General features: G+C 39.7%; 1 protein-coding gene and 1 long non-coding RNA gene across 5 annotated transcripts; one reads left to right on the top strand and one right to left on the bottom strand.

Annotated features, from left to right (window-relative positions):
* The first annotated feature begins 116,948 nt into the window (after positions 1–116,948).
* Positions 116,949–234,750, top strand: NFKB1 (nuclear factor kappa B subunit 1). Of its 3 annotated transcripts, none has more exons than XM_058721795.1 (24): positions 116,949–117,082; positions 141,417–141,462; positions 145,831–145,906; positions 150,160–150,197; positions 154,097–154,195; positions 183,745–183,893; positions 194,114–194,277; positions 196,321–196,479; positions 198,134–198,238; positions 200,684–200,775; positions 202,892–203,030; positions 210,276–210,419; positions 211,759–211,848; positions 213,601–213,786; positions 214,925–215,066; positions 218,507–218,621; positions 223,714–223,915; positions 224,370–224,539; positions 224,879–224,981; positions 227,498–227,622; positions 229,009–229,075; positions 229,395–229,567; positions 230,303–230,471; positions 233,908–234,750. In XM_058721795.1, the coding sequence occupies exons 2-24, from the start codon at positions 141,424–141,426 to the stop codon at positions 234,063–234,065; spliced, it is 2,904 nt and encodes a 967-aa protein (XP_058577778.1). In that variant the 5' UTR covers positions 116,949–117,082; positions 141,417–141,423; the 3' UTR covers positions 234,066–234,750. The 3 variants fall into 3 exon arrangements, with proteins under 3 accessions (XP_058577778.1, XP_058577777.1, XP_058577779.1); XM_058721794.1 differs by having other exon boundaries at positions 150,157–150,197; XM_058721796.1 differs by lacking the exons at positions 116,949–117,082; positions 141,417–141,462; positions 145,831–145,906; positions 150,160–150,197; positions 154,097–154,195 and adding an exon at positions 171,450–171,473.
* Positions 234,751–238,410: 3,660 nt separating this feature from the next.
* Positions 238,411–241,092, bottom strand: LOC131507264 (uncharacterized). 2 transcript variants are annotated; one of them, XR_009259423.1, is made up of 3 exons: positions 240,922–241,092; positions 240,054–240,832; positions 238,411–239,455 (listed from the first exon to the last, which is right to left on the bottom strand). It is a non-coding gene; the product is annotated as an uncharacterized LOC131507264 (long non-coding RNA). The 2 variants fall into 2 exon arrangements; XR_009259422.1 differs by having other exon boundaries at positions 240,054–241,092.
* Between the last annotated feature and the right edge of the window lie 5,733 nt (positions 241,093–246,825).

The raw sequence follows: 246,825 nt of genomic DNA, 5'->3' as shown, positions 1-246,825 counted from the left end.
ACTTTCCAACCACAACTGTTCTCTCCTACATGCAAAGGAAAAGGTAGACTAAAACCTTAAAATATAAATGATTAAGATAGAATAAATGGCCCCCAAAATTCTAAGCAGCTACCACTTAGCAAGTTTTTATCTGAAATCTTACATAGGAATAATAATTACTTTAGAGAGTTTTTATCTAAATATTATTAAATATTTAAAGACTAAAACATCTAAATAAAACTAATAATTTAAAATAAAATAATCTAAAGCATTTCTTCTAAGATATCTAAAGTGGAATAAGCGACTTCTCCAAGTTGTTTCTTCCTCCTTACCAATAAAAAGGATTTTACCAATGTTCAAGTTTTTTTGGTAATGCAAAATTATTTCTATTAGGTCTCTGCCCACTTTATTCTTCATCATTTTGTGATTCTAGGATTTGAATTTTCAAAAAGACTCAGAAAAATCTTGGAACAAACGTGGAGCCAAAATAAATTTTCATGCAGAGAGTTCAGACAGAAGTTGAAGCTGATAAAACCTAGTGTCTTTTCTGCTCTTTTATTTTAAAAGAAGTTTGTGATACTCCATTTTGGCCAACTCTGGAGAATAAGACTAGCAATATGGCTTGGATTAGAAAAGGCAGAGGTATGTTTAGCATTGTTATCTGTATACACTGCCCCTGAGATCTGCTGTAGATATAGAACCAAAGAATGGGGTGGGTACCATCACAGACCAGATCCTAACAAAACCATTTCTAAAGTAGGTTCAGAGATGCCTGGGTTTTAAGATAATTAGAGAACATTGATATCACTGTCATTTTTCACTCCTATATGTCCCTGCTGACACTATAGCACTCAATATTTATGACTACAGCTCCAATGCCACAAAAAAAAAAAAAAAAAGAATAATATCCAGGGCACTGGGTGGCTTGGTTGAGCATCCAACTCTTGAATTCGGCTTAGGTCATGATTCCAGGGTCATGGGATGAAGCTCCACATCGGGCTCCGCACTGAGTGCAAAGTCTGCTTGAGATTCTCATTCTCCCTCTACCCTTCTCCCTGACTCACACATTCTCTGTCTCTAAAATAAAAATACAAATAAAATAATAGTAATAATATCCATATGTTGCTGTCTCAAATCCATAGTTACCATGAAGACATAATCACTCTGACACAATTTGGTCTATGAGGCAGATCTGATGGAAGCCTACAATGAAGATAATGGGATTTTCACTGCATCATCCAGATTAATGTGTAGTTGGCCAAACATCATCATTTTCTTAAAGATGTTATTTTGGTCATATAACCTTTGCTTGAATTATTATCTTCAATTCTAGTGTGTCAACATTTGGAAAATTAATTCACTGCCTTCACCAGAGCTCTTCACATACAGTTCATATTCTTAAATATTAGGAGTCAATTTAAAGCAAAGGTAGGCTAAATAAGAAAAAGTAAATTGGTTTTTCAATGTTGACTCATTTAAAACAAAGACCAACATTCAAAATCATAAGCAGTATATATTTCAAATTTGCCATCCTCTTTTGATATAAATATTGATAAGGATGGTAAAGAGCACTACAGGCTAACGAATTCACCTACATTTTAGAAACAAAAACAAAAAGAGACAATGCCTCATCCCTGGGCTTCTGGCCAAGAAGCAGGGTCAAAGTACCAAGAGGCTACAGTGTGTGATCAGCCTGTTCAGTCGGTTAAGTCGGTTATGACGAATCTAAGTGTGCTTGTTCACAGAGCTTTGCTACTTGCGAATTTTTCATAACTGTTAAAACAGGTTTTCCTTTGTTTCATTTTGGGTTTTTTTTCTTTTTGTTTTTTTGGAGTTTTTTGTTTTTCATTTCTTTTCTTGGCCTGAATGCTGCTAACAGCTAATTATCCAAACTACCTGACAAGAAAAAAAAATAATATGGAGTTCCCTAAACATTTTAAAAGACAAAAGAGGCACTTTGTCCTTCAGTTGGTTTGGGACTTGATTCTGTCATTTATCGCACATGAGTGAGTATTGATAAACAGTGATTTTAATAAAGTGGTTTTCTTTGGTAAATATTCACTAACTGATCTTAAACCTATATCCCAAATGTTTCTCTTAAAAAATTTTAAACTCTAGGGGTGCCTGGGTGGCTCAGTCAGTTAAGCGTCCGACTTGGGCTCAGGTCATGATCTCACGGTTCGTGAGTTCGAGCCCCACGTCGGGCTCTGTGCTGACAGCTCAAAACATGGAGACTGCTTCCGATTCTGTGTCTCCCTCTCTCTCTGTGTCCCTACGCCACTTGTGCTCTCTCTCTCTCTCTGTCAAAAATAAATAAACATTTTCAAAATTTTTAACTTTATTCTTCTCAGCTTTGCACCAGTTATATTACAATCTTCCAAGAACCTAATGACATGACAATGTGCTATCCATTAACCTCTGGGCTACTGTGTGAACATATGTAGAACTTAACCCAAACCTTTGTGGTAGATCGAAAAAGAGGATCTTTAGCCAGGAGATTCCTTGTCAAATATTGTGAGAATTAGAGTAGGTAATATATCTTGAGTATCTAGCATAAAGTCATATATAGGTGTGTGCGTGTGCGTGTGTGTGTGTGTGTGTGTGTGTGTGTGTCTCAAGCACTGTGCTGTTATTTCATATGTGCCACAAATTCCCTTAAATAATACTAATTGTGATTATGGCATTGACCTGAATTTCAAATCGGAAACATTTATTTCTTTTTCACGGAGAAAATATAAACCCTCAGAAGAGAAAATTCTTTTCCCACATCAAATCTATAGCCACATTTATATGAATTCTTTTTTTTTAACCTTATTTATTTTAAGAGAAGAGAGAAAGAGAAAGCATGAGCAAGGGAGGGTCAGAGAAAGAGGGAGAGAGAAACCCAAGCAGACTCTATACTGTCAGCTCAGTGCCCCACACCAGGCTCGCACCCACAAACCGTGAGATCATGACGTGAGCCTAAATCAAGCGTTGGTGGCTTAACTGACTGAGCCACCCTGGTGCCCCTGAATTCTTAAACTCTATTTTCTCTCCTGGTGAAGCAAATGAATTTTCCAAGCTTTTTTCCAAGACCAGCCCTCCACTGGTACAATGGATCACGTCCTCTCTTGATTACTCAAGATCTTTGACGCCACGTTGTATCTTCTCTGCTACCGTATCATCAGGTTTTCCCTCCGTATTAGATCATTCCTGAGAAAACATGATCTCTTATCTCTTAAAAGTTCCTTTCACTCCTTGTATCTCTTAAGCTATCACTTTGTTATGGGTTTAATTGTTTTCCTCAAAAGACAGATTGAAGTCCTAACCCTCAGTAATTCAAAACATGACCTTGTTTGGAAATAAGGTCACTGCAGACGGAATTAGTTAAAAGGAGGTGGTACTGAAGTAGGGTGGGTCCTGATCCAATATGACTGGTGTCCTTGTAGGAAAATGGGCACGTGAAAACAGAGAGAGAGAGAGACACTGGGAGAACACCACGTGATGATGAAGGCAGAGATTGGAGTTATGCAGCTGCAAGCTGAGGAATGCCAAAGATTGCTGGTAAACCACCGCAGCTAGGAAGAAACAAAGACAGATTCCCCTAGAGGTTTCAAAGGGAGTACGACCACACCAACAACCTGATTTCAGACTTCTAACTTCCAGAAGTGTGTGAGACAATAAACTTCCGTTGTTCTAAGCCACCCAATTTGTGGCACTTTGTTACAGCAGCCCCAGAAAACTAATAGATCATTTCCACTCTGTATTAGATTATTCCCATGAGCAGAACACATGATCTTTTATCACTTAAAAATTCCCTTGACCTTATGGGGTGCCTGGGTGGCTCAGTCGGTTAAGTGTCTGACTTCGGCTCAGGTCATGGTCTCACGGCTCGTGGGTTTGAGCCCCACGTGGGGCTCTGTGCCGACATCTCAGAGCCTGGAGCCTGCTTTGGATTCTGTGTCTCCCTCTCTCTCTGCCCCTCCCCTGCTCAAACTCTGTCTCTCTCTGTCTCTCAAAAATGAATAAACATTTAAATAAATAGATAAATAAATAAATAAAAATTCCCTTGGCCCTAAATTTTCCTTAAGCTATTGCCCTATGTCTGTGCTTCTTTTTTATAGCAAATGTCTTATGAGAGTCACTTCTAAGTGCTGTCATTGCCTACTCCACTCTCGTTCTGTAGTGCACTCATTCTGGTCAAGACCCTCACGCTTCTCTCCACTCCCCAGACACCATTTCTGCCAAGATAACTTACCATACTTTGTTTTTCTTCAAAACAAATAATATAATATGTTCATTTCTTAATTTAGTTATTGTCTGTCTGTCTCGCTAGAATAAAAATTCCAAAAGCAAATGGATGTATTTTTTTACTGGCATGCTCCAGGTCCTGGCGCTCAGTAGGTCCCTAGTGAAATTTTGCTGAATGATGTGATGCATTTACTTTTAGAGTATCAATTACATGTGATACAAAAGCCTTCCATTGGGATTTCAGTACTCTTTATGTACCAACGCTACAAATTTCTCAAGGCATTTGTTGCAGTTTTTTAGGAATTTGAAGACTACTAACAAAAAGTGTTTTTAAATATTTTAATAACTGGCACACATTTTATCCCATATTATATATTCAGTACTTTAAAACTGATACTTGAAATATTAATAAATGAAATGATGATATAAAGTGAAAGTTTAAAAAAATGTATGTGTTTATGCTTTGCAAGCACTCATTATCACTAATATTTCACCCTAAGGTAAACTGTGATGTCTTTATTTTATATTATACCTTCCAAAGCTATTAGCAGATATTAATCTTCATATTTATCCTACGTATTGGGGAAAGGCAGTTTTTAACTTTTATCTTACAGATATGGAAACTAAGTGACTTATGAGCCAATGGCCTTCTTGTGACATCTAAGTGGGTAAATGATAAAATGCAAACTGGGATAAAAGCTTTTCACTATCAAATCAGTTTAATTTCCACTAAAATCCCCCCATCATCAACGCTACCTTCTAATTTCATTGACATTTAAGATTATTATCTTAATTACACTAAATGAGAAAAATAACTTCCTCCTGGATATTATGGCAATTTATAGATAAAGAATATGAAATCAGAGATATCATTATGCAAACAAATGCAATAAATGAAGATTTCTTGCTCAGTTCCGCATTCTGAAGAATGGCAGAAATGTAGCACGATGAACTGAGTAAAAAGAACTAAGGAGCCCTGACGAACGTATCCATAAAGTGCATCATCTATACAAAGTGAACAGGTTTATAATCACATTGGTCTGTGATGTGATAGTTCCCAATAATCAACCATCTATATCCCCATAAACTTGTCTTCCCATTTCCTCTTTGCACTCTGTATCAGTAATGGCAAGATAAGGCAGCGTATCGAAGATACTGAATTTTCACAAACAAAGAGATCAGGAATATATTGTGACACTTCCTCTTGAGGCCTCTGTAGAAGAATGTATGCATTTATAGTTTTTGGAAATGAGAGGTAATACAACAATAGTATTGTAATCATGTATATATACAATAACAATACTTTTATGAATACTGTGCTTCCACTAAACTCATCTTTTTAAAAATTGCATTAACTCAGGGGTGCCTGGGTGGCTCAGTCAGTTAAGCATCGACTTCAGCTCAGGTCATGACCTCGCAGTTTGTGAGTTCGAGCCCCGCGTCGGGCTCTGTGCTGACAGCTCAGAGCCTGGAGTCTGCTTCGGATTCTGTGTCTCCGTCTCTCTCTACCCCTCCCCCACTTGTGCTCTGTCTCTCTATCAAAAATAAATAAAATGTAAAAAAAAAATTTTAATTACATTAACTCACTAATTTCACAAAGAAAAGTAATTTCAGAAACTTCAGGGAAAAGTAATATTGGGTTTAACAACACAAAAAATATTTATCAGAATATATTTGCATTCTATTTTATGAAATCTTTCTTCAACCCTTGCTTTAACTCAACTATCTTCTCTCCCCCAACACCCTGCCTCTTAACCATCCTTCCTTACTTTCCAACTAGTTCTCCCATCATTTCCTCCTTCCATCCTAGACAAATGGAAGGGGCATCTCTACACTTATCCGAAGCCAGTCCCATATCTGAACAAACTCTCTTCTCTCCCTGCACCTGAGGCCCTGCTCACCAATTGTCTCCTCTCTCTCCCTACCTTCAGCCCTTTCCTGGCCCTTGGTTTCTTGCCAGTAGCACTCAAACTCACTGACCTACTCTATGCTCTGTTGGAGCCTATATACTCTTTCACTCTTCTCCCAAACAAACTTTGTACCTTCTTTTCAATTAACAACACACAAGCTCAACCATCTCATGGTATCCCTCCTTTGTTAGGTCTCTTAGCAGCATTTGGCATCAGCTGACTACTCTCTCCTTGAAACAACCCTGCCTTGTCTTCCATGAAGCCATAGTCACCTCGTTTTTCTTCTACTTTTCTTTTTTTTCTTTTTTTAATGTTTATTTTTGAGAGAGAGAGAGACAGAGCACAAGCGGGGAAGGGGCAGAGAGAGAGAGAGGGAGACACAGAATCTAAAGCAGGCTCCAGGCTCTGAGCTGTCAGCACAGAGCCCAACGCGGGGCTTGAACTCACAAACTGTGAGATCATGACCTGAGCCGAAGTCAGCCGCTTAACCGACTGAGCCACCCAGGCGCCCCCCCGCTTCTACTTTTCTATACTCCTTATCAGTCTGTTTTGTTCTTGTTAAATATGAGTCCTGCTAGGTCTGTGTTACTCCTGTTAAATGCTGGTGTCCCACCAAACCCTGTTCTAGGCCCTCTTTTCTTGAACAAGCTTATCTATTCCCTTTGTGTCAATTACCACCTGTTAGGGCTGAATTGTGTCCCCTCAAAATTCATATGTTGAAGTCCTAATGCCCAGTACCTCAAAATGTGACTACAATTGAAGATATGGCCTTTAAAGAGGTAAGTGAATTAAAATGAGATCATAAGAGTGGCCCTCATCCAATATGATTGATGTCCTCATAAGAAGAGGAGATTCAGGCATAGGTAGACACAGACAAAAGATGATATGAAGACACAGGAGAAGATGACCGACGACAGAGTCCTTCGTGAGAAATCATTCCTGTAGACACACTGGTCTTGGACTCCCAACCACCAGAACTGTGAGAAAGTACATTTGGCCACTCAGTCTGTGGAATTTGTCTGGCAACCCCAGCAAATTCGTACATGACCTCTGATTAGGCTGTGGCTTTTAAACTCATGATTGTGGCACCATCTCTAATCACCAGGTCATATCCCACTCCTGCTAGATCTCACCACATGTGTGTCTCAAAAATATTTCAAGAACTCACTGCTGGGGCATCTGGTTGCCTGAGCCAGAAAAGTGGTCACTGTGGTGGACCCTATCTGTGCCCCATGTCAAACCCCTTCGCCCACCTCAAATTCCAGTTTTACCTCAAGTAGTTCTCTCAGCCTTTCTGCCTCAGAGTTTTCTCCAAAAGATTAAGAACTTGCTCAGCAGTTCTCAAGATCAGAAGAGTTATCCCTGGAAGCAACTACAAACCAAAGAGAGGAGAGTCAAGAAATAAAGGCTGGCTCCAGTGGTCCAGAGGGACACTTCTGAGGAGCTTTCAACATGGTTTCTCAGAGGATTCCCCACAAGATCGCATTCCAGATTTTGTAGCAATAAACAGCTCAGTAATGCACACTTCTTTTGGTTTTCCTCCTTCCTAGAGTTGGCTTTTCTCCTTTTCTGAATCATTCTGTATTCTCCCACTCTTACCTCCTGGGATCACTTCTTAAATAAATCTCATGAAGCCCAGTCCTTGACTCAGACTTGCTTTGAAGGGAAACCCACATGAAGACAGTCAACGCCATTCTCTCAGTTTTCTCCTTTATCCATGTTATCTGGCTATTGATTATTAAATTCAGGTGATTCTATCATGCCTTTCAAATTAGTTTACTCTCTCCAAGCCCATTGCCTTTATCCTGGATTCAGGCCACCACCAACTCTTAATTGGAAGATGCTACAATCTTCTTACAAATCTCTTTGCCTTGTGATTTGCCCCTCACCAAATTGTTCTGGACAGGGAAGTCAGTGTGTGCTTTCTAGACTATCTAATCCTACTTGTTCACTCATAAAAACCTTCAAATATCCCCAGTTGTCTCTAGCATGGTGTTCTTAATATGACTTGCAAGGTCTTTTAGTTTTCCTCCATAGTTTCATCTTTCATTTCTCATTTGGTAGACTAGATCTATTAAGCTGTTTTTAGGTCTCTGACTAGCCATGCAATCTCTTGCCTCAGGGTCCTTGCACATGCTGCTTCCTCCTTTTGAAATACTTTTTTCCACCCTTCATCCACCATGACCATTCAACTTTACCATTCCTAATTTAGTTTGCACTTACTCTTAAAAACCTCTGATGTTGACTTTTTTATTAGGTGCCTCTTCTATGTGCTCTCAAGACATTTTATGCTATATTTTAATTGCCTGTTTATTTGCTTATGTCATACATTTGATGATAACTTTTGAGGGTTTCTATTTCCCATCATGTCTCAAGTACTTCACAGATTTGAGGTCTTCAATAAATATTGGTAAAATAAATGAATCAATAAATTTAAAAAAACATTATTCAATGTTACTAAACATTTTTACAACAACAGAAAATCTGGCAAACAAGTTTTCAAATCATATAGAAAGGTTGAAGCAAAACAGAAGGAAGATTAATAAATAGAAATTCTATAAAAAACCTAGGATGAAAATGCTATCTTCAGAAATCTTTGATACATTACTGCTGTAACCATGGATACATATCTCCACAGACTTTTTAAACCTATTACTTAGAAGGCGATTTTAAAAGCTTATAATACAGGGGCAACTAGGTGACAGTGTTGGTTAGGTGCCCGACTCTTGATTTTGACTCAGGTCATGATTTCACAGTTCACGGGATTGAGCCCCAGGTTGGGCTCTGCACTGACAGCTCAGAGCCTGCTTGGGATTCTCCCTCCCTCTCTCTGCCCCTCCATCACTCTCACTCTCTCTGTCTCTCTCATAAACAAACAAACAAATAAAAGCTTGTAATACAAAGCCAACATTTTCAGATGGAAATTAAGTCAATCCCATAAAACAGTAAACTTTGAAAAGACTTTTTAATGCGATGGTTTTAACTTATGACCTCAATCAATGGACTAATAAGGTGTTAAATAGGACTACCCTTTCCACAAGGCTGAGAAGTAAGGCTTTGACTTTATTTCTCACTCTGATAGTGCTCTTTCTCCTCTCACTGCTTCCACCTCAGGTCCATGCTCTAAACTGGAAGCCTCCCATGTCTGCCCACCACTCTACCCTCCTTACTTCCTGGTGAATCTAAGAGTCTTACTGGATGTCCTGGTGAACCACCCTTCCCAGTTATCCACCATCTAAATAATGTGTAGTCACTGCCATTCCCTGCCCCTCCCCTTTGTTGGATACAAACAAATGACAGCACTTAAGTGCATGGTCGGCATTTGGCGTCAGCTAAGGGGAAGAAGTTGGTTTTCTGGGCAATCTACAGGGAATCTGTGGCACCTCACCACTCTGGGTAAGTGATTCCCATCCAAGAAAGACTTGAGAAGCACTGCTTGGTTGAGACTCTATCATCAAGGCATTGCTGCTGCCACAGAGCAGTTGTTTCCACGTGATCCAAATACTGTTCCTCAGCCTCTGAGCAACACTGTGCCATTGTTCTCAAGAGACGGGGCAGGGCAGGAACCAACTACCCTTCACCAAAATACCTAAGTTGTAGAAATACTGTCATCACTAACTATATTTTAAAATAGCCACTATATTTAAAGCCACTACAGTACTCAGTCCCTTAAGACCACATGATTACTTTGATTCCCAATTTAGCAAGCAGTAAGTTTTATTATGAGTAAGTTCTCGGTTAACTCTAAGGAGTTAGGTAATGAAATCATACAAATTTCCAAAATACAATTCTTTCATTGATTCAGCAAATGTTTTTGGAGTGCCTATTATGTGCCTACCAGACACTCTTCTATGCACTAAAGGACCTTTGATGAACAGAACAGTCTAAAATCCTTGCTTTCTTAGAGTTCATATTTTAATAGGAGTAGAATGAAATAACATAGAGTTGATTTATAAAAATACTTATGGGGCACCTGGGTGGCTCAGTCGGTTAAGCATCTGACTTCAGCTGTCATGATCTCACAGCTCATGAGTTTGAGCCCCTCGTCAGGCTCTGTGCTGACAGCTCAGAGCCTGGAGCCTGCTTCGGATTCTGTGTCTCCTTCTCTCTGCCTTTTCCCTGCTCATGCTCATGCTCATGCTCTGTCTCTCTCTCTTTCTCTCTCTCTCTCAAGAATAAATAAATGTTAACATTTTAAGAATAAAATAAAAATAAAAAACACTTATCATACAATAAGTCACTGTGTAATTTTAAATACCATCTCCAAAGAATAAAACTTAAAGATTTGAAAACATGTACACATAATGTTTCCATGTTAAGTGGGAAAAAGACTAGGATACAAAACTATATATATTACATACACATATGTAATATATATATGACATAGCTCTCTCTATATGATTCCCAAGTTTATAAAAAAATATTAATTAAAGCATATATAGACATAGCTTCCAAATATAGCTATATATAGATTTAGGGAGAAAAGAGAGTATAGATATACACTAAGAGTTACCAGTTTTATCTTTGGAGTCAGGTGACCAATAACATTTATCTTCTTTTTTATATTTCTTGTACTTTCTAAATTTTCATGATGAATAGTAGTAATTCTATGGGTTCAAGATAAAACTTGATTCATGATTGCCAAAGTTGGAATCAACCGAGATGTCCTTTAATGGGCGAATGGGAAAACGAAACTGTGGTAGATCCAGACAATGGAGAATCATTCAGTGATTTAAAAAAAAAAAAAAAAAAGAGCTATTAAGCCAAAAGAGACATGGAGGAACTTTAATGCATATTGATAAATGAAAGAAATAAATCTGAAAAGTTACATATTATGATTGCAACAATATGATATTCTGGAAAGAGTAAAATTATGGAGACAGAAAAAAAGATCATTGGTTGCTGATGAACAGATCAAAGCACAGAAGGATGAATAGGCAAGGCACAGAGTGTTTTTAGGGCAATAAAACTATACTGTGTGATGCTGTGATGGTGGATACATGTCATTATATGTTGTTAAAACCCATAGAATGTGCAACACAAATAGCCCCTATGTAAACTGTATACTTTAGTTAATACTAATGTATCAATATCGATTCATCTATTATAACAAATGTACCACACTAATGCAAGATGTTAATAACAGGGAAAACTGGGGGGGGGGGGGCAAAGGAAGCTTATGGAACCTCTCTGTCCTTTTCACTTATTTTACATGCACTTAAAACTGCTCTAAAATAAACCAATTAGTTTTTTTAAAGAAATAGGCTCAGATGAACTCTTACCATATTTACATTCCAGTGTACAAAACACAGCACAAAACGGTGGCTCCCAGATCTTGGAACTTCAGAGACCAGTAACATTTCCCCAGAAGAGTCAGAAAGAGACAGTTTTCCACTTCCCTTTGCTGAGGAAGTACATTAATTACATACATGGGTGCTCTCATACATGTATATCCACACTTATTCTACATAATATTCCTTTAAGAGGAAAGACATTTTATCACCTAAAATTTAAAAGCATAGTCTTAAACTTTGAAAAATTCTGTTAAATGCAATCAACTTGGCCTTGCCAACGACCCACTCCATTTTGTGAATTTTCTTATTTCACTATGCCTTTGTGAATAACCAACTGTACCATGTGGGCTGGGAATCCCTGGTATGCAGCCCAGTGTTTTATCCAACTACAACTCAGGAAGGGAGAGGGATGTGCTACAAAAATCAGGACTCTTCAGCCTAGTCTTTCAGAGGATGGAGAGCCAATCTCCTGAAGCCAGCCATTCTTGAGCAGTTGGCTGGTTGCACGTTCCATACTGTCCTTAATCATTTATCAGAAAATCGTATCAAATGTGCAAATGCTAACCTCACATAGATAGTGAATTAGTGTTCCAAGGTGGTCATTGTTTGTGACCTTGAAGTTCTCACATCTGTTCCTGTAGACAGAACTAGGAGTGAATGTTCACAGACCAGACCCCCCAGTAAAAGCTTTAGAGTATGGTTCACTGCAGAATCAATGAAGTGATGAAGGAGTACTGCCAGAGGAAACAGGTGTTGTTACTCACTAAAGAACTCAAATAGGTACTCCCTGCTTCTCAACAAGAGAGGCTCAGAACTTGCAGCGCTGTGGTCCGCTGCTTCTTCTGTGGGCTCTCATCTCCGCCCCAGGCTGGCGGCCTCACAAGTGTGGCTTAGCAGGGATTCACCTCTATCTCTGTGAGGGAGTAGAAAGCCAGGGGCATTTGTGACAGAGGCCACAGCCATCTGTTAGCTTTATGTCATTTTACACAATGACTAGAAATGGCCACATTTTCTTCAGGGCACAACATTCAGAGGGATTCCTGATCCCATCATCCAGCTAAATTCTCTTGGTACAAGTGTAGGGCAAGTGGGGACTCCATACATACTGCAAGGCTTAGATGGCAACGTCACTGAAGGTGGGAGGGGATGGTCACACACACCCTTCCTCTTCAATCCCAGGCAGGTAAGAACAGGCCCACATTCTTCCTGTCGCACTCTCACCAGAGACTAGAAATAAAGACTTTGAACTGTGTTTTGGGCTTCTCCTCAGGCACTTGAGTGTTATTCTGGGATGAAAGCAATGTGGCCATATCCTTTTATCTGACTCCTTCTCTGCAAATTGATAAAGCGAAAATAGATGAACTCATCTGATTATTCCAGTTCCACAGAAATTACCCACAAATTAAAGAGAAACTTTTAGGTAGAAATCTTGAGGATTGTGTTGCAGAATAATGTATAACACCCCTATGTATTAAATAAGAGAAAGCTGATCTTTTTTTCTGAAGGTTTTGGTCCTTCCAGAGGAGAGTAGTCTTACACAACTGATAATAGAGACTGTGATAAAATTTAATGTATCGAGGTGTGCCTGGGTGACTCAATCAGTTAAACATCCAACTCTTCATTTCAACTCAGATCATGATCTCATGGTTTGTGAGATGGAGCCCTGTGTCAGGCTCCATTCCAACAGTACAGAGTCTTTGTGGGATCCCATCTCTGCCCCTCCCCTACTCACCTTTGTGTGCTGTCTCTCTTTCTCAAAATAAATAAATAAATTTTTAAAAATTTAATGCATCCATTGTGCTCCTTTTAAATTATTTGACTTCACTCACTGACTGCTACTTGTGTTAAAATGACACCTCTGTTTTGAGGGTGAAACTGCCAAGTTCTGTAACCTGACAAAGAGGCCTGGTACAAAATAACCCCATAGGGTTAATAAGTGACCCCTCAGTCCAGACAAAACCCTGGAAATGGAGAACATACCAGCACAGCGAAATCCAAGTTGGTAACCTGGGACTCTGCAACAAGGTAGCCAGAGTCCTTCTCTATACACACATTTAGATGTGAGCCCTAAGTCCCTTTTCCAAGATGATTTTTTTTTTCAATCTGTAGAAAAACTAGGAGAATACCACCACCTGACTCTTCTGTCCTGGACCAATTTTCCTAATTCTCCACGCGTTGATTTGTTTGTACAGATTACTCCAGTGGGGTTTTTAGTCTTGGTAACAAAAGATAGAGGACTCAGATTAAGCAACTTGCCTAAACCTGAGGAGCAGAGTCACTTTTATTATGGCCCATTGATACATCTTGGCTTGAAAGGGGCAAACTCGACATTTCCCTTCCTTTCCTCTTCTGGTAATTCCAGACCACTCCCTCTCCTGTCCTCTATCTTCCAGCTGTACTGGTGAATACCTCATCTGCATAGTTAAGAAATGACATGCTACTGTCTTGTTTGCCTATCTTGGTTTAACCTTCTTCCCAGATTCTTTCAGAGAAGGAACCACTTAAGTGCTGTGTCAGCGGTAAATATTAATTTTATTTTGTACGTTATGCTGTAACCTCCAGGTAAAATGGGAAAGGTAACATTTTTCTCAGCACTTCTCTTACCTTTCGGCCCTTTCAGGCACACATGTCAGGCTTCCAGGTTTTTTCTACTCTTCCCTCTAATATAACTTGCTTTCCAGAAAAATGAATAAATTGTTGACTCTTAAGTACAAGAGTGGCAAAAATCAGCCCCTTTCCAAACACGTTTTCTTCAACAGAGAGCCAAAATCTCATTTTCTTTAATGTTTATTTATTTTTGAGAGAGAGAGAGCGTGAGCAGGGGAGGAGCAGAGAGAGGAGACACAGAATCCAAAGCAGGCTCCAGGCTCTGAGCTGTCAGCACAGAGCCCAATCGGGGCTCGAACTCACAAACTGTGAGATCATGACCTGAGCTGAAGATGGACGCTTAACCGACTGAGGCACCCAGGCACCCCACACATATATATTAATATACGCATTATATAAATGCCTGTCTTATACTAGTTATTATCAAAAAGTGTGAGAGTTATTTGCCCTCTGACTCTAAGTCACTAAATTCTTTTTTATTTATTTATTTATTTATTTATTTATTTATTTATTTATTTATTTTTAAGATGAAATTTATTGTCAAATTGGTTTCCATACAACACCCAGTGCTCATCCCAAAAGGTGCCCTCCTCAATACCCATCACCCACCCTCCCTCCCTCCCACCCCCCATCAACCCTCAGTTTGTTCTCAGTTTTTAACAGTCTCTCATGCTTTGGCTCTCTCCCACTCTAACCTCTTTTTTTTTTTTTTTTTCCTTCCCCTCCCCCATGGGTTTCTGTTACGTTTCTCAGGATCCACATAAGAGTGAAACCATATGGTATCTGTCTTTCTCTGTATGGCTTATTTCACTTAGCATCACACTCTCCAGTTCCATCCACGTTGCTACAAAAGGCCAGATTTCATTCTTTCTCATAGCCACGTAGTATTCCATTGTGTATATAAACCACAATTTCTTTATCCATTCATCAGTTGATGGGCATTTAGGCTCTTTCCATAATTTGGCTATTGTTGAGAGTGCTGCTATAAATATTGGGGTACAAGTGCCCCTATGCATCAGTACTCCTGTATCCCTTGGGTAAATTCCTTGCAGTGCTATTGCTGGGTCATAGGGTAGGTCTATTTTTAATTTTCTGAGGAACCTCCACACTGCTTTCCAGAGTGGCTGCACCAATTTGCATTCCCACCAACAGTGCAAGAGGGTTCCCGTTTCTCCACATCCTCTCCAGCATCTATAGTCTCCTGATTTGTTCATTTTGGCCACTCTGACTGGCGTGAGGTGATATCTGAGTGTGGTTTTGATTTGTATTTCCCTGATAAGGAGCGACGTTGAACATCTTTTCATGTGCCCGTTGGCCATCCGGATGTCTTCTTTAGAGAAGTGTCTATTCATGTTTTCTGCCCATTTCTTCACTGGGTTATTTGTTTTTCGGGTGTGGAGTTTGGTGAGCTCTTTATAGATTTTGGATACTAGCCCTTTTTCCGATATGTCATTTGCAAAGATCTTTTCCCATTCCGTTGGTTGCCTTTTAGTTTTGTTGGTTGTTTCCTTTGCTGTGCAGAAGCTTTTTATCTTCATAAGGTCCCAGTAATTCACTTTTGCTTTTAATTCCCTTGCCTTTGGGGATGTGTCGAGTAAGAGATTGCTACGGCTGAGGTCAGAAAGGTCTTTTCCTGCTTTCTCCTCTACGGTTTTGATGGTTTCCTGTCTCACATTCAGGTCCTTTATCCATTTTGAGTTTATTTTTGTGAATGGTGTGAGAAAGTGGTCCAGTTTCAACCTTCTGCATGTTGCTGTCCAGTTCTCCCAGCACCATTTGTTAAAGAGACTGTCTTTTTTCCATTGGATGTTCTTTCCTGCTTTGTCAAAGATTAGTTGGCCATATGTTTGTGGGTCTAGTTCTGGGGTTTCTATTCTATTCCATTGGTCTATGTGTCTGTTTTTGTGCCAATACCATGCTGTCTTGATGATGACAGCTTTGTAGTAGAGGCTAAAGTCTGGGATTGTGATGCCTCCTGCATTGGTCTTCTTCTTCAAAATTACTTTGGCTATTCGGGGCCTTTTGTGGTTCTATATGAATTTTAGGATTGCTTGTTCTAGTTTCGAGAAGAATGCTGGTGTAATTTTGATTGGGATTGCATTGAATGTGTAGATAGCTTTGGGTAGTATTGACATTTTGACAATATTTATTCTTCCAATCCATGAGCAGGGAATGTCTTTCCATTTCTTTAAATCTTCTTCAATTACCTTCATAAGCTTTCTATAGTTTTCAGCATACAGATCTTTTACATCTTTGGTTAGATTTATTCCTAGGTATTTTATGCTTCTTGGTGCAATTGTGAATGGGATCAGTTTCTTGATTTGTCTTTCTGTTGCTTCATTGTTAGTGTATAAGAATGCAACTGATTTCTGTACATTGATTTTGTATCCTACAACTTTGGTGAATTCATGTATCAGTTCTAGCAGACTTCTGGTGGAGTCTATCGGATTTTCCATGTATAATATCATGTCATCTGCAAAAGGCGAAAGCTTGACTTCATCTTTGCCAGTTTTGATGCCTTTGATTTCCTTTTGTTGTCTGATTGCTGATGCTAAAACTTCCAGCACTATGTTAAACAACAGCGGTGAGAGTGGGCATCCCTGTCGTGTTCCTGATCTCAGGAAAAAAGCTCTCAATTTTTCCCTGTTGAGGATGATGTTAGCTGTGGGATTTTCATAAATGGCTTTTATGATCTTTAAGTATGTTCCTTTTATCCTGACTTTCTCAAGGGTTTTTATTAAGAAAGGGTGCTGGATTTTGTCAAAGGCCTTTTCTGCAACGATTGACAGGATCATATGGTTCTTCTCTTTTTTTTTGTTAATGTGATATATCACGTTGATTGATTTGTGAATGTTGAACCGGCCCTGCAGCCCAGGAATGAATCCCACTTGGTCATGGTGAATAATTCTTTTTATATGCCGTTGAATTCGATTTGCTAGTATCTTATTGAGAATTTTTGCATCCATATTCATCAGGGATATTGGCCTGTAGTTCTCTTTTTTTACTGGGTCTCTGTCTGGTTTAGGAATCAAAGTAATACTGGCTTCATAGAATGAGTCTGGAAGTTTTCCTTCCCTTTCTATTTCTTGGAATAGCTTGAGAAGGATAGGTATTATCTCTGCTTTAAATGTCTGGTAGAACTCCCCTGGGAAGCCATCTGGTCCTGGACTCTTATTTTTTGGGAGATTTTTGATAACCGATTCAATTTCTTCGCTGGTTATGGGTCTGTTCAAACTTTCTATTTCCTCCTGATTGAGTTTTGGAAGAGTGTGGGTGTTTAGGAATTTGTCCATTTCTTCCAGGTTGTCCAATTTGTTGGCATATAATTTTTCATAGTATTCCCTGATAATTGTTTGTATCTCTGAGGGATTGGTTGTAATAATTCCATTTTCATTCATGATTTTATCTATTTGGGTCATCTCCCTTTTCTTTTTGAGAAGCCTGGCTAGAGGTTTGTCAATTTTGTTTATTTTTTCAAAAAATCAACTCTTGGTTTCGTTGATCTGCTCTACAGTTTTTTTAGATTCTATATTGTTTATTTCTGCTCTGATCTTTATTATTTCTCTTCTTCTGCTGGGTTTAGGCTGCCTTTGCTATTCTGCTTCTATTTCCTTTAGGTGTGCTGTTAGATTTTGTATTTGGGATTTTTCTTGTTTCTTGAGATAGGCCTGGATTGCAATGTATTTTCCTCTCAGGAATGCCTTTGCTGCGTCCCAAAGCGTTTGGATTGTTGTATTTTCATTTTCGTTTGTTTCCATATATTTTTTAATTTCTTCTCTAATTGCCTGGTTGACCCACTCATTCGTTAGCAGGGTGTTCTTTAACCTCAATGCTTTTGGAGGTTTTCCAGACTTTTTCCTGTGGTTGATTTCAAGCTTCATAGCATTGTGGTCTGAAAGTATGCATGGCATAATTTCAATTCTTTTATACTTATGAAGGGCTGTTTTGTGACCCAGTATATGATCTATCTTGGAGAATGTTCCATGTGCACTCGAGAAGAAAGTATATTCTGTTGCTTTGGGATGCAGAGTTCTAAATATATCTGTCAAGTCCATCTGATCCAATGTATCATTCAGGGCCCTTGTTTCTTTATTGACCGTGTGTCTAGATGATCTATCCAATTCTGTAAGTGGAGTGTTAAAGTCCCCTGCAATTACCACATTCTTATCAATAAGGTTGCTTATGTTTATGAGTAATTGTTTTATATATTTGGGGGCTCCGGTATTCGGCGCATAGACATTTAAAATTGTTAGCTCTTCCTGATGGATAGACCCTGTAATTATTATGTAATGTCCTTCTTCATTACAGCCTTTAATTTAAAGTCTAGTTTGTCTGATATAAGTATGGCTACTCCAGCTTTCTTTTGGCTTCCAGTAGCATGATAAATAGTTCTCCATCCCCTCACTCTCAATCTAAAGGTGTCCTCAGATCTAAAATGAGTCTCTTGTAGACAGCAAATAGATGGGTCTTGTTTTTTTATCCATTCTGATACCCTATGTCTTTTGGTTGGAGCATTTACTCCATTGACATTCAGTGTTATTATAGAAACATATGGGTTTAGAGTCATTGTGATGTCTGTATGTTTTATGCTTGTAGTGATGTCTCTGGTACTTTGTCTCACAGGATCCCCCTTAGGATCTCTTGTAGGGCTGGTTTAGTGGTGACAAATTCCTTCAGTTTTTGTTTGTTTGGGAAGACCTTTATCTCTCCTTCTATTCTAAATGAAAGACTTGCTGGATAAAGGATTCTCGGCTGCATATTTTTTCTGTTTAGCACACTGAAGATATCGTGCCAATCCTTTCTGGCCTGCCAAGTTTCAAAAGAGAGATCAGTCACGAGTCTTATAGGTCTCCCTTTATATGTGAGGGCACGTTTATCCCTTGCTGCTTTCAGAATTTTCTCTTTATCCTTGTATTTTGCCGCTTTCACTATGATATGTTGTGCAGAAGATCGATTCAAGTTACATCTGAAGGGAGTTCTCTGTGCCTCTTGGATTTCCATGCCTTTTTCCTTCCCCAGTTCAGGGAAGTTCTCAGCTATAATTTCTTCAAGTACCCCTTCAGCACCTTTCCCTCTCTCTTCCTCCTCTGGGATACCAATTATGTGTATATTATTTCTTTTTAGTGTATCACTTAGTTCTCTAATTTTCCCCTCATACTCCTGGACTTTTTTATCTCTCTTTCTCTCAGCTTCCTCTTTTTCCATAACTTTATCTTCTAGTTCACCTATTCTCTCCACTGCCTCTTCAAGCTGAGCCATCGTCGTTTCCATTTTGTTTTGCATTTCGTTTAAAGCGTTTTTCAGCTCCTCGTGACTGTTCTTTAGTCCCTTGATCTCTGTAGCAAGAGATTCTCTGCTGTCCTCTATACTGTTTTCAAGCCCAGCGATTAATTTTATGACTATTATTCTAAATTCACTTTCTGTTATATTATTTAAATCCTTTTTGATCAGTTCATTGGCTGTTGTTATTTCCTGGAGATTCTTCTGAGGGGAATTCTTCCGTTTGGTCATTTTGGATAGTCCCTGGAGTGGTGAGGACCTGCAGGGCACTTCCCCCGTGCTGTGGTGTATAACTGGAGTTGGTGGGCGGGGCCGCAGTCCGACCTGATGTCTGCCCCCAGCCCACCGCTGGGGCCACAGTCAGACTGGTGTGTGCCTTCTCTTCCCCTCTCCTAGGGGCGGGATTCACTGTGGGGTGGCGTGGCCCGTCTGGGCTACTTGCACACTGCCAGGCTTGTGGTGCTGGGGAGCTGGCGTATTAGCTGGGGTGGGTAGGCAAGGTGCACGGGGGCAGGAGGGGCAGGCTTAGCTCGCTTCTCCTTAGGTGATCCACTTCAGGAGGGGCCCTGTGGCAGCGGGAGGGAGTCAGATCCACTGCCGGATGTTTGGCTCCGCAGAAGCACAGAGTTGGGTGTCTGCGCAGAGCGAGCAAGTTCCCTGGCAGGAACTGGTTCTCTTTGGGATTTTGGCTGGGGGATGGGTGGGGGAAATGGCGCTGGCGAGCGCCTTTGTTCCCCGCCAAGCTGAGCTCTGTCGCCCCGGGGGGCTCAGCAGCTCTCCCGCCCTTTGTCCTCCAGCCTTCCCGCTTTCTGAGCAGAGCTGTTAACTTATGACCTCCCAGAGGCTAAGTCGCGCTTGCTGTCGGAACACAGTCCGTCAGTCCCCTCCGCTTTTGCCAGCCAGACTCGGGGGCTCCGCTTGGCCGGCGAGCCGCCCCTCCGCCCCGGCTCCCTCCCGCCAGTCCGTGGAGCGCGCACCGCCTCGCCGCCCTTCCTACCCTCTTCCGTGGGCCTCTCGTCTGTGCTTGGCTCCGGAGACTCCGTTCTGCTAATCCTCTGGCGGTTTTCTGGGTTATTTAGGCAGGTGTAGGTGGAATCTAAGTGATCAGCAGGACGCGCGGTGAGCCCAGCGTCCTCCTACGCCGCCATCTTCCCTCTCCTCTAAATTCTTTTGATTCTTCTTATATAACTTCACTGACATCCAGCCCTGCTTTTCTATTCCCACCACTTTCCACATATGGTGGACTTTCATTTCAATTCTGAACTTCTGCAATAATCACAAGGCTACATAACTGTAGTCTCACTTGTTCTTCTGGGTTTTTAGGGTTTCAGAAGCACAGCATGCCCCTATTTAAACTCATTTTTTATTTCTCAAACACTTGCCGGACAAAACCCTACTGTTCCTTAGCCTGGCCCTCTACCATCTACCCCATTTTCACCTTGTCAAGGTTTTCTTGTGCAGCTCTCAGACTTGCCTGCAGGCCTTCTACTCCTTTCCCATCTCTGTGACTGTGCTCACACCTCTCAGCCTGAAATGGCCTCCTTGTTCATTCTCATCTAAGAATCACACCATCTTTGAAGGTGTGGCTTAGCCCCCCACCCCATCCTCCATAGTTAAGTCCTGTCCTCCATCAATCCGCAGACCCTCCAACGTCCATAATGTGTCCACTGACTTCTCAGGACCTCACCTTCCTGGGAAGCCCTACATTGTACTATTTTTAACCCTTCATCGGCCATGTTGTCAGTGTCCTCATATTTTCAGTTATTATTTCCATTTTTATCTTACCTGATCAAAGAGATTGTAAGCCCACTAAAAGGTGGAATCTCAGGGTTTTTCTCACCATCCACAGCACCTACAACAGAGGTCCTTGATAAACATGTTTTAATTGATGGACTTCTCCTATCATACACATGATGCTAAGATCACTGTGGCCTAAACTTAAAGAAATAGTATTTGGTTTATTTTTGATATTTGACTGTCCATCAAGTTTCATTTTCTAAATGAAAAGAAATTAATACTTATCATTCTTAAATTACATAGGAGAAATTAATTTTAACTTTCTAGCTAACTGTACTACTATGGATAATAATAACCTTGTCTCATTTAACTTGCTTTACCACTCTCTGCAGAAGGCTTTAATGATAAAAAAAAAGTTTAGGTCATTGAAACAATAAATGTTCTGAAGTGTTCAGGGTAGAATAGGTGGCCTTGCTTGTGTGATAGAGTTTCTTCTCACTAGAGGGATTGAACCACAGGGTTACATACGTACTTAGAAAAGCTAAGTGTAAAAGGAACTCAAGCATGGACGATGGTTGAACTTTGTGGATTTGCAATTCCAACCTTGAAATCCTATGATTGCAAATCCTACTTGCCGGCTAAGCAAGTCCTGAACAACCAAGAGCTACCTTTTCCTTCCTTGGAACTTACCTCTGAACTATGTCATGAAATTTATTCAGATCACAGTGGTTCATTACAGTCACAATAATAAAACTTAGAGTGGATGATAAATTATAAGACAACTAGCTCTTTAGTCTAGCATTCTATATATTATCTTCTGGATTTTTAAAAGATTAATTGTATATATTATAATTCTTAGTATCTTAGTCTAGATTTGTTCATACTTTACACAAAATGAAGGATTACTCTTTAAAATCTTAAAGTGTTAAGAATATGAATACCCCCAAAAAACGATAAAGTGAACCCTCATAGGAGGGACTGGATTGAAATCACAGTGGAGATACAGCCCACATTTTAAATATCTCTGATTGAAATAGAAGGGTCACCACTAAGGTTAGTAACAAGTTAAGGATGTCTGCTCACACCAGTTCTATTCAACATTGTATTGGAAGTTCTAGCTAAGGCAATTAAGCATGAAAAAGAATTTAAAATATCCAGACTGAAAAAGAAGAAGTAAAACCATTCACAGATGACATGATCTTGTATATAAAAACTCCTAAGAAATACACATACATAAATACTAGAGCAAATAAATGAGTTCAGCAAGCTTATAGGATACAAGGTCAATATACAAAACTCAATTGCCTTCTTATACATTAGCAATGAACAATCTGAAAATAAAATTTAAAAAACCATTTCTTTTCCTTTTTTTAAGTTTTATTCATTTAAGTAATCGCTACAACCCTTCGTGGGACTCAAATTCACGACCCCAAGATCGAATCACATGTTCTGACTGAGCCAGCCACATGTCCCTAAGAAAACTATTTCATTTAAAATAACTGCAAAATGGGGGCTCCCGGGTGGCTCAGTCAGTTAAGGGTCTGACTTTGGCTTAGGTCATGATCTCAGAGTTCATGGGTTCAAGCCCTGTGTCAGGCTTTGTGCTGGACCCTGCTTCAGATTCTGTCTCCCTCTCTCTGCCCCTCCCCTGCTCACGCTCTCTCTCAAAAGTAAACATTAGGGGGAAAAAAAGGCATTCTTCTATCATAAATAAATAAATAAATAGATAGATAGATAAAACACTTAGGAAAACACAGGTGCAGAGGTTCCTGGGTGGCTCAGTTAGTTAAATATCTGACTTCGGCTCGGGTTATGATCTCACAGGTTGGTGACTTTGAGGCCCACATTCGCGGGCTCTGCACTGACAGTGACTGTTTGGGATTCCTCTCTCTCTCTCCCCCCCCCATCTCTCTCGAGCTTCCATTCTCTCTCTCTCAAAATAAATAAATAAGCTTAAAAAAAAAAAAAGAAAAACATTGGTGCAAATCTTTGTGACATGGGATTAGACAATAGTTTTTTTATATTTAACTATGGAAGCACAAGTAATGAAAGGAAAAAGGGCACCTGGGTGGCTCAGTTAGGTGTCCGACTTCGGCTCTGGTCATGATCTCATGAGTTCAAGCCCCACATTGGGCTCTGTGCTGACAGCTCAGAGCCTGGAACCTGCTTTAGATTCTCTGTCTTCCTCTTTCTCTGCTCCTCCCTTGCTCATGCTCTGTCTCTGTGTCTCTTTCAAAAATAAATAAACATTAAAAAAACTTTTTAACAGAAAGGAAAAAGAGATAAATTTGAATTTCAAAATAAAAAACATTTATACTTTTAAAACGCTGTCCAGAAAATAGAGACAACACATAGAATAAGAAAAAAATAGTTGCAAATCATGTATGTGGTAAGACTCTAGAATTCAGACTATATAAAGAACTCTTATGATTCAACAGTAAAAAGACAAAAACTCAATTAAAAATTGGCAAAGAATTTGAATATACATTTATCCAAGAAGACTTACAAATGGCCAAAAAGTACATAAGAGGTGTTCTACATGATTAGTCTTTAGGGCAATGCAACCCAAAACTAAAATGAGATACTTCACACCCACTAGGATGACTATAATAAAAAGATGAATGGTAACAAATGTTGGCAAGACTGTGGAGAAATTGGAGCCTTCATATGTTGCTTGTAGGAATGTAAAATAGTGCAGCCTCTTTGGAAAACAGTTTGATAGTTCCTCAAAAAATTAAACATAGTTACCATACGATCCAGCAATTCCTACACATATACCCAAGATGATTAAAAACATCTTTTTAGAAAAACTTGTACATGAATGTTCAAAATAGCATTATTCAAAATAGCCCAAAAGTGGAAACAGCTCAAATATTCACCAACGGGCGAATGAATAAACAATATGTGGTATATCAATACATTAGACTATTATTCAGCCATAAAGAGGAATGGATGATTGATATCTGTGAAAACATGGATGAACCTTGAAAACATTACATTAAGTGAAAGAAGCCACAAAAGATCATGTTTTGAAGGAAATGTCCAGAATAGGCAAATCTATACAGGCAGAAAGCAGGTTAGTGTTTGCCAAGGGCTTGGGAGGTGGGGAAATGAGGAATGACTGATTACTGGCTTGGGGTTTCTTTTCAGGGTGATAAAAATGTTCTGGAATTAAGTACTGGTAGGGGTGCACAGTCTTGTGAATATACTAAAGAATAGTGAAGTGTATATTTTAAAGGGGTTGATTTTACTGTATGTGATTTTACTGCCCAACTAAAAAATAATAAAAGAAAAAAGCAAACCACTTATGATATTCAGAAAATACTTAGGGGTGCCTGGGTGGCTCAGTCAGTTAAGCGGCTGACTCTTGGTTTCAGCCATGGTCATGAACTCACAATTCCTGGATTCAAATCCCACATTGAGTCCCATATCGGGGTCTCCGCTGAAGGCACAGGGCCTGCTTGGAATTCTCTCTCTCTCCCTCTCTCTCTGCCCCTCCTCTGCTCACACTGTCTCTGTCTCTCTCAAAAATAAATAAATAAACTTTAAAAAAAGAGAATACTTAAATCAGAGATTAATTTGATGACAGGAAACCCATTTATAGTTCTTGATTACCTTTTGATTACCTGTAGTTATTTGGTTACATGTCTGACATAATTTTAACAGGTGCCTCTCAAACTATCAGTAGTGTAAGACAAATTTTTTTAAATTTTCTGTCTGTCTCAGACCAATACTTTTCAAAAACACAACAAAAATAAATTACTAGCAGAACAAAATCAGCACACATCAACTATCCCTAAATTGCTATGGTATTTCTTAAACATTTACTCTCAATTGCTGTACTTATAATAGACTGGGTAAGAAACAGTGTATGAACTGGCACTCGTCCGTGACCCACACTTTGGATAGCACTGCTTTAGAATGTATATTCCTCAAGGATGGGGGCTTATTTTATCCACCTTTTTATCTCCTCGGGTAGGACAGAGTGGGCACAGGTAGCACAGATTGATTGCTAGCTAAATTGGATCAACTTATAGAGAGCAGCTTCAGTTTGAAATAAATAATTCGAACAACCAGGGGTGCCTGGGTGGCTCAGTCAGTTAAACATCCAACTTCAGCTCAGGTTATGATCTCACGGTTTGTGGGTTCCAGCCCCACGTTGGGCTCTGTGCTGACAGCTGAGACTGAGCCTACTTGGAATTCTGTGTCTCCCTCTTTCTCTCTGCCCCTCCCCTGCTCACGCTCTCTCTCTCTCCCAAAAATAAAATAAAAATATTTTTAAATTTTTTAAAAAATAAAAAAATAAAAATAACTCAAACAGCCAGTGAAAAGACTATTAGATACCTAATTCAGGCAACAGGGACTGGCTAAAATCAGCTTAACTAATCAGTAGCTGAAGAGTCATGGTCCATAATGATGGTATTGATTAATCTTCTACATAAATGATAATTATGCTTTTTTTTTTCATTTCATACGTTTATACCTTAACTTCATTGAGTAGGGTGACATCTTTAGGAGATAAATTACATAATCAAAACAAAGCCAAAAATAGAGACAAAACCATTTTAGCTATAAAATGACAAAGAACTTGGAGCACGTGGATGGCCCAGTCGGTTAAGCAGCTGACTTCAGCTTGGGTCGTGATCTCGTTGTCCATGGGTTCAAGCTCCTCATCAGGCTCTGTGCTGATAGCTCAGAGGCTGGAGCCTGCTTCAGATTCTGTCTCTCCCTCTCTCTGCCCCTCCCCTACCCCCCGCTCGCATTGTGTCTCTCTCTCAAAAATAAATAAAAATTTTTAAAAATTAAAATTAAATAAATGAATAAATAAATAAAATGATAAAGAACTTCAGTGCTTTCATACACAAACTCATAGATTACTTACAGAAAGTGACTCATAATGTTGTTGAGGATAGCCCTAGGTTTTTTTGAGGGTGGGGGGCAGGTCGGAAACTTTTTTCAAACTCCCTTACCTGAAATGCTAGCAATTATGCAAGTGGCTACTAGGAGTTTTTATAACCAAGAGAATGAGAGGTGTTTGCGAAACGGAATCTGGAATTGGGCTGGGGCGCTAAAGCAGATGTCATGATATAGGTTTCCCCCGCTACCCAAAAACAGAGCGTTCCTGTGAAAACTTTCATAAGCCCAAATGGCCTAAAATGAAAAGTATCACCCAATTTCCAAAAATTCACATTAACCCATTTCGCTTTTATGAAAGGCCTACACTAGTACAGTAATGGCATTTTTCATAAAAACAAAAATCCTGTTTGGATTTCTTTTACTTAGGGACCCTCAGAAAAGCAAAGTGGGGTCATTCAAACTTTTGGAAAGTGTCAAATACCTGTGCCTTTTTATTATTGCATAGGACACATAGAATAACAATTGCAAATCTCAACAAACCCCACCGCAAGAGACGGTATTAGCTGAATGGTTCCCAAGGACAAGACTTTTTTAGGCTTACGAATGTTCCTAACTCCATCCAGGGCCTGAAAAAATGTGCAGCGCTTACTTGAGCCCCTTTTCAGCACTGGAGAGTGAACAGAACTTTCTTACAGTTACTCCTCTTTAAAGAAGCGGGGTGGTGGTGTGGGGGTGCAGCCTGAACGGGAGCCACGACCACCGCGCCCAGGTGACAGTTATGACCCCATGTCCCAAAATGTCTGGTCACCAGCACAGCCTTTCGTCGAAGTACATCTCTTCTTTTTTTGTTTTTTGGAGATGAAGTTATTCTACTTCCTGAATGAAAGAAATAAAGTGAGATTATGAGAGTCTGGTCAACTTTAGATTCTCACAAATTAACTCTTAATGAGGTACCTCTATGATTTCTCAATTTCCTTTCTCTTACAATATTTGACTGCCAAGGGATTTATGAAGCAAGTAAAATGGCTACTTAAAATTCCCTATATAAATATAAGACAGAAACTTCCATAAGGATAGTGACTTAATACAATGTATTATAGGGCAGATAAAAAGTGGTATCCTGTCTTGCTTTACAGAAAAATTATATGTGGAAAGTGAAAAGTGCTAGTTATATTACCCAAAGTACAATTAGCCATCATTTTTATTGTGCTAGTTTGTTTCTCCTGTGAGACACACACATACAATGTATCTCTTGGCAAAGCAGCCATTTTTTTTAAGGCTAGCACAATTGCTAGCATTGCAGGTAAGAGAATTTTTTAAAACCTTTTTTAAACTCCCCCATATATATATATATATATATATATATATATACTAATCATTCACCTTCAGAGAGGGATAGGGAACCAATTTCAATTCTTTGCCTAAAAATAGGTAAGTAAAGGGCATGAATCAAAAATAAACTTATCCTGCCTTTCCTGTAAATTGTACCAGCAGATAACCCAGTAGTAAGGGGAGGAAGCATCTCTTTAGAAAAGTATTTCCACTAATAACTGAAAACCGGGGCGCCTGGTGGCTCAGTCGGTTGAGCGTCCGACTTCAGCTCAGGTCACGATCTCACAGTTCTTGAGTTCGAGCCCTGCATCAGGCTCTGGGCTGATGGCTCAGAGCCTGGAGCCTGCTTCCGATTCTGTGTCTCCCTCTCTCTCTGCCCCTCCCCCATTCATGCTCTGTCTCTCTCTGTCTCAAAAATAAATAAACATTAAAAAAAAAATTTTTAAATAACTGAAAACCATGATAGAATTAGAGTATTATCCTTTTATAACCTTCAGTGAACGAATAATTTGAGGAAATGAGTGTTAATATCTGCTATCACCAGATAAAGAAAAGGAGCCAGACATATGGGTCAGTGGAATAAAACCTGGGTCTGATGAAGCTCCTGGGTCCAGCTGCCAATGTTTAGGAAATACAAAAGATAAAAAAGAATGCTGAACTTCACCATGAGGATGCAATCAAGAGTCCAGGCTGTAAGACACTTCATGTTAAATGGCCTAGGTTCTTCAACAGATAAACTGTAAGGCAAAAGATGCAATGGAGGATAAGTCTATAGAATAAAAGACACATAAAACATATACCAAATTTCTTTGATAGCCAAAATCAACTGTATTATCTAAAGAAGCATACTGAAATGATACAATTCTTTTTTTTTTTTTTTAACGTTATTTATTTTTGAGACACAGAGAGACAGAGCATGAACGGGGGAGGGTCAGAGAGAGAGGGAGACACAGAATCTGAAACAGGCTCCAGGCTCTGAGCGGTCAGCACAGAGCCCGCGGGGCTCGAACTCACAAACCGCGAGATCGTGACCTGAGCCGAAGTCGGACGCTCAACCGACTGAGCCACCCAGGCGCCCCTGAAATGATACAATTCTAATGAAGGAAGTGATTACCATAAAAGCCAGGGTAGTAGTTACTTTGGAGAGAGGGGTGGTGTGATTGGAACAGGTCACCTGGAGACGCTTTTGGAATGGCTGGCATAGTTTTACATTTTGGCCGGAGTGGTAGTTAAAAGAGGGTTCAGCTTATAATAATTTGAAGCCATACAATTCTTTGTGTGGTTTTTCTGGATCTGTGTTTTATTTTACAATGAAAAATAAAAAAATATATATAAACCTCGTGATTAGAGAAAAAAACAACAATTAAACTAATACATTTTTACTTGATACCTCATCACTCGGGGCGCCTGGGTGGCTCAGTCGGTTAAGCGGCCGACTCTTGATCTCAGCTCAGGTCATGATCTCATGGTTGATGGGATCAAAACCCAAGTTGGGCTCTGTTGACAGCATAGAGCCTTCTTGGGACTCTCTGTCTCTATCTCTGTCTCTCTCTCTCTCTCTCTCTCTCAAAATAAATTAAAATAAAAAACTTTAAAAAATAAAAGTAAGAATGACAGGAGCAATTCAAAAAAAGTCTGCTAGTTTCTTGTAAAATGAAACAGATCTACTCTATGACCCATCAGTTGCACTCCCACGGATTTGCCCAAGAGAAATGAAAGTACATGTTTACAGAAAGATTTTTATGAAATATCTTGCCACAGCTTTATTCATAATTGCCAAGCACCACAGACAGCCCAAATGTCCATCAATAAAATAGATACACTGTGGTAATGGAATACTATTCCACAATAAAAAAGAACAAGTTACTGATACTTACAACAACATGGATGAATTGAAAAAAAAAGAAAGATATTGGATGAAAGACATCATACACAAAAGAGTACATAATGTGTGAATATATTTATAGGAAGTTCTACAACAGACTTCATTAATCGATGGTGGGAAAAAGTGAGCACAGTACTTTCCTCTGGAGCAGCGGTTATGAACATTAACTGGAAAAGAGCACAAGGTTTTTGGTGTGGCAGTAAAGGTTTATATTTCTGTAGGGGGTTGATTTGCACAGGTGGAAGTATTTGTCAAAAGCCAGCAATTAGTGCATTTCATTTTATGTAAATTTTTGCCAAAATAAAAGAACCAAAGACTGTAGCTAACGATATACATACTGAATTAATTAGAGGTAATCTACTGGGGTCTGTAAATTATTATAAAATACATTTAAAAGTCTGATAGATTAATGAATGGGCAAGTAAGTGGGTATGTGATAAAACAAGTTTGAAAAATGTTAATAGTAGAATCTATTTATGGGCATACAGGTATTCAATGTAAAATTCTTTCAACTTTGTTGTATGTTTAAAATTATCATAATAAAATGTTCGGCAGGGGGATCAAATGAGATCATTTCATTCCTTATTTCAAACCTAAGGAATCTCCTCATCTCATTCAGAATAAAATACAAACTCCTGATGCATGGCCTGCACTGCCTTGTATAAGCTAGGCCCTAGCGATCTCTTTGTTCTCAGTCAGTAACACTCCATGATTGTGTCATTCTGCTCCAATGACTTTGGCCTTCTGTCTGTTCTTCAAGATACACCAAGCTTATTTGTCCTCAAAGTACATACATATGTGTCTACCTGGAATGCTTATCTCCCACACCTGCTCATTGCTATTCTTTCCTGATTACTCCCCACTCAGCTGTAACCTCAGAAAGACCTCCCATTACCAACCAATCAATTCTAACATACCTAACATCCCCATATCCATTCTTTCACACTGACCTAATTTATAGTTCACATACCACTTATCCTGATTAAAATTATTTATTCATTTGGAACTGCCTAAGGTCTAGAGTTCTTCCAAATATATGTTTCCAGACACGTAGCTAATATCTCCATGGAAATACTAGGAATTGCCTACATAACTAATCACGTAAGGAATATAACCAGTAGAAAAGAAAGAAATCAAAATGAAAAGAATCTACAACATGAAGAAGAAGTTAAAGTATGTATAATAATTATCCTTAATAATACACAGGAGCACAGTAGTAATAAGAATCAGGAAAAGAAGTCATAGAAGTTGAAGAAATATAATTGAACAAAAGCACAATAAACTGGATAAATAGGATGGGTACTACTAGTGAATAAGTCAATAAACTGAAAGAAAAAGTAACGGATCATCTCCCAGAAACTATCAGAAAAGTGTAAAGGGACTAAAAATATAAAAAAAAGGGGGGGCACTTGTGTGTCTCAGTCAGTGGAGCATGCAACTCTTGATCTTGGAGTTGTAAGTTCGAGCCCCACCCCATGTTGGACATAGAGATTACTTAAAAATAAAATATTTTTTAAAAAGACAAATAAAAATATAAAAGAAAAACTAAGAGATAGGGAGAACAGACGTAGAAATGACAAAATCTTAAAAATAAGATCACAAAAAGAGAGAAAATATATAATTTCTAAAAATATAATACAGCCTCAATTGATTGATAAATCAACCCAGAAAACTCAATGATGTAATTGAAACATTGATATGAAAGAATAAATACCCACAAATAACTAAAGTAACTTTGAAAAAAGGGCAAAGGGGAGGACCTCCTTTCCAGATATTAAAATGTATTAGGATGATACTATGATACAAGAAGAGAAAATGAAACAATGTACCAAAATATACAACTCAAAAATAGATTATTGTATACATGGGAGTATGATGGAAATAAAATCAGTGGGGACAATAAGGACTATTGCAGTAGATGCCACTGGAAAGTGACTCACTGTATGGACTGAAGATCTAACACCATAAGCAACATGAGATCACAGATGGATTACAGTCCCAAGAGTGAATGATCAAATGGTATGCTTTAGAGAGACTGATGGAGGAGAATGTCTTTATGAACAAAAGAAAGAACTTCTTATATAAAATCCCAGTTGTACAGCCATAGGTTAAATTTGATTAATTTGATTAGATCAAAAGTAAAAATGTCTTGGGGCGCCTGGGTGGCTCAGTTGGTTAAGCGTCCGACTTCGGCTCAGGTCATGATCTCACGGTCCGTGAGTTCGAGCCCCGTGTCGGGCTCTGTGCTAACCGCTCAGAGCCTGGAGCCTGTTTCAGATTCTGTGTCTCCCTCTCTCCGACCCTCCCCCGTTCATACTCTGTCTCTCTCTGTCTTAAAAATAAATAAACGTTAAAAAAAAATTAAAAAAAAACAAAAGTAAAAATGTCTTTCCAACAAATAACAATGTCAATAAAGTAAGCAAATGAGTGGCAGATTGAGAGAAATTTGTGATATTTACAAGGATCTAATATTTAAAATAAGAACTCTTTCAAAAACAAAAAAAGAAGACAAGGCTTAAGTTATGAACAGGCAATTCACAGAAGAAACCAAATTCATTAGCCATTAAAGAAACTCATACAAGGGAATTAAAAGCAAAAATGAACTATTAGGACCTCATCAAGATAAAAAGCTTCTGCACTGCAAAGGAAACAATCAACAAAACTAAAAGGCAACCAACAGAATGGGAAAAGATATTTGCAAATGACATATTGGATAAGGGGTTAGTATCCAAAATCAATAAAGAACTTACCAAACTTAACACCTGAAAAACAAATAATCCAGTGAAGAAATGGGTAGAAGACATGAATAGACAGTTTTCCAAAGAAGACATCCAGATGGCCAACAGACATATGAAAAGATGCTCAACATCACTCATCATCAGGGAAATACAAATCAAAACCACACTGAGATACCACCTCACACCAGTCAGAGTGGCTAAAATGAACAAATCAGGAGACTATAGATGCTGGAGAGGATGTGGAGAAACGGGAACCCTCTTGCACTGTTGGTGGGAATGCAAACTGGTACAGGCACTCTGGAAAACAGTGTGGAGGTTCCTCAAAAAAATTATAAATAGAACTACCCTATGACCCAGAAATAGCACTACTAGGAATTTATCCAAAGGATACAGGAGTGTTAATTCACAGGGGCACATGTACCCCTATATTTACAACAGTGCTTTCAACAATAGCCAAATTATGGAAAGAGCCTAAATGTCCATCAACTGACGAATGGAAAAAGATGTGGTTTATGTATACAATGGAATACTATTTGGCAATGAGAAAGAATGAAATCCTGCCATTTGCGGCAACATGGATAGATCTGGAGGGTATTATGCTAAGTGAAATAAGTCAATCAGAGAAGTACAGATATCATGTTTTCACTCATGTGTGGAACTTGAGAATTTTAGCAGAGGACCATGGGGGAAGGGAAGGGGAAAAAATAGTTACAGAGAGGGAGGGAGGCAAACCATAAGAGATTGTTAAATGCAGAGAACAAGCTGAGAGTTGATGGGGGAGGATGGGGGAGAGGGAAAAACGGGTGATGGGCATTGAGGAGGGCACTTGTTGGGATGAGCACTGGGTGTTGTATGTAAGTGATGAATCATGGGAATCTACCCCCCAAAACCAAGAGCACACTTTATACATTGTATGTTAACCAATGTGACAATAAATTATATTTTTAAAAAGAAATGTGTATTTAAACCACACTTTATATGCATTATATTGGCAAAAATTAGCAAGCAAGATAATGTCAAGTTTGGGCAGGGATCTACAAATAGAGAAACCCCTATGCCCTACCGACAGGAGTGCAAATTGGTGCAGTCTTTCTGGAGAGAAATCTAACAATCCCACAAATCTGTAAGAAACATATTCAAGCATGTTCATCATAGCATCGTTTGTCATAAAAGCAAGTTGTAGACAATTTCAGTCTTCCTTCAAGGGAAGAAGTATTTCTTCAGTAAAGAGTATTACACAATATTTAGAAACAGTTACATGGATAAATCTTATAACAAGAAGCCAAGTTTGTTATTTTTTTAAAAGGAAAAACAAGATGGAGTCTACAAGACAATAGCACTTCTACAGTTTTTCTTTAAAAATGTACATAAAACAACCATACATAATTAGCAAAACCGAACAAATAAATGGATCAAGTCCACATGTAACATTTGCAGGGCCTGGAACAAGAATGCAGATAGAGGTCTGCCTATATCTAAAGATTTAAGAGCTATAAATCAAACTGATAAATTATTAAATAAAATGTTTTATACTTTTACTATGCCAAATTTACCTGCCTAATGATAAAATTTAAAAGCATGTGTAAAGAGGGGCGCCTGGGTGGCTCAGTCGGTTAAGTGTCCAACTTTGGCTCAGGTCATGATCTCAGTTCATGAGTTTGAGCCCGCGTCAGACTCTATGCTGATAGCTCAGAGACTGGAGCCTGATTTGGACTCTGTCTCCCTCTCTCTCTGCCCCTCCCCCGTTCGCACTCTGTCTCTCTCTCTCAAAAATAAACATTAAAAAAGGTTTGTAACAGGGACGCCTGGGTGGCTCAGTTGGTTAAGCGTCCGACTTCAGCTCAGGTCATGGACTCACGATTCGTGGGTTTGAGCCCCGAGTCAGGTTCTGTGCTGACCGCTTGCTCAGAGCCTGGAGCCTGCTTGGGATTCTGTGTCTCCTTCTCTCTCTGCCCCTCCCCCGCTCATGCTTTGTCTCACTCTGTTTCTCAAAAATAAATAAATGTAAAAAAAAATTTTTTTTAAAGATTTGGAAGGATATCTTTACAGATATACATGCATATATATGTTGACAAAATATCAGGAATGAGATTGAACTTCATTATTATTGCACGTGCATTATTCTGTTCTGGTACAACAATGCTTGGCTGAGTAATTACTGAATCACAGACATTTCCTTGGCTGCCATGCGTAGCTGTTGCACATAACACGCTAATTCACAAATCCCTCTCGAACCACACAACATGAACACAAAGAGAAGCAAGAAATGGACACAAAGAGAAGTCAAGAAAAATTTAAGACTTAAAATGATATTTCATTTAGCCAGATTCTATGACATTCATACTATCTGAGAACAAGGATTTGACAAAGTAATTTGTCTTTTCTCTCACCTAAGTGTTTGCACCGCTCATACCCTTCCCACAGTGCAGACATTGTCTATTCTGATGCTGGCAACAGCCTTCTGTGTATCCACACTCAAAGGATACAGGCACAAGACACAGAAGTTCTGCCCGCAGGAACTAAATGGTGTTAGTCAGGAGTGTGAATGTTGAAGGATCCAGGTTATGCTAGGCCAGCTCTGAACACTGTGATGGAGGAGTGATGGAGGCTCCTGGTGTTCTTTAATAAATTTGTTTCCATGCTATTCAGATTTCTCTAAAGCGGAGTCTAGAAGTCAAGAGTCATGGATCAAAGGATGACATTATTTGGATACGCAAATATGTTAGAGTTCATAGGGGAAGTTGCTGAACTGAATTAGGAAAGGGGGTAAAAACAGAAAAGAGATGAGAGATGAATAGATAAGTGAGATAGATAGATAGATAGATAGCTGACAGAACAAGAGAGAGACCTAATGGAATAATAATAATGGTATGCCATGAGCCAAAAAGTATTATTAACTTAATGGTTTCCACCTGTTATCAAATAAAAATTATGAGCCAAATACTGTTTGGATCTGGGGTGTTTTTTGGCAGCATTTTTCTGACAAAATTCCAAGGGATCACTATATTACATCCTTCACATTTGATCAAGCAGCATGGTCGAAGGCTCATCATTTTTGTAGAAATATTTGACTGCTGAGTACCGTAGTCTCCCCTCCTTATCCACATAGGCTATGTTTCAAGACCCCTAGTGGAGACCTGAAACTGTAGATAATACCAAATCCTATATATACTGTTGTTTTCCTAGACATACATACCTATGATAAAGTTTACTTTATAAATTAGGCACAGTAAGAGATTAACAATAACTAATAATAAAATCAAGGCATTATAACAATATACTGTAGTAAAAGTTATGTGAATGTGGTCTCTCTCTTAAAATATCTTATTGTACTGTACTCATCCGTCTTCTTGCGATGATATGAGATGATAAAATGCCCACATGATGAGACGAGATGAGATGAATGATGTAGGTGTCGTGTTAAAGTGTTAGGCTACTCTTAACCTTCTGACAATATGTCAAAAGGAGAATCATGTGCTTCCAGATACTGGGGGCCTAGAGTACATTTCTTCATCTTTTGATATTCAAAATGCTTTTCAAATCAATTCCTTTTGAAGTTCCGATCACTCTATAATCTGCATAGATTTTTACTATCTTCTACTGCTAACTGGTTTCATTGCACCTGATATTCTTTTTGCAATTAAAAAGGTTGAGGAATTCTTCAACATTGTATTTGACACTGGATGTAATCCTCCTTTTTTTTTTTTTTTTCAAAATTTGGAGTTTCACTTTGCAATAGATTTGCATTTTATCTTGGCATCCAAAACTCTCTAAAATGCAGATGGAGAAGGTACACCATAGGCATCAAAATCTCTAGTGGCGTTAGAGGGAAGAGAAGCATAAATGGGGGGTAATTTTCTATGGAAAAGTCCATTAGCAAACATTTTCATGTTAGAAGGACTTTTGTGGGGTGCCTGGGTGGCTCAGTTGGTTGAGTGTCCAACTTTGGCTCAGGTCATGATCTCACGGTTTGTGAGTTCGAGCCCTGCATCGGGTTCTGTGCTGACAGCTCAGAGCCTGGAGCCTGCTTTGGATTCTGTCTCTCCCCCACCTCCTCTCTCTCTGCCCCTCCCCGACTAGTGCTCTGTCTCTCAAAAATAAATCAATGTAAAAAAAAAAACAACAACAACAACAACAAAGGACTTTTGCTTCCCTATGCAAATTTGTAACTTTACTTTGGACACTCTCTTAATCTCAAACTCCTTTAGCAAGTGTTGCTAAGACTAATTTACCCAGATGGCAGAATGTTGAACTACGATTCTACTCGAGTACCATATGTATTAGTCTGCTTTACTTCATGTATCTTTTATTATCAAATAATTGCAACTCTTCTCCAATGTTTCTGGATCTGACAATGAGAAGGGTTGTGGTGTTCTAAGCAGGATCACCACAGAAAACACCAAAGGAAGAATTTCAAAGGATAGCACAACCTAGAAAAGCAGTCACGTGGAGGAACAGGGCTGTCAAGGAAAGTGTTGTACTGACCGTATGTTCAAAGGGAAGACTGTCACGTAAGCTGCTCATAAACATTGGAGCCAGAATGTGAGTAGCATATTCAAACAAAAATAAGAAGAATATGTATTAGAACTACCAAAAAATAGGGGCACCTAGGTGGCTCAGTTGGTTAAGTGTCTGATTCTTGATTTTGGCTCAGGTCATGATCTCATGGTTCATGAGTTGGAGCCCTGAGTCAGGCTCTGTGCTGACAGCATAGAGCCTGCTTCAGATTCTCTCTCCTCTCTCTCTCTCTCTCTCTCACTCTCTTTCTGCCCCTTCCCTGCTCTTTCTCTCTTAAAATAAATTTAAAAACTTAAAAACATACATTAAAACAAAGAACTACCAAAAAAATTTAGTAATGTGGCAAACATAAAAGATTCTAATTAGCACAGTTCTAGATATTTTAAAAATCTTTGAATTCACACATGTTTTACAAAAAAAATTGCCACATAAACTCTGCCTTCCCTTGGCCTTCATCAATTCTTCCTACTGTCTTACTTCATTTTGCTCAGATATTTAGAAATTTACTACTACTAAAGTCTCATTATTTAGCAGCTGATGATCTAAATAGTTGGATTTCTTGAGTGCCTTTGACCCTTCCTCTCTTTCACTGTACATTGTACAAGTCTTTCCTGAGGTTCAGGAGGAAAAAAGAAGCAGAAACATTAATCACTTAATTTTAGGAAGTCTTAGTAAGAGTTTTATGGTAAGAAAAATGTATGCTATTATATTAGTGTTCTGCAGAGAAAACCAATCTGACATATAGACATTTCTATTTTTATTTATTTTTTTTTTTTTTGAGGGGGAGAGAAAAAGTGTGCCTGCGTGCGCGTGCACGCACGCACGCACGCACACACACATGAGCGGGGTGGGGGCAGAGGGAGAGAGAGAGTATCTTAAGCGTGCTCCAGCCCAGCATGGAGCCCTACAACCATGAGATCATGACCCGATCCAAAATCAAGAGTTCCACACTTAACCGACTGAGCCACCCAGGCGCCCCTACATCTCTATTTTTAAACTGAGGTCAGTGAACTACCATTGCTTCACAGTAGGAATCATCTCTTCGTGGAGGCTAACTCCTAAGAGATAAAGTCCTCTGTTTGCTGAAAGATGATGTGGTTTACCACTGAAGATCTATTCTGTTAACCGATTAGAAACTTCACACGGGTGAAACTGTGGTGATTTAATTAAGCAAAAAGGTCTTGTTTTCTTCTGATAGACCAGGCATTCAACAAATACTTCTCATTCCCTCCTCCTGTCCTGTATCGAAGTATTGAGGAAGAACTCCTTGACATCAAGTTAACAGACAATAAACCCAGCTCTGCTTTACCGCTTCCCAGTTTTAGGGACAGAGATATTAATCGGGAGCATACACTCTTGAGGTTTCAAGTAACAGAAGCCCAATTCAAATTGCTTTAACAAAACAAAACAATTTACTGGATTACACAACAGTCTGAAGTTTAAGGATATGGAGTGGTTTCAAGCACAAATTGATCCAGGGTTTGAAAATATCATCAGGAAGCTCTCTTCATCTCTTGGCTACATTAATAGGCAGCTTTTTCCTAAACTGTAATCTAGTCCATCTTTGGGCCGTATTTTCCCACACAGTGCCAGATTTGCCTCCTACCAGTTTAGCAACCCCAGTGTAGAGAACCTACCTCCTGAGAGCTCCACAAAGGCCCCCCAGTGGCTCTCATTAGCCAGGCCTGAGGCCATGCCCAGCCCTGGAGCCAGAGACTAGAGTTAGCCCCACACTTGGTGATGGCTGAGCGTGATGGCAATGAGACATCTCCCCAAAGGAAAAACCGGTATGCTGAGAAAGCAAAAACAACAAATATCCACTATAATATGGAAATCATATTTGATACTTTAAAAAAATAAATCATTTTCTAATGCCCCAGAATAATGTGGCGAAGACAGAACCTTCCAGGGACTCGGATATCCTGACTTCTTGTTTACACTAGGGCCTCTAGTTAGTTATGTGATCTTTCCAAGTAACTTATCCTCTCATTTCCTATGTGTTGAATGAGAGAATTTGATTAGAAATTCTTTAACTTTTCTTTTAGGCATCAATACAATAATTCCATAATAATACCTATAAAGCAATACGATCTGTAACTTAAGTTTCCAAAAAGACAATGATTGTATACATGGTTTTTATGTTTTTGTATCATTAACACTGTGTTTCTTCAGATTCCTTCCTTCCTTTCTTTCTTCTTTCCTTTTTTCTTTTTTTCCTTCTCTCCTTGATGGCAGCTAAGAGGTGACCAGGGCCCTCATGAGGGAATCAGAGGACAAGAAAGCAGCCCAGAAGAGATCAGAATCCACCCAAGGGTGTCTGAATGAGGCAGGACCCGCTCAGAGAGGGTGGCCAAATGGGGCAGCAGCCTAGCGAGGTCCAGAGACAGCGATATTCAGAGAGATTGAAAAACTAAGTAAATATAATGAGGATAAATGGTAGCAATATTTCTCAATGTCAGAGAAGAAAGGTACAAATACAGAAAGAAGGAAAGCTGGAATATATCTTTTGACACTGAGCTGGAATGGGAGGCATGAAAGTGAACTCATGTTTTGCAATATATATAGCTAGAAATAAATACAGATACAGATGTGTGTACACAAACATTTTTTCTAATGCTGTCCACTGAAAGAATGTGGGAGCAGCAGTGTCTCAGTAGCAATAAACATTGCTGTCACCCAGATCTTGAACTTCTAAATATCACTCTCCACTGAACAGAACCAAGGTGCTTGGAAAAAGTGACTAATTCTAGGACTTGAGTAGGGAAAGAACAAGATGATCCTAGAACATGTTCAAAAAATAACAGGGACACATCAAACAGACTCAAAAATCCGTTTGAAAGAGCTGTCAAACTGGCCAAATCTAGAACAATTTGAGCATCAAAATAAATAGTAACAGCAATGAATTATAACCCACTTGTTAAAGATCCAAAGGATCATGGATATAAATAAATATATGAGTAAATAAACGAGAGAAAAGTAAGTTCCTCTTTAGAGTAGAATGCTAACTAATGAATACAGAATGAATGACAAAATTGAAAATCACAATTGGCTAATCATCAGAATAATAATTAATTTGCACAATCATTATCAATAGATGCTAAAACTAACAGATGAGGGTGGGATAAGAAATAAGATTTTACTGATATCAGGGGCTCCTGCATGGTTCAGTCTGTTGAGTGTCTGACTCTTGATTTTGGCTCAGGTCATGATCCCAGGGTTGTGGGATTGATCCCTGAGTTGGGCCTCGTGCTGGGCATGCAGCCTGCTTAAGATTCTCTCTCTCTCTCTCTCTCTCTCTCTCTCTCTCTCTCTCTCTCTCTCTCTCTCCCCCCCCCCACTGCTCCTCTCCTCTTCCTCATGTTCTCTTTCCAAAATTAAAAAATAAAATAAAAAGCTTTTACCTAATATCAAGGTCTTTCTCCACAAATATTTATTAATTAGGAGGAAAAGAAACTTTACAACAGAAAAGCCAGGCAGACACATCTTGATAAGGTGATGAGTATTAACTCCACCAGTAAAGGGACAAAGAGCTACAGTATGTTCCTGGTAGGATACAGTGGGAAGAACAGAGAATTACTCCTGCAATATTCTGCAAAAATGTAAAACCTGGCTATAATCATGACGATACAATGGATAAATCCCAATTGATTGAATTCTATAAAATAATTAGCTTATTGTGTTGAAAATATCAAGGACTTGAAAGTGAAGGAAATTTTGAGGAACTGTTCTAGACTGAAGTAGACTGGAGACCTTGACAATGGGGTACAACACATTGTCCTGAACAGGATCCTTTTGCTATAAAAGGTATCACAGTAATGGGAAACTGAAATGCAGTCTCTGGACAAAAGATACAGGGGAGTTCTTTGTAAAATGCTTGAAACTTTTCTACAAATTTGAAATAATTCAAAATTAAAATTAAAATAGGTAGACAGACATTTCTCCAGATTCCTCTACCTTGTTTATGCACGCAATCTTTCTCTACATGATCAGAAGTATGAATTTGTCTATTTTAGCATTTTGGAGCTAAAAAGATAAAGAAATTAATGAGAGTGACACTTCATATGAGTTTTTCTTATTACAAAAGTAATATATGGTTTTTACAGAAAATTAAGAAAATACAGATAAACATAAAGATGAAAATCAGAATTATCCAAATCTTCCATCTCCCCCCCAACCTCACACACACACCCCAGAATATTAACTTGGAAGTTCCAACTAGAGACCAAGGTACAAGGGTGCTTGGGTGGCTCAGTCTGTTAAGTGTTAGACTTTGGCTCAGGTCATGATCTCATGGTTCATGAGTTTGAGCCCCACATGGGGCTGGCTCTCTGCTGTCAGCACGGAGACCGCTTTGGCTCCTCTGTTCCCCATGTCTCTGCTGGCCTACACTGGTTCTCTCTTTCTCTCTTCTCTCAAAATAAATAAATAAACTTAAAAAAAATATTTTAAAGAATTTAAAAAAAAAAAAGATCAAGGTACCAAAGTATCAGGTATAAAATTGAGTTATGAGACAGATTACTAAGATGAGGATTTCAAAGGAAATCTTTAAGAATTACATCTACAACTCTTGGCCCCCTTCTTGGATCAAAAAGAGTAGAGTCTGAGAGAAATCTGTGAGGAAAATTGCTTTGGAGAGACCTCCTCAGACAAGAGGCCACAGGCTCAGGGCCATAACCTGCGTCACTTACTGTATCTCCAGGCATGTTAAAAGCCCACAAGTCATTATGACCCATAATTAAATCCCCAATACCAAATTCCTGGATCTAGTACCTTCTTTAATTAAACAGCATGTCTGGACCAGACTAAAAAAAAAAAAAAAAAATGGTAATAGCCTCACAGTGACAGCTACTCAGACACTGTTTCATGAGTTCAGCCTCTGCCGGTTGATCTCCACTGGAGTAAATCACTGACTGTCTAGGACAGGATTTTGCTTCAGTTTGTTGTGTTTTGTTTGTTTTTGTTCTCATTTTTGTTTTTGTAGTGGTGGTGCAATGTGGGGAAGAAAGAGAGATGTGAAGCCAAACTTCTCTCTTCTTGACTTTAGCAGGGCTGACAGATGATTTGCAAAACTCAGAGCCCAAGGGGGGAGAAGGAGGCGGTGCCCACATTAATGTGCAGGCAGACAACAAGGAGATGTGTAGGATGGCTTGTGCTTTGCAAAACTCAGCTGTCCCTCTGGCTGTTGTTGTCTGCTCACGCGCTATTTTTTTCCATTCAGTAAAAATGAGAATAGAGGTAGTCTCCTGCAAGAAGCAAGAAAGAAGAAAGAGTGTTTATTGAGAGCTCTTCCAGGAAGGTTCCGCTTCCTGTTCACTCCCTGGTGTAAAAACCTGGCATGGACCTGCAGACTTTCAACTGCTCAGAAGCCTAAAACTAGGGCTCCTTAGCTGCCTCATTTTTCTTTGACTATTGATTATTTTTTCTTTCTAGTTTGAAACTATAGTTCAAAGTTCTCTTCAAAGTGAGTATCAGTCAACACACAACCTCAGAATTATCAGACCTAGACTGTTAGATAGATATGGTCAAAGGCCCTTCAGAGATTAGACACACATCACCATTATTGGATAGTGAAGTCATCCCATTGACCCTCAGGAATCTTACCCTATTACCATTTTCATGGAAAGCATGCCCTTTCTTCAGATCAAAAATCTTACTATACTGTAAGACCCTCGCCCACAGGTTTACAGTCTTCAGGATGAAACATTAATCTCACACCAGCCTACTGAGCCCTTGTCTTACAATGCTCAGCTTATTCTGAACTCCTCAATGAAGAGACTTTTCACATAAGCCACTGTCTGCCTCCTCTTGAACTCCTTACGGAGGCTCTGGCTTGCCCCCTTATATACTGGAAATGGTGCCACAGTTTCCATTTTACGTATGTATCTTCTCCTAATCCTCCAGTTTCTAGGCTTCCCCTCAAATCTATGCCCAAAGTACAATGGAAAATAGAACTTTATTGTCTCTTAAACAAATGAGAATCAAGTGACCAAGAGCTGACGTCTTTTTCGTGATTAATCATTGTGGTACCATTTCAACATGGGCCTTATTACAAACACCCTGTATCCTACACATACATGCACACGTGCCCACACACACGTATATCTTGGAGAAGGAAATAATTTCGACGTGGGCAGGGTTTTGGCACCTGAGGTAAAGGGCAAGGGAACTAACATGTGAAAAAGGCCTGATATGTGGCAGCTTCACACATGGCATGCCCCTACTTCAGTCCTCACAACAGCACTATGACAGAGCAGTGGCCTCAAGGCCTATGGGGCAGGGCAGCAACAACAGGCTGTCAACTCTGGCAGGTCTGCTTCAAATCCCAGCTCACACACTTGCTCGTGATGATTTCAAGCATATCATTTAACCACTTTGTACCTCATTTTCTCTTCTATTAAATGAGAAAATCATGCTTAGTTTATAAAATTTTAATTTTTTTTTTAATGTTTAGTTATTTTTGAGAGAGAGAGAGACAGAGCGTGAGTGGGGAAGGGGCAGAGAGAGAGGGAGACACAGAATCTGAGGCAGGATCCAGGCTCTGAGCCGTCAGCCCAGAGCCCGACGCTCGAACTCCATGAACGCAAGATCATGACCTGAGCTGAAGCCAGACGCTTAACTGTCTGAGCCACCCAGGTGCCCCATAAAGTTGTTTTAAAAACCAAAAATAGGAGTGCCTATGTAACCGAGGCCACCTGATCCCTTAATTTAAGAGTCATTCAATGTTCACTACCTTTTGACTGATACACATGTGCTTGATTTTGCTTCTTCATGCAAGATTTTCCAAGTAAGGCATGTCAAGGGACAGGACAGGCCATAAGGACAGGATGGAACAAATACTGTTTGGACCAGGAGATAGTTGCCTTTTATACCTCCCATTTCCCAGTACTTTCTTCCATTCTCCTCGCTCCTGGTGCCAAAACACTTTTCCCAAATGCAAATTTTATAACCCAGTCATTACTACAGAACTTTGCTTTTAGGTACCTGTCAATTCATTTCCCCGGAATCTCTCAAACCACATCTACCTTGCTTATGTTAAATCACTGGATGGGTAAGGATAAGCACTGTCCATTGAAATAAAAAAAGAAAATGAATCTATACCTAACAGCAACAGCAGATTATGGCAGGAGAGATCAAGCCTCTAAGTCACTACTAAGCATTTCAGGTCATCTTGGAATAAAATAGCACTTACTGGAAGTCTTACGATAAAACCTTTCCTGTCCTTTCACAAATGTGTTCTTCTTGTGAGGTGCTATCTCAGAATCGAGAAATGCAATAAATGTTTACTGAAAAGGCCTGGACCACATTCAGTACTTGTGCAAGCCTCGAAATTCTTAGTTGATTCGGTTTGTGGAGCTTCCACTGTTGCTTAATTGGCACACCCTTTTCAAATTCCTTAGAGACCTGCAAATCTGAAACCATCAGAGAAGGTTTATTTTGTTCAGTCCCATGTGTCAAAGAAAAAAAAAAATTATTTCTCCTTCTTGGAAAATTCACGATCTCCTATACTCTAAGCCAAGTTAACAGGATAACCACCAGTTCACACCACGTGTTTTATGGGCAACTATGGCCTGCCCACCTGCTTGACAGCAATGCCTCCTGCTGCCTCCTCCAGCTCCTGGAACACTGTGCATGAGCTATGACCTCTGCCTCCCCAAAGCACAAAGAGTACAACTTACAAAAGATGATACAAGCCTGATTTTACCCAGTGAGAAATTAACATAAGAGACTGTAGACACAAATCCCAGTTTGAGGACAGATATGGCAATAAAAACACAAAGAATGCCACAAAAGCCACTTGTCCTCACAGTTCTCAGTACTTCTTCCTTGCGCTCTCCACCACCCCTCTCTTTTCTTTTGCACCCTCAGCCCCTGAACTGTATGCCCTTGCAGAGGTAGGAGCCAAATCAGAAGAGCAATTCCGTCCGAAGCATCAGACTCATAGAGCATGAGACTCATGGAGGTAAAACGAGCTGCCCAAGATCAAATGAGAAGGTAGTTGCAGAATCAAGAGTTAAACTCTGATTGATCTGACTTCAAATCTTACTCTTTTTTTTGTAAGACACTGAGGAGAAGTGATATGAAAAAGAAAGAAGAAACCGGTCCTGCTCTGTGTCTGGACTTACTCAGGACCAAGTACTTCCAAAGTTTCCAAGTACTTCCAAGTACTTCCAAGTACTTTCCAAAAGCAAAGTGCTGGTTACTTACAAGGCTTCCGCAAAATAGCTATGCTCTTTTCTTATTCCACCTGAATTAAACCTGGCCCCTGGGGATGTAAAAACTTCACCCAGGCACTAGCCAACAATTATGAAAAATCAAGAATAACAGCTCGACAGTGGAGGTGATATTTAATCTGAGTCTTAAAAATGAGTCAACACTTACCAGGCAGTTGGGGAAAGAACATGTCAGATATAGCACCTTTCACTGGGAAAACACTTTCTGACCACTATTGCATTTAATACTAAAAAATGAAAAGAAAAAAATCATGAGCTCAATGGAACTGTTATCATTATCCCCATTTTAAGATTAGCAAACTGAGGATGAGGTAGGCTGAGTTGGCACACTGAATACTTTTATGACACATTCGGGCAGTAGTGTATAGGGAATATATTGAGGAGGAAAGCTTTTTGTGTGTGTGATGTTAAAAATGATTTAAGAGGGGCGACTGAGTGGCTCAGTCCGTTGAGCGTCCGACTTCGGCTCAGGTCATGATCTCGTGGTCTGTGAGTTTGAGCCCCATGTCAGGCTCTGTGCTGAGAGCTCAGAGCCTGGAGCCTGTTTCAGATTCTGTGTTGCCCTCTCTCTCTGCCCCTCGCCTGCTCATGCTCTTCTCTCTCTCTGTCAAAAATAAATAAACATTAAAAAAAAATTTTTTTTAATGATTTAAAAAAAACAATTTAGGCGATAAATAAACTTTATCCAACCCTTTGGGAAGCAGGCAGCCTCTATTCCCAAGGATCCAGGGAACTGCAAACTGGGATGGAAACCAGGAAACTTTAATAGGATAAAGAATATGGAACAAAAAAGAGAAAAATAGAAAACAAATAAGGAATGATAAAATAAGTATAGAGTCCAGAGTTGGCTTGGCACACGGGAATCGGCTAACTGGATATACTGTGTTTCTGGCCAAGAAGAACATTTACAGGGAGCGAAAGTTGTCTAAGTTTCAGTGTATGGACGGGGCACCTGGGGCAGGGGTGGCTCCATCTTGGGCATAGAAATGCATTTCAACAATGCAACAATGCATTTCAACAGGTATCCTTCTAAGAAGAGACAGATGGAGGGGCGCCTGGGTGGCTCAATAGGCTAAGTATCCAATTTCGGCTCAGGTCATGATCTCACGGTCTGTGAGTTCAAGCCCCGCGTCGGGTTCTGTGCTGACAGTTCAGAGTCTGGAGCCTGCCTCAGATTCTGTGTCTCTGTCTCTCTTTGGCCCTCCCCTGCCCACACTCTGTCTCTCAAAAATAGACATTTTTTTTAAAATTTTTAATTAAAAAAATAAAAAAGAAGAGGGACAGAGACACCACAGATGTGTTCATGCATATTAACATGCATGCAGTAAGGATGCAGCCATCTACAAGGCAGGAAGAGAAGTCTCACCAGAAACCAACCTTGACAGCACTTTGATCTTGGACTTCCAGTCTCCAGAACAGCCAGAAATTGAATGTCTGTTGTTTAAGCCCCCCAGCCTGTGGTGTTTTGTTACGACAACCCCAGTAGACTAGCACACTGCCTAGCAGTAACCAAAGCCAGCAGAGCACATGGAGCATTATCAATTACAGATACAAAGAGAGACCAGAATACAGAACAGTGATTGCCCCTGGCCCTGCACTTGCAGTGTGGTGCTGTTTCTAGAGTTTATACCATAACTCTGGCAGCCTACTGGTGAGGAAAATGGAGTGGTAGCACAGTTAACTTAACTTGTATCTACTTGAAATGAGCTAGATATGAGGAATCCAGAGTATAATAGGACAGGGTGTACATGTAAATAAATAAATGTGATGCCGTATGAGAAGGGCTGTAATGAAGGCAGGGTAGATACAACTGGAACCAGGTTAATCTTTCTTTGAATTCTAGTGTTCTTATTTACGCTAACACTATGAACTAGAGTAAATTAACTAACCTCTCTCTCTCCAAGTCTGGATTTCTCATCTATAAAATGAGTTTCATACACACACCCCATAAAACTATTGTGAGGACAGATGAGATATTTTATGCAACGCAAATCCAAAGTACATGACATACAGTAGATACTCAATAAAGTATATATATTGTGATTATTGTAATTAGGTACAAGGTCTATCGAGGACAATCATAAAAGGATTCTCACCTCTACATGGATATCTCAAGGAAGTCTTCCCAGAGAGGCTAATATTTAATCTGAGTCTTAAAAATGAGTAGGAGTTTACCTGGCTGGTGGAGAAAATGTATTTGAAAATGTACAGGGAGCCACACAGGTAAAGGGAAGAAGATATTGAAAATCACATTGCAAGTTGAGGGAACTGTACTTCATTCAACATGGTTGACCTAGAAGATGAAAAAAACGTGAATTAAGGTATGGTGCAGACTGTGCTCAACGTAGCAGTGGCTTGAATTTGATAATTTATTCTGCTGTCACATAAAAGTCTGAGCAAGAATGACACCTCTGCTTGCTAGAAGCATCAAGGTCTCTGTTCCTTTTACCTTTGTCTTTATCCACATAGTTCAGTGTAGTTCCCCACCACGTGCATGTTTCAATTAGTGAATGGGAAGAAAGACAGGGAAGAGGAGAGAACCTTTTCAAGAACAAAAGTCTGAAGCAGCACACACACCATGTACTCACGTCTTCTTTCGCAAAAAATAGTCACATAGACCCACTGAGCTTCAAGGGACCCTAGAAAATGTGGTCTACGTTGAGATGCCATTTTCCTATGCCAAAGTCTTACTTGCAGATTTTTATGCTCTGTTCTGAAACTGCTCAAAGTTCTGTGTAAGAACTCTGATCAGTAGCATTTCTGATGAGGTTGGCTACCTTTAATACATCCCTAACATCTGCCACCAATTACTGGTTCCCCCAAAACTGGCTTCTCTCAGCCTGGCCAGAGCTGGACTAGAGCTGTGCCCGCAGCACTCTGCCCCTGTGTGCTCTCCAATCTCAGGCTTACTGTGAAGAGAGGGGGATTTTATCTCATTTAAACTTCAGTGAAAAGAGTAATTTCCAGATTGGGACTAATCTAGGAGAAACTGATAGGAAAAAACAAGTCAGGTTTTTTGAAATCAAAAAATAATTTTGCCCATAAAAATATAAATTTGATTTTATCAAATAAAATGAAGAATCTAAATTCTGTTGCTTAAGTGTCCAGCTTCGACTCAGGTCATGATCTTGTAGCTCCTGAGTTCCAGCCCCACGTCAGGCTCTGTGCTGACAGCTCAGAGCCTGAAGCCTACTTTGGATTCTGTGTGTGTGTGTGTGTGTGTGTGTGTGTGTGTGTGTGTCTCTCTCTGCCCCTTCTCTGCTCATACTCTGTCTCTCTCTTAAAAATTAATGAACATTAAAAAATTTTTTTTAAAAAGGACCTCAAACACTCTTTAAGTTGGGACAGAAAGCGGGGTACCTGGGTGGTTCAGCCGGTTAAGCATCTGACTTTGGCTCAGGTCATGATCTCACGGTTCGTGAGTTTGAGCCCCACATCAGGCTCTGTGCTGACAACTCAGAGCCTGGAACCTGCTTCAGATTCTGTGTCTCCCTCTCTCGCTGCCCCCCGCCCAACTCGTGCTCTGTCTCTTTCTCTTTCTCTCTCTCTTTCTTGCTCACTGTCAAAAACAAATAAACATTAAAAAAAATTTTTTTAAGTTGGGACAGAAAGCCAATTAATAAATGAAAGAACTGTCCTAATTTAATTGCAATACAGAAAATCATCTAATGATATTGAAGTAGATGATCAAGCCTAATGGTCATAAGTTCATTAATTAAAGAAATGTTTACTATATTCAAGACTTTGTGCTCTATGGTAGGTGCTACGAGGAGTAAGAGAAAAACAATTTATTAGGACTGTATTTCTTTCTGTGTGCCAACAAAATTCTGTTTTTTCTTTGTTACAGAACTTAACATAATATAGCCCTATCTGCTTAACTCAGTGGTTTTCAATCTGCCCCTGGAATCACCTTGAGTGCTCTAAAAATACATATACCAGTACACAGATGACACTCTAGCACCAAGAAAACAGACTTTCTGGAAGTGAAGCGTGACAACCCAAGTGTTGCTTATGTGCAGCCACTGTTGGGAACCACTGCCCTAACTGGACTAGGAGCTCGTTGAGGGAAAAGACTGTCTTGGTCCTCCCTAAATTCATCACATTGCCTGTGACACAGAGACCCAAATTTTAGGTAAATGGCTGGATGGACAGATGGGTGAAAAGCTAGTGTTTCCTACTTTCAAGGTATTTATTATAAAGTAAGAAAAATACGCCTTGTACGCAGATAGTTGAGTAGATACAAGCCAGCAGATGTTGTATGATTGCCACTGTATTTCACAACAGAGATTCCGATCTGGAAGAAAGACTAGTTAAATGCATATAATGGAACACTTTCATTCATAAGCCAAACAGGAAAGGCTTCAATTACACTGCTGATTAAGATCTACTTTTTAAGAAGGAAGCAGTCATCACACAGGTTGTATCAGTTAGAAGGAATAAAAATGAAAATGCTATTAACAGTGAGGGAGTGCAAAGACTAAATCTTGGCAGTGAAATTCAGGGCTCCCATAAGCCCTTGCCCCATACACCTTCCTAGGGCAGACTGTTCGGTTTGATGTGGTTTGGTTTGGTTTTAAGGTGACTCTCCTCCACTGTTATGATTATATCCAGGTCACCTGGCTGTTATAGTCTCTTGTACTCTAAAAGCAGTGCTTTCATCCAGCTAGATCATCTAGCATTTGGATATCAATCCTTCAGGGTACTTAGCCAGCATCATCCTGACCTAGCTCCACCACACCCGAGTAAGTGTCACTTAGCATCTGATAAGACCAAACACTACTCACAAGCGACTGGGCAAATTAAATGACTCATCTGAAATAACTGGAGCATTTATAATTAATACAGTGTAAATTAAATGAATGAATAAATAAGCTATGGAAACAAATGACATTTGGACAAGAGTCTTCTCTTCATGTCAGCTTGTGTATTTATGTTTGGAGGGGAAAGACAAAACTCTTACCCTTTTCCCAGAGAGGAAGTGATTAGAACAATTTGAAATATTTTCCAGCATAAAATTTCATAACATGTATACTCAAAAACATCTCTAATATAATAGAAAACAAAAATTTGTTTTCTATTCAACCCAAAGCATAAGGCAAATGAAATTCGGGAGCAGAAATGGAAAAAATGGAAAAATAGAGCTAAACCCTAAGTGTTATTATCTCCCAAGAAGCAATGATTGTGTCTTCCATGCTTTTCAAGGTTTGTAAAGGGGTGTACCTTGTTTCTAGAGTCTCCTCTTTCTTGGGAGTCAGACCAATCTGGGAAGGGCTCTAACTCCATTCTGACTCCTGACTGGCCAGAACCAAAAGGGAGGGTCAGAAACCACACATAAGATCGCCTTTGGTGCAACCATCAGTGGCAACCTCCTAAACCAGCGGAGCTGACAACTGATCTTTATTATATCTTTGTCATTCCATGTGTCAATACCCGACTCTAGCACTCACAGAACTTTGTCCAGCAAAGCAACACTACTCATCTATTTGACCTTTCCTCCCTTCCAGGAGGCTAATCTTTCCTTGGTTCTCCTCCTTATTCACTGATTCCATATCTTTGTTGATTTTTTTCTCCTTTCTCAAATATTTGTTTAATTTTCTGCCCATTTGCCTCCCTTTAGGCCTCCAGAAATGGGTCTCTAGCCCATCTTCTCTCCATTTTTAGATTCATATCAAAGTCTTCAACTGCCTACAGTTCATCTTCACTTGAACATCTAAATATCCAAAACAAAACTTGATACCATTTTATAAAATCTGCCCCTTTCCTTTTTTTTTCCATCTTAAATTCATGATCTTACCATCCATCAAGTAAGTGTTTCATACCAAATGGGTGGCCAACCCTTCCTGATTCCACCTTAGAATGTTGTAGCAGAATTAACCCCTTCTCTCTGTTTCCTCTTTCCGTATCTTCCTCAGGCTCTCATCCCTCTTTGTTCTAATCTAGGCTAATACAATAGTCTCCTACTGATCTCCTGCTACTCTTCTTTTCCCCACTTCCAAGATCATCCTCCTGGGTTTTTCTTAAAGAAAAATCTGATTTAGTCACAAACCTATTATAAGTTTTTGCTGACTTTCCCTTGTATATAGGATTAAGTCCAAACTTAATCAGAAGGGCCATCCATACCAGGCTCTTCCCAATATGACCCCAACCTACTTCTCCAGATTCACTCTGATATGCCTCACTACACTCAAAAATGAATTTCTCTTCATCTCCCAAACTGGCCATGTCCTTGCTACTTTTTGCATGTGTTATGGCTCCTGCATGAAATGTCTGATCTTCCCCCACTCCGCCCCCATCCCAACCTGGAAAACTTCTATTTTTTCATGAAGAAAAACATAGATCAAATTTCACCTGATAAAAAAGGCTTCTCTGATTTTCTCAGTGTCTATACCACCCCGCATTTGACAAGGCTGGGCATATACTTCCAACAATTGAGGAGGTATACTAGAACTAAGCTCCTTACAAAATATTTGTAAGGAATTGTATCTAACCAGCCTACCACTATATCCCCAGCATCTAACATTTTGCCCAGCAGATAGTCACTGTTCAGCTTATATATTAATGAATGAATCTCTTGCCCTCAGGCTTTAGAGCACAGATACAATAAGCGGTGTTGAGATAGGATATTTGGAGGGAAGGGGAGGCAAAAAGCTAGATAAAGAGACAAAAATACAAGTCAGAACTTAATGCAAAAAATCTGTGCAGAGGGGAAAACTGGGTTTGAAGTCTGTCAAAGAGACATCCTAGAAGGCCAGATAAGAGATAAGGTTCAAAGGCTCAGGTGCGGACAGAGAGGTAGTGGTTATTGGTTCTAATCCAGGTGAACACCCAGGCAGGAAGATCTCCCTCTGAGATCACCTGGCTCATTTACAAGTAATGCCTTGTGTTACGGTTTATCTGTTCACATGCCTGAAACACACACCAAACTGTGTGTTCTTTGAGGGCAGCACCCTACATCATTCATCTTTATATCTGAACTCCTGGTACCATGCCCACCACTTAGCCATAGTTTTGCCACAAACTTCTTGCTGTCCTGTGAACCCTTAAGTATAATAAATGATTGTGCAGGGCCTGAGTTCCACTGTTGGAACCACCAATGAAGGCAGATGTGGAGATCGAAAAGCTGACATTATCATTGTGTTGGGTGAGACCATACAAGTCCAAGTCACAAGAAGCTTTTGATTCCAAGAAGCTTTTTTTGGCTCAGCTTTATTTTTAGGGCAATGACTCTGAACTTTGTGACCCAGGCCTATTTCTACCTCAGTATCAGTAAAGTTTTTACTTTTAGAAGAGGTGATTAATAGCTCAAGCTAAATAAAGAAGTTAATGAGGAATTCTTGCCATGATTTAGTCAAGGTCTTCTCTGGCAAGGTGACTTTGACACTGGCACTTATAATCTCTAAGAATATGTCCTGCCTGGTTAGACTCAGAATATACTCAGCTCTATGTTTTATTTTATTTTTTTAAAGTTTTTATTGAAATTCTAGTTAGTTAACATATAGCATAATACTGGTTTCAAAACTAGAATTTAGTGATTCATCACTTACATATAGCACCTGTTGCTCATCGCAAGTGCCCTCCTTAATGCCCATCACCCATTTAGCCCATCACCCCACCTACCATCCCTCCAGCAACCCTCAGTTTATTCTCTATAGTTGTGAGTCTCTGATGGTTTGCCTCCTTCTCTTTTTTTCCCTTCCTCTATGTTCATCTGTTTTGTTTCTTAAATTCCACATATGAGTAAAATTATATGGTATTTGGCTTTCTCTGACTTATTTTGCTAGTTCCATCCATGTCATTGCAAGTGGCAAGATTTCAATCTTTTTGATGGCTGAGTAATATTCTACTGTATACACAATAGAATCCTCTTCATCCATTCATCAGTTGGTGGACTTTTGGACTCTTTCCATAATTTAGCTATTGTTGATAATCTTAGTCCTATGTTTTAAAAGAACAACTTTTAGGGGTGCCTGTGTGGCTCAGTGGGGTAAGCACCCGACTCTTAGTTTTGGCTCAGGTCATGATTTGTGGTTCTTGAGTCTGAAGCCCACATTAGGCTCTACACTGACAACGTGAGGCCTGCTTGAGATTTTCTCTCTTTCTCTGCCCCTCCCCCACTCATGCTCTTTCCCTGTCTCAAAATAAATAAACTTTAAAAAAATAAATAAGAGAACAAATTTTAAAAGAGCAACACAAAATTATCTGCCTATTAGCTTTTCTGTATTCCACTTTGATACAAAGCAAATATGAGCTTCTTGGATAACTATTTTACATGGGTACTGTTAGTAGCCACAAAATTTGTACCTGACCTCCCATCAAAAGGTGGAGCCCACGTACACATCCTCTGAATCTGGGTGGGCCCATGACTCCTTTGACCAATAGCATACAGAAGAGGCAATACCATGTGATTTCTAAAGTGAAGTCATAAAAAGCTATGCAGTTTCTTCCTTGCTCAGCCTGGGAATCACCTGAGTCACGATAGAAGAAATCTGACTACTTTGAACCTACCATGCTAGAGGGTAGGCAGACAGACAGAGGCTCCATTGACAACTCCAGCTGAGCTGGTTCTTCAGCCATCACAGTCCCAGAGAGATGGGTGATGAAGAAGCTGCCTTAAAAGTAGATTTCCATCCCTAGTCATTCAAGTCTCCTCCAAGCATTTGAGTCATCCTAGCTGAAACCATAGAGCCATCTTTTCTGTGCTCTTTCCAAGTTTCTTACCAGACCTCATTTCATAGCCCAGGCTGCTGTAGCAACTACTCAATGTCCATAAGAAAACAAGCAGTCCAAGTCTGGGTCCATTGAAAGAAAAGAGAAGCTGAACTCAAGAGTCACGGGATTTCACATGTACGTACGTGTAGGTCTGAGAATGAATGAGTATGTAGAAATGTGTGAAAGGATAAATACCAGATTGTTAACATTTGCCACTTGTGAGGATCCAGGGCAACAGGGTAGGGGGAAGAGAAGGTGGGAAAAATTATTAATCATTCACTTTTTAAATTTATCTTTATAATAAGTCACTCACACTAAACATACCTTACTTTTGCAATTTTTGAAGTGAGATAAAAGTCATTGTTTTAATCTTTTTTAAAGCCCTAGAACATGGCAGATTTCTTTTTCCCTCTCCCCTCTACCCACCCTCCTATGGTGATGTCTGTTTATCTAGTCTTGAAGTTCTGCATGCTACAGCACCTGAGTTAGAATTAGAAATGATAATAAAGAAGGTGTGAGGTCACTCAGAGGAGAGAAGCCATTTTATGTGACTGAGGTATTACTCATTACATACAAGTTTAGTCACTGAGGGCTCCTTCAACACAGTTTTTTGGTTTGTTTGTTTGTTCGTTTGTTTGTTTTAGTAAGCTCTACACCCAATGAGGGGCTTGAACTCACAACCCTTAGGTGAAGAGTCACATGCTCTTCCCACTGAGCCAGCCCGGTGCCCCACCCACATATGGTTTCAGTCCATATCTTCTAAGTGGAAATTTAGAAGGTCTCTGAGTACTTATTGTAATTTTCCACCTTTCTTGAACAGTTGTGTGGAAAATACTAACATTTACAACTTGTTAGTAACTTGTAGACACTCAGTTAACAGTAATCTCATTAAGACTATTAGAAATTGAGAGAAATCAATCCCAACTTTATAATCCACGTATAATTCCCTTTGCAAAAAAAAAAAAAAAAAAATACAAAAACAAAAAACAAAAATTAAAACTAAAAAGAGAACAATTTTGTGACTGTAACTGGACTCCATACACAATCTTCCTACCATGTAAGTCAGAAAGAGTTCATTTAAGGCCAACTATCTCCAAATGCAATTCACATTTCTGGCAGATGTCCTCCAAGGTTTAATTGGTTTAAATCAACAACGCTAAACAGCATATCAATACTTTTTATTAGTATGAAGTACACTTTACAAATACCCCAGAAGGTTCTCTGGGAAGCTCTCAAACTCAGACATTTCACAAATGGATTTCTAAAATTTTTTTTATGGGCAATTCTGCTTTGAAATTTTTCCAGGCTAAAATTGTCAAAGCCATGGTCTACAGTGTAGAACTTTGGAACCTTGTTTATTGATTTGCCCTTATCCTGGAGTAGACCCAGAATTGTTTTCTGAGAAAAATCTTTATACTTTCTACAGCGCTCCACAGGCCTCCGCTATGCAGAGGTAGGTCAGTGCCTATTCAAGACAAAGTCTAAGTTCGGCACCTTAATTTTCTTAAGGGAGCATACTTTTTTCTCTTTGTTCAGTTGATTTTTAAAATAAATACTTTTTGAAGGATATGAGTTTTAAAAATTCATGTACTTCAATCAGTAACACCAAATAATTACTCCAAGGCATATGTCAAATTATAAAATGCCTGTCACTGGCCAACTTTTATCAACAAAGTGCAAGAAATAATATTCATGAAGTACTAATTAAGAGGAATAGAGTCCACTCAGCCCAATAAGTAGTTTAAATATTTATCCTCAGATCAACCCAGACATTAAGAAAACGTATTTAAATTTTTGTTTGCTTTTTGTTTTTTGTACTACCCGCTTACAAGGAATTGTATTTACTACATGGTGCTTTGGCCCTATGCCCTCCACTTGCATTGAAGGGCACTATGGGAAATAGCTGTACCACGCAAGCTGTTTTAATTTTAAGGCTGTTGTTGCTAATATTATTCATTCCAAGAGTCCGTGTTCTATTCTTAAGCATTCTGTAACCTATTCTCAAGCATCCAAAATACTAAATTTGTGGGGAAATTTTCCTCAAAATTAGAAGCAGAAGAATATTAACTTCTTTAGTTTTATCACTTCATTATTATTATTATTATTATTATTATTATATAGACAATATTTCTCTTTACTTGATAATATTTCCCTTTTGATTTTGATGAATCAGAAGTTTGGAACCAAATATAAATATGTGGTAGTTCTCTTATAGAGTTTTGAGGGACCTTGTAGCATATATTTTTGTATATTATTAACTTTTAAAAATTATATCTCGGGGCGCCTGGGTGGCACAGTCGGTTAAGCGTCCGACTTCAGCCAGGTCACGATCTCGCGGTCCGTGAGTTCGAGCCCCGCGTCAGGCTCTGGGCTGATGGCTCGGAGCCTGGAGCCTGTTTCCGATTCTGTGTCTCCCTCTCTCTCTGCCCCTCCCCTGTTCATGCTCTGTCTCTCTCTGTCCCAAAAATAAATAAAAAACATTAAAAAATAAAAAATAGGGGCGCCTGGGTGGCGCAGTCGGTTAAGCGTCCGACTTCAACCAGGTCACGATCTCGCGGTCCGTGAGTTCGAGCCCCGCGTCAGGCTCTGGGTTGATGGCTCGGAGCCTGGAGCCTGTTTCCGATTCTGTGTCTCCCTCTCTCTCTGCCCCTTCCCCGTTCATGCTCTGTCTCTCTCTGTCCCAAAAATAAATAAAAAACGTTGAAAAAATAAAAAATTTAAAAAAAAAATAAAAAATAAAAAAAATTAAAAAAAAAAAAATTATATCTCAACATTCCATATCTTTTTATTGTAAATCAATGTATTTAATTTTTATGTTATTATACTGTGTGTGATCCAGTAAGATATCTCAAATCTTTTTTGAAAGGAAGTAAGTTATAATTTAATAAATGATCATGATCCTGCAATAAGAAATCTCTCTAAGTATTTGCACAGTGGGTAGTATTTAGTAAGAAGCAGAATAGATAATGCTGATAAACACAGTGCTGAGCTAATCATAATAGAACTTCCTGAAGATACCACATATTTTTAAATAAATGAAAAATTACTAAAAACCATGATCTGATTTATATGAAAACAGTAATACGTAGTATCTTAACCTTAAAAGGGAGTCAATTTACAGTTTTAGGAAATGCAAGCTGGTGAAGCCACTCTGGAAAACAGTATGGAGGTTCCTCAAAAACTAAAAATAGAACTACCCTACGACCCAGCAATTGCACTACTAGACATTTATCCACAGGATTCAGGTGTGCTGTTTTGAAGGAAAACATGCACCCCCCCCATGTTTATAGCAGCACAATCAACAATAGCCAGAGTATGGAAAGAGCCCAAATGTCCATCGATGGATGAATGGATAAAGAAGATGTGGTATATATATACAATGGAGTATTACTCGGCCATCAAAAAGAATGAAATCTTGCCATTTGCAACTACATGGATAGAACTGGAGGGTATTATGCTAAGTGAAATGAGTCAGAGAAGGACAAATATCATATGACTTCACTCATATGAGGACTTTAAGATACAAAACAGATACACATAAGGGAAGGGAAGCAAAAATAATATAAAAACAGGGAAGGGGATGAAACAGAAGAGACTCATAAATATGGAGAACAAACAGAGGGTTACTGGAGGGGTTGTGGGAGGGGGGATGGGCTAGGGTAAGGGGCACTAAGGAATCTACTCCTGAAATCATTGTTGCACTGTATGCTAACTAATTGGGATGTAAATTTTAAAAAATAAAAAATGAAATTTAAAATAAAACAAAACAAAACATTTCAGTCAGTGTCCAGCCAAGAAAACAGAAAACACACCAGTTATTTCCAACATGGGGACTTAATATAGGGAATTGGTGTCGGAAGACTGAAAGAGCAAAAAGACATTAGAGATAATCCAGACAGTAAAGACAGAACCAGTTGATTAGAATACATGGCTGGCATTTTTGACAAAAAACCACACTAATATTTTCCAATGTGTTAACATGACTGTACTTGATTCCATATAGTCTCTAGGTCTGTGCTGTCTTCTTCTCTCACTCTATCAAATTCTCCTTGTTAACAAATTGAACATTTTTTATTTGAAACCAGAAAACTTTTTTTTAAGGTATCATTTTTCTGTAATCTCTACACCCAACATGGAGTTTGAACTCACAACCCCAAGATCAAGAGTCACACGCTCCACTGAATAACCAGCCAGGAACCCTTGAAAAAAGAAAGCTTTTCGGGCGCCTGGGTGGCGCAGTCGGTTAAGCGTCCGACTTCAGCCAGGTCACGATCTCACGGTCCGTGAGTTCGAGTCCCGTGTCGGGCTCTGGGCTGATGGCTTGGAGCCTGGAACCTGTTTCCGATTCTGTGTCTCCCTCTCTCTCTGTCCCTCCCCCGTTCATGCTCTGTCTCTCTCTGTCCCAAAAATAAAATAAACGTTGAAAAAAAAAAAAATTAAAAAAAAAAATAATAAAATAAATCTTAAAAAAAAAAAAAAAAAAAAAAAAAAAAAAAGAAAGCTTTTCACTTATGTATACAAATTTATATCATACAATACTAGAAATATTTTTGTTTTGTTTTGTTTTGTTTTGTTTTGTTTTGTTTTGTTTTGTTTTAACTAGGCTGCACACCCAACATGGGGCTTGAACTCACAACCCTGAGATCAAGGGTCATATGCTCTACCAACTGAGCCAGCGAGGCACCACACCATAATACCAGAAATATTAATGGGAGAATAACATTGGCTTACTGATGTCTGGTATTACTATAGGAGACCAAAAATAGCTCGCTAAATTTATTCACAGGGAGCAATGGTGAGCCTTTGGGGATTTATAGTTAAAAACCTGGTATTTTTTTCTCTATTATGGAAAGAGCGGGAAGTAGGCCATTTTTTTTCTAACTTTTGTTAAAAGCTCACAAAATTTCTACCTGTTATGTTAAATAGATTATCCCTTATGAATATGCCAAGATATTTCCTAGTTTAGACTGGGAATGAAAAAATTTCCTAGTGCCTATAAATGCATACCTTCCGATGGAACAAGGGGCAGGACTACATTTCTGAGAGCAGGAAATGAGAAGACAGAGTCACTGCATCCAAGATAATTGTGGTACCTTTAAAATAGTCCCAGCTCCGGGTGAGGGAAGAGGTGCCATTGAAGATTTGTTCTACATTGGAGCCTATCATAAAAATAAAACCTGCCTTGAAAATCCACCAACTTTTCATATCTGTACATAATTTCATAATTTCATAATAAAACTGATGATCAAGCAATTCTTCTGCTGAAATTTTAGAAGAACACAATGGCAAGGAAATATGAAACAGCAAATGATTCTTGTGACCTAAAAATAAAAACACAACACTACTAACTTAACAATACTAAATTAAAATTGAGGTGGCAAAGATTACCATGGGTTTTTTTTTTACCATGTTGATGTTAAAAGCCATGTAACTTTTTATTAATAGATAAATGCTGCAAAATTATATATGGTATTAACTGGAATTTTAGGAAAACATACAATCATGTAGAAGTGTAAGTATTTATTACAAGATTTTGAGATATAACTTAAGGATGAAATAAGCCTCAAGGCATAAATAGCACTTAAAATAGCTAATAAAGTTTAAGAAGTGCATCATCTATCACATCTCCTTAGACCAGATATAACAGATTTTTAATGCTAAGAGCACCAGTTGGTTCCATCATTTTAATTACTTTATCAGCAGTTGTAGTGACAATTCAATCTGTACATTCAAGCCAAATAATCAATTTGCATTTAGGTAGTGATGGGTTAAATATGGCTCATTAGTCAAACAAATCATTGTAGAGATGTGCAGATGTTATTTCAAGGTATAAAACCCCTTTATCCTTGTTAAAATTTTCCCATTTACTTTTTTTTAATGTTTATTTATTTATTTTGAGAGCGAGAGTGTGTGCATGTACATGCGAGTAGGGGAGGGGCAGAGAGAGAGGAAGAGAGAGAATCCTAAGTAGGCTCCGTGCTGCTCAGCTCAGAACATGACAAGGGGCTCAGTCTCACAAACCAGGAGATCTTGACCTGAACTGAAATCAAGAGTCGGATGTTCAAAGGTCTGAGCCACCCAGGCATCCCTTTCCCACTAACTTTTACAAGATAAATTCATAAACACAATGAAAAGCCCCTACCATTAGATGAAGAGAAGACCAAAGAACGAGTATTAAAAGTATTAAATACTTTTCCACAAGGTTATAGACTACAGTATAAAAATAAGAAGCCATTGAAATTATACTTTTGAAGGATACTTAATGATGCAATGTTTAAAAATATGTGAAATCTACGTTATGATTCCACTTTTGCTAAAGTGGAATATATATATATATATATATGTGCATATATATATATGCATATAAATGCATACTCACACAAAAACACACATACACACACGTGTGTGTATCTGAAAGAAAATATACCAAAATTTGTATAGTGTGCATCTCTAGTTATTGGAATTAATAGTAATTTTAATGTTCTTCTTTCCAGTTTGTGCATTTTTCAAACATTCCGCAAGGAACATATAATATTTCTTACATAAGGGGGGAAATGTAACTCAGTGAAGCCTCTCAACAATATGAATAAATGATATAGAGCAGAATTCTATATAGGACAACACTGCCCTAGACTCCAGCCAGCAGTATTTTCCTAAAGAATTCCCTGAAAAACCTGATTGCAAAGTTTCACTTTTATGCTATGTACCCTGAAGATTTCAGGTTTGAAATGTGTAAACTTGTTCAAGGTGTAGAGTACCTCTTGTCTTGTTTTTTTGTTCTCAAAACACAGACACAGTTTCATTGCCTAGTTTCTAAAGTACTTATGTGATGTCATATCCTAGTCACTGAAAGAAATATTTAAAATTTTCCATTAACAGGACATCCCATATAACACTATTCTATGTATTTTTTTTAAGTTTATTTATTTATTTTGAAAGAAAGAGAGAGAGCGTGCGCAGGTGTGAACGAGTGAGGGGCAGAGAGAGGGAAAGAGAATTCCAAACAGGCTCTGCACCATCAGTACAGCTTGGAGCCAAAGCGGGACTCGAACTCAGGAATTATGAGATCATGACCTGCCCTGAAAGTCGGAAGTTTAACTGCCTGAGCCACCCACACACCCCTATTCTATATATTTCTAGATTCCAAAGTTAGGAAGAATTTAAAATTGAGGGAGGAAAACAACTAGGTTTCAGGGAAAAGGACCCATTATATGATATCATATTGGCTAAGATCATTAAGCTTAGCGAGCTATTTATGTTTTATCTTGGATTAACCTCTAGAGTGATGTGATAAAAACACATCACAGCTGCATTATATTTAAACCTTTCAAATCACTTAAATATAGAATATCTCTTTCGATTTTCATAATAACCTTATTTGACAATAAAGGCAGAAGTTATTATTTTTCAAATTAGAAAACTGATACATGTGGTAATTAAAACTCTGGAATCCAAATTAAAAGAGTGACTTCAAAAATCAAGTTAAAGCAGAAGAATATTTAGTGAGTGGCTTTCATTGTTACATTTTTATGCGTCTCTGTCGAAGCGAAAAGGCAGCCTAAATGTCAGCCAAATGGTTTAAGAGTAATTTGCTTGCCTGTTAAGGGTAGTACTCTATCTAATAATAGATAATAGAAAGGCCTGCTTTTCTTCATCTATGAAATGATTTTGAACTACTTGATCAAGGGTCATGGCCTGGCGGGATAATGAACAGATTCAGGACAAATTTCGTTTGACCTACAGAAGCTTGGCTCACAGAAAATTTTACATTAAAAAAATCAGAGCTTTGCAGTTTCTCTTGAAATCTGAATGGTTGTTTACAACATGACCCCCATTTGTGATTAGTAGCAATCAAGTGGAGTTGAGGTATGACTTCCCCCTTTCCCAGGGCATGTACTTCTCAATTTCCCATGATCAGTACCACTTCCTGTCACTCACACCTAAGCTGCTTCATTTACTTGCAATATTGCTGAAGTCCTATAGATATTGGACTCAGTGACCTCTATTTAATATCACCCATTTTGGCTCATCCATACACCCATTCATTCATTCATTTTATTAAGCAAAGCTTATGTACACAGTATTCCACAAGGTACTTAAAAGACAAGGGTGACTGAAACATAACCTAGAAGCTCAAGGATCTCACAATTTGATGAGGATACGGATACATAAACAGATTACTACCTCTGTCTTTGGACCTTCATTCATTCCCTTGATACTTTCATTCAGTCTCATGCCTTTGACACCATGTATATGCTGATGCTTACCTCTGGTCTGGGCCTCTCCTCTGAATTCCAGTCTCTTCTAGCCAAATCCCTCATCAATAACTTCATTTGGACATCTACTATTCATTCAAACTGCATACATATGTCCCGATCATGATCTTACACCATAAATCCTCATTCTCACCCATCTCAAAGAATGATAATCCCATTCTTTTAGTTGCTGAGGCCGAAACCTTGAAGTCGTCTACAGTTCTTCCCTTTCTCATCTATCCCATCAGCAGATCGTGTTAGCACAGGGAATGAGCCTACAGGTCTTCACAGGGTGACACCTGGGAATGAACAGGACTCAGCTGGAGGAAAAATGAAAAAAGGAAGCAAAGTGTATTCCAGACAGAGGGGACCCCGTAACATAGTCATTAAAGTGAGAAATACCAGGGTATCTGGAGGAACACCTCATAATTCAGCATAAATCAAGGTAACTCATGGGAAGAGAGAAGCTGGAGATAGCTGCCGAGAGGTAGGTAGGGTTTGTTGAGATCGGGGAAGGCCTATCTCATTTCTCCTGTCACCACACGGTGCTGTGTCATCAAAGGATTTTAGGCAGGTAGGAAGAACATTTTTACATAAGGCCACGTGGAAGATGATTAGAACCTGAACTGAAGCAGCAATAATTTGGATTTAAATTAAGTCGGATTGAATATTGGTTAAATGTAGGACAGGAAAGGCAACAGTGAAGGTGACTCCCATCGCATAGCCCCTGAATGGAAAATACAAGAGAAACGGGTTGAGGAAAGAAGACAACTTGGTGTCAGAAATGTTGAGCTTGTAACTCTGTGGGGCATCCATGGAGATGACTTACTGAGTTATCCATGAATCTGAAGCTCGGGGGATACAGACTGGAGACGTGAGCTTGAGAATGATCAACAAGTAAATGACAGTTCAAACCAGGACAACAACTACCGACTACATCTCCTTAGCCAAGTCACTTTATGTCTCAGTGCCTCAGTTTCCTAATCTGTAAAGTGGGGATTATCATGCCTGCTTCATACAATTGTTTTGAAAATTACTTAATAAAATTATTATACTTTCACTTAGTAAAACTTGATATATGTTAGATGTTTAAAAACTAAATTAATTGCTAAGATCACCTTGGAAGACCACACAGAACAGTGATTATTAACCTTTTCAGAGACATGAATACAGAGACAGAGAATCTACTATAAATTATGGACTTTCTCACTAGAAAATCACACATAACCAAACATTCAAAATTCTCCACAGTTTCAGGAGGTCTGTGGACCCCTGAAGAACCTGTGTTTAAAAATTCTTGATGCCATGGGGCACCTGGGTGGCTCAGTCAGTTAAGTGTCTGACTTCAGCTCAGGTAATAATCTTGCAGTTCATGAGTTTGAGCCCCGTGTCAGGCTCTGTGCTGACAGCTCAGAGCCTGGAACCTGCTTCGGATTCTGTGTCTTCCTCTCTCTCTGGCCTTCCCCCACTTGCCCTCTGTCTTTCTCTCTCTCAAAAATAAATAAACATTAAAACCTTTTGTAATATTTAAAATAATTCTTCATGCCAAATGAGAAGAGGGAAAATCTGAGAATCAAACAAGGTGAAATCAACATTTAAGGAATGAATGGAGTAAGAGAAGACAAAACAGAGATGACCAGAAAACTACAAAGAAAACACTGGATGGTCTTAAGGAGGATGTTGTGATAAATCTTGTCAAAGTTGGCAAACCTGTCCAATAAAATAGTTAGGGGTGCCTGGGTGGCTCAGTTGGTTAAGTGTCCAACTTCATCTCAGGTCATGACCTCACATTTGTGAGTTTGAGCCCCGTGCTTGGCTCTGTGCTGACAGCTCAGAGCCTGGAGCCTGCTTTGGATTCTGTGTCTCGCTCTCTCTCTGCACCTCCCCCCCCCCCCCCTCTCTCTCTCTCTCTCTCTCTCCCTCAAAAAATAAATAAACACTAAAAAAAATTTTTTTTTAAAGAGTTAAATGGCCATTGGCAACTTTCACAAATTGTGTCAATCAAGAAACCACAGAGTTTAGTTAAGTTGAGGAGTGAAAAGTACATGAAAAAAACAAGACGACTCAAGGACAAAAAAAAAGGAAGGAAAAGATGGAATGCAAGTCAAAGGGGAATTTCAGGTCAAAAAACAGCTGATTTTTTGTGTGTTGTATCTGTTTTGTTTTTTGGTTATAAGAATTTTTTAAATTGTTTCAGAGGGTATTTTGTTTGTCTGTTTTTTAGGGATGAGAAGGACTTTGGGTTTGTGGACTTAGGCTCAGAGCCAACAGAAAGATTAAGGTGGGAAATACAGAACAGAGTGGGAGTGATTGATGAAACAACATTCCAGCCATAGAAATGGGAGGGAGGGATGGAACCAAGGGCTCCTAGAGAAGGTTTGGCTCTGAGCAGAAACAGGACTACCTCATCTTCTGAGGATGAGGAGAGGAGGCAGGGAAATACTTATATACTAGGAAGGGTGGGGCAGGCTAACAACTGATAGGTGGCCACAACTTTGTCTGTTAAGAGACAAGGCTCTCTACTGAGAGCACTGAGAGTCAAATATGGAGGAGAATCATGGTGACTTGGAATAGAGGCTAACGGGGATGACAAGGAAATCTAATCAAACAAGTAAATTCTTTTAAAAAAAAAATTGAGTATATTTAACACGTAAGGTGACATTAGTTTCATTTGCACAATGCAGTGATTCGACAAGTCTATAGTGTATGCTGTGTTCACCTCAAGTGTAGCTACCATCTGTCCCCATGCATCGCTACTATGATATCCTTGACTATATTCCTTACGCTGTGCCTTTTATCCTGGTGACTTATTCATTCCACAACTGGAAGCCTGGATCTCCCTCTCCCCTTCACCCATTTTGCCCCTCCCCCCACCTTCCTCTCCTGTGGCAATCAGTTTGTTCTCCGTATTTACAGGGCTGATTCTGCTTTTCAAACAAGTTTGTTCTATTGCTCTGTGACAAGCTGTGGGAACCCACTCCTCCTAAGCCTTTAAAATCTTGATCGTCATTACCGGAAAGTACACCAAAGAAATATTTTGGCAGTTAGTCTTCCTGTTTGACTAGCAGCAGTATTTACACAGAATTATTATAGTTTTACCATTAATATGTTAGACTTACAAAATCGCAAAAACTAAACAAGACAATATGGATGTATGTGTTATATCCATATGATGGATAGGTGGGTGGATGGATGGATACATGACACAAAGTATCAAAATTTTATTTGATGTTTTGATATGTTTGGGTACTGTGTTTATTTTAACCAGTTGTTAGGTTTTCAAACATTGATTTGTTTTATTTCTTGCTTGCATAACCGTAAGGGAAGTCAGCTTATTAGAGCAATTTCCTCAAGAATTTTTTTGCCAATTAGAGGAAATGGAATTAATTTCATTTCCCAATGTCACTACTACCAAATTTAACGGTATCAAAAACAAAATAAAACCTGAAGTATGTTCACATAATAAATTGTATTAAAGAAAAGCATTCTTGATTTCTCTGGACTCAAGCTATGGGTCACTTTCTAATGAATTATTATCTCAGGCAGATACTCTTATTAGGAGGTAAATTTTTCCCACTAGATTTAATGCTTAAAACAAGTTATCCCCTCCACCAACACACTTTTTTAAATACAAAAATCCCCTGAAATGGTTTCATCCGAGTTGTTTTTCTTTCTTCTTTTGGATAATGTGGGAAATAGGTTGCATATTTTCGCTTGGTGTTTGTGGAAATGTTTTAGACCTTTCTCCTCATGTAGAAATTGGTTTGGATTGCAGTTACATAGATAAAGGGGAGAAGGAGACGAAAAGACAATCTAGTTTGAACTACCGAAAGCCTTAAAACGGCAAGAATCAGGAATTAAATCTGAAGGGGTTCAGGTTTCTCATGACATAGGAGGTTAAGCTCCATGGGCAGCTCCAAAAAAAGGTCAGATTGTCTTAGAAAACATAGCACTGTTCATCTGAAAAGGAAAACAGTTTATTTGTCACATTTCACAAGCTCTTATGAAGATGAAACAAGTAGTACGCAAATGGAGGGCTGTGCCTCGAATGCCCTTGTCCCATAGTGCCACCAAGCGGCACTATCATTTTACAAATATTGCTAAACGCCGGAATTCAGTTATTCTAGGAGTTCGACGCTGGGTGGCAGTAGATTTCTTTTTCAACCAGCCTTGAAAACCCGCGTTGGAAATTACTCAGTCATATTCAAGGATAATTATTCATTTAAAAAAAAAAAAAAATGGGACAGCTAGGGGCACCTGAGTGGCTCAGTCGGTTAAGCGTCCGACGTCAGCTCAGGTCATGATCTCGCATTGGTGAGTTCCAGCCCCGACCGAGTTGGGCCCTGTGCTGACAGCTCAGAGCCTGGAGCCTGTTTCAGATTCTGTCTCCCTCTCTCTTTGCCCCTCCCCCACTCACATTCTGTCTCTCTCTCCTTCAAAAACAAATAAACATTAAAAAAAAAAATTTTTAACTGCAATAGCTATAAATCTAGTTCAAAACTAAAGAAAATATACCACTGGGGTTTTTTTGTTTGTTTGTTTTTAAGATATTGCAACATAGTTTGGTTGCCTTTTTTAAAATGATCTAATTCCCATAATTCTAATCATCATACAGGCAAAATATTAAAGTAACTGCTTGTTTCCTTTATAAGCATGTCCATCCTAGATAACAGAATCTCACAAATTGTCTCTATGTCTATCAAAGTCCTGTTGTTAGCACTAAAAAAAATCCAGCTGTAGCGACTCTTCAAACATAGTTACTGATTAACAAAACTTGACTTAGAGGCAGAAATGAAAATTTTATGCAACTAGTTGGCTTAGGTTCACTTGTATACTGTTTTAACAAGAAAAAAAAAAAAGAAGAAATATGGGGAGAGGGAGGAACCCTGTGACTATCATTCTCCTTCCCTTTTATCCTGCTTCGGAGGCTAAGGACTCTTCTTAATTTCTCCTGTCAGAAAGGAAAGCAGTTTTGCCTTGAAACAGGAATACAAAATGCATAATTTAGGAGGTCTCCCTAGTTACAACAGCAAGTGCCACATAATACCCAGGAGTCCAACAGAGCCATGGCTTTTATAAAAAAATTGTCTCTTCCTTAATATAAATAAAATCCAGATCTTCCCAATGGTGCAAAGATTGCCACACACAAAAAAAAAGGATAGCAGAGGCATGCAGCCCCATCTCAAACTGACGGATGAATTTCTCCTTAGGGAATTCACTTCCTACACCCGTCACCGCTAGGTGGATTTGAGATGAGGAGAAAACGCCCTTTCACCTTTAACATCCTTGCCCAATTTTGGACGAAGGCCCTTCGTTTAATACCAACAAGTAACGCTGCAACAGGGCCAGCATATTTAAACAAGATTTGACTAAATAAAAAGGAGGAACGGTAGGAAGCTCCATCAGGGTGAATGTATGATAAGATTGAACTAATCCTTTGGTTTTTGAGTAATCACGAGGAGAAAATTAAACCATGTCCCCTCCCCCCACCCCTCCTGCTTATTTTAATTCCCTGCCAGAAAAGACTAGACCTTGGTAATCCCGAATCCTGGTGGAATCCTAGTAGATTCCTTAGGAGGTAGCATTGTAGGGTGGAAGGTGAAGGAAACTGACCTCTTTTTCTGTTTTGAAACTAAAAAGAGGTGGAAGACGTCCTCACTCATAACCCCCACAAATGAAAAAATTAAAAAGTAAGTCAGACTTTTGCTCAGAAGTGATTACATGATTTGGGTAAATTGCCCTAAAGGGGGCTGTCACATGGGGTACAGAGGTAAATGTCTGAGCTGAGGTAGGTGAGAGCCCCAACAAGGAGAAGACCAGGCTTCACGTTTCCACAGGCCCCCACCCAGAAGCGCTTCCCCAAAGGTTGGCGGAGCCTCAGACACAGAGTGCGCTGTGGGTGCCGGGGCCCCAGTGCTAAGCCTGAGAAACCTCAGCAGAGGCCCTTGTCGCTGCATTTACTACCAGAGCAGAACTCGAAAAACTCTGCCCACTTTGAGTGCCCTGCAGAACCATCCTGGGTAACCAAAAGGTATACAGAACAACAGACTGAAAACTGCAACCTTCCCCAGATTCCCTGGACTAAATGAGACCCAGGTTTGTTAAGCAATGCAAAACATGTCTTGACAATTTATTAATATTGAACTTGTCTGTATGTCTGTATTGAACTTGTCTGAGGAATGGAGGGATGAACCAGGCAGAAAAGAGGAAAATATGGCATTTTTTCCTCCAGGGGTAAAGCAGAGCAAAGTGACTCTTGGCGTAGATGACAGAGCTTGCACACTGTGACAAGTACTCCTTGAAGCCTGGCTAGATCAGCTCCCAGCACTTAAGTGGTAAGCACTGTCTTCGATAAGCACTACCTCCCACAAGCAGAGGCCAGTGTCTTTTCATGTGTTTAGCCTAGAGACCCAGAAGAGGAAGGGAATTCCTTCTTCCAAACATATGTCAGTTCAGTGCCAGTCTGAAAAATCTCCTCTTTCCAGAGTGCCTGATATCAGGAATTATCACCCCTGAGATCATATTCACCCACTGAGGTGTGGCTTTCCAGACCCCTCAAAGTCTCAAATCACCTTTATTCACACACTTCTTGTCCTAATCTTTAGTTCGTCCTGCAGTGATAATAGGGGAACAGCTGTGGAAAGAGGAAACAAAGCTTCCCTTCCCCACCTCAGCGCTATTAGAAACACATTGTTTTCAGGTTTGTGGATTTCTGGACGCGTTGTTCACAATAGTTTCACAAGGTCGCTCTTTTTTTCAGATCTTGGAATTAATACTTCTTGAATTTAACATATGCAAGTATCCTGGAATTACAACAGACCCAGGAATGACTGACTAAACCTGGGAAGCTCTATATGACGAAGCACTTTCTGCTCCCCAGACAAGCCAGAGCCTTCCCAGAGAAAGGCCTTCCCATACAATATTTACAGAGTTTAATGTTTCCTTGTGTAATGTGAGCACTGCACCCTAAAGATTGTCTTGAACTCTTCAAGATGCAGGTCCTAAGTCTTTGTAGGGGATGGCTTATTACTACTGTGAGTTCTGGCTTATTAACTATAACAATTATTTTGTTCACCTATACAAAATGTCAAATGTCATCTAATTGCTTAATCAGCATTTCAAGAAATAAAAAGCCATTGCCTGTGTAAGAAAGATTGATCTGATGAAATATCTTGGAGGCACTCCTCAGCACTAATTAAAATAATAGACATTGTCACATGGTGCAATTATTTTCCAGAAAACAGCTGACGTGTACACCCTATGCTTGGCAAAAATCCCGGCCAATTTCGCAAGAATGTTTATTCCAGACTGAGATCATCCTTTTAAAAAAGAAAAAGAAAGAGAGACAGACAGACAGGGTGGGACGGACAGGGAGAAGGGAGGGAGGGTGGGAAGAAAGGATGGAAGAAAGGAAGGAGGAAGGAAGGGAGAGGGGAAGATTTCTTAATAAATCAAGAGAGGATTTTAGATTTTACAGTTGTCTTTCTGCTTTCTGACCAGATACCTATCTAATCCTATAACAATATTTTGTTAATTACAGCAAGGACATTTTAGTACAAATAAACTTTTTTTTTAACAGTTTAAAAAAATCTGAAAGTAGTTCAAAGAGTTACCAATATCTTATTTAAAATTCAAAATATAATGTTTGCTATCTATATTTAAATGAAAAAATTTTAAGTCTTAACAATTTCAAGAAAAATGATACGAAATCATGAAAAAAATATATAGCACAAATGGTCTGGGAGGTGAAATATTTCATTTTTACTAGAGAGATTCATTAATTTAAAATATTGTAAGCTCAAATTCACATTGAAGATTCATAGCATTAATATTTTTTTTCAAATTTTAATAATTTCTCTAACATAAATGACTTGAAGGGGAATTAATCAAGATGAAGCTATATTCGAAAGGCTCCTGGAAGGGAAAATGCACAGTGAGTATTTACAAATAAAAACAAGCATTGTGGAAATGCAGAGTCATGATTTACTCATTCCAGTTCCGTAGATGTATAGACTATATCTGTGAATGGTCTGTTCAGCCTTCATAATAGACTATACTCATACACTAACACAGCCACTCACATACCCATAGCAAGTGGGGCATTGTCAGACGCGAAGGAAACCAGTGCTGACATGTTGGTCCCTTATCTGGAAAGAAGCAAGCATCAAGTGTTCTTCCTATCAGACTTAATTTGCTCCTGATTTCTGAATCTTACTAAAAGTCAAGAAGGATCATTTTTTTCCCTCTTCTTTTGATTCAGTCTGGAATTTTGACTAAAAAAGGTTTCTTGGTTTTTTTTCATTTTAGCTACCAATCTAAAAGAGGAGGTTATTTAGAATTTATTAGCTGTTCATATTTTACCTTAATAAAAACTGGTATTTGGGTTTCTTAAGGGAAAGAAAGTTTGTAGCTTGCTTCAAAGTTATTGTGGTCCTCGACATATTATTCTTAAAATATGTTCACTTTTTTGTTAATCAGCATTCTGTTTTTCTAAATGGTAGGTTCTAGAGAAATATATTTGAATAGCACTCACTACTTCCAGTTTCTTGCCAACAGCAAAGCCAAATAGTGAGCATCCAAGATAATGGCTTCACTATTCAATTTGGATGATCATATATAGTTTTAAGGTTTCACATATAGATTGCTTTCACTTTTTTTAATTTATTTTTGAGAGAGAAAGACAGAGACAGAGCACGAATGAGAATCTGAAGCAGGCTCCAGGCTCTGAACTGTCAGCACAGAGCCTGAGCAGGGCTCGAACTCATGAACCATGAGATCATGACCTGAGCTGAAGATGGACGCTTAACCAAGGCACCCCAGGCACCCCAGGTTTGTTTTAAATGCTCATTCAACTAGCCATGTGCAAAAAATGCAGAAAGAATGATGAATAGTTGGGTTAAACTGGGGGCTTCCTGAACCTCCTACTTTATAGATTCTCTTTCAGAAAGTTTTTCAATTAATAGGGAAGAGATAGTATAGTCTTAATATAAAGGCATGAATATAAAAGGAATAAGCTTTTTTTTTAATTTTTATTTGAGAGAGAGAGTACAATTGGGGGAAAGAGGCAAATGGAGAGAGAGAGAGAGAGGAGAGAGACAGAGAGAGAGAGAGAGAGAGAGAGAGAGAGAGAGAGAGAGAATCCCAAGCAGGGTCCATGCTCAGCATGATGGGGCTCAAACTCACAAACCCTGAGATCATGATCTGAGCTGAAACCAAGAATAAAACACTTAACAGACTGAGTCACTCAGGCACCCCTCTTTTGTGAGTATCTAGTCTAGAAGATCATAATTGTTCCTGATAACTCTCTTTTAGGACTAAGCAAGATAAAATATTAACAACATCATGGCATTTTCTCTTTGCCATAATTTTGTCCATACAAATAAGAACTGAGAAAAAAGAAATCTTTCCATTATATTCGTCAATTTAAAATCAATCAATTGTAACTATACCTTTATTAACCTTTTTTAGTCCTATTATTGTAAAAAAAAAAAAGGTTTAAATAGATATACTTTTGATAGAACATCTTTAAATAATGTCAACCCTTCGATCTAACCATCCTCTTTTTCCCTGCCTGAATGTATTTCATCACATTTTCTTATAAATTTTCATCTGTTTTTCTTCTCTGCACAAAAAAAGATTAGCCCACTAATATTCTTTAAGAAAGCAGTAATAGACTTAAAAGCGTCAATATTAAAGATGCCAAATTACTTTTACACATTTATCCCTTCAGTCCAACAGGTACTGAATGCCTACCACACGCCAGGTGCTCTGTTAGGTGCTGGGGATCGCTGAATCCCCAAGCTGAATAAGATGCATGAGCCCTGACCTCAAGGAGGCAACCGTTTACTGGAGAAGACACCAGCAAACAACTAGAACACAATGCGATCTGTGTTATCCTGGAAGTAGAGCAGTTGAAACTCTTCAGTTGCAAGTGGCAGAAAGCATGTTTCCCACTGGCTTACGCAGTAAGAAAATGAATTGGTTCACACAACCAAAATCGAAGGAGGGACAGTGGTCCGTAGAGCTGGCACATAGTGTATCTGGATCCAGGGATTCAAGTGATGTCACTAGGATTGGTTTGGCTTCTCTCTTAGCTCGACCCTCATCTGCACTGGCTTTGTTCTCAAGCTCCAATGATGGCCTGGGGCAACTCCCAGCTCATTTCTCACTATGTAACATTTGGGGAGATTGCCCTTTTATTACTCAGTATTACCAGAAGGGTTCAATCTGTAAACTTAGTAATGTATATTTTGTGTTTCTCTCTTTCCTTACTGGCTCTGTACTTTGGCTTTCCGGGGTCATGTTTCTAAGTAAACTTCATGGACATAAGCCTTTGTTGCCGGTTCTGCAGTGGAGAGACCCAAGCTGAGAGTGGGATGTTATCCCCGCACACGCCAACTCCCAGTCACCTCTCTGATCCATTACAACAGACTTCCAACAACCATGCTACTATATAGTCATGGTCCCTTGGTCACAACAACTAGGGACAGATGACACAACTAGGGACAGAAGCTTGATAGACAAGCTGGGTCACTAAGATTTTTTTCCCCAGAAGTTGGGAAATGGATTGACAAAAAGTTGTTCCCTCACTCCCGTGAATCACATGTGTTGAAGCTTAATGGCTCCCCTCGCTCCCATGTTGTACTAGAGCACATGCACAGGACCGATGGTTGAACACTCAGAAATTTTGTGCAGCAGCCTGTTGGGAGCTGGAAACATACCACGATGGAACACTCGCATTACCAAAATCAGCACCTGCGGCAAACCGAGCCTTTCCCCCTCCTCCCCTGCAGAGAGCCAGTTTTTACCAGCACACCACTGCCTTCTTACCTGTTGTCTCACACCTGGGAAATATTCATAAGGGTCCAGTTAGAGAACAAAGAACCAACCAGGCATTGTAGGTCAGGTAAAACCAAATAATCCCAAACAAAGAATTTGGTAACATGCTGGGGCACACAATGTTCAGCTGAGGCGTCTCCTGAAACGAAGACCTCTGGGCCAACAGAGCAGCTCCATTTCATCTTCTCGCCCATTAGCAGGCCTAGAACGAAACTGGCCTGCCAGAGACAAGCCTTTGTCTGGCCCTGTTACCACCAGGAGACAAAGGAGACAAAGGACAAGTGGCAACAGAGATCCACAAAGTAAGAGACAGGAGACAAGAGACTGCTAACCACACTCGGAAGCCATGACCTCACGGCTGGATAAGAAAACTCAGTGTGAACCAGTCATTGTTCCCTGTTGCCAGGAAGGTAAACTAGCTCTCCTTCTATAAGCAGGAACATGCCACAGGAATAGAAAAAAGGATGGAATCGTTTCCCCTGATATTGCTCCCTTCTAGAAAGAAAAGAAGGGTCAGCTCCTTGATAAAAATGTGAGCAGCTGGACAGCAGCCATGTTTTCTGCTCAAAGGTCAAAGGAGCAGAGGAAGCCACTGCCAAAGAGAATAATGAAGCAAAGTTTGCAAGATGAAGAGTGCTGTTGCTTTAGGTTCTTGGTGACTTTTGGTTTCTTTTGGAGGCCAGCAGATAAAGCCCTTAACTCAGTGTGGACAATGGTGTTCTATGAGCATTGGCCATTCTGTATTTATTAATGCCAGCATGCTGTTTGAAAGATTTTGTTTTTGAATGTGTTTAGTCAACCCCCTACTATTAAATATTAAGGCTGTTTCCAATTCTTTACTCTAGCAAGATAGATAGATGATATATAGATAGACAGATAGATAGAGTTAAGGAAAAATTATTCTGACACTTGTTAAAAATAGTAGAGATACCTGGGTCACTCAGTTGGTGAAGCATCTGACTCTCAATTTCAGCTTAGGTTATGATCTCAATATTCATGAGTTCGAGCCCCACATCAGTTTCCACGCTGATGGTGTGGAACCTGCTTGTGATTCTCTCTCTCTCTCTCTCTCTCTCTCTCTCTCTCTCTCTCTCTCTCCCCTTCTCTCTCTCTCACACACACAAAATGAATACACTTAAAAAAATAGTAAAGAATTTAGTCAAGACTATTGTAATATGACTATTGCAATAAGAGGGAAAGAATCAGGCTCAATTCCAAATACAACAAGAACAAATGGTAATGGATAGCCAAGAAACAGAGTGAGGGGGTCAGTGAATGGGAAATTACTAAGAGGAGCTATCAAGTGTAGGAGGATTCTTGCTAAACTGACCTCACATGAATCTTGCTAAAGGCAAGCCTAGGATTTATACATCAAAGGTAGGGATGAGGAACTTAATCAGATATCAACGGTGATCAGATACGAAGGGTCAGGGAATTCTTGCTAAAATAATGCATGCAGGCCCAGCTAGGACAAGACAGACAAGGAAGGCCAAGGTTATAAGGGCCTTAGCTGAAGAGAGTGCTCAGAGGAGCGTGACTAAAGTTCTATCAAAGACAGAGTAAGACAGAAAGACAATGATTTGATTAAAACAAATTCCCAATAATGGACTTCAGTGGAAAGACATGAAATTGTTTATGGTTCTTTTTACAAAGTATCAGTGGCTCTTGGAAAAACTTGAATCCACTTGAAATACAAATACATGAATGTAAAAGTTCCTCCAATTTTTTAACAGCACTTTCTTCTAATGCTTTATATATGCAAATATCTAAAATTCTTTAGCCATCCTGAAAAAGAAAAAAATGTCTAAGCACAGTCATCTAACTTGTGCATTTTATTAACAAAATGAATGTTTCCCTCATTTCGCTGGCAGTGTTTTTGAAGCTTTTTTGGAATTGTGGCCAGCATGTCTATAACAGAGGTCACATATTCTTGTTTTATAAGTACACACTGGACATTATTTCAGATGAGATGGTTTCTACTTTCTAACCACTCGCTCCATTAAAGCCTAGACCACCACCACACACAGAAGAATTAGCTTCCTAGTAATAATGTTCTGCATAACTTTTTTCTATTTGACTCAGTCAGGAACAAGGTAACTTCTTAGGCAGAATCCATTGCTCATGGGAGTTTTCTGCCCGGTCACTGAACCATTCACTAGGTGTTTACCCAGTGAATTTCTTCATTCAACAACCTTCCCACGTGCCTAACATATAATCAAGTTGAAGAGACGCAGAGGATGCATATTTAATAAGAAAGCCCTTAGTATCTTTGTCAGATAGAACATCTTCAAACCTCTAATAGAAAATGCAAACAGTTGAGAACAGTTATGATGTATAAATATGTGTTTTACCCTACACAGACAAATCTAGCATATCACCAAAGGGCTCCACAAAAAAATTCTGTGGCATGGGAAAACAATGGGTTTTGTTTTTTATTGAAATACTTCTGGCTTATCATCCTAAAACAGAGAACAGTTGAACTGGGACAAAGGACAAGTAACTCACCCCATCTTGTGCATTCACAATACCTAATAATATTAGTCAACAACTTCTGAGTCCCGTCAGTGTACCAGTCTCTAATTTTTGCACTTTTCATGTGTTTACTTTAATATTTTTTGAATTTTTAAAAAATAATTTATTGTCAAGTTAGCTAACATACAATGTATACAGTGTAGTTTTAACTTTGGGAGTAGATTCCCATGATTCATCACTTCCATATGACATCCAGTACTCATCCCAGCACTTTTCATGTGTTTACATTCCATGAGTTTAATTCAATTCAAAATTGATTCAAAGTGAGGATCATTAGTATCCCATTGTACAGATGAGAAAACTAAAGTACGAAGAGGTTAAGAATTTTGCCCAAAGTCATATAACAAGTAGAAGGTAGATGGAAGGTTCTAACTTAGACCTGATTCCAGACACCAAGCTCTTGGATATCTCAAGGATAAGAGGTAAATAATAAAGCTAAATTTTCCTCCATTACACATTAGGGATATGTGTCCCTTATCAAACCTTTAAAAATGGATTCATGTATTTATCCCAATTGGTCTAGTTACTTCCAGTAGTCTCAAATCCAATGTCTAAAACATTTAATTTACAGTTTGGGGTTTTTTTTTTATGTTTATTTATTAATTTTGAGAGACAGAGCCAGAGAGAGAGAGAGAGAGAGAGAGAGAGATGGGGAGGTACAGAGAGAGGGGGAGAAAGAGAATCCCAAGCAGGCTCCATGCTGTCAGCACAGAGCCCCACTCAGGGCTTTATCTCATGAACGAACCATGTGATCATGACCTGAGTCAAAATCCAGAGTGAGACGCTTAACTGACCAAGCCACGCAGGCACCCCTAAAACTTTTTGTTTAGACTAAACTCTAAAAAGTTAAATTATTCAAGTTTCAATGGTATTTGGGGATTTGTTTTAAAAGCTGGTCCTACATTTTGTAATGCTTAGATGTTAGGCACATTCATAGTCAGTTTTGTTGTCCTGGATTGAAGCACCCTCATTTGCTAATAGGCCCTTACACAGCAGTTCCACCATCCTTTTTCCATGTAGTTCTTGGGCTTTCTACAACATCTCTCTATTCTCTTAAGATGCGCTTACTGGAACCACAAAGAATATTACAGACTTATACACAAAGAGGCTTTGTTGAAATGCAGGAAAGCTTTATTTTGCTTTTACTCTGCCTCAAATGATGAATCTTCTTGATCTTTTTAGCAATGGAGATTCAGATAGGCACTTCTTGGAAACCTCTGTCTCTAGGGTCATAATGAAATGTCTAGAAATGTGCTGTAATGGAAAGAACCCTAGCCTATAGGTGGGCAACTCACACCTAATTCCCTGCTTTGGCAATTTATAGATAGATGTGTGATTATAAGGAAACACATACTCAACTTCCTCGCTCACAAAATGGGAAATTTGATAGCAACTTCATTATGGTAGTTAAGAGCACAGCTACTGGATCCAAACTGGTATAAAAATCAATCAATAGAGATTGATATCTAGGAGTATAACCTTGGGCAATTTATTTCACCCTTGGGTTCCTTAATTTCTCATATGTAAATGAAAAGTATAGCCATAATACCTACTTTCATGAATCAGACAATTGCTACAAACATCCGATGAGTTAATAAACGGAAAGAACTTATAAGCTAGAACATTGTCTGGGACAATGGTGTTAGCGATTGTTATATCATAAGGGTATTATGAGGATGAAGTGAGAAAACATGAATGTGTGGTGCCTGAACTGTTAGCATGCACCTAGACACTTGCATTTGTGCACTCACCTACATTGAGCACTTACAAAACAATCCTTTTCTTCTGCCGCACGCTTCTTCTCTTAAAAACCTTCCATTTTGTGCAACTCCTTGGGGCTCCCTCTCTTTGCTAGATGGGATGTTGCCCCCTTCATGAATCATTTAATGAAGCCAATTAGATCTTCAAATTTGCTCCACGGAACTTTGTTTTTTAACACCATTAAACCACAGCTCAAACCTGTCACTGTTAACTCAAAAAAAAAAAAAAAAAAAAAAAAAAGTGATCTGGAGTTCTGAGAAGACCCAGGATGTCACACAGGACTTGGGTCTGACTCCAAAGTCCAAGACTCTTTCCAGGACCCTTTACAACCTGTTAGTAAACAGATCATTTCTACAAAGAGTGATTAAGTACCAGGATGAGACCTGCACCCGTGTTTGGCAGTTTAATTTTTCCAAATGCGTTTTCTTTCTCTTGCCTTGCCGCAGGTCCCCAGACTTGCACATGGATGGACCTCTCCTCAGGGGAAGGAAGTCCTGGACCCAGGCAGGCTGCAGCTGCAAGCTGCTTTGTGTGCTGGGGCTGACTTTAAAGATACATACTTAAGATAAGCATCTCATTAAATCGCAAAGTAAAATAACAACTACCGTAAGTGCTTTTTTTATACTAAAAATCTTACTAACTTTAGGCAAGTTAAAATCAGCTAAAGTTGGGGCGCCTGGGTGTCTCAGTCGGTTGAGCAAGCGACTCATGATCTCCCAGTCCGTGGGTTCGAGCCCCGCGTCAGGATCTGTGCTGACAGCTCAGAGCCTGGAGCCTGTTTCAGATTCTGTGCCTCCCTCTCTCTGACCCTCCCCCGTTTATGCTCTGTCTCTCTCTGTCTCAAAAATAAATAAACGTTAAAAAAATTTTTTAATTAAAAAAATTTTTAAAAATCAGCCAAAGTTGTCTTTCTAATAAAAACTAAGTTGTTGAGTGAATTAAGTGAAAAGCAAATAATTAAATGAAATCAAGTAAATGGTCTAACCCCCTCCATAAATTTATACGGGGGCAATCTCAGGAGGGGGGAAAAAAAGCCTAAAAAAAGAAAAAGACCTAACTGACGCGTAATAATTACTTTCTCTTTCAGGAACTGCTAAAATAATTTGTGGCAGGAAGTCTTCCCTTGAATTTGTGCTGGGTCTTCGCCACACCAAACAAACATTCTTTTACAGAAAAAAACTACATAAGCAGCAAAATCTTAACAGCCATCCATTGATTCAACCATTTAAAAAAATTTTTTTTAACGTTTATTCATTTTCGAGAGACAGAAAGAAACAGAGCATAAGCAGGGGAGGGGCAGAGAGAGACACAGAATCTGAAGCAGGCTCCAGGCTCTAAGTTATCAGTACAGAGCCCAACGCGGGGCTCGAACCCACGGAACCCACGAACCGCGAGTTGATGACCTGAGCCAAAGTCGGCAGCTTAACCGACTCAGCCACCCAGGTGCCCCAATCATTTAAAATTTTTAATCAGATCGTCGCGGAAGGGAGTTTCCCTTATTGAAAGCCCCCGATTCACAGCTCAGCAGTAGGAATTCACACAGTTTCTAAGCTTGAGCAACCTTTAGAAAAGAAAGAGGGAAACAAAGATGTGAAAACTTATTTTCATTGACTCAATTAGAAAGTAGTGCAAAGTCTACTCGCAAAATAATCTTGTTTAGGAAAACAGCAGTCTATGGAAGGACGAATTCTAGAGCCACGTGGAAAAGAATCATAGCAAGGAAGGTGCTTCAAGGCAGTGCTTTTCAGACTCTAATGTGCACATGGGTCACCTGCGGGATCTTGTTAAAATGCAGATTCTGAGTCCGTGGGTCTGGGGTAAGGACTGACCTTCAGCCTTTCTCACAAGTTCCTGAGTGATACCAGTTCTGGTGATCCCAGAAACGTATTCTGACCAGCAAGAGGTGAAGAGGCCGCACCTGTTGATTGCCATGGCCATACCCACTGCTAAGTTTAAAGAGGATTTTGTAAATTAATCTAAAGAATTCAGGCAGTTTTACATCTGAAAAGGTTAGGAATTAATCACTCATTCAATTAGCATTATTAAGCTTAGTATGTGCTAGGTCTTATGGTGGGTACTAAGCATTCAACAATAACTAAACCAAAACTGCCTTTGAAACACATTTCAACAGATGGAATGCAAAAGCAGATATGAAAATTCGGTCATGTTCATTAAGCCAAACACTAAAGAGATGTGCAAAAATGTAAAACAATGCCATTACATTCATTCACCAAAACATAAAATAATGGTCATTAAATGTTGTTTTGTTTTGGAAAATATCATTATTTTTACAAATATGTTATTTCTGCTATTCAATGGGTTCATTTTTTTTTAAGTTTATTTATTTTGAAAGAGACAAAGTGTGAACTCGAGAGGAGGGAGGGGCAGAGAAAGAGAAAGAGAGAGGGAGAGAGAATCCCAAGCAGACTCTGTGCTCATGAACTGTGAGATCATGACCTGAGCCAAAATCAAAAGTTAGATGCTCAATCAACTGAGTCACCCAGGTACCCCTTGAATAGGTTCATTTAAAAATAAATAAATGTTTTTAAAAATTTTTAAATGCCTTTGATAAATCTACTTTTGACTATTCCCCCAAAAGAGCAAAATACATGGATTAGACTTTCATCAATCAATAAATAAGGGATCTTTCTTAATTCACAATATGTTCCTTGTGTTAACTTTTTTCTGACATATTTCTAGGAATTCTGCCAAATTGTTTACATGTTGAAAATCATCGGCAATCCATTCCAATGAACTAACATTGGCCTATTTTGAATCAACTAGTGATAAAATTTAAAAACTTTTCAGATGCATGGCACAGTTTACTAGCAACTACATTATTGCGAGCATTAGTGGATCGTGTCAGTTAAAATTAAAGCAAATATGTATAGTAATGTGGCAAGAAAATTTTCACCCAATTTGGCTTAGTGTGGCCAAGTGCTCCAGATTAAAGTCATGGCTTCTGCCTCAAACTTCTACGTATAGTATAAACAGGTGGTCATCAAAGATTTCACTTTTTTTCAGTAGCATCAAGTTCTATCCCTGCTGCATATTAAATGGCAAAATAGAGTCACCAGGTAGGTTTTCAAGTTCCATCAGGTTGAACATACTAGGAGCATAGATGTCCCAATTGAAGTTTTTTTGTTTTGCCATAAGTAGTCCGACATGGATGGCTCTAAGCAAGCATAGAATAAATACAGGAAGGGCCCTGTCTGAGGAGTGCGGTGGCGAATAACATCTGAACCAAGTGCAAGTTTTGGCTTACCAGATTTCACCTCTTCAGAAGATGCCAGCAGGTGGCAGCATTCATTGCAGTGTGTGTGACAGTAATTAGAGCAGAGGTTCTCAGAGAGAAATGTCTGGTGCATTTGATTCAGAGGGAGTAGAATAGTGATAAGGATAAGGTGGGGGCAGTCGGTTTAGATTGAAAAGGCACTGGGGCAATCTTATACTTAATTTTGTTCTCAAAAGTGAAACAAACCTGGGGACATGGGGCGTTCTAACAAAAATCTTGGCTAGTGAGAATAAAAAGAAGTTACTACAGGGGCAGTTGGGTGGCTCAGTCAGTTGAGCGTCCAACTTCAGCTCAGGTCATGATCTCACGGTTTGTGAGTTCGAGCCCCGCATCAGGCACGGGTCTGACAGCTCGGAGCCTGGAGCTTGCTTGAGATTCTGTGTCTTCCTCTCTCTCTCTCTACCCCTTCCCTGCTAGCACCGTGTCTCTCAAAAATAAATAAATGTTGGGGCGCCTGGGTGGCTCAGTCGGTTAAGCGGCCGACTTTGGCTAGGCTCATGATTTTGCGGTCCGTGAGTTCGAGCCCCGCGTCAGGCTCTGTGCTGACTGCTCAGAGCCTGGAGCCTGTTTCAGATTCTGTGTCTCCCTCTCTCTGACCCTCCCCGGTTCGTGCTCTGTCTCTCTCTGTCTCAAAAATAAATAAATGTTAAAAAAAAAAAAGTTTTTTAAAAAATAAATAAATAAATAAATGTTAAAAAAAATTTTTTTAAGAAGTTACTACAATTTTCAAAGAGGGACACAAGGACAGCACAGATTTTAACTGAGAAACAATGACTGAAGCATGGTTCCTGAAATGTCTTCATGAACAACTTGCTTCACACATTATAGTTGTGCAGGATTTAACATAGTGTCAAGTACATGGGGCTCCTGGATGGCTCAGTGGATCAAGCGTCCAACTTCGGTTCAGGTCATGATCTCACAGTCTGTGACTTCAGGCCCCGCATTGGGCTCTGTGCTGACAGCTCGGAGCCTGGAAGCTGCCTCAGATTCTGTGTCTCCCCCTCTCTCTCTGACCCTTCCCTGCTTGCGCTCTCTCTCTCTCTCTCTCAAAAATAAACATTAAAAATAAAATAAAATTTAAAAATCATGGTGTGAAGTACACAGTAAGAAAACTCAATAAACATCCATTTCCTTTTTTGACCCATCCTTACTACTGCAGATTTGCCCTGGGGCAACTGGCTACTTCATCAATTCCTAGGAGTTGCATTTTTGATTCTCATACTTTCCCCATAGAAAAGTCATTAAAAATGTAATAGCCAGGCAAGTCTGGGACATAGTGGCAGAAAAACCTGGCAGAGAGGAAATCAGGAATTAAGTTGTGCTTTCTGAGCAAGGTTTCGGACTAACAATAAGACTCACCATTATTCTATTTATTTTTGAGACAGAGAGAGAAAGAGAGAGAGAGAGGGAGAGAGAGATTGAGATACAGCCTGAGCAGAAGAAGAGCAGATAGAGAGGGAGACAGAGAATCCGAAGCAGGCTCCAGGCTCTGAGCTGTCAACACAGAGCCCGACGTGGAGCTTGAACCCTCAAACTGCAAGATCATTACTTAAGTGGAAGTCAAAGGCTTAACCAACTGAGCCACCCAGGCACCCCAAGACTGACCATTATTCCAGTTGCCCCAGCCTCAGATCAATGTCCAAATGTAAAGGCTTCTCCTTCTTATCATTAGCTGGTCTCTCAATCTGTGCTCCCATACAGGAAGATATTCATTTTGTGCATCATTGCTTTAAATCATAGAGTAACTTAAAAAAAAGAAATTCTTGGGGCGCCTGGGTGGCGCAGTCGGTTAAGCGTCCGACTTCAGCCAGGTCACGATCTCGCGGTCCGTGAGTTCGAGCCCCGCGTCAGGCTCTGGGCTGATGGCTCGGAGCCTGGACCCTGTTTCCGATTCTGTGTCTCCCTCTCTCTCTGCCCCTCCCCCGTTCATGCTCTGTCTCTCTCTGTCCCAAAAATAAATAAAAAAAAAAACGTTGAAAAAAAAAAAAAATTTAAAAAAAAAAAAAAAAGAAATTCTTTCTTAACGTAAGAAAGTGGCCTGTATTTACTCATTGAGATACACTGTGAAGAACTTAAAATATGGAGATTAAAAGCCCTGCTATTCTTCTTTTCCTACAAAATTCTACCTCATCATTAATGTGTAATATTCTTATTAGGCACAGATCTTAAAACTTAAAGACTGAATATATTCTAGGATAACGTCTCCTCTTTTTTGCACCTTGTGAATTTTTCATCTAAAGCAAACCAAAACATGAACAAATAGTGAATCATGCGCAGTTTGGGATGACTCAAAATTCTAAAGAATAGTTGTGCTAATTGTCATATATTATTTCCCAGGAAAAAAATGTGTAAGTTTGTGACCCAAACCACTTGTTAAAAATCCACCAAATTCTACTTTACAAAGGTTCAAAAAGGAAACTTAGAGCTAGAAGAGAAACGTTAAGATAATATAATCTAACATTTTTACATGATAGAAGAGAAAATTTAAAGAGTTCAACAATGAAGGTTTATATTTTTAAATGTTAAAAATGTAATTTCGAAATATTCATGGCTATATCTATATATATATATGAACATATATATATGAACATATGTTCATATATATATATTAATATATATTAATGTATATAATATAATATATATTAAAAAATATATATTAATATAATATAATATAATATAATATAATATAATATATATATATTAAAGTATTTGGTTTTGAATTCTTCCTTCTGTTTAGGAAAAAAGGCTAGATTGCTAATCACATTAATGTGAACTGTACTCCACTAGTAAGAGGTTTCATTACTTGAAATGGCTGTTTCATGAAATTCTATCTGGCTCAGCCTGGCATACACTTAACTAAAGCAAACTTAAAAAGAGACAATACCAGCATATATATACCTGTGTAGTTTGAAAAGAGAAGAACATGCTTAGAGTGGCACAAGAATTCAAAAGAGGAAAAAAGATGAAATGGACTACTGCATGTTTGTGGCAACACGAAGTACAAGCAAAACCCTTCTATGCCATCTAGAAATTAGAGGGAGGAAAGCACTTCTATGTTTTGTGGATAACCACAAAGAAATTAAAGAGAACATTTTTCGGGACTTTAGGAAGCAGGTTTAATTTTCCCTAATACGCTTCTTTCCAGCTTTCCATTAATATAGCTTTTCCATGAATATAGTTGGCTTTGTTTTTAAACTTGAAATAGTTCAGTAAACTTAGGGGCGCCTGGGTGGCTCACTTGGTTGGGTGTCCGACTTCAGCTCAAGTCATGATCTCATGGTTCCTGGGTTCAAGCCCACGTCAGGTTCTGTGCTGACAGCTCAGAGCCTGGAGCCTGCTTCAGATTCTTTGTCTCCCTCTCTCTCTGCCCCTCCCCTGCCCTCTCTCTCTCTTTCTCTCCCTCTCTCAAAATATAAATAAACATTAAAAATTAAAAAAAAAAAGAAATAGTTCGGTAAACTTGGGAGACCATATGCCCAATTTGGGGTAAAAGTTTCACTAACATGGTGTGAAGGGAGATGCAGGCACTATATAGCAAATGCTCCCACCCTCAAACAAAAACAGACAAGCAATCCAGAAGGAGATGGGAACGTACTTCAACTCACCTTCTCTTTCCCACGTCAACTAATTATCTTCAAAATGTAATAGCAGAATATATGCACACTCCCCAAATCCATAGAAACAGACTTGTCTAATGCACTCCATCCCTGACTAGACCACAAGTGAGGGAGTGGGCCCCAAAGTGGGATATAAAATTTCAAGACAGAATGTATTTGTACATTTCAGTGCATAATTTCGGTAAAAGCAAAATTGGCATTTTTGATTCATCAATGTGCTTTTCTCTTTACGTTTTGAGATACAGGACTTTCACCTTAGTCTTCCCCCAAATAGCTGTTACAGGGTTACAAAAGAAATGCAAAAAGAAAACTGGGATAATATCAACAGTTTCATCCAAACATAGAATTTTGTACAAGACAGTAAATACCCTTGCAAGTCGGTCCCATTATAAGGTTTTACATCAGAAGAAGGAAAGTTCTTCTGGGTGCTGAGGGGGAAAAAAAGAAAGACAGAGGAGCAAGATTTTCACATCATAAATATTGTTGTAATGTGGCTACTAAATTGAATGCAAAAGCCAAAAAACTTAAAGTTGAAATTGGCACATTTCTAAAACTCAAGTGTTAAACCAGCTCCATGAACCTCAGTTACATGAACAAAGTCTGCATTTGAGGTTAGGGGATTAGAGCCAAGGAAGTAAAGTTCTGCTTTCCCAAGCTTCTTTGACCACATCCCACAAGTGTTAATAGGAAGTGTGGTGGACTTTAAATTTTAGTCACAGAGTCAAAATCATCAGAAATAAAACTTACTTTATTTTTCTACAAATCAACTTAGTATCTATTTCAAGTTCCCATTCCACTAGGAGCCAGTCAACTTTGGGTTCCCTTCACCCCTTTAACCAAAGTTGTTTATGTAGCACCAAGGTGAAAGGCAGGACATCTCTCTTCAATGTTGACCATCCACATAGGCACCAGCTGAGATGTTCATCATCCAGTCTGGTCCCCAGGGCTTGAACATCATCAGTCCAGACATGGTGACAGTGAGACTTGACGCCACCCTAAGGCAAGGGCACTTGGCATACTTTCTACGATCCCTGTGGGCCTGGACCCACTCGCCAGTCTTTCCTTCTTTAGGCAGACGCCATTTCCCAGAGCTCTGCTAATAAGATAGGATACAAGGGTCCTATGCAGAATTCCAGTGATGATGTCCTCGCTTTCTAATTTTAGAAATATTTTTCTATTCTGAGTGGAGTAGGAGAAAATATCTCACCACCACTATTCAAACATTTTCTCCATATTTCAGTATTTCTCTAAAGACTCTAAGCTTTTAAAAGATAGCTTAAATAACTGTAAGAAAAAATTATTATTTCTTTTTATGCTGCCACATCCCTTTCCTGAGCCAAGGAGTGCAGATTGGTCTATATGTTTGCGTGTTGAAACAATGAAGGGGAATAAAAAGAAATATGGATCCAATGGAGAATTGTTTCCCAAATGGTATCCCCATAATAGTAACATTTTCATTTTTTGTTAACCTTAGATTCTTTTTCTACCCTAAGGTTATTGTAGCAAGATTTTTTTTTAATTTTTTATTTACTTTTGAGACAGAGAGAGAGAGAGACAGACAGAGACAGAGTACCAGCAGGGGAGGGGCAGAGAGAAAGGAGACACAGAATCCAAAGCAGGCTCCAGGCTCTGAGCTGTCAGCACAGAGCCCAATTTGGGGCTCGAACTTGTGAAACTGTGAGATCATGATCTGAGCCTAAGGCAGATGCTTAACCAACTGATCCATCCAGGCGCCCCGGAGAAAGATTTTTTAATTTCCATATAAGTCTTTGTATTTCTTTAACCTTTTACAATTAATTTCTAAGAATGTTACATTTTAGAGAATGTGTTCTTTGAATGTTGTATTTTGACAAATAAAATGAGGTTGTTTTTATGGCTAGAATACTACCTATTTTAGAAAGAAGTACAGTCCATCTCATGTTCAAAGATTATTTACTATATATCCATTATTAATTATATTATTCTAACTGTCTGAAACCGTATTCTTTCTTGCTTGAACCGTTAGGTTGTTAGGGATCTTTTCATTGCAAATAACAGAAACCCAATTCAAAGTAGCACAACTCATTAAAGAAGTAGTGAGCTAATACAACTCTAATTTCCAAAATGTAAACTTCTTCAGCAAAGGCTGGATTTAGGGGTTCAAATGATGGAACTGGTACTGTCTTTCTTATTCCCTTAGCTTGGCTTGCTTTCCCCATTCCTCAGGCAGGCTACTTGGCAACGAGATAGCTCCTAGGAAATCCAAGCTTATGTGGTCCTTGCATGCTATAATCCCAGGAATTTCTAGACACTCTTTCGTTCTCCCAGCACCATGCCAAGACCAGATAAAGGATTCTGATTGACCCAGTTTAGGGTAAATGGCCCAACTTCAGCCAATCCTTGAGTTAGAAAGATAAACCACTTTGATTGGGCAGTTTAGGTCACCTGCCATCTCTGGTCAAGTGTCACAGGCACAGCTCTTGAGTCAAGAATTCCACTGAGAGTGATATATTAAGGACCAGTGTCCAGGAGAAAACTGTAAAGGAGCAGGGAGAACTGCACAGGAAGGGAAAGAAGCCTACAGTTACCGAAGCCAGATTAAGGGAGCTCTGAAGCATAAATTACACCACCAAGTTTGTCTTCCTCAAGCGAAAGGACCGAGACAACTCGGTTCCAATGCCCAAGGGCCAGCCTGTAAGGGGCTCAGGAGCAAAGACTTAGCAGTTAAATGCACAAAACCTGGGAATGGATTCACGAAACTGGGAAAAAGGGATCCCAGAAGTCCAAGTGGGACATCAAGCATCTGCCAAAGTTGCCCAGTCCTGTCTGGCCAAGATGCAGCCTCTTAACTGGCTACAACAGAGCATTCTGATGGGTTTGGGGAGCGGTGGTTCCAAAATGAAGCGATGTGGGCAGAAAAAATATGTGCCCACTCTATTTTCCAAAGCCTGAGATATGAATGTTAAATTTTCCTGCAACTGTAGTATTTTTGTACATTTCTTTTTTCCTCCTAATAATTTTATACTATATATGTTGATATCATTTTAGCCAGTGCATAAGAATTTATGACCGTTACAACTTGATTGTGCAGTATAGTCTGCGTGATAAAAATTACTTTTTTAATCTTTCAGTATTTTAAACCTTGATATGTACATTGTTTGAAATCATTAATTCCATGTCTTTTTTCGATTTACCTTATGAATCTTTGTCCAATCACTTATTTTTTAAATTTGTGGGGTTTTTTTAGAAGTGCCTCTTGAAAACAGCATACAGATACTTTTCTTCAAACTCCTTATTTGGCAAAACTTTGTGTTAATTGGGAAGTATAACCCACTTAAATTTATTATCAGGACTGATACATTTCATCTTATTTTATTATCTTGGGTTGTGCTTTTTTTTCTTCCTCTTGGCAGGCTTTTATGTCACTTCCTCTGTTTTCTGTCATTGCTATTTGGGTTGATTTTATCTTCTGCAGATTTGGGAGATTTCAGTCCCGTTTTAAGTTATATTGCTACTCTGTTTAAAAATCATTTTTTCCATTCTTTGCTAACTTTCATATTCGATTTTTTAAAATACAATTAGCTATCTTTTTACTTTCTCCCGTTTAGCATTGTTCTCACTGATTCATAGTCTTCATCCATATTATCTGGACATTTAGGCTTACTTTATTGTGACTTAGTTTTATATATATTTTGGTTTATTTATTTTGAGAGAAAGAGAGCACGCTGGTGTGTGCACTCTCACATGAGTTGGGGAGGGGCAGAGAGAGGGAGAAAGAGAATCCCAAGCAGGCTCCATGCTGTTAGTGCAGAACCCCATGCAGGGCTCAGCCTCATGAACTGCGAGATCATGACCTGAGCTGAAACCAAGATTTGGACGTTCAACCACCTGAGCCACCCAGGTGCCCTAGTTTTATATATAAATTTTACATTATTCTTTTTAAAGAACAATTTCTGACATCTGCATTCATTTTCTATGACCAAACATACAATAAATAGTTTCAAAGTAGTATAATGGCTAATTTTACACGTTAAGTTGACTAGATCACAAGGTGTTCGCATACAAAGTGCTTGATGAACGTTACTATGGGTGGGTCTGAAATGATGTTTTTGGATGAAATTAACATTTGATTCAGTAGAATGAGTAAGGTAGGGTGTCCTCACCAATGCAGTGAGCCTCATCCAATCCACTGAAGACCTAAATAGAAGATAAAGATTGTTGAAGGGAGAATTCATTCTCTTTGCCAGGCTGTCTTCATGTTGGGTATCAGTCCTCTTTTGCCTTAGGACTTGGACTTGGACTAGAATTTAGAGCATCAGCTCTCCTATTTCTCAGGTCTTCAGACTCAGACTGAAACTCTGCCATGGCTTTCCCAGATCTCCAGCTTACTGATTCTTAGCCTTCATAATTGCATAAGCCAATTTCTCATTATATATGTGTGTGTATATATACATGTGTATATATAATTCCAATTGGTTTTGTTTCTCTGGAAAACCCTAATATACCTACTTTTATGTTTGAATTCTTTCAGTGTATGCTGTAAGTCCATTTATATATGTTTTATATAAATGTATATAAACACTTAGATGTGTTTTTTTATTAACTTACAGCCATCTAAAATATGTCCTCAAGTAATTTTTTAAATAAAAAAGCATGTGGATAGTGTGCGTTCTGTGCCACTATATACATTTTTCAGTGTCTTCATGTTGCCTTTGCAGATAAACAGAAACTTGAGTCAATATAGAATTCTTGGAGAACAATTTTATCCTTTTAAAATTCTGTAGAAAAGATTGCCTTATAAACTGATATCTACTACTCTGAAAGAAAATTCTCAAGTCTTCTGACTTTTATTTCATAGGTAACATGTTTTATTTCAAAATAATTATACTTAAAATTTTTTAAGTTCTTTTGCTTTACACTTAAAATGGAAATTTTTGCTGAGATATGCTTCTCTTTCCATTAATTTTCTTTGTAACGTGGTAAGTCTCTTTTTTTTTTAAGATTTATTTATTTATTTATTTATTTATTTATTTATTTATTTTGAGAGAGAGCGCAGGGGTGCCGGGGCGGGGTGGCAGAGAGAGAGGGAGATCCCAAGCAGAGACTGTGCTGTGGGCACAGAGCCAGACACGGGGCTCAATCCCACAAACCATGAGATCATCACCTGAACAGAAATCAAGAGTGGGATGCTTAACTGACTGAGCCACCCAGGTGCCCCTGTAACATGGTAAGTCTTTTAAACCAACATAGTGTTAGGGGTTCTGCTCAGAAAAAGCATTGCTTGGAGAATTGATCGGTTGTTTTTTTCCTATTTTTAATCTTTGATTTTTACTTCTGATTTCCTACTCTTAAAATCTGTAATTTTTTTCTTTCCTTTTCTTTCTCTCTCTCTCTTTTTTTTTTTTTTTCCACGAGGTGTGTTTTAATTTCATGAATCATACAAATAATTTGCTGTAATATCCCAGGACAAACTGGAGAATTTGGCAGTCAGATTGGGGGGGGTGGGGGGGGTGGAGTCAGAGACCCGCAGGCCGGTGGCATCGGCACGGAGGGCCCGGGTTCACAGTGCAGCTTGTCGCTCATGTCCATCTTGCAGGTGGCTCTTCTTCCTCCACGACGAGGGTGTCTCAGAGATGACGGAGGTGGGGAATCCTTTAGGTTCTTAGGCAATTTCGCTCCGCTTCTCCTGCTCAATGGTCCCTTTGGTCGGCAGGGTGTTCTTCTCCTGCGTCTCCGTTTTCTTCAGCTTGGTCTTATCCAAGCTGGCGATTTCCCCCATGTCTGGCTTGTCTGCCCTTTTCTTAAAGGGATCCGTGGAGTTCCGCCTCGAGCCCGGTGACTGGTGCTCCCACTCCCGTTGCTGCAGTAAGAGACCTCTTTCTTTTCTTTTTTAAAAGAAAAGCAGACTGCCACACACAGCATGCCATTCAGATATGTCTGGAGTCTTGGAAGCTTCACTATTCTACATTGTCCTACAAATGGACCCTGAGAGCTTGTTAAGACATTCTAACAGGGGAACGCAGCTACTTGTGTGCCCTTGACCAAAGAAAGGTCCTCCTCTGTCAAGGAAGGTCGTCCCCTTAGACCAAGTGTGTAGCTTCTGAAGAGATGCACATGGAGTGGTGAGAGAGGATGGGAACACCTGCCTAGCCAGCCAGATCAGTTGAATTAACCCTGGAGATCAATGGGGTGATAGATGTCACAGCCAGATCACCCTCACATCCTGAAAACCTATAATTTTTAATATGGATCATTGTTTTGTACTCCTTTATACCTACCTTCTTTTCTCCCATATTTTTTTTTCTGTCTTCACATTATAGAAAAATTTTTTTCAAGCCATTCTGCCATGTCATTGATTACATTCCCTGTTAAATCAAGTCTGCTTTTATGGACTACACTGTTGATTTTTAGTTCTATTGGATTTCTCATTTTCTTGACAATTTCCTCATCTCAGGCAGCTGATTTTATGTTTATCACATTTTTCCAGCACATTTCACACCACTATCTCTTTAGGCTAATTTTTATTCTCTTCTCCACTTTTACGTTGAAACTTCATAAAGACTATCTTTCCTGGCATTTTAATGATTTTACCAAAAGTTTTCCAAAACATTCTCCTAGTTCTAGTAGTAAAGCATTTCAACATATGCAACCCTCCTGATATTTCCATATCAGGAAAAACAATGGCCTCTCCTTGTCTTTACTTTTCCTTTAAAAGCACATATTAATTTTTTCCCCTTTTTAATTCTACTGAACAAGGAAAATTTTTATCCAGTCCTTATAAATGCCAACAGCCAGAGTCTTACTTGACCATGATCTTACCTCAGTCTCTTCTTTGGAATTAACAGAATTCCCTTCTTGGCTATTTCTGGGAGGCAACTTGATATGCAAATATACTGGTTTTATCTTCTTATAGACCTGAGTTGGAGGTCTTCTGAGACCCATACTGCCAATTTCTTTGACCTTCTCATCCCACAGAATACACAAAATCCACAACCCAATGTTCTCCCAATCTCTTCCCTAAACAAGTTCATTTTCTTTCAGGGCTATATTTCTTTGTACGATAAGCCACTATTGTTTTCACTACCTCACTGCCTAACACAATTACAAAACTCCATATATCCTGTCTTGTTGTTTGTAAATGGTTATATAAAGATTGCATTTCTATAAAGATGGGTACCAATGAACCAGGAAGGAGACTGGGATCAGAATAAGAATCATCCTCTGAATGCCTCAAAAATAATGTCTGGGTTATAGAAGGCCAGTTTTCCTCACTTTTTATCCATTGTTACAAAACCTTTTTTTTTTCTTTTTTTTGAGAAGGGAGCAGGTAATAGGTTTCTCCACTTACTTTCAAGGAAATAAATTTATTCCATTTCAGAAAGAAAAAATAATAAAGAACAAACAAAACAGAGGCACCCACATTGGCCTTGAATGATGAGCATGACTGTCAGTAGTGATTCTTCTTTTTTTTTTTAAGTTTATTTGTTTATTTTGAGAGACACAGAGATAGCACAAGTGGAGGAGGGGCAGAGAGAGGGTAAGAAAGAATCCCAAGCAGACTCCACATTGCCAGAGCATAACCCAATGTTAGGCTCAAACCTACAAAGCTGTGAGAGAGATCATGACCTGAGCTGAAACCAAGAGTCGCATGCTTAATCCACTGAGCCACCCAGGTGCCCCAGTTGTGACTATTCTTTCAATACTCTTTAAAAAAAAGCTGCAGGCTTAGTTGTCATTGTTATGAGTTTTCATCCTTTACTGTGTCTTCTAACAATGAAGAAGTTCAGACAGTGAGAAATTCAGAGAATTACTGAAACAGTACCTGCTAGCCAGATGCCATTTAAAAAAAATTTTTTTTAACATTTACTTATTGAGAGACAGAGAGATACAGAGCATGAGCATGGGAAGGGCAAAGAGAGATGGAGACACAGAATCCAAAGCAAGCTCCAGGCTCCAAGCTGTCAGCACAGAGCCCAACGCGGGGCTCAAACTCACAAACCGTGAGATCATGACTTGAGCTGAAGTTGGATGCTTAACCGACTGAGCCACCCAGGCTCTCCAACAGATGCCATTTAAATTTAAAACTCCAGGGGCGCCTGGGTGGCTCAGTCAGTTAAGCGGCCTACTTCGGCTCAGGTCATGATCTCACGGTCCGTGAGTTCGAGCCCCGAGTCGGGCTCTGTGCTGACCGCTCAGAGCCTGGAGCCTGTTTCAGATTCTGTGTCTCCCTCTCTCTCTGACCCTCCCCCGTTCATGCTCTGTCTCTCTGTCTCAAAAATAAATAAACGTTAAAAATAAATAAATAAATAAATTTAAAACTCCAGGGGTGGCCTGGGTGGCTCAGTCAGTTAAACGTCCGACTTTGGTTTAGATCATGATCTCATGGTTCTTGAGTTCATGGGTTCATGGGTTCGAGCCCCACATCGGGCTCTGTGCTGACTGCTCAGAGCCTGGACCCTGCTTCAGATTCTGTGTCTCCCACTCTCTCTCTCTACCCCTCCCCAGCTCTCTCTCTCTCTCTCTTAGAAATAAACATTAAAAAAAAAAACTTTAAAAAAATTAAAACTCCTGTTCAATGTTTAAGGCAAACTGAAAAATTAATTTATTTTATTTCTTTTTCTTCTTTCTTTTTCTTCTTGTAGAGCGATGATAATAGCCACCATTTGCTGGGTGTTTATTATCAGCGATGCACCGTGGTAGAGTCTTTATGTAAAACTGTCTAATTGTCATGACACTAAAAGGTAATTGCTACTCATCTCACTTTTCATAAAGAAATTAAAGTTCAATGAGTTTGAGTACATTGTCCAAATGACATGGCGAATAAATTGTAACACAAAGGTCTATAATCAGATGGCTTTGACTCCAAGCTCCATACTCTTGGCTTCCATGGTGATGTGCCACCTAACAAAGGATCCTGTAGTTATATGAACACACCCACCACCACTGCCCCTGCAACTGGACTTTCTTTGCATGTACACTTTAGTATAACGAGCATTTTCATAGTAGGCCCACACAAACTGCCAATGAATCTCATAGTAATATATACATAGTAATATATACATAGCAAAATGCAAAAGCAATTGATAGTACAACTAATTAAAGTAAATCAACACAAAATTTTTGATCCATCATTAATGGTTGCGTAAGGATCTGAGCCTGTGGTGTTGGTGCTGATGGTAGAGATAGTATTTTTTCAATGCATCACGTTAAATGAGTTATTTCCTGTATTCAACTTCCTTCCTTCACCAGGATTTAAGCTTGTTGATAAAAAGATGTGAACCATTTGAGGGAGTACGGTTTACTATCCACATCTTTTCAGTTAAAACCCAAATTCAGAGTTAGAATGATTGAATCCTGTCTATGAAACTATAAAATAGATTATTTGTGAAATAACAGACTTCAAAAGAGCAGCTGTTTAACTCTTTCCCACTTCTTTGTTGTTAGTTTTTAAAAATCTGAACTCTAAACAACTTCCACAGTGTGTTGTAAGAGTTTGAATTCCAATCTTAAGTATGTCTTTAGTGCTTTATAAGAGGGAGGCTAGAAATAAATATTCCATGTAAAATGAGAATAAGCATATGTTATTCTGAATCCATTCCATATAGTGTGGTAGGTCTTTAGAGAGAGATAGAAGGGATCTTAACTGGTTAAAGCCTCTCATTTCACCCATGACAAAACTATAACCCAAAAGGGTCCAAGAGATTTATCAGGAATAAAATAGAGATATCACTACAGACTCTGACGATATTGCAAGGTAATAAGGAAACGACTCTACATACATAAATTTGACAACTTAGGTGAAATAGATCAATTCCTTGAAAAATGCAGATTACCACAACTCACCCAGTATAAAATAGTTTGAATAGCCCTATACCTGTTAACAAAATTGAATTCATCATTTTGAAACTTCCAAAAAAAGAAATCTCAAAGCCCAGAGAATTTCTCTGGAGAATTCTACCAAATTTTCTACCAAAAACTGAAAAAGAATTCTACATATTTTTTTCTACCAAACAGAACAGAAAGGAAGATTTCTCAATCTATTTTATGAAGTTAATATTACCCTGATACCAAAACAGTACCAAAAAACAAAAACAAAAAAAAAAACCTATAGATGAATACTTTTCATGAATATAAATGTGAAAATTTTAGCAAGTAGACTCAGTTATATCTAAAAAGACTTACATACCATTACAAAGTGGGATTTATTTCTGGGATCTAAGTCTGCTTCAATATTTAAAAATCAATCAATATAATTCACATATAAAAACTAAAAAGGAGGGGTGCCTGGGTGGCTCGGTTGACTAAACATCCAATTGCAGTTCATGGGTTTGAGCCTTGCGTCAGACTCTGTGCTGACAGCTCAGAACCTGGAGCCTGCTTTGGATTCTCTGTCTCCCTCTCTCTCTGCTCCTCCCCTCCTCATGCTCTGTCTCTCTTTCAAAAATGAATAAACATTAGAAAAAGTTTTTTAAAAACAACTAAAGAGGGGTGCCTGGGCGGCTGAGTCAGACAAGCATCTGACTCTTGATTTCAGCTCAGGTCATGATCTCACAGTTGTGAGACTGAGCCCCACATCTGGCTTCATGACGGACGTGGAGTTTGCTTAAGATTCTCTCTCTCTCTCTCTCTCTCTCTCTCTGTCTCTCCCCCCTCTCCCTCTGTTTCCCCCCCCCCCCCGGCTTGCATAAGCATGCACATGCATGCGCTTTCTTCCTTTCTGTCTTAAAAAAAAATTTAAAAATTAAAAAATTAATTTAAATAAATAAATAATTAATTCAAGAGGAAAAATCACACAATCATATCAAGTGATGCAGCAAAAAATTTTGGCAAAATTCACACCCATTTGTGATGAAAATTAAAAATAAGAAAAATAGAAATTAAGAACTTCCTCCACTTCATAAACCGCATCCATAAAAAAAACTACAACTGCTATTATACTCAATAGTGGAAGATTGAATGCTTTTTTCCTCAGATGGGGAGCAGGGCAAGTATCCCACTCTCACCAGTTTTATTCAACATAATGCTAGAAGTTCTACCTGCTGCAATAAAGCTAGAAAAAAAAGGCATATAGTCCAAAAAGGAAGAAATAAAATTGTCTGTCTTTGAAGATAAGATTTTTTACTTAGAAAATCACAAAGGCCCTAGAATAGAACTCCTATAACTAATAAGAAAGTCCAACAAGGCCACAGAGTACAAAATGCATTTTGAAAAATCAATTGTATTTCCACATACCAGCAATGACTACGTAAACACTGAAATGAAAAATATAATATGGTCCGGGTCCCTGGATGGCTGAGTCAGTTAAGCGTCTGACTCTTGATTTTGCCTCAAGTCATGATCCTGTGGTTGTGAGATCGAGCCCCATGTTGGCTCTATGCTGGGCATGGTGCCTGCTTGAGATTCTCTCCCTCTCTCTCTCTGTCCCTCTTCCCTGCTTATACTCTGTGTCTCTCTCTAAAATAAATAAACAAATAAATATGTAATACAATTTACAATCGCTCAAAAAATGAAACTTTAAGTGTAAATCTAATAAAATAGGTATAGGATGTGTATGCTTAAACCAACCAACTGGGGGAGGGGGTGGTTCCTGGGTGGCTCAGTTAGTTAAACATCTGACTTCAGCTCAGTTTCATGAGTTTGAGCCCCACATTGGGCTCTGTGCTGACAGCTCAGAGCCTGGAACTGCTTCAGAGTCTGTGTCTCCCTCTCTCTCTGCCCCTCCCCTGCTCATGCTCTGTCTGTCTGTCTGTCTCTCTCTCTCTCTCTCTCTCAAAAATAAACATTGGGGAAAAAAATTTAAACCAACCAACTGGGATGAAAGATAAAGAGCTAATAAATGGGGAGACACGTCATGTTCATGAGTGGAGATTCAACATAGAGCAAATATGTCAATTCTCCCCAAATTAATATATATAAATTTACTATAATTTCTATGAAAATCCTAGCAAAACATTTAGTGGATCTAGACAAAATTATCTTAAAATGTAATATAATAGACAAAGAAACTAGAAAAGCAAAAATGGAAGGACAAAGCTATTCTAAAAATATGTATGGGAAGGCAAAGGAATTGGAATAGTTAGAACAATTTTGAAAAAAACGTATAGTGGGAGGAACAAGTCTACCCAATTTCAAGACATTTTATAGCTAAAGCAACTGAGATTGTGAGATATTAACAGTGGTATAGACACACAGAGCAATGGAACAACATGAAGAACCCAGAAACAAACCACAGAAATATGCCCACGTGAGTTTTGACAAAGGTGCACAGGCAATTCAAAAGAGAAAAGAAAGACTTTTGAAACTGTGGTGCTAGAATGATTAGACACCCACAGGCATAAGCAAACAAATGAATGACCAAATCTCCTAAGTTAAAAATAAACTCAAAATGGATCATGATCTTAAATGTAAAATGTAAAATATAAAACTTTTTTTTTAACATAGGAGGAAATCTTTGGGATCAGGACTAGGCAAAGAAGTCTTAGACTTGACACCAAAAGCATAACCTGTGAAGGAAACAATGATACATTGGTCCTTATCAAAATTAAAAACCTTTGTTCTGCAAAGACATGGTTAAGAGGATGAAATATCAAGCTGCTACCTGGGGGAATATATTTGCAAACTACATGGGCAAAAAAGGACAAACTATCTAAAATATATAGAGAACTCTCAAAACTCAAAAGAAACAATCCAATTAGAATATGGACAAAAGGCATGAACAGAAACTTAACTGAAGAAGATAAAAACATGGCAAGTTAAGGACATAAAAATATGTTCAACATCATTAGCCCTTAAGAATGTGTAAATTAACGGACTTCAAGCTGTATTACAAAGCTGTAATCATCAAGACAGCAGGTACTGGCACAAAAACAGACACTAGATCAATGGAACAGAATAGGGAACCCAGAAATAGACCCACAAACGTATGGTCCACTAATCTTTGACAAAGCAGGAAAGAATATCCAGTGGAATAAAGATAGTCTCTTCAACAAGCGATGCTGGGAAAACTGGACACCAACATGCAGAAGAATGAATCTGGACCACTTTCTTACACCATACACAAAAATAAACTCAAAATGGATGAAAGACCTAAATGTAAGACAGAAGCCATCAAAATCCTTGAGGAGAAAGCAGGCAAAAACCTGTTGGGCCCCAGCAACTTCTTATTCAACACGTCTCTGGAGGCAAGGGAAACAAAAGCAAAAATGAACTATTGGGACCTCATCAAAATAAAAATCTTCTGCACAGCAAAGGAAAACAACCAGCAAAACTAAAAGGCAACCAACAGAATGGGAGAAGATATTTGCAAAAGACATAGCAGATAAAGTGTTAGTATCGAAAATCTATAAAGAACTCATCAAACTGAACATCCAAAAAACAAATAATCCGGTGAAGAAATGGGCCAAAGACATGAATAGACACTTCTCCAAAGAAGACATCTAGGTGGCCAACCGACACATGAAAAAATGCTCAACATCACTCATCATCCAGGAAATACAAATCAAAACCACAATGAGATATCACCTCACATCTCAGAATGGCTAACATTAACAACTCAGGCAACAACAGATGTTGGCAAGGATGCGGAGAGAGAGGACCTCTTTTATACTGCTGGCAGGAATGCAAACTGGTGCAGCCACTCTGGAAAGCAGTATGGAGATTCCTCAAAAAACGAAAAATAGAACTACCCTACAACCTAGCAATTGCACTACTAGGCATTTATCCACGGGATACAGGTATGGTGTTTCGAAGGGGCACATGCACCCCAATGTTTATAGTAGCACTATCAACAATAGCCAGAGTACCGAAAGAGCCCAAATGTCCATCGATGGATGAATGGATAAAGAAGACGTGGTATATATGTACAATGGAGTATTGCTCAGAAATGAAAAAGAATGAAATCTTGCCATTTGCAACTAAGTGGATGGAACTAGAGGGCATTATGCTAAGCGGAATTAGTCAGTCAGAGAAAGACAAATATCATATGACTTCACTCAGATGAGGACTTTAAGAGACAAAACAGATGAACATAAGGGAAGGGAAGCAAAAATATAAAAACAGGGAGGGGGACAAAAATATAAGAGACTCTTCAATATGGAGAACAAACAGAGGGTTGCTGGAGGAGTTGTGGGAGGGGGGATGAGCTAAATGGGTAAGGGGCATTAAGGAATCTACTTGGATGTAAATTTAAAAAATAAGTTAAATAAAAGATAAATAAATAAAAAGAAGCTAAAAAAGAATGTATAAATTAAAACCACAATGAAATATTATAACACACCTCTGAGAATGATTAAGATAAAAAATAGTGACACTAAATGCTGGTCACAGTGTGAAGAAACTGGGCCACTCAGATATCACTGGTTAAATTGTAAAATGGTACAGCCATTCTGGAAAGCAACTTAGCAATTTATTTTTTTTCAATATATGAAATTTATTGTCAAATTGGTTTCCATACAACACCCAGTGCTCATCCCAAAAGGTGCCCTCCTCAATACACATCACCCACCCTCCCCTCCCTTCCACCCCCCCCATCAACCCGCAGTTTGTTCTCAGTTTTTAAGAGTCTCTTATGCTTTGGCTCTCTCCCACTCTAACCTCTTCTTTTTTCCTTCCCCTCCCCTCCCCCCTTTCTGTTAAGTTTCTCAGGATCCACATAAGAGTGAAAACATATGGTATCTGTCTTTCTCTGTATGGCTTATTTCACTTAGCATAACACTCTCCAGTTCCATCCACGTTGCTACAAAGGGCCATATTTCATTCTTTCTCATTGCCACGTAGTACTCCATTGTGTATATAAACCACAATTTCTTTATCCATTCATCAGTTGATGAATTTTAGGCTCCTTCCATAATTTGGCTATTGTTGAGAGTGCTACAATTTCTTTAAAAATTAAATATGTGGGGCACCTGGATGGCTCAGTCAGTACAGCATGCTACTCTTGATCTCAGGGTTGTGAATTTGAGCCCCACGTTAGCTACAGAGACCACATAAAAATAAAATATTTTTTAAAAGTTAGAAAAAATAAACATGCCATTGCCATATGACCTAGTAATGACACTCCTGGGCATTTATCCCAGAGAAATGAAAATGTACCTTCACACAAATACCTATACAAGAATGTTTACAGGAACTTCATTTGCAACAACCAAAAAGTAGAAACAACCCAGATGTTTTCAATGAGTAAATCAACTGAAGCATCTGTACTACCAAATACTACTTAGCAATATAAAAAATGAAACTTTGACACACACAACTACTTGTATGTATTTCTAGGGAATTAGGCTCTGTGAAAAAAAATTTCAAAAGTTCACATACTGTATGATTCCATTCATGTACCATCGTTAATGTAACAAAATTATAGAAATTGAGAACAGATTAGTGGTTGCCAGAGGCTAAGAAGAAGGGTATGAAGGGAAGAAGAGGATGTGGCTATTGAAGAAAAATAGAAGGGATCCTTTTGGTGATGGAAATGTTCTGTATCTTAATTGTATCAATGTCAATATCTTGGATGTAATATTGTAGTATAGTTTTACAAGATATTACCAGTGTGAAAAACTGGGTATAATAGTACACAATATTCTCTTTTACAACTGCATGTGAATCTACAGTTACCTCAAAATAAAAAGTATAACTTTTTAAGAAGGATAATAAGGAAACATTATGAACAGTTTTATGATTATAAATTGAACAACTTAGATAAAATTGCAAATTCTTTGCAAAACATCAACTACCAAAGAGAAATAGATAAACTGAAGAGTCTTATAGGTATTAAAGAAATTGAATTTGTAGCTTAAAACCTTCTTACAAAGAAAACTCCAGGTCCAGCAGCCTTCACTGGTAAAGTCTAACAAGCATTTATGAAAAAAATAATACCTATTCCACACAAATATACAAAAAAATTAAAGAGGATAGAACATTTTTCAACTCATTCTAAAATGTTAACATTGCTCTTAGGCAGTTTGTATGGCATCACACAAAAGAACCCAAATAGCCAAAGAAATCTTGTTTGAAAAAGAAAAGCAAAGCTGGAGGCTTCATAATTCCAGACATCAAGCTATATTACAAAACTGTAGTCATCAAGACAGTATGGTACCAGCACAAAAACAGATGCATGGATCAATGGAACAGAATAGAAAACCCAGAAATGGACCCACAACTATATGGTCAACTAGTCTTCAACAAAAAGAATATCTAATGAAAAAGAATCTCTTCAACAAAAAGTATTGGGAAAACTGGACAGGAACTATCAGAATCCTAGAGGAGAACACAGGCAGCAACCTCTTTGACCTTGGCTGGAGGAACTTCTTATTAGACACATAACCAGAGGCAAGGGAAACAGAAGCAAAAATGAACTAGTGGGACTTCATGAAAATAAAAAGCTTTTGCACAGTGAAGGAAACAATCAACAAAACTAAAAGGCACCCTATGGAATAGGAGAACATATTTACAAATGCATATCTGATAAAGATTTAGCATCTAAAATCTGTAAAGAACTTACCAAATGTTCATCAGCTGATGAATGGATAGAGAAGATGTGATACACACACACACACACACACACACACACACACACACACACACAATGGACTATTACTTAGTCATCAAAAAGAATGGTATCTTGCCTTTTGCAATGATGTAGATGGAGCTAAAGTATATTATACTAAGTGAAATAAGTCAGTCAGAGAAAGACCAATACCATTTAATTTCACTTATATGTGGAATTTAAGAAACAAAATAGATGAACATAGAGGAAGGAAGAAACAAAGGAGAGAGGGAGGCAAACTGTAAGAGACTATTAATTATAGAGAACAAATTGAGGTTTTCTGGATGGTGGGGGATGGGCTAAATGGGTGATGAGTATTAAGGAGAGCACTTGTTGTGAGGAGCACTGGGTGTTACATGTTAATAATGAATCACTAAATTCTAATCCTGAAACCAATTTTACACTATATGTTAACTAACTAGAATTTAAATAAAAATTTCAAACAAAAACATAAATAGTAGATTAGGTAATTTGATAAACTGATAGCAGGTAAATTATTTCATAATATAGAATATATTCTGTTCTAAAATTATAAGAAGAGTAAATGATCATGAAGATCCATTAATAAACATAAAATAAGTAAAGTACTGTGACCACATTACACAAATACCTATAGTATTTAGTATCTGTACAACAAAATGAAGGGGGTGCTGACTTATATTAACTGTCTTATTTCAAGGAACTCTAAAATGACACTAATTGTAAATGCATGATTTTTTTATCTTCTAAGAAAAAAGCTGCAAATTAAACCACAAAAGCAGGGTTCCTCAGATAGAAATATATTTTTATACTATACATATTTAAACATCTCTTTTAGACATAATAAAACATATATACCAATTTATATGCCAATTCCATAAATAAATCAAAGGGAAATTTAGTGAAAAAAATAAATATTAAATATTATAAGTACTATTTAAATATCATTAAAAATATAAATCTGACCCCAAAAAATGTGAAAGTTTAAAACACTGAAAACTACAAAACATTGCTGATAAAAATTAAAAGCTTTCTAAATAAATGGAGACAAATACATTATTTATGGGGCAGAACACTCATTATTAACATACAAATACTCCCCAAATTGACCTGTAAATTTAATGCAATTCAAAATCCTTGTGTACTAATTATGGAAATTGACAAGCTGGTTCTAAAATTCATACAGGAACTCAAAAGACTTAGAATAGTCAAAATAATGTTGAAAAAGTAGAAGAAAGTTGGAAGGCTAGCACTACATAATTTCAAGATGTATTGTAAAGCTATACCAGTCAAAAGTGTGGTATTATCATAGAGCCAGAAAAAAGATCAATGAATAAAATAGACACTCCAGAAATCGACCCACACATATAGAGACAATTGATTTTTGACAAGCTGTGAAAGCAACTCAGTGGAGGAAAAGCAGTCTTTTCCATAAACAATTCTGGAGAATTGGATACCCATACATTAATAAAAGAAAAAAAGGACTTCAATCCATATTTTGTACCACTATATGTCAAACTTAACTCAAAAGGTATCATAGCTCTAAATTTAAACTTCAAATTACAAAAGTTCTACAAGAAAACATAGAAAATCTTTGTGAGTTCGAATTAGGCAACGAGTTCTTGGATACAATGCTGAAACCACAATGTAGTAAAAAAAAAATTTGATAAATTAGACTTCATCAAACCTTCTGCTCTTCCAAAAAGGATGAAAAGACAAGCTTTACAGACTAGAAGAAAATATTTGAAAATCATATATGTGATAAAAGACTTCTATCCAGAATATGAAACTAACTCTCAAATTCAATAAGAAAACAACCTACTAAAAATGGACAAAATGTTTGAACATACATTTCATCAAATGGCAAATAAGCACATGAAAAGATACTTGTCACCATTAGACATTAGGGTAATGCAAAGTAAGTCACAGTGAGATATCACACCATACATACCAATTAGAGTGATTACAATTAAAAAGACCATCCATACGAAATGTGGCAAGGATATGATGGAACTGGAGCTCTTGTAAGCTGCTGGTAGGAATATAACATAATATAACTTCTTTGGGAGAACAGATTGCTGTTTCTTAAAAAGTTATACATATGCTGACCATATGCTCCAGCCATTTCACTCCTGGGCATTTACCCATGAGAAAAGAAAATATATGTCCATGCAAACAGTTCTACAGAAATGTTTTAGCAATTTTATTTGTATAACCCCAAACTGTAAACAACCCAAATGTATATCAACAGAAGAATGCATCAATAAGTTGTGGTATATCTATACAACAGAATCCTACCCAACTACAAAAGGAATGTACTGCTGAGACACAGAACAACACGGATGAATCTCAGGATGATCATGCTGAATGAAAGAAGCACAGTAAAAAAGAGTACATACTGAATGATTCCATTTATTTATAACTCCAGGAAATGCCAACTAATGTATAGTGACAGAAAGCAGATCGGTGGTTGCTTAGCAATGCAGGAGTGAAAATGAGGGTCTACAGAAGGCCATGAAGAAACTTTCAGGGGTGATATATATTGTCACTACTTTGATTGTGGTGATGGTTTCATGGTGTATACACATAACAAAACTTATCAAATTGTATACTTTATGTGTGGCTTATTGAATTATAATTCAATAAAGCCATTTAAAAAGAATGTGTGCATGACTCAATTCTGTCCAGTGAGAATCAAAGAAAAGGTTGCTGACAGTTTCTGGGAAAGTTTTTTGATCTTAAAAGAGCCATAAGAAGTCAGTTTCTCTCTCTCTCTCTCTCTCTCTCTCTCTCTCTCTCTCTCTCTCTCTCTCTCTATCTCTATCTCTCCCTGTGTTTGTCTCTGCCTCTCTGTCTCAGTATGAAAGAAAGAATGTATGTTGTCCATGGTATACCTGGAAGCCATCTTTTGACCAAGAAGAGAGCCATCAAGAGAAAATGGCTAACACAGAAACAGGAAAGCAGAAGCACATGCCTCTGACGGGAAGGGAGCTAAAGTGCTGATTGCATTGGATCTAAAGTCCTCTTTAAGAATTTCAACTACACATTCCAATAATATTCCATAGTTGCTAAATCATTTTGAGTCAGAATTCTATACCTTGCCGTGAAAAACATCCTAACCAAGATAAGCATATTCTCTTTGAGAACCACATTAATGATTTACAATATGCAATCAGGATGGAGTTTTTATTCCTGGCATTTAACTAAATTACATATTTTAAAAACTGTAGTCTATGTATATCTACTATGTGTAAGGTTTATAGGTACTACAATATAGGTAATATCAGATGTTATACCCTCCCATTATTTCTTTTCCTTCTTTTAATTACAGCACTCCATTTTTCCCTTAGCAAACAACCTCTCTGGTACTCAGGTCATGTCCTTCAGTTGAGATTCTCTTTGTTACTAAGACTAGAGGTATGATTCAAAGGGCATTATGAGATGATGGGCAACTGAGCACAGGTCCCTGAAGCTCCCCTCACAGCCCCCTCTCAATTACATCTCCAAACAAGAAAAAAGTTGGAGCACATAAGTGGGGGGGTACCTTGGTGGGTCACCTGAGGTCATGGATTCCAAGGTCTCCTAAAGGAAAGACACACCCTCACTCTCCTTCGTTTGGGGCATGCCTAAAACAAAGTTCTGAATTTCATGGTTCTTAGTGAAAGCTAGTCCTGGGAAACATATTAACATTAACACCTTCATTCAAGAGCTACATATATTTATTTATGTGTTTATTTGCTTGGTTGGTTGGTTTTTTGTGGGTGTGAGATTGATCTAATCCAGACAGATAATATGGAGAAGAGCTGTACCCATGAGATTAGTTGCTCCTGGACCCTGAGGCTAGGAAAGAGTCCTCATTTGCACCCAGGGATATCTGGGAGAGGAAAGACTTCCTTCCAGAGCTTCAGCTGGATGTTGATGATTGTCAGTTGCTTCACTACCAGCCCACAAGAGCGGAAACTTTCCCCCTCACAAATTTGCCACTGCATAAAAGACCCTAACTACTTGACCTGTACTTATAGGTCAGTGTATACAAAGTCTGAGGTCTGAGCAGGAAATGGAAAATAACTACTTCCCTAGTAGTTAGTACCAACAAGCCAGAGAGTAAAACCAAGATAAACACTTCAAACAGGTGTTTCACTGAAATATAACTGTTGGCAGAGTCAGATGAAAACTTTTTAAAACAGTAATAAAGTCACTCAAGAAGATATAACTTAAATTTAAGAGGTTAACAGTTATATCTATGAAAGATGCTGTAACTAGAGGGAAAAAAAAATCTATCCTTTACAAAACATGTAATAACTCCCTGTGTTTCTCAGCACTTCATGATTGAGATAACTAAAAGGAAATAACTAATTGAAATACTACATAACATCTTTTAAAAATTAATGCATTGCTGAAGTTGAGTGAAAGTCAGAAATTCATACATTCTCAAAACTAAAAGCAGGAATGAACAGCTGAGAAATTTCCTTTCTAGGCCTTGTCATTGAGTAAAAAGAGAAAAAAATCTCTCCTGGGAATTCATAACCACTCACACTATATGTGGAGGTCAAAAACAGGGAGTAGTGAATTTAATTTAAGGTATTCCCAAGTTAATCATGTACCCAAAGTATAGGCAAAAAGAAATGTAAATATTCTTTGGAGTGCTCAGTTTGAAGCTTCAAGGAATTTCCAAAGATACAGTTTCAAGAAATGTAAACATTTTGTTATTTTAAACCCAGTTGCTATATTTAAATAGCAAATGAGATGTGGTTAAAGAAAGAATCAGTGACCTGGAAGATGAATCTGAAAAGAGAATTAGTAAACTGGACGATAAATGTAAAGAAATTATCCAGAATGCACGAGAAGATATAAAGAGATGTTAAGAGATATTGAGACATAAATAACTTTATAATGGTATTTATAATATTATTAGTAGTTATAACTAGCACATCCTTAATTAAAATTTCTGAAGAAGAGATAGAAAAAATGGAGGAGAGGCAATATTGGAAAACATAATAGATTAAGATCATTCCAGAATTGCCCGAAGATATTAAATTCTGAGATCCAGAAAGTCCTATTTAAAAGGCAATATAATCCAAGTAGGACATATAAAAGTAGAGCACATTTACATTCATCACAAGGAAATCAGAAAAAAAGAAAAGAAAAAAATATCAGGAAAGCAGCAATTAGGCTGATCCAGGCTGACTTTTTTTTTAAAGCAACAATGAATATTAAAGAGAATACAATGAAATCCTTAATATGTGAAGAGAAAGTAACTCCTAATCTAGAATTACATATTCAATGAAACAATTTCTTAAGAACAATGACAACCAATGACACTTAAATTCTAAAGTATAACATTTGCTACTTGAATATAGCCGGATTGCACAATGAGAAGAAAAAGTGATTCAAACTGACGGTGTTACTAACTTAGATGTCATTGTACTTCTATCGCAGAGGTTGAAGGGCTGGTGTTGCTATTTTCTAAAGTGATATTTGAGCACAGACTTGAAGGACATGAGGGAGTGAACCATAAAGATCATTTCGAGCATGGAAGACAGCATATACATAAGGTCTGGGGTCAGTGTGGGGAGTATGCTTAGTGTGTTCAAGGAGCAACAATGACATCTTTCCTGGGACAGACAAAGCCACCAGCAGAGTGGTAGGAGATGAAATCAGAGTCATTAAACAACCACATTATGAAGAGCCTTTTTAGATCATTGTAAGGACTTTGGTATTGTTCTGAGTGATTGAGGAAGTCATTGGAAGATTTTGAACTGAGAAGTTACTTGATCTGACCAGGTGGATGAAATGTTTAGAAATGATTTAGGTTCAAAACCCCCAAAATTATTCTTCCATGGACTAATGTAATCTTGTACTTATGAGACTTTGTACTGATCTAGTTTGTTATAAGAATAGAATTTAAGAGGGAGTAGATAACACACATGTCTTTTAGGGTAGATTCTCTTCCCTATTTATAATCTCCATCTAACAGGCTTTTAAAAGGAACTGGATTACAGAATATTTAAGGTCACACTTAAATAATGATGCTTCCAAGAATTATACCATTCTATGCCCAATAGCTTCTCCTTGTCTCTGTCAGGATTAGTTAATTAGCTAAGAAGGGGTCTGTGTGTACCACTAAAAACTGACCAGTTAAATTCTTTTTTTATAATAGTGACTTTGGATTTACATTATGTTCTAGATACTCTGGATTTGCTCCTCCAGATCCACTCTCTATGTCTCTCCATACTGCTTTGTATCTCTGGCTTCCATTTGGGTCCTCTTAATGGGAAACACTAGAGATGTGACTTAGGGAGAGAGGTTGAGTAGTATCTTCTATGGGCTCCTTCCCTGCCATGTGGTGAGCTGTCCGTGGCCCTTTTCTCCAGTGAAGTGCCCAGCTCTTTTCTAAAACCCTTTTCTTACAGCTACGAGCCCTTTCCTGGTGCTAGGTAACCATTCTCTCTCCTTGATCTTGAAAGCCTAGTAGTGGTAAAGTCTCCCTGTTCTTGTTATCCCTGGGGTGCTTTACCATCCCTCATTGGTTTCCCTTAACTTTGTCCCACCTCTGTCAATAATTCCTTCATAAAATTCTCCTTAATGACTCTGTTAAGGTGCCATTTGTTTTCTGTCCACACTCAGACTGACACACAGAGTAAGTTCAATCAGTTATATTTACCAACTTGGGTTTTCTTTTTATAAGCTTTACTTTTTTTAATATTATGATGTCATATTTGAAAGTTTTACATTTCTCATATTAAAAAATAAATACAGACTCAACAATGATTTATTCAGTATAATACAATTCAATACAATGAGCTAAATGCAATGCCCTATGTACTAAAGAGGCAAATAAGAGAAGGATCTTAGGCAATTTTAGAGGTTGGTAAAGACTCCACTGAGAAGGTCAGCAGGACTTGGCCACCTCACTACTCCTTTCAACTCAGGAACTGTGGGTCTCACTGCATGACAACCTCAAGATAACCAGGGTTAGCTGCTCCCACAGTGTCAGTCCAAACTTTCTTCAGGGCTCCCTTGCTTCAGCAGAGCTAATGGCATCTGCCTGCAACTGTGTGGGCATGCACACACACGCACACACACTTACACTCAGAGAAGTTTGGCTGTAAGGATTATGTACGTGCTGTTAAAACAATTTGTTTACACGAAATGACTAATTTTAAAGCATACTGAATTGAAAGTTTTAAAAAACTGTTGAAACAGGGAAATGGTCAATAGATAAGCAGCATTGTTTGAATTTGCACTTTAACAAGTCCTGATGATGCTTTCTATAAAAGTCTTGCTACCAATATGATGAATGGAGATCTATCATAATGGATACTATTATTACAATGAGTTCTGCCAGATTTCTATGAAATCATGACTTATGAATAGCTTTGACATCTAGATATGGAAACTTTCAGGATATAGAAGCATCCTTCATAAAAAAAAATAGAATACTCATTAGCCAGTCTGATTTTATGCAAATCAATTTTGTTGGTTTCATGTAGCCTCAGCACTCCCCCTAGTTCACTGGGGACTGAGGTGTTCTGGACAAAGCGCTTTCTGTACTAGACTCTTCTGCACCAGAATAGTCCTGCGCAAACTCGGATGAGTTGGTTTTCTAGCTCTGTCTCTTCATGCAAATCGATAGAGGATATCTGTTGTAGGATGAGTTGTGTCCGGACCAAAATGCACATGCTGAATTCTGAACCCACAACAGCTCAAAATGTCACTATATTTGGAGACATAGTCTTTAAAGAACTAATTAAGTTAAAATGAGGTTATTGGAGTAGTCCCTAATCCACTATGACTGGTATCCTTATAAAAAAAAAAGAGAGAGAGAGAGAGATTGGGACACAGATCACTGAGGGACCCATGTGAAGACACAGGGAGAAGACAGTTGTCTACAAGCCAAGGAAAGAAACTTTGGAAAGTATTAACAAAGCTGACACCTTGTTCTTGGACTCATAGCCTACAGAATGATGAGAAAAATTAATTACCACTCAGCCTGTGATATTTTATTATGGCAGCCCTAACAAACTACTATACTCCTTAATAGCTATTCTTGGTTTTAGTTTAGTGCGTTTCAGCTGGTGATTAGGGTCTAACCTCCTCTTAAGCTTCTCTTCTCTTCACTCCCCTCAACACTTGTCACACAGGAAGATTTGTTCCCACCCTCCAATCCCTTCACCTAAACTGTGACCTCCACACATCCCACTTCTCTTTTCTTCTGGCACCTTGCCCCCTTCATTGATCCTCTTTTTCTTATTAACTCTACTAACTCACTAAACTATCTTTCAACCCTTCCAAACTTCCTTTAACCCTGGCACTCCATAAATGTTAGTCAAATAAACGAAGAATCACACTAATTTCTCTTTCTTTCCTTCTTCTCGCTCCAAAATCTGTGAGATTCTTTTGCATTTACTGCCTTCTCCTCTCCATTTCCCACTCACTTTTCACCCCCTACAATCTGGTTCTTGGCTCTTATCATTATAATGAAACGATTCCATAAAGTAACCTAAGACCACAGCCACTGCTATTAGCACCTAATAGCACCTATTAGCACCTTTTGAGAATAAACTTTCCTTTTCTTTCAAACAGAGTGAGCAGGGTGAGCAGAATACAGACTGGTTTCTTTCCTTAGCTACACAACCATCTCATATAGCTATGCTCGGAATTTCATAATTTCCAAATTCAGTTATCTTATCTCATCCTCACTTTTCAGAACTGACTTCAGTATTTGACACTATTGAGCACTCTGATCCTGGAAGCTCTCTCTTCTCTGGTTTTCCAGGCCTGTCTTCCTGCTTTTGATGGCACCTTAGGCATCCTTAAGCATCTCCTGCCCCCACCCCTCCCAGGGTGTGCTCCCTGGCGTGTATGTGAGCTAGCTGTCGTGCTCTCTCTCTCTCTCTCTCTCTCTCTCTCTCTCTGTCTCTGTCTCTCTCTGTCTCTGTCTCTCTCTCTCTCTCTCTCTCTCTCACACACACACACACACACACACACACACACACATACACACACACTCATCAATCCCAGAAATAATTAGTCCTCAAATTTCTGTCTTTGGTCTTCTCTTCCAACTCTCTTTGGTCACTAACATTTTAGAAATACTCTCATGACAACCACCACATCTCTGCAGTTCTCTCTTGACTTAGGGCCCCAATTCTATGTCTCTCTGAGTCAGGCTTGAATTTCCATTTGAGCATTAGTCACTTTCACATGGAGATTTCACTGGGTGTATCATACTTAACATATCTAAAACTGAATGTCTCCTATTCCCATAGATTCTTTCCAGGTGTGATGTTACTATTCCAATCACCCAGACTAAAAAAACTCAGGGCTGACTCTCCCTCTCCCTCTCACTTGAACTGCACATATAATCTGTAAACATGTCCTATTGGTCCTATCTTATAAAAATCTCTTAAATTCTTCGCCTTTTCACTTTATTCGATAAATAGTGTAGAGGTTAAGATCATGGGCTGGAGGCAAATCAACTGGATTCAAATCCAGGCTCCCCTGCCACATACTAGTTATGGAACCTTAGAACAGTTTTATTTGACTTCTCATCTGTAAAAATAGAAATAATAACAACCTATCTTATATGATTGTTTGAGAATTAAATAAGTTAATGTGTGTGTAGCAATTCTTAATTAGTTGCTCACTCAACTTGGTTCCTCTTTCTAAACACCCAGCCAAACTGCATGTCCTGGGTCCCTCACAGCTAAGTGGGGCCATGGAATGTGAGCAGAAGTATTGTGTCACTTTCAGTTAAAGGTGGTTAGGGGCGCCTGGGTGGCTCAGTCGGTTGGGCATCTGACTTCGGCTCAGGTCATGATCTCACGGTTCGTGACTTCGAGCCCCGCATCGGGCTCTGGGCTGACAGCTCAGAGCCTGGAGCCTGTTTCGGATTCTGTGTCTCCCTCTCTCTCTGACCCTCCCCTGCTCATGCTCTGTCTCTCTCTGTCTCAAAAATAAATAAATGTTAAAAAAAAAAATTAAAAAAAAATAAATAAATAAAGGTGGTTAAAGACCTACATTTCCTATGCTCTCTCTTCTCTTTTTGAGGCAACATTGGAAGCAACACGTAACAGTGGTGAAGTCAGATGATGGAAAAGTTCTGAATCTCTGGAGAAGAGCTGCCCAGGTGAGACACCCAACCACAAGCTTCTTGCAGTGAATTTTGTGTGGAAGAGAAGTAAACTTTAAAACTTTTATTGTGTTAAGTCACTGAAATTTAGGGATTTTTTTAAATAGCTGCTAGTATTATTTATTCCAAACATCATACAAGTACACTGGAAACAATGTCACAAATACTAAGTACTCAATAAATGATAGAGATTACTATTTCTACTACCACTATATTAGCTTGAGTCCAAATCATCTTTCACTTAGATTATAAAAAGATCACATAAAATGTCAGCTCTTTCTGGCCTGAGTAGTTCACTTATTTAGGACATACTTTGCTATAAAAGTCTTTTTTTTTGAAGGCTTTGTTTTGCCCAGTTATATGGTTGGTAAATTCCAGACGGATTATTGTCTAGAAGCAGCAAAAGATTATTATTTTGTGATCTCTATAAAGAGGACAACAATAGATATTCCATTCCTTCTTTACTGCCTCAAGGACAAATGTAAATGATGCCAGGAGTTTCAGACCTTCACAAATTGCAACTTCTTTCCCTCCACCTGCATCTCAGCCCCCTGCATGTAGATGTCACGTTGACTTAAGTTCAAATCCTGGCTGTCCCACATCCTCTCCTTCTTCCTGAGTCTCCCCATGTATAGGATATGCTTTCATGGCCAATTCTTTGGTGAAACAATATGTACTTCCCCTGTTTCCATCAGGCCCTTAGTTTACCTTTTTTTAAGAATAGTCTTTTTGAACATTTCTTTATTATGTATGGAACATATTTTAAGTGCTCTGAATGTGCTTTAGAGAATTGATAGACAAAAAAGGTCAGCAGATCGGTGTCTGGGAACAAATCTAGATTTTTTTAATATTAATTATTACAATACGCAATTCTCTTTTAGGAAGTGAGAGTCTTTTTTTTTTTTTTTACAAACTGTGTTTTAAATTCAGACTTCATGCCTTTAAATCTCACCCTCTCCCCAATCTGTTTTTTTTTCATCAATTCACCATCATATCTTTTTTTCATATTTTTTAATTTAAAAACATTATTTGAGAGAGAGAGAGAGAGAGAGAGAGAGAGAGAGAGAGAGAGAGGAAAAGCTTGGGAGAGGGGTAGAAGGAGAGAGAGAAGGAGAAAGAAAGAACCCCAGTCCAGCACAGGGCTCAATCCTATGAACCATAAGATCATGACCTCAGCCAAAATCAAGAGTTAGACGTTCAACCGACTGAGCCACCCAGGCACCCCCACCATCATATCTTATCCACTATTCCAACATCCACTAAATGCTACCTTCTTCATCAAGTTTTTCCTCTGAAAAAAAATAGTATTAATAATAACAGCCAACATAAATATGAATTTTCTGAGCATCCAGCATGCATCTCATTTGACCCTTACAATACCAGCATGAGGTGGGTATAATTATCATCCTGTCTTACAGGTGAGGAAAAGGAGGCTTAGAACACTGATGTTCCTTTTCCAGGGTCACACAGCTACTCAGGGCAGCACAAGAGTGAATGATTTTCTGGGAAGGACACAACCAAGCACGGCTTCACATTTGAACGTAGCACCTGACTCCACAGCCCAAGAGTATAATAGCACCAGGCAATACTGCGAGCATCGTGGTATTTCTCCCTACGTACGCCTATGTACTTGACACACCTCCATGAAAACATTCACCATACTTGTCTTATACTATCATTTCAAGCACTCCTTTGCGAACTCTTTGAAGGCAGTTATGGCAGTACATAAATACCCATTGGAACAGATAGAAAAGTTGCTAGTGTCTGTAAGACCAGTGACATTCCTCTTTTAATATTGTAATTTTTAAATGTTATTACTTTTTTAGAATTATGGCACTTTTTTTTTTTAAGTAAACTCTATGGCCCAGCTTGGGGCTTCAACTCATGACTCAGAGATCAAGAGTCACACGCTCTGCCACTGAGTCAGTCAGGCCCCCCAGTGACAGTCTTCTTTTAAATGTATTGCTGTCTCTATTTCAGTGTGTCTTCATTGCCAAGGGAATAAAATTCTGGATTCCTTATATAATCTAAAGAGGAAGATGATTTTCTTTGTCCTCTCAGGTTGGTTTTGCTCTTAGTGAAATAATCCATTGTACAAATTACTTTTGTCCTGGCTATTCCAAACGGGGTCATTCCTCCTTGCTTCACCTTATGAGTAGAGATTGTATCTTCTTTTTGTTTTGTAACCACTTATATAGGGGAATGAGTGTCCCTTCAATAAGACTTGCTAACTGTGCAGGCACAGGACAGAACATGGCAGGCACTTTAATGGTGGTGTAATGAAATACTCCACTATCAGTAGAGAGAGATATTGCAAGGGTGAGTGTAAGCCCACTGTATGTCAGCAGTGCAAGTATTTATGCCCTTTAAACCTATAAGAAAATTAATTTCAGGTCTTTTTTCTTAGGATAAATGTTTATGTTTGCACAGGATTTACATTCTTAGTCTCCCCCTTTGTCTTTAGAACTTTGTGAGGTAGAATGGTTTATATTATAATGTAATATATATGTTATTGCTGTGTTTATACATCTTAGTCTGCTAACGTGGGCAGCTATAACAAAATACCACAAACTGGATGGCTTATAAACAACAAAAATATATTTCTCACACATGGGGACACTAGAAGTCCTAGAACAGAGTGCCAGCATGGTCTGGTGAGGACTTTCTTCCAGGTTGCAGACTTTTCATTGTATTCACACATGGCAGAAGGAAGGGGCTAGGTCTCTGTAGTGTCTCTGTCTTTATCAACAACATCCAGAAGAATTTAATAATTTCTTCAGTTGTGATATATTTTTTAATATCCCTGAATGAATTGAAGAATAGGAAGTGGGGAGTCTAGCTTTTGTGGTGCTAAAGCTGTGTATTTGCTTTAGGAATCGGTTTATGGATGCCAAAGCATCTGCTTCTGGCACAACTTGTTCTGCAAGTCATTATAATAGCTTTCAAATAATTTGTTGATTTTTTTTTTTTTTTTGGCTGGGGTGTGTCTTGTCTGACTGACAAAGCTGTCACTGGTCAATTGATGGCCTTTTTGTGCCTCTGTTGACATGGAGGAGCGTGTGTACTCCTCAATGTCTTCCCCATCAAAGTGATAGTCACTGGATGATGTACAGTCTCAATAGGTAGAAAAATTGTCCATGCTGTTAAGTTATTTCTGGGCTGTTCACCAGGGTATTAAAGGATCTGACAAAGGATACGAATCAACAGCCAGATGAAGAGATACAGAGGCCAAGGAATGGGGAAAGGGAAAGAGCTCCCATGCCCTCTCCAGGCACGCCATTCTTCTCCCACCAACCTGGAGCCCCTGGAGTCCCTTGGAAGGGCACTCATCTAATCACGAGAACTATTCGCCTCCCCAAGGCCCCACCTCCTAATACCATTACTTTGGGGATTAGGATTTCAACATAAGAACATTCAAACTTTTGGACTATAGCAATACGACACATAAATGTAAAACATTATATAAAGCTCTTATACGGCACTATTTATAATATAAGCCATAAATGTTATGCTTGCTGTACAGGTGGAGAAACTGAAGTTCATGCAAACTATTACTTGGCAAAAGTTGTATAGATAATTCAAGGCAAGCCGAGGACTCCACCTCAAGTCTGATTTCAAGTCTAGTGAAACCTTTCCATTTCATCTTGGCTCCCATAACCCAGAGCTGTGATTTGGATGTTTCTAAGCATGTTGAGGTAGCTTCCTGACCTGAAGAAAGTTATACCCTTTATAGAAATATAATTAATACCTGTTGTATCACCAAGGTGGGTCTTAAGAGCTTGCAAGACTCAGACATACAGATCTGCATTTGTGAATTCCCTTCACACACTGTATAATTTCTCATTGCCAGTGCACACACTATACAGATCTCAACTTCAAAATTCTCTGGACACCAACATTTCCAATACTCAGCTTCATGAGAAGGGAAATTCATGTGATTTCAAAGACTTAATGACAAACACAGTACAACTTGCCCTTGCCAACAATTTTTATGTGTGAAATTCCACATTTAGGCATTTCTTCTTTGTAGCCTAACAATGGCAAATGCCCTCTGACACCTTAGGGTAGATGAATTTGTAAGAAACATTCCTTAAAGCAGGTATGTACAGGATGTAAAGAAAGTGTTGAGAAACAAAGCAGGGATATAGGAAGATTAACCGTTGAGCCAAAAAAGAGCAAACTGGGAGATTTACAGTTTTGCTTACTGTAATGCACTGATTTGTGTCCCCCTAAAAGATAATGTTGAAGTCCTAACCCCAGGTACTTATGAACACAACCTTATTTGGGCATAGGGTCTTTACTAGTGTAATCAAGTTAAGATGAAGTCATATTGGATTGGGGTGAGCTCTAAATTCGATGACTGGTGTCTGGATAAGAGAAAGGAGAAAAAGATTTGGATATAAAGACACAGAGGAGACACAGAGAAGAAGGCCATGTGAAGACAGAGATAGATATGGGGGTGATGCCGCTAAAAGCCAAGGAATGCTAAGGATTGTGGGAGGCTCCGGAAGCTAGCAAGAGGCAAAGAAAGATTCTTCCCTAGAGCCTTCAAAGGGAGCATGTCAATAACTTGATCTCTGACTTCTGGCCTCCAGAACTGTAAGAGAATAATTTTCCATTATTTTAAACTACCCAGTTTGTGGGTACAGTTTGTTACAGCAGCCTCAGGAAACTAATATACCTGCTTAACACCTCATCCTCTATTTCCAGTGTATTCTGTGACAAAATTTCAAATTTGATCTTTGATTTAATCCTTTTCAATTAAATAATGCTCTTTAATTTTTGTTCTGATACGTCATCCTGGCTGTCCCCTTCTTTTCTTGCCCCCTTGGCTCTGCTCTTCTAACAAGCCTGCCTATACATTCTTTTATCAATGGGCTACCCTCCTCCTCCCCCACAGCGCACACCCCTACACCAAGAGTGTGAATGCTCCTATCTGCCCCCTACAAGAAAACTACTCCCCTAACACTTTATTGTTTTCATGAGGTTTGCACTCTTTTTACTCAGTGGCAAAAATCATTTTACATTACACTAAATATCAACCTACTAAAATATAATATTGGCACAATTTCTAATAATGTCTTAAAAATAATAACATGGAGTTTCTTAAAAGTCATTGTCTTTAGTCTTTACAAATTCCCCGGATTCCAGTTGTTCAAACAACCTGTGGGAGCTAAATGAAATCGCTTGAAGGTAGATTGTTGGATGATCCCAGAGGCACTGTACAGACTCACCCCAAAGCCAATCACAGGGATCTCTACTCCTTTGCCAAACACTCTACCGAGAACATTCTTATAGCCTTGGGGAGGGAAGGGAGGGAGGAAAGGGGGCTGGGAGTGGGCGTGAAAACAATGGCCAACTTGCAAGGGCAATCAAATGCCCTAGCAACACTGCCTGGTGATTGCGTGATTACTAAGGTTTTAAAGTTAAATTTACGCAGTTGTCACTAGCTCAGTGGTGACTCCCCAGCCCTTGCCTAGCCCAGTGCATGGCTCGTAAAATCCAAAAGCTAGCGAATGGTGGTCACAGCGGGGCCTAAGGGTTCTAGTAGTGGTCCCTCCAGAAAAAAAGAGAACAACTCTCTTCCCCCGGGGAACAATATTTCGTGATGAGCTGTGAACCAAAACTATTGCTACCACCATCGCTATAATTCTATCCACGGTAATTATCATAAAGGCCTGAGGACACCCTGCAGATGAAAGTTCTGAATAACTGTCATGACCAGGAGATTGAAGACCTCACCAAAAACCAGGTGTTCAGAATCCACTGGACGGAAGTCAGTTATGACATCGCAATCCCAGTTTACTCTGTGAAGCGATTTCAGTGGATATGAGACAACTCAAAAGGAATACATAGATGGGATTTATTTTTATACACAGCGTGCTTGGCTCCAGGCCGCCCCATCATCCCCTCCAGATGCTTGGGCCTGTCCTTAGGGGCTCTGGACCGCCAGACTCCAACGGCCTCGCAGCGGCCGCCGCCGCCTCCGCGCCGCCTGCTTCCCGGGACAATTCGGCCCCGCAGTCTCTTCCAGGGGGCGTCCCGGTCGGCTGTAGTCCTCGGGGCTTCGTGAGCGCCCGCCCGGGAGCGGGAGCCCCGCAGGGCACCCTGGCGTCCGGGCTGCCGAACGCGCGCCCCTAGTCTTGCGCCCCGTAGCGGCCCCGAGGGGCGGGAGCCGAGCTGGGCGGCGAGGCCGGGCCGGGGGCGCACGGCGCCCCCAGAAGTGCGGGCTTCCCCCACCCCCGGCGGCGACCCCACCTCCCGCCCCCGCTGCGTGCGCGCGGGTGTCCGTCTGTCTGTCTTCTCTCTCGACGTCAGTGGGAATTTCCAGCCAGGAAGTGAGAGAGTGAGCGAGAGAGAAAGAGAGAGAAGTGCACCAGCGAGCCGGGGCAGGAAGAGGAGGTTTCGCCACCGGAGCGGCCCGGCGACGCGCTGACAGCTTCCCCTGCCCTTCCCGTCGATCGGGCCTCTCGCCGCCGCCGCCGCCGCCGCCGCCGCCGCCGCCGCCGCCGCCCTCGGCCTGCGCCCCGCCGCCGGCCCCGCTCCGAGAGCCCCAGCGCAGCCCAGGCCGGAGCCGCCGCGGCCGGGAAGGCGGCACCGCCGCGGCCCGGCCACCGCGCGCCCTGCGCTTGCCTCCGCCCGCGCTGCGGACATGGCGCGGCGCTGACTGTGGCCCGGCCCGGCGAGACCGCGCGCCCGCTCGCCCGGACCCGACCCGCCCCGCACGGGACCCGCTCCGGCCCCGGCCGGCCGCCGCCTCTTCCTTCCCCAGCCCGCAGGCCCTCGCCTCCCGGGAGGGGAGCCCACAGGCGCAGGGAGGCCGAGCGCGGACTCGCCACCAGGGTAAGCCGAACTCGGGCAAGTGGGGGCCACGCCGGGGACGTGTGGCCCGAGTCCCGCCACCTACCCGCCCCGCACCCCCTAGACCTGCTCAGACTTCCTCATTCCTGCGCTAACCGCTGGGCTAGACCGGACGCAGGACCAGGTTGACAGGAGTTGAGAGGCACATGGGATTGGCGACAGGGGCGAAAGGCACATCTGGACTTCGCAGGGGCCGGCTGGCCAGAGGGCCGCGGCTGCCCGGGCCGCCCTGTCTCCCCGCGTCCCAGCGCCGGGAGGGAACGGGAAGCAGGGGGGAACTCTTGCAAACTTTTTTAAAATCATCACCCCCACCCCTACCCCCTCCTTGGCGGGTGGCTTGGGGGTTGAGGTGCGCTTTGGAGAGGGGAAGGTGGTTGGTGCAGTGCTGAACCAGATTTCACCTAAGGGCGGTCCATGAAATGAAAGCAGAAGTGTATGTCAGTACTCTTGACTGGGAAAGCCCTCCCCAGCACCCCCCCGCCCTCAATTGAATAAAACAGCCTTATTCCTTCATCCCCTACTTCAAAAAGAAGCCTCTGCTTCACACGCACACCCCAACCAGGACATAATATATTCACCTACTATAGGATCTGTACCTTACTTTTCAAAAAATAAGGAGGCCCTGGTACTGACCCTACAGGGCCTGGCATCCGAAAAAAGAAATTACCTACTTAGAGCACTTTTTAGACACCGATTATGTAAAACAGTTGGACATCGGCACCGGAGCACCGGGTGTCGTGCATGACCTCCAAAACAAAAATGATGATATAAACAAAGCCTATCCTAAACACAAGTTTTCCTATAGTCTTTACAAATAGATACCAATGGAGATGTTTGCCCTGATTTATTGGTCTGTAGTGAAACCTAAATGGGACTTGATGACACAGTATTTGATTATCAAGATTTAAGACATTTTCATGGACTTTGTTAAGTAGGGAGTTTCAGCACTGCAGCTTATTAAATAACTATATTTAACTTAAAGATATTGTTATAAAGCCCATAATCTGAGAAAATGACTATAGTATTACTAAAACATTTAATAACTCTGGCATACAAATGTTCTGTCAACTGGTGATCTTTGGTAGACCCTGAAGCTTGGGATTAAGATGTTCAGTGCTTATTTTTTTATAGCAAAGCATCTCAATTGAATATTCTTGAGTAATTTAAATTGCATAGTGTTTGTTAAAACTAAAAGGGAATCTTGATTAAAATAAAGTTCTTAGCTGAAGTATGTTGTTTTCCTAATTTTAATATTATGCTTTCTAGAGGTGAATCCTTTTACTGTTTGATGCAGTAATGAAATTATGTAAATAATTTGAAGCAAAGTCTTTTTTGAGCTTATGAACTTGGGAATACAGGAAATACAAAGATTTGTTTCCTGTAGCATTTTACATTTATCGTGTAATTAAATTGCTAAGGGGAGCTAAACATGTATCATAAAAGGAAACATGAAATCTCCTGAAACTATTCATCCATATTAATATACCTGCAACTCCTCAATGCCCTCTGGAGCTTGTTTAGATAAAATGTCTTCCTGGGCCACAGCCTACTGGACAAATGTGAACACAAAGAAAGGCTCATTATGTGTAGATTTAATGCTGGCACTGAAATACTGCTTGCTGTGAATAGTAAATCACTTCTAATGTGTTTGAAAGACTTTTTAAAGGAAATGCTATAATCCAATTAGGGCTTGGTGGGTTTGAAAATTAGGGTTTGAAAATCTGTTGTCTTTGTTTTCAAATTTCAGTTTGATCTAATGTTCAGCAGTTGTCATTCATATGGGCTGAATAAACACCCTGTTTTTCAAATCGAGTTAGTAAATACTGGAGTATGTATACAAAAATAGTCCTTCCCCTTTGTAAGCACTGCTTTGATCTTTGTACTTCCTTCTTACTTCTGCCTCTTAAGCCCATCTGTGATGACTGAGTTGCCGATGGTAAACGCTCAGTCTGAAATACGCAGAATTTTAGGTTTAGTGATCATATTTCTCGTATTTCTCTTGTCATGTTCCTTGGAACAAACTGAGGCTGGTTTAAGAAACTGGTATTTAGGCAGGTTGTTTTTACTACTGCTTTCAAACTTTCAGATAATTGATGAAATTACTGCCTTGACTTTCAGGGATGGCTCATTGTGGTAGATAGAAGATCTAGATAAGAAATCACAGGCTGCTGGAATCTTGGACTATCATTCAATCAGCAAGATCTTATTTTTTACCTAATTTATGAGAGGTATTCCCCCTGTTCAGAAGAGGTGAAAGTTCTGGCTTCTGGGGGGAAGTGGTTACTTCATAACCTTCAATTAGTTTGAACTCGGGAGAAGTCAGAACAGTATTGATGTTTTAAAATAATAAGTTTGAAAAATATGAGTTTTGTATGGATTTTTGATAAAGTAGTCAAAATATCATCTTTTTCTTCATCAGAACTTCTTCGTAGAGGTGCTGTTCTGAGCATAGAGATAACTGCAGTATAAAGTGTATCTGGAAATGCAGAATAGTTTAACCAACAGAATAAGCATTCACATTACGCTCTTCAAGACTTCAGATTGAACAGGAGTCACATTAGCAGGAATGGATGTGTTAGAATCAATGGCTATACAAAATTTCTCATAAATTTTCTTTTAGTACGGAGATTGATTGGTTTTCTGTTTATAGTATGAATCATCTATGGTGGCGTGATTGTTCTACGTTGTAAGAACAGAAGAAGGAAGAGAAGGAAAAAAAGAAATTTAGTGTTAGAGGACATTTTGAAACGTTCTCCTCTACGTCTACATTTATGTCTGGTCAGAGCTAATTGACAACTGCTTCTTGGAGACCAGTAGACCACACTGAAGCAATTTATGCTGCTTCCTGAGAATTGATTCTCATTCGCACTCTTGCACCTCCCACAAATAACTGAACTCACCTGTGGTTGTCTCAGAGGTGAGCAGGTAAACCATCAGAAGCATATGCACCCGTATGAATTGACCCTGTCACTCCTTAGAACCCCAACGAGTTGACCCTGTCACTCCTTAGGAGACCTTGAGGATTTTTAAGAACTAGAGGCATTCAGCCTTAGGAAGGAATGTTTGGACTTGTGGCACCGTTCTGCAGGTTAGTTTGGCTCCTTGACCATTGTTTTAAACAATAAAGATTAATATTTGAAACCACATAGTTTGGTAGAGTTAATAGAGTAACATAACTGAGACTCCTGTCTTTGTAATATTTCATTAATGAGTATCTAGTGCCTCACTCTTAAATGAAAAAAAAAAAAAAAAAAGCATTCTTTCCATGATGATAAACTTGCTTTATACTTTTGGTCTCTGCTGTATTAAGAGAGGGTGTTCCTGGGTGCAAATTAATGTCCTGTCTTTCATATTTCAGCTGAGGCTGATAGACCTTCCCTTGAAAATCAGCTAATTGTTTAGAAAATAACTTGTGAAATAGTATTTGATTGCTTCACTACAAATAATTTAAAGCCTAACAGTTTTACACAAAAGTAATAAAAGATGTGATTTGTTCAAGATTATAGAATCCTCAAGAGTAAAGTATGAATGAAAATATTTGTTTAGAGTATTATTCATAAAAATATCGTTGTATTTTAAATTTTAAAAAGAAATCAATTATTCTCCTCATTTTTCTGTAAGAACTAATAGATTTAATTATTAGTAGTACAAGTTTCATCTCCTTTAATTTGTTGCCTATTTTTGCAATTAGAATAACGAAATGGATAGTTTAATTCCCCATTACAGACTGGCTTATTACTTTTTATTTATAGTTCACCATTAGGTCAAAAATCTTATAACCAAGGTTTTATTCTGGCCCATACTTTCAATAGATATTAATAAGTTCAAACTATTTATAGACTCCATTTCTTTAAATGGTGAAAAGAGATTCTGACTGGTGGAGCTTTAAAGAAGAAAGTAAGATTCTGTATGGCTTATTAAGAGGCTAATTATTTTTTTAAAAAGAATCTAAAGGAAAAAATAATAGGCAGGAAAAGAGCTATCTGAAAGAATCAAAATCCTATAGTTCCAGCTGAAAAGAAAACATATCTAATTTATACTGACAAAGGCCTATCCGGCATTCAGCATTGTGCTTGTTGGCACATAGTAGGTAATCCATAACAATTTTTTAGTGAATGAATGACATAAGTTTTATTTTGTTTTGTTCAAAAGTAGGGCAACTGTTTTCTGCAAGGAACAAAAATTGCACTATTTTGCCTTATCTTCTGGGAGGAAAGAACCCCAAAACTAATTCTTGCTTCCTAAAAACTATATTCTTATCTAAGGAGCACTTGAAATTTACTAGAACAAATAATTTGTTAAAAAGTATCCAGTGCCTTCCAAAAGGAAAGCATTTCATTCTGAAAGATGAGTCTATGAACTGGGGGAAAAATGGCTTTTAGTTTCCAAATTTTAAAGGCATTTCTGAAACAAGGTAATAAAGTAATTGAAATGATAAAAGATGCTTATGCATGTAAAAAATGTAACTTTTTGGCTACTCTAGAATTTCTCTGAGCTCCACTGAAACTGTAATTTCAATATTAGTATCTCCAAAAAAAGAAACAATGCTATACACACTGCTTTGTAATCCAGAGATTGTTAAGGCCTATTGAAATTAATCAATTAAAAAGTAAAAAAATGTGTTAAGCTATCGAGAATTAAATACTTACCGCATATAAAAAATTGGGGGTGGGGAAAGTTACTAGCTGGAAAACCTTAAGAATGAGGAGGCAGTTAGCAAGGTTTACTGTATTTTCCACTTTAACACTTTAATGATTTTGCAACACTGTAAAACCCAGGACCTCATTGTGTCAGGGTTTTGATTATTTTTCTCTTGTAGCATTTTCAGAAAACTGTCCTTGAAACTCTAAATCTAATCAGGTATTCTGTATGAGACAGTATTTATGAAACGTACCCTCCAGACTAGGAAAGGGCACAAGGCCAACACTTCACAGTCCTGGTGTCCTGACCCCAGGGAGAGTTAGAACCATTTTATTGGAAATTGCTGATTTCAATCCACTCTGCTTTGCTGCCCACTTAACTCTGGTTTTGACACTGACCTCTCTTTGAACACTTACAAACATACATTCAGGCTTTAAAAATTGATTTTAAAAATTATTTACAAATATATGTATAATCAGTCATTTTTATTGTTGCCAACAAACTAAGGAAGGAAGAAACTGAATGTTTACTTATATAACAAGTGCACTGTAAAGTCATTGTTGAACAAAGTACTCACAGTCTGGGTGCCTGGGTGGCTCAGTTGGTTAAGCGTCTGACTCTTGGCTTCTGCTTAGGTCATGATCTCACAGTTTGTGATTTCAAGCCTTGCATTTGGCTCTGTGCTGACAGCGCAGAGCCTGCTTGGAATTCTCTCTCTCCTCTCTCTCTCTCTCTCTCTCTCTCTCTCTCTCTCTCTCTCTGCCCCTCCCCCACTCACACTGTCTCTGTCTCTCTCAAAATGAATACATACTTTAAAGAAACAAAAGTACTCACAGTGAATAGCAGCAGAGTTTGTTAGCTTAAATAATAAAATAATCCAAGTACTTTTCCTGTAGCTTCCCTGCGAGAAGTCTCTGTGGGAGGGATGAATTCTACTGTGTTGCATTATATAATCGTCTCAGTCTACATCTTCTGGGCATGAAGAGAAGCATAAACAAAAACACAAAACTATAATATTGTCCTCTTCTTTATTAGTCAAAAATCTGTGGACAATTCATACACTCTATACTGGAAAATAAAGCTATGGATTTTTTGTAGGTTTGAGGCTCTTGATGTATGAGTATTTGTAGGTGAGATTTTCTTGTTTGTAAAAAATACAAAACCTGGATAAAGTTAAGCACGCCTCTATAGAAAGTGTTTAGCATTAAAAAAAATTCGATTGCTGTAATAAATGGCAGTCGTTTATAAAAATTATTTGTTACTCATTATTGTTTATCATGTGATTTGGACTGAACATATTACACTGTCTTTCAATGTCGGGACATAACTTTCCCTCCAGAAGTCAGCTTTTATCTCCAGAAATCAATTCTAACATATATCAAGCATGAAAGAAGAAAAATTAAAAGTGATGACAGAGTCCATAGTCAGTCTACCAATTTATTGGTTCTGTGCCCACGCCTGCAATTCAAAGAGTGCAAATAAATTACTTAATTGTCTTAGAAAATATGCCTTCCAAGATAAGAATTTTAGGAATGATGAGAATGACTCTTTTTTTAACGTTAACATGAATTCCTGACTCATGTTTTATTGATACTGGAAGAGTTTCTTTGTCTAGCAGTTCTTAACTTAGGTATAGGTTTATTTTTTAGGATTTAACCATTTATTCATGTTTGATCATTAAGACTTGATTTATAAACTTCAGTGTTTTGTTTTTTTGGTTTTTTTAAACAGGGACTAAGAATGGTAGTGAGGTTGAAGGAAAAGAATCCCTTACAATTTATAGCATCTTGTATAATGCTGTCTAAATAATACAAGCACCTTTATGACTTATAAAGTTAAAATAGGAGGCACCTGGGTAGCTCAGTTGGTTAAGCGTCCAACTCTTGATTTTGGCTCAGGTCACCATCTCACAGTTTGTGAGATTGAGCCCTGCCTCCGGCTCTGCCCTGTCAGCACAGAGCCTGCTTAGGATTCTCTCTCTCCTCCCTCCCTCTCTTCCTTTCTCTCTGCCCCCTCCCTCCTCATTTTCTAAATACATTTTCTAAAATAATGTTAAAATAAAGGTGATGTGGAAGGATAGGAGTATGAATGGTTTTTTATACAGAGGAAATTTAAGGTAGAAAGGAGCATGAAGAAAGTAAAGAATAAAAATTAAATTAAACTTAATGTTTTTAATTCTCTTGGATATTGAGGAAAGTACTTAAGGGAATGCAAAAAAATACTGGTCTATATAAAATTAAAATTTAATATAAAATCTAGACAGTAGAAAGATTACTTTTAAAAATGTATTCACAATGCTAATTTCAAGCCAACCAGGAAGACTGGGAAAATACTTTTTGTTGGAGATAGATTAGCAGGAGCCAAAAACATAGCCAATCTCATACCATAACCATTTATTTTACCTATTTATTATGCTGTTAATACATAGTAAGGGATGTAAGTTAAATACTTAACGTGTGTGTGTGTGTTTAACCTGTGAGTCTTAGAAATTTGGTCAAAATGAAGAATAATGAAAGCATAAGTAAAGTTTAGCAGGAAAGTCCTCTATAAAATTAGGTCCTGAATTTTATTTGTGACTTGAATATGAACAGGATAAATTCTGTGTATCAGGAGGGGAGGGTCATAATGAAAAGAGAGATTGAAAAGAACTTTTCAATAGGCATTTCACTGTGGATTATCCTATTTTTGATTAATTGAAAACAATGGTTATTTCCCCCTTATTCTGAAAAAAATTTTAGAAGTCAGTTGTGATTAAGCAAACCTCAGTACACCTGGGAAATTAAAGTCAAAAGCATGGTATTTAGCAATTAAATGTATTTCCTTGCTTTCGTGCCATAACATGGCATTCGTTTAATAAAATATCTTTATGGTTTCTTCCATGTGTTTACCGAATTTCCCATTTTAGACACCGAACCAAATTTAAACACACCTTAGAACATTTAATATTTCCTGACTATTTTAAAACAGTACCTTAGGAGTCATTGACCCTGATGTTCTTTTTTATGATGGACAGGGAAAGTATCCCATTTCTCTTAGAAAGTCTACTATAATAGCCAAATAGGAATTAGTCCAGGTTGTTGAGAGTAGTTCAGTCCTGTGTTGAAATAGATGGATGATTTGGGAAGCAGTTGTGCTATAATTACTAAATACTTGTTAAACTGAAGGAATCCAGTCATTCAAGGAAACCATAGAAACAATAACTTTATTGCCGAGTCACTTAAGTATATTCACATAGATACCCCCATCAGTATCCCAGTATCAAATCTATCGTCATCCTCACCCACCAAATTGCTACCTTTCCCCCACATTAAGCAATGCACTTGTTAGCCCACTATGGCCCATTCAGTAGGTTCCCATGCCAGAAATCTAGGAACCTATTCTATATGCATACTTATCTTTTCCAATCACCAAGTTCTATTACTTCAGCCTCCTGCTCACCTCCAGAATCCATCCTTTCCTTATTGAATTTCTAGCTTTCATTTTTACGTTGCCTCCTGATTGTCTCCTTCTGTTCCATCTTTCATTCCAACATAAAGGTCAGCTTTCTAAAGTGCAAGTCTGATGATGTCACAATCTTTATGTTTCTGAAATGAATCTCTGTTGTCTTCACAAGCTGATTCCTGCACAGCTCACCTCCCACCCTTGCTCCTCACCCATCCTCTATTTCTCAAATCATCCACATCAATTTTCAGTTCCCTATCCACTGTGTTTTCGCACTTTAAATGTCTCTGCCTGCACCCTCCCTGTGTGAGGAGCGCCCTTCCCTTCCTGGCCAACTAATCAACCTTCAGGCATGGTTCAGTCTTCGCCAATTTTCTCTCTATCCTCTCTATCCATTTTCTCTGATCTCCGCATAATAATGTGCTCTCAGTCCGTGTTCTGACTTCTTATGTTTTCTAGACAGAAAATATCTTGAGGGCAGGGATTTTTTGTTACTTTGCATGTACATAATAAGTTTGCTAAATGAGTAAGTAAATAACTAGACAGAATGTCAGCAGATACTGACTAGGTAGCTGTTGATGAAGCTGTGTGGCTCTGGGCAAATTAATTAATTTTTCTGTGTTTCATTTTCTCTCTGTGAGAAAATGAGAGGGTTAGGCTAAGTGACCATCTACTTCTAAAATTATTTGTTTCTTTGATATAATAGTATTATACGGAAGACTTCAGATTTTCTTGCCTTATTGAGATAGGTCAATTTAAGGAAAATACATGTGAGAAAGTACAAAGACAATTTTTTCTTTTTTTTAACTTAGAGAGAGGGAGCATGCACGAGCAGGGGAGGGGCAGAGGAAAGAGAGAGAATCTCAAGCAGGTTCCACGCTCAGCATGGAGCCCAACATGAGGCTCAATCTCATGACCCTGGGATCACGACCTGAGCCGAAATCGAGAATCATATGCCCAACTGACTGAGCCACCCAGCTGCCCCTATTATTGATTGTCATTATGGTAATATGAGGAACTGTTTATTTTTGGATTATGAGTTATCGTATATGGTCTTAGTCTAGTTTCTTTTTGACATCAGGTGCTTCTGGGGTTACCTCTTTTCATTATAAATTAATGTCTGCTATGAACTTACATTCATATTTCTCCAAAGAAATTGAAGGCAATCTTGATACAGAAATTGAATATAAAATTCAGTATTTTAATTCTGAATGGGTTCAAGTTCTCACTGATTATAACTTTATTTGCAGGAGGGAAAAAGGGGAGTGGTAGTAATGTAAGCTCAATCCTCATCTATCAGAACAAGAACATAATATCTAAAATCAATAAATTAAGGAAAAAGGTATAAACATAGTATTTGGAGATATGAAAAGAACCCCAGGAAAACCAAAAAGAGAAAGTTAAGAATGTAAAAAAGTCAGTCATTCTGAAAAGCGGGATTGGAGAAGAGGAGATGTGGGGTAGGGGAATCTGCTTTTTTTATATAAGCTTTTCTGCCCTTACATAGTTGGATTTCTTTTTTAACCATTAATTCATTTGAATATATGTTGGGTCCTTTCCATATGCCAGGTTCTAGGTACTAGGAATACTGAACAAGACAGAAGTCATAATTTCATGGAGCTTAGATCATGTATTTTCAGTTTAAAACATTTTCTCTTACATCATCCTTTTTAACATTGGAGAATCACATGACTAAAAGATTGTATTAATCATAAGAGTACAGCTTTAATGATTTACTTCAAAGTGAGTACATTTAACTTAGGTGGTGCTCTAGAAAGAACGTTACCAGCATCCCAAAGGCCCTATTTCTGCCCCTTCATGGTCAGGACCCCTACCCTTCACTCTCATTTAAAGGGTTTCAATTAATGACTTTTAGATTATATGCATGTTGATTCCATGAGTCCACGTATGAATTCATCCACATACAATTGAGAATTGACTGAATGAATTCATTACTCCAAGGTGCTAACAATAAGCTTCACACAAGTAAGAACTGTGGTACAGTTAAAAGCCCTAACTAAGGTCAGTTCATTTCAGACTGTAATCACTAAACAAAATATGTTAGTAAATATATAAACCAAATCACATTTCATATTAATATGTGATTTATGAGTTTGAGTGAATATTTTGTTTATTGCCCAGCAGTCAAGGTCACTGACAAAGAGATGTGGGAGAAAGGAGTATTCACATCAGACCTTATCAGACATGGAGGAGAATGTAGTTCACTTTTTTCTTCCTGCTCACTTTATACATTGGCATCTGCATAAATTGAAGGATTTATCTGTGTGAGTGGGCAGTGTGGAAATGGCTTCATAACTAGATTCCAGGACTGAAAGGTCCCTGTATAAGGCCTGATTTTGATGCTTGCAGATCACATTTGTGTGTGGGTAATTGGAAGGTCATTGTTGTGCTCATTTCTTCAAGGAAACCCTTTTCTCCCTCCAGGGCAATTGTCACCTCATCCAGAGAACCAAGTGTTGCTGGTTCACATAATTAGTCCTTTTCATTTAAAACATAAAGGATGCACTTTTATCAGCATTTGGGGATAAATAAAAATGAAGTCCAAACTGAAGTTGTCATATTCAAATTTAAGAGAACTTGATCAGTTTCTCTATACCTGGTCAAAATATTAATCTCTAATTCATAATTCTTGAGGTCTATTTCCTTTTCAACCTGAAAGTACAAATACTCCAAAATGGTACATAAGACGAGGATCAGACATGAAATTAAAATTTGGTTGCACTCCATTTTTTAAACTAAGACTCAATTTTTTTTTGAGAAATTTAAGGTTCACAGCAAAATTGAGGGTAAGATACAAGAGATTTCCCATATACCCTTGCTCCTATACAAGCAGAGTCTCCCCCATTATCAATATCTCCTTTCAGAATGGTACATTTGTTACAAGGGATGAACCTACATTGACACATTGCAAGCACCCAAAGTCCATAGTTTATATATGGTTCATTCTTGGTGTTGCGTGTTCTGTGGGTTTGGGCAAATGTATAATGACATGTATCCATCATTATGGTTTCATACAAGAGTATTTTCACTGCCCTAAAAATCCCCTATGTTCCACCTATCCATCCCTCATCCCCTACCCCCACCATCATCCTCTGTTTTTAGAAAAGAAATCTGTAATAAGTCAAATCCTTTTCTGATGCCACCTGAATGAAAGACCTCACACTTTGAGTAAATGTATTGAATTGGTTTTTATATGGAAATGGAAGGCAGCAGTAGCTCATGAGTGACTTCAGTTATAACATGTAAGGTTTTATCTAATATACTGTAATCTTTAGAGAAGTTCTCTAGCTATACAAATTTACATTCACCATATTTATCCTACTATGCTATTAATAAAAAGCAATTTTACTTAGAATGGAATCTGACATTTAATATATATGAACTCAATTATGATTAGAAAATGTCTAAAACATCTTTTTGATCCTATAAATTTCAGTCATCTAGATTAAGAAAACAAGCATAGGCAAAGATTTGATACTTATGGAACACATTGGAATGCATTCTGATCTTTCTAAGAAAATCCCTGTCCTCCATGGTTACGGAAGGCATGATAGAGCAAGAATTTAGATGCTTCTCTCACAGAGTGAAAGAGATTGTATTTACTATGGTTTATTGATTCTAAGAGGTACTTTTCTCCCCCACAGTTTAGCATCTTGACTTAATTATATGTCTTTGAGGATTTTCTAGATATCTTTCTGTCATTGGTTTCTAATTGAATTTTATTATGTTTAGATAACCTATCTGTATGCTTTCACTTCTTTACAATTTATTGAGTCTTGTTTTACGGTCCAGCGTATGGTCTGTCTTTGTGACTGTTTCATGTACACTTGAAAAGAATGTGTCTTCCACACTCATTGGTGGAGTGTTCTCAGTTCTAATGCATAGAACTAAGTGCTTTTCAAAATCAAAGCATTCAGTTTTATTAATGATGTTGTTCTAAATTTTCTGTATCTTTACTGACGTTCTGTTGATTTGGTTTCATCATTTACTGAGAGAGGAGTGTTACAGATCTTTACTATAATTATAGATATTTCTGTTTCTTCCTTTAGTTCTGCCACTTTTTGCTTCTTGTATTTTGAAACTCTGTTAATATGTGCATACACATTAAGATCATTATTTCTCTGTCATGAATTAACCCTTTTATTCTTAAGAAATGTTTCTCTTCACCCCTGGTAATATTTCTTCTCTTGAGGGCTACTGTATGTGATATTTTAGTATACCCTGATTTTTTATGTTTAGTATTTCCATGATATAACTGGCATAACTTTCCATCCTGATACTTTTAAACTATTTAAGTCTTTTATATTAAAGTGTAATTCCTATGAAACGCATAAGCTTGGGTCTTGCTTTTTTTGTCCAGTCTGACTTATCTTTACTTTCTTTTGGTTCATTTAGTTCATTTCCATTTAATGTTATTATTGTTGGCAATAATAATAATTATTGGTTGGTAGATGGCAACTACCAAGCTGCCATCTTGGTAGTTATTAACTGTTTGTGCCATCTGCTCTTTATTCATTTTTTCCTCTTTTCTGGCCATCTTTGAATAAGTTTAGTTTTTACTTGTTTATTTATTTTTAAGTAGGCTTCGCACCCAGCATGGAGCCCAATGTGGGGCTTGAACTCATGACCCTGAGATCAACACCTGAGCTGAGATCAAGAGTTGGACGCTCAACTGAATGAGTCTCCCAGGCACCCCAGTCAAGTTTAGTTTTTAAATTCCATTTCATCTCCTTCATTGGCTATACTTTAAACTGGTTACCTTAGGGATTACAATATGCATCCTTGAATCTACCATAAAGTAATGCAATAACATTCCTTACATATAATTTCTTACATATAGTGTGAGAACTTGACAATGGTATACTTCCATTTGTCCTTTTCCCTTCCTCTGTGCTATTTTTGTTGTGCATTTTACTTCTGCATATGCTATAAACCCCAAAATATGTTGTATTTTTTTAATAGCATATGAAAAAAAGCCTTATACTTACACACATTTTCATCATCTTTGGCATTTTTCATTCTTTCATGTAGATACAAGTTTCTGTCTGGTATCATTTTCCTTCAGCATGAAAAACTTTCTTTAACATGCAGCAGGCCTACTGATCATGCAATTCTCTCAGCTGTTGTTTATTTGAAAAATGTCAATTTCACCTTAATTTTTAAAGGGTATTTTTGCTGAGTATAGAACTGTACACTAAACTTTGTCTTTCAGCACTTCCATCATTTTTGATGAGAAGTCAGCCATCATGCTTATCATTATTCTCCCTTGTCCTTGGATGCTTTTAGTATTGTTTTCTTTAGCATTACTTTAGCATAGAATAAAAATATCTTTATTTTATTTTAGAGAGAGAGAGCATATGAGCAAAGTAAAGGGGCAGAGGGAGAAAAATAGAATCTTAGGCAGACTCCACGCTCAGCGTGGAGCCTGACTCAGGGCTGGATCCCACGACCCTGGGATCATGACCTGAGCTGAAATCGAGAGTTGGACGTGCAACCAACTGAGCCACCCAGAAGCCCCATCTTTTGTATTAAGTTTTTTTTTTTATCAGTTTGGTTGTGATATGACTAAGCATGTTTTTATTTGTGTTTATTCAACATGGGGATCTTTGAGATTCTTGGATCTATGGGTTGATTTTTTTTTTTTAAATCATATTTGTGAGGGCTACTGGGTGGATCAGTCGCTTAAACATCTGACTTGATTTCTGCTCAGGTCATGATCTCACAGTTTGTAAGTTTGAGCCCCACATCAGGCTTGGTGCTGACAGTGTGGAGCTTGCTTGGGATTCTCTCTTTCCCTCTCTCTCTCTGCCCCTCCCCTGCTTGTGTTCTCTCTCTCTCAAAATAAATAAATAAAATTTAAAAATTATTTTTAAATCATGTTTGGAAAATTCTTGGCCATTTCTTCAAATATTTTTTCTTCTCTCTCTTTCTAGGGCTCTAAATTACGCATATGTAAGACCACCTGATACTGTCTCATAGGTCACTAAAAGTATCTTAATTTTTTTCTGCTTTTTATCTCTGTACTTTAGTTTAGATAGTTTTTACTGACTATTATTAAGTTTATCCTTTCTTCTATAGTTTTCAATATGCTGATCAGGTCACCTAGTGAAATCCCATTTTGATCTACAATTTTCCAGGGCCCCTGGGTGGCTCAGTTGGTTAAGTGTCTGACTTCAGCTCAAGTCATGATCTCACAGTTTGTGAGTTCGAGCCCCACATCGGGCTCTGTGCTGACAGCTCAGAGCCTGGAGCCTGCTTTGGATTCTGTGACTCCCTTTCTCTGCCCCTCCCCTGCTTGCACTCTGTCTCTGTCTCTCTTTCTCTCTCTCAAAAATAAACACTAAAAAAAATTTTTTAAGTAAATAAAATTTTCCGTGGTTCTTTTTCTTTTTTATTTCAATTTATCTTCCAGGATTCCCGATCCATATATTATATTCATCTTTTCCTTTATATTTTTGGACATATTGCTATTAATGGTTTTAAAGTCACTGGTTGCTAATTCCACAATTTGTGTCATTGTTTTCTTTTGAGTCATATTTTCCTACTTCTTCATATGTTTTGTCCTTTTTTATTGTCCATTGTGGGTACTACATTGTAGAGAGTATGTAGTTTGGTCTTCCTTTCAAGAGTGTTGAGGTTTTTTTTGGTAATAGGCAATAAATTTACTGGTGAATCACCTGTTTTTAAAAAGATGAGTTTAGAGTAGCCTTTATTCTTGGGTATGTTCTTTATTCCAATAGCATGATCTTTCTGGGGTCAAACCTGAATCCTCAGATTGTTCAGTGATATCTCTTCATCCTGGATAATTGGAACTTCAGTGTCTCTTATAGGTTCTCAAAACTTCTGGAACCTCCATTTAGCTTTTAGATCCCTGGCATCTATCTTTTTCCAGTAGGCTTTGCAGAGTCTGGTTCTGCACTAATACAGCATAATATTTATTGATTGACCAGAGGTGACCCCTATGCATATTTCTGAGCCTTTCTTTCTGTGGAAATTCCTCATTTCTGATGCTCTGCCCAGAGAGATTGCTGTTCTGTTTGGACTCTACTTCCTTGTGTCATGGTTTGGAACATACTCAGTCAAAAAGTGAATTCGGGGGCGCCTGGGTGGCTCAGTCGGTTAAGCGGCCGACTTCGGCTCAGGTCATGACCTCACGGTCCGTGAGTTCACGCCCCGCGTCAGGCTCTGTGCTGACAGCTCAGAGCCTGGAGCCTGTTTCAGATTCTGTGTCTCCCTCTCCCTGACCCTCCCCCGTTCATGCTCTCTCTCTCTCTTTCTCAAAATAAATTAAAAAAAAAAAGTTTAAAAAAAATTTTTTTAAAGTGAATTCGGAGCTCACCTCAAGTGTTTCCATTCTCTTGTGGTGTATAGCCCAATGCTGTGTCTTGTCCAGTGTCTTCCATTATTGCTTCAAGTATTTTGTACAGTTTTACAGTTGAGTAGGGCAAGCTCAGTAATTGTTACCCTGACATGACTGAAGTCCACATTTTGACAAATCTGAAATTGCAGTGTTTTCTACCATTATATAATACTAATTTTTAAAAAGTATTTAGTATTACTAATTTGGTGATACAAAGAAGTAAAGCCCTCGTGTCTGCGTTTTAGGCATTTATATCCACTTAAGAAGATTATATATATGTATGTATAGTTAAATTGCAGTAGAACAGTATGTTATCAAGGGTAAAATCACCAGTACACATAAGTGTGATAGCCCTTATGAGGACAACATACCTATAGGTTACAGAGAAAATACAGAGTTTCTGGGCAGAGGTCGGATTTGAGTAGAGGCTTAAGGAGTAGGTGATATTTAAGTTGGGAAGATGGCATTTCAGGATGCAAGGCTACTGTGAAACAAAATACAAGGTGGCAATGAGCAAGCCATTTTTGAATGATCAATCTGCCTATAATAAAGGGTTTGGGTTAGGACATAGTAATAGGTGATGTTTGTAATATGATTTAATGTAATATAATAAGCTGAATGATTGAGGGCTTTTGACTTTATCTTGTAAGTAATATGGAAATAATATGAAAGGTGCTTAAGGAAGAAGAAACACCACAATAAGGGAGAATCATAGGGAGACTACTACTATCATTCAGAAGTGAGGCAGTGAAAGTTCAAGTAGGGTACAACAGTGGGAATGAATAGGAGGGGCAGATACAAGAAATTACACAAGGAAGAAATCAGCAGAAATCAGTTATTGATTATGTGTGAGATAAGGAGAAGGAAAGGAGGAAATGGTGACTGCGTATCTGAGACAATGATATACTGGCAGAAATTGGAAAGTCAAGAACAGGGCCATTGCTGCAGGAATAATTAATTTGATTTTAGATATTAGAGAGTTGATAGTATTAAAAGATTGTAATTCGTTTTTGGGGAGCCTGGGTGGCGCAGTTGGTTAAGCATCTGGCTCTCGATCTCAGCTCAGGTCATGATCTCTAGTTTCGAGCCCCGCATTGGGCTCTTGTGCTAATGGTGCAGAGCCCTCTTGGGATTCTGTCTCTCCTTCTCTTTGCCCCTCCCCAGTTTGTGCGCTCTCTCTCTCTCCCTCTCTCAAAATAAATAAACTTTAAAAAAACTTTAAAATACTATAATTTGTTTTTAATCATATCACTGTTTAAAGCTAGCAGCCATGTATTAATATTTACATTTTGTAGGTTTTAACAGTACTAATTTTATTTGTGTTTACATCACAGTATTTTTGGCTAATGTACTTGTTTCCTTTGTGTTGGGAACTGAATAAGCACATACAGTAAAAATGAGTACAGATTTGGGCGGGGGGTGGGGGGGGAGTTGTGAATAGGACCCTAACAAAGAAAATGTAATTACTGAATTACCACAATGACTAACCCATGCCATACACACCCTCCATTTCCCATGGCACTTACCATGTTGCATTGGTTTTCCTTATTTGTCTTTCTGCTTACTAAACTGTCACATTAGTTGGCTTTTGCTGTATAAAAATTTACCACAAAGCTAATTAAAACACAAACATTTGTTATTTCTCTCAATTTGGTGGGCTCTGTGGGTCATCTGGTCTGGGCTGGCTCTGCTGACCTCTGAAGTCTTCTGGTTGCTCATCTGATGCTGTTTGCTCTAGGGGTGCGTCAACCTGGACTGTGCCTCCCTGCCCCACATGATCTCTCATCCTCCAGTGGCAAGCTCAGGCTTGTTCCCTTGGCAGCAGTGTTCCACGAGAGCAAGAATGGTTGTGGCAAGTCTTATTGAAGCTTGCATTTAAAACTCACGCTTCTTTCTCATTCTGTTGTACAGACGCAAGTAACAGGCCTGCCAGGATTCAAGGGATGGAGAAATCGATTTTACCTTTTGTTGGGTAGAGTTGCAAAGAATGTTGGATCATTGTTTTCAGTCTACCACAACTGTAGGCTCTGGGAGTGCACTCTTGTATACTTTGCTGTCTTTGGTAACTGACACATTAGAAGCCTAAATATTTTTTTAATGAACGACTAAATTAATGAAGGGAGCAATGCATTCAAGAAATATTTCAATATACTTTAGTTTAGCTTTGTTTTTTTTTTTAATGTTTATTTATTTTGAGAGACAGAGTGTGAGTGGGGGAGGGCAGAGAGAGAGGGAGACACAGAATCCAAAGCAGGTTCCAGGCTCCAAGCTGTCAGCACAGAGTCTGACGTGGGGCTCGAACTCACGAGCAGCGAGATCATGACCTGAGCCGAAGTCAGACGCTCAACCGACTGAGCCACCCAGACGCCCCTCAGTATACTTTAGTTTTAAAGATATACATACTTTTATCATGTCATTAGTGAATTATGGTGTTTCCTATGGACATATTTCAGAAAGAGAGTCTCTTGATTTTCCTTCTATTCTTTGTAATTGAACAAAGGAGATATTTAAAACAAAACAAACTAAAAAGCAACTACTGCTTGAGCTATTATTGTTTGGCATTTTTACCTTCACATTTGATTATCTCAGGAAGAACTCACTTGAGTGCATTGTCACAGTCTTATTCTGCTTTTCGGGTTCTGCTATGGGTAGACTAACTCCAACCAGAACATTCAGGAAGCCTGCAGCAAAGTGCTGTATTAAAATGAATAAAATTAGAGGTCAAGAAAAAGATCGCATCTGCCTCTTAGGTAAATGAACACATCATAGTCTGTGGAGTCAAATTAGCTAGCATTACTCTGTCAACCTCAGCAAATGACTTACTGTCTGTAAACCTCGGTTTTCTCATCTGGGACCTTATTTCTCAGGAATATTGTGAAAATTAAGTGAAAAATGTGAAGCACCAGCTATGATTCCTGATTTCTGGGAGGTAATCAATAAAGTTTAGTTCTTTCTACATGTGAACCAAAGTCATATGATGCCTTTCATCAGGGTTTCTCTTTCTTGGTATTATTGACATTGAGGGTCAGATGCTTCTTCATTGTAAAAGGCTGTCCTCTGCATTATGGGATGTTTAGCAACATTTCTAACCTCTACACACTAGACCATCCACCTAGTGTGACAGCTAAAGATGTCTCCAGACATTGCCAAATGTCCCTAGTGGCAAAATGCAAGCATTTTATTCAACAGTGGTAAGGATAGGGTTAAGGAGGGAATGTGGCAGTGTGCCTATAAATGTAGAATAGGAAAGAAAAGTACTTGATTCTTCTCAGACAAGATAGGGTACGTTCGGGGCGGCATGGCCGTAGACATTTGATTCTTCTCAGAATGCCTAAAACCTTCACTGTCTCTATTACTCTTCCTTCCTGTAATTTAATATAAACATATATTTATTATGCTTTAACAAAATGGTTAACATTTACTATGTCCCATTAACTATGTTAATAAGCTTTGCATGAGCTAATAGTTGAATGTTGTGTATGTATCTGCCATCTCTGTTAGAGTGGCATTCCATTGTGACAGGGACCTCACACCGGCTCCAACCGCAATGTGTTTGTACTTATGAGGTAACACTTCTGCATTGGTCACATAGTCTCATTGCACTCAAATAAAACAATCCAGAGCTGAAGATGGATGAAGGCATGGAAAAATATGGAAAATGAGTTTATATAAATCTGAATGCAGTAGATTGCAAATATTGTTTTTTTTCAAAAACTTTTAAAAATCAGCTATTCTGAGGGGCGCCTGGGTGGCTCAGTCGGTTAAACGTCCGACTTCGGCCCAGGTCACGATCTCGCGGTCCGTGAGTTCGAGCCCCACGTCGGGCTCTGGGTTGATGGCTCAGAGCCTGGAGCCTGCTTCTGATTCTGTGTCTCCCTCTCTCTCTGGCCCTCCCCCATTCATGCTCTGTCTCTCTCTGTCTCAAAAATAAATAAACATTAAAAAAAAAAATTTTTTTAAATCAGCTATTCTGAGAAAAGCAAACCCACCATTAACTTTTCTTTCATCATCATTAAGCCGATATCTCACAAGAAAGATGTAAATAAAAAGCCCCTTTAAAGTTAATTTTTTTCTATTATATTTATTATGAGGAGGATTCCAGTAGTGCTTAGAAATTTTTCACTCATTTATACTTCATGTTTTATTCACTATATGTCATTAATTGTTAAAGATGTCACAGTTAAACTTCATGTTCAGCACAGCGTTTGATTTTTCTCTTTTTTTTTCGTAAAAATGTCTATTTCTAATCAAATAAATGAGTTAGAAAATTAAAACATAGGAATGTATAACTTAGGGAGCAGTAGTCTCCATGTCACTATATATGGATCCAAATTATTCTTTTTAACAGTTACATAATATATAAAGTGTGAGTGTAGCATAATTGTAATTAAACAATCTGCTATCAAAGGACATTTAGATTGTTTCCAGTTTTTTTGTGTGGCAATGCATATCCTTGTCTTTATTTATTGATTTATTTTTGCACGCTTACTCATATAATTCTTTAGTACAACTTTCTGGACGTGGAATTACAGAGTCAAAAGATAGTCGCAGTTGAATGTTTCACATTGAATGTAGCACACGTGTGTATGTCTTACAGTACACTTCCTCCAAAAAATTCCTCTATAGAAAGAAACTCCAGGCATGCATGGGTGGCTCAGTTGGTTAAGCATCCGACTCGGTTTCAGCTCAGGTCATGATCTCACAGTTTGTGAGTTCGAGCCCCACATTGGGCTCCGAATTGACAGCTTGGAGCCTACTTGGGATTATTTCTCTCTCCCTTTTTCTCTGCCCCTCCCCCGCTTGCGCGCGCTCTCTCTCTCTCTCTCTCTCTCTGTCAAAATAGATAAACCAAAAAAATGTTTTTAAAAAGGAAAGAAACTCCAGCATAGCTTTTCTCTATATCAATTTATCATGCAACAGAAAAATAGTGAAAAGTCACTCTTTTTCTTGTCATTCTTCCTCATACCAGGATAAAGTATTAAAATTAACCTAAGTAGGGTCTGTTATAGCTGAATATAATCTTAAAAATAGAGACACTATCTCTCTGATTCCCACCCACATCCTCTGAATGGCACCTGAAATTCTGTTTTTCCGACTGCAGATTATGACCCATTAGACGGTCATGAAATCAATGGGTTTGAAAAGTTTTGTTTTTTTTCTTTTTATGAAATCTAATAGAATAAAAAGAGTATGTTTTCTTACAGTGGGCCCTCAAAAAGTGTGAATATATCTGATCCTAGAAAATGTCTCCAGTTATAAGAAAGGAAGTGGCCTTGGCCTTGCTGCCTTCACTAACAACTCTTTGTGCTGGCCTTTGGTGTCAGTGGTGAGATTGTCACAGATGTGCAGAAAATAATCCATTAGGCATTTCGTGTAGCGCTCGTCACATATTCAGAACATAGCCAGTTATAACATTATGCCTCTCGTGTGAGAAATACACACAATTCCCTGGAGAAGCTGTTTTTATTGCTAGCTAGTTACATTTTCTATTTCTCTTTCCACGGTGTGAAAATTTTCCTGAAAGCCTCAACCATTATAGGAGAGATGCAGAGCTTAAGCCCATCTTCTCACCAGTCAACCCAATATCTTCCTTTCTGTTTCAAGGTCCTTCCTCAAAAGCACAGAACTGTGCAAAGGGAAAGTGAGAGGAAGAGCTCAGGGAGTAGGGGGGCAGTAGGGGCTTTCCCTGGTCTTTCCTGATCCTTTCGTTCCAAAGACTTATTTGGTATTTCAAAACTTTGTAATAAACCCTGCTTTTACAATTAATGCAAATAGTACTCAGTGATTCATCCTTTCCAAATAATTCTTGGTTTCTTTTGACATTTTATTTTTAAATTATGAATTAACATTGACATCACTGTAGGATTACTATCATCTCAGCTCTTCACAGCGAACTTAACTATCTTACAAAGCTTGTAAAAGTTCATATTTTAATCACCACCCAGGTATCTCTTGAGCTGCTGTTGGGCTTTTAAAACTGTGATCTTTTGCCACACATTTGTGCAAAAATCATGGGGATGATGTTGGCAAGAGGACTGTATTTACTTGGGTAGCTTGTCCTGTGCCTACAGGTTAGAGATCTTAATTAAAGTTTTTTTTTAATGTTTATTTTTATTTTTGACAGAGAGAGACAGAGCATGAGTGAGGAAGGGACAGAGAGAGAGAGATACACACAATCCGAAGCAGGCTCCAGGCTCTGAGCTGTCAGCACGAGCCTGACGCGGGGCTCGAACCCACAAACCGTGAGATCATGACCTGAGCTGAAGTCAGACGCTTAACTGACTGAGCCACCCAGGCACCCCTATAGTGATTCTTGAATATAGATATATACCTAAGTACATATAAAAATCCAGGTTTACAAAAAGAGTTGTGATTTGTTCTTTCAATAAGCATTTGTTAGCTAACTAACATAACTCCAAGCTCAACAAATTCTACTGTTTTCAAAGGTCCATCCCATCAAAACCATTCATTTTACATATAAGGAAACAGAGGCCATATATCCAGAGTCACACACCCAGCAGTGGAAGAACTCTGGAATTTTGAATCACTTAATTCCTTTCTATGGTATCAGGGCAATTTTCCTTTATTTAACTGCTTATCTTAATTGATTACAGTTATTTGTAAATCTTCAGCAGGAATATTGCATTATAAATCTTTCTTATTTGAGACAAATATTTCTTTAAAATCTGCATGGAGTTCTTATTCCATAGGATGTAGCCTTTTCCCTTTTGCTGAAGCTGGACACTGCTTTGTATCCCACTAGCAATCCTCACAAGGCTGGTCCACTCCTTATAAGTCACAGAGGTCACTAGCAGGAGAGGATTTCATTGGAAGCCAGGATCCTCTTTGGAGGACTTTGTCCTTACTAGACTGTTAGGTAATGTAGTCATTAGGGTAAAGACTAGACTGTTGTAATAGCGAGACCCCACGATACATGAGGTTAAAGAACAAGGGAATTTATTTCTTTCTACATCACCACCAGCGTCAGCTGCCACTTATCATCATCTATGTGGTAGAGGCTGGGTCTTCTTCACGTCTAGGTCTTATCCAGCAGGAAAGAGAAAAAGAAACAAAACCACGAAGGAAGCATGTCAAGGACCTAGAGCAATAGACCTGGGAATGGCACGCAGTAGTTCCAATGGCCCACCGGTGAGCGTTTCATCAAATGGCCATCCCTAATTCTAAGGAAGTGTGAGGCAGGAGGACCTTCTCGGAGCTTCTTAGCTCAAGAAGCAGGTAGAAAACTTGGACACAGTTCTAGGACCATCACAGAATTCTTGAAAGGTTGGAAAATAATCTGCACAAAGAGCTAAGACTAAATCCTTCAAGTCTAGATGGTGACAAAAAGGAATGACCTAAGAATGTGAGTGTGTATGATCTTTATGCAGAGGATGGATTGTACCAGACTCTAGGACACTGTTGTGAGCTTGACATAAGGATTTCGGATTGTACATAAGTGTGAATTCCTCGATGGTGCAATTTTCCTGCTGTTAGATTCAGATTCCAAAGAGGAACTACTCTTCTAAGGAAGATGTTCCCCTCCTAAAATCCTTTTTAAAAGGATTATGTTTGGTCTTACAGGAATAATATGGTTTACTCCTGCATGGTGGGATTCTTTTTTTTTTTTTTTTTTTTTTTTTTAAGTTTATTTATTTCGAGAGAGACTGTGAATGAGGTTTGGGGGGTGGGAGAGGGAAGGCAGAGAGAGGGAGAGACAGAATCCCAAGCAGGCTCTGTGCTATGAAGGCAGAGCCTGACAAGGGGCTCCATCTCACGAACCATAAGATTGTGAGCCCAGATCAAGAGTCGGACGCTTAACCAACTGAGCCACCCAGGCGCCCCCTACCTGATGGATTTTTTTTTTTTTTTTAGTTTTTTTTTCAATATATGAAATTTATTGTCAAATTGGTTTCCATACAACACCCAGTGCTCATCCCAAAAGGTGCCCTCCTCAATACCCATCACCCACCCTCCCCTCCCTCCCACCCCCCATCAACCCGCAGTTTGTTCTCAGTTTTTAAGAGTCTCTTATGCTTTGGCTCTCTTCCACTCTAACCTCTTTTTTTTATTTCCTTCCCCTTCTCCATGGGTTTCTGTTAAGTTTCTCAGGATCCACATAAGAGTGAAAACATATGGTATCTGTCTTTCTCTGTATGGCTTATTTCACTTAGCATCACACTCTCCACTTCCATCCACGTTGCTACAAAGGGCCATATTTTGTTCTTTCTCATTGCCACGTAGTACTCCATTGTGTATATAAACCACAATTTCTTTATCCATTCATCAGTTGATGGACATTTAGGCTCTTTCCATAATTTGGCTATTGTTGAGAGTGCTGCTCTAAACATTGGGGTACAAGTGCCCCTATGCATCAGTACTCCTGTATCCCTTGGGCAAATTCCTAGCAGTGCTATTGCTGGGTCATAGGGTAGGTCTATTTTTAATTTTCTGAGGAACCTCCACACTGCTTTCCAGAGTGGCTGCACCAATTTGCATTCCCACCAACAGTGCAAGAGGTTTCCCGTTTTTCCACATCCTCGTCAGCATCTATAGTCTCCTGACTTGTTCATTTTGACCACTCTGACTGGCGTGAGGTGATATCTGAGTGTGGTTTTGATTTGTATTTCCCTGATGAGGAGCGACGTTGAGCATCTTTTCATGTGCCTGTTGGCCATCCGGATGTCTTCTTTAGAGAAGTGTCTATTCCTGTTTTCTGCCCATTTCTTCACTGGGTTATTTGTTTTTCGGGTGTGGAGTTTGGTGAGCTCTTTATAGATTTTGGATACTAGCCCTTTGTCCGATATTCTTAAGTGTCATTCCATTCTTACAGTTTTGTTTTGTTTTGATATATAGCTCCAGAATGGCAGAAGACGATTCATATTTGGGAGCACATGAACAAGTGAGTATTATAATTTAACTGATAATTTTTAATAAATGTAATTATATTTTAAAATATATAGAAACAGCCACCATATTTATCAGGAAAACTCTAAAATTGGTAAAAATTTATTTTAAATTGTCTTTGCAGTTTCCTTGTCCCTACATGTACGGTCAGAGAGGATATGCCATAGAAAATAAGTAACTGAAACCCTTTCATCACACATACTGTTGCATAAAAATTATATATCTACAGATCAAATGATAACTACCATATTAATTTCCTAGGGCTACCGTAACAAATTATCACAAACCACATGGCTTAAAAAAACGGAAATATATTCTCTCACTGTTCTGGAGGCTAGAATACCAAAATCCAAAATCAACATGATGACAGGGTTGGTTCCTTCTGGAAGTTCTGAAGGAGAATCTGTCCCAGGCCTCTCTCCAAGCTTCTGGTGGTCACCAGCAACCCTCGGTGCTCCTTGCCTGTGGCTGCATCATTCCTGCAGACCACCTTCTTCCCTGTGTCTCTGTATCCAAATCTCCCTCTCTCTTCTCTGATGCAGTCACCAGTCATTGGATTTAGGGCCCACCCTTCCGCCTGACCTCATCTTAAGTTGATTACTTCTGCAAAGACTCTATTTCTAAGTAAAGTACACAGGTACTGGGGATTAGAGCTTGAATGTATCTTTTGTGGGGGGAACACAAAGTATTTAAAATTCATCTGATGAGGAGGAAGATTAGTGTAGTGAAAAGACCTTGGCCTTAGAATTCGAGTATCTTTATGTAGGTGCTGGCTGCCACTGAACAAACAGCTCTTTAAACTTGAGGAATCACTTACACCTGCCTCCACCCAGTCCCACTTATTTGCAAAGAAATAAGGAATAGGAATGCTGGCCCCCCCACTCTAAGGGGTGTTGAAAAGACTGAATGGGCAATGAATATGTTTTAGGAACATAAAACTGTTCATTATAATTCTATTTTCAATTAAGAAGGGATACCAACTTTTTCGCCCAACTTTTTACTTTGAAAAATTTCAGGCCTATAGAAATATTGAATACTCAACAAATCTTTGTTGGTTATTAATATTTTGCTTCTTCCCCATCTTTCCCTCTGTCTCCCTCTCTCCTGCCTCCCTCTCTTTCTCTCTGTGTCTATTCACACATAGACATGTGTTTTATATTTTTTATATTATATGTATGTTAGATAAACCATTTGAAAGCAACTTTCAGGCACTAGGGTAAGTATAATAGCAATATTAAATTTTTAATGTGATGATTTTTAAGAAGTATTTAAAATATTGAGATTTATTCATTCATCAGCTGTTTGTTGAGGCATTACTACATATCAGAACATTGACTAAGGAGGACTACAGAAGTGATACACACACCCTAATATAGCTGTCATTCTAATACAAGGGACAGAGGTATGAACAGTTTCTATATGGTGATAAATGTCATCATAGTATTCTGCACAAAATGAGCCAGAAATGTTGAAAGGGATTGCTCTACTACCTGGAGGGCAGAGCAGGATTATGAGTGACTTTCCAGAGAAAGCCCATGTAAGCTGCGATTTGGAAAATGTAGTTTGCTAGGCGAGACAAAGAGAGGGAAAACTAGGTACCAGGACACCCTAGTCCAAGATTCGTAATCATTTCACATTAAAACTTTGGTGGCTACCACCTAAAAAATGGATTTTCCAAATTTATGCATGCAAGCAATCAGGAAAATAAAACCAAAAGTGAAATAGTTTTTAAGGGATCTGGTATCACTTCTTCAAATAAAATGGGCTTGTGTAGCATTCATTACTGTTGATAATGTTCTGATTTATTTAGAAAGAATGGGTGGGCATAGCTTTTCACATTAAGATGCTCCTGTGGAATTTTATTATACAAATGGTGTTAGAGGGATCAATCTAGGAACATTTTCTTTGATTACAGCAAAAAAGATATTTGGCTACTCATATTATCAAAACCTGTGTTTTACCTTTCACTTTTAATATGCTGTCTCTAACATTTAAAGGCAAACTCTAACAAGCATGTTCTGCTTGGTTTTAGACCATGCTTTCCTGTCTATACACAGGAAATCTTATCAGCAAGAGATGGTCCTTTATGCCACACAAAAGTAAAACCTGCTGAAAACATTCATTTCGAGAGTTTTTCTTATGTGGGCACTTTTGTGATCATCAGCAACAGGGGTGGGGTATGTTCTGATATTTCCATTTTTGAGGCAAGAGGTCCTTGTAGTATGGGTTTTTTTTTTTTTTTTCTTGTCTGAAGCTTAATGGCGTATATTTCCTGAGGTTCACGTGTCCTCAGTGAGCTATCCTCAGTGTTTTAATGTATTCTGGAATTTGCTCTCCAACCATAACCTAATATACAATGCAAGCTGCAGGGCACAACACGGCTTGTCTTCCTTGTCAGAAGTGGAATGTGTGTATCTCTCCTCAGACCAGTGCTCTGCCCTCTACTCAGTCATTTTAGCCACCTGCAGGACCCTAAGGACGACATTAGTTGCTAGGTCATCTCTTCTGCTCTGAGACTGCTGAATACTCTCTATATGGTGGGGCCTGTTTTTGCAATAACGTTTTTTGATTCCTATATTTCCTTTCCAGCGAACAATGAATAGCGTAGATGAACTTTACTCTTAAGCATTGAAGTGTGGAGCACATTTGCTGTTCCTCAATTGAAAATTTGCATACCTCACAACTGGATCTGAAGCGTTCTTTATTTAAACTCTGTATTTCTTACGTTTCATTTAACTAGGCATACTAGGATCTTAGGTTCCAGGAACCTCTGATATGATACTAATAAAGAAAAGGAACAAATTGCAATGCTGGTTTTTCTTTTTGTTTAATACCAGCTCTAGCGCACTTACTGACTAGTATATCACAAATATGAAATATGGTTTGGTTTTTATGCAGCCCACAGATATTTCAAACAGATGACTTATTTAGGTTGAAACAAATGCTAAGCCCAGAAATATGAATTTTATTTAATTATTTAAAGTTTATTTATTTATTTTGAGAGAGGACAGAGCTTGAGCAGGGGAGGGGCAGAGAGAGAGAGAGAGAGAGAGAGAGAGAGAATCCCAAGCAGGCTCCGCACTGTCAGCACTGAGCCCAACGCAGGGCTTGAACTCACAAACCATGGGATCATGACCTGAGCTAAAATCAAGAGTTGGACACATAACCGACTGAGCCACCCAGGAGCCCCAGAAATACGAATTTTAAGTCCTAAATGAACTAAATGGAAAGAAAATTTTCTCTTGGGATAAGTAATTATTAGTAACTTACCAGGATAGAATATGTAATTGAATCAACACATGATCCCTGCCCACTGTATGAGTTCTCTGTTGGCTACTGTAACAAATTACCACACATTTAGTAACTTAAAATAACACAAATGTATTCTCTTACAGTCTGAGTGTCAGAAGTCTGAAGTCCAGGTGTTGGAAGGGCTCGTTCCTTCTGGAGGCTTTCCTTTCTTTGCCTCCTTGAGCTTCTAGAGGTTGCTTCCATTCCTTGGCTTGTGACACCCTCATCACTTCAACTTCTTATTTCCACTGTCACACCTCCTACCTTCATTTCTACCTCCTCCATCCCTCTTATTGGGCCCACTTGGATAATTTAAAAGTAGCTCTCTATGTCCATATTCTTAATTTAATAACATCTGCAAACTCCTTTTGCTCTATGAGATAGCATTCAAGGTTCTGGGGATTAGGATGTAGGTGTCTTAAGGGGAGACATTATCCAGCCTGCCACACCCACTAGATTTCAGGTACTCTGCACTGTGCTAGTTAAGCAAAGGTGGAAAAAAAGAAAGGAGGGAGCTCAGGGCTCAGTTATATCTGCTGCTCAGACCATAAGTTATATTTTCAGTTTTTCTGTAAATTGTTCCAGGGCTGTTGCCTAAGTCTTACAGGCTTTGAAGTCGTATGGCTAGAGTAGTTCATTTACCATTATCAAAGAAATATTTCTAGGATTTCTAAGATCATATTCTTATGCTCATATTTCTCAGAGAGTACAGGTTTTAAGTCATTTGTTAAAAAAAGATTAAGGATCCGCTCTGTTTTAAACATACACTGGGCCCTGAAGATATCCTGGTAAGCAAGCTATACTGGGTGCTGGCTTCTCTGGACTTTGTAGCTAGGCCATTCTTCTCAAATCCCTTTGTCACAAAAAAATGAGCCCACATGTAAAGTTCTGTACACGTGAGAACTCAGTTAGGTCTCATGAACATATTTTTAAAATACTGATTTGAAATATTTTCAGATTTTTTTTCGCTTTAGTTTTTCTTCCAATAACTGGTTTATGTGTAGCAAATTCAAATATTTAATACGATGTTGGAAAAATAAGGATTGACTTATTTACATTTTCTTTTTTACAGATGTTTCATTTGGATCCTTTGACTCATACGATATTTAATCCAGAAATATTTCAACCAGAGATGCCCCTACCTACAGGTAAGAAAACTCCTCATCTCTGTTGCCCTGTCACATGTTTTGTTTTTGCTTTTTTTTAAATTCAAGATTTGCTAATAGCTTCTTTTAGAAAGTCAGTAAGATGCCTAGAAAGGAAGTGGTGATTTATGTTTTAAAAAACCAACTTTCACTATACCATACTTTTCAAGTTTTATTTATTTGTTTTGGTAGACAGCATGATTGCACATGCGCTTGTGCTCAAGCAGGGGAGGGGCAGAGAGGGAGAGAGAGGATCCCATCAGGCTCCACTCCCCGTCAGCATGGAGCCCGACATGGGGCTCGATCTCATGAACCGTGAGATCATGACCCAAGCAGAAATCAAGAGTTGGTCGCTTGATTAACGAACTGAGCCGCCCAGGTGCCCCTCACTATACTTTTTTGAACTATATTTGCATGAAAATATTCTATCCCATTTACCCATTGTCTGACTTAAATTGTTAGTGATATCTACCAAAACAGCTCAGAAGGAATTTTTTTACTTGTATCATTTTCCTTTTCACTCAATCTTGTTAGCTCTAGGTTCTATATAACTCCTGACAGAGAATATATATGTGTGTGTGTGTGTGTGTATGTGAGGTAGTCTCAGCTTCTCAGATCTATTCCCCAAGCATTTATTTGAGCTCCTATTATGTGCCATCCAGTATGCTGGGCACTGGGGAAACAAAGTTTACAAAAATCATAAGAATCATCTCAGTAGAAAAATCATCTTTTAAAAAAGCTTTTAGCTTCACATTCTGATGAATTGGAGAAAACTCATGATAATCATCCTTCCTTCTAACATGACTGCATTATCACCATTGTCAAATTGTTGAATCTCATATGAGTGATTTAAAAAATCAATTCATTTAGTCTCTTTCTGTTAATTGATTTGTATGTCAGCCTTATGTGATGGCTCTTTTTATGTGCTCCTCCAGTCACCAGTGGGACTTAACAGATGTTCTGAGGCAGTGTGAGTAAATTATGGAAGTTGTATATAAAACAAAGAGTTTTGTAACTAGGGCATGTGGCTGGCTTAGTCAGCAGAGCATGTGACTGTTGATCTCGGGGTCACAAATGTGAGCCCCACATTGGATGTAGAGATTACTTAAAAAATTAAAAAAACAAACAGAGAGCGTTGTAATCACTGAGATGGACATCAGCTCTTTTCTTTACTGTGGACTTCCTTGTCCTCTTGGGAGACTTTCCAGTTTGTACCATTCTTGCTTATAATTATTGTTGCATTGTAACTATGGTACGCACTTTTCTTTTTTTTAGGTAAGAATGTTTTTCTGCATTTTTATCTCTATTATGTATTTCTAGGTATTCTTGGAGGGAAAAAGTAAATCTGGTATATGTTCACCTTCCCTAGTAGAAGTTGTATTGCTGAGGCCTTTCTCTTTTTACCCCACAAAACATACTATGCAGGCTGCCGTATCTGAGGTCCCTTGAAGTGCTGTCCAATCTGAGCTCTAGGTCAGCTTCCTGTGAACAAGTAAATATCTTGGTAACTTCTGTGTTTCCTGTGAACTTTTTATTCTGGGGTTCAAAGTATCTTTCTTAGTATCAATGCTTTATTGAAACTCTTAAGAACTTGGTTTTGCCCTGAGAAGACATAAACATTTCCATTTAATGCCCTGTAAATGCCAAACAGTACCCTGAGTAGATGCTTTGTTTTTATTACATCACGTTTATGGAGGTTGAAATACGATTATCAAAAGAAACGTCTCCATAAATATTGTGGTCAGAGCTTCATGTTGTAGAAATTATTTTGCCATAGTATTAGAAAAACTTTTAAAATTATACCTCAAAACCTCATATTCCACTTATTACCTCATCATTTTTACTGCTAGGATTTTCCCTCTTTGTTGCAGTGGCATGGTCCAATTTTTATGATTCAAGATGTATGGATGTTTTACTCACATTTTAAAGGGATAGAAAGGTTATGTAAACCAATATTAACTTGCAATTCTCATATGGACTGTTTTATCTTCTTGAAATCTAAAACTATTATTAGTTCTACCACGTGTTAAAAATTCTGTGGGATATGGTATAACTTTTAAGTCCATGATATATATACTGTAATTTAAATTTCTCTACATAATAGGATGTTACTTCATGGCATTGAAATGTGGCCAAAAGAAAATTGGCATTAAAATGAATATACGCATATCAAATCTAATTTTCTAGTTGGCTCAACTTTTAAGTGTGTTCACTAAAAGAGTAAAATGGCCCCATTTCACTAATAAAATTCCCAAACCTTGGAATTTCACATATTTAAAAGGAAATAAAACCATACAGCAAAAATAATAGCAACACTTCAAGTATTTTTAGAAGAGTTAATAAGTGAGAGACTTGAAATTTAATGTAGATGTGATCCAACTCTTGTGTATTTTCCATGACATACAAAAGTTGCTTTTTTAGAGACCTCTCTTCTTGATTTAGCATTCTAGAGGGAATGTTTTTATGAGTAGATTTGTTACGTTATCACGCAGGCTATATTAGTAGTGTGAAAATATTTCTATTGCTAAGCAGTTTTATTTCCTTATCAAAAATTAAATTCTAGCCAGTTTTTGGAATTTTTAAACTGCAGTTTTTTTAGAAGCATTTGAAAGTGTCCAGGGATAAATTTCATACAGAGAAGAGAAGATAATTTTCTTAAATTACATATACCTTGGCCAGCCACTACCCATTTTTCCTTTCTTGTGTATATTTTACTAGATTCAGTCATTTTTCAACTGACTTCCTTGTAAATTTCTTGCCTAATAGCAGGAAATAATTCTACCTTTGTTGCTCCGGTTTTCTAGCCTTATCCTGATTCATCATAATACAGAAAAGATAAAAATAAATTCTCTCTTAAGTTATAGTCTATTTTTAATTTCAACATAAAGGATTAAATCTTCCTTGTAAATGTATTTATCTAAAATAATATGGGGGCTCCCGGGTGGCTCAGTCAGTTAAACGTCTGACTTCGGCTCAGGTCATGATCTTGGGGTTTATGGGTTTGAGCTCCACATTGGGCTCTGTGCTGACAGCTCAGAGCCTAGAGCCTGCTTCAGATTCTGTGTCTCCCTCTCTCTGTCTGCCTCTCCCCAGCTTGTGCTCGCTCTCTCTCTCTCATTAAAAAATAAACTTGAAAAATTATTTAAATAATAAATAAAATAATGTAAACTTCTGTTATTAAAAGAATGAACTTCAGGCTAAGAGACAGTGAACTGAAACGAGCACAGATGCATTCTCCTAGAATTTTGTTAGTATCAAACATCTTAATTTACAGTCAAATGAGTGAGAAACACCATATGCCTCTATGTATTGCAGAACTATGGGTTATTATACTATTGACATAGAAACCAGCTGGGGAACTTAGAGACTTTCTCATATTGAACAGTTTGTATTTATACTATCAGAGATTCTGATTTTCCTTTGAATTTCCAAGGCAGGTATAGTCAGGGTATAGATTAAACTTCTAGTTTTCTTTATGTGTTTTTAATAATTAATTACAATGCACCTATCTTCAATTAAATTATTTTCAGGATTTTATAAAATATTTGTGCCATTTTAGAAGAATTCGGCACAGTATTCAGAAGTTGTATACAAACATCAAAAACTATGGCTTAACAGGAAAAGTCCACTATGTCTGACAGACCAAATTAGATTTGGGAGGGAAAAGAAACAATCTGGCCAATTGGGAAACAAAAGCAGTACTTAGGGATTCAAATAAGGGGAAGTAACCGAATACTTAGCGTCAGGAAAGGCAGGTAGCCTGAGATCATTATCTGTGTATTTCACACGTGTAGGCGCTAGCTTAGCCTCTTATACTTTCACACTGAGCACATTCTCTTTGAGGAATGGAAGTCTGTGTCTAATGATGTGAAGGCAAAAGGAAATGTCATGGTGCCCAGGAAATGGTTGCTGCTTTTAACTGGTATTTGTGTCATTTCAAAAATGCTTTGTTAGTAGACAAGATTGTGAAGCTATTGACATCTTTGTCCTTGCCTGACAGACATCTCGCCGTTTCTTGGGGTTCAGCAAATGTTTATTTATTGTGAGTCTCTAGAGATATAGAACTTGTTAAGAATAAATTTGCTCTTCAATTGAGGAAGGCATGTCATATCATTATGGAATTTTAGCTAAAAAATGAATTTGAAACCTCTATTTAAAGACATAATTTCAGTTTTTACTTGCTTTATATTTTATAGCAAATGTGAGATGGCTCACAGTTTCTTTTGCTTTCTGTTTGTTGTTTTCATGTTCAGCAGATGGTCCATACCTTCAAATATTAGAGCAACCTAAACAGGTAAGATGATTAAAGGGATGGGACTTCCTCTTTCAATGTTAGATCCATAAGTTTCCTATTAATATCTCAAGCACCGAATAAAATAAGTGAACTTTATGAAGGAAGTAGCTTATCTAGAAGTTCAACACCCAGCCCAAATTGTGTAACAACTTTATTCGCCTACTTCATTAGTCATTCTTCTAAGTGTCCTGAGCCTCAGTACGTAGTTCTGTAAAACCTAGACGATTGTAGATCCTTGGTATCTCACGATCTCCACCACCTTTGCTTACCGGCCACTCCTACGAAAGGCACAGTTGTCTCCATTCATTTTCATGTTTAAGGAGATAGGCTGTTCGTATACACTGAGTTACACCCATCAACCGTGTCTGTGCACACGGTACTTCTTAGCCTTCTTCCTTCCTTCAAAAGCTCCAGCCTTTTCTGTTTTGTCTTTGGAACATGTGACCTAAAAGGCTAGAAGTACCAGTAGGGTGTAGATAAAGTATTCAAATGGACAGTTGAGTCCTCTTTTGTCTGGTGTTAGCTTTAGACTCGACCCCTTTGGAGACAAAAGAGGAGCATTTCATTTCATCAGGCTCTTCCTCTCACCACTAGGTTTTATAGAGGATGCCTGGGAATAGAAGTGGCTTCCTCACTGTGCTCCAACTCTGTGGATAAATATTTATTGGAAATTGGATGGGACCATTGCTATGAAAAAGGAGGAAAGAGAATCTTAATACTTCCTTATAGTGAGGAGAGCTCAATTATTAGGGGGATTGGTAGAGGAATAGTATAGGCCCCCACAGAATGAAGACAAAGTCAATAAATCTCTGAATGGATGTGCTTACCACATTTGTGTGACTGGGGATGCATATACTTGCTATCTTGGAGTTATTACCCAAAACCTTTCTTAATGCTTTTCGTAGCTCCGCTGAGTGAGTGTAACACTTTTGCATTGTGTAACATTAAATGAATGCTAACTAGGTCAAGAACTTAAATAAAGCTTCTATCATGGTTACTGTAATTGTAACATGTACTTGGATTGGGGTCAGAATTTACAGGCTATAACTGTCTTAACTATCATGATAAGGCTGACCTGAGGTAAAAGTTTTTGAGGTGGGGACAGGAAAGCCACACGAGACTTGGGAGCGTTATTCTACTTGCTTGCTGTGGCAGACTGACTCCGTGGGCTGCCAGCGTGATTCACCTTTGCTTTACCTCCATGTCCAGTTCTTTAGCGGTGACTTCTCTCAAGAAGTAGCTAAGTCTCTCAAGGACCCTCCCAGTGGAAGTTTATCCCCTAGAAGTCTGCTCAGCAGTCTGGCCACCCAGAAAATTTTCTAGCTTGTAAAATCTGTGTAATCCACGAAAGTGAGAAATCAAGCTAAGATCTGTTTCTCTGCATACCAGGAAAAGCATGTTTTTCAAATACTATTTTTATAAGCATAGCACTACAATAAGAATTTTTAAATGCAGTTCCTTATTATGGGTCCAAGAGTCATAAAAAAAAATGGACACTTATGATTTACCTATGGGGTTGTGTAGTTCCAAATTTCAAAATTTAATTCACTCTACGTAGATGTGTGAAAGCTTGCCTGAGTAAAACAGTGTGTTTGTTTACCAAACCGAAGTTATTTTGATGTCTGACTGCAGTGAAAGTAAAAAGATTGTCTTTAAATCAAACTTTCTGACCGGATGGACATAGCCCTTGCCTTTGAGGTTGATGACTCATTGTAAGCAAATGGAGTTACTAAAATGAATGGCTGTGGATCGACAAACCTCTAATCTCAAAATTTAGAATCAGAAACACATTTAGAACTATGCATGTGAAGACATCTTATCTTCCTGAAAAAAAAAATAATAATAATAAATTTAAAGTACACATGTATATGTTTCTCCACCTGTCCTAAAGGGATTTTGTGATTAAAAATAATGAATTTCTTCATTAAATTTTTTTTCATTTTTAAAATAAAAATTAGGAGAATGTTCTTTTTCCTTTGCCATCGTTGTCCCCAGCTCTGACAGACATGAGTCATAACGTAGACTACTAATCTTTAGAATATCCAGTTCGTTGCATATTATTCAGTGCTAATTATCTAATGCTGTTTAAAAACGGAAGTTGTATTTAAATAGATTAATAGTCAATAAATCTCTATCTTTATGGTTAGTCAATTCTGGAGGCTCATGTTGCACATGCTGCTGCTTTTTCATGCTTTTAGAAAGTTCATATAATTAATAAAAACAAGCCAACAGCCTCTGTCTACAAAAGATATAGGGCTGAATTTGTAACTTATTTTTTAGTTTAAATGTTGTAAGAAGCTAAACAGAGGAATTGCTCCTAAGGACTAACCTCACCTCAAAAGGTTTCCCTGGTATTAGGTTTGATATCTCCTGAGGAGTCATAGGCAAAAGTCGTTTTAAGTCCCAATTTGTTGAGTTGATTGCACACTCTAGATCCATGTGTGACTTGAGGAACTTTCCCACACTAGGGAATTTACTTCAGACCTTCCTCATCTCATGAAATATGCTTTAAGATTGATCAGAAAATTTTCAGAAAATATAGGGGCAGTTCCAGATGCTTACCAGAGGTTTCAATTAGTTCAGGGCCCCTGGATCATTCAGATTGTTTCAAGACCCTATGATGCATAATGAAATGTAGTGCAATCTAAGGAGGGCAAGAATTTTTACACTGTCCCATGGGCTCAAAGCTGTTAAAATCTTGGCATTTGCCAGGCTTTGCAATTGTTAAAAGAGTATGCACGGTAGAAAGCCCCTACCAGCAAGTGATGGGTGTGCGGACCTCCCGATGGCCTAGTGATCTGGCACTGTTTATATGAAATCAATCCCACTGTAAAAATAAATGAAAGGTGAGGATGTCCCATAGAGCATATTAAGACATTTGAAAAGGATTTGAAAAAAGAAGAACTGTCTGGTTAAGTTTAAACTATAACACCACTACATATTGATTGACATCATTACAAAGTTGAGTCTTTCAGGAAAAACAATGAAATCTCCCTTAATGCTAAGCTCCCTTAATATCCGATCCATTTTCATAAAGGTCCTTGTTTTATTCTTCGTATATAGATATGCACAATTATAACTGTTATCTTTGTAAATCATAAAACGCTAGAACTGGAATAGACCTTACAGATGGTCTTGTCTAATCGTCTCATTTGTATAGATTAAAAAAGCAAAACAAAACATGGAGCTTCCATGTTTATCAGCCCACAGTAAGTAGTACACATGGCAAAGGCTTCCAGCTAACTCTTCACTGATCTACTGTATCTGTAGAATTCTTGAGTTAACCATATCGAAAAGGATTATCTGGTTTTGGATTCATCCAGGTCAGTTACTATATCAAGATTGAGCTTGATAATATCAATAACCATGAAGTCCAAACTCTTATCTTCTGAACTGTTGCATAGGATGTGTTCTGCAACATTGATGCAGTATATTTAACAGGACATTTCTTATTCCCTCTGAATCAACTGTAATCAGAGTAGATAAAGGAATTCCTTTAAGTAGGAGTCAAAGAAGCATAACTCAGTAATATGGCCAAGTTCAGAGCTTGGCAGCAGCAATTTGAGACGAGGAAGCTCTGATTCAAACAAGCTGCAACATGTCGAGTCCGAGGCTTAAACTCTCCAGCAGTTCACTCTCCACATGTGCCCAGCAGGAGAGGTTCTGCAGGGTTAGGGACCTGGCTTCTAAGCCACAGATCAGTGGACAAGTATCAATTCACATCAATGTTCATAGTAAGATTATGGGAAAAGTGGTTCTCATTTGCAGAGTCCTCTTTCACAGTTGATGCTTTTCCTCTCTCATTTGATATACACAAGAATTTAAAATGTGTATATAACTTTGTTCCTACGATTTTTAATAAGTATTTCTCAAACTTGTTGGCTCCGTATTCTTTGCAGAGAGGATTTCGTTTCCGTTATGTATGTGAAGGCCCATCCCATGGTGGACTCCCTGGTGCGTCTAGTGAAAAGAACAAGAAGTCCTACCCTCAGGTCAAAGTAAGTTTGTGGTGTCCTTCTCTATCTTTCTGGAAGATTTCATTTCCTAAAAGCAAAAGAAAGGAATGCTTTAAGTGTATATAGTCTGCCTTTACTCCTAAGCCATTCACACGGTCATTATAATTTTTAGATAGAAATTTGTCCCTTAGCAATAGAAGTGGCAGATTCAAAAATTCTGTTAATGTTTTCATTTAGGATAAATTATTTCAACAGTAACAAATGTTTGCTATTTCTTGATCATCTTCAAGTGTTTTTTGGTTAATATACTTCCGGAAATTTTAGTAAGTCTTTGAAAGAGGTGCTTCCCTTCACCCCTTTGGAGATTTGGTGAAAAACAACAGATGACCGAGGGTGTGGATTATGTGGCATGGTATTTAAGATCACGAACTCAGATCAGGCTCTGTTATTCGCAGTGTGCCTTTGACTAAGTTATCCAACAACACTTCTAAACCTCAGTACCTTAATGCAGAAATCTTGATGGTCTATACTTTTATAGAGTCTTTTAGACACTTTTAGACATTAGATGAGAAAATATATATGAGTGTTTCACAGAGAGCCTGAAAGTACTCTAGGGCCTTTATTTGAGCAACTGTGTAACTACATGTGATGGTCCTTGGAACCTACTGCTTCCTGACATGCCTGTAACGTGTTTGGTCAGGACTTTTACGCATCTTCAGGTTCTTTTTCTGTTTGTTGGTCTAATTGAGAATATCGTTCTCAGAGGTGGTTTGAGTTTTTTATTTTTATAACATGATGCCGTGTTTCTTTTTTTTTTTAATATATGAAATTTATTGTCAAATTGGTTTCTATACAACACCCAGTGCTCATCCCAAAAGGTGCCCTCCTCAATACCCATCACCCACCCTCCCCTCCCTCCCACCCCCCATCAACCCTCAGTTTGTTCTCAGTTTTTAACAGTCTCTTATGCTTTGGCTCTCTCCCACTCTAACCTCTTTTTTTTTTTTCCTCCTTCCCCTCCCCCATGGGTTTCTGTTAAGCTTCTCAGGATCCACATAAGAGTGAAAACATATGATATCTGTCTTTCTCTGTATGGCTTATTTCACTTAGCATCACACTCTCCAGTTCTATCCACATTGCTACAAAAGGCCGTATTTCGTTCTTTCTCATTGCCACGTAGTACTCCATTGTGTATATAAACCACAATTTCTTTATCCATTCATCAGTTGATGGACATTTAGGCTCTTTCCATAATTTGGCTATTGTTGAGAGTGCTGCTATAAACATTGGGGTGCAAGTGCCCCTATGCATCAGTACTCCTGAATCCCTTGGGTAAATTTCTAGCAGTGCTATTGCTGGGTCATAGGGTAGATCTATTTTTTTTTTTTTACTTTTTTTTTTTTTTTCAACGTTTTTTATTTATTTTTTTGGGACAGAGAGAGACAGAGCATGAACAGGGTAGGGGCAGAGAGAGAGGGAGACACAGAATCGGAAACAGGCTCCAGGCTCCGAGCCATCAGCCCAGAGCCTGACGCGGGGCTCGAACTCAGGGACCGCGAGATCGTGACCTGGCTGAAGTCGGACGCTTAACCGACTGCGCCACCCAGGCGCCCCTGGGTAGATCTATTTTTAATTTTCTGAGGAACCTCCACACTGTTTTCCAGAGTGGCTGCACCAATTTGCATTCCCACCAACAGTGCAAGAGGGTTCCCGTTTCTCCACATCCTCTCCAGCACATGATGCCGTGTTTCATAGACTGATAAAAAGTTTTACAGATAAGCCAGTCAGTAATTGCAATTGCACTGTTTATAAAAATTTTATTTGTTTGGTAATTCAAGACTTTGGCAAATGGTTAGCAACTCCTTTCCCACTCAGGTGTGTGCATCTCTCAGGGTAGAACATACTAATACCTGAGTTTTTTTGTTGATTTGCTTTTGTGAATCGGGGAAGGGCAACAGGACAGAGCCTTAGTAAAACTGCGATGTGAAGGAAATTTGCTTTGGTTTTGCCAGCCTTACGTTCTGTTTCCTCCCTCTCCTCCCTCTCCACTTCTAGGCCCAGGCATCTCTAATTTCTTGTCCCTGTTTCAAAACAAAAGACAAAATACTGTGATGTCACTCCTTACCTTATGAGTGAAGCTCACCCATATTATATAGTATCTGTCCTACCAATCCCATTTGCATTTGAAGTCTTCTAGCTTCTGTGTGGAATGAAAGTCATTTTTCCCCTTCAAGGCCATCAGGCAGGGTAAATGTGATGTGTTTAACTCACAGAAGGAAACCACAGTCTCAGATCCTGTAGAAACTGGATGAGGAAAGAAGAGCAGCAACTGAACAAGGGAATTAGCATTTATGAAGCACCAAAGACTTGCCAAGTGCTTTACATACATAATTTTTTCTGATCCTCATAATGACCCTGGTACGGAAAAAGTAGGTACCTACCTGGTAGGTAATGTCTGTGAGGAGGCCGAAGGAGAGAGGCCCAGGCGGCAAAGGGGACTCAGATGGTAGGGAGTCAGGTCTAGCACTTCTCTTTTTAACATATATGTCTGTGCATCATACATATAAACATGTTACATGTTTGTGTGTGTGTGTGTGCTTACGCGAAGGATAATTGAAAGATGCATGTTATCAGCATTGATATTGGCTATAACTACTGAAGAATTAACATCAAGAGAAAAACTGGGTTTTTTTCTGAACTGGCTCTATACAAACTCTATGTAAATTATGGTATTTTCATGAACCGTTTACTTGTATTGTCCCAGTCTTTTGTGGCCAGGTAACAATTCTTGATACTAACAAATACATAGCATTACCTTTTATGTAACTTTATTACCTGATTAGAAAAACTTCATATATTCATTTGTGCTTAGTCTTCATACATCCTTCTCAGGTAGTGGTTACTGCCTCATATTTGCAAAATAATTTAGAAATGAAACAGCCTAGAACAACAAGGACATTAAATATTCTTATCAAATTATAATTGCTGTATCCAGGGAGGTTAATAGTTACTGGGAAATATAGGTATGTAAACAACTAATAATAAAGTCAAAATATAAATGTGTAAGATTGATCATTATTAAACTTCAGTTACAGTGTCATTATTTCACCCAATCATTTATTTTTTATTCACTAATTCAACATGTATTTATTAAGCATTTAGTCCAGTTGTAAGCAAAAGAACAGTTTAGAGAATCTGTTACAAACTGTCACTGTTCTTCTAGCCTGTCATTGTTCACTGAGAGTTTCAATGCCTTTGCTGTTCATAACGGTTAAAGGAAGTCATTTTATTTACCTTAAAAGCTCCTAATCAGAGGGATAAGGAGGAGGGAGAGAAAGACACAACCATGAGGTAGTTTTCCCAGACCTCTTCTCCCAATATCACTCTTAATGGGAATAGTAAAAGGGGACCTTTTAGGTTACAAAGGGATTTTAAACCCTTATTCTCTGTAAAATTTAGACAGAAGAAAGAGTTGCCCTCAGTATGTATCTCTTATCAAGAGGATCTTTACAATTGCCCATGTCTTCTGCTGTAGTTAACTAAGTACCCCCTCTGCGTGTGGCTGTAAGGGAAGCAGCGGGCCAGATACAACTTTATCAGGGCTTCTCAAACTCGGCACCACTGACATTTTGGGCCAGAAAACTCTTTGTTGTGGGGGGCTTGCCAGTGCATTGCAGGATATTCAGCAATATGCCTGGCTTCTACCCACTCGGAGCCAATAGCCTCCCTACAATTGTGACAACGAAAAATGTCTCTAGACATTGCCAAAATTACCCTGCTTTGGAACCACTGATCTAGATGCAGGGTTGACTCAACCTTAACCTTTCTCCTGTGCATACTTTTCTACTGTAAAGCTGTAGCACATGGATTATATGGAATATATGGAATTGCCTAAATATATTATTTTGCAAACATATGTACTTTTCCTGATTATTAGTAGGTACTTATTTTCAAAATGATCACAGTGAGTGTATAATTTCTTCTAGGGTCTCTGAGCTAACATACCTGGAGAACTTACACCTGAGGTAGCATTAAGGAGAAAGAAAAGAGAAGAAAAAAAATGTCTTAAAACAGTCCATATTCTATGATAACAGCATATCTAAAAGCTAACATAGGGTTCTGTGGGCACTCGGTTATGAAGTGTTGCAGAAGAGAAAGTGAAAGTGGACACAGGTTCAGCCAAGGCACAGAACCTGCAGAGCAGCTGTGGTGTGTGAGCAGTGGGAACCTTTCTGGAATAGTCCTCATCCTCCGTTCCAGGGGAGGGAGGTATAACCAAGGGTGCCCACAATTACCCCTAGAATCCATTCCGGCAGGAACTTCAGAGGGAGGGCATTTAGATTTACTGCAAAGAATGCTATATCTGAGATTTACATATGCTACATGCTTATTAAAATACATTTGTTCAGGTTTAACAGGGAAATATTACAGGCTCTGCCTTTTCCTCACCTATGGCCTCTTACTGGTCTGCCTCTCCCCTCAGACCTCACTCCCTCTCTTTCTTCCCATCACCCCTCTCTGTGGGCACACCACCCCACTGAGATGCCTCTGAAAGGCTGGTGGCTCAGCATGCACTCAGTCACATGCAGGCAGCAGCAAAGTGCCGGGAGGCCACCCAAAAGCTATGGGGTTGGCTGTGGCTTGGGGGCTGCAGACCCCTAACTACACTTTATAGAGTGTGTGAATGTAAAACTTGCTTGGGTTACTCTCTTGATGATTGTCCAAATATGATACTTAAGTTAAATCATTAAAAAAATTTTTTTTAATGTTTATTATTTCGAGAGAGAGAGACACTGTAGACAGAATGCGAGTGGGGGAGGGGCAGAGAGAGCATTTGTACAGAATCCGAAGCAGGCTCCAAGCTCTGAGCTGTCGGCACAGAACCCAACGTGGGGCACGAACTCATGGACCGCAAGATCATGACCTGAGCCGAAGTCAGACGTTTAACCGACTGAGCCACGTGGGCGCCCCTCAACTTAAATCATTTTAAAGCAACTCTAGGAGTCTACCCAATCCTCCTTTTTCTGCTGGAATTTTGTGCCATGCCTGAAACCCTGTTTCTTTTTTTGTTAATGTTTTTATTTATTTTTGAGAGAGACAGAGACAGAGACAGAGAGGGAGAGACAGAGACAGAGAGAGAGAGACAGAGAGAGAGAGACAGAGAGAGAGAGAGAACGAGTGGGGGAGGGGCAGAGAGAGAGGGAGGCAGAAGATCTGAAGCCGGCTCTGTGCTGACAGCAGAAAGCCCGACTCAGGGCTCAAACTCACGAACCTGTGAGATCATGATCTGAGCAGAAGCCGGACACTTAACCGACTGAGTCACCCAGGCACCCCTAAAACCCTATCTCTAATAAGCTGGGTGTAGACTAGGCTTAGACACACTCTTACCATGTGGAGGTAATTTCTAGAACTCCGATGCGGGACCCCCTGGTGCTCTGCGTGCTTCTTTGCTGTCAGAATTCCATTTGGATTTCTAGAGCTTTGCTGTGTAAGTCTTCAGATTCTTTTTTAAAAATTGTTTTAATTACAGAATGCTTCAAGCATAATTCAAAAACATTTAAAAGTTGGTATAACAGACACCACATACACCATCTAGATGTAATAGATCTTAACATTCTACAAAATGAACTTCTGATCTCTGTCTCTCTAAAATGAAACGTAGTTACAGTTACAACCCCACCCATCTATCATTTTTTCCTTTTTCTTCGTAAATGAACCAGTATTCTGCACTTTCATTCTCTGATCTGCTTTAATATTTTTACTCCATAAGGATGCTTCTATCAATACTGGCATTTTCAAGAAAATTAATTTTTACTGGCTTCCACCCAAATTTTCTATTCTATATCATGGCTCCTTTTCAGGGCAGATAAGGGTTAAAACCTGGGCTCCACTGAAGATCAGTGTTCACTTTGATCCTCCTGATTCTTCTTTATCATCTAGATAAAATTTATTCATTTACAATGTGGAGTTTATTCTGACTCACAACAACAACAGAATAACATTAAGAGAAAAATCCAGGGAGAGCACATATACAGACTGACTCTTAATGTCTCGCCCTTTTTAAAGAAAAGCTTTCCTGTTGTTAAACATTTAATATTCTTTGATACTGTCCAGTAAAGTGTCTCTTTAAAGTTTCTTCAGTTCTGATTTCATCACGGAGCTCCTAATGGGAGAGGCTGGCAGAAAAGCACAAGTACCTTCCTCGGGGCCAAGCTTGTCCCTGCCTGTTTTTGACTCAGCAAGGAGTGCCAAGGAAGGCTCGTTTCCCTCTTTTTCCCGAAAGTTATGCATCAGATTTTTTTTATCAATCAAACTGCTTTCCTCTTCACAGAGGAGGAAGGGTGCCAGTGGGAGCAGCCCCATGGGGCTTCAGAAACTCTCAGTGATGGTCTTCCAGAAACTCCCCGTCCTCAGCTGATAGGATCATCAGCCTCCAGCGGGGCTCACTCTATGCCAGACAGAAATCAGTGTCAGTGACCTTCATTCTAAAATACAAATAGCTCCCCAGTTGGTATTTTTATTTTCTCTTTAGTTATAAATATCGAATGCAGTGGACTACAGCTTGAAACACAGCTGATGTGCGTGTCACTATTTTTAATCACATGTTTTCTGAAAGCTGATTCTCACATATGTGTTCTTTCCTGAGTGCTGTACGTTGAACAGAAGGCATGTGTCAAAATGTTTAGGTCAAAACCAGCTTTTTTTGTTGTCCCCTGTGCCCACTTGATTTTTTTTTTTTTTTTTTTTTTTTTTTTTAAGTCTCCACTCTGGTGCCTCTCATTTAAAAATCCTAAATGTTAAGTTCTGTCAAGGTCAAATAAAGACCGGCTGATCTGCTGTGGCATTTAAAGCTATCACATATCCTTGCATAATCTCCTTTCCTTTGTATAGACTTGTCTGATCCAGGAGGTTTGCCATTATGAGGATCTAGTTTTAATACTAATTTGGAATAATTTAATCTGAGTTGATCACTAAAAGCAACAGGAAAGAAAATCACCAGTAATCCATTAGGCATGCATATAGAACCTGAGTTTGTAGCATTTATTAAAATTTCCATCAGTAGTTCTTTACTATTTGCATATATATGTTCATGCGGGAAATTATTATATCCCCTGTGTGCAGGGCCCTGTATATTGAAGAGAGAGCTTGTAACCTGGAACCCTTTTGGTGGTTTCAGAGAACTTTGGGACTTCTGAGTTTCTGTGCAGAATTTTATGTAAGCATATATACATTTTTGTGAAGAGATAGCTGTTTATCAGATTTTCAAAGGGATGGGCTCAAACATGGTCAGGAATCAAGGCTGTAGATTACATGTCTTTTTAGCTTTTTGACAGCAGCTAATTAAAAGACTGGTGTGCATATGTATGTATATAATGTCTTTGTCAATTTTTTTTCATTTGTTATTTTTGTACTTTTTAATTTTACGGTTATGTTTTTGCATTTCTTAATCCATTTTAAATGAGTCAAAATACTTCAGGCCTCCAACACAAAGCTCTGGAAAGCCTGCCTTCACTTTGGCCATAGGGTGGAAAAGAGGTGAGATTTAGTATCACCAGACAAAAAAGGTGAATGGGCTTCACTGCTTTTTCTCTCTTGCCCTTCCATATTGATGGTGATTCAGCATAAAGTTAACCATTGATGATGGAAGTCAAAAGAGAGAAAATTCATTTAACAAATAGTCATTGAGCACTGTGTGTCAGGTCCTGCTCTAGGCAAGCAGGCAAAACTCTCTCCCATGTGTAACCACAATCTACACTTCTAGATAAATTTTCTTTCAATTAGTTCAGAAATTTTGCATTTGGCCCCTGAAACAAAATACTACCTTGTAGAATATTTTTAAAAATAGCCCTCTAAATTCACTGTATGTATTCTTAGTCTCTGTTATGAACTAGAGAGAGCTACTCATTAAGGAAACTTCTAACAGAGATCATAGCTGTGAGACTTAACTGTTAGAGATTATCAGGGAAACCACAAATTGTCTAAATTTTAAGTTTTGTTTTTGTCAGCCCTGGCTTGGTGATCTTCCTCTGCTGGCCATTCTCATTTCTCTCTCCTTTACTCTTCCCTAAATACATGATTATCCTGGGACCATTGTTCAATCTAAAGCCAATCTCTGATAGCTTCTAACTAACCAGTTACCAGTTACCAGTCTGAAGATTGTATAGTGTCTCCCCATTCCATTCAGGAACTCAGGTCTCATAAAGTCCCATAGCGGTAATTCTTCTTGCTAAGATGAGAATATTCTGGGGGCACCTGCGTGGCTGTTGGTTAAGCGTATGACTTAGTTTCAGATCAGGTCATGATCTCACAGTTTGTGAGTTCGGGCCCCACATCAGGCTCTGTGCTGACAATGCGGAGACTGCTTGAGATTCTGTCTCCCTCTTTCTCTGCCCCTCCCCCGCTCACGCTCTCTGTCTGTCTCTCAAAAATAAATAAACTTAAAAAAAAGAATGTTCGGAAGTACTATATAGCCCTTAAATGTATAACACCTCCTCCTCAACAGACAAGCTGTTTCTCAACCTGTCAGCAGGTCTAGACAGGAGGCTGTAGATGACCCTGCAGTCTCCATCTCCTCTCCTCACCTTCAGGAGGGTACCAGATCAGAACCCTCTGGTCTGCATTTGCCTCTCCTGCAGGTGGGCTGGAAGGTGCATGCGGACTTTCACAGACAGTTCCTCTCCCCTTTAGATCCCCATCCACCCAACAGAATGATTTTGAGAATGGATTGTTATGCTTACTTTCATCATCTCATTTAGTCAACGCAACAATCCACGCAAGTAAGTTATCTGATCCTCATTTGATAAATGAGATAATTGAAGCCTGGAAAAGTTAAGAAGCTTACCCTGAGTCTCATAGTCTTTCTGGGTTGGAGTCCCAAGATTTCAGTTCAGACAGTATGATTTAAGAGTCTACACTCTTAACCATCATGGGATACTATTCATTACTAAAATATTAAGGGTTTGTCCATAAGAGACTCTTAAATACTGAGAACAAACTGAAGGTTGATGGGAGGTGGGGGAGAGGGGAAAGTGGGTGATGGACATTGAGGAGGGCACATGTTGGAATGAGCACTGGGTGTTGTATGGTTTATTTGACAATAAATTATATTTAATTAAAAAAAAGATAGAATCCTAAGAAAAAGTTTGAGAAAATGATATGAAAGTAAGAAATGATAAAAGATTTAGAGTCAGAGGGAGCAGACAAAAGAAAAATATGAAACATCACCCTTGAGTGCTATAAATAATTATCTGAAATGTTTATCAGTAATTATCTAACATAACAATAATGATCTAAAATAAATGGTCTAAATATACAAACTAAAAAAATAATAAAATAAAATAAATAAAATATTAAGGTTTTGTCTCTACTCATGGGGGTCCTTTGAATCTATGCTTCTCTGTCATTGGTGTGCATCAGAGTCACCCAAGAGTATTCTAACCACAGAGATGCCTGGGACCCGTTCCACATATGCTAAATCACAATGGGACATTTAGCCAATCTTGGATTCTATGATAAGTTCTTTTTTTTTTTTTTTTTTTTTTTTTATTTAGTTTTTGGGACAGAGAGAGACAGAGCATGAACGGGGGAGGGGCAGAGAGAGAGGGAGACACAGAATCGGAAACAGGCTCCAGGCTCCGAGCCATCAGCCCAGAGCCCGACGCGGGGCTCGAACTCACGGACCGTGAGATCGTGACCTGGCTGAAGTCGGACGCCCAACCGACTGCGCCACCCAGGCGCCCCCTATGATAAGTTCTAAGGACTTATATCATACAAGGACAAGGTATAACAACAGGTAAATGAATAGGCAAATCATGGTATAACTACGGAATGAAATATGCCACTGCTTTTAAAAACTAACATGAAGACTGCAACATGGAAAACTGCTTATGAACTAATGTTAAGAAAAAAGCAGGATTCCAGATTAAAAATATAATCACTAAACTGATTTACCTTAGGGAATGAGTTAAAATCAAGATTAGAGACTGTCGATTTCAATTATTAAATTGAAAAAATAGATCTGAAATAGTTTCCTGGAATATAGCACAGAAAGATGGAGAACTTGAAAGAAAGGGTGAGATAAAGGGTATAGGAGAGAGAGTAACAGGTGTCTGACTGATGTCCTAGAAGGAGGTAACAGAGCTACAGTTCTACACTTACAGGTTCTAGGGCTGGGGTGTCATCAGCTGGCTTGTGGACCACACTGTTAGGCTTAAAGCATTGGTTCTAAAGTCAGTTAGTTCAGGGCTGGGCATGCATGATGTTGATTCCTAGTTTTGCCACTAACTTGCAGTGTTACTCAACTTGGCCAGGCCTCAGTTTCTTCATCTGCAAAGTTGAGACAAGTGTGTGTATAGGATATGTGTATAAATTGTACCTACTGTATAGGATATGTGTATAAATTGAGTTATTCAATGCATAGCACATAGTAAGCACTTAAAAATGATAGTTGCTTTTATTTAGTATACCCAAACACACTAATTTGAGTGTTGAATGGCAACTTTCTGATTGGTTTATGGAATCACGGAGTTACACAAAAGCTTCATCAGTCCACTAATTTATTTGTAGCACAACCTCACTAATCAGGATTGCTTCCACTCTATTTACACCATGTGCTTCCTTCTATCTGGGGTTAGTAAAGTAGGAGATTGAAAAGAGAAACTATACCAAAAGCTTACTTTTAGATGTAACACATGATCTTGTTTTTGTTTTTTTTTTTTAATGTTTATTTACTTCTGAGAGAGAGAGAGAGAGAGAGAGAGAGAGACAGAGAGAGAGAGAGAGACAGAGTGCAAGTGGGAGAGGGGCAGAGGGAGAGAGATACACAGACTCCAAAGCAGGCTTCAGGCTCGGAGCTGTCAGCACAGAGCCTGATGCAGGGCTTGAACTCATGAACAGTGAGATCATGACATGAGCTGAAGTCAGACGCTTAACTGACTGAGCCACCCAGGCGCCCCTGTAATGTGTAATTTCTTATGAAGATCTTATAGGTAGCAGGATTCCAGAAAGGAATTTATTAAACATTCGTTAGGTTCCTTAACTGTGTTATATTAAACACTATGCACATGCTAATTTAATTTGCATGAGTATTGTATTAGTTTCCTAGGACCGCCATAACAAATTACCACAGACTGGGTGGTTTAAAGCAACAGAAATTTATTCTCTCATAATTGTAGGAGCTAGAAATCCAAAAATAAGTTGTCAACAGAGCCATGCTCCCTCTGAAGCTCCAGAGAAGAATCCTTCCTTGCCTCTTTCTAGCTTCTGGTGGTTGCTGGCAATCCTTCACATTCCATGGCTTATAGCTGCATCACTCCAATCTCTGCCTTTGTCTTCCCATGGCTGTCTTCCCTCTGTCTCTCTGTGTCTGAATCTGTCTCTCCTTTCCCTTATGAAATATCAGTCATAGCGTTTCAGGCCCATGATAATCCCATATGACCTCATCTTAATTAATTACATCTGCAAAGACCCCATTTCCAAATAAGGTCACATTCTGAGGTTTTGGGTGGACATGAACTTTGGGGGAGCACTACTCATCTCATTACACGGATGTTATGTCATTAAGCTTATAAACTAGTGGCCCTAAAGTATGGGATAAAGACCATTTTAGTTCCATTTTGCACTCAGAAAGATATTTACATGTATATATAGTGTTCCCTTGTATATCGTTGGTATATATTTAGGGAGTAGTAGAAAAGTTAGAGAAGTTTTCCAGTATTTTGAATAATTTATTTAAGAAAGTAATTTCTATGATATTTTCCCCACTGAGTAGTTGTTGGGCCTTCAGTACAGTTGTGTGCTGGTAAATGTTTAGTAACTGGCTCTCCCGAAGAACAAAGCAAAGCCCTGATTTATAGTATTTGTCAGTTTCCTGCATATAAATACTGCCACCATGGTCAATTTCAAGCTGTCAACGTGAAGTACTGGCTTGCAAAATTTCTGCAAATTTAACAATCAACTCCTGTAAGCTGGTCAAACCAATTTCATCCGTACCACTGTAAGGTTTCATAAAGAAAACATGAGATCATATCCTAGCTATTAACCCCAATGATCAATAGTCAGATCAACAGAAGATCATAAATTGCTTCATATGAGGTGTTTTATTCATGCATTACATGATACCAGGGACTTTGCAGGATCTGAGTAAACCGATTAAGTTGCTGAAGTGAAGACATCTGTCATATAGTAGTTAAATAGGGCTGTGGTCTAGTGAGCAGAATACCATACTTAAAAGCAAAAGCTGGATCTCACTCGAGATTGTGCCACGTATAGGTGATGTGATCTTTTACAAGTCGCTTAATCTCTTCAACTTTATTTCCTCATTTATAAGACGAAAATAAAACTACCTACTTTGCAGGAATAGTATTAGGATTAAGTGAAGTAATTGACATGAAAACAGCTGACACATCTATAGATTTAAATGTTCATTCAAGACATGTTTATGTTTTTAATTTAAAAAATCATGAAAATGATTTTCAATAGCATGATTTTCAATAGAAATGATTTTCAATAGAAAACAATAGCATGATTGTTAGTTCCAAGAGGGCAGGAATTGTTTTTCTGTGTTTTGTTTTGTTTTGTTTTGTTTTTGTTTTTGTTTTTGCTGCTGTATCTCCAGCACCCGGAATAGTATATAGCAGGTGGCCAGTAATTGTTTGGATAATGAATGCATCATCAACATCTCAAAGCGCTAGAGTGAGGCTTCCCAAAAGAAACACAAATACTATCATAATGTAGCTAAAGAAGACACCATTAACATGATGTAATAACATGGAAACATCACATCTTAGACCAGCCTTCAAGGCTCCGCTCCAGTTGCTGCTCTATATCTCATTCTTCCCATCTCACCAGTCTTCTACTCCTTTTCCTCCCCTACCACACCTGACCAGGAATCTGGTGACCCATGTCCTAGTCCCAGTGAGTTGGGACACTATATCTTAGACCTTAGCCATGTCTCCAACTTTTCGGAATTGAAATGGGTCTCTTCTGCCTCAGATTCCTCAGTGGACTCTCTCCATAGCAAGTCTTTCATACCAGTCTACTCCTCCTAATATCTTTCCCTCCTTGGAAAATGGCAGCTGCATCCTTTCAGTTGTTCCAGGCAAAAACCTTGGAGTTATCCTGAATACCTCTCTTCTTCTTGCACTCCACATCTTACCCATCAGGCAATCTTACTGGCTGTGTGCCTTCAGAACTGCCCCAGGATCTCATCACTTGTCACCGCCTCCACTGCTGCAACCCTGGTACAAGCCACCATATGCTCATCTTTTTCTCCCAATGGTTTTAGCATCCATGGATGATTCTCTCCTGAATTAATTATTACTAGCAATTGATGATGACCTTGTGATTTTCTATTTATATCATTCCTTTTACCTTTTGTGAGTTAGAATTCTGCTTTAAAAAAAAACTTCCTCAAAAAAATAAATAATAAAAAAAACCAGAGCTTTCTCTTCTTCACATTCCATTAAAAACTTTTTTAGTATCAGGAGGTACTCATTGGTTATTAGTCAATGTATTATAAGCCATTCCTGTCATTATTTATTTTGATGCTTAAATTGGTCCCAGTCTTGGCCAGTGAGAGTCATTCGTACTAGCTCCTCTGTCCTTTTGCTATGTCCCCACTCAATTTTTGAATACTTCCTTATTTCTGAAATAATAGAATGCACTCGGCTCATCCTATACGTTCCCTACGCCAGTCCTGGGATTCTCCATCTCTTTAAGAAGACCTGGTTCCTTTTACTGGAGAAATTTCCTTAGGCTTTCAGTAGATAAAGCTAGAAAATTCATTTTTAAAAACAGGTTTGAATTTCTGCTGATAGCTCTGATTCCAGTCTAACACCATAGGCTTCTTCCTTTCCTTCCCCCATTCCATATTTGTATCTCCTTCCTCCAGTAATAGAAACCCTACTTGCCAGTGATATCAGTGTACTTACTCATTTTGCTCAGCCTTATGGCACATACAGAATAGCTTCTGAATTGCTATTCCAATGTCAGTACTAGTACAAGCTTACTAACTAGAGTTCAGACTTTCTTTGCAGTTCTTTTGACCTTCAAATATATTCAAAAGAGGATATTCAAGTTCGAAAATCTCTTGGATTAGATTTTTATCCTTCTATATGGTTTATGGTATCATTGGGTTACACAGTCAAACTTTTCGTTCATATTCAGTTTTAAGGATTTCCCATCCTTATAGATTTAATTTTATTTTTTGAATATCTATTTATCAATCTCTTTATCTGTCATTTATAGGAAATTAACTAGACTTTTTTAGAAATCATGGTGAAGTCAAGTTTTTTTTAACTTTTTTTTTTTTTTTTTTTTGAGAGAGAGAAAGAGAGGTTGTGTGTGAGCGCAGCACATGTGAGCAGGGGAGGGGCAGAGAGAGATGACAGAGAAAGAGAATCCTAAGCAGGCTCCACACCCAGTGCATAGCCTAACCTGACTTGGGCTCAGTCTCATAACTGAGACCATGACCTGAGCTGAAATCAAGAGTCAGGATGCTTAACCAACAGAGTCATCCAGGCACCCCTGCTTTATTATTTTTAAAAATAAGAATATAGACAGGAAAGGAATCAGAGTCTTGATATAAATTGTGTTCTGGATTACTAGTTCAGAAACCTGAATCCATCTAAACCTAGAACATTCCATGTATAGGTTTCAAAGGCCGCTTGGCTGTCCTCCCTTCCTCACACTCATGTAGTACATGTTTATCTAGTGCAGCCCACATGCCAGTCAGAGTGCTGAGCTATGTTCCATGGTCACACACATGAATGTGATCATTTCTGCCCCCAGGGTTACGTGGAAACAGACATATACAGAATGATAATACAGCTGTTACCCAAAAGTTGCCGGAGGAATGCCTCTTCAAAGGATGCTCTGCAGTGTGTGTGTGCGAGTACGCGTGCATGAGTGTGTGTGTGCATGTGTGCGTGTATATTGGGGAGAACTAGGGGAAAATGCAGCCTTACTTGAGATCACCTCCTTGCTTACATACTTACAACCCCCACCCCCCCCCCAATTTGTGACAGAATGCTCATGGCATTTGATAGGTGTATTTCCAAACCAGAGGCTAGAGAGCTGGATATCCATCTCAGGCACCTTAGTAAGAACCAGTCACACCAAATGTACCTCTATGTCTTCTTTTACAGGATTTCTAAAGGGGTAAAATAGTGAGATGCTGGTGATCTCTGGATTGGTACTTAAGGGGTTAGCAGTATTTCTCATTCTGGTGATGTCAACCTAGAGGAAGAGTTCCAGCCTCGAGATCTTCCCCTGGCCACTTCAATTTATTTTATCAGTGCCTTCAATGGAGACCTTATCACATTTGCAAGAACATGAAGTGATAGATAACATAATTTAAGTTCAAATTAGTTTTGAAAAGCTGGGTCAAAGAGCTAAATTCTTAAGCAGTTACATTTTAAAGGAGATGAATGCATCCAAAAAGTAAGTAATTCCCCCTTAGGCGGCATTAACAGAAGTATGCTATATAAGACCAAGGAGGTGGTGGTCTCACTTCCACTCTTTGTTGAAAGAACACACCAGAAATATTGTGTACACTGCTGGGCACCACATTTGTACAGAAATAGAAAGCACCTTGAGTGTGTTCAGAGCAGAATGGTGACAGAACTCAAACCTTCTTCAGAAGGGAGTAGTCATTGAGCCTGAGATTTATAGCCTAGAGAATTCGGCTGTCATCAAATATGTGAATGGCTATCAAGGGAAAGAAAAGATGAGCTTTATCCTGTCCATCACAAGAGGATGAAATAAATGGAATGAATGGAAGCCCCAGGGGAAAGAGGTTTCCTTGCCACTGGGAGTTAGAGCAGCTGCCGGAGGGTAGAATGTATAGATAGCCTCAGGATGAAGTTCATGGTCACTGGATTGGTTTATAAATAAACTGGAAGACTACAGAGCAGGGAAGCTAACTCCTGTTAAGATCCTTTACAGGTCAGAAAATTTCCTTTTCTTTTTTTTTTTTTTTTTTAATGCCTTTAGAAAGATTTTTTTGCTTAATAAATTAGTAACTGTATAATAAAGGAAATCAGGATTTGGTTATAGGGCAGTTACACTTTTCTGGCAAATCCCTAAAATGATAGAAATTAAGAACTTGCAGAACATTTCATCCAAGCATCAAAGTGTATGATTTCCTTCATATGCTTTGTGTTTCAGTTACTTTATACAGACTGAACAATAGGAAGTTATCACATTGAAGGGTTTTTTTGCAGGTTTAAAGTCCTGCCATTTTTCCAGATTCCTGGCTGATGTTATTTTAGAGCTTGTTAGAAATTTTGGTGTTTCCCCCTTCCTCCTTTGCTTACATCATAGTATGTAGACGCTACAACATGTTGGTTAACCTCAGTCTGACACTTAGGTCGCGTTTTCTCTTTTGCTCCATCAATGTCTGGGATGTAAATTAGCCAATAAAATGGCAACAAGAAATCAGACAAAGAAAATTTCCCAATTCTACTCACTCATAATTCTCCTAATTTAGTAGGGGTTTTCCACAGGAAATCACGGAAGAAGAGTTGAAATGCCTTATCTTATGTACTTTCCTTCTGAAGAAAGGAGCCGTTAATTGTCTTCTTCCCAAAGTGGTCCACATTTTTGTACAGGCAGCTGTATTTATTCCAGTACAAATTAAACATCATTTTATGATGTCTCTACGTACTTTCAGTCATTGAAAGCCAAATTATTTAATTACTTCTTTAACCAGTGGGTTTCCATGAAAGTGATAGAATAGCTTTTCTAAGCAAGAAAAATATATCATGATGATGGTTGTATGCCTTTAAGAGGAAAGAAAGGAGTAGTTATCTAATCCCAAATAAATTTGAGTATCAGAATCAGAAGATAATCTTAATGATCTTAAATCAAGTTTGGGTCAAAAACAATGTGTTGAGAAACTTTATTTAAAAACAATGTTAACAACTTTGATTAATAATCTCTATTTTCAAAGAATAAATAAATCAGAAACCTAAAATTATGGTTGGTCTGATCCTTCTGATTATTTTTATGTAGTGTGTATGCATTAAAAGAAAAAACTTTCGTAGACTAAAATTTCTCCTTCTGACTTTGTTTTGCTTGTCTGTTTTTTCCCTTCCTTTGTGTAACTGAAGCATTTCTAACATATCCCCAGAAGAGACAGATCTTTATTATCAGGACTTGACTGCCCAAGGCAGCGCCTTCCTTGAATTAACTGAAAATAAATACTATGGGTACTCATTTTCAGTTTTAGTGACAAAAGTTGAAATCTTTGCCTAACATAAAGGTTTTCTTTGTCTCTGAATTTTGATTTTCCATGCTATCAGAGGCCCCAATGCAACAGGTAATTTGAGTGTTGATTGTATGTTTTCTCAGTTTGTAACTGTGGTGAAATGTTTTTAAAATGTTTGCAATTTTAAAATTAAGTTTATCTGTTAGGTTCCTTCCAACTCAGAAATTCTGTGATTTTAAACTTTTTTTTTCCTTCAGTTTGAAAATGTGATCTTTGGGCGTTGTCCTGTGTGTACTTTACATATAAGAAAGAATCATAGAATTTTAGAGCTGGAAGATGTCTCAGACCTTATATAGTAATTCTGCAAACAGAGAATTCCGGGCCCAGGAGAACAGGTGGTTAATGCAGGGTCGCAGCAGGAACTGATGGCTAGAACCCTAACTACTCACTGGAGCGCTAAAACTCAGCACCAAAAATTAACCCAGACGTACCTCTCTGAGAATTCGCAGACTTCAGGAGAACATTCTTCCACCAATCTACGAATTTGGAGGCATTTCCATTAAGCACAATTTATTCATACTGTACAAACGGTGCCAGCATCCCTTTTGTTTTCTCCCAAACCCAGGGTCACACTTGAAAATGAGTTACAGCTTTAGATAGGTTAAAGTTTCCTGATTTTGCACTTCTGGGATATTTTTCAGTGATTCGACAGCATAAACGGACACGGTAAAGTTAGGGCGGCTTTCGGGTGGGAGGTGCCGGCGTGTCTCTGGGATGCTGGCCCGGAGAGCCCTCCTCTGTCGCCGCACTGACAGAGTGTAAGCAGGGCTGGTGAGTGTGAGGTTCACCGCCCCGATCTCACAGCGCCTGTGGTCAAGGCAGTGCTTCTCTCCTCCCGGTCTCACTTCTGTTTTACCAGGAACCTACCCTGCTGATTGTTTTCCACCCATCCCACCACGTTGGCCGAGCCCCTGCACAACTGGGAAATTGCACATCAGGGTTAAATTTCACCTGAGAATTTAACTTATAAAAATGAAAGATGTAGCATCCCTGCAGCCGGTCTGTGTGTAAATGGCAGTTATTTTTCTCAGTGGAGAAGCCTAAGGGAGTCCGAGTGCTTCAAAAAATAGTCTTCTAAGTAACGAAGATGGTGCCAGGGGTCCACGTCCCAACTGTGATTCCAAGCCAAGGAGTTAGTAGCGTTAGGAGAATTTCACAAGTTTACTGGCCTTTTGTTGAAACTTTTTAGAAACTCCTCAGGGTGATCCCTCAAGGTTGTGTTAGTGAGACAGACCCTATCACAGGACAGTAACACCTCTGCAGAGACCTCCCAGACCTCAGAGTGAGACAGCTTGCTGGGCCCTGTGTCAGCTGCCTCCAGTCACTGCTGGCCCAGGGCGGTTGAGCACTTTGCTGCTCCTTCGTTCTCCGGGTAGCCTGAAGCCAACGATTTATTCAGTCGTTAGTTCTTTTGTTTATTTTTATTTATTTAGTTAGTTAGTTGGTACTGAAACCCAAGATGGAACCAGAGTCATTAGTTCTTTTAAGAAGAACTTAAAAGTTTCTGTGCTGAGGGTTGGGGACATAGAAAGAAGAATTAAGTAGCGCCTTTGTCCTCAAGGATCAATCAGTTCACAGAAGAACTGAGATATGTCCTTAAAGACCTGAAATATGAAAATACTGTGTTTGTTCTATTCACCACTACATAGTCAGCACGTGTGACTGCCACGTAGAGACTGTTGAATAAAGTTGTTTAGGTTTTTGTTTTTTGGGTTTTGTTCTGTTTTGTTTTTTTGAATGGAAGAATGAATAACCCGATGGCCCCAAGACAGACTTGTAAGAGCCAGCTGGTTAGGTTGGTCATAGAAGACTTTGAGGCAGAGGTTTTGGCCTGAATCTTGAGGGAAAGGTAGAAATGCAAAAGTAAAGATCTAGCTCGAGCAAACAGCACAAGCAGAAAAATCCGCAGCAAAGCCTCAAAAGTAGAAATCTGAGGCTGAATGGGAATAATGGATAATTCTGCTAGCATGAAGAGTACGTGAAAGAGAAAGGTGGGAATAAGGTTAGAGAGGTAGGACAGGGCCAGATTGTGTATCGCTCAAGAATTTAGTCTGGGTTTTGTGGGAAATGGTTAGATTACTATATAAGTTTCAGTATAAGACTGATATGCTGTACTCAGCATTGTGCTTTAGGAATACAAACTTGGTAGCAATGTGCTCAGGGACTTTGGAAGGGAAAGGCACAGGGACACCAGCTAGAAGAACTGCAGTGATTCTTCAGGAGTTAAGCTCAGAGTTCAGGTTGAGATAGATGAACTCAGGCAATGCAAATAGAGAAGAAAGACAATTGCCAGAGATTCTAGAGGTATGACCTGGTCGAAATTTGGCAGCTGATTAAAATGTGAAGGACAGCAGAAGAACCTAGGATGATAGGGAGGATTCTGGTGCAATTGTGTGGAAGGTGGTGGTTTTGTCTATCGGCCAGTAGAGTAGGTTCGAGAGCAAGGGCGATTAGTTCAGTCACGGGCAAATTGAGTTATAAGGATGTCATGGACAGGAAGATGCTCAACAAACAGCTGAAAGTGTTACAGATGCTTAAAAGGAAGATAAGCACATGGGATTGAAATTAAGGAGTTATCTGCATGGCACAGACAATGAAATCTGGGAAACCAGATAAGAGCATCAAGAGAGCGATCATGGTAAAGATTAGAAGTGGACCAAGGGCTAGATCTCTGAAAAGACTTCTCTTTGGGGAGGAAGGAGAGCACCTTAGCAGAAGTGTCGAAAAAGTGATAGGGGGGCAGTTTCTAAGAAGGAACAGTAACACACACATCCCAGATTTCTGAGAGGTTACACTGGATGAAGAATAAGAAATGGCTGTTGGGTTTGGAAACGTGGAGTCAATCATGACCTTGACGCACTTTTTCATTTGAGGGATAGGGGATTTAGTTAATTTACAAAGGGCTACAGATTCAGTAGGCTACAGAGGAAGTATAGCGTGGGTGATCAGAGCTCTGTTTGCATACTTGGTAAGGAAAAAGAGAATGGCACTGAAGCAGGCATATAAGTACCTTTTAAGAACCTTTCTCACTGGGTTATTAAAGAAGATGAAATTAAAGAATCATTCTGTATTTCTTGGTGTAGTGCCTGGCCCATAGATTTGAATAAATGCTAACCTTTACAGTTGTCATCATCATTATCAGGAAAGGGATTTTTTAGAATATGGAAAAAGATTATACATGTTTTGTGACTAAGAGGAAAGGTCCCCTTGAGAGGAAGAGAGAGGTAATTCAAGGATGTCTGGCATAAGTATGGCACTAGGCAAAAACAGAGTGGTCAGCTCTGGAAACGGGAACAGACCTACCTTTCTTGGAATTAGGAGAGGATATGTGAAGTAATAGGGACACTTTGAGCCTGGGGAGCATAAGGAGAAGGGAGGTTAAAAAGATTCTCATGCAATGGCTTCTACCTTCTCAACAAAGTGAGAGGAAATCTCAACTGCAGATAAACTGCTTAAGACAGGAAGACACAAATAAGAATCACTGTCCTAGGGGCACCTGGGTGGCTCAGTCAGTTAAGCATCCGACTTCAGCCCAGGTCATGATCTCACAGTCCGTGAGTTCAAGTCCCGCGTCGGGCTCTGTGCTGACAGCTTAGAGCCTGGAGCCTGCTTCAGATTCTGTCTCCCTTTCTCTCTGCCCCTCCCCTGCTCATGCTCTGTCTCTTTCTATCTCAAAAATAAAAAAATTTTTTAAAAAATCTTTTTAAAAAGAACCACTGTCCTTTATTTTGTGCCTGCCACGTATCAAGAACTGTACTAGACCCTTTAAATGATCTTCTTTAATCCATGTGAAAATTCAGAGATTATGTATTTGTATTCACATTATCCAGATGGGAAACCCAGTCAAAAAGACTAAGTAACTTTCCCAGGAGCACACAGCTAGGAATGGGAGGAGCCAGGACTCAGAGCCAGGTCTGTCTGACTCCAGAGCCTGGTGCTCTTTGTTGAAAGGGAGCCCAGTAGATTGAGATCTTGCAGGTGTAGCTGTACTGTATCATGATAAAGTCCTGCGGGTGGTTATTCCTGTCAGTCACCAGAGTGAACATCAAAGAGCCTTCTCACAAGAGGAGGAAGGGACGGTGAAAATGGGGTGGACCAGAAATGCGAATTCTGGGTCCCTGAGGGCAATAACAAAGCAAAGAATAGTGATTTGAGGCAGGTGCTAAGACTCCAGCACAGCAAAAGAATGCCTTATGGGCAACAGCAGTTGGGGGGGGGGGGGGGGTCTTGGACTTTAAGAGCTGCTAGCTTGGGTTTCCCAGGGAAATGATTTAAGAGTGACCTTCCCTTCACTTTCCCACAGCTGCCTGAATTCCTGCCACTCTGCAGTTACCATCCTGTCACCATCCTGGGGTTCTACAACCCCTACCTAGACACCCTTCTACCAACTTAGGCTAATGTTCTGGTGTATAACAATCATGTTCTAATTTAAATAGCCTATTTGAGAGGTGACACCAGGATCTAGCCATTTTATTTTTTTGAAAAGACAAAATAACAAGAGAAGGAATATAATTGCCTTTATTCCACTTCCTACTTGATACAGCTCTTTATGTTTTAATCAGTTGCCTTCCATGGATAACATTTTAATTGTATCTGAATTATTTAATCGTGCATTCACTAGACAATTAATTATTGAATGCTGACAATGTGACAAATATTGCAGGCACTGGAGATTTACCCAGGAAGGAATCAGTGTCCCTACTCTGATAGAGCCTCTATTCTAGTCGACAAAATATAAGTAAAATGTGTAGTGAATTAAATGGTATTTAGTAGGAAGAAAAAGCAGAAGAAAGGTGCAAGGAATGCAGGGATTGGAGTGGTCAGGTTTAGACAGGGGTAGGGTGAGCAACGAAAGTCCCCCTGAGAGAGTGGCATTTCTGCAAAGCCTGAAGGAAAGCAAGAGAACATGCAAGTGTCCGGGGAAAGGGCGTTCTAGGCAGAGGACACAGCAGTGCAGAAGCTCTCAGGCGGGAGCTGAGCTGGCCAGGTCGAGAACAGCCCGCAGGCCGATGAGGCCGCCTGGCTGGGAGCAGTAAGAAACAAAATCAAAGAGGAAATGGAGGTGGGGGTGTCAGTTCACCCGGGGCTGTTAAGATGGAAAGACACTGGAGGGCTTGGAGTTGTTTTTCTTTAACTTCTTATCATGGAAAATCTTAATCATATATACTTGGAACAACATAATGAGCCCCCTTGTACTAATCATTCAGCTTCAACAGCTTTCACTTTGCGAGGACTTTGAGCAGAGGAGTGACAAGACTTGGCATGACCTGACTTGAGCAGGATGGCTCAGGAGACTAGGCAGTGGAAAGTGGGGCAGGCATGGGAAGGAGACAGATCACGATGGCTTTAAACCAGGGAGCAGCAGTGACGGTGGTGAGAAGTGGTCAAGAGTCAGGATATCTTTTTGAAGGACTGACTAGATATTATATATTTCATGCTTTGTTCAACAACAGCAAAAGAATTTGAGAATGCACATAGTGCAGCGAGGAAAGTAAGAGATGTAGAAAAGAAATGGTACCAGAATGCCACTATTTCAGCCTAAACCCAAATCCCAAAAAACTGGCTTATAAGTGAACATTTGTAACATACTTCAACCCTAAGTTACGTATCATGTACTCCTCCCGTGTTCTTTTGCAGCCATGGATAATTGGGCCATATGAAGGGTAAAGATTTATTTGTAATTTGTTAATGAGGTAATGACACCTGTTGAGGTACAAGTCCTAACAATCCCTGAAGAAAAGTGTTACTTGATTCTCTGAAAGAATCATGATTTATAAGCAGCTCTCTTAATGTAATAAAACTGAAAATTAAAATAGAACAGACAAAAAAATTTTTAGGTCAAAGTATGACAGAAAACTCAAAGAAGTTTTATGTAGACAGAGATTTTATTCCTCTCTCTGTGTTGTGGATAACACCCTCTTCGCGTGTTTTGTTGTCTTAATGGCATGGTTTGTTTGCCTTTCTTATCCCAGCCTAACATGTGAGTCATATGTGTTGTTGGTCAAACAGGTAGGGCAATAAACAAAGCAAAAGAGTGTGACTGAATCAGGGCAAAGCCAGGAGCATTGTTGGAGAAACAACCCTGTCATCACCAGTGAATGTGTTAAAGAGTATATTTTCGCATTATCCTACCTAAGAACACCCCACTTACTTCACGCTCAGAAGACATGGGACGAATTCCAAGGCCCCTCCGTGTCTTGGCTGTTCAACCTTGGGTTACGTTGCTTGTTGATCTGTCTGAACCTCTGTCTTCTTATCCGCAAAATGAGGATGATAGTGCCATCCCTGTCTACCCAAAAGGGTTGCCGAGAGACCTAAGGAGAAACGGGCCCTTTATAAATAAAAGAGAAGAAAAGAAACTGGTGCCTCCGTGGTACCCGCCACGTGCCAGTACATCACAACGGCCATCTGAGGTCACGTCATTGGCCCATTTTGTAGATGTGGAACGTGAGGCTCAGAGAGGTTGCCAAACTTATGTAAGGCCACGTGGGCGGAAGAAGAAGGAGCTGCGATTTGATCCCAGATTGGATCAGCTTTAAATCCCTTACCTGAAAGATGGGGCGCCTGGGTGGCGCAGTCGGTTAAGCGTCCGACTTCAGCCAGGTCACGATCTTGCGGTCCGTGAGTTCGAGCCCCGCGTCGGGCTCTGGGCCGATGGCTCGGAGCCTGGAGCCTGTTTCCTATTCTGTGTCTCCCTCTCTCTCTGCCCCTCCCCCGTTCATGCTCTGTCTCTCTCTGTCCCAAAAATAAATAAAAAACGTTGAAAAAATAATAATAATAATAATAATAAATCCCTTACCTGAAAGAGAAAGAACTAACCTTCCCAAGCATCTTCCTACTCTACGCCAGAAACTGTGTTAGACGTGGTTGTGTCCTATTTCCTTTAATACAGGTTATTCGATACTCCCTGGGTGCTCGACAGATAATAAAGAACAATAACATCGATTTGTCATCACTGAGAGAAGACATATTATGAAAACTGTTACTGTCCTTTTTCTCCTCTTCATGCTCCTCCTTCTTCCCTCTCCCTGTGCCTCCTCCTTCAACTTCTTGTTTTACAATCTGACTTGCAACCGAACAGGGGAGAATGAGGGCATGGTTGAATGATGTCTGTGGCATGATTTTTTTAATGCGGAGCCTTGCAAGAGGACAAGTGTACTTCTGCCACCTCACTACTGACCCTGAGACCTCCTTTCTCACAACACACACCAACAAAACCAAACGAACAGGTTATTCAGGAATAGCTGTCATGTACCAGCACCGTACTAGGCAAGGGAGAGCTGCACCACACTGGGCAGACTGGACACACACAAAAGAGAAAGTCGTTGAGCCAGCAGTAGCCAACGTAATGGAAAATGTGAGTTGGCTGTGGCTTTGGACAGACGGCTTCAGAAGGCTTCCCAGCACTCCGGTTATGGGAATGGTGGCAGTTCGCTTCGCCTTAATGTGCCTCACTTCCCTCAGCTGTGGAATGGGTACCTCTACTGACCCCACAGGGTTGATGTGAAGATTGGCAGAGTAAACATACTCCCTTCCTTTTCACGAGAACAGTATGTTAGGAGGTATTGGTGTACGTGCTCTGGGAGTTTAACAAGCAAGAGAGATAAGCCAATAACCCTTTGGTTGCCAATTGGTGTTACCACCTTCTTGTTGTAATCAGTTGATTTGGTGTTCCTGCCCCACTCCAATCACATTCTCCCCAAAAGGGGACAGTAGTGGGTTTTTGTGGGTCAAAGTGGTGAGGAGAGTGTCATGGAAGATTCATATTTAGGTCTTACTTTGAGGAATGAGTGGTTCTAAATAAGAAAGAGAAGGGAGGGACACCCCCCGAGGTAGTAAGGAGTATGGTTGGGGAGACAAAGAGGGGGATTCTCACCACAGTGCCTTTGTACATGCTGTTCTCCCCGCTGGGAACACTCTTCTCAGCTCCTTGTCTCCCACCCACACCTTCCTTTGTTACACTCTTGCCCTTCTTTCAGAGCTCAGCCCTCATTACTCCCTCAGGAAGCTTTCTCTGACTTCCTGACCAGGTCAAATCCCCATTATGTATGTCTTTTGTAAGGGCTTCACAGTTAGGCATTTACATTTATTTGTGAGATTCTTTGAGTAGTATCAGCCCCGCTCTTTAATTCCCATAAGAACAGAAGTTCTATCTGTTTTGCACTCACGTTGTATCCCTTCACTCCCTGACCTACTGCATGCAGTGCATGAAACTTAGAAGGAGCCTAATAAATACTGAATAAATGGGTACATTTTTGGTTATCAGTGAAGTAATAGCCTGGAGAGGAGAATGGGTTTATCCTTGAGTTTGCTAATCCCATTAGGTGCCAAGCGATGTATTCACTCACTTAATCCTCAAACAATTTGTGAAATCAACTGCATTGTTCCTTTCATTTTAAAGATGGAGAAATTGATGTCCAGAGATGTTAACCATCTTTCCCTGTTGACCCAGCTCTGATAAGTGGCAGCAGAGGGATTTGAGCCTGGCAGCATGACTTAAGAGCTCTTGGATTTAATCACATTGCTCTGCTCTGCGGCTTTAGCAGTAGAGGACAAAGTTAGGTATGCAAGTAAAGTTAGTGTAGATTTCTGTTTGAAAATTGTGGATGTTTTTCCTCCTTCTTCCCACCAATTATCATCATCACCATCATCCCTTCATGAGAAAAACTAAGCAGAAAAGAACTACTTCATGTATCACCCTCATACATTCACGTTAACTCTTCTGCCAGTGTGATGTGGTCAAATTTACTCAGTAAGTAAACTGGACATTTCAAATTCTAATTCCCAGAAAATTTTAGCCTAGTTAATCACCTCTTAAGAACCAGTATGAACTTTGCTAGAGCATGTCAGAGTAACTTGAAATAAAAGGAGGTGATTTGACTCAGTTTGGTATTATCTGCGACACTAGGTTTCTGGTTTTTACTCAAAAAGCCCGCGGTCATCAGTAGGTATTGAGTCATAAAGCTCCTGGAAGAAAGGTTTAATTTCATCAAGGGAGCTGAGAAATCCTGAGCACCTCCAAGAATGATAGCTGTTACTGTAATAACACAATTATTACTAGAAAATTAACAAAGCCCAATAAAATATGTCACGTGAGGGGTGGGGGGGGGAGGATGGAGGGGGAACTTACCCTAGGAATAAAAGTGGCCCGAATTGGTCTTTTAAGACAGAATTTTTAAAAAATCACCCCAGGGCAGGTGTATCATTTAATATCTCCAGGGAGGGGAGTCCATTACAGGGATCGAGAAGATAATAGTTAACACTGTATATTGCTCTTATTTGCTGGGCCATGTTCTAAAGACTTTAACATATTTAATCCTTACAACGAGGAACCAAACAGTGCCCAAGGTCACACAGCTAGTAAATGGTGAAACTGTCTTCAAACCTAGCTAGTCTGCCCCTGGAGTACACGCTTACAGTGTCTCTCGGTCGCTGATTACTCACATTTTCACCTTTGTCTCCCTCGCTTCCACTGAAAAGCTTAACTTATATTTAAGCTCTTAGCATTTAAGAGCCTGCTATGTTCAGACTCTTTCAAAAATAAACCCAGCCTTCCTGGCAGATACAGTTGCTTTCTGTAAAGGTAATTTTCAAGGGAACCACTATTCAAAGAAGTAAATGGGAGGCTGAATAAAAATAACCGAATTCTCTGTAGAAGACACGAATTTCTGAATCAGTTGCAAATAGCTCTCAGTCATGGTGGCATTCTCTGAAACACACCCTCCTCTAAGGTAGAATTCCATTTTCTTCATCTGCCACATAACCTGAAAATAGTATCATTTTTTTTCTGTCCCCGCACTTCAGCTTTCTTCTTTCAGTCAGTATTTTGGAAAGTCCACAAAACCCAGGGGCCTCCCTGTCGTTGCCCTGTGGTCGATGTAAAAACCAGATGATGCCATGCTGACCTGAAGTCTTTCAAATGGATCAAACTGCACATTAGTCACTGGCAACTTTTTCAGGTCCTTTTACCTCAGAGACTACTCAGTTCCTCATTCTTGCCACCCTTCGCTCATGAAGTAATAGCAAGAAAAAGATGTGAGTACTTTTTGAGGACACCTCCCACTCTTTCCTTCAGTGCTAGTGACTGATTCCTTCCCAGTGGGGAAATTGAAGGGTCCCACTATCCAGAGCGATGGGGCTGTGATCGCTGGATTCCTTCCGATGTTCTGCTTAGGTGGAAAGCCTCCCTGATTTCACCCAAGTGAAGCATTTCATCATGCCTTACACTGTTGCATTTCTGTGCTCCATGCACTTAGAAGTGCAATTACATGGTCTATTTAGTGCTTTTCACTGTTCATTTACTGCTAAAGAAGTCCCTGTAGAATATGTCATCATAACAAAGGCTGATCTCACATGTTGACACCATGGCCCTGAACTGGCATCGGCAATCCAGGGGGTATGCAGGCACAACAACCAGTTTTGGAGCAAACTCAGAACTTTTCATTCCCTGTCCTGTCCTGTCCTGTCCTGAAGGGCAGAGGCTTTCTTCTGCATCTTTTAAAAGGGAAAGAAACCAAGTTCATAATTATTTGTATGCCCAGAAGGCTTTTTTAAGTGCTGTACCTATTTAAGAAATTATTTATTTGTGCTTTGAGCTGGTGGTCAAAAACAAATTTAATCCTTAACATCCTTTGTGATGAGTTTGCTCTGCAAGGACAGAAGGCCACTTCTTGGGAAAGAGCATTACAGGGTTTGAAAGCAAACTTTAGCAGCAGCTCTGGGCCGAAGTTCGGGCAAAGAGGCCCTAGGGTTTTCGAGGGGAGCTGCACTATTGATTAGAAAGGATTCTGTCCTTTGCTCAGGGCAGGAAACTTCTCTCCCCCAAGCCCTCTGCCAAACAGTCCCAGCCCTGATCAACTTCTTCTCAACTCTTGCAATGAGAGATTGGACTGGGAAAAAAAAATCCATACTGAAAAAATCCTAACAAAACCTTGCCTCAGTGGAATATGGATCTGTTTGATGGTATTTATAGGAGAAGTAGACTGGTTGAAAGGGATTCTGTCTTTTTCCAAGAAATTTAATTGGCAAGTGTAGGTTCTTCCTCAAGTTTATGTCAGAAAGACTTACATCAAGGATTTGTGGCTAGATGGGATTCCTGTCCACTTTCTTTTCCTTCCAAGCTATGGGCTGCTTGTACAGATTAAAATATCTCTAATGATCATATGGTTGGGAGATCCTGGGTTTAGGTTCACTCACTCCCTCAAAGGGAGAAAATATGCGCTAAGGAAATAGGGTGACGAACTCTTCCCAGTGTTAGCCTGAAAGCCCTGGGAACCCCACCCCCCACCCTGTCCCAGGCAAACCAGGGTGCCTGGTTACCCTTTGAGGAAATATAGTGCATTTCCAATAGTTTGGCTGAATTTATCACAGAATTCTGCCTTGTGGGATTCAGAAAAGTAAACATAAGGCAAATTGGTCTATTCTGTTAGTATGATTTTAATATTGGGACTTTCTCAAGGGAGGAATCTGTGGTCTACTTGCTATAGGGGGCTGGAGGACCAACTAGAGGAGAAAGGGTGTCCAAGCTGTCTTTGCTTTAAAATGCCATTTTCTCCATGCTACTTCCTTTTTATTGCTGTTGTCATCATTTTAAAGGCATAACACTTAAAAAGATGAGTTATCTTAAGTGGAAAAATATGGTTTTATAAGACAAGCGCTAAGTAGGTGTCAGATCTAAGGATTTGCACGTAGGAAGTGCATTTATTTGAATTGACGTACTGCGACCTGGATATACGTAACTCAGTTGTCAGAGCTCATAGCAGAGAGCGCTGCCAAAGGCTGATGTGTCCTGACCGAGGACATTTCAGAGCCCCTTCCCTGGCAAGACTCCACCTCCTGCCTAATCTTATGGCAGAGACTTGAGGTACACTGTTTCTACTCCTCTCTCTCCTTCTATTTCCATCAATCCATCAGTTCCAAATCCCTTCTCGTGGATCTTTTCCCAGCACCCATGGCTGGCCGTTGTGATGAGGGTGCAGATGAAGTGTGTTCTTGGTTAGTAGGAAAGGGACGCTTCATGGCTACACAGCAGCCGAGATGTGCTATTCCAACTTTAACAGTACATGCAACATTAGAAATGGCCTGCTGCGGGAGTGTATCCTCTCCACACACAACAACTAACAACCGGCATTAGCATTTTAATTGATCTCCATCCCACCATTTGCTCCTCACCCAGTTTGAAAAATGGAGCTGCGGTCCTATATGTATAGGTATGCCTAATATTGTATCACGTACTTTTTATACTTACTGGTTTGTCTTAAGTGTTTTTCCATGCTACAGTATAGTCAGATGTACTAACTTTTTCAATGTGCTTCTTGTATAGATCTGCAACTATGTGGGACCTGCAAAGGTTATTGTTCAGTTGGTCACAAATGGAAAAAACATCCACCTGCATGCACACAGCCTGGTGGGAAAACACTGTGAGGACGGGATCTGCACTGTAACTGCCGGACCCAAGGACATGGTGGTCGGGTAAGTGAGGGTGGATGATACCTTGGAAGGTATGATCAGATAAACATGGCGCCCGAAGGCTTGGAACACACCCCTTTCATTAGGAACCTGCCCAAGATCCTCAGAGGGCCTTAAAATGAAAAGGTGAGTTCTCACTTGAACTCCCAGGAGAAAGATTACCCACATGTCTGGGTTTTCCTGACTTTGTACCTGTGGTCCTGGCCAAATTATTTATAGCACCCCCTTTCGAAAGTGGCCCAGAGGGGATAATAAATTATGGTTACTTCATGTATGAAGCATTTGTACCACTTTCAGGAGTATCTTCCTTCTGGAGATAAAGATAAGGACTAATTAGAAGAAACCTAACTGTGGCAGAAATAAACACCTTGATGATTCTTTTAATGAACTAATGAGTTTGGATTTATAGCGTGAACATTTTCACCATGAAATAGATAGATAAATATTGTTTCAGCTCTATGCTGTTTAGAAAGTGTGCTCAGATTAAGAAGCCAAGGAATGCAAATTTGTTTTGGCATTCATTAGACTTGAAATGTAAATACAAAGGGACATACTCATTTAAGAGTTAGACAGATAGAACAAGGAATTTTAAGTGAATGAAGTATTACAAAATAAATTCGGCCCAAAAGGAGTAAGAAATTTTAAATTAATTTTGTTTAATTTTTAAGAATGTCTTCTAGGGTGTCCTACTGCTGGTTTAAACAGTTCATGATAAAATCCCAGTTAATCTGGACTATTCACTCAAAAGAAAGGAATTATTTATATCAACTGTAATTAAGTTGATGGTAGCATTTCAGGCTTTGAATAACGATCAAGTTTTAAGTTGGTTGTTATTGGGGAGGTTGAACTTTCATGTTCCTAGGTATTTCTTTGTTTGACTGTGAAAATATTCAAGTGTGAAAAACCTAGAGAGAGAGCTTTCTTTTAAGTCACTAAAATCTGATTCTTTTGATGTTAGGGGGAAAAAAAAGACTCTAGATTGGAGGAAGAAGTTTAAATTGATTTGAAAAATTCTGTTGTGCTTTATATGAACTTGTTTCAACATTCTCTTGAAAGACTGGCCTGTTTCCTGTTGTATGTCACAGTTGGTTCCTCGTCTGTTTTGGACTACTCTTTACAGTTCCCGACTGACCTAGGAGAGCTTTGAAATGCAGGGTAATTGTCAGAGTTTCAGACTAATTGATCACTTAGTGTTTCTGCGGATTTACCCCAAAAGGCTGCTGTCAGTTTGAAGTGTTGGTTCTGTTTAATCTGTGTGATAATCACAGCCTTTAGAGGAAATTATAGATGAAGTTCCTTACTAATAATATTTGTTATTATAAAGCTGCCAGTATGTTGTCTATAATTTGGTGTTTCTGTGGCTTGGCTTAGTAATCTTCCAGGGTTTTAGAAGGAACTAATGGTTATTTAGTTTTGAGACCTACAGCGAGCGGGAGTAGAAGTTCCCTGTTTCTAAGGAAAGGGAGGAAATCCTTTCCTCTCTTGTAATGGAGTTCCGTAGTTGGGAGAACTCATTCATTCACTCATTCATTCAACAAACATTTTGAGCATCTACATGACCTAAGTTTGGTTATCAAGATGTCTCATCATAGTGATGCGGGATTCTGTGACCCTATACAGTTTCACTGAGAAATTTAGTCAAGAGGATGCCACTTAAAAGTTACAATAGATTCAGTAGACTTTCCTTTTCAGAATGTTCTATGAAACACTGATACTCCTTTTATAATCGATTTTTAGCTGAGAAACTTATGCTTACAGTGTTTCCTAAAATATAATATTTCCTTCGTGATTTATTTGTCTCTCTTACTTTTTAATTTTTTTTAAGTTTCCGATGTCAGAACCTGTTACATGTTAGTAGAGAGAATATCAGGCTAGGAGTCTGGAAACCAGAATTCTGTTTTCATTTCTGTCACACTCTACAGTAGGATTGGGGGCAATTTGCATGACTTCCTGAGCACTTTAACTTCTTCTCTTATACAATATCAGCATTGGGTTCCATAGTTTATCTCCAGGCCTTTTACCTCTCACAAATTCTAGTCTGAACTATTAGCTAATACTACGAAATTACATGAGCAGACTTGCCACATACTTATTTATGGAGTGTCATTGATTATTATTATTTGGCTCTAACTTGTAGGTAAGAATAGCACAGAGAGAAATTTAGGAAGATAGCCAGAGTTATTCCTTAGATTTGTCAATACTAGAAATGGAATCAAGATTACCTATTTTCTTTAATATAGCTTAGGTTAAGAGTATATATTCACAAGCAGGGCACCAATCCAGCACATCAAAGAGGATCTATAAAAAATGACACTGAGGAGATAAATAACTTTTAAATTATCAAAGCCAGAGGGGTGATGGGTAGGGGATGGGTGAGATGGGATTAGGAGTACACTTACCTTGATGAGCACTGAGTAATATATGAACCTATCGAGTTACTATATTGTACAACAAAACCATATGTTAACTATACTAAAACTAAAATTAAAAAAATAAAAACAAAATTAAATAATCAAAACCAAAGAATTAACTTTTCTTTAGGTTTATCAATAAAACTGTTTCTATTTTCAAATATATTTTGCTATCCATATTAAAATACTCATTTTTTGATGACTAAGGCATGATTGGAGGTTTGAGTGCTTAAATCTGTGGGGTTTTACCTTAAGACTTTTTTTTTTTTAATTTAGCTTTCATTTTGTCTTCGTATTTCTTACTCATTTGTTTAGTTAGCTGTTAGTGTCTGTCCTCATAAAAATAATTTTAATTTGGTGTTTTATTTTTGACCTTGAAGGTCAACAATGTGTTTCAACAACATTTTAGTTCTCTGAAGTTTTCAATCAGTGGAAACTATCTGTTACTTGACTTTCTTTAAGCCACTTTCCTTACCAATAATCACCACACCCTCTGTTTCCTGGCAGCCCTAATTTAGAGAGATGTGAAGTCTTTTTTTTTTAACTAATATTTACAGCATATACCAATTGTAAGCACTAAAAGTAAATATATAAATATAAAAGAGAAACAAGGCCTCCGTCAATGAGGTATTAAATTGGTGGTTTTGTAGGTCCAAAAACGATTACTAGCAGTTTCATAATATTAAACCTTAACACACAGAAAAGATGCTGTTTGGGGCGCCTGGGTGGCGCAGTCGGTTAAGCGTCCGACTTCAGCCAGGTCACGATCTCGCGGTCCGTGAGTTCGAGCCCCGCGTCAGGCTCTGGGCTGATGGCTCGGAGCCTGGAGCCTGTTTCCGATTCTGTGTCTCCCTCTCTCTCTGCCCCTCCCCCGTTCATGCTCTGTCTCTCTCTGTCCCAAAAATAAAAAATAAAAAATGTTAAAAAAAAAAAAAAAAGAAAAGATGCTGTTTGGAGAAAATGGACAAAATATGGAGTGAAATTGGAAGTGTCCAACTTCCAAATTAAAGTATATATTGTGAGTCAGGGGTGCTTTTGAATCTTGTGCCAGCTATAAATCAGTGTTTGAGTCCTGACAGGTAGAAGGGCCAGATGGAAGGGCCACTGTAGAATCCCAACCTAATGACATGGGGATTCAAACCAACCCAGAGGGCAGCAGTAGTTCTCAGATGATGATGATGATGATGATGATGATGATGATGATGATAATGGAAACATCTGGCACAGTGCAGAGGATTTCAAACCTGGCTGCTAATTAAAGTCACTTTTGGTCACTTTATATTACTTTTTAAATTTTTTTTAGTTTTGATTTATTTTTCAGAGAAAGAGAGAGACAGAGTGCGAGCGGGAGAGGGGCAGAGAGACAGGGAGACAGAATCCGAAGCAGGCTCCAGGCTCTGAGCTGTCAGCACAGAGCCTGACGTGGGGCTCGAACTCACAGACTGCAAGATCATGACCTGAGCTGAAGTCAGACAATCAATCGACTGAGCCACCCAGGCGCCTCTAATATTAACTCTTTAAAGCGTACAGGTCTATGAATTTTGACAAGTACTCAAATAAGAATCACAGTCAAGGAAGGTATAGAATAGTACCATTGCCCCCAAAATCCTGTGTGCCCCTTTAGAGTCAGCTCTACCTTGCAGTCCACCCCATGGCAACTCCTGATCTGTCTCCTATACATATAGGAATGTTCCAGAATGACATACAAATGGAATCATGCAATATGTAGCCTTTTTGAGTCTGGCTTCTTTCACTTAGTATCATGCATTTAAGATTCCTCCAGGTTGTTGTGTGTATCAGCGGTCTTATTCCTTTTCATTACTAAGTAGTATTGCATTGTATTGATGTATCACAGTCTGTTTATCAATCCACCTGCTAAAGAACATGAAGTTTATTTTCCATTTTGGATGAGAGAACCACTTTTTGTGTGAACATAAGTTTTCATTTTTGGGGGGCTTGGGTAAATACAGAGGAGTGAAAATGAAGGGACAGATGCTAAGAGTCCATTTGTCTTGATAAGAAACTACCATATTGTTTTCCAAAGTGGCTGTATCATCTTGAATTCCCATGTATTAACATTTATGATTCTCGATTTTTTAAGTTGCATGTGCTGTCTTTTAATAATAATGTCCACTCTTGTTTTCTTTTACATTTTATTCTATAAATTTTCAAACATACACAAAAGTAGAAAGCATAGCATAATGAACCCCCATTATACTCATCACCCAGCTTCGACAATTAATTACTACCTCTTCATTTAAATATACCCCTGCCTAGATATCTTTCATTTATGGATATCTAATTTAATTCAATACTGTTAAGAGGATACTTTGTATGATTTCAGTCCTTTTAAGTTTACTGAGACTAGCTTTATGGATCAGAATATGTTATGTCTTGGTAAATGTTCCTTGTGCACTTAAAAAGAATGACTAGTCTAATCAAGTTGAATGCATGTTCTAAAATGTCAGGTCAAGTTGTGTGATAGTGTTGTTCAAGTCTTCTGTATCCTTACTGACTTTCCCCCTACTTGTTCTAGAAATTATTGACAGATGGGTGTTGAAATCTCAGACTATATTTATAGATATATCTGTTTCTTCCTCCAGTTTGTAAGATTTTGCTTCTTGTATTGTGAAGTTCTTTTATTAGATACATAAACATTTAGGATTCTTATGTCCACTCAATGAATTGATCCCTTTATCATTATGACATGACCCTCTTTTATCCCTGGTAATATTTTTGCTCTAAAATCTACCTTGACTGATACTGTTTTACGTATTTCAGCTTTATTTTGATTAACCTTAGCTTGGAACATTTTTTTTTCCCATCCTCTTAGTTTTAAGCTGTTTGTGTCTTAATATTCAAAGTAAATATGCACCGCATATAGTTGGGTCTTATTTTTATTCCATCCGATGCTCTCTGCCTTTTAATTGAGGTGTTTAAATAATCTGTATTTAATCTGGTTACTCATAGAGCTGTGTTTCATTCTACCCTCTTGCTATTTGTTTTCTGCTTGTCACGTCTGATTTTTGTTCCCCTTTTCCTCTTTTTTCTGCCTTCTTTTAGATTAATTATGATTTTATTTTATCTTCCTTTTGGTTTATACCTCTATAGTTTTTAGAAGTTGTTTTACAGCTTGTTACACTATATACATCTTTCACTTATCTTAGTCTCCCTTTGAGTAACACCGTGTGTCTTCATATATCATATATGAACAACACTTCAGTTTCCCCTCTCGGCCCTTGTGCTATTGTGTACTCTATTTTACATCTATATATGTGATAAGTTCCACAATATATTGTTTTTTATTTTTGTTTTTAATGTTCAATTATCTTTTCTTTTTTAACATTTATTTATTTTTGAGAGGCAGAGAGAGACAGAGCATGAGTATGGGAGGGGCAGAGAGACAGGGAGACACAGAATCCGAATCAGGCTCCAGGCTCTGAACTGTCAGCACAGAGTCTGACATGGGGCTCGAACTGGTCAACCACAAGATCATGCCTGAGCCAAAGTCGGACGCTTAACCAACTGAGCCACCCACCCAGGTGCCCCATGCTCAATTATCTTTTAAAAGAAATTTTAAATAAGGAAAAAAGTATTTATATTTAAACATGTATTTATCATTTACAGTGCCCATCATTCTGTTTCATAGGTCAACATTTCTGTCTGGTGCCATTTTTTTCTGCCTGAAGCCCTTCCTCTCCTTTTTCTTCTACTGCTGGTCTGCTGCTGATCAGTTCTTCAGTTATCAAACGTCTATAAGCTCTTTACTTTGTCTCTGTTTTAGAAAGATATTTTTGAAGAATATAGAATTCCAAGTTGACAGAGTTCTTCTTTCACATTCTGAAAATATACTACCCCATAGGTGTTCTGGCTTTTGCCTTGCTTCCATCAAGAGGTCTGCTGCCCTCCTGATATTTTGTTCCTCTTCACATCAAGTGCCATATCTTCTCTATCAGCTCTGGATTATCTCTTTATTAGTTTTTCATTTCTCCTCACTAATTTGAAGCAGTTTGATTATATGGGCATTAATGTAGTTTTCTTCATGTTGTTTGTGCTTGGGGTTCATTGAGATTTTTGGATCTCTGGGTTTATAGTTTTTTTAAATAAATTTTAAACTTGTCAGCTATTACTTTTCAAAATATTTTTTCCATCCACTCCTCATTTTCCTCTTCTCCTGAAGCACCAATTACATGTGTATTTGGCTTTTAAAATTATCCCACAGCTCACTGGAGATCTGTCTTTTTAAAATTTGTTCTTTTTCCTGTGTTTCATTTTGAACAATTCTATCACTGTGTTCTCAAGTTCACTAATCCTTTTGTCTGTAGTGTCTACTCTGTTTTTCATTCCATTCGGTGTATTTTTCTTTTGAGACATTGCAGTTTTTTCATCTCTATAGGTTTGCTGGAGGTCTTTTTTTAAATATCTTCCATGTGTCTCCTTAATATTCTAAAGCTTTTTATTATCTTGACCCTATACAATATATCCATAATAGCTATTTCAATGTATGTGTCTTTAAATTCTGTGTTCTGTCTCACATCTGGATCTGTTGCTATTGATAGATTTTTATCCTCATTATGAGTTGTATTTTCTTATTTTTTGCATGCCTGATAATTTTTGATTGAATGGCAGACATTTTGAATTTCGGATTGTTGCATGCTGTCCTTTTTCTTTTTCTTTTCTTTCTTTCTTTCTTTCTTTCTTTCTTTCTTTCTTTCTTTCTTTCTTTCTTTTGTATGCCTTTGAATATTTTTGAACATCGATAGAAATTAAATTTGGGAGCAGTTTTATCCTTCCTAGACTTACTTCTAAGCTTTGTTAGGGAAACAGGAGCAGCCTTTAGGGTTAATTTGACACCATTGCAAAGCCAGTAACTTTCTGAATATTCATGCTGATGATTTATGTATTACAAGATTTCTTGAACTATTCCAGCCCCATGTGTGCTCCAAGAAATCTTTGTCTGCTTCTTTCTTGGTTGTTTTTTGTTTTTTGTTTTTCTTGTTTTGTTTAGATTTTTCCTCAGCCTTGGGTTGTTTCGTCACACACATCTCCAATCAGTACTTAGCTGAAGACTCAAGGCAAAACCTGTGTACATCTCTGAGTATCTCTGTGTGTGGCTCTTCTCTGGTTCTCTGCCTGTGAATTCTGGCCCCTTTGGCCTTCTCAGATTTTTAACTCAACCTCCAAACTCGGGGAGATGGCCAGGTCTGTTTAGAGTCTCCCTTCCTATGCTGCAATCAGAAAACTCTAGGCATTAAACCAGCATAATTGTAGGATTCACCTTAGTTGCTCTCTTAAGGAACAGTGTCCTGTGCTGCCATTGTTCAGTGCTGGAAAACCATTTTTTCATATGTTTTATGTTATGTAAGGTGAAAGACTCAATCTGGTCTCTGTTACTCCCATCATTATCTGAAACAGAAGACTGGCTTCTATATTGTTCCATTTATTACCAGAGTAAGTAAGTTATTCACATAAGGATGACGCCTTTTTCACGGGGATTAGTTAAATAATGTGCATGAAAATCACTTTATATGTGGTAAAGTGTAACAGATGTTTGCCAGTGTCATTACCTATATGGAGGTACACGTTCTATATAGGAGTCCAGCCTAAAAGGCCAAAAGATGGAGGTGTTGTTTCTATTAAAAAACTACCTGTGCCTCCAGGCATGTCATCATGTCCCATTGCACCTTTTCTGTGCTGTGCTAATTCATGCATTCATTTATTCAACAGACACGAGTTAGACACCCATATGTCAGGCACTGTTCTAGGCACCAGAGATCTCTGCCCTCAGGAGTTTATATTCTCTTGGTCTGTTTTCTTCTCTGTGTGTCTCAGCTATTCTACTTTTTCTTTTTTAGTATAATTGACACACAATGTTTACATTAGTCCCAGGTGCACAGCATAGCGATTTAATAAATGTATACATTATGCCACAATCATGTCCTACTTTTTTCTATCACTGTCTGGACACGTGTCTCGTTGTATCTCTGGACCTCTGTATGAGTGCTCATCTCATTCTGCCTTCACCTTCTATATTTTCTTCGCCTAGTTCATCTGGTCTTCCCACACCATCTTAGTCCTTATTATCTTAGACTATCTTTGTCTTTGTTTCATCTAGTCCAGTTGTTACAATATTTCTGTCTTTCCCTTACTAATCTTTTTTCTTTCTTTCTGAATAAAAGCCAGAGCAAAAGAAAAGTCTTGGCAAAAGCTTACAAGGCTTTAAAAGATCTGTGCCCCCACTTTGCTCTTTGAACTTTTCTTTTTGTTTTTAAATGTTTATTTATTTATTTTGAGAGAAAGAGAGAGATCGGGAGATGGGCAAAGAGAGAGGGGGGGAGAGAGAGAGAATCCCAAGCAGGCTCTGCGCTGAGCATGAGCCCAACATGGGGCTCGATCTCCCGACCATGAGATCGTGACCTGAGCCAGAATCAAGAGTCGGATGCTTAACTGACTGAGCCACACAGGCTCCCCGGCTCTTTGAACTTTTCACTTACTACTGGCCTCTTGCTGATTTTCCTCCAGCAGCATTGGCCTCCTTGCTATTGTCTTCCAAAAACACTAGTCGTGGTCCTCCCTTGGGGTCTTTGAACTTGTTACTCTTTCCACCTTGAATACTTTTCCGTATATCCACATCTTTTCCCTCACCTTCTTTCAGTCATTGCTCACTTGTCATCATTTCAGTGACGCCCTCTCTGACCTATCCCTACTTTAAAGCATCATGTCTTCTAAGTGTACCTTTCCTTTTCTCCGTTCCCACCTTATTTATTTATTTTATTTATTTCTTTCTTGGTACTCTTAATGCCTTCTCAATTATACTGTAAAATTTGCTTCTCTATTTGTTTCTTCTCTCTGGTTACACTAGCACATAAATTCTATGGAGGGAGAGATTCCTGAGTGCTGACAAAAGCATCCAGGACACTGCCTGGCACTAATAAGGAGCTGAACAAATATTTGTTGAATGAATGGGTCTCCTTGGTAAAGTACTTTTTTGTTGTTGTATTATGTTTATTGAATATACTTTCTTGTTTCATGAACTTTAAAAATTAGTGTCTGGAGTATTTTATATAATTTCTCCAAAATCCCTTAAATTGCTTTATTTAGCTTATTAAAATGTTTTGTCCTATAGGTATGTAGGCTTCATGAGATAAAAGTGCTCCATCCTGAAAACATGGAGAATTCGATGGCATTCTAGTGGTAATAATTCCAGCCTCACAGATCACCCAACAGAAGATGGGACTCCATGTAGACTTTAAATCCTATCCAGAAAACCAAAGATGAGCCAAAAGAAAAAAATTCTTCGAGTTATAATGTTATTCTTATTCTTTAAAAAAAATTTAGATAAGTTAGTACTGTATTCAGAATTTGAAAAAAAAATTTAAACAACTGTCCTAGAAAATTGTTTAAAATGAGTCTAGGTAAAACTTCCTTAGTAGTGTATATGTATATGTATATGTATGTATACACACACACACACACACACACACACACGTATACCCTACTCACTTAATCATCATTTGAAAATCTAATAAACTCTGAAAACCAAAAGATTTTGCTGAGTTCGCCACAGACTCATTTGGTGGCAAAACCCGATCTGACCCGATGTGTGGTGGTTTATAGTCTTTATTATTCCTTGGTAAGTCTACTCTATATGTTTCACTGTAGAAATAGTAATGTGTTTGATTACAGTGTGGGCTCCAGTGATTGAGGCCTGTGTGTTTTTTAAAAGCCATTTTGCTAAAGTGAAACCAGACTCTAGTCATTGACTGCCTAACCTTTAGTGCTTGTTGTGTCTGTTTTTGCCTTTTTCTCCAGCTTTGCAAACTTAGGTATACTTCATGTGACAAAGAAAAAAGTATTTGAAACACTGGAAGCACGAATGACAGAGGCATGTACAAAGGGCTACAATCCCGGACTTCTGGTACATCCTGATCTTGCCTATTTGCAAGCAGAAGGCGGAGGAGACCGGCAGCTCACAGGTGAGTGCCATGCCACCAACCTTGATCCTTCAAGATCAGGCTCTCCTTTGCTTGTGTGTAGACCAGGTGCTCCTCTGTGTGCCTCATGTTTCTCCTTCTCCCAGAATTTAGTGCCCCACACCACCACCACACCTTCCCTGCTCAGAAACCTTTTGATGGCATCCTGCTATTTTCTAGAATAAAATTCGTATCTCCCTAGCTTGGTACACAAAGCTCTCAGTCTGGCCCCAGCCACCTTTCCAGATTCATCTCCAATTCCATCATGTACCCACCTCTCCCCATCACTACCCCCCGATACCTGATACATATTCATACCTCTGTAGGTACCTACCTAAAACACCCCACCCTGCCCTTTCCAGTCTGTCAAACCCAGTTCATAGTTCAACACTTAGTTCAAAGAACACCTCTTCTTCTGCCTTCCCCCGCTCACCTTATGGTAAGGAATCTCTTTGGGCTCTTCAGGCACATCATAAACTATTCTCTTTCTCATACAAATGCTATGATTTTGTGTTTTCCTGCTTTTACCTGTATTTTTCTCTTTCAACTCCAATCCTTGTCCTCCCACACGTACAAAAGTGTCTGCTTTTAAACCTTGTCCATTGGTCTGGTAATCCTGTGATCACCTCCTACTCCGGCAACCCCAAATCGATCACTGTTTTTCCACTGAACATGTTCTGACATCCAGACCCAAAACCTTCCCGTCACCTCTGAACCCTTCTTGCCTGTGCTGCATCTCTAGTCTGTGGCCCTGCTCTTCCGTGCTCTCTCGCACACTCCACTCCTCACTCCATTTTCCTTGCTCTGCTTCTATCCCTCCCCACTTGTGATCCAGTGTATACCCTGTGGCCAGATGGGTCTCACAAAAGCCTCCACCTCACCACCGCTCGGTATTGCCCTGCTGCCTACAAAATCCCAATTCTGTAAGTTGGCCCAGTCTGCGTTTCCAACTGTTTCCCACTGCATACCTTCTTGTCAAACTGAGCTATTCCACAGAGGCACCATGATTTCTCACTTCCTCACCATGGCACATTCTTTCTATTCTTGCTGCTCCCTCTTCCTGGAATGCCTTCCTTTACTCTCTTCATGAGTTCAAGTTGTACCATCCCTTCAAGATTTAGAACATACATCTCCTCTGTTCCAAAGCCTCTGGATGCTCCCCTCCTTTGCAATTCCATACCTCTTCATCTGTAGCTCTTTTATAGTACTCACCACTCGAATTATCACCTCTGATGATGTAGTAAGTTAAATATGACTATATCCATCAGCACAAAAGCTCCACCAGGAGGCAAAGGAGGAGTCAAATGCAGTTGAGTCATTCACTTTCTCCAGAAACACTTTTTGAGCACCTGCTATGTGCCAGGCACTGTGCTGGACACTGTGGAATGAATGTAGTCCCTGTGCTCACAGAGCTTTTGGAATACTTAATTTTCACAGCTTGCAATACACCTGATGTGTAATCAGCTTGTTGCATTCCATTATGTCACATCTTTGCTGTCTTTAACTATAATTGTAGGGAGAAAAAGGAGAGGTCAGGGGAAGATAAGAAAGAGGAGGGGCAATTTGGGGGCACCTGGGTGGCTCTGTCCAAGTGTCCAACTCTTGATTTCAGCTCAGGTCATGATCTCACAGTTCATGAGATCTGAGCCCTGCCTCAGGCTCTGTGCTGACAGCGCGGAGCCTGCTTGGGACTCTCCCTCTCCCTCTCAGTGCCCCTCCCCTGCTTGTGCTCTCGCTGTCTCTCTCCCTCTCTCTCAAAAATAAATAAACTTAAAAAAAAAAAAAGAAGAGAGGTAATTTGATACACAGAGGACAGTTTTTACTGTAATCCAGAGAAAATCCAGGTCTTCTTTTGATGCCTTTAATATGGGTGATATAAATGAGACAATTTTTAAAATTTTATTAGCAATACAAATACTTGCAAAAGAAAAAATAGAGTTATTTTAACTCATGTTCTTTATTTGGGCTTTACAAAAGCATCTTATCTAAAACGTGCTCACTTTACTCTTTCCCTGGGTATGAATGCGCGGCGCCGTATGGTCCTAGATCGGGAAAAGGAAATCATCCGCCAGGCAGCTCTTCAGCAGACAAAGGAGATGGACCTCAGCGTGGTGCGGCTCATGTTTACAGCTTTTCTCCCAGATAGCACCGGCAGCTTCACAAGGCGCCTGGAACCCGTGGTATCGGATGCCATCTATGACAGCAGTGAGTCCTTGAATTCTAACAGGAGGCAGCTTGGTGTAGCATTAAGCACCGACTTTTAACACTACCGTTGGCAGTTACTTACTAGCTCAAAGTCCCAGGACAAGTAATTTAATCACTTGGAGCCTCACATTTATTGTCTACAAAATGGGAATGCTAAATTCTAGCTTAAAAAGTTAATGTCTAGGCACGCCTGGGTAGCTCAGTCGGTTAAGGGTCCGACTCTTGATTTCAGCTCAGGTCATGATCTCCTGGTTTGTGGAATCGAGCCCCTGTGTCGGGCTCTGCACTAATAGCGAGGAGCTTGCTTAGGATTCTCTCTCTCTCTCTCTCTCTCAAAAATAAATAAACTTAAAAAAAAGTTGATGTCTAGATTAGAAGTGAATGTTATGAGGTGCCCAATAAATATGGTTATCCTTCCTCACATGTACATGTTGGTCTCTTACATGCCATTTCACAATGGCAAATCGTTTATTATTTATGAATTCCTATACTGTTGGTACTCTCAGATAGAAAAATATCTCAATATTTTTCATTGAGGCTCTAAAGAGATGTTAATAAAAACAACTGTTATTCTAGTCCATCTTCATTCTTACATAGTACAGCTTTTATCGAGAGAGGAGGGTTAGCTGAATGAGTAGCATAGATAGTACATGGCTTCAAAATTCTATTTCAGTCTGTACTTCCTAGAACTTTTTTAAAAAGTTTTACAATGGTCTTCAGCATTTACCATGCAGATTTCTTGTTTGCTATGTATAGGATTTATTGAACAAATATTTCAAAAGAGCCTGCAAGCATGATATTTAGGCTCGCTGAAAGTTTATAGAGTTTGGTCTAAGTAGAAAACTCCATGCCTCTAGTACAACAGCTAACTGATTTCTCTAATTTCAACAAGTTTGAAGGGAAGTGAAAGAGTTATAATATGATGTAGACTTGTATACTAAAGATCACCTTAAAATGCAGCTGTGGGAGCAAAAAAAAAAAAAAAAAGGAAGCTTTATACTATTACCACAAGAAACTTTTGCCCCTAACCACACAGAATTCTAATTTAGTCTGGGGAAAAGAAATATTACAGCTCCATTTTTCTTTTCTGTAAAATAAAGATGTATAAATAATTTAAGAAAATTGTGCTTTTTCTACATTTTTAAGACTCTTATAAATAGTATATCGGTATCATGGAAATAATTGAAGGTCTTGACCCAAATGAAATTCCACGAATCCATTGGTTTGGAACTTCCTGAAACATCAGAAAAACTCTTTCTCTTTCTGTATGAATCTTTCTTACTGTGTTAGTAGAAGAAACAAACACTGTTCTTTCTGCCCCATCTGTTTGAGTGGTAGTGAATGATCCATGCTCAAGAAGTGAAGACTTCTGAAGACTTGCGAAGGTTTTTTTGTTTTATTTGTATCCTTGTTAAAGCGATGAGTGAAAGCATCTATTTGTTTTTTTAATTAAAGTATAATTAACATACAGTGTTATATTAGTTTAGCATGTACAACATATTGATTAAACAATTCTGTATATTAATGCTCATCACAATAAACTATTTAAACTTTCTTTTGGTTAATGTGTGCTAAGAGCAGGATTCCCCATAAGAGAATGGCTTGTGAAGCTGAGGATAAACCATGATGTTTGTTGTTTTTCTCCTGTGGACAGAAGCCCCCAATGCGTCCAACTTGAAAATTGTAAGAATGGACAGGACAGCTGGATGTGTAACTGGAGGGGAAGAGATTTACCTTCTCTGTGACAAGGTTCAGAAAGGTAAATATATGCTCCAGTCTCAAGGTGTGAAATGTAATTCTGAGTGTGTCTGTGAGTCCCTTTTTGACAGTAAATCCCATAATATCCCTCTTCTGCCATAGAACTCCTTTAGAAAATTTACACATTTCACCTCTTCCAAATATGTCTGTGTTTTTTCAACCCAACTAATTCATTTAAAAAATTTTAATAGTAGTGGGACACCTGGTTGGTTCAGTTGGTTAAGTGTCTGACTCCTGATTTTCGGTCAGGTCATGATCTCCTGGTTCACGTGTTCGAGCTCCACATCAGGCTCGGGATTTTCTCTCTCCCTCTCTCTCTGCCCCTCCCCACTCATGCTTGCTCTCTTTCTCAAAACCAATAAATAAACATAAAAAGATTTTTTTTTCAATAGAAGTAAAGAGAATTAAGAAAATAATGACAATTGTAATCAGTGACATTTAAGTGTTTCTGTACTTTAAATTTTGCTATCTGAACTTAGTTAAACTAAAATAAATGAGTAATAATAGCTCATGCTTCACACTCACACACACACACACACACGCATGCACATGGACACAGAGTAAATAATGCTTTACATAGTATAAAATCGTTTATTTTGTTTATCTTGCACAGTTTTGTTGCAACACTGAGAAGCTGAGCTTCTCCAGATACTTTCATGTGACACTCTGATGTCATTAAGAAAAAGAAAGAGAATAGGAACCGTGGGGAAATTCTCAGAGCATGTTTCTCAGAATTTTCACTTTCAGAAAACATTCTTGGCATTTACCTTTCATTAGCTATGATACAAGATTTATAAACTAGCAAAAGCTGAAGGAGATTGTGTTATTTTCTCAAACAACTCATTTTTAAAATACAGTGATAGAGTGTATAGTGTAATAAAGATCTACTCACTACAAAATGATGAGCATTTTCAAAGTAAGGAGTGCGTAACCAAAAATATAGCTCCTAAATAAAAGAATGATGACTTTAAAAAAAGAAAATTCTCATTTGAGGCAAATGGCCTGAGGTTAAAAAGTCAGAAAAAATGGGATCAGATTGTAAGGTAAAGGCATATATCTTTATCCAAAAAATGTTTACACTTTCTGTGCATATCCTGGTATTAGTCTTTTAACCCATTGTATCCAAGTAATATGCATTTCCAAATTCTTGGTGTGCATACAGTGAGTAAACACAATCTGAATACCTTTATTTGTAAATGTGATTCTTAATCATTATCATTACATTACATCTCTTATTAAAAGAAGTGTTATAGCTGCCTGTCTTAAAGCATCTTAGTAACTAGATTTAAGGGAGTCCTACCTGAAAGAAAGGGAATCAACCAGGAGATAGTGAGATATTTTATCCATCTCCAACCCCAACATTTCTAAAATTCTGTGGGTGTTTTTGGTTTTGTTTTTTTGTTTTTTTGTTTGAGAGAGAGAGAGAGAGAGAGAGTATGAGCAGTGAAAGGACAGAAGGAAAAGGAGAGAGAGAGAATCCTAAGCAGGCTCCACGCCCAGGCTCACAAGACCATGAGATCATGACCTGAACCAAAATCAAGAGTTGGATGCTTAACTGACTGAGCCACCTGGGCATCCCTAAAATTCTATTTAAATAGAAATATGAACTTAGTTTTCATAAGTCAATAGTGCAGTCCCTCCTATAAAATGGGAAGTGAATCCAGAGAGATGTCAATCTGAGTTATATTGTCATATTTCTGCAGAAGTAGAGTCCATGATGCAAGTGTGAAATTTAGGCAGTCTAATCCAAAGGGACTTGACCAATATAATATTTGTAACAACTTCTCAATATGGACTGATAAAGTATTATAGGGAAGTAGCATAGTAGAATGATCATGACCTGGATGGAGTCTGTGTTCATATTCTGGCTTCTCCATTTACTAGCTGTTCAACCTTGGATGAGTTACTTAATCTCTTTGCACTCCAGTTTCTCTTCTGCAAAATGAGGATATTAATAGTACACCTGCATTTCAAAGTTATTGTGGGGGTTAAGTCTGTTAATGTATACATATAATTCACTTAAATTAGTGCTTGCCATGCAGTTAACTTCATGTAAGTTAAATATTATTATGTAGATCTATATGGAGTTCGAACCACCTTTTGGGGTTCTGATATTCTTCAATATCCTTCATGTTCCTCAGGAATGATTTGGGTTAGTGATGGAGAAGTGAGAAAGGCAAAGACTGATTAAGAGAAAAGTCAGACTGAATAGGTAAATCTAGTATTCTCTCAATGTAAATGAAACTCAGGGTCCATTACTGTGGTAACTAATAAAGAAAATTTCAGTAATTTTGAAAATTTCAAATGATTTAAAAGTCTATTTCTTAGTAACTACTTTTTTAAATGTTTAAGTACATTGTAGGTAAAATCTTGAACCAGCTGAAAGTTTAGCATGTTGTGAAATATTATTATGTGAAATTAAACACCTGAATGTGACTGTTTGCAGATGACATCCAAATTCGATTTTATGAAGAGGAGGAAAATGGTGGAATCTGGGAAGGATTTGGAGATTTTTCTCCCACAGATGTTCATAGACAAGTAAGTGGATGATGATAATGCTGATGATGATGATTTTGCATTTTCTGTCTCGTTGAAATTCAGTACTTAATTTCCATATATGAAAAAGGAAAAATCATACTTATTTAACTTTCATAAAAGAGTACTATTTTTAAGACTCTTGCAGGACTTCCAGAAAAGTCACCTACCATAGAATTATGAGCAAAGCCTTAGTCCATTGGCTCTGAAACCATGTCGACATTTCATTTGGGTGTCTGATCACCTAACCATTAAGGCAGTGGCCCTTGGGTCTGTTAGTGGAAATATTTTAAGTTTTTGTATTAGACTGCTCAGACAGCCATGACAAAATACCATAGATTAGGTGTATTAAACAACAGAAATTTATTTCATCACAGTTCTGGAGGTTAGAAGTCCCAGATCAAGGCCCAACAGGGTTGGTTATTGGTTTAAAGCTCTCTCCTCCTGGCTTACAGACAGCTGCCTCTGGCTCTGTCCCCACATGACAGAAAGAGAGAGAGAGAGAGAGTAAGCTCTCTGGTGTCTCTTCCTATAGGACCACTAATCCTATCCAATCACAACCCAACTCTCATGATCTCATTTAACATTAATTATTTCCATAAAAGCCATTTCCCCAAATAACACCACACTAGGGGTTAAGGCTTCAAAATAACGAATTCTGAGGGAACACAATCAGTCCATTATGGTGTTCTACCAGAGTAATTATGACAACACTTTTGAAAAGGTTTTCTAATGAAAAGTATTGAAAGGAAGAGACTTCTACTATAGGCTGATATCATCATGATAAATCAAGATTTCCCAGTGACAACTGAGTGTATGACTAAGAGATAGAAATGCTATATCCCCGTCTCCATCACTCTGAGTGATTGAGAAATACTATTTTCACACACACAAAATTGGAAACAACCCAAATGTCCACCAATAAGTGGCCAGTAAATAAATTATGGTGTGTCTGTGTGATGAACTATTACGCAGTTATTAAAGAGAATGTGTAATCTCTGAATATGGAAAAAATCTCAAACATACAACATTAAAAATTTTTTAAAGATGTAAAACCAAGCGATGTCAGAAAGATTGAATGTTCACGTTTGCATATGCATAAGGAAACTATGGAAGAATACAAAAAGAATTAATAATTTCACTGTGTTTACCTCTGGGGACAGGCACACAGTGGGGACCACCTAGCTGGGGGACGGGAGTTGGCAAGGAGAATTTTCACTATATGCCATTGTATACCTTTCTGTATTTTACAAAGTCTTGAACCTTGTGAATACACCACATAGTGAAAAAAAAAAAATCAAACAAGAAACTGTAAAAATGCCTAACTATTGTGGCACTGACAGAAATTAATGAAGAGGTTGTCTTAGAGGTGTTACAGAATGCCCTCTATCCCTAGAGCGTTGGCCATCCTCCCTTCAAAATACACGGACCCTGTTAGGATGTCTCTGCAGGATTTAGCTTCCTCTTCTCATCAGCCAACCTGTGGGCTCATTGTAGTAGTACATTCTTCACTCTCTCTTTCGACAACCAGTCTTTCTGATGTTGCCTTGTAAATAATTTTGGAGCACTTTAAGGCTGATTTAGAAGAGAAGAAGGAGGTGTATGCAATGCATTTTACTCACATGATTATTTTCAACTGGAAGGCATTTAAAATATTAGACAAATAAAAATAAAGATTTGCAAAATATTAGCATAGTCTCATTTAAAATTTTTTTTTTAACGTTTTATTTTATTTTTGAGACAGAGAGAGACAGAGCATGAACGGGGGAGGGGCAGAGAGAGAGGGAGACACAGAATCGGAAGCAGGCTCCAGGCTCTGAGCCATCAGCCCAGAGCCTGACACGGGGCTCGAACTCACGGACCGCGAGATCGTGACCTGGGCTGAAGTCGGACACCTAACCGACTGAGCCACCCAGGCGCCCCTAGCATAGTCTCATTTTAATTCACAGTGGCAATTTAATCACAATGTATGGGTATAGAATTCTGAGTTTGTAACTTTCTCTAGGATGCTGTATTTTTTAGTTTAATTAAACACAATTATTAATACGTTTAATGAGTAGCATTGCTGGAAAAACAAAATGTAGGCCTACCCTAATGTTTGGGTCTTTGTATCCTGCAGTTTGCCATCGTCTTCAAAACGCCAAAGTATAAAGATGTCAACATCACAAAACCGGCTTCCGTATTTGTCCAACTTCGGAGGAAATCTGATTTGGAAACTAGCGAACCCAAACCTTTTCTCTACTACCCTGAAATCAAAGGTAATTGGGTTACTTACATTCTTGTGACTGTTCCGGTAAAAGGACAAAGCTGATTAGAAGAGATTAGTTGTTCACTTCCTTTGAATGGCTTCCTAGGAACTTGCCCCTGGGCCCATGGTACTTATTTTTAGAGAAGAGAGAAGTATTATACTATTTTGGGGTCATGGAATTGAGTCCAGCCTTTCAAAATAATCTTATTTTTACCAAGCTTATATGAGATTTAGACAGTTGAGAATTTGTCTTTGAATCTGAGAATCTGTCATTTATTGAGGATCTCGGGGTTTGGGCAGTTGAGATGGACCTTATGATAAGGCTTGCTGTTCAGGAGATTCAGCCCCTCCATCATCTGGCCTCAGGCGATAAAACAGGATACTCAGCCACCATGCAGTGCAGAACCATAAAAATGAATAAAGCACCATTCTTTTCCTCACAAAAGATACCCCGAGAAGGGGAGATAGTCTCCTTACATATTTATAATGTGATTTATGATTTTGATAAGCTCCAAAAGGGAAGCATCTACAAACACCTATGAGAATGCCAAGGAGAGAGGACCCTTAATTCTATAGAAGCCACCAAGAAGTAGGCTTCTTCAAGGTCCTTCAACCTGGGGGTGTATTTCAGTAGTTAGGTGAGAAACAAGGAAGGAAAGTGTTTCCTAGGCTTGGAAACTTGAGGAGCTGAACAATTAATGTTAGTTCAGAGAGAAGTGAGCCTTTTGGGCACGGAGATGGACCACTGAAGACCAAGACAGGTAAGGAAGGCCAAGGCCAGGCTCAGAAGTGCTGTGATTGGCAGCTGAAGAATTCTGATTGATCTGGATAAGGGAATTACCAGGCCTATTTGGGTTTGGAATGATGGCTCTGACTTCCTTATATGGTCACTGAGGGAACTGTCTGAGCAGCAGATGAAGAGTCCGAAGAGTAATGCAAGAATCCAAGTGAGAAATGGGGAGGTTCCTAAAGGTATTAGTGTAAGGAATGCAAGGAGACAGTGGCGTTAAGCCCCAGATGCTGGTTGAGGTAGGAGGTGAAGGAGAAATTCAGGAGTCATAGATGGTTCCAGGAATCCCAGCCTAGGAAGGTTGTTACGTGGTTGAGTTGGTGAAAGAATCCAGGGAGCAAAAGTACGTTTGAGTGGACAGAGAGGGAGCTCAATTTAAAACATGTTGCATTTTTGGTTCCTCTGGCAAATTCCTAATAAGCCAATCAAAAGGCAGGACTGGAACTCAAGAGGGCAGGGTGGGAAATTCAGCATTGAGTGTATTTAATAGGCCCCTAAATGGGAAAATTGCTCAAAGATATTTCTTAACCTGGAGTCCACTGACCCCAAGAGTTCCAAGGATAGAAATGGATTTTAATATAATCAGCTTTTTTTGTAATTTTACATATTGATAGGTATGATTCTAAGAAAAGATCCGTAACACTTCACAAGACTGAAAAAGGGGTCATGGCACAAACAAAATCAGAAACCCCTGGATTAGAGGGAAGTGAGACCATAGTGGGAGGTCAATGAAATGATCGTCACAGAGCACCCAGGTCCTGGCTGATGTCTGAAGCCACAAAGGTGCTGCAGTGATGATCCACATGAGTGTTGGATCCTGTGGTAGCAATATGTGATGTGTGATCCTTGAAGAGGGCTTCTTTGCCTGTAACTCATGTTGTGGTGGGAGCATTTAGAAGATGATTCCATGAGTTCTTGTTTCTTTTCAGAGATCGTGACCTGTTTACTGATGGTCCCGATTCACAGCATTCCATTACTGTGGTGTGAAAATATTATCAACAAAAGAGCCTTTTTCCCCCCAGTCCACATAAGATTTCATGCAAAATCCCAGTGCATACACCTGACAGGCTCTGGTTAAAGTGGAAGTGGAGAGGGTTGCCTGGGTGGCTTGGTTGGTTGAGCGTCTGACTCTCGATTTCAGTTCAGGTCATGGTCTCACAGTTCATGAGTCCGAGCCCCATGTCAGGCTTTGCGCTGGCAGCTTGGAGGCTGCTTGGGATTCTCTCTCTCCCTCTGTCTCTGCCCCTTCTCCACTTGCTCTCTCTCTCTTACTCTCTTTCTCTCTCAAAATAAAGAAAAAGCATTAACAAAATTAAATAAGTAAATAACTACAGTGGAGGTGGGGAGCCAGCCCACCTGCCCTCACTTCCCTACCCAGTGACAACCTGAGGTCTTCCAAATGCTTCAGTCTGCAGAAAGATGAAAATCACTGCTTTTGATTAAACACTCTTTTTTAAATAGACACAGGAGAGAAATTTTTGGACTTTCTGAGGGAAAAAATTAATTTCTTCTCCTAAAATATGTCTTAACATAATGTCCATTTTTTTCAACACAGAGAATTATGTTTAAAAAGGATACCCAGATTACCTACACATGTATGCATCGAGAAACATTCAAAGCTGAGCTTGGTTTCTAGGCTGCCAGTCTACCTTTTCCAGTGGTATTTGTTCATCAAAAGAGTGAGATACAGCAAGGGCATGTTCAGGTGTTCATTCATAATAGGATCTATTAGATGCTCAGGTTAGAGAATGGGGTCTCCTGAAAGTTCAAATTCCTACCTGTATGCTTCAAGCACTCCCAGGCTGTCATTGACTAAAAGCTCCATGTAATACAAACAAGTAAGAAGAATCATCTGGAAAAATAAGAGTTAGAAGTTGAGCTCCACAGAAAGAATGGCCAACATATATTGTGACATATATTTATTCATTGTGAGATTGGAACTGTTTTATTGAAGGTAACAAATTACCTTGGTCAGTAAAACTTTCTGGATTGTAAATCCCAAAATGAAATAATCACAAGGAGAAATAATCACACCAGACATATAACCAGAAAAGTAGTGGGCCGGGGAGCCTGGGTGACTCAGTCAGTTTAGTATCCAACTCTTGTTTTCAGCTCAGGTCATGATCTCACAGTTCATGAGTTCAAGCCCCACATCAGGCTCCGTGCTAACAGCGTGGAGCCTGCTTGGGACTCTCTCTCTCCCCCACTCTCTCTGCCCCTCCCCTGCTCTCTCTCTCACTCTCTCAAAAATAAATATTTTTTTTAAAAAAGAGAGAGAGAAGTAACAGGCCATTTAATATAAGAGTAAGTGGGGGCACCTGGGTCGCTCAGTTGGTTGAGAGACCGACTTCGGCTCAGGTCATGATCTCATAGTTTGTGAGTTCAAGCCCTGTGTCGGGCTCTGTGCCGACAGCTCAGAGCCTGGAGCCTGCTTTTGATTCTGTGTCTCCCTCTCTCTCTGCGCCTCCCTCACTCATGCTCTGTATCTCTCTGTCTCAGAAATAAATAAACATTAAAAAAAAATTTTTTTTAAATAAGAATATAAGAGTAAGTGTATGAAAATGAATTAAAACTATACAACCCAGGGAATCTTTGTGTACATTTCTCAGAGGTCATTGAACACACCTTCCACTGCCCCAGCCCCTGCAGTCATTCCCTGTGTCAATTTTGTGTAGTTCATTATTTTTATTAGTAAGCAAAATTGTCCTATCAATGAATTTAGGTATCTATTGTCTTCTTCCACCCTCCAATAGGAAGAATATTCTTTAGTTCATAGATTTGGTCTTTCATGTTCATTAGTACATTTCCAACATCTAGAACAGTATATGTCATATATTTTATTTTGTTTTAAGTAGTCTCAATGCCCATGTAAGGCTTGAACTCACGACTCTGAGATCAAGAGCTGCATGCACTGCCAACCGAACCAGCCAGGCGTCCCTTAGTAGATGTCATATAGTAGATGCTGAGGTATATCTGAGAGCTGGCTTTTTATTTAAGTTTTAATTTTAATTCCAGTTAGTTAATACAGAGTGCTATATTAGCTTTAGGTGTACAACATAGTGATTCATTAATTTTATACATTACTCAGTGCTTGTCATGGTAAGTATACTTTTGATCCCCTTTACCAATTTCACCCATCCCCCACCAGTCTCCTGGTAACCACCAGTTTGTTCTTTATATTTAAGGGTCTGGTTTTTTGTTTGTCTCTTTTTTCTTTGTTCACTTGTTTTGTTTCTTAAATTCCACAAATGAGTGAAATCATATGGTATTTGTCTTTCTCTGACTGACTTGTTTTGCTTAGCATAATATTCTGTAGCTCGATCCATGTCATTGTAAATAGCAAGATCTTATTTTTTTTATGCCATACACACACACACACACACACACACACACACACTCAAACACACACATATATATATATATATATATATATATATATATATATATCACATTTTCTTTATCCACTCATCAATTGATGGACTCTTGAGCTGCTTCCATATCTTGGCTCTTATAATATGGGAGCTGACTTATTGACTGACCAACCAAGTTGCCATCCTTATCCCAAAGGCTGTTAATTTGTTGGGTGCCATCAAGGAGGACATCAGACAAAGAAATATAACATATTCCTTTCATTGTACAGAACCATCTGTTCCAGAACTCGACACCTGATATAGTTTTTGACCTTGTACCTCATGAAAATGTCATGGAGATGGTTGGCTTAGGGAAGACAAGTTAAATAATCGAGAGAGGGACAATTGGCAAGGGAAGAAGATAGTTGAGGAACTGCTATATGAACGGCAAAAAAAAGACCATGTGATTTTTCAGTCTGAAAAGGTGGAGAATCAGAAGAAACGGAATCATAATCCTTAAATTATGAAAGGAATGCTTAGGATAGATGCAGACATCTTTACTAGCACACTAGAACCCAAAAAACGCGAATGAGATACTTTTGAAGGCATACACATATCAAAACGAGGTGGATACTAAAAGTTTATCTACATTTGTGAACTAGACTATTACCTGCAATCACCAATTATTAAAGGAAGCAAAGACATTTTGGAATGTTTCCCAAAGAATGGCAGTCTAATAGAATGGAAAGCTCACTGGCTTTGAATCTCATCTTTACTCTGCCCTGACCTCTGACAAGTCCCTTAATCATCCTAGCTTTTGTTTCCTCTTCTGTAAAAGGAGGGACCACTTAGGTCCCTTCTAGAATAGGTTGATGTTTCATAGTACAACCCATGCTGCCACTGTCAAAGGCAGACCACAGGGATACATGAATGTGATGAGACTATCTCCATGTTCAATTCTGGGGAAATGCAGGCTGGTTCTTTTATTTAAAAACTTGTCATAATGAAATATTCTGTATCAGTTTCTTGTCATTGAAATCTTAGTGGATGTATAATAGTTAATCTTTTTAAAGTGACTGAAAAATTCCCATTTTACAGTAAAATAAAACCATTGAACATCTCTGTTTTATAAAACAGAAAAAGTACATAGTGAGTACCAAATGATCTCTTTGGTAGAACACGTCAGCAGATAACATGTACTCCTGAAGATGAATAAGTTGTCTGCTTCCCTCTTGTGTTTCATATTTCTAATGAACTAATATTCTATGTGAGATCCCCAGTTTATAGGATGAGTAATAAGTATGACTATTAGTTGGTTATAGTACAACTGATGGAAAATTTTTATAAATCTGTTCAAAACCTTTGAAAAGGAAATTTGTAAAGTTTCTCTACTTTGAGGCCAACGCTTTCTAGTAGAAGCACATTCTCTTCAAAGTTGACCCACATTGGCTTTCTTCCTAACAGGTCTGGACATGATCCATTTTTAAAGGATTATTTTAAGGGTACTTTGCTATCCTACTTTTCCATGTTTCAGTCTTCCAGCTGTGCTCAGGTGACTGCAATAATCAGTAAAAGCATTCTTTCGAGCCCTGAGATGGCTAAAATAACCACAAAATTAGAAATAAGTAGAGATCTTTCTGGACATAAGCAATGGCCAAAACTAACATTGAAGAATTGGAAATAGGACAATTGTTAAGTATGAGGCTGCTGATTGAAAAAAAAAAAAAAAAGAATACCACATTGCCTGTTTATTTAAACAGAAATTTTACATCACCCTTTCAGTCCAAAAGAGAGAAGGGGGAAAAAAAATACATGATAGGAAAATGAGAGAAGAGAAAGGGAAACAGAAAGAAGAAACAAGAGCTCAATAATGGACCACAATGGCAGTGGGCTGGGGAGAACAGATAGTGAGAAGCAAAAGAAAAACTACAACGACACAAGGAATGAGGAATGATAGTGCAAATGGCATCTAGACCTGGACAGCCAAAAATCTCAGAGGGCATCACTGTGTTTTAAGTCAAGTCTTTAGACTTTCGGCCTCCTGTATCTCCTCAGTCACCAATGACTACCAATCCCTCTTTCATTGCATTCCTGGGGTCCACCCATTTGTATTATCACGGTGACCACTAAGGCACAGCCCCATTCCCTTCCTTTTGCACTGTCTCTGCCTCTCACTTTGACTCTTTGTTTTGTCCTACAAACCAGTGGCAGATGAATCTTCTTAAACTAGCACGCTGTACACATCATCCCCCAGTTCAGAAACATCCAGTGGCCCTCCTGCTTGTAAACTCCTTGGGTTCACAATCCAGGAGCCCGACAGTGTGGTTCCAGTCAGCCCCACTTCTCAAGACTCACTTATGCTAAACTCTCACTTCAGCTAGACTGATCCATAAGCACACAGTGTGCATTCTTTCCTTCATTATTTTGCCTCTACATCCCATTTCCAGCTCATCCTCCCATTGCCCTCTCCTGATATAAAGTGGATTCTGGAAAGCTTTTCCTGAATTTTCCAGCCCATAGGTACTTCCTGGAAGTTCTCCTTTGACCCCCTGGAACACTGCTTTGCAACCATAAATTTAACATAGAGAGCTTTATGATGCTATCTCTCCCAAGTCTTTCCCCCACAACCTTTCAATTGTATTGGAGGGTTCTTGACAGCAAAGACCTTGTTCATTCTTCTCTTTCCCCTTAGCACTTAGCTCACAGTAGATGCATTACAAATGTTAGTTGGTTGGTAATAGTGGTTTGTATGACCAAATGAAAATGCTCAATATTGTTTTTCTTCTCCGGTATCTCTAGTATCTTAATAATTGGTGGGAAGTCTAGTCTTTCACTAATTTGAATGACACTGGGGACTTCAGAAACTGTTGTTTCTTAACTGTAGAGAGGATTTGGGTGTGTACTGTTCTGTGGTCTCTCTGAGGCTGGTTCTCCGTCTTCATAGCCATTGGAATAAATATAATGCTTCTTGAAATTTGGCATCTCTTCCTCCTTGGGTGATTTCTGTTTCCCTTTAAGATGTTTAAAAATACCATCAGAATCAATATTCTTTCTGTGGCTAGTTGTGGAATTGAATCAGTCTTTTCTCCTTTGGTTTCTCTTCCTTTAACTACAGATAAAGAGGAAGTGCAGAGGAAACGGCAGAAGCTCATGCCTAATTTCTCTGATAGTTTCGGCGGCGGTAGTGGTGCTGGAGCTGGAGGTGGAGGCATGTTTGGCAGTGGCGGTGGAGGAGGGGGTGCCGGAGGTACGGGTCCAGGTACGAATTGAGTCTCCTCTTTCTAAAGCTTTTCCTGTTGGAGAAGCTAGAATTGTCTTTCCCTAGATTTCCCAGATGGTCTGTGGGTTGAGTGGCTGTGACGTTACTGAGTGTGACATAGGAAATTAATTAAAATTTTAATAAGTGTATTTTTTCAAAGAAATGCATGTTCATTTGGCAATATGTAGATAATACCAAAAACTCTAAGAAGAAAAACAGTCACTCAAGTTCAGTTATATGAAGAACGTGTCTATTCACGTTTTGGTATATTTTCTTCCTTTCTTCCTCCTTCCCTCCCTTCCTTCCTTCTTTGCTTCTATACTTGTCTTGGTTTTCTTTGGCAACATTAAAAAGATTTCATGTTATATATACTAGCATTGTAGAATATCTGAAGACACATAAAATCCTGCCATCAAAGGTTAACTTCTTCTAATTTTATTCTGTGCAAACGTCACAGTAGATATTTTTTGCATTTTCATGAGTACAGCTACAATCCTCATAATGCATTGTATTTAATCTATTTACCTACGTTAGTTATTTATTATCATAAATGATTGTGTACATGGAGTCATATATGCTGCTTTTCCCTAATGGGTTAACATAAGCATTTCCTCCGTGGTAATATAAATATTATGTAAGCATAATTTCTTAAGGATCATTTTAATGACTCATATTTCACCAAGTGAATATTCCATAGTATTACTTACTTGAATGCTTTTCCTGTTTTTTATTGTTTTTACTGATCTCCTTTGTCCACGTTGTTTTTCTTTTATTCCAGACTGTTTTTGTAAATTAGATTCTTTGAAGTAAAATTACAATGTCAGAGAGTATGACCTCTAATTTTACGTACGACTTTTTATGCTTCCACCAAAAATGCATGAGCATGCACAGTGTGGTCATGTTTCCTTGAGGACTCGGTAGTTTGTATTTTGTTTGGTTCAGTTTTTCCTGCCAGACATTATTTCAAGGCCCTCTGTGTCAGCAAGTCTGAGTTTGGGTGGTGAGCACTCCCACACAACAGTGGGAGACTTTCTCCAGCGTGAACTCCTCCATGCGGCCCCAGGCCTGGGCATTGCCTGAGTTGCCAAAATGTAAACTTGGTCCGAGTGGAATTCTGATCATCCCATGATCCCCACAATGTGTCTTACTAACTCACAATGGCAGCACCACGTCGGGCACTCTGCCCTCCCACACCAAAGCCTGTGCTCACCTGAGGGAAGGACACCAAACTTTGCTGACTCTTCATAAAACACACACATACACACACACACACACACACACACACACACACACACACACAACCATCATGAGGTTTCATTTGTTTTGCTTGCCATTTCAGGGTATGGCTTCCCCCACTATGGATTCCCTACATACGGTGGAATTACCTTCCATCCTGGAACCACTAAATCTAACGCTGGGATGAAACATGGTAAGTAATACAGTTTTTTTCCAATAGTGAAAAAGGAATAAAAAATTAAAAGTTTTATATTATTACTCATCACATTGTCATCTTGAAAAAATTTGATAAATGCAGGTAAACTGAGAAGATACTTTTGCATAAAAAAATGTTATTTCCTGTGGCAAATATAAATTCTATTCCCAATCTTATGTTTCTACTTATATATTTACTTCTTAAGTGACATGAACAAGGGGAAGAAAAGAGCATTAAAAAGGGACATATGGAGACACTTGACTAAAAAAGTCACCAAACTTAACTGTCCTCTCCTGTTTTCTTCTCAAATGCTACACTTTTGAAGACATTTTGAGTTTTATAGGGATGGCCTTTCCCCTCAAATGCATCCCTTCATATGCAGTTGTCACATGCTGTGTTCATAGCTTGTATTACATGTCCATTCTAGTGTACCCATTGAAGCAATAATACAATAAAGTCTTCCCATGTATTGAATGCCTGTTTGATGTCAGGTGCTATTTCTACATGTTTTAACTGTCATCTTCATGATTGCTCTAAGGAAAATAGTAATGCCTCCATTTTATGGACAGAGGACACCAACGTTCAGAAAGGTTCATTCACTCACTGAAGACACATATCTGTTATTGGCAGGACCTGGATTTGAACCAGCTCTGCTCACAAAACATAGGTGCTTTCATAGTACCTGCCAGATAATATGGTCAGACTGGAAAGAGCACAGAAATGGCGTACCAAGTAACTCCCACACTACAGAATGTGACTTGATACTATGTCTTAACAACTTGCTTGGTTAATTAGCATTAGGAAAAAAATAATTCCTGTTTGTTTGGGGTGTTTTGAGAGAGAGAGAGAAAGAGAGAGAGAGAGAGAGAGAGAGAGAGAGAGAGAGGCTCTGGGCTCAGTGAGGAGCCCCACAGGGGGCTCGATCTTTCAACCATGAGATCATGACCTGAGCTGAAATCAAGAGTTGGATGTTTAACTGACTGAGTTACCCAGGCACCCCATAACTCCTGTTTCTTTTTTTATTGTTATTATATGTTATTTAAAAAAATTTTTTAACATTTATTTATTTTTGAGAGACAGAGCATGAGTGGGGGAGGGGCAGAGAGAGGGAGACAGAGAATCTGAAGCAGGCTCCAGGCTCTGCGCTGTCAGTGCAAAGCCTAATGCAGGGCTCGAACTCACAAACTGTGTGATCATGACCTGAGCTGAAGTCGGAAGCTTAACTGACTGAGCCACCCACGCACCCCATAACTCCTCTGTTTCTATTAAAACTTTAAAAATTCCACTTCCCTGCAATTCACAGAAGAGCTTTATTTCATTTTTCTCCTTTACAAATAAACAGAATGAAATGTAAGTTTTTAAAAGTGTATATGAAATTTTTTTTAAGATCTTGAAAGTTCTTATCACAAAAAAATTGTAACTATGTGCGCTGACTAATGGTAACTCGACTTACTGTGGTGATCATTTGACAATATATACAAATATCAAATCATTATATTGTACACCTGAAACTAATGGAATATGTCACATATAACTCCGTAAAAATGTGTCTTTGAGACGCGAGAGTTTAAAATAGCTCCAAAACAGGTTACCTATGATATGAGTATTTTAAAAGGAATTTCAAATTACTGTTTTTCTTTTCCCTTTGCAGTAAACTTGCCTATCTTTTATCTGACCTTCGCTGAAACAGGGAATTATCACTTAATGGAATTTAGTGAGAAAAATCTGATGTTTCTGCTTTCATCTTAGGAACCATAGACTCCCCATCTAAAAATGACCCTGAGGGTTGCAGCAAGAGTGTGGACAGAGACGCAGTGAACCTCTCTGGGAAAGTAACTGAACCCACAGAACAAGATAAGGAGTCTGGCACTGGAGAAGATGAAGTTACCCTGACGTATACAGTAGGAGTAAAGGAAGAGAATTCTAGGTTTCAGGGTAAGTGAGTACACATGTGATTACATTGTATTGACTGGTGAGGGGATAGGTTGGTTCCAGGTATAGAAGCTATTGTCAGAAGACCGGTTTATTTTCTGTTAATCTAAAAATGATATACCAATATCTTGTTCGGTGTGCTCTTCAGAGTCCTGCATGCCTCTTGAAAAGCATGTGTCAGAGCATTTAATTCACACTGAAATTTCCATTTTCCCTGTGTTATCTCTGAATAAAGTACTGGAATATGCATATGCATTCTCCAGTCATAATTATGCAGTTTTAGGATATCGTGGGAGATAATCTAATTCATTTCCACCACAGATAATAGAGAAGTTCCCATAACTTCAATAGTCTTCTTCCTCTAGACCGTAGTTGGACCATCACACTGAAGTAGAACTTTGCCTGAAAATGAGAACTTTTCCTTTTACCTTGATGCCCTCTTTGAACAATTAGGATTAAGGGGGACAGTGCACTGCAAGTAATTTGAACCAGTACTCATTAGAGAAAAGAGAAGGGAAAGAGAGCAAATATTTCAGCTTAGTGGCCTCTTATGGTCTCTATCACAAATTCTTTTTTTTTAAATACCGCTTTAAAAACATACAAAGCATGGTTAGGTAGGGGACCGTATAAAAACAGGCCACATACTGGTTTTGACCCTCAGGTCCAAATTTGCCTTTTCCTGACCTTGAAGCAAACTTCACAAGAACACAGATGGCTTAGGGAAAGTCTGTCTGTGGCAGAGACTGTGGTTTTTGACACTTTGCCTAACGAGACAGTGGTTTAAGACTCCAATGAAGGATTATTTCATCAAGAGATTGATTATTTACAGTATAGTCAAGCCAATCAACATTATTTGGAGACTGATTGTTCCCCCTGAAATAACAGACCTATCTGAATTTCTTTCCCCTAACAAACCACAGACAGAGTTTTCAGATCAGCCTCTGTATTTGTCAGTAAGCCAACGTGCAGTTGTGCTTTTGCTAACGAACGCAACCCAGGAGCACTGAAAGGAGCAGATGCAACTAAAACGATGTGGGTCGAGGTATCAGAACATTGGTGTTGATGGTTTTGGCCCCAGGCATGCCACACCCGTAGAGCAAGTGTAGGAAACTCCACTGTGATTGTGCTCATTGCCTTGCAGATAACCTCTTCCTAGAGAAGGCTATGCAGCTGGCCAAGCGGCATGCCAATGCCCTTTTTGACTACGCAGTGACAGGAGATGTGAAGATGCTGCTGGCTGTTCAGCGCCATCTCGCTGCAGTGCAGGATGAGAATGGGGACAGGTAAGTCAGGACTTTTGCAAACAAAGGTTGTTTTAGGGTAAGGAAGTGAGAAAATCATCATATGCATACTGGCTAGGGATAAAAAGAATTGTTTAAAGGTATTGGGTCCTGTAACTGGAAGACTGTCACGGACAGTCCTGTGTCAGTGAGGTTGAATCCATAATTTGCTTCTCCGGTCCTGTGGTTCCCACCTGTTGGACGTTAGAACATTTAAGCCCTCATCTAAGAGCACATCAGGCTGGGCAAGAAGGATAAGATATGTGCGGGGAATGGTATGTTTTCAAAAACCTTGCTTTATTTATTGGGATAACATTTGGGATAAAATTTAACAAACGCGTATTTATTTATTTATTGGGTTAATAACATCTGCTTTATTTACCAAAATGAGATGACAATAAATGTGGTCCAACCAAATTCCTAAAGCACTTGTTACCCCGGCTGCACAGTTCTCCTGGTAGTAGTGTCAAGAAAAAGCCCAGTAAAGACAGCACAACAACAACGGTAAAAAAACAAGTAAGCGATCATTGTCATTCTTTCCCAGTTATTGGTTCCTTCCCTACTGCCTCTGCTACTGGTTACCAGTCTGGGACTGGATCAGACTCCTGTGACAGCCATAACCCACGCTGTGTGGGAGTCCAACATTCCACTCAGCATGCCTCCGTTTCTGCTGTTACTGAGCTTATATTTGCAAAGCACCTGGCTTCTTTCTAAAACAGTTCTCGGAGTCCTCACATCGAGACTCCGAAATGATCTCAAAAGCCAGTGAGAATAACAAGAGGCAACAGCCCTCATATTCGAGTCAAGGGCCTTATCTAAAACTTTCCTAAAATAGTGTCAACACTGAGAAACCCTTTTCTGTAGAGGAGTTCCTGAGTGCTATGTTTTCAACCTCAGTTAAAAAACTGAATCAAACACTTTAGGAAAGTGCCAACCTCAGGGTTTCAAACAGAGACCTTTGTTCTCATTCCTTGCAACGTAACCAAGGATGTGGTATAACCACTGGCCTTGTTATACAGTATGAGAGGAACCGGTACAGCCTTCCTCATGCGATGCTGCGAACAGCAGAATGCTTTTACAGGGTTAAAGAATCCAATTAGCACTCAATAACATGGAACCACAAGAGAAAGCAGTTAACCAAGATAGAACAACAGGGTTTCAAGTGATATTTTCAGGGACCTGCTGCATTGATGAGCCTGAGAAAGATGAGCACATAGAAGCTAGGAAGGGCTGCTGGTATATGAAGGGAAGGTTGTGGAAAAGATTTCGGGGCACATGCATTCAAGTGGGTGCATTGAGGGGAAGACGCACGCATTCCCCTCAATGCACCCACTTGAATGCATACGCCCCGAAATCTTTTCCACAGCCTTCCCTTCATATACCATACACCACGCATGTGTGAGGACACATATGGAGGGACCAAGGAGGTGACCTTCCCCACCCAGCAGAACAGGAATACTTAGAGTCCCCTCCTAGGACCACAAACATACTCCTCCTGCAAGCAGGCCCTCGGGGCTTGCCACAGGTAGAGGGCAGAGACTAGTGATGTGGAGAGACCAAAGAGGAGCCCTCGTAAGAATGCAGACAAAGGAAAACCATTGGTCCTCAGCTCAGGTCTCGTTTTCATTGAACTCGTCACGCTCAGCTAATAATCTGAATCTTGTAACCATTAGTCATCACAGCATATACAATGAAGAAAAGAAAAGAACTTCTGGTGTTGGGGAAATTCCCATGAGGGTGTGAGGATTTAAGGGGGAGAGAGAATGTACTTCTGCTATGAAATGCTGAGCTGCGCATGGAAATTTCTAGGCAGTTTTGAAGTATGACCTTTTTCTTGGTACATATGCGTCATGGCTGCATCAGACTTGAAGCCCTTTTTAGAAGTCTTCTTCCAGTCTCACGTTTCAAGAGTCAGTAGTGACACCTTGACATCATTTGCTCTCTCAAGTAATGAAGTCAGAAATTAGTTTTTCAGGCCCTCCTGTGCCAATGTTAATCCCTAGTAAAATTTTACACTTGCTCTTGCTAAGAAAGAGGTCTGAATAAAGTGACACCGAAGATTTTTCATTTGGAGAAAATCGAGGCTGTGCCTCAAAGCCCAGCTGTCCTGCCACCATGCGATACTTTGAGTGTGCTCTGTATCACAATCTGTCCATACTTTGGAATATTCATTATCTTAGGTGTCCATCTGTGACTCCACAGAGCAGTGCCCATGTGCCCCCTCAGCAGGGTGGCTTAAGGGATTAAGAGATGGCTTTGGAGCCAGGTGGACCTGGGCTGGCCTCCCAGCTTCACCACTCACTAGTTATATGACCTGACTTGAGTTCTCTTATACCTACAAGTCCAAGTTTCATCATCTGAAAAATGAGGATAATGTTAACCTACCTCACAGGGCTTCTTGTTGTGATTAAATAAGATCACGTATGTCAACTGCTTATGTTGGTCTGGCAAATAGAAGCTCTAAACAACTTTTATTGTTGTTAGTGTCGCATCATTTCAAATTAATTTTAATAGGAAGTTGTTTTAACAATTAAAACATTGTGTCCCTAGGAGTGATGCTTGGCACCTGCCGATATTTTTGACCTCATTAGCATAAGGTCCTAGTGCTTAAATTGTGTGCCTAAATTTTAGTGCCTAAATTGTGTGCCAGGGCTTGAGGCTGACCCAGGGAGAACCAGCCCTGAGGTCACAGGTCAGAGAGGGAGAAAGGCATACGAAAAACTACAGTTGCATAACAAGCAGTGAACTTGAGTGGAGACAGTGTGGTCAGCCTAGGAAGTTCGGAGAGGAGGTGAGGTTTGAACTGGAATGTGAAGGATGGAGTAGGCATTGTCTAGGCAGAGAAGAGGAGCAAAACCATTCCAGGCAGAGGGAATATTTGCAAGGGAGAAATATAATCACATTGTTCCTTCAGAAATTTGCCTCAAGAATCTTCTCCCAGTAGTTAAAAGCCTAACCCTATCTTCCCCTCCTGGGGCCTGGAAAGATCTTTAAAAAGACACCACACTGTGTTTTAGAGGAGGCTGGCAAGGCTAGGTGAAGTAACTACATTTTTCTGAATAGTTCCAAGTGCTGGGCATTTTCCATACATGATCTGTATGTAAAGGGAAGCCAGGAAGAGGCTAGAGGAGAAAATGCACCAAAACCACTGCAGGGAGACAGAGTTGGGATTTGAACTTAGGCCTCTCTGCCTCAAGGCCCAGATCCCTGTATACCTCAAAGGTCAAACCAAAATGCCCCTAGAGGCCAGGCAAGCATGGTAAATGAGTGTAGCTGCCTGGATAAGCAACAGAACATCCCCACCTCATATTCAAGGCATTTGGGGCCCAAATAAAACTTAAGTATGAGAGCCAGGTTCAGTCTGCAAGTCTGATCGTTTCTTGGAAATCTTTTTTTTTTTTCACTAACACTTCAGCTGATTATTGCCACTCTTTTTTTTCCAGTGTCTTACACTTAGCAATCATCCATCTTCATGCCCAGCTTGTGAGGGATCTACTAGAAGTCACGTCTGGCTTGATTTCTGATGACATTATCAATATGAGAAATGATCTCTACCAGGTAAGCAGAAACACCAACTGAAGAAAACTTCACCGTTGGTGCGTGTTTGCACATGTGCATGTGCATGTGTATATGTATTATTTCTAATAATGTTAACAGTAGCAAAAATACAGTGCATTGTTGTATAAGTTATATCCTAAAAGCCCATTACTTGGGAATATTATTTATGATTTAGGATCCTTTAACCTATGAATGTAATAGAAATCACTCCACAGTAGAAATCCCCCACTCATGCTGGGGGAAGACAAAGTTTACACTTTAGAAATCTGTCAAAGAGTTGATCCATTTTTTTTTTCTTTTCTTAATTTGTTGTGTTTTTTTCATTATACTAAGTATACTCTTTAATCCCCATCCCCTGTTTTCCCCATCCCCCCACCCACTTCCCATCTGGTAATCATTAGTTTGTTCTCTGTAGTTGAGCCTGTTTCTTGGTTTGCTCCTCACTTTTTTCCCCCTTTTGCTTGTTTGTTTTGTTTCTTAAATTCTACATATGAATGAGATCATATGGTATTTGTTTTTCTTTGACTGACTCATTTCACTTAGCATTATACTCTCTAGCTCCATCCATGTTGTTGCAAATGGCAAGATTTCATTCTTTTTTATGGATGAATAATATCCTTGTGTGTGTGTGTGTGTGTGTGTGTGTGTGTGTGTGTGTGACATCTCCTTTACCCATTCATCTGTTGATGGACACTTGGGCTGTTTGCATAGTTTGGCCATTGTAAACAATGCTGTTACAAATATAGGGGTGCATGTATCCCTTTGAATTAGTGTTTTGTATTTTGGGAGTAGATACCCAGTAGTGCAATTACTGGGTTTTAGGGTAGTTCTATTTTTAATTTTTTGAGGATTCTCCATACTGTTTTCCACAGTGGGTGCAACAGTTTGCATTCCCACCAACAGTGCAAGAGTGTGCCTTTTTCTCCATATCCTCACCAACACTTGTTTCTTAAGTTTTTGATTTTAGCCTTTCTGACTGGTGTGAGGTGATATCTCATTGTAGTTTTGATTTGCATCTCCCTGATGAGTGATGTTGAGCACCTGTTTTTCTTCTCTCTTTTTTTAACTGAAATATAACTGACATATAGCATTGTATTAGTTTAAGGTATATAGCGATTTGATATTTGCATAAATCACAAAATGATCACCAAAATAAGTTTATCATCCATCACCACCCATAGTTACAAATTTGTTTTTCTTGCAATAAGAACTTTTAAGATTTACTCTCTTAGCAGCTTTCAAATATGCAGTACAGAGAAACCTAGAGTAATACATCATATTTGTCAAGAAAAATACAACTGAAAAAAAATTAAGTTGGAAAGCCAGTAATTTATAAGAATTTTGACGTCTGCTAAAACACATTTTTACAACATCTAGATTAAGTGTGTATCAAATAAAGGGTGCTGAAATCAGAATACGGAAAGGTAAAAAGGTTGGTTGAGGAGAAAGTGTCTTTCAAAAACAGAAAGACATCTCAAATTGAGGAAAACAGGGAACACCAGAGTTTTGCCCAGATCAGGTTTGAACAGGAATTCAGTGGGCTCAAAAGCAACTCGAGGAACCCTGGTACAGAAGTCTGCAGATATGGCAGAGAGAAGGTAGCTGGGACCCTGTGAGGCTGCCTGATAGGCACATGCAGAGATCGAAACTTCTGCTTGGCAGAACCAAAGCCTGGATGCTGGCGTCAGAGCCGGTCTCTCTGGTTAGGGGCACGCTACCACCGGGGCTGTTCCATTTCCTGCCCAGGAGCACAGTCTCCTCCTAGCTTGCCTTTGCCCCAGCCCACCTGGCTTTGGTCCCAGTCTCCTGGTCTGGCCCCTTCTCATCTTTCCCATTTTCTCCCTCCCTTCACTGCACCCAAAGTGACTTCCCAGCCCTTGCTGGCCTGGATGGTGTGCTCGGATGCCTGGTCCAGGCATATCTGTCACTCTAAAAATGTGGACAACAATCATGTGCAGTTAATTGCACAGTAAAGTACCTGTTCCCCTTCTCAATTGTTAAAGCAGGTGTTGTGAATCATTTTTATTTCTTCAAAGCAAACGAACTAAAATGTTTACATGTGGCTGTCACTAGATTTTTATCTGTGCATAGGTGTTTCCTGAGAAGGGAAGTAAGTTTCCCATTTGATGTAAGGCTTTAGGCTCCTTCCCTGGCTGTAATGCTTAATGTCAAAGGAAGAATGAAGTTGGGGATTCTTCACTGACTGAGAATATAAAGCAATGAAAGTGAATTCTAATTTTAGGTAGACATTTAAAGGATGTCTTCAGATTCGCATACCATCTTGGGGGCTGTTGGTGTTTGGAGAGTCATCTGGCCCGTAAAGCTTGATTCTCTCGGGCTTTAGGACGGATTGTTCCTCTCAACCATCACAAGTTTGCAAATAAAACTGGGAACGGGACACTGTCACTTCTCGGTCCTCCTCTCAAAGACTGCTTAACGTCACTGCCTGTAGGTCAGATTCAAGGAATTACTTGTTTTTCTGTTTATAAATAGGCTCTGCAAAGGACACCACACAGCAGGATTAGTAGTTGTGATTTATTATGTGCTAACCTCCTTACTGTATCATTTGGTTACGTATATAGAGACTCTCTCCAGTAGGCTACACACACAAAAATCTCAAAACCACCACCCTTGACACTTCCACGCCTTCTGATACAGGGACTCTCAGGAGACCATAAGTCCATTTTTCCCCCAACTTACCACTGCTCTCATTTATGGGCAAGGATTCTGGATCCCCTGGTATGCCTTGTATGGCTGAAACATATACCAATCACAACTTTGCTCTGAGAACTAGAAAAGGCTAAAAGTTGGCTGCATTTATCTTTGTAAAGTTTCTCTGTTAACTGTTCTTGATGGAAAAATTATAGAGTTCTCTAAGTAATTTGGATTATTTGGCAATTGTCTTAGACAACCTCCCAAAATACCATTCACTAATCTTAGTACATTTCTGTGACCATCTGTCATGATCAGATCGCTCTCCCCACCCACTCTCTAGAGATACACTCAAAATAATCCAAGTGTATAGAGTTAGGATTCTTCTGAAAACATTTCTGAAATCTGTTGCCTTTAAACCCTTCCTCTTCTTCTCCCCCTGACCATAGACAACCACTCTAATGTGTTTGATATGGATTGTTTTGTTTGCATACATTCCCATGTAACATTAGTGGGGGGTTTTGTGCATGTGGGGTTTTTTTCTTTTATATTTTTAATTTTTATAAATATAATATATGTTCATGGTTCTTTAAATGATACATAAGGAAATATACTAGAAACTCAAAAGTTGCCCTCCCTGGCAATATACAAGTCTCCCAACTCCATTCCCAAATACAACTATTACATTTGTAAGTACTTTTCCATATATTGGCTACATAAACATATATACTTGAAATATATAGACATTTTCGTATACTCTCACATGCAATCCACACTACATTCTGTAATTCTGGGGTTAAAGATCTACATCCTGAAATCTCATAGAAATTAAGAAATTGAAAAATTGGTGGTACTATAGGAGAGAACTTAAAAAAAAAAGCTTATCATGGTAACAGAATTTGTATAACATGAAAAAAATCATATTAAGTCTAGAGATAATTGCTGATTTCTGAATCATATAATATTTTGTAATTTCAGATCTTTTTTACCGTCTCATTCTCTTTCAGACTTTTTTCATCTCCCCCAAATAGCATTTTAGATTAATAAATGCAGGCTTTTTTTTGTTTTAACGTATTTATTTTTTGAGAAGAAGGCTCTTGGCTACAGTATCTAAAGTTTTGAGGACATCATTCTATTTCAAGCTGTAAAAGATGAAAAACATAAAAGAGAATGGTAATTTGGCCGAATAGCCTGTCTTGTTTGTGTTGTATGAGCTCATCACTGTAACTGAGACACGGCCACGGGAGCGTCTTTCAGCATCTCCTGTGCTGTGGTCGTCCTGCAGCCAGAGTGCTGTGGCTCACCTGCTGTCGCTCTGCTGTGGCCAGTGATCGCTTACTGAGGGAGAAAATTTAGGCAAGTTGTCACTAGACAGACTGGATTTCACAGACTTCTGTGAAATAGACTGATTTGTTTAAAAATATACTGCCATTCTCTGTCGGTGACCTCAGTTCTTTGAAAGATACTTTCCTGATTGTGTTTGTCTTGCTCATTTTGAAAACACTCAGTTTGCAAAACATCTCATTTGCATTCTCCGAGGCACTACTTTGTGGGCAGAGTTAAGTCAGATGGCTGTTTATGCACCTATTAGGTGCCGGCACTTCCACTTGTTTGTTCATCCGAGCCCTCTTAGTGAGATAGTTCTGTTGTCCTGGTGAAGACATTTAGAATTCTGTGGCGCCTGGGTGGCTCAGTCGGTTAAGCATCTGTCCGACTTCAGCTCAGGTCATGATCTCGAAGTTCGTGGGTTCGAGCCCCATAAGGACTCTGTGCTGGCAGCACAGCCCGCTTCAGATCCTCTGTCCCCTTCTGTCTCCGCCCCTCCCCCGGTCATGCTCTCACTTTCTCAAAATAGATTAATTAATTTTAAAAAAGACATTTAGAACCCTTTGACACCTGTTATTACAATGGAGGTGCCAGAGTTCTATTGATTTGCCTCATGGAGCCAGTCCATGGAAAAATATTCTTTAACTTAGCAAACTCATTTTCCATGTTAATGTAGAATCATGGCACCTTTGTTAATCGGTTTCTATTGAGTAGTTCATTTCAACTTCTTCAGTAAATTTGTAGCCTTGCTTTGATTTGTTAACATACAGAATTATCAGCTGAAGATAGATTCCTACTAGAAATTCAATAAATTTAAATTTATTATTAGAAGAATTCACATATTAACAATCAGCGGGCTGTAATGAGAAACAAGAAAGCTGTTAAGAATGTTAAATATAAAAATAATCTTCATTATTGCATGGCTCAATAGCAGTCCAGCATACACACTCCATTAGCACAGGATATGGAACATCTGCGGTAGGGAGGCGTTAATCTGGCAATGGGAAATGGCCCCGAGGGATGACTCCACCTATTGTAGTGGCAGCTACCAAGCCCATGGGTTCAGGTGCTTGCCACTGACCAGTGTATCTCCTGCCCCTTCTCTACTTGCCAGACACCCTTGCACTTGGCCGTGATCACCAAGCAGGAGGCTGTGGTGGAGGACTTGCTGAAGGCCGGGGCCGACCTGAGCCTCCTGGACCGCTTGGGTAACTCTGTTTTGCACCTAGCTGCCAAAGAAGGACAAGATAAAATTCTCAGTGTTTTACTCAAGCACAAAAAGGCAGCACTACTTATCGACCACCCTAATGGGGAAGGTAAGAGACAAACACACATTATGGTATAACCTTCTCTGTCTGCTCTCTAAACAATTGGTAGCTATTTGATAAATGTGTGTAATTTGATTTGCACCCCAAAATGCTTTCCTTAGACACCTGGAGTTCGTCATCTCTTGTGAGAATTTCTGTTGCTCACCATAGCTAATTTCTTTAAAGATGATTTGGAATAGTTAGTAGGAGGAAGAAGCAGAGGCCTGAGCATAGAAAGCATCATTTATCCAGAGATTGTTTATTTGCTCTGTTTCTCCTGAGAACATACAAGCAGACTGTGGGTTTACATGCAGAACAACAGACTTACAACACCTTTTGAGGCCGTGTGGAGTGGAGACACGAGGCGTGCTGAAACTTGACAGCATTCCTTCCATAGGGTCCAGTTTTGCCATCTTGTGAGCAGCCTTCCAGCTCCATGACTGTCCCTGTGCTTGGGCTGCAGGTCTAACCGCCATTCACATAGCCGTGATGAGCAACAGCATGGCGTGTCTGTTGCTGCTGGTGGCCGCCGGGGCCGACGTCAACGCCCAGGAGAGGAAGTCGGGGCGCTCAGCGCTGCACCTGGCTGTGGAGCGGGACAACATCTCCCTTGCTGGCTGTCTGCTCCTGGAGGTAAAGGACACACGTATTTGCCTTGGCATTCAATTCCCAAGAGGGAATTGAGACCATCTTTTCAAGGAATGATGTCAGTAACAGGTTTTCTCCTTACAGTACCTCTGTTATTCAGTATCTACTCAAGGCTCCACAGTAGCAGCTTCGGGCATTCCTGACACCATCTGCCCAGTATCTCTAATTGGAGATGTTTTCAGTGACAGAGTCTGCCCCAAATAGCAACTGGGCTAGTAATATGACCTATTAACATGACCGAAGGGTCATGCTGACAGGAGAAGGTGGGGACTAAACCGTGAGAGAACCTTCCACTGACTCTTTCCTGTGTTGGCTGGATTTTAGGGTGATGCCTATGTAGACAGTACCACATATGATGGAACCACACCCCTGCACATAGCAGCCGGGAGAGGGTCCACCAGGCTGGCGGCTCTTCTCAAAGCAGCAGGTAAGGCGGCCTGGCGGTTAGTAATGGAAAACGCTATCAGGAGTGCAAACCCAACCCCAATTCAGCAGCCATGTCATCCTCTTTAAGCCACAGAGCTGCTGCTGAAAGGCATGAGTAAATACAAATCACGCTTTAACTGCCGTACTGATGCTCTTTGGACTAGTAATCCCGGGCTTCATCCTGATGGGCATGTCAATCTTTACTCTCTACTTCATCTGTTTGTTTTGGGTGTTCGTGGGTTAGGTTGACTCCCACGACAGGAGATCTTCTTAAAAGTTGAATTTGATTCCTTAAAGAACTCTGAACAGTACCAGCCTCAGATATTGCCAGAAGTCTGCAGAAAAAAGTTTACTGGTATATGACATAATTTTAAAATTTCCTTTGGCAACAGAGGTCTCTTAGAAGTTGAAATAATAGGAAAAAACAAATGGGTCGCGTGTTGAGTACTATCATATGCGAGGCACTAGAAATGGCTAGCCTTTATTGACCTTACTGTGTACCAGGCATGTCACACGCATGGTCTCATTTCATCTGCAATAACCTTTTGAGGTAAGTACCATTATTATTTTTGCCATCTCACAGCCAAGGAGGCAGACTGGAGAGACCTGTGGGTACCAGTCCCAGGGTCCCAGTACGTGGCATACCTGTGAATCACACTTGGTCATCTGAACCTCCAGACCCTATTCTCTCTACTCTGTTTCTCTCTCCTACTTTGCTCAAGGATTTGCAGGTGTTACTCCATTCACTTCTCTAGTCCTGTGAAGTATAGAAAATTATCGCTGCTCACCCTTGAATCTCTCTTGCCTTGTATATTTAGACCTCAACAAATGTTTAATGGAATTAGTATCTCAGACCTTCTCTGGCATATCTGATTTACTTTAGAGATTATTAAAACCTTTTTGGGAAGTAAATGTTTCATAAATTTAAGAAAACAGAGTGAAGTAAGTACCTTCTTTCAAAATTGAGTCCAGGAAGATGTACAAACTTTTTATTTGAGAGCCCCACATTTTTCTAGTAAACAAAATCGTATCCAAAGAAACAGTAGCCTCTTCTTAGCCTTTGTCAAGTTGAACTTTCTCTTGAGCAGGACACTCTGATTGCAGTTATGTATGCATAGTTTGGGTAGTCACTGATTATAATTAAGAAATGCCTTCAGACAAGAAGCTATAACCTTTTCAAAAATGCTTTCCCTTGAATTCTCAGTATCCCGTGAAAGGAGTAGCGAGTAGCGGTTTCTCCACTATATAAATGAAGGAACTCAGATGCAAATCCTAGTCCTGAGCTCAAAGTCCTGAAGAAGGTCACTTAAGGAGGAGAGATATAGTTCAGCTCCTCCAGCCTTCTCCAGCCCATACATTGTTCCTCTTAGTTCCTCCACTGTTTCCATGGTCACGTGGCATTCCCTGCCTTCAAGATCAGGTCAGGCCTGGGAGGAAGAACTAAGAAACAGCATGAAGATCCTTCTCTGACTTTCATTAGGCCCTCTCCTATTATTGAAGTTGGCACAAAACTAACATTTTCCCAGCAAGATAAAAACAAGTTCTTCCCAGAAGGGTGTTCTGAACTTACTACCGTTTTGTCAGACATCAGACTAAACAGTCCCATAAAAACAGTCTCTAAGCCTTTAAGAAGTAACTCTAGCTCTAATCTCTAAGTGACTTTTGGTGTTTTCTTGCTACACGTTAAGAAGCAGACTAGATTCTTCCAAGAGCAGCCCTAAAATTTTCAATAACTGTACCTCCTAAGAGAAAGTTTTTTTGTGGTGTCTGTTTGTTTAAGGATCAGGACCCTGGCAGTGCTGTACCCAGGAAGAAAACTGAGCATGTTGTCCCTATACAGCAAGTTTCTTTGTTCTATTGAGCAAGTGGGAGAATGAAGTGAAGAGTGTGCAGTGGTGGGCACAAACCTAAACAGAAAATTAGGACCTTAATGCTGAGGGCACACCCCAGTCCCTGTAAACTGCTGCCATTACCCCTCAGACGAAAGGTGCATCTTTCGGTTGAAAACCGTCCTAGAGACTTAAATGTGAGGGTCAGGGTACTCCACGTCTTTTGTTGTTGAAAATGTCCGTGGCTATATAGGGTATCATCAGACATATTTACAGTCAAAATAAATTAGAATTTAAAAGAAGCTCTCTGAATATTTCTGTAGAAACATGTTTTATGTATTAAAAATTACCCAGGTGGGGGCGCCTGGGTGGCGCAGTTGGTTAAGTGTCCAACTTCAGCTCAGGTCAGGATCTCGTGGCTCGTGAGTTTGAGCCCCATGTCAGGCTCTGTGCTGACAGCTCGGAGCCTGGACCCTGCTTTGGATTCTGTCTCTCTCTCTCTCTCTCTCTCTCTCTGCCGCCCCCCCACCAAAATATATTTTAAAAATAAAATGGAAAAATAAAAATTATCCAGGTGTAATTGCCTCTAGGAGCTATTGTGTTTTGCCTTTGGAAACCTGAGCTCTGCAAGCAGTTCAGAGTCAACAAGATCTGGGTTTGCCTAATGCTGTGTAACTTGACTTCACAGGTGCAGATCCCCTCGTGGAGAACTTTGAGCCTCTCTATGACCTGGATGACTCTTGGGAAAACAATGGAGAGGATGAAGGAGTCGTGCCTGGAACCACACCTCTAGATATGGCCACCAACTGGCAGGTGAGTGTGGCTCCAGGCTATTTGATGGCAGCTCCAGAGGGAGCTAATGATTCAGGAATATAAGAACAGATGGTCTTCCTGGGTCTTTATTCCCCAAAGCACATGCCTTTTATTTTTAAGAAAGTCTGCTTGTCAAGAGATATATTTATCTTGAAAAGCCTATCCATGAAAGATCTAGGTCAGGAGAGTTATGAGTGTAAAAGCATATGCCTAATCAGATCAGGGTTCAGTTGTGAGAGAGGGTTCTGCAGGAGAAAACACACAACTCACGTAAGAGTTTCCCGTTCTGAGCTCCCAGCTCAGAATTGTTCCCAGCTGCATTTCTGAAGCTAGGATAGATGTTCCAGTTGTCTTAGAACTATGGTAAGTGACTCCTTTACATAAAAAGAACCCAGGGAGTCTTCTGAGGACTTTAATAAATATAAACATAGTAAATAGACTTCAACTCTTCCTCCAAACTCTAGTGACCTGAAATCTGAAGGTGCAAACAGTTGGTAGGTCTTTACGGCCCAGGAAGAAGAGCCAGAGGGAGGCTGGCCCTCCAACCAGTGTTGATCTCTAACACAACAAAATCGACTTTCTTAGGGGCAAGCGCTGCTCCACATCCAAAAACTGCTTGTTGGCCTCTTCGCGGCCCGTGGTGTTGAGTTGAGTGACCCTGGCAGAGACCACACGGTTCCCCTTTTATGCTGAGCACCTGGCTTTCCCAGAAGCCTCACCACAGAACACAGAAAGATAACCCACTTTAGTGACCCCATGTTGTCCTTACCTAAGTCAGCACGCCCAAAGTGACTGCAGAGAACACAGAAGGGTCTCCGTAGCTATGGAATTTATTTTTCCTTTTAACCTGAGACCTTTGTGTCCCCTCAATTTAAAATGTAGATGGTGCTGGAAAGAGAACATCAGGCCTTGTGAGCATTACTATACCTGTTTGATCAAGTTTACTAAACTCATTCTCATAAGGCTTTTACGAGGGCGGGGGCCAGAAAAGAGGCACAGCTTCACAGCTCTGAGTAAGCTCAGCCCTCACCCTGGCTCCCAGGGAGACATCACATCCCAACACATGGCTGATTTGGTGGCCTGGATGGTGTCCATCCCTCAGAAGGACTGTGGCCCTGGCTCTCTGCAAGGTTGGCTTGGGTCTTCCTACCCACCTCAGAGGCCCCTGTAGAGCACAGCCTCCTGGCCCCAGAGCCCCCAAGACTTTTCTTTCCCCAAAGGGCATTGTCATGACTTCATGGGTCACGGTGTTGACTCCTTCCCATTCCTCCACCTTTGGGGTAGTAGGCCCTCCTAAGGAGGACGCAGTTCTTGATCATAAAGAAACTGATTCCCCTCCTGGCGCCTTTAATGTGTAAGGTTTTTCCATGATTTTCTTCCCAACAGGTGTTTGATATATTAAATGGGAAACCATATGAGCCAGAGTTTACATCCGATGATTTACTCGCACAAGGTGAGCGCTTAACCAGTGTCCTCTCCACACTGTCATTTAAAGGGGTGAAGGAGAGCCAGCATTATCCAGGCTGGACTGTGAAAGGCACAGTGGCTTGTTTCAGAATCAGAAGATCCTGGACGTATGCAAGGGGGAATATCCAGTCGTAATCTACCAAAACGCGTATAGTGCTGCTACTCGGCAGGGCTTCTGCCAACTGCAAGGAGAGGAGCTTCACTGCTCCCACTGGGCATTAGAGAGCAGCCGTGTGGCCATGGTCAGTCCCTCCAGAGTGACTCTGGTCGCTTAGGACAGCCGTGTTTCTTCTTCATTCCTTCAGGAGACATGAAACAGCTGACTGAAGATGCCAAGTTGCAGCTCTACAAGTTGCTAGAAATCCCTGATCCAGACAAAAACTGGGCTACCCTGGCACAGAAGTTAGGCCTGGGGATACTAAATAATGCCTTCCGGCTGAGTCCCGCTCCTTCTAAAACTCTTATGGACAACTACGAGGTAACACATCACCTCACATTTTTATTGGACCCTCCTCTGTTAACATCGCTGACTTGGGCCTGGTTCCCTCCCCCCTCCCTTAACTGTGAGGAGGAAAATCAGTCACTCATGGCTCATATCCTGGGAGGGTGACCCAGGCCAGGGTGGAAACCCGCCTTTGTAAGAAGACAGCTTTCAGATACCTTCAGGTGTTCCCTATTTTCAAATACCTTGCGATTTCCTGCAAAAATCCTACTTAGAGGGAACTTTGACCCTCCCCCCGCCGAACAAACTGTGATTCGTGTGCGTTACCTTCCTGGCCCCAAGAACATGCCTTCATCCTGTGGCAGGACATGGAGTCAGCTTTCTGTGAGGGGAAGGGTTCTGTGAGGTGAAATTATTTTCTACTGAAGATTTCCTTGTTAGCTCTTGTTTCTCGGTGGTTTTCAGAGCTTCAGCCCAAACAGGGATACGGCGTGACCTTCGCTGCAGGTAGAGTTTCACTGCCTCAGCACTTCTCTCCCTCTCTGTCCCCTGTGCTTACTGGAAGCCACTTCTCTGTGATTTCCTGAGTGGTCTCTGAGCTGAAACAGGAAACTCCACTCGACGACCGTGTGTCTCCTTCTCCGCTCTTCCCTCTGACCCCTCCAGTGCCGCCAGGCTCTCTCGGGGGTTAAGGGGGGTGGTGCGTGTCATGCTGACAGCCTGCCCACTTGCTCCTGGCACCGGGACACACTCTTCTTGTCTTCCACACAGGTCTCTGGGGGGACAATTAAAGAGCTGGTGGAGGCCCTGAGACAGATGGGCTATACCGAAGCGATCGAAGTGATCCAGGCCGCCTTCTGCACCGCGGGAACTGCAGCCCCCAGCCCAGGGAAGACCCTCTCACTGCCCCTCTCACCTGCCTCCACAAGGTCACCAGTAGGTAAGGAAACAACAGGACAGCTGAGATCATCTCTGCTCCCCAGACTGCGTCTTCAGTGTCTTGGGATATGGCTGTCCTCCCTGCCATCGTTCCCTGAGTACATGGTCCAGTGTGTCTGTCTTCCCCCCTGCAGCTCACAGGTTCTACCCTCTGCCCCTCTCCTGCTGCTACCGGTCAGGTGGGGGGCTGTCCCCAGGAACAGTCACATTAATCTGTGGGTCACTTCAGTTCCTAATAAATATTAAAAACCACATGATGTGGCTGGTTAAGGCAAATAGTGTTTCTCTCACTTCTTAAAATTAAAAAAGACAGAGGGCACCTGGGTGGCTCAGTCGGCTAAGTGTCCGACTCTTGATTTCAGCTCAGGTCATCATCTCACAGTTTGTGGGATCGAGCCCCATGTCGGGCTGTGCGCTGGCAGTGCAAAGTCTGCTTAGGATTCTCTCTCTCTCTCTCTCTCTGCCCCTCCCCTGCTCTATCTCTCTCAAAAAAAAACAAAAACACAACTTTAAAAAAGAGAGAGAGAAACATACAGAGCAAGGCTTATAGAGCCAGGACTGGCCCCAGTTCCCACCACAGCACCCTAGCTCCTCACCTCCACCCCTGCAATGGCTTCACCTTCTCTCTTCGCCTCCTCCCAACCTACAGCACTGACCCTTACCCACCCCTCCGTCACTCATCTGAAACACATAACATAACAGACCCCCAGCACAGCCCAATAACCCTTTGTTTCCCTGTAAATGGGTTCTTGCCCTCTCTCAGCGACCACTCCGCACTTTCTGTCTGGACCCCCCACCCCCCTTCCCTCTCCTGACTCATCCAGTGTCCTCGGCTCACACACCACTGAGAACATAGCAGCAACTAGAATTCGCTCATCTTTGAAAGATGAACAGTTGGCCATGTCAGGCAGAAGCACTGCCATCCTCCGGGTTTAGACAAAAATCTGAGACTTTGCCCACGGACACTTGCTGCTAGAAACCACCTCACACACAGCCCAGTCCTTGCTCTCAGACACCCACCCTTGTGCACCCGCCCTCATTTTTTGCCCCACTTCCTCTAGCGGCTCTTCATCGGTCTCCCTGCTTCCAGGCTGTCCCCCTCCCTTCAGTCCACTCTCAACACAACAGATAGTGAGATTCTTTTTAAAAATTAGTGCTATTAAAAAAAGGCAAGAGGCACCTGGGTGGTTCAGGTGGTTGAGTGTCCAACTCTTGATCTTGGCTCAGGTCATCAAGCCCCGCATCAGTCTCTGTGCTTAGGATTCTCTCTCTCTCTCTCTCTCTCTCTCTCTCTCCGTCCCTTCCCCACTCACTCGCTCCCATTCCCTCTCTCGCAAAATAAACAGTTTTTTAAAAAAAGGAAAAAAATAAAAATTAGTTGCTTTTATGTCACTCCCGTTTTATACCTTCCAGTTCATCCATTCACCAAATCTTTATTGAGTGCATCCTGAGTGCCTAGCCCAGTATAAGCCTTTGAAGATAGAGCAGTAAGTAATAAAGGCAGTGCCCCTGGGGAACCTGGGTGGCTCAGTTAGTTAAGCAGCCGACTGCCGCCCAGGTCATAATCTCACAGCTCTTGGGTTCAAGCCCCACATCGGGCTCTGACAGCTCAGAGCCTGGAGCCTCATTCACATTCTCTGTCTCCCTCTCTCTGCCCCTCCCCAGCTTGTGCTCTGTCTCTCAAAAATAAATAAACATATTTAAATAAATAAATAAAGGCAGTGTCCCTTTGTCCATTCTCTCTTGTAAATGCTTTCATATGCCCTTCCTCCTGCCCCACCACCCGGGCCCCCCCACCTGCAACTGTTCTGCTCACAGGTCTGAGCCAGTCTTAAGACCTGAACCTTCTCTTTCCCTTCCCTACAAAGATCCTCACCTGGTGGTTCCTTCTTGCCTTTCAGTTTCAGCACAAGTGTCACTTATCAGGGCCCTTCCTAGGAGAGTAAGGACAGATGTTGTGCACTTTAGAAAGGAATAATGTGACTGCCAGGAAAATAATCCACATCTCCTATATCCTGACCTGGTGCTCCTTTTACACAAAGAAACAGGAAAATACTTATATCTTTTTTATTTTATTTTATTTTATTTTATTTTATTTATTTTTATTTTTTGAGAGAGGGCACAGTGAATGAGGGAGAATGGAGGAGGGAGAGAGGGAGAGAGAATCCCACGAGGGGCAGAGAGAGAGAGAGAGAAGTGGGTCTCACCCTGAGTGGGGCTCATGCTCATCCTAAGCGGGGTTTGATCTCACCTGCTGTGGGACTCAAACTCACAAACGGTGAGATCATGACCTGAGCCAAAGTCAGATGCTTACCGACTGACTGAGCCACCCAGCACCCAGAAAATACTTATATTTTTGAAATTTTATTTGATTTCTGACTTGTAGTTATTTTTAAAATACCTTGTACTTCCTGGCACATAATAGAAACCCAATAAAGAGGGGTGCTTGGTGGCTCAGTTAAGCGTCCGACTTCAGCTCAGGTCATGATCTCACAGTTCGCGGGTTCGATCCCTGCGTTAGGCTCTGTGCTGACAGCTCAGAGCCTGGAGACTGCTTTGGATTCTGTGTCTCCCTCTCTCTCTGCTCCTCCCCCACTCATGCTCTCTCTGTCTCTCAAAAATAAATAAACATTTTTTAAAAATTTAAAAGAAACCCAGTAAAGACTGGCTCATTGGATTAACTCAACAAGTCAATTAGAAGACAATAGCCGTGTCAATGCCATTAAGGTCTTAATATTTTAATATTGGAATTGAATATACATGAAGGTATCATTTTGATTTGTGTATATTAGACTTGTGTTTCTTTGATCACTTCCTCTCTATGGGGAATAACTCAACACTGTTCAGATCTCTAAAGACACTTCTCAACAAGGAGAATTTGACCTATTGTTCAGTACAGACTCATTTTCATCATAATCACCTTATTTTCTTTGCCACCAGAATGTTTTGGACGCAACATACAGCGTTCACTAGCACGTGAGGCCCCGGAGAGATGTCTCATCTCTACCTCCTGCTTCTGTCACCCATTTATTTTGCCAGGGTTCAGCAATTTTCCCAGCTATAAAATAGGTAATATGGTGGTTGGAAAAATACACCTGATTTCTAAGAAAAAAAAGTACACTGTGAGTTAGGAGAACTCAGAAAGGATTCTGATAAACATGATGGTAAAAAAGAGATGTGAAAGCATTTGACTAATTTTGATGTCTTCACAGTTTTTATATTCTCAAGGTTCTCCCTCCTCCCCTCACCGTGCACAGTAGAGACAAGCAGGCAGCGCGGGCGGGGAGGCGCGGTGACTTGGGGAACCCGATAGGCAGAAGCAGCCCACGAGCCTTGTAGATCCAAACCCCGAGGCCGGCCAGAATGGAAGGTGTATGAGAGCTAAGACTCTGCCTTTGCCCAGCCGCACCCCAGTGAATCTGTGCTTCTTCCCCCAGACGAGGTCCGGGACGACAGCATCTGTGACAGCGGCGTGGAGACCTCCTTCCGCAAACTCAGCTTTACAGAGTCTCTGACCGGCGGCGGCTCCTTGCTGACTCTTAACAAAGTGCCCCGTGAGTACGGGCGGGAAGGACCTATAGAAGGCAAAATCTAGCCTGCTGGCAGCGCCCCGCACCATGTAAAACCAAAGCTCTGAAATTCCACCACACTGTCCAAAAGAAGGAAGGCGAAGGGCATCCAGAGGTGCTCAGAGGAAAACCAGCCTGCCTGAATCACTCGGAATTTAATTCAAGGCCTTTTGAAGGTGGCTTCCTTTCTTGGTTCTCACATGAATGTTAGTCCCGTCCACTTCCAGCTGCTCCAGCGGTCACGGCGAGCCGGGCTGGCGCCTCCTTGTGGGCGAATTAGCTTATTGAGCTTTACCGGCTGCTTTCCATGGTCACTGCTGCTGTCCCCTTGCTGCGCTCCCACTGTCATTAAAAGGTGTCCCAGTGTCCACCTGGTGTTATTTCTGGCCGTCCACAGCACAGGCGTGCGCTCAGATTAAGGATTAAGAAAAGGAATATTTTTAAATGAGAGTCACACGGTGTATAATAAAAAAGGCTTACTGCTTTTTCTAATGTGGTTATCTATGTGATTTGAAAAAAAGAACCTGTACATGTCAATATTTAAACATGGTTACAATCAGTGCTGAAAATGGTATTTTCCCCCTTTTCTGCATTTTGCTATTGTAAATATGTTTTTTAGATCAAATACTTTAAAGGAAAAAATGTTGGATTTATAAATGCTATTTTTTATTTTACTTTTATAATAAAAAGAAAAGCAAATTGATGACCTCATCTTGTTTGATCTCCAGAAATACTTTTCTGAGATGATTCCCTGTAATCACGGGATCGTTCCACAGCCTGGTTATCACATTCACATTCCCCTTCAGAGTCAAGTTTTTGACCCAGAAATGAACAACAAAAATAAATGATCAAAAGAGAAGTGTTTTAAGGTGAGATGAAAGCTCTGGGTTTGTCGAATCCTTGCTTGGCTCGTTTCATTTAGGCCGTATCGCCTCACCTTACTCCACCTCGTGCAAAATCATTCCTCCTCACACCTCGGTGCGTTCCCAGTGCCTCTGTGATGCATAAAGTACTTCAGCCGCCTACCAGAGGGCTCGGGACAGGCAGCCTTCCAGCGTGAATCTCTGCTGAACTGTTCGTCACTCAGAGACTTGGAAATAAGGGAGAGGAGAAATGAAAAGCATTCGAATGAGGGGCTGTGGTGAACTCTGTGACAGGCAACCAAGAAAGCCTCTTTACCAAAGGACACGTCCACCCGGCCGCTGGGAACACACTTAGCAAAAGGCTTCCACCTGTCTGTTCCTTTGGGGGCTGCTTCAGCCTCAGAGAGCCACCTCACCCAGGTCACACTCGTTTCGCTGATGGCCTCAAGTAACACTGATTGATGCGGCGTACAAATGCTGGTCGGCCCAGGACAGTATTGAAGGGCTGTCTGTGCTCGAGCCCCTCCTCGCTGGCTGGGCTGGTGCTTGGGTCCGCGTCACAACACAGGTCTTCCCCCTGCCCAGTTACTGCCTCCTCCCCTGCCCAGCCACAGGCGTTGATCTTAGGGCACCCCCAAATAAACATCCCACTCATGAAGCTCCGTCTCAGAGCCGGCTTCCAGAGAGCCCAACCTGCACGGGGCTGGGAGCTAATGGTCTCTGCTTTTGCACAACACATGAAGTCATGCAATCTTGAAAATGACCCAATCAGATATATACAATTATCCCCAACTTACACAGAAGCAAATTGAGGCCCAAGAATTCAAGTAGGCAGTGGCTAAGCTGCTTCTGAATTTAGATCTGTCTAGTTCCAGAGCTCACGGGTTGGAGAATTATCTGAGTGTAGGATATGAAAGTAGATTAAAATAATGGAGTCCAGAAGTGGACCCCAAAATAGGAAGTTAGGATATGATAAATTTCAAATCAATTAGGAAAAGATGGTTAATCAGTAAGTGTATGTTCCAACTGGTTAATCACTTGGAAGAAGTCAATCTGAACTCTCAGTTCCCTCCTTTCATCAAAATGATTTCCAAATATATCAAAAATTAAACCACAGAAATACTAGAAATCATGGATGAATAATCTTGAAATAGAGGAGGCCTTTCTAAGCAAGACTTTGCCGTCTGGTGTAAAACCAGTTTGGGTTCTTCGTGTCACCGTGTGTCCCAAATAAAGAAAATATATTTTTTCAATTCTACTTCTGTTTTTCTCTTACATTGCTATTTCTCCACATGCTCCAATCCATTCTTCCAGTGTTTGAAAGTTGTACTTGAAAGTAAAAGAAAAAGTAGCTTGCTCTCCTTAATTTTCCAACAACAAGCCCATGCCTCCATTCCTTCACCCGTTCCTCTCTGTGGCAGACAGTCATTCTCCACAGGCCAACACAGGTCTCCTGTCTTAAGTTGTGGATGCTGACACTCCTCCCACTAAGGGGAGGGGCCTACATTCCTTCTCTGTCAATGGAGGCCTACAATAAGGGTAGAAGTGATGCTAAGTGACTTCCGAGGTTAGGTAGGAACATGCAATGCAGCTTCTGCCCAGGCCCCCTCTCGGAACCCAGTTAGCATGCTCTGAGGGAGCCAAGTGGCCACATGGAGAAGCCACATGTAGGTGCTCAGCCAATGGCTTTCACTTGAGCTCACAGCCAGTGCCAGCACCAACCAGCAGATGCATCAGGGAAGGAAGCCTCGAGAGGATTCCAGTCGCCAGCCATTCGTCACACCCGTCTAACCTTCAAGCTGCCTTAGCCCGTGCTGCTCAAGTAGAGACAAGCTGTTCAGCGGAGCCCTGAGCAAATAGCAGGTTCACGAGTAAAATTACGGTGGATATTTTAAGTTCTCTGTGGAGTGTTACATTCTCCAGGTCTCTAACCTGACAGCTCCCATACCAGAGAGTCACTTTAAAGAGAAGCTGACTCCCCAGAGGAACAACTAAAAGCAACTCATGCCGAGACTAAAAATAACATTCCCCTTCTTTAATAAGAAGCCCTGTTTCTCTTCTGTTCCAGAAACTTCCTCTTTCTCCTCCCAGATCTCAGTGCTGGCCTGAGCCCCTGCATGGTGCTTGAGCAAAAAGGCTATCAACAGCCGTCTGCCTCTGAGGAAGGAGTGTCTCTCATATTGTACCAGCAGATGGGGATAAATACCAGAAGGATTGTAGGAGATCAGGTGGAAAGCTACAATGGGCCGGAAATAAACCTTTCCAGAAAGCTGGTCTCTCAGCAGGAAGCCATTTAAAAATAGCTTTCTCAGAACTTTGTGATCTTTACTCTGCAGGCATAACCTAGACTTTTGCAGGCTGGGCAGTCTCACGACCCCCCTGAGTCCTCTGCAGTAACTTTATATGATGTGGATATTCCTGGTCACTACTGAGTGCGGCCTCACAAACCAGCCGAGGGTCTTAGCAAGATGCACCTTCGCAAGACAAAGGAAAGGAAGGAGCCAGGCAAATTTATGTGCAATCCCTTTGGCAACAGGACATCTCTATGAGGTACATACCTAACCCCAATTTTACAGCAAGGGAACAGATAATCTGAATATTAACTAATTTACCCAGGATTCAAATCTAGGTCTGTCTGATCCCCGAGGTTACTCTTTAATGATGTCTAAGTCCTCTGAAGGAAAGATGTTATATTTCAAAGAGAAAGAAAAAAATCCATACAAATCTGTACAAGGAATTTTTGATCCTGTTTATGATCCTTACTGTCATTTTTTTATGTTTAAAAAAACATAAACCTGCTGCTTCATTTTTTTAATGTTTATTTGAGAGAGAGACAGAGTGCAAGTGGGGAAGGGTCAGAGAGAGAGGGAGACACAGAATCCAAAGCAGGCTCCAGGCTCTGAGCCATCAGCACAGAGCCCGACGCGGGGCTCGAACTCACGAGCTGTGAGATCATGACCTGAGCCAAAGTTGGACACTCAACCGACTGAGCCACCCAGGTACCCTTAGCCTGCTGCTTCATTTAAACACCAATCCCAGAGACTATAAATTCTTGTCCTTTGGTTGGGGAAGACACTAAAAAGGGGCTTGAAATTAAACAGATGTCATCCTACTGTATTACGGATTCCATGATACCTATAATAGGCTACTCCATTCCCCTGGACAAATGACTATTTCCTCAGATTGTCCAAGCTTCTTAAAACAGAGGGAGGAAGGGGCTGAAATATCATTTTTTCATTTCCATCAACTAGCTTTTCCATCTTGATCTCTCTGTTTCCAAAATGACATTTTCATTGAAATATCACAACAATCCTCCAGGAATGAAGATACGTATTCAACAAGGATTTTGTGAGCATCTGTTACGTGCCAGGCACTACAATGGGTGGCCATCATTCATTAGCGCTCATATTACTAGTTTAAAAACCTTGTGAAGTAAAAAATTTCGTTCCTGTTTTACAGATGAGTAAACTAAGGCACACATAAAATATTTAACAGCAACATCTCCCAATTCCAGTAAGGCAGTTTAATAGCCACACTTGCAGCAGGGTCAGGGGGTAGGTAGGGTGTCTCTCTTCTACTTTGTCATGAAAGGATCCTGGCTGACAGTCACTCTTCCTCCAGCCCATGGCTCCCAGGGTCTTGCTGGGGAGTGACAGTCCCAGATAGCTGGAAGGGGAAAAGAGCATGGAGAAGTACGTGTGGGAGTTTTGAATGGAATTTTGGAGGGTTTTTTGTTTGGTGGGTTTTTTTCTTTTTAATGTTTATTTATTTATTTTTGAGAGAGAGAGATTTTTTGTTAGCAGAGGAGGGGCAGAGGGAGAGGGAGACAGAGATTCCCAAGCAGGCTCTGTACTGCCAGTTCAGAGCCCAACGTGGGGCTCAAACTCACAAACCATGAGATCATGACCTGAGCCGAAATCAAAAGTCAAAAGCTTAACTGACTGAGCCACCCAGGTGGCACTAAATGGGAGTTTTGAATAGACCAGTCTCATGGCCACGCTAAGAACAGGGAAGCTATAGGGTGATCAACTTTTGTTCCCATTATTAGGAGTGGGTTGATTTGGGTGAACTGATCCCATGTTTGGCACAGATCAAAGTTCTTTACCTAACTGATGGAGGAGGTTGAACCTGGAAGTTCTTTCTAATTCCAATGTATATGCAAACACTCACTCACTCTGAAAGTCCCCCTGCAGTCATGGTCAATGGCCATCACCAAACAAAACGATTTCCCAGGATTAAGAATGAAAGACGCACTGTAAATTTCTCTTCAGGAAATCCTCACAGAGGAGCAAGGGTATCAGACCTGGTAGGACGGGGTAAAGGTACAGCCAAGTCTTAATGCTCTTGCACTGACTCGAGGAGAAGCCTGCTCTCCACCCTCTGTGGTCTGTAGTTCCTTCAATGCCACACAAGAGACTTTGTGGGCTTGTTGATGCCAAGATTAAGGGGCATCAAGGGGCCGTGGCCCTTGGGATCCTGCCCAAAGGAGAGGGGCAAGCAAGTTTATCTTCCTTGTGATCTACAGAGAACGGTCAGGGCCTTCATTCCCATTTCTGCGATGAATGGAAAAGGAACAGGAGGGAGTTCTAAGTGAAATAATATTCTCTCCAGGCCACAAGAATAACAAATAAAACAGAATTCTGGAAACCTCTTCCCCTGAGGTTCCTTCTTGGGGCCCAGGAAGCAGGCTGGTGCTGAAGACGGTGAGATTAACCCTCCAGGCCCATGATGGGAGTGTATGAGGATCAGGGTAGGTCATGAATTGATGCTGGATACTAGACAACCAAGCTGCAAGGACTATGCTCTGGCAAGAAGAACTGTTGTGCTGTTCCCCTTTTCCTTTCCTAAGGCAAGAATCCCCAAGTTATTTTGTTTCAGAAATTGAAATAAAAAACTCCATGTTACGGGCTTTTTTTTTTTTTCTTTCGCGGGACATCCTTTCATCACTGTGTTCGAATGTAAATGTTCTCTTTTGCTGTTGAAATAAATTTCCTTTTGTAGTTTTGAAAACAAAATCAAAATACAAAAGCTGAAAACTTTCGTTTACAAAATATTTTCAAATATTTATTCTCATAACAATCTGAGAAGTAAACAGGGAAGGGTTTTAATTCCTGCCCATTTTTTTGCAACATGACAAAGCCCCCGAGGTACCTGGAGGTTCCTGGTCTAGTGGAAGCAGCGAGGTCTGGACTCGGCCTTCACTGCTCACACGGCACTCCTCGGCCTGGCTCTGCAGCCCAGCACAGAACGCGTGGCTGCTCCGATAGGGAAGGTCACCCAGACAGGGCTACGAGAGGGAAGGCGAAGCTGCCAAAAGCAGGTACTGAGGGCTGGCAGAGCAGCGGGAAAGCGGCGTCCCATCGGCAGCACACGTGACAGCACCCGGCCTCCGCACTGGTCCCTGCGAGCAGCCCCCCGGGAGGGGCCACGCCCTCAGGCCGTCTCCTACCCCCTGGCCTTCCTTCTGGTCCCTCTCACCTCCTTTGCTTCGGGGGTCCTCCACACTCTGCCCGGTTCTGCCGGTGCTTCCCCCTCCTCTTCTGCCAACAATTCACGCCAGGCGGGGCCTCCAAACTCTCCCGAGGCCCACGTGTTAGTATGGAATCCCGCCCCAGGACCAGAAGTCCCAGCCCCATCAAGCTCCACCGCCGCTGCTCCCGAAAGTCCCCGGCCTGCACCCCTCCCGCCACGCCTGAGATCACTGCCACGGGGACACGGGGACACGGGGACGGGACCTCTCCAGCAGGGGGCAGGGCCGCCCCGGAAATGTTCCCGCGCTCCTGGAAGCCAGTGGTCCTTAGCGGCCTTCTCCCCAGTTTTGATCTGGAAAGGGCAAAGCCGCCCTTTGGCCCTGACTTCTTGCCCCCAGAGCGCCTCTTGAGTGAAGATCAACATATGCACACTTACAGGAGCCAGGGACCATTTTAGATCTGAAAGGCAAAGCAACCCAGATTTAAAGTTTCAAGAAAGAATGCGTGGGCCTCGTGTCACCCACATGCCCGCACTCCCTCTGCCTCACCAGGTTCCTGCCTTTCTTCAGATGACGCCTGAACTCGGGTTTCCGTCCCTCGCCACTGCTCCCACCCTTACGGCGCCTTGTAAACGTTCATCTGACTTCTCCCTCATCCTTCACCTCTTCTGGAGGCTTTGTGCCAAGTTCTCATCCACCCACAGTAATCAAATTAGGATTAAAAATCATAATCCCTCCACCCTCCCTCCCTTCCATCTTTCCTTTTTTCCTCCCTCCATCCCTTCTCTCTCTGCCTCTCTTCCTGTTTCTCTCGCCCTTTCTCCTTCCTCTTTCCCTATCTCTTTCTCACTCTCTCCCTTTCTGTCTCTTTCTTTCTCTTTCTCCCCTCTGCTTTCTCCCTCCCCCAACCCCCTCCCTTCACTTTCTTTCTTTCCTTGAAGAAAGACTTGCACATTTGGGCGGCACTGGCATTAGGGCATCCCGCATTAGGAGGCCCTGCAAACTCTTCCCCAGCCCCTCCTTCCTGCCTTATTCAGGGGAAGCCTCCTGGAAACCAGTGTGGTGGCCCACGGCTGTCCCCTCCGCCGTCCCCCCTCCGCCGCCCCGCCAGCCTCATTTCCTGTGCACAGGAGGCCTCTGCTGGAAGAAGCAGAATTTTGCACAATCATGCAACAGCTGGCATGCCTCTTGCTACTCGACTTTTTTTGCTTCAATAAAAATGGAAAGAGGCCTACAAGAAGAGGGAATTAGAAACTTCTTGGGCTTTCTGCCTGAATGCTTTCCCTTCAATTCAGGTCACAGAAGCCTGGTGATTATTTTTCCTTAGTAGAGAAGAGTTAAATTGTTTTTTTTCTTTGGACAAGAACAGTGTAAGCTCCCGTAGGCCTGATCATTCCAGTTAGGGCATTTCCTGCTCACCCCTGCTAGGTGCTGTACCTGCTGCACCTTCTTCAATCTTCACAGTCTTATGAGCTAATTATTACTATTAAGCCCATCTTAGAGATAAGGAAACAGAGGTGTGGAGCTTAAGTGATTTGTCCAAGTTCAGTCTGTGTTGGAGCCAAATTTGCATATCGGAAGTTCAATATCAGAGCATGCGCCCATAGCCACTGCACTGCATGCGGGCCTCATTTGCGTACATACTCGTACACACACGCACACACACGCGCACACACACGCACAGACACAGTCTGGATCTTTAAAAGGCCAAATCTAGTTCGTTGTATTTGCAAGTTTGATGAGCTAAAAATCTTTTTGTTCAAGCACCAAAAATAAGGATAGGGAAGCATGTCCCTCACCCACCTTGGGCTGGCTTCCCATGATAAATGAGCAGGGTTCTTCCTTCACCCCCCCTGTGGAGGATAAGTCGGGCCTCCACAGACTTCCCTACTAGAGACATCCAAGTACAGGGAATTGATGACCAGGAGTCCCTCAACTGGGAGAAAACCCAGACGCCCACACCACCCTCTCCAAGGCCCAGTTATGTCTGACCTCCAGGCTCATGGTCTGTATGTGTTTGAGTGCTTTTAATTACAAAATAAAAATAACTGTGAGTGGATTAAGCAAATAGTGGTTTTCTTTTCTTATATCATTACAAGATCAGAGATAGATCTAGATTTTAAATGGAATGTTCCCTTTTAAAAAATGCTTATGTATTTATTTTGTGTGTGTGAGAGAGAGATGGTGAGCAAGGAAGGGGCAGAGAGAGAGGAAGACAGAGAACTCCAAGCAGGCTGCACACTGCCAGTGCAGAGCCAGATGTGGTACTCGAGCTCACAAACCATGAGATCATGACTTGAGCCAAAATCAAGAGTCAGATACTTAACTGACCAAGTCACCCAGGCATCCCAGAATGTCCCTTTTTTAAATGGTAACAAATAATTCAACTTAAAAAAAAAATTTTTTTAAGTTTATCAATTTATTTTGAGAGAGAGAAGGAGAGGGGCAGAGAGAGAGAGAATCCCAAGCAGGCTCTATGCTGTCAGTGCAGAGTCCAACATGGGGCTCCATCTCACAAACCGCTAGATCAAGACGTGAGCCAAAATCAAGAGTTGAACACTTGGGGCACCTGGGTGGCTCAGCCTGTTGAGCATCTGACTTCGGCTCAGGTCATGATCTCGCAGTTGGTGAGTACGAGTCCCGAGTCGAGCCCTTTGCTTCCAGCTCAGAGCCTGGAGCCTGTTGCAGATTCTGTGTCTCCCTCTCTCTCTACCTCTCCCCAGCTTACACTCTGTCTCTGACTCTCTCAAAAATAAATAAATGTTTAAAAAAAATGTAAAGAACTGGACACTTAATGGACTGAACCACCCAGGTGCCCCAAGTAATTCAACTTTTAAAACCACTCTTTGTGCCAACAAAATCATCTGCTGGCCAAATATGACCTGTGTGACCTCACCCTCACTTTCTACGGTTGTAACTTCAGAATGACCAAGTAGGGTGATGAGCTTAAGGCTCTGGGAAGGAATCAAGGTGCTCACCACTCCCCCTTCCAGGTCCCACTGCTGCAGCTACTCACTCTCAGCAGCTCCCCTGGCTGGTACCCAACCATCATCCAGTGCTTAGTCTTCCTTTGATGATTTAACACAGAGGAAAGGATGATCGTGATAGCTAACATTTGTTGAATAATTATTGTGTGCTATCCGTATGTATGCATCATCTAATTAAGCCTTCACTATTATTAGTATTATTATTGTCATCTTATTACTCCAGTTTTAAAGATAAAGAAACTAAGGCACAGAAAAACTCAGTAACTTAAATACAATATCGAACAGCCTATTGGTGGGGGTTCTGGAACTCAAACATAAGTTATGTCTGATTTCAAAGCCCATACCCTTAACGGCTATATCAATTCACATGCTTTGGGTTATAAAATCAGAATACCTGACTACAACTGGATTAAGAAAAATAGGGCCTTATTTTTTGTAAGAAGACCGGAGTTAGATTACAGGGTTCACTCAACAGTTCAACATCTCTGACACTCCCTCCACCGCCCCACCATGTCAATAATGTTTCCTCAAGTTCACAAAAAGGCTGCAGCAGCTCCAACTGTCAGGTCCTCACACAGCAGCTTCTCAACCTCACCCAACAGTAGAGTCCCTCCTCAGGTCCTCAGGTCTGTTTCTTGTCTGGCAGGAAAACCTACCCCTCCCCCCGCTCTGCTGTCTCGGCAAACCCTACATTAAATGCCACCTTGTGTTTCATTTGCCAGAATTGGGCCACGTGCCTCACCTTAGACCAATCACTGGCAAAGGAGAATCCAATTAGTATAACCAATTGCAATTCAGTCTCTGAGGCAGGACTCAAAGTCACCTCTATTAGCAGAGAAGAGGGGACAACAGCTGTAGGGGGGCCCACCAATAATGTCTGCCCCACTGATTAGAAATATGTGAATTGGCTCCCAAGATCCAGTAAATTTTACAAAAGCCATAATAAGTAACAATAACAGAATAAGAACAAGAGTATTGTTCTCACGTGGATGATGAACCAGGAATGATTTACTAGTTCCTAACCAGAAATTTCCATGATCCCGACATCCCACTTCCCAGGAATTTGGGGTCGCTTAGGTGTTACTGTCATCCTTTTACAGGTGTGTACGTTGTATTATGCTTATAGCATAGTGTGCCACAAGCTGTTGCTCAATAAATCCTGTGTAAAGGCTGAGATCTGATGGAAGGGATTAAGCTGCATTATTGTTGCAAACTTTTCTTTCATGGCAGGATTCAGTAACCCATGTCTACAGATATAAGCAGAGATAGTGATAAAACCTGACACAGTGATGCAATACCCCTATTTCTGCAAAAACCCATTCACTATTTGGCCCATATTCAAGGGCTCAAAGACATCCTGGCAGGTTAGCTCAGCCTCAGCTTAACAATCACAAGCTCAGAGCCCAGCCTAGCCAACTACCTGGTATTGTCCTTTTTCTTCCTCAGGTATTTACAGTGAAGGGTTTTGTGTTTGTTTTTTTTTTTTAATTTCTGGCTCCTCTTTTTATTTTTTTTTAAGTTTATTTATTTATTTTGAGAGAGAGAGAGAGAGGGAGGGAGGGACTGAGAGAAAGAGAGAGAAAGAATCCCAAGCAGGCTCTTTGCTGCCAGTACAGAACCTGATGCGGGCCTCGAACCCATGAACCATGAGATCATCACCTGAGCCTAAATCAAAAGTCGGATGCTTAACCAACAGAGCCACCCAGGCATCCCTACAGTAAGGTCTTTTAAGACTCTTTTCTCAGTTGAAAAACTTTTTTTTCATTTGTTTATCATGAACTTTCAAAAAATTTTTCCTAAAGTGTTGAGCAAGATGGCCTTATCTAACATAGCTTCCCCATCACTGTCACAGTAACCTTATAGGACTTGCCACCAGCTGAAATAGCCTTGTCTACTTGCTTATTGTCTGTCTCCCCCTGAAACCACTTAAAAGCTTGAAGTTGAACAAAAATCAAAATGGCTGCACTAATGCTTCAGCAGAGCTTGATTTTATGTAAGTGATGAATCACTAAATTTCACTCCTGAGATCACAATTACGCTATATGTTAACTTTTTTGAAATTTTATTTTAATGTTTATTCATTTTTGAGACACACAGAGACAGAGCGTGAGAGGAGGAGGGGCAGAGAGAGAGAGACACACACAGAATCCCAAGCGGGATCCAGGCTCTGAGCTGCCAGTACAAAGCCTGATGCAGGGCTCGAACTCACCAACAGTGAGATTATGACCTGAGCTGAAGTCGGACGCTTAAGTAACTGAGTCACCCAGGTGCCCCTACTATATGTTAACTAACTTTGATTTAAATAATAAATAAATAAATAAATAAATAAATAAATCCTAATACACTGAAAAAATAATAATAAAAAAATAAAGTAACCTTTTTCTTCTCTGCAAAGCTCCCCACCTCCCTCTTAGCCTTTTGCCTTAGGAACCTGATACCACCCTGAAAACGACTAACTGGACTAAGGAGGCTGGCAGCATACAGAATTCCTGTCAAAACCGGCTGGATGCTGTATTTCCCTATAAACCCCCCAGCCCTTTCCTGGGGGTGGAGGGGCTTGCAGATTTTGAAGGCCAGAGCCTGCTGCAACCCCCTTTGCCTGGCTATTGTTCCCCTTTATCCCAAACTCTGTGTTTGCGTTATATTTGGGCCCTGAAGCACAGAGGTTGGTTTTCGAGGACAACTGTACAATGGACAGCCCAGGAGGGCAGAAACTGGTCTGCCTTTTTTCATTGCAATCCCCCCAGGGACAAGGACAGTGCCTGATGCTCAGAGTGCTCCTCGATAAATGCTTGCTAAATGAACGAATACATTCTTAAGTCAAATAGTCCTTAGAGTCAGAACACAGATGTGTCTTAATACTGGATCTGTCTGTGACTTTTAGGGGTTTGTACAGTATCACACAGGTTCATGCCCTCTGATAAGTCAATTAGAAAACAAGAATTCCCTCATTCACTTGAGAATATTATTAAATACGTTTTCTGCACAGCCCTTTAGATTTTATGTGCTTATTGAATTGATAAGATTACATTCACCGTCAAAGCAGACTCTGGGCATGTTTTGAAATGCTTTGGATTTCATGCACAAATAATATCTACTTGTTTTTCTCCCACAATTTTTCCAAGTTGGGGAGTAAGTTTCATCTCTGAGAGCCCAAGAGACTACTCTTTCTGTCTAGGTCTCTGTCACTTTGGGAATGCGTGGGAAACACAGCTTTATTTCTCCTGCGCTCCAGTTCACTTTCATTCCAACAGAGAAAACAATCTTCCTATTTATTTTCCAAGTGACTTCCCATGGTTTGAAAACCCCTCACAATGAAAAGTCAAGTAAGAAAAAAAATAAAGAAGAGTTACAGTGAATGTGAATGAGAAAATTACCATTTTTATTGTCCTCTTCGTTCTCAGACGAGAAGATGGAATCCTGTGAACCGACCTCTCTTCATCTCACACTCTCCGGAATGTGCTTT

The sequence above is a fragment of the Neofelis nebulosa genome, chromosome 3 (assembly GCF_028018385.1).
Source record: "Neofelis nebulosa isolate mNeoNeb1 chromosome 3, mNeoNeb1.pri, whole genome shotgun sequence".
Lineage (NCBI taxonomy): Eukaryota > Metazoa > Chordata > Mammalia > Carnivora > Felidae > Neofelis > Neofelis nebulosa.
This window is presented reverse-complemented; position numbering and strand designations above follow the sequence as displayed.

What these genes read in the sequence shown, in the direction of transcription:
- NFKB1 (XM_058721794.1), top strand. Translation starts at nt 141,424, where the DNA reads ATGGCAGAAGACGATTCATATTTGGGAGCACATGAACAA. An exon ending in AGTCCTACCCTCAGGTCAAA is followed by an intron (nt 154,196 to 183,744) that starts GTAAGTTTGTGG and finishes CTTCTTGTATAG; the next exon opens with ATCTGCAACTATGTGGGACC. An exon ending in GGATGCCATCTATGACAGCA is followed by an intron (nt 196,480 to 198,133) that starts GTGAGTCCTTGA and finishes TCCTGTGGACAG; the next exon opens with AAGCCCCCAATGCGTCCAAC.